The sequence below is a fragment of the Lissotriton vulgaris genome, chromosome 11, assembly GCF_964263255.1.
Source record: "Lissotriton vulgaris chromosome 11, aLisVul1.2, whole genome shotgun sequence".
NCBI classification, from domain to species: Eukaryota; Metazoa; Chordata; class Amphibia; order Caudata; family Salamandridae; genus Lissotriton; species Lissotriton vulgaris.
The window spans coordinates 286654514-286942871 of record NC_141699.1 but is presented as its reverse complement, the minus strand read 5'-3'; positions in this window follow the sequence as shown (position 1 = coordinate 286942871).

Genomic DNA, 288358 nt, shown 5'->3' with positions numbered 1-288358 from the left:
ATCCTTCTTTTTATTCTTCCAACTTGTCACTGACAGATAGAGTTCAACTGCTCACAGGGCTAAAAACCTCATTCCCTCTGCTGCCCCTTGCCCTGACTTATCCAATATATTTTACAGTTCAAATATGTTTACTGCAAAGCAGAAACATGAATCATCAAATGATACATTACAGCGGTAACCATGATGCATAGCATCAGCTCCGTTACTATAAAGAGACAATCCATCATGCACTTCTCCAGCGGGGATTACATCTGCCCGGAAAAGCCTAGCAGAGTCATCCATTTCAGTGGACATGTATTTATGGTAGCTTTAGGTAATGCTCAGAGGACTGTGGGTAACTCTTTACTTACTTTCAGCAGAGACTCTACTCAGTAGAGACCATTTCAAGTGGTGGTGGAGTGTATGTACATAAAAATGGGGTGTACTACTTATCTACTGAATGGTACAGCTTGTGCCCTACGTCATGTCAACATTTAAGCCAGTAGAACATGGCCGCAGGATGCTCAAGACAGAGACTGCTCAGAACCTGCCTGTGGGAATTAGCAAAAAGTACTGAGCATGAAGTACATCAACCTGCCTGCAGAGTAAGTAAAATATTCATAAACATGCCTGTAATAAATAACTGTAAAGTATGCAAACGTAGCAATAGGAAATGAGCCTGAATGCTCAAAACTGCCTGCAGATAATAAGCACCAAGTAAACCTGCCTGTGGGCAGCAAATGGGTAATACTCACAAATATAATAAGCAGAATGGACTGAAAGAACCTTCTGAAATGATCACAAAGTACTCAAGCCTTCTTGCAGCCAATGCGCATAACATGCTGCAGACCGTGTGCATGGAATAAGAACGAGTTACTGAACCCAATAAACCCAATGTGGATTGAGCCCGGACACGTCTACCTGGATGTGGGAACTTAATCAAAGAGCAAATAAATCTGCCAGCAGGGAACGTAAAGTAGATACTGAAATCCACCTGCAGATAATGTTAAAGGAATGCTCAGAGCATGAAATGAGTACACAGTACATAAACCTGCCCATATACCCCGTATGGTGCCAGGAGACTCTCCCGGGTGATAGTGTGCTGTGCAAATCTTCATAACATAACATCAATAGAGGCTGCTACCGGACGGGGGTGGTTGGGCGGAGGGGGAAGTGAGGGGTATGAAAAAGACAAAATAAAAACCACTTACCTGAGTAAGGCCGGCTGCCACCTCTGCTCCATCCTCTTCATCTTCTTACTGTCTGGAGCACTGGCAGCAGGACGCACCCGGGCTCCCAGGGTCCCCTAAGCCAATCACAATGCAACAATGCAGTGTTGTGATTGGTCTGAGCACCATGGTTCAGCACACAGCTGGGGCCTGGGAGGCGAGGGCATGTTCTCCACTCAAGCTGTGCAATACAGCCAGTGTCGAACATGCAAGGTGCGCATGACTGTTTGGCTAACCCAAGGTGGCCAGCCAAACCATCATGTGCACTTGGAGAGTGCCACCACTTCTCCCCCTGCAGCGCTCTGGCATCACGAAGCCCAGCCTAGTCTCGCCTGCACAAAACAAACAAACGACATAAAGACCGCAACGAAAGCGGGTTCGCTTAGTTGAAACGATTAAGGTGAGTTATTATGTAGGGGCGATAGGAGAGGATTGCTTACCATCAGACAATTACAATAATGCAATTTCAAAAATTTCCTTATTTAAAGCTCTAATAGTAGGATTTATTACTTTTCAGATATTACCGTATGTTTCGTAAATATTTCAAAAATTGATCCAGGAGTGCAGAGCACAAAGGGAATCAAGAAATTAAAAATCACTCGCACATTACAGGTACCTAATAAACTCTACTCCGAATTTTATCTTAAAAAGTATTTTTTGACAGTAGATAAGGGGAGTGCTCTTTAGAACAGTACACATGAAGAAATAGGAAGCATTGGCTTACAAAATTAATAAGGTCATTCGAGAATAAATAAGATGAATAGGACATAATATCAGACCCTCAGATACCTGATAGTCAAGTTGCATCGGGGAGGGATAAATAGGACCAAGCCTATGACTTAGGGCAACTGGTTATGAAATATGTAACAAACGATTTTTGGTTTTGTGATGAAGTTGTGATAATGTATAAGGAGGTAATTGTAGTGCCTTGATGAATCACAAAATGTACATAATATACTGATTGATTTTATGTATATTCTTATAGGGAACGTAAATGTATCATTGATGCAGAGACAGATTAAATTGTGGTCTTGATAAAGATGGTGTGAAAAGAGCAGAACCATCGAAACGCGTTGATGCTTTTTGGGAGTATAATCTAAAGGATCAACACTATTGGGTCAAATACAGATGAAATCTTTGTATTAAGCATAGTATTTTGAAACCAGTTTAGATATGCACGGGTATTAGATAAAGTTTGTGTCTTACATAGGTTGTTTATCTGTCTCAATTATGCAGGTCATACATTTTGTATGTTAGTGAAAGCTGTGCTCTTTGAATGCCTTTTTTAACTATATTAACTCAATTGTGTTATTTGTGTAATTAATTTGTTTTTTAATATGTTTTTTATAAAAAAATTGTTTTTAAATAAAGTGCAATTTATAATTATATTTTTCCAAGAAATGTTTTGTTAACCACTGTTAATCACCTTGATTGTCGAGTGAAGGGAACTTTTGCTTGTTTCAAAACAAACTGAGCCACTGTAGTAGGAAAATTAAATGATAATAAGACTCCGTTATTATCATTATATTTATCCTTTTTGAACTACTTGGAGAGCAGTGGGGCGACGCTCCTCCACCTTAGCGGAGGAGCCGCCCTTGCATAACATGTAATAAGCACATAGTACTCAAACCTACCCTTATGGAATGTGCACAAAGTACTCCAACCACCCTTATGGAACCAGCACACAGTACTCATGACACAAAGCGCTCTAACCTGTTCTTATGGAATGAATGCAACATACTCAAGTTTGCCTCAAGAGAATTAGTATAAAATAGTCAAACCCACCTATCAAAACAATCAAAGGATGCTCAAAGTGCTAACAGGGAATGCACTCAAAGTAGGTAACCCTGCCTATAGGAATTGGGGATGAATTATTCAAACTTATCCGTGGCTTCTAACCACTCCCTGTTTTTCTTTACTTTGGCTTGACATAGTTATGTGGAGAGCAATTGGGGTGGAGGGTTATATGTTGGGAGTTTGTCGCCCCTGGCCACTACTATAGGCTCTGAGTGAAAGAGCATTGGAGGCTTGATATTCTCTGCCGCCTTCTTTACATGTTCTTCATGTCAAGGATCACAGTACTTTTGACCAAAAAAGACGTGTTTTAGAAGAGTGTTTTTCTGTGAGGATTTTCTGTTCCATGCCCTAATGCAGAATTATCTTCTGGCTGACATTGCTTATACTGCAGTTACTGTTAAACCCTTACAAGTGTCAGAAGAAGAATCTGGTGCTAAATGAGTGTTTCTCTATTATCTATAGAAAAGGGACACATTCTGTCCTCTCTTCACCACAACAATCTAAATCTTCTAAGGTGAAGACTATTTTTTCTTTATGGCTTTAGACAGCTGTGTGCCTGATGGCCTCATGTTATTAAATTACAATAAGATACACCGCGAGCTGGTAGGATTTGGGTCAGCTCCTAATGTCATTGGCTTTCATGTGTTTTTCATGATTTTCCATTGCTAGGATGGGAGATGTCCGGATTCCTAATTAAAGTTTTTGAACGAGGGAATGCAAATTCTGTTCTGTATGCAAATAGATGTAGAAAGTCTTTTTTTATCAAAGCCTTACTAGCAGACACAGAGGGGAACTTTATCACAGACCATTGCTGTCTTTGGACGTGTGAAACACGATTTGATGGTGATCCAGACCCATGGAGTCTTCTGCAGGAGGTTCCCAAATATCTCTGGCTAAGGTGATCAAGACCCATGGATTCTTCTGCGTGTGGTTCCCAAATAAACATCTCTTTCAGCCACTCTCGCCAGACTGCAAGGCCTCAGAGAAACAATGAAACCACTCAGAGATTCTGGTGTTCCCCCATTAGCTGCTTGGTTCGAATGCCAGCCCAGTTTAAAGGACTAGCCAACAGAAATAGCAAATGGTTCTCTTTAGTCATTATTACAGTGGTGTAGCATTTAAGGATTTAATAAATGGATATCTATTTCTCTTGAGAGAAGTTGTTTTAGTGAACAAAATGACCTTACAATGCAGTGATGTGAGACTCATGCTTAGGCCACCCTACAGGGCAGTCTGGGAGGTCAAGTGTGTATGCTGGTATTTTGGCTATTTGTGAGACTGTTTATGGTCAGGTGGGCTGGTTTGTACTTTTAATATCCCAGATATTACCACAAATATTTCCTATAGCAAGCACTAAAGCATTTAGTGCCAGATGTAGGTAAAAAAAAAATACGATTCTTAAATACCGCCTCATACCGAATCGGTATTTCAGAATCGGAAAACGGGATGTAGGTAAAAAATAACATTTACTGATTCGGTATCACTCGGAATTCAAAATCGGTATTTACCGAATCAGTATTTTCCGAATCGGTGAATACCGATTCGGTAAAACACATTCATTCCTATGGTCCTCCTGGCCCATAGGAATGAATGGGTTTTACTGAATCGGTATTTACCGAATCGATAAATACCGATTCGGTAAATACCGAATAGGAATTTTGTAAATAACAAACATGTGAGCCTGTGAACCAATCAGGAACACTCACCGAACCCCATAACAAAGGTACAGACGAACCAACCAATCAGAATCAAGCGCCCCTCCCCAGGACATGTTAGTGGCCACACCCATGCAGGTGCAGACCAACTGAACAGTTTGGCGAGCAGGAGGAAAGACAGAGGAGTAGGCTTCCCTGAGCATACCTGAGCAGCATAATGGAGACCCAAGATGGCCAGAAGGATGCAGCAGAGCGAAGGAGGAAAATCAAATTCAGCCCTGCATAACTGCAGGTGTTGGTTGAGGAGGTGGGGAAACACCACAGCAACATTTTTGGAAAAAAGTCTCTGCATGTTGCAGAGTCTGTGAAACGCACTACCTGGCTTGACACCCAAGCCAAGGTCAATGCCACCCACAGGGAAATAGATGACCTCAAAAAAAGGTGGTACGATCTGCGTATCATTACGAAGAAAAAAATAGCTACACACAGAAAAGAAGCTGCAGCAACAGGTGGAGGAAAAAACAGAGCAACACGACTCACAGACATTGAGGAGCTTGTGGAATCCACCCTGGAGCCGGAAAGCATCCATGGCATTGGGGACGCTGACAGCTCTGCCAGAGCTGCAAAGAAACAAGGTAAGAAGCATGGACAATAATCCCTACCCATTTCCCTGTCCCCCTTCCCCACTGTGTGTGCCTGCATCACACTCCAGAACAGGTTTTACTAATGTCCAGCAGTGCATCATGGGAGACGTCGTCATAGGTAGATACAGCAATGCAGTTACCATAGAATACAGCAAGGCTACTTCCAGAAGCAGATGAGGACCAGGCAAATGTGTGATAGTATTGTGATTTAATCATGACACACAGGTGAACTACTCCACTGAAACAATGTCCATGTCTGTCCACAGGAGAGTCATCGCGCAGCACAGCACAGGAGAGGGCACCGACAACAGAGAGGAGGGAGAAGAGAAGAGAAGGAGCAGGTCCCAGCGCAGTTCAGCAAGGGAAAACCACAGGCAGGCAGCCAAGACACCTGAGCGAACAAGCACACCACAGCCTCAGTCACCTCTGTTGTTTGGGACTCAAGACTCAGAAGCAGCAGCACTTTCCCCCACACCAACATCACCGTCACCTGTGCCGGTAAAGGCAAGGCGGCTTGATGTGCCCCCTCTCCGTATTCTTGAAACATCAGAGGAGGAAGATGAGGAGGGTGACATGCCAACCAATCCACCTGTGTCAGACAATGCTGTGCAGCAGCCCACTCCAAGAGCTGTGCGGGCCTGTGTCCGAGGCCGAAAGGCACGGGAGAGAGGTGAAGGCCAGGATGTTGAGGGGGTCTTCTGCAGTCTGGTGGCCACCATGTTGAAGGTACAGCGCCCACAGGCAGAGGCAATGATGGCAGTTCACAGGCAGGTGTGCAGTTTGAACAGCAAGATGGCAAACATAGACCAGGGCATAGGGAACATTTCGGACAGCATGCAGTCGCTGGCAAATGGGATGACAGACATGACCCAGTGTATGACTGTCCTGTGTGACAAATTAGATAGGGACCACTTAGAGAGGCGCAGGGAACGTCTGGGTATGCAGCAGCAGACCAAAGCATTGAACCGCTTTGCCACTGCATTCTCCCTGCTGTGCCGACCTTCTGTTGCTATGAAGGATGCAATTGTGCACTGTTGCACCGATTTGTCTAGGGAGATGGGTAGAGTCACCTCTGCCATGGAACTGATGCTCACGCAACAGGCAGCCACTGCTGGAGACACAGGTGTGGGGAAAATGGATGAATCCACCAGCAGGAGTGTCTCGAGCACACCTGTTCCTAAAATGCGTTGGAGCAGCAGGCGACAAACTGCAGAGCCAGGCACCACCGAAACCCACCCAGCCTCGTCCATCCCGCACTGTACTGCCTGGACGCAAATGTTAAAAATGCCCTCAACCCACAGGACAGGTCACAGTTGGGTTAACTGTCACCACCCATTCATGATAATTGACCTTGTAATACCATGGTGTGGTATGATTTGAATGCCGTAGTGACAATTAAACTACGTACTTCATATAGTAAGCCTGTCTGTGTCTCATTACTTTCTTAGAAATATTGGCGTGTGATCTCTGCCCGTCTCAGTCTCCCATCTGTTGCTGGTGCTGCTCCTGTTGCATAAGGCTCTGCCTTTTCTGTGTCACCATCACTGTCCTCATGATGTGTGATCTCAACCTCTGTGCCTTCCTTGGTGGCACGATTGTGCAACATGGCACAGGTCGCTATCATTTTGCAGCACAGGATTGGAGTATACTGGCGTGCGCCTCCACTCTTGTGAAGGCAGCAAAACCTGCTCTTGAGGAGTTCAAATGTGCACTCCACAATGTTGCGAGTAGATCTGTGAGCCACATTGTAACGCCTCTCACTCCTGGTGGATGGGTTGAGGTAGGGGGTGAGCACAAAGGACCACAGGGCATATGCACTATCGCCTAGGTGGAAAAGAGAGTGCCATTAGTTGCATTATCATGATACATTCATTTACTATGACTGTCAGGGTGTGTCAAAATCATTTACCTAGCAGGTATCCGCCCCCAAAGTCTCCAGCGACTAGGTGTCTGTATATCCCACTATTCTGGAATATGTACGAGTCATGGGTACTCCCAGGGAATTTAGCCATGATGTCTGTAATTATGTTGGCAGCGTGGCATATCAACTGCACATTGATGGATGCGTTGACTTCCGGTTCCTGTATATGTGTTCTGTGGCTGCAGGTGGGCAGAATGGGATGTGGGTGCCATCTATGCAGCCTAACACGTGAGGGAAGTGTGCCAGTTGATACAAATCAGTCTTGGTCTTTGCAAGTTCCGCAGGTGTGTCAGGGAAAGAAATATAATGCTGCATACTCTGCATCATGGCCTCAAGGAACCTCCTAAAGAAACGGGACAGGCAGCTCTGGGACACACCACCTACTGCAGCGATCACACTTTGGTAACTCCCAGAGGCAAGCAGGTGTAGGCTATGCAGCACCTGCAGATGGGGTGGATGGTGTGCGCCCTTGGTGTTGGGTGCTCCAGGAGTGGGTGCAGGTCCCTGATCAGGTTCAGGATGGTTTGGGGGTGTAGCCTGTACCTTTGCAGTATCTCTGGCTCAGTCCGTTGGAAAAGTGTTATCCTCTGCCTGTACACTTGCTCCTCCCTTATCCATTCCCTCTCTCCTGCTGCCTGTAGCCGTTGCCGCCTTGATATGATGTACAAAGCCGCCATTCTGGTTACACTGTTGCATTTTGGGGCCTTATTTTATAGCCTGCACCTGGTTACCACCTGCTTTCAATCCATGGTAAATACCGACTCTTAAATATCGAATTTCCTTGAATTTGGTATTTTTCTGGTTTCCTACATCTCCATAGGCATTTTTTACCATTTCCTATTTACTGATTCTGTAAATAAGAATTCAGTAACTATGGATTCAGTATATTCCGATTCGGGAAAATACAGACTCATATTTTCCGATTCGGTAAAATTTTCACTTCTACATCTCATTTTCTAGATACCGGTCGGTAACGGCCTAAATTACCGAATTTTGGCCGTTATTGACCGGTATTGGGCAACCTACATCTGGCCCTTGGTCTCCTGTACCTTTTAGAACACCTATAAAGTAACTTTTTCAAGTTCAAAACTGCCCAAAATACCAATGTGACCCCTTACTTAGCTATATAATTTGCTAATTGGGCCCTCTTTTATTTTGGTGCCCAGGCCTTTTTTACTTCCCAGTCCGACCCTTATAGAATAGTGGGTGAAGAATAATAAATGAGATTTTTTATAGCAAATGAGTCTGTGCATCCTCCTCTTGTGCAGTGTATATACCCTGTACCAAGGTTGGGATACTGCAGGATGTAATGGTCTGCTTCACCCTTTCATAGAGCATGCTCAGGCTCTTAATATTGAAATGATCTGCACATTTGGGCTTGCAGGTTTAAGCAATCTGCCCTAGACATAGATATATTAAATGTTGGTTATTTCTAAAGTTTAACGTCCTCAAATTATGTGATGTCTCAAAAAGCCTCCCCCTGAAATATTCCTAAATCTTTGCATGACAAATTCCATTTGACTTAACATTTCCATTATTTTCTCCTCTTTCTTTTTTCTCACTGACTCTCTCCTTACCTTCCACATAACAACCTATCTCCCTTTAAACGATATTCTTGCAACCTTGCAACACCTAATCACCGCTAGCCTATGCATTCACCCGACAAAATATTTGGATGATCCTGTATAGCTCCCACTGATCACAACCAACTCCTATTAATCTATCACAAAGAAACTAGGGTAAATCCACTGAATGGTTTACTTTGAGAGCACATGGCTAATCCCAATAACCATCATTAATCAATAACCACTGGATCAACCACTAACCCTGGGATCCGGAGTAGGATGCTACTCACCGTAACGTGTTTCAACGCATCATCAGGGTTAGTAAGCGCTATATAAATGTAACTATAATTATGATTATAATTACATTTCTTAGAGGTTGCTTTCAGTTCCTGGTCGTGTTACATGTGCACCATGGAAGCCCTTATCCATTCAGCCAAAAGCATAAGTGCACAGGTCAATTATGTTACATTTTTTGATTCCTGCGCGTTAGTATTATAGCTCACCGTTTGCAGGCTGACAATGCTGTCAATCATAACTTCCAAGATGAATCTGTTTTGGACACTTGTTTTTGAAAAGTAAAATGCACAGAAAAGTTACTAGAAAAACAAAAGCACCTATAGATGCCATTTTTAAATTTTTACTTTTGTGCAATTCTCAAGGTTTCCGTCTCAGGATACAGTGTCTTTAAGATTGGCTCTCTCAATCTCATAGAAAATTAGTGTAAAAACGAAATCAGAATAGGCCTGCATGAATGGATAGTTGCTAGCATAATATTAACTTATGCTTTTCAGAGCGACAGTTAAGATTTCAGTTACAATTACGGAAAACGTAACCATAACACAATGAACTTTTAAGTTCCTAGCCTTGTTGTGTCTTATATTGAGGGTCACAGGAATTATACAGTCTGTGGCAGAAACTTTTCTGCATAATTGTGGGTTTACTGCATTTGCCACCTAATCTATCATCTGTTTTCGCATTCAGTCTCAAAAAACCTCCAATATATATTCCTAAAAACCCTATGTGAAAACTGACTTTGGGCTTGATTTAGAGTTTGGCGGGAAGGTTAGACCTTCACAAATATGTTGGATATCCCATTCTATGGATAACAAGTGCATTATATCCTATTGTACTTGTAATACAGCTGACAGGATATCTGTCACGTTTGCGAGGGAGTTATCCGCCCCCCAAACTCTAAATCAGGCCCTTGGACTTCAAACTTCCATTTCTCAACTCTTCTTTATCTTTCAAATGACTCTCTCCTTCCTTTCCATCCTCTGTATTTCTCCTGTCTCTAAGCACAGCCTACTCTAAATCACACACATGTTTTCCTCAGTCCCTATTATTGTATCTATGCAAAATACCCACACCTCATTTCAAAGATCACAACTTCCCCTTTAAAAATCATAATACTGCAACCTAACAATACCTAATCTCCTGTCGCTCGTCTATTAACTCCTTCCACGCAGCGTGCATTTTTGCGCTGTACGTGGGTTTTATTGAGTGGACGGGATTTGGACGGCCCCGGCCATCCTCAACACACGCCCACTGTGATGTCGGACAGCCAGGGGCCGTCTGAAGCATATAAGGGGTTAATACCCTCAACTAGTCCATAAATTCACAAAATCCCCACCCCCACTAACAATACACCTAACTCCTAATAATTGCATGTATGTCATAGTAACTTTAGGAAATGCATGAGATGGTTTCTTTAAGAGGACACAGCTAATCCAGACCCCATTACGTTGCTCTCACGGCGATCACGCTTCACGCAGCGTTGTGATCAAGCGGCTGCGGAGCGATGCGCCTGAGAGCTGGAGCCTTTGGGAGCTTTTTCTCTACCTCGCCCCCATTTGGACATGCTTTTTGTAACTTTGAAACTTTGCCGGCTCCCACAACACGAGCCGAAACCCGGGGAGCTGTTGACTGACTCGTCCCCACTATATGGCACTCACGGCGATCGCGGTGCATGCAGCAGTATGATCAAGAGACTGCGAAGTGAGTCGCATGAGAGCCGGAGCTTGATATTGAGGTTTCATGCAGCTGTTGATCTATGGCACAACTGCTTGATTGTCCCCAGCCACCTTGTACTCAAATCTACCCTCTCACACTGTCTTCGGACCTTCTACCCTCCAAAATGGAAGCTCCTGATAATGTCCACAGAAAGAGAACTGTACTTTAAAAGCAAATAAGGGGCCTTAGCTGGACCCCAGCCAGGCTCGTTTCAGACAGTAGCAACAGAAAGAGAACTGCACCAGCACTACAAGCTAGGGCCTACTCGCTCATGTGGCGGCCATGTTGAAGTGGCACCGAACGGTTGTAACAATCTACAAAAGACCTGTTGTTTCTTGGGAACTCTCACTTACAACCCGGCCAATTTTTTCTCTCCTAAAATGTTCACCATCTGAATGACCATGGTCGTAAGGACTTCTGCTACTTACTGATTCAGGTCTCCCCGAGTGTGCCCAAACCTAGCCAACATGGTTGGTCCTGGCCTGAACGCCTCTGGGGCAAATTCATACACCCTGGTTTACCCCCCTAAACTCTCCAAAACTGCTACAAAAGCCTTCAAACACCTCACCCTGAAATATCATCCTGAGTCACTGATCTCTGACCTGGGTTTCAGTGCGGACAATAGCACAGTCATCAACGACCTCGTTTTCTACCCCAGAAGAATCCCCTCTTGGCGCAATACCTTTTCGCTCCTCCTCAATGTACGCTCAACCAGGAACTATCCCTATGGCACTAAGCTCACAATAGCGCCCTCAGCAACCCTGCAAGCTGACCTCACCATCACCCTCTACAAAAGCAGCATTGTATTGATCCAAGCCTCAACCAAAAACCTTAATAAATTTGCGGATCTTTTTACCATCCTCTGAAACCATGTGTATGACACCGGGAGGGCGACCAACACCCGTCCTGACCATCCTCCGGCCCACCTGCCCAGCATGACTAACATCCTGCAAGCCACCTCTCTAAGAGTCTCCAACACAATTCCTCCTAACCCCCCAGCTCATCTACCAGCCTTACTAACACTACCACCCGAGACCTTTGGTCTCCTCCCCTCTATCTCCCCCCACAGTCTTCACGGTTTCCAACACAGCACACCCTAACCCCATCAGCCCTCCTACCAGCCTCTCCAACGCAATCGACCCAAGACCCTTGGTCTCCTCACTTCAGGCTCCCCACTCGGACTCTAAGTCTGGTACACCTACAACGACTTTTGTTGATGCAGGTCAAGCTAGCCACGCTAACACACAATCCGCCCCTCCTATGACCCCTAACACAGTCCATCCTAACCCTCCCAGCACCTCTAAGACGCCCCCCCTTACATGAATATCGATACTCTGCTCTCCAAAGCCACCAAAATAATTCAAAGCATCTACTTCTCCATCCTGGATCTAACGAACCTCCTTCACCTCGCCGAACTCTCCTTTGTTAGCCTCAAGCCTCAGCTGAATTCCACTTCCCCTCCTATCCCAGAGCTCCCCAAACACCCACTACCGACATCCTTGAGGCACTTTCGCCCTCGTAAGCACCCTAGCCACCAATCGGAGGAGGAAACCCTAGCCCTCGCCCTCTCCTACAACCCTTCCCTCACCACAACAAATCCGCTAGACCTCATTGAAAAGGAAATCCTTGACATTCTCCAGGACCATAATGCAGCCCCAGTCACTCCTTGTCCATCAGACGTGAGTGCAGAACATCCCATCCGCACAGTCGCTATCAACCCCTGCAGATCAGCTCCCCTCTGTAACAGAAGGGTGATCAGAAGCAATCTAGCGCCTGTACACCTGTCTGCCCCGACTCCGACACCACCTCCCTCCCATCCCTGACTGGTCTTCTAATTAACTGCCGATCGGCAGTAAAGCATCGCGCTCATGTTGCTGCTCTCATCCTGAACAATAACTCCGACTTAGCTATTCTAACGGAATCATGGCTTAATGATTCCTCATCCCCATGCCTGGACCTCTTAGCCCCCCCCCAACTATAACATTGCTAGGCTAGACAGACAACATAGCAAGAAAGGTGGTGTCATCGCCTGCATCTATGGCTCTAACCTAGCTTCTGGCGGATACTACAGATTCCTGCGAATACCTGGCCCTCTCAATTTGCAGAAACGCCACCCAACTGTGCAACCTGCACATCTTTTACCACCCCCCAGGCATGAATGGCTCCTTCACTGACCACCTCATGGAAATTTTCACAGCAAAGAGTTCCTCCAACGCCAAAGACATTTTCCTTGGCGATTTCAAACTGCACAGGAACAATCCCAAGGATCCTCATGTCAATGACATTAAGGACCTCCTGGCCGATCAAGCCCTGACCCAAGCTTGTTCACTCCCAACCCATTCGAAAGGGGCCACTCTTGACTGGATCATCTCTAAGGAGGCAAACGTCAAGCTTATCTCTATAGACCCCTGTGACTGGTCTGACCACCACGCCATTGCCTTCCTTCTACCAGGCACCCACAAGATAAGGAAACCAACACCGGTGCTTCCTAAACGCTGGGTCAGAGACACCAAGAACCTGGACCGCAAGGAACTTGAGGTCCGCTACAAATCTAACCTCCCCCCCACATATCACATCTGTCAATTACCTCAATGATCACTACTCTACAACTATGTTGAATATTCTGGATGACCTAGCCTCTCTGAAACTAAAAAGAACTCAAGTCTGAGAGGAGTTCCCTCCGACAAGCCGAAAGAATCTGGAGACAGCACCCCTCAGCCGCTCACCTAAAACTTCTCCGCCAGGACAGAAATACATACAACAAGAACATCCTCAACTCAAAAAAATTGTTATTCAGAGCGGAACTAGGGAATGCCCAGAACAGACCACGCAAACTCATTGAGCTGGTCAAACCCCAATCGAACAAATTGGCCAAAAAATGGAAAGAAAACTCCAAGTCTCTCATCTCATCCGAGGAATTCTCCTCGTTTTTCACAAACAAAATCAAAACCTTAGGTAACGCACTTAGTTCTGCCTCACTCTCTCTACCGATCCCTGACCTACCGCCTCCTACCCTGCTGCCTCTACAGTCCTCACCTAAGAATCAAGCACACTGGACCGAATTCTCGCTCTACAACGAAGACTCTGTCGCCAAAATCCTTTCCACCTTAAACCTAAACAACCATTTCAACGACCCGTTCCCTTCAAACTGTCTTGCGACCACCGCCCAATACATTATTCCTTGCTGGACTGCGATGATTAACACCTCTCTCCGGCAGGGATCAATTCCTGACTCTCTGAAAGCGGGCCAAGTCCTTCCTATTCTGAAAAAGCTGTCGCTGGATCCAGCTACCACAGACAATTTCAGACCGATTTCCAACATTCCTCTCTTAGCTAAAGTGCTGGAGAAGTGTGTGCAACAGCAGCTAAGTCACCCCATCAACAACTTCGACCTACTCGATGACTGCCAATCTGGTTTCTGACCTGGACACAGCATTGAAACTACCATGCTCCACATCGGCGATGATGCCCTACAAGCCCTTGACCAAGACAAAACCTGTCTCCTAATCCTCCTAGATCTATCCTCCGCCTTCGACACGGTCAACCACGGGAAGTTGCTTGAACGTCTCAAGCTTAGGATGGGATTAGATGGCCCTGTCCTTGACTGGTTTAGATCCTCCCTCCAAAACCGATCTCAGAGATTCCTTGTCAACGGTAACCTGTCTGCTCCCTCCTTGGTCACAGTTGGTGTCCCTCAAGGATCAACGTTGTCCCCCACCCTTTTCAACCTTTATTTAGAACCCCTTGCCGAAGTCATTCGCATTGCAAATATCTCCTACCATATATACGCTGACGACACTCAGATCTACATAACAAATCTCATCTCTCAAGGAGATTCTCTCCCTGAATGAGGCCCTGAAGCTGACCGTCCAATGGCTCTCCTCCAACCAACTCAAACTCAATGCAAAGAAAACAGAGTTTCTTCTAATTTCCCCGCCTAAAACCAACTCGGAGATCCAGACATGGATTAAAGCCATCACAGCCTTAAACTGTCCCCCGACCATTGTGGACTCTGCCAAATCTCTGGGAATCACCTTGGATTACAACTTAAACATGCAAGACCACATCAACTCAATGGCCAAATCTGCCAGATTCCACCTGAGCCACCTATGGAAACTGAAACCCTTCCTTGATGCTCCCGACCTAAAACTTGCAGTCCAAGCATTAGTCATTTCTAGACTGGAATATGGCTGTTCCACCCTCTCTGGTTTACCCAGGATCCCCCTAGCACCCTTAAAAGCCTGCCTCAATGCAGCCGCCAGACTACTTACGGGTACAAAGAAATGTGATCACATCACTCCTCATCTGAAAACGCTGAACTGGCTTCCTCTTGAGGCCAGGATACAACTCAAGCTGGCATGCATCACGCACAAGGCCCTACACTCAAACTCCCCTGCGTATCTTGCACAGAAACGTGTGATATCCAGAGGAAGCAGAAACTCATGATTGGCCAGTGCCCTCTTACTCCAGCCTGCACGTTTTCGGAAAAAAAATATATAATCGGGCATTCACTGGGGCTGCAGCAAGAATATGCAACTCCTTCCCACCCGCCATCAGAAGAATCCCCTCTCTTGCACGCTTCAAAAAAGGAGGCTAAATCCTTCCTCATGGATAAATTCCTCAGCTAATCCCCATCCCACAAACGCCACAGATACTATTGCCTTCCTCCTTCGACCTCGCCCCACCAGGAAACTGGGGGCCTGTCTTCAGCAACTGTAATATTCACTATTCTTGTATACTCCCATCCCTCTTGTATTCAGCATCCCTCCTCCCTAATTTACAGTATACTCTTGTGATACCATGCCTCTTGTACGACTCTTTGACTCTGTAAAGTGCTCTGATACCCTAACTGTTCAAGTTTGCGCTCTATAAAATAAATAAATAAATAATAATGAAAAATAATAAACTACTAAACCTGGGTACCAGAACAGCATGCTGCCCGGTGTAAAGTGCTACAATGCCTCTTCAGGGATAGTAAGTGCTATTGAAATGGAATTACAATACCATATATAACCCTTGTGCCTCAAAATATTACTAATTTCATAACGCTCGGCGTTTGGACAGCTGATTGTCGTTCACACAGACAGCATAAATGTTTCCTTATACTGCGTGACACTCTCACACTCATATAAGGCAAAATTGCTATGGACCACGTCCATCTCCCTATATTGTACCACTCCATAGATGTACTAACCATCACCACCTTGACCGGCATGGATTAACGGAAGAGATCTACCACATGCCGCTTCCCAACAAAGGACTTTAATTTAGACCTCCAGTGCATGTCCTAACAAGCTACATACTCTGATTGCGTTTGACATCTCATAATGGCAATCAGATATCGGATGATAGTAACAAAGTCCATCCCTGTAGATCTCTGATCCATGTCCCCCTCCAACCAATACCTGCTCTGGATAATAAACTTTAAACTTTGAACAAAATATCTTAGAATGGACAACACAGTGTAGTAATCAGCTTAGTGGACTTTGAAAATGAGAAATACTATAAAGGACCCATAGAACTGCTGAAAGTCGTCAGCTTACTGAATACCATAAGCAGCGTGCCTTTCTTTCACACATTTTCATCGATCACAGTGGTGAGTCTCATAAGACGAGAACCGCAGCTCGATCGCTATCATGCGCAACATGGAAACATTTCCCACATGGGACCAAAAGAATCTTCCAACCATACAACTTATGCGGTGCAGCATGCTACCCATATCTCAGCATACCACATAGAGGTAGGAAGCACTATATAAATGCTGTAATATAATAACATGGGTGGTCTGGTAGGAATTTCTGAGAAAAATCCTTGTTTTAGCAGTGTTAGACAAAAGTATACAAAAATGTGATGAATGGTATGCTTGAATTAATCTCAATAAACAAAACAGGTTGCCAGTACTGCACAATTATTTCCACTTCAATTCAAGTAACAATGCACAAAACTATTGACCTTGCAAAACCACTCTTTCTGTTTGATTTTAATCTTCAACTTTTTCAAATTTATCCAATATTTCCTTTTTCAATGTTCGCGACTTTATGATAGAAATCTTCAACATTACAAATTCAAATATACAAAATCGCTATTAATTCTTTTTATTGGACCCCCATTTAGAATTGAACTGCTCATTCACTCTCTAAAATCTGAACTGTATTCACAAAATACATACTGTGACAGAATCATACATTTGTTACACTAGTCCACACATCCATCCGTACAGTGACACCACATACATACAAAAGTGCCCACCCTGGGGTAACCTAAAAAACCTTCTTTTCTGGTGAACACACTTTTTAATTCAATAATATATACACAGCAAAACCGAATTTATAAGACAAGGCCATCAACCAAATCAAGCATAATCCTTAATTTAACAACTGACTACAATCAGATTGGCCTAAGCCAAACAATGGTCTACGCGTTTCGAATCTCCCACATTTTGGGGATTCTCCTCAGGACAAACAGTTTCTATTTGTCAGTGGAAGGTGGATTCCTGACAATATTTTTTTAGATGAATTGTAGGGCACATCTTGGTCAGCCTCTCAACTTGTTGTTGTCTAATTTCTTCTAAATCCAATGACAGAATAAAATAGTTATTTTTTTCTTTAGGTCAAAGAAGGATTTATTGGCCTCACTTAATGAATTCCCGGCTCCAAGCTTTAGATATGCCGAGTATGCAATCAACGGTGCTCACTGTTCAAGTTGAATTAATCTCAGGCACTGCTAATTGCTCAGGGCTGCATCACAGTCATTATTTTGCACACCATGCCACCTCGGTTTGGACTCAGCCATATGCAAATCAGTCTTGACCTTACTCCAAAAGTAACAGTCCAGCCCCAACTGCCAGGCCAGGTTCTCCCTGAAACAGAACACAAACAACCCAGGACCAGTTTCGCCCTTGATAATGGCTCATCAGCCAGGTATAGCTTGGTTCCAATGACACAGTCAGTGGCGGCCGCCACAAACAAAGGGTGGTGAGGCGGGTGGAGGGAACGCCTGAGGGGGAGCGAGGGGGGGGGGTCTTGGGGAGTGAGGATGTATGTAATAATATAGATATTTTTTTTAAGAACTTACCTGAATCCATCGGCTGCCTCCTGCGTCACTTCGCGCTCCCTCTTCTCTTTCTAGTCCCGGCAGCCCCTGGGGCACACTCCCATCCAATCACTGTTGCAGATCAGCACAGGGATTGGTCTAAACAGGCTGGAAAGATGCTCCGCTCAGACCAGGAAATCTGTGGGGTTTCTCCACCCAGGCTGTTCAATGCAGTCCGGCTGGAGAAACCTAAGTGCGCATGTGTGTTTTGGTCGACCTGAGACGGCCGGCCAAACACATATGTGCACTTAGGGAGTGCACACAGCCTTCCTCCTCCCCCCTCCCATGTCTCGCCCCACCCCTTCCTGCAGCGATGGCTCAGAGTCTGTAAATGAAAAGTAAGACAATGCTAAATCATTGTTATATTTTTCATTTGCTTGCTCTGCACCAGGCAGTGGGGCAACGCTCCTCTGCCATTACAGGAGCCGCCGCTGGACACAGTGTGCAAGGGACCCACATCTGGGCATACCTGTCCCACTTAGGGCGACACACAACACTATGCAGCAGGTTTGCAGGCATTAATCTGACGTGTTTGTACACAAAGAACAGAAGGAATGTGGGGAAAAATACCGTTTGTGGTTCCTCCAAAGAGGGAAGAGCCTAACAGGAGTAGAAAACGAGTGAGATTAGTTTGTTTACAGGAAAAAATAGAGAATATTTTATGAGATGGACAACTCATGCTGCAGCGAATGGGATGAGGCAGAGGCAATGAAAAGCTATTGAGCACCGAGTCTGCAGATACCACAAGCACTGAAACATGTTTGTGGAGAAGTAGCAAAACACACTGAGGTCTATCTGTGGGGAATAGGTACTGATCATTTTACTCGTCCCACTTTTGCAATGCACATAAAACTAATTATCGGAACATCTTATGGCCACTGAAATCTTAAAATTATTCTTTACCAGTGCCAGACTGGCCGTAGCTGGTACCGGGCACTTGCCCGGGGGGCCGCCAGGGTGGGGGTCTTTTTTAGGACCCTGTTGAGGCCGTTTTTGTTACTAGGGGCTGGCAATATCGGCCCCTGGTAACAAAATTGTGCAAAACCAGCCCTAGCAAACAGCTCGACCCCCTTCTACCACCCGTGGGGCCAACCGAGCAGTTTGCCAGGGCCTGTTTTGGTTCCCTGTCCGGTCCTGTCCTCTACCCACCAGGACACATTTCTAAAAGTAGGATCTTTACCACACCAAGTTCAAATCCTGGCTGCTTAGACAGGGTTTTCTAAAGTGAGCAAGGTCGATATTTGCTTCTACAAACTGAGATAGACAGATTTTCTGATGGCCTTAAGTTCTAGAGAGCTAGGTATAAGCCCCCGTGTGTTTCATTCAAAACACCATGTTGTCCAAGGAATGAAGTTCTACATACGGAGCCTTACTGGAAAAGCTGAATTAAACTTTTGAGTGACTTACAAAGATTTCCAAAGGACCAGTCTTGACTGCAGGAGGGAGTTCAAAACTTTACTTAAAAGTTCCATATATCAACTAATGCCCCTGAACTATGCAAAAAACGACACCTCAGTGGTACTGAAGTAATTTGTATTGTATTTTCAATTAACAATGCCTTATCGTCTTATTTTGGGATTGGCAATCGATTTATGTTTGAGCATTATTTATTCTTAAGTGAAAGATTCTTTTTTTATTACAAAAACTTCAGTCTTATTTTGGTATTGGTGATCTGTGTGTGTTTGAACATTGTTCATACTCTGGTGAAAGCTTAAAATCTTTTTAGTACAAAAAGTTTTCCTGTTTTGCAAATTTAATTTGTTGAATAGTACTAAGACAACTACAAAACATTTCTAGTTCGACAGCTCTTTCATTATTTTGGTTGTATATATTTACTTTGTCTTTAGTCTGGAAAAAAATCTTTTTTATTTTAAAAAGTTATTATAATCCTCTAGCGTTTACTTGTTATTGGAGATACTGGGCGTTTGTTTTCTTTACAGCACCGCAATTGAAAATGGCAGAAATAGCAGCATTTTTCGTCAAGAGATGATGCTTTGAAAATAAGTGTTAAAACCCCACATTACACCTGTCAAACATTGTAATTTTACAAAAGCACATCGTTTGTAAAATTACACATACCACTGTTCCTAAAAATCTAATGTACTACAAGACCACTAGAAAGCTGTTGTAAACTATGATCAAAAATAACAAAATCATAAATCAGACGGCATAACTACGCTTGTTTGTTCTTACTTCTCAAAACATGACAACCTCAGGTTGTATTCCCAAAATGTAAACTATTCTACATACAAGGGATACAACCTAAACCCGCCACAGTTTTCTTGAAAGGAAGGTGAATTAATTTGCCAAATAACTATATCCCAAGTGATAGGGTTTACAGATCACCGTCAGAGCCAATCAGAATATGTTTTAAAATATTTTAAATATTTTCAACCAAATGTTACTCTTTCTAGTCCTTTCCACCCTGAAAGAACGATGACTGGGACAAGGCAGAGGCATGCATACACATTTGTTGCAGCAGTTGCCCCTGCCGATCTGCCCTAGGCCTGATCCTATAAAGTGGATTCTCTCTTATCCGATCTCTTACGCACTCTATTGCGTGTTCTATTTTTGGCTGGCATTTTTTCATTTTTTTAAATTTGTGGTCATCTTATATTACATACCCCGTTGACAGTCGACCCTGGGAGATTCATGAGTTCTTAAGCGATAGAAATATTTCAGGACGATCTGCTTTCCTTATCTGCAGCAGACTGACAGACTGCTCGTCCCTCCCGTTCTCCTTAAGGATCCCATTATTCATATTGTCTATTTCTTCTATGCAGGTTCCCATGAGTTTCTTGGCTTTATGGACTAAGGTTTATTTTTTCCATGTTTCTACAGCCCCTCTACACTTTGGATAAAAAAAAAATGTTTTCATAGGGTCTGATTCACAAAGCTTTTTCTTGTGAGTTGCTCTGACGCCTGTAAATGTAGGAGTAAGTAATGGCAGAGTTAGAAGTAAGACACGATTAGATATAGTGAATGGTACCAACGTTTGCACAGGTAATGTTTTCACTTGATTAACTGCTCTAATTATGTATGTGTGGATAGTTATGAAGCGTATGGATCCCTGACAGACAGACAAAATATTAATCTTCAGAAAAATCGATGTTGTAATATCGAAGGCAAGAATGTCAACATTCTATCTAAAACATGGTAAGTACAAAATTATCGAAACCAAAATATCGATGTTAAAAATATCATAATTAAAAATATCAGGTTTTTTTGTAATAAAAAAAAGTGTAAAATAGAGTAAATAAAACGTATAAACAAAATAAACATAGTTAAAAATATTTAATAATGTTTAAAATTAATAAATAATACATATACAATAATATAACATTAATTAAACATGTACATAACATATATAATATAAACTTACTTAATAATAAGTTTTAATAGTTTAATAAATTATAAATGATTAAAAAGTATTATAAATTACAAATACATCTACACACATAAAACAATAACGTGAATAAAAAGTAAGTAATTATATTTAATAAATTAACAAAATTAAATATACTTTCAATATTTTTAAAATTAATAATATACTACATTATCAAAAATAATAATAATAACATTAAAATGCTGAATAAATAAAACCACAGCAATGATAACATTGGAATTTAAAATTACTATTCCAACTTCAGAAAATGCAACAGTAGGGAAAGAGTTGGATTGCGTAGGGGTAAAAATGACTATTCCAACTTCAGAGGGTGCAACAATAGGGAAAGCGTTGGATAGCGTAGGAGTAAAAATTAGTATTCCAACTCCAGAGAGCGAAACAGTAGGGAAATCGTTGGATAGCGTAGGGGTAAAAATTACTAATCCTACTCCAGAGGGTGATACAGTAGGAAGCGTTGGATAGCGTAGCAGTAAAAATTACTAATCCAACTCTGGAGGGGGCAACAGTAGGGAAAGCGTTGGATAGGGTAGGGGTAAAAATTACTATTCCAACTCCTGAGGGTGCAACAGTAGGGAAAGCGTTGGATAGCATAGAGGTAAAAATTACTATTCCAACTCCAGAGGGTGCAACAGTAGGGAAAGTATTGGATAGCGTAAGGGTAAAGATTACTATTCCAACTCCAGAGAGTGAAACAGTAGGGAAAACGTTGGATAACATAGAATTTAAATATAACATAATTATAAATAATTTTTGTATGTAAAATAATAAATAATTTAATTTTTAAATAACTCGACATCATTTACAAATATCCATTAATAATGATCAAAAACATAATCACAATTGAATAATTAATTAACAATACATTAACAATCAATACCAATAAACATTAATTAATAAATATTAGTCACCGAATAATAAATATTGAACAATAAAATATTTTTCATTACAAAAAAAATATTACATATTTAAAATAATTTCAAAATTCAAAAATAATAAACAATAAAATTATTTTCCATACCAAATAATACTTTTTATGAAGCATTGATTACCAATTAATTAAAAATAATTTCCAATTAATAAAAATTAATTACCAATTAAAAATATTAATTTCCAATTAACCAAATTAATTACCAATTAAAAAATAAACTACCAAATAAAAAGATTCTTTACCAATTAAAAACATTAATTACCAATATAAAAAAAACAATTATCAATTAAAATAATTATTTGCCAATTAATAATTAATTAAAAATAAAATAATTATCCGTACCAAGAAATCAAAATAAATCATTAACTAATTACAATTAAATTACTTCCCACCCAATTCTCCTATAATCCCTCAACCCGCTACAGAAATAAAGTCCTAGAAAGCTTGTTTCTGGTCCAGGGAAGGCATGGCTTGGCAGTTCGGGCTGGACTGTTCCCATGAGGCACAGTGTCAGACTGATTTACATATGGCCATGTCTGAACTGGGGTGGCAGAGTGGGCTAAAGAATGGTGATTGATTTAACCCAGATCTGTTGACTTGGTGTGAGTGTTTGATTGGTTCAGATGCTCCGTCCATCACCACCCCCTTTTCTACCGCTTTGTTCGCCATAAGTTGGCAGGGTATGCTCAGACGTGAGTCCCTTGCTCACTTTGCAACTGGATTCAAGCAAGCCTGGCTGAAAACGGCTATAATGCCAGAAACCGGTCCTAGGAAGCTTGTTTCCGGTCCAGGGAAGGCATGGCTTGGCAGATTGGGCTGGACTGTTCCCATGAGGCACAGTGTTGACTGGGTGTGAGTGTTTGATTGGTTCAGATGCTCCGTCCATCACCAACCCCTTTTGTACCACAGAAATAAACACAACAATTAATTAAAATTAATTTATTATTCCTACAAAATTAATAATTAATTTAGTATATTTAAATTACTTCCCACCCTATTCCCCTATAAACCAACAACCCGCTCCGGTACTAAAACATAAAATTTACTTAAAAATAACATTATTAATATATAAAAATAATACACATAATTTGAAACAAGTAAAATACTGAATGTTAGAACTGGCTATTTCTAGTTGGCTAAGGCTGACGCCAAAGCTAGGCAGAAACCACCATTCTAGTCAGGGCAAGGGAGTCACACGCCAAGATAACCCCTGCTCACCCCCTGGTAGCTTGGCACGAGCAGTAAGGCTAAACTCGGAGGCAATGTGTAAAGCATTTTCACCAGCACAAAACAGCAACAACATACTAGGCACACCACAAAAGGAACTCCACACAAGGTTATTATAAAATAACTTTTGTATTGTAAAAAGACATCAGATAGTATCACACAAATTACATGGTGCCAACTGGCACGGGTAATATTCACAAGGGATTATGTACAGGACAGGGCCACATGGGCCACTGTCAGAATCAACACTTTTAGAAATAGAATAAGTATAGCACAAGATAACAGTTATAAATCACAACCAGTAACTACTGGTAAAGGTAGGTACACACTACGCAATACTAATAACCATAGGCCTAGATCACGCATGGACACATAACCTCTCTAGTATAACTATACTAGGCAAAACACCACCACCTAAGAATAAAATACATTTAGGGGTATACACAAGAACACATTACCCATGATGCATGAAACACATTCAGAGGAGTAGTAAAGGAAAGACACATGATGCCTGAAAACATTCAGCGGTGTAAGAATATGGCACATGATGCATCAGAAACACATTCAGAGGTACCTGAAAGGAAAAACACATGATTCATAAACCAACACATTCAGAGGTGTAAAATCAAGGAAGACACATGATGCCTAAAACATTCAGAGGTGCCAGAACCTAACTCAATAGCGCAAAAACACATAATGCATAAGAACACATTCAGAGGTGCAGGAATAACACATGATGCAAGAAAACACATTCAGAGGTGCAATAACCATACAATTGCGCAAAACTTACATAAGCCACCACCTGTGGCAGTCCCTAGGCCAACTGGCCTTGTTGGGTCTAAGACCCCCTGTGTCCAACTGTCAGGGCGCACTGCCATGCAGCGCCAGTCCAAGCACAAGCCTAAACGTAGCAGGTGCCCACTACTTGCTGGGCACCTGTGAAATCCCAAGACCTAAACGGTGCAGCTGCCCACTAATTGCTGGGCAGCTGGGATAACAATAAATGTATGGCATGGATTCTCACCAGCCCTTGAGCAGTACTGCGCCAAAAGGTAGGAGCCACACAGGCTCTTGCACACATATGCCCCCATGAACCTCCCTGGTTCATCTGCACCTGTATTATCAGGAAGTTCGTGTATCAAAGATTGTCTCCAGTCACTTAAATCTGGCTTTAAAAATACAGGCACTGATCTATGTCCAATGGGCTCTAAAAACGAGCAAACCAAAATTATGCCAGTAGTGATTCATTAACAAGAATTAGCCCACTAGGCCAGGGGCCCCCAAGCGCGTCACACCGATATGCCGGGGGGACTCTTTTTATCTCGTTCGGCACTTCCTCAGGGCCTCAGGCGCTCCGCGCCGCTCAGATCACACCCGCTCTCAGCCCCGGCCGGTCCCCTCTGCTCTCCCGCCCGCTCTCGACAATCCAACGAGCGGCGGGGGAGTTGGTGCAGCACACCTCGGGGGACGACCGGCCAGGGATGCGGGACACACACTGGGGCTCCCTCGGCGAGGACGGGTCGAACGGCTGTCTGCTCCTCGCTGGGGGTTTTCTTCAGTCGCGGTTCTCTCGGCCCCCTCCAGCAGTCCCTAGAACAGGGACCAATCCGGTCGCGGCACTTCGAGCGAGCCTCCACACACGCCCGGGAGTCAGCCAATGGCAGTGCGGCTCCCGGGACAGGCCTGCTATGACGCTCTTGCCGCCAACCAACCGCAACACGGCAATCACTATGACACTGCGGCACACGGGCCAATCCCGTTGTGGCGTCAGTGAGGGGGCTCGGCTCCTTCAGCCAATGGGAGCGCCACGGCTCCGATCTTCGCCGCGGCAGCCTCCGGTCACGAACGGCCATTTCCCAGGGTATTCCTGGTCCGGGCAGCGGCGGTGATTAGCGGCCTGGTGATTTTTAGGGCACAGAAGACGGCTCCTCAATCCTGGCCAAATGCCGAGTGGGCACCGGTCAAAGCTCTCCCCAGCGCTAGAACCACACAAGGCGCCATGGGCAAAGACAAAGCGCTCCCAAGCGCTAGAGACAGCATACAAGCGCTTCCAGGCGCCAGAACAGCAAAATAAAGCGCTCCCAGCGCTAAAAGCAGAGACAAAGCGCCACCAGGCGCTAGGGGTGAATGCAAAGCACTCCCAGTCCTTGGGACAAGCAAAGGTCCACAAGTCCAGCAAGGTCCTTAAGCAAAGTGAAGCAAAGGGGACCCAGTAAAAGGTCTTCAGAGTCCAGAACATCAGCAGTCCATCAGGTGTCCAGGGGCTGGGCAGGGCCCAGGGATTCCCCTGGGCCTAAGCAGCAGCACGCCCCTGGCAAGATTCAAGTCCAAAAACAAGAACAAATTGGAAGGGGACACAGCCCCTTCTTATACAGAGAAAAGTCTTTGAGGTCTTTGTGCAGGCAGTGTGAGAACCAGCTAGAACTGGTTATAGGGAAGTCCTGTCAGTATCAGGGACAGAGGTGACAGTTTCCCAGCGGGAGGTGGAGCCAGCATTGTGGAAAGGCAGGCACAGCCCTGGTCACTCCCAAGTGCCATCTCCTCCCACTTCCCTGGCAGCAGATGCAGCCTTTTATCCACGGGCTGACTCAGACAACCTCCTGGGGCTCCCCAGCCCCTGTCATCCTCAAACCAGACAGTTAATCCACAAGCAGGCCCAGGCACTCCTGGACCAGGCTCACCAGCCAATCACACGCCAGACACAAATTACACAAATATGCCAACTTCTAAAAGTGGCACTTCTAGACTAGACACATTCATGCCGCATATATCATTACGCAGCATTCACTCTCACGAGTTCGTACATATCAAACTTGCCCCTGCACTCCCCACACATCAGGAACTACCATGGGCATACATATTCCCCATTCATTCCTATGGGAGGGCAGGCCACTCACCACACATACACAGAGAGCTCAAGCACTTTACACTGTACCACAGTGAAAAAGTGCGCAGAGGCCTAAAATCACCAACACCAGTTTCCAGAAACAGGCTAGGAAAAAGCAAAAAGTCTCGGGGTGAACCTGCCAAAAGGGCCGGGTCCAGCACTGCACAAAACAAATTACACATACATAATAAAATACATAACAATAATACAAATATCAATATTAGTAACTTCGATATTACTGACATCGATATAAAAAAAATCGATATTACTTACCTTAGGGTCGATATTCTGTCCAACGGTATTCTTGACATCGATATTCTGTACCTTCGATATTTCCAACTCAATATTTTTGTAGGTCGATATTCAAAACTCGATATTTAGACTGTGCACCGAAGCGTACCGGGGTCACTTGGTCCGTTGGACAACCTGAACTAATGCACTCACTACCAGGGTATGTGCTTGACCCAATACTCACAAGTTCAAATCCAGGTAGGTTCATTGAACTCTTCATCCAACTGAGATTGATAAAACTAGCACTGAGCTGGGTAACAACAAGATGCAAAGGGCTACTTTATCAATCTTATATAATCTTTTTTAGATTAGACCTATGCAGGAAAAACAAACAATTGTCAAGCTAATAGGTCTCGCCTATGCCAAATCTATTGGATTTGTCAATGTTTTTATTACATGCTGCACGGCAGCTCGAGCTGCTGTGCAACATGGCTTAAAGAAAATTTAAAAAGTACTATGACGCAGCTAGCTTTGGCCGGATTATAGCGCTTTTTTTACTTTGAGCCATGAAGCACAGCAGACGGTGCAGCTGAGCAACATGTAAAAAATAGCACAGAGTGTTTAAGGGGGTCAAGCAACACGAGGGTGGAAAAGACATGGTGGAATGGGAAGGGTGTTGAGTAAAACAGCGAGGAGCGGGAGGGTGGCATCACGTGGAGCGGGAGGAGGGAGATAGAAGGGTGACACCCGGGTAGGAAGATAAACATGTAGAAAGACATTGCATGGGCTTGTGGGGTGAATCAACATGAGGGAGGAGGGTGGGAAAGACATTGGAGAGCATGAGGGAAAGTGCATGCCAAAATGTAAAAAAGAGGAGTACCTGCTGGAGCCTGCAGCTAGTGGAAGGACACCAGCCACAGGAAGCTGTACTTGGTCCATTCTCTATGGTAGGAACAACGACTCATTGCCCAGGAGCAATCCAATAGGAAGCAAGGGAACAAAAATGATGTTGGAGCCAACCAATGTTAAGTAAAGGTAAGTTATGGGAGGGCTTATAGCCCCTTTTAAGACTTTCTTTCGTTAGAAGAGATTTTGCAAACATGGCACAAGTGCTGTACAGATTGAATGCACCAATTACATTAAGACTGAAGAAAGAACTTGATATGGTGAGGTGGAACAGCAAATGTTGCTGAACTTCACTAACTAGAGTGCTTATAAAGTTGCCACTAGTGACATGAATCAAGTGTGAGGGAGAGGAGAAAAACCATTCAAAATAAGCAGACAAGGAAAGAAAAGATGGGAATTCAAACTGCAAAGAACTATCACTGAGCTTTGTGGAATCTTATTGGCATCTGAGGTCTTTGGGTAAAGAATTCCAAAAAGATGACGTTGTACCTGTGAAAGAACGAAGGCAGCCATATACAATGTGATTTTCTTCACTTCGAGCCTGAAAATCTCACTGAGAGGGAGATTTGTGTCATCTGATATCTTTAAAAGGTATACAAAATAAGAAACAGATGAAGGCTTAAAACATGATGCAGGTACGTTTGCACTACAGTTCTGGCTTATAGAGGCAGCCAGTGACGATTTTGCAGAATGGAAGAAATCTGATCAATTTACTTTATTCCTAAAACAGCAGACCGTATCAGAGCTTCAAGAGGTGTCAGAGTGGATTTTGCAATACCTAATTGGGTATCATTTTCACTGTTACTGTGAGGTATGAGAAGTGCTTGAACTACCAAACAAAAGCCTGTTGGTTCATGAAGAATTTGTTGTTGTTTTATAGACTGTAGAGTCAATAATTCTACTCAATGATCACTGTGTGAAATCACAGACAGTTGGGATGTACCCAGAAACCAGATTGCATTTTACTTCAGAGGAAAGCTGGACTGAAGGCTTCAGTGTACAGATAACTAGACGTTATCATATTTGGAATATTATTTTCAGCAACAAGAGTGTATTCTCTCTTTTTAGATTCTAGTCTGAGAACATTTGTTGACATTCAGTTATTAAGGTTTTCAAGAGAGGAAATTGGTGTGGTAAATGTGGAAGTCATCTTCATATTGATTAACTGAGTCTTCAGTCAAGCTTTCCAGCAGCTCCATCCATACATTGAATACGGTAAATGCCAGTATAGACCATGTGGATTATCGCAAGTGACTAAGGACCTCATTTAGAGTTTGTCAGATCCCAGTAAAACTTACACTTTAGTATTTAGAGACAGGGAAGTGCTGTCTTTAGAGCAACTCAGACTCTGCTGACTTAGCCAGCATTCGTACTGGACATACCACCGTGCCCCATGTGACTCTTCTCAACAACGTCCTTCCTTAAGCTAAATGGAGGCACAATTCTGTCTCCTCTTAAAACAATATCATTAACAACACATAGTTCCTCTTTAACTTTCCAAAATGCAGCACATTCACCCCGTACGTTATACTCCCTTGGCCAACCATTAATTATGAACTGTTTAACCTCTTTCAAAACAATATCCTTGTCCATCTCACACATCCATGACGCCTCAGATACTATGTTATTGACATCCTTTCCATCAATCAAAAATACATCCTTGATGGTAAAAGCTATTTCACAATCACTGTTAATTTCAGTTCCTGTCGAATCTACATTGGGTAATCTTGAAAGACCATCCGCAACCACGTTATCCTTACCAGGGATATATTCTATGTCAAAACTGAACATTTGCAACTTTGAAGCTAAGCGAGCTAACCTAGGAGTTAAATTCTTCCCACCTTCAGGTCTCAAAATATTTACCAAGGGTTTATGATCGGTACAAATTTTGAATTTTCTCCCCCACACGTACATCCTAAATCTCTCAGCAGCCCATGAAGCAGCCAACAACTCCTTCTCTATCACAGAATAATTGCGTTCTGATTTTGTCAACGTGCGTGAAGCATACGCAACTACCCACTTCTCTGATTTAACATGCTTAGAAAACACAGCACCAATGCCATACCCAGATGCATCCACAGACAATATACATTCAGCAGTTGGCAAGAAGGGTTTCAAACATGGTGTAGTGAGAATTTCTTTCTTCACCTTTTCAAAACACATTTTTTGTTGCTCACCCTATGTAAATGCTACACCTCTTTTTAACAATGATTAATGGTTCAACTTTAGAGGCATAATTCTCAATAAAACGTGGGTAAAATTCTGTTAACCCTAAGAATGACATTAATTGTTCCTTACTTGTAGGTTCAGGAACAGCTAAAATTGCATCCACATGACCAATTTTTGGTCGAATACCATCCTTGGATATAACATGTCCTAAATACTCCACTTCAGGTTTCCCAAAAACACACTTTTCATTTTTGATAGTTAATCCACTACTTCTCAATGCTTCTAAAACAGCATATAAACTTTTATCATGACATTCCTTACTCTTTCCATATATTAAAATGTCATCCTGGAATACTTTTGCATTTTTAATGCCTTGTAAAATTCTGCACATCTCTCTTTGAAACACTGCAGACGCGCTTGCAAGGCCAAAGGGCATACGTTTATATCTAAACATTCCCTCTGTGGTAATGAATGCAGTACTATGCTTAGAATCTTCATCTAAAACAATCTGGTGATACGCACTTGTCAAATCTATCTTGGAAAACCAAGAGGACCCACCAACAGAAGACGTGAGTTCTTGTAAATTTGGAAGAGGAAATGTGTCAACCCAAATGGCATCATTTAGACACCTTAAATAGACACAAAAGCGTAAATCGCCATTGGATTTAAGGGAAATCACCACTGGCGAAACCCAATCAGAACTCTCCACTGGTTCAACAATTCCATCCTTGCACAATTTTTTAAGTATTTCACCCAATTTCTCTCTATAACTAACTAGCGGCCCGTCCCGACGTTGTCCGGGTAAAAAAAGGCTGTGCAGCAATGGTTTTAGTATCATTGCACATTCATCCCACATGATAGAGACACATTTTGAAGCAGTGTCCCCAAAGGTCGGTTTTTCCGAATAGAGCATATTGAATCCCTTTCAAGGGAAACTGTTAGAGGCAGTTCAAAGGTAGAATGTGCTGTTTTCCCAGCTGTTAGCAAAGTGGCAGCTATTCCAGATGAAGCAACAGCTAGAGCCAAATTCCCAGAAGATCGAACTTTGGCAAGTATGAGGTTGATTAGGTAAGTCTTTCCTGTGCCACCGGGGGCGTCTATGAACAATAGTTTGCCTTGCTTCTTTTCAACACTATCAACTATGGTGTTGTAGGCGAGTTGTTGATCGGGAACTAAGTTAGGCAAGTCCTTGGTTTATGATTTCATTGGTGATAGCAGCCCTTGCCAACGTTGTCCGGGTATGAATTGTTGCCGGCCAGTAGTATATTGTTTTGTAGGATTTCGTTTTGATAGCATTTCTTATCTGTGACAGGCCTGTGAAACGCTCCGATTCACAGTGCACTGCTGATGCACTTATGAGTGCGCGTTCAGTAGTGTGTGAACTCAAGTTTCCCCACTTTATATTTTTTTGCAATATTATATAGCGCAAACTCGACAACATGGCATGAGCACAATTTACATTACAGAAGAACACATTCATTTGTGGTAGGCACGGGGAGACAAAGCGATTTGCCTGGAATCACAGGATGTTGAGCTGATGCCGAGATTCGAACGTTGCTCCCCAGCTCTAAAGTTCGCAATTCTAGAACTTGTGGCGGGAGGTGTGTCTAAAAGTGTATGTTGGTGCTGGCCATCAATTAGAGAGACCTGTGCATTTTTCAAATGGGTGGTGAAAAAACATAAGTATGTTGCTGGAGATGTGGGCCGCCGTGCCACCAATGTACTTACCGGGGGAGGGTAAACACCGATTATTCCGCAACTTTCTTTCCGCATACCATCACTCCACATACTTTCTTTACGAAAGTACCATGACTCCGCAATGCCATTATAACGCATGGCATTACATTTTATATGCTTTTACTTATTATTATTATTAATCGGGTTTTGTAGAGCGCAAACAACCCGGAGGCCTCGTAGCGCTAAGTACCGTCATACTAAAAGGAAAGAAAGGTTAAATAAACAGGTGGGTTTTCAGATCCTTCCGAAATTTTAAGAGGTTAGGTTCACTGCGAAGGGAGGTGGGCAGAGAGTTCCATTCTTTTGCGGCGTTCCAGGAGAAGGAACGTCCGCCCCATCTGGTCCGTCTGATTTTGTTGACAGTAGCCAAGAAGGCAGTGCTGGATCTTAGGGGCCTGTGAGGAAGGTAGGGTTTTGCCAGGGAACAGATCATAGTAGGGGCATTCTTCCACATGGCTTTGTGCATAAAACAGAGAGATTTAAACAGCACTCTGGCCTTAACCGGAAGCCAGTGCAGTTTCCTTAGGGCAATGGTGGCTGAGTCTCGTTTATTGAGACCTAACAGGAGGCGAGCTGCAGCGTTTTGAGTCACCTGTAGCTTTTTGATTGTAAATGCGGGGGCGCCTAGGTATAAAGAGTTCCCGTAGTCTAGGCGGGACAAAATAATGGCTTGAACCATTATTCTGCGAACTTCAAAAGGGAGAAGAGGCAGCACTTTTCTCAGCATACGCATTAGCCCAAAGCATGTGGCAGAGAGAGTAGTAGCTTGCTGCATGAAGCTGAGGTTGGAGTCCAGCCAAATGCCTAAGCTCTTTATATGGCATTTTGGTTGAGGCGTAGGGCCCATACACGGTGGCCAGTCTAACAAAGGAATGGGAATGGTTGAATTACCTAACACCATGAGCTCAGTTTTCTCGCCATTTAGTGTTAAATGCGAGGTAGCCATCCACTGAGCCACTGCTACCAGGCAGTTACTTAGATTGGAAGGGGAAGAGTCTGCCTGATTCATAGATACGACTAATTGCGTATCGTCGGCGTAGGTTATTATATCCAGACCGAAAGAGTGCACTATATCAGCTAACGGCTGCATATAAATATTAAAAAGAGTAGGGCTCAATGAAGAGCCCTGAGGTACACCTTGATCCAAGGGCCAGACTTTTGAGTAGGTAGTACCCTCAACTACCTTAAAAGAGCGGTTCTCCAGGAATGACTGGAGCCAAAGCATGGCCTTCCCCGAGATTCCCATCTGGTTGAGGCGATGAAGGAGAATGCTGGTGTTAACGGTATCAAAGGCGGCACTGAGGTCGAGCAACATGATTGCTGTGGTGCCGCCTTGATCCATTTGCTTCCTGGCCAGCTCAGTTACCGCCAGGAGGGCATACATTTACAACGAAATTCGTTGTAAATGCATGAATTGTAAAAGCATGTTTTTTAATGTTTGGATAAGGTAAGTATGGGTATAGGGGTATATGTTTTGGGGTACTGAGGTATATGTTTTGGGGTGTTTGGGTATTTTAAGGGTTCAGATATAGCTTTGGGTTATGGGGTACAGGGCAGTTTTAGGGTTTAGGGATAGGTATGGGTTTTGGGGTACAGGGGTATTTTTAGGGTTCAGGGCTAGGTTTGGGTTTTTAGGTATAGGGGTATTTTTAGGGTTCAGGGGTAGGTTTGGGTTTTGGGGTACAGGGGTATTTTAAGGGTTCAGGGCTAGGTTTGGGTTTTGGGGTACAGGGGTATTTTAAGGGTTCAGGGCTAGGTTTGGGTTTTGGGGTACAGGGGTATATTAAGGGCTCAGATATAGGTTTGGGTTTTGGGGTATAGGGGTATTTTTAGGGTTCAGGGGTAGGTTTGGGTTTTGGGGTACAGGGGTATTCTAAGGGTTCAGGGCTAGGTTTGGGTTTTGGGGTACAGGGGTATTTTTAGGGTTCAGGGCTAGGTTTGGGTTTTGGGGTACAGAGGTATTTTAGGGTTCAGGGGTAGGTTTGGGTTTTGGGGCACAGGGGTATTTTTAGGGGTTAGGGCTAGGTTTGGGTTTTAGGGCACAGGGGTATTTTTAGGGTTCAGGGGTAGGTTTGGGTTTTGGGGTACAGGGGTATTTTAAGAGTTCAGGGCTAGGTTTGTGTTTTGGGGTACAGGGGTATTTTAGGGTTCAGGGGTAGGTTTGGGTTTTGGGGTACAGGGGTATTTTTAGGGTTCAGGGGTAGGTTTGGGTTTTGAGGTACAGGGGTATTTATAGGGTTCAGGGCTAGGTTTGGGTTTTGGGGTATAGGGGTATTTTTTGGGTTTAGTGCTAGGTTTGGGTTTTGGGGTACAGGGGTATTTTTAGGGTTCAGGGGTAGGTTTGGGAGTACAGGGGTATTTTTAGGGTTCAGGGCTAGGTTTGGGTTTTGGGGTACAGAGGTATTTTAGTGTTCAGGGTTGGTTTGGGTTTTGGGGTACAGGGATATTTTTAGGGTTCAGGGCTAGGTTTGGGTTTTGGGGTACAGGGGTATTTTTAGGGTTCAGGGGTAGGTTTGGGTTTTGGGGTACAGGGGTATTTTAAGGGTTCAGGGCTAGGTTTGTGTTTTGGGGTACAGGGGTATTTTAGGGGTCAGGGGTAGGTTTGGGTTTTGGGGTACAGTGGTATTTTTAGGGTTCAGGGCTAGGTTTGGGTTTTGGGGTACAGGGGTATTTTTAGGGTTCAGGGGTAGGTTTGGGTTTTGAGGTACAGGGGTATTATTAGGGTTCAGGGCTAGGTTTGGGTTTTGGGGTATAGGGGTATTTTTAGGGTTTAGGGATAGGTTTGGGTTTTGGGGTACAGGGTATATTTATAGGGTTAAGATGGGTTAGTGTTTAAGGGTGTTGGGGTATTTTAAGGAGTAAGGGTGGGTTATGATCATGGGGTGCAGGGGTATTTAAAGGGAGCAGGGGGGGATTAGCACACAATATGAGGCATCGCATGAAGGGTGGAACGTACCACACGCCCCCAGTGTTTGTCACGCCCCCAGCACACGCCCACAGCACAACGCAGACACGCCCACAAGGGACTACTTTACTGGCACGGTTCTTTTACCTTTTAAATATATATGGTGGGCGTCTGTATAGCCTATGTCCTTCTGCTGCAACTGCCCTTTCCAACGCTGTATTGGGTGTTGTGATTGGTGCTGTGGTTCCTGAGATTACCCACCTCAAAGGTTTGGGCTCTCTCTTTATATTATTAGTATGGATAGGTACGTTCCTAAGTTTTTGTCTCACGGGACACGCACCTTCTCTTAAAATAATTCTATGTTTGAATCCAATCATCTTGCCGATGCCATTGGAAAATACATCAGGGAATTTTTCGTTAAGAAATGAATAGTTGTTAGTATCACGACAATCATTCTGAATAGAATAAACAGGACAATCTAAACTAGGATCAATTTTCATACCCAAGTCAGTTATGTGTGGCCATCCTAGAATGGTTGCACCTTTGTTAGCCACATAAATTTTACCTTGACACGAATTATTTCCAAAACTAATCTTAGCTAATATAAACCCTTCTAAAGGTATTTTATGTCCAGAATAACTTCCAGGATGTACATCCGATCCTAATAATGATCTGTTTGGCCAAAGTGATTTAAATAGATCCATGCCCATAATGGTATACCATGCACAAGAGTCTACCATCACCTTAACTTCTAGACCATCAATGTTAACGATGCATGATGGTAATTTTTTAACTTTACTCGTCCCCTTAACTGACTCATCATGTACACTGCAAAGTTCGCCTACCACATGAAAAATATCATCTTGACCATCTTCTTGAACACAATTAATGTCATCTTGATCATCTTCTTGGACACAATTAACTTTAGCCTTAAAGTTGTGACACACTCTAGTGAAATGTCCCTTTTTTTTTACAGTTGGTGCATATTTTATCAAGTGCAGGACACCACTTATAGTTAGACAAATGGTTGGTAGATCCGCACCTGTAACATGCAAATTTCTTTTGCTCATTGCTTTTCTCATAACTTTTCTTGTTACTTTTCTTAGGGTAATTAGAAAACGACTTATTATCATTCTTGAACTTGGATTTGTCACCCTTATTTATCACATTAACTGAACTGGATTCAGAATCATTTTTCTCATTTCTAACTTCACGAATACATTGGTCCGAAATTTCCACACCTCTAGCTACTTCAATGGTATTTTTTAACGAAGTACTACCTGATGACCATAACTTTGCTTGACTTTTTTTAGATTTGGTTTTCATAAGAATTTGGTCACGTAAAACCTGGTCATATGTCATACTTTCAAACTCACACGTAACAGCTAAACCCCTTAAAACTGAAACATACTGATCAATCGACTCATCCACTTTTTGAGCCCTCAAATAAAACTTGAACTTTTCCATAACAACGTTAATTTTCCTTCCAAACCTCTCCTGCATTTGTTTAACAGCAAATTGATAAACACCCATATCGCCAGCATTCTCACTTTTCGGTAAATTTTTGAACTCCCTTAAACCTACTGCACCAAGTCTATGTTTAAGTAAAGACACTTTCCTTTCCTGTGAGCATTCTTCTTCATCTAAAACCTCAACATAAGCTTCAAACATATCAACCCATAAGTCCCATGCAATAGGAGGTTCACCAGATTCCGCTAAAAAAAATGGTGGTGGGTGAATTGAAGACATTTAAAATACGTGAAGAAAATACAAATGAAAAAAATATATATATTTCTTCTGATAAGTATAACTCTTGCACAAAAAGTTCACCAAAGTTCCGGTTATATCATAAATTGTGCTTCAAATTGGGCAAAATATTCACCAAAGTTAATTTGACTCTTCTCAGAAAGAAGACGACTTGTAATCCAAATGATGCAGTATTCCAGAATTCACCATAAAGTTCACTGGTCAAGAAAGGTAAATACAAGACAAGCGCTTACTTAATGTATTAATCGCTGGGAGGTGAAGGGCTCCTTAATGCAACGATGTGAAAATATTAAAATATTCAGCGCTCGGCACTTGTTGTAAGCGCTCGTTCGTTGCTAGGATACCATAAACAAAATTAAAGATGGCCGCCACGTTGCGTTATGGTGCGTGATGATGCAGCGATGCTAATGACACACTACGGAAGCTCACAGGAGTGTCTTTCACGTCATCAAGTTGCGAAGAACAATGAGAACATGGAACATGAAGCGTCCACGCTCAATCCACTCACGCACGAGAACTCAGCTGCTTGAAAGATGCAAGGCCGCCCGAAAGATGCAAGATGCAACAGCATGTAATGGCAAGGATTAAGCGTTACCAAAAGTACGAACTCCCATCAAAGCCTCACCACTCAAGTCCGATAGGAAGTTCAAAAGTGCACCGGACATCCACGGCCCTGAAGGTCGGCGTAAATTCACAGAGATAGCAATTCCACTGTGGCTTAGAGAAATTTTTTTTTAGAAGAAAATAATTTCATAAAAGAAAATAATTTCATAAGTGCTCAGTGCCGCTGCTGGATCCAGCTCATCGCCATATGTTGAAAGGATAAGCGTAGGCACATCTGGATTTCTTACTTCTTAATTCAAGTAGTACGGTACAGCGACACCGAACACAACAGCTACCTCCAACCCTCCTCCTCAGCAACTGCCTTCACTCCTCTCTACATTCTCTCCAAGCATGCATTCCACACATTCCAAACGTGCACACACAGACACGCGCTAACACACACACGAGACAGACCACGCGCACAACACAACACATACGACCAATACCACAGAGAGCAGCATTCAGGCTTAGTCCAGAAGGAGTGTAAAGCAGCTTGTTTTACCAGAATGCAATCTTATAGCAAAGATTAAGTGAAAATAACCACACCAAGTATTCATAAGAATATGTATTTGTTATATTATACTCTCTAGTATGTTCAAAAATCTCCAACACAGAGATAAACACAATGCATATAATACTTTAGCAAAGAAACACTGTAAATAACATGAAGTACACAGTGAACCCCAAGGGGGACCAAACCATATACTACGAAGGTGGTATAAGAACCACGACTCAGATCAAGACAGTATTGAGAGGACTTAGAAGTGCTGGGGACCCAAGGAACCACCCAAGGTGAGTCATTAGGAGCCCCAAGGAGTGCGTGTGCAGTGTGGGAACACGACCTCGTGCTCCATACAAGTCTACGTGTAAGTCACAGTTGGATTTTTAAAGATTAAGGAACCATCCCAGTGGACCCTGAAGAAACCCAGTGGAATACAGAAGTTTGGAGAGCCACTCCATCCGTGGATACCCTGGTACCCATGTTACCTACACCAGGGAAGGCAGGTGCATACATGAAGTAGTGTTGGAAACCACTGTAGTTTCCAATGGAGAGCTTCAGGAAAATGCTACTGCTGGAAGAGGAGAAAATGTCAGGTAAAATAGGAAAGTGGATTCTAGACAAGAAGTATCTATGAGCAGAGGTGACAGAGTCTATGTCACTCAGGAGTGACCAGGAGGCTTGGAGGATGAATGCTCTCCGATGTCGGGTGCTGCTGAATGGGTGACGAGGACCTTGACTATGCAGCTGTAAAGACAAGACAATGCTGAGGAAGTCCAAGAGCCGTACATGAGCTTTTCCACGTCGGATGTCAATTACAGAGGGGTCGGTGCCCAGCGGGAGCATCAACAAGCCTTGGAAAATGCACCCCATGCAGACGTTGAAGAAGGGGTAATGTTGGGACCAGCAAGGTCCAGGGGACTCACCAAGAGCAGGAGAGTCAGGGCAGGCCCTGAGCATTCAGAGGAGCCCAAGAGAAGCAAAGGTGATCCTCAAATGGACCCATTGGCTGGAGGCACTTGAGTCGCGAGGGGACCTCAAGCAGTTCACTAAAAGATGCAGGCCATGATGCACACAATGCAGTGTCGCTGAAGATTCTGATCATAGGAACATTTTGAGGGCGGGGCTACTTGGAGTCCAAAGATCTTCTTGGAAAGATGTCAACAAGCCTTTGTGCAAGTTGATACAATTTACAGGGGTACAGTTACTGCAACCCCCACGAGGGGTACTGGCCTCAAACTTTGTGAGAGGGCAGGACAGGCCTCAGGAGCAATGCAAAAACACAACCTGTGTTGCACAGCCCACTGAGTCCGGAGGAGCTCAGAATCTGCAGACCTGTCAACTTAGTTGCTGTGTCTGTGTATGCATGGGAATGACTCCTTCACTCCAAGGGAGTTTTCTTCAGGTGTCTTTGATGATTCACAGGACTTGGGAGGTTCCTGTAAGATGCACAGGCCCAGACGATGCAGCAGACTGGAAGGGAGACTAAGTCAGGCCCAAACAAAGTCCAGCATAGTCCAGAGTGCCCAGATAGTAGAGGTAGAATGGTGTCTGATCTGAATCTTATCCCACGATAAATCTAGAGACCTACACCCAGGTAAGCCCTTAAGTACCCTAGGGAAAGGGTTGGGAAGATTCTGGGGACCATCCTGAGGGAGGGTCTGAACAGGGGGTAGGCTACTCCCATGTACTTTGCCCAGTTTAGTGCCAGAGGGGGGGGCAATGGCTCCCAGGACTGGTTTGAACTGGACTATGCACAGGGACACCAAATGTGGCCCTCATGAAGACTTTGTGGTGCTGGCAAGCACACCTACCCTGTCCCAATACACTAAATCCTGTCTGGGAGGTTTTCACACCTCCCTGTGACAGGATGCCTATTGTGCTGCCTCCCCCTGCTCAAGCTTGGCTCACCAGCAGGAGGGCAGAAATTTGTGTCTCTGGTTGGCAACACCCATTTTGTGCTGTCCGGGTCTGGAAGACTGGCACCAGGGGCATGGAAAGCCTAATGGAGGGCTCTTCCAGTGCTTGGAATCATACCAACCACACCATTTATGGTGTGGGGGTATGATTCCAACATGTTTGATACCAAACATGATAGGGTTAGTTGCAGCAAGTTTTGAGATGGCCATCGCGTAATTATGCGATGCCCCTCTATATGGTATATAGCTGCTTCACTGACAACCCGTGAGAATGGACTCCATAGGCAGCAGGGTGTCCTGCTTATGTAGGGACACCCTTTCACTTAGAACCAAGCAACCTGCCTTCAGAATTGCAAAGGCCTGCTAGAGGTGTGACTTATATGTTTTAAGTGCAGTGACCCTAGAGATATTAAACCTACATCTTTAGTAAGTGGTGCTAGCACCAGCTTCAACAGGCTGCAATGGCAAGCCTGTAGTCCCATTTTGAATGGTCTCTCATGAATCGCATAATATATGCTTCGGCCCATGGGAGACCTCTGGGGTACCTATGCCCTGGGTACCATAGTACCTTATACTAAGGACGTATAAGGGTACCCCAGTATCCAATCTGGGATGTACCTGAGTACTGAACACAATAATATAGGGAGAAAGCAGATAGACTGGGGTTCTTTTCTGACTAGCAGGATCCCAGTCAGATTAGTCAAAATACAGCTTGGCACAAGGCACAAAGTGTAGGTAACCATGCAGAAGGATAGCAATTATGCTGGCTCCAAGCAGGAGTATCAAAAACAGGGACACAATGAAGTGTGAAATCTCAGCACAGAGCTGTCTTCCGACTTCAGAATTCCTGAAGCAGTAATCAGGTACAGTCAAGAGGGCATGCCCTACCTAGAAACGTCCCCACCTTCTAACAACAGATGCTCTTGACCTACTCCTCACCATCTACCATATGGCAGTTCTCAGAAACTAATCAGAAACCCTTTTGGTAACAAGGACCTCTTTCAATTTCTAATGGTGCCCCTATTCCCAATCTTCCACACTTTAAGGTCTGGATCATTACCCTTTAGCAACAGGAATGCAGTCAATAAATGTTCATTGTCTAGGGAAGATGTATTCACACCCCAAGTCGAGCCATGCTATACCAACTGCCATTCAAAATGGAACCAACTGGTCCGTGCACTTCAACTATCAGAGTACACAGTCGTAATACCACACATGTAGCACACATCTAATGCATGTCCACACACTTGACATGCACATAGAATGCCAGTGCAATTGTCTAGCAGAACTTTACAAGATTGAAGTCAGTAGACCACATTCTCCTCTTCTTCAGGGAAAAGATCTGGTCAAGACTAATACCGCTGCCACCACCGCTTCATGTGATCAACCAAGGACTTGGAAAATAGACCCTTCTTAGGTTTCATGGCATGCTTGGTGTACCCATTCAAGTAAAAAAACACCTTCTTGATCTTGTCTTACCATTTCTGGGCGGGCTCCTCTGAGCTTATGCTAGGTTCGCGTGGGTGCCAGTCCAACAAAAAAGTCTGAATACCAGTGCCACGTGCAGTCAGGCACTTAGGGCAGAGTTACGGGCCACTACATCATGCAGGGTACGTTCCCATCCCAGCAGATGGTTACTAATGCTATAACTAGCTTTCTTATCACTGTTCCTTGACTTAGCTGATTTTTCAAACAATTTAACATCTCAAAGCCCAGAATAATTTTTATATACGCAAGATTGCCCAGCACACTTTTATACAAAATTATTATGGAGATGTAATAATCACAAAAAGAAGATTAATCCAAGGATGAGTCGATGGTGTGTTGATTTTGTGGAAGTCAGTTTTTACTTGCTTTGCAATCTTGCGGTGGTATAGGGAATTGTGCCCCCAGCCCTTTGTTGCACCTTTCTTTTGCTACTATAGAAGCAACTTTGGTACTAGTGCAGGCATCTATGCTCCAATTCCCTTCCTTGTGTTTGTTTATCCTAGAATAATTTTACCTTTTATATTTAAAAAAAATACTTTGTTTTCACCTAGTTTGATGCCTTGCTGAAGCCTATTTAGAAAACTGTTCCACTGTTGAAAAGAATTTGATTATACTTTGGGAAACTTAAGCAAGAACATGGGTAGGAGCAATGACTGCAAAGATTGTTTAGATTATCCTTGTGCTGGCAGAACATTGACTCAACAATTTCCAAAAACAAATCCTGCAATTTGGGGTGTATGTTTTTGAAAAATTAAAAAAGTGTTGACTAATCTGTCATACTGACATGGCATTGCAGACCTGCTGGTCTTGTGAATGTTGACTAAAAGTCATACCTGTCAATTTAAAGAATAATCTCACCCTGTGAGGAGGCGGCAGGCCTTTAAGGGAGCAGCACCTCATGCCGAGAAGTGACATCCAGGCACTTTTGAACCCCAGCCCCTTCCTCCAGCCCCTCGCCCTGCCCCTTCCTCCAAAAACAAAAAAAACCATCCTGAGGCTGGTGCTGATGACCTGGGGTGATTTCACATCCCTTAATGGACACTGGCAGTTCAAAGCCTCCAAAAGCGAGCTGTACAACCACTATTTACAGTGGTTTTCAGCCTGTTTTCTCCGCCACCTTGTGATATTAGCTCCTCACCGGGTGACCGTGTAATGGAAGCCGATATCTTGTGGCACACGGTGGCATCGTGTGAGTTGGCAGTCATGGAAAGTGTTCCCATAATATTGTCCGGAGCACTTTTGGTGGAAGAGCCTTGCTATTCGAGTGGTAAACTACGAATATATCAGACAGATTGTGGTTTGGGCCTCAACCGCTTGGCAGTCCACCCTCCAATACTTAAAAAAGGGCCTTTGTTTTTTACCAAAGTTCGCAAATATTGCAATTTTGCTAGATAATCCATTTATGTTGCAATGTAAGTGGATTGGAGGGGTTTATGAGATGCACTGGCTGTGACATACTGTTGATGTGAAATGATGTCTACATGATTATATGATTATGCCTTGTATCTGCCCAGCTCTAAATAAGGCCCAAATTAAAAGAAACCTAGCAGAGTTGGTCTTAGTGTCTGGGGTCCAGCATCCACTGCACAGCTCATTGGCCTGTGACGGCCTCTGGACAGCAACCAACTGGAGACACCAACAAAGCGCAACAAATGATGTTTTCTACAGACCACACCTTCTAATGTCAAAGTCCAAGACCACTGGTTTTCTGGTGGGAGTAACCTCTAACCTGCCCATCCTGGAGTTTTCTAGAGCAGAGCTCATCAATTTCTACCTTAGTGGTATTGCGTGTGAGATGGTGGAGCTTAAACCTCTTTGCAGGCAGCTGCATACCTCAACCAAAGCCTCTCCTTCTACACTCTCATCAGACATCTTCGCTCTGCCCAACTGGCCCTGGCCACCATCCCACGGATCCGCAAGTCCACAGCTGGTGGAAGAACCTTCTCCTACCTCACTGCGGAGACCTGGAACCTGGAACATCTCAGGCAATCACCATCCCAGCCACAATTCAGGAAGGACCTCAAGGCCTGGCTCTTCGACTGAACTGCAGCTTAGCCCCTCCCCCGCCCCTTTCCACTTAGCGCCTTGAGACCCTTATGGTTGAGCAGTCACACTTTACAAGAACTCTGATTGATTGATTGATAGATTGATTGATAGATTGATTGATTGATTGATTGATTGATTGATTGATTGATTGATGCATGGGGTTGGATTCTGCCACTACCGGGGTTTGGATATCCAAGAATTCTTGCATATATTCTAGTACGGCCCAGGTAATCAGTTTCTCTACTATGCAACATAAAGATTATCGTAACTATGGTTGTGCTAGCATTTTAGATCAATCTATACATAAACCAGCTGTGCAGTGTTCGGCTTGCGTAATAGTATTGGGAAAGTGACTACTTATCTTTCGCACCCCTAATCTATCTATCACTCGTGTAATACTGATTTGCAGGCTCTTAACACGTGTTATCACAGCCCTGCGCCTCTGCAACTCTGTGGTAGCAAGTGCTATAAAACAAGCGATTATATCATTTGGATGCTACGATACACATCAAAAAGAAGCCCTCGCCTGCTGTCGCTTAACCTTCACCCTTCCCCATCCTGCTCTGCTCGTGCTGCAGCAACTCCCCCTCAAGCCGTGCTCTCGCAGAGATCTCCAGGGCCCGACTCCTTGTAAATGAGCCCTGGGTCAAGAGGGGTGAGAGGCGGCCATCCCTCACTCCTACGGGATGAGCTGCCAGGTTTCCTGCAAGCTAAGAGAACTGAAGATTCCACACATTATTACAGAGCCCAAATATCATGAGAGTCCGAGAGGGCCTACCTGGCCTGCATCCCTCTTCTAAGCACTGTTTTACAAATTGGCAAATTGGTGTTCGTGTTAAAAGCACTATAACGCACGGCGCTGGAATTTGAGTAACTGCAAATGGACGTTTTATCCTTTGTTTTACGGCTCAGAACCATTTAGAACGCGTGGCTGAAGTCCGCGACTGCCTTCTCTCTTCCTGACATGGACTAGACAGAGACTAAGAATTTTTGGTTTGACGGCAGTGCATGTTTGTAACAAAACGATTTAATGGACATCACCACCAGCATAAATAACACAAGAGTTGGCGAAGCCGGTAGGTCTGGTTTACATTGTGAATCTTGGCTAAAACATAAAAACTTCTGCAGTGGAAAATACAACAAAACAACATTGTCAGAGCCAATGGGTCTCGCCTATGGGAGCTATTGACTTTGCAAATGTTTTGTAACCAGTCTGTGTAGCAGCGCTGCTACTGTGCATCATTGCTAAAAAATGTTTTTTAAGAGCGCTATGAATGATGCAGCTAGCGCCAATGCATTTTTTTAAGCTGGCAGACAGCAACGAGTGGAGAAGAGAGTCTGGGGCTAAACTGATGGAGGGTGGGGTGGAAGGGCTGAGGACAAACACATGGACAATGGAGGATGGCCGGAAGGGGCTAGGGGAGGAGCACAAAAGGTGACATGTACACAGGGAGACAGTGAAAACACACACACTTTCGTAGACGGCTTAAAAAGAAAAAGAAAAATGTAACATCTCAAAAGCGAGCAGTGGAAGGGCACAGTAATGCATCCATGCTCCAGGGGAGAGACAAACACACAAATAGGAAGGAAGCCTTTGGAAACTTACAAACAAGAAGCAAGCAAATGAGAGTGACAATGAAGCCAACCAATGACAAGTAAGGCAAGCAATCTATAGGAGGTAGAATGGTTCACCAAAAAGCCAACAGCATGTGGAGAGAGATATAGGGCCTGGTTGGTATAATGGATGGCGTTACTTCCACTGCAGCAATACTCTGTCCATCATCTCTGTACCTTGAAAGGAACCAGCATCACTGTAAATCGTTTCAAGGTACAAAAAGTGTGGTGAATGGCCAAGATTGGTTTTGATGGCTGTTCACCAAACTTTAAGCTTTTTAGAAAAAAAAATCCTGCATGGAAGCTTGTTTACAAAAATAACCCCCAACACTCTAAGAGCTTTCTCCCAGTGTGTGGGTCATTATTTGCTTTTTCTTGCGATGAGGGACAGAAAAAAGTTAGTTACATCGCTCACCCTAAATAAGGTGGACTTTGTATTCCCTGCCTCTTATCCTACTCCATTGAAATGGTCTGACCGTCTCGAAATGAACCTGGCGTACCAAGAGCTGGAAGATAGGGCACTCCATTGTGTTTGCAACAGATTACCTCGTCCACCAAACTATAAATCAGGCCCATACTACTCTGGGAGGATCTAAATTCTACTGGATGTATATATTAAAGATATGAAAACAATAGGCCATGCAGAAAGATGTGATATCAAGCCAATGCTTATAAAGCCCATCCAGCAGATGCAGTACACAGGCACAAAAGGGTAGAAAACAGATATCAATGCTACCGAGTCTAGTATCTAACAGGTGCAGCATTATCTCCCCATTCTGAGTTCATCACTGCTGAAAGAGTAATAATGTGGTAACACTGAATGTTTCCGACGTTCCGTGCGGGAAAACTCTTACTATTCTGTATTTTCTCCACACAAACTTCACCATAGTTTAGCTTCCATGCGGGGAAAAAGTAGAGTATTGCTAGAAAACCTGTAAACCCAATTTAGGCATAAGCGGAATTACTGGCCCAAAGAGGATGATGGCCAAAGCAAATGAAAATTAATCTCCACCATGTTACTACTTTCAACATGGCAGTAAATGTTACAGCTGGCTGAATTTCCATAAGTCTGCTAAACCCAATTTCTTAATTCAGGGGTCTTCAACCTGTGTGTCTGGCCCCTACCAAAGGGTGTGAAGGGATGTTTGAACTGGGAGATGTGAGGCTCTTGCAGGAAGGACTGAGACCATCTTAGCAACCTCACAAGTTGCGCTGGTCAAAATGTGTTTTAAAACGAAAAATGTTAACAATATCATTCAAATGCTTGAAAGTTTTACATAATATTGTGACACAATCAAATATTAAATGAACTTCAGTCTTAGCCACCACCAAGTGACTGCTCCAGAGCTCCAGGGGCAAGTCTGGACAGGGTCATTAAAAACACACAGGTACAGGGGCGTGGCTAGCAGCCAACGATGGCGGCCGCAGCTTAGAGAGGCTCCCGTGACGAGGCGGCTTCCCACTGAAATCCGTCATAATTATCCTGATTTTCAAGGTGCTTAAAGGGGTGGATCGGACCCGGAGTCCGTGCAGCACCCGGCGGGCCAGTTTTGAGGCAGCGAAGACCCTGGAGCAGCACGACATCGCTTGGCAGAGATCGGTGTGAGGTGGGGCCTACCACTCTCCTGGAGGCAGCAGAGTTGCGTATAATTTGGAACCGGCCGGAAATAGACTTTTGGCGGCAGTGGTTGGCCGGATGTACCGGTGGCCGGGACGCGCTGCCGGGACAGCCTGTAGGCATCTTCCGGCGGCCCGTTGATACAAGCGGGGCCCCGTGGCGACTGGTGGCAGCGGGCATTCGTGGAGCCACACCCGGGGGCGCCGCGGACAACGCCGAAGCTCGAACAACCAGACCCGCCATCTTGGGCGTTGGCTGTGCGTCGTGCCCCGGGCTCCTCCAGCAGCCACCCCCGCGGAACCACCCGCCCGGGCGGAACTATAAAGACCCGTGGTCTTGGCAGCATTACTGGTGGCTACTATTAGTAAGCGCTGAACGATCATTTAGCGCGGCCGCCCACGACGGCAAGATAACTAAGCACCGGCCCTCCTTGGTTCGACCGCGGACTTTTTACACTGGTCTGCGACGATCACGAGACCAAGGCCATGTCCAACAGAGGCCCCAGGAATAGCACTACTCAGGCCAAACTGGAGAAATTCGCTTATGAGAGGCAAACTCCTCCCCAAGATCAGCGCAAGAATGCGGGAAAAACGTAGGAAACCGAAGGGGCGAAGAAGGCTACACTGGAGGACGTCCTGGCGGCACTGGCTCAGGTGCAGGCAACGGTGGGAGCAACAGCCACGGAAGTCACCCTGATACGGGCGGACCTCCATAAAATGAATGAAAGGGTCAAACAGGTGGAGGTTGTCACTAAATCCTTGGTCGAAGACGTATCTGAGTTACAAACGGCGATGGAACGGCTACAAACTGATAACAAACTGCTCAGAGAAAAGTTGGATGACCAAGAAGGGCGCTCCCGGCGCAATAACGTTCGAATTTTAGGAGTGCCGGAATCTGAAGACAAGGGTGCAATGGACCTCTATGTGGAAGACCTAATCAAAACCAGACTGCAGCCCAAAGGCCTCTCGAACTTTTTCTCGGTGGAGCGGGCCCACAGAGTGCCGGGGGACAAACCAAAGACAGGTGGGCCGCCTAGACCAATACTGGCAAGGCTTTTCAATTTCAGAGACCGCGACGCCATCTTTCAGGCAGCAAGGGTAGCGCCACCGATCCAAATTCAGAACTCGAGAATTGCCTTCTTCCCAGACTACACGGCAGAGGTCTCTAGGAAAAGAAGAACATTTCTGGAGGTGAAAAGAACCTTGAGGGAAAAGGAACTGCCGTACTCGATGCTTTTTCCGGCCCGGCTGCGAGTGGTGGCAGACAAAAAAGTGTGGTTTTTCGACTCTCCGGACGCGGCCCGGGACTGGCTTGAGGGATGGCATACTGTGGACCGGCAGCGGAGGCAACACAGGTCTAATCAGGATCGCAGAGGCGACAGCAGGACTGGCTCACAGAAGTCGGGTCGAGGAGGGGCGGAAGGCTCTCCGTCCCGTGGTTTTGCGGGGGCGGCGGTGAAGAATGATCCCCATACTCCGACTTTTGTGGACAGGGCAATCGCTGATTATTTACACACTGTTTAACAGCTGCATATGGACACTGGCATGAACACCCCAACGGCACGCAGGGATGCCGCCTGCTCGGGGAGACGCTCTCCCCCTACACGCAAGTACTCTGGTTGCGGGATGGGTCAAGCACTCTGCTCAGTTGGGGGGGAGGGCAGTTGAAAGTCCATTAGGCAGGGTAGCAGGGAGGGGGGTGGGGGGGTTGTACTGTTACAGTTAGGAATGTATGTATACGGTCGAAGACAATGCCTAGATTTCTGCATGAGTCAATACAAGATGGGTGGGATGGACAATGATCTTATGCCCCTGTGAGGTCCCTCAGCCCTTTGCTAAGCACTTGCGTAGCCACCATACACTTATTAGCCAAAACACCATGGATTCCATAATAACTAATGGCTAACGTTCCCGTCCCTGTACTGGGTGACGTAGACCCTGAGTCGCAGTGCCCTTCCTTGCGTTTACTGACTTGGAATGTAAGAGGACTTGGGGACAAGGTTAAACGGGGTTGGTGCTGACCGCGATCAAAAGGCAAAAACCCACCATAGCGCTACTGCAGGAAACTCATCTGATAGGGGGGGCTACCAAGGCCTTGGATAGATGGGGCTATAAAATGATGGTCCACTCTGGGTTCACGTCCGGTTCCAGGGGGACCAGTATCTTGATGCAGAAAAACGCACGTTTCATCCCCTTACAGACTAAGACTGACGACCAGGGCTGCTTTGCGGCCCTGCAGGGGCAATGGGAGGGAAAACTTTTCAATTTGGTTTCAGTATATATCCCACCGGCATTGCACTCGGTACACCTCCCAAAACTAGGTGACTTCCTTCTGACTCTCCCCGAGGGTGAGATCATCCTAGGGGGGGACTTCAATGCAGTTCTGGACACACAGCTCGATAGATTCCCTACACCGGTTCACACGGGAGGGGTCCCCCACCTCCAACGGTTTGTAACGGCCATGGGACTGACTGACATCTGGAGATATCTCCACCCTGGTACGAAGCAATACACTTTTCACTCCGCTGTGCACGGCAGTCTCTCTCGCATCGACCACTTCCTGACACTGGGAGACGGTCTCCAACATATAGACACAATGGCAATCCACCCTCGAGGGATCTCGGACCACTCGCCACTTACACTGACGCTTTCCTCTCAGGTACGATCGCGCAAACGCATATACCCCATTCACGCTACCTATTTTAGGGTTCCCCAGGTTCGCAAGGCTCTTAAAAAAACAACGACACAATATTTTCAAGAAAACGTACACTCAGTGCGTTCCCCCAAGATACTATGGGAAGCTTATAAAACGGTCTTAAGGGGACAAGCCATTAACTCCATCACGGGTCATAAAAGACAGCAGTCCCAAGAGCTAGTTCATCTGGAAGTGGCTTTACAGGAACGGACCACAGCTCATGAACAACACCCCTCTCCATCAACCCTACATGCACTTGCCATTCAACAACAATTACACAACGATCACCTGTGCATCCAAGTAAGAGGGCACATAACGGACACTCAAAATAGAATCTACGAGGTGGGTGAAAAGGCTGGGAGAATGTTGGCATGGCTTGATAAACGGGAAGGTAGTTCTAGGGGGATCCAACGCTTGAAGGACGACCAAGGGGCGGTGCACACAGACACGGGACGTATCACTTTGAATGGGTGTACACCCCGGAACATGTGATTACACCTGAGATGGCCAGAGAAATATTAGCTCCGATCGAGGTCCAAACATTATCACCGGAAGCATTGAGTGAGCTGGAAGCGGACATCACCGCCAATGAAATCCAGTTGGTGATTCGGGCACTAAACCCGGGTAAAGCAATGGGACCCAACGGCATACCCATTGAATGGTACCAAGCAGTGCCTGAGACCCTCAGTGAACATCTGCTGGGGATGTTTAAGGAATGTCTAGAGAAGGGTTCCCTTCCGCCGGACCAGCGAGCGGCGACCATACTAACCATTCCTAAACCAGGTAAAGCACCTGATGAATGCTCCTCTTATCGCCCCATCTCCTTGCTGAATGCCGAAGTTAAAATTCTGGCCAAACTCCTAGCAACCAGAATCCTGCCCCATCTACCGTTAATTATACACCCGGATCAGTCCGGATTTATGCCACATAGAAATACAGCGTTGAATCTGCGCAGGCTGCACGGCGTGCTGGCTAGATCAGATTCTATCACCACACAAGCGGTGATATTAGCTCTTGACGCTAAGATGGCATTTGACCTCGTGGAATGGGCGTATCTATTTGAGGCACTGAAGCTTTTGGGATTCGGGACCCGCTTTATCGCGTGGGTAAGACTACTATACACTAACCCGGTGGCCCACGTGGTAGCTAACGGACATATCTCGCGCACGTTCCCACTGGTGAGGGGCACGAGGCAAGGTTGTCCCCTATCGCCCCTACTGTTCGCTATTTCCTTAGAAACTCTCGCTACTCTCATAAGGACCTCACCTCTCCTCAAGGGCACATCCTGGAGTGAAGGGTGGGAGGACCGGCTGTCTTTATATGCAGACGACATGTTGATTTATCTAACAAACCCCGAAAGCGGGGTACCGGCCCTATTGCATATCTGTGACACGTACCGCAGAATATCCGGCTATACGTTGAATTGGAATAAGGCGGAGCTGTATGTTTTTCAGGGACAGGCCCCGACTCTTGGTGCGGCATGCCCCCTAGCGATAGCGGGCTCGTCGTTTAAATACCTAGGCATTCAGGTCACTAGGGATCCAACGGAATTTATGAAAAAGAACCTGAAGCCACACCTGGATAGACTTAAACAAGATGTTGCATTCTGGTCGGATCTCCCACTAACACTCCTGGGGAGAGCTGCACTCTACAAAATGATGGCACTGCCACGATTTTTGTATGTCCTTGAAAATACACCCTACCCGGTGGCCCCTAGGTTTTTCCAGAAGGTGGCAGCGTTGGTTTCTAACCTCTTATGGGGAAACCTCCCTGCACGCGTAGCGCAATCCAAGCTGCACAGAGGATGGTACGACGGTGGTATCGCTTTACCTAACTTAAAGCTGTACTATTGGGCAGCACACCTTAAGCCCATCAACCAGTGGATTCACGCACCACAAACCAAACCAGCGTTCCAGTCTGACAGGGCTCAATTAGGCACGAACAGCCTATTGGGTCCATTATACGACCACCGTAAAATTCGCGCCTTACTGGGGCCCACTAGACTAACGGTGCAGCTGTGGCACACAGCAACAGCTGCGCTGGGTTGGAAGGGGAGGATCACCAAAATGACCCCACTATGGGACTCTCGAATGTTGGGCAACATGAGAAACAGTAAGGGATTCTCACACTGGGACACTATAGGGATTTCCACGGTGGGCGATCTCTGGGAGAGGAACGGGGTGATACCCTTTGACCGACTAAAAGAATTATATGAACTTGGTGACAGGGAGCTTTATAGGTACATCCAGATACAACACGCACTACTCACGGCCATTGGAAGACCGCCTCCTCACTGATTTTATGATGGAACGTGCAACATCGCTCACATACCGGAAATTGCTCAACAACTTCCCAGATCCGACACTCTTATTTAAGGCAAAATGGGAGGGAGACACTAGTGAAATGGACGAGCATGATTGGAATGAAGCACTTGGATCCCCTAAGGAAGTAGGTATCTCGGCCCGACTACGGCTAGTACAACTGAAGATACTACACAGGGTTTATTACACTGGGACTATGCTACACCGCATCCACAGGATACCACAGCCTTACTGCCTTCGAGGGTGTGGGGAGGAAGGTACATTTTTTCACACCATATGGGACTGCCCCAAGATTCAGGAATACTGGAAACAGATACTCCGCACAGTCTCACAAGCGCTAGAACTGTCGCTATTGCCCGACCCAAAGAGGTGCTTGTTAAACGTATGGGAGCCTACTGACCTCTCTAGACACGGGCAGCTCTGGGTCACAGTGGGACTGATGGTGGCAAAACAGGACATCGCACAGCGCTGGGGTGTGGCAGAACTGCCGACCAAGTCACAATGGTGTCTAAACATGGACAGGGTGATGATAACGGAAAGGGCAGTATATTCCAACAGGGCCTGCCCAGGGAAGTGGAATAAAATCTGGACGAAATGGAATGTGTACAGGGGGCAAATTTGTGACCCCTTGCCGGAGGATGACCAAGATGAGTCCGACGGGGAAGAGGAAGTGGGATAACGCTGTGTGCGAATTGTTGGAAGAGGGGAAGCCGAGGCTATTGAGAGGGATTTCCTAACTGAATTGCTAAGAGGGGAGGCAAGGGTTGGATATCATGGTACGATTGGCTGGGAGTGATCGAGTGAATGGGAGTGGGACTAAAGTAGGCCTCTCGCAAGAGGTACTTGTAACTCAGACTGTATTGCTCAATGCACGATCGTATTACTATTCCTAACGTTTGAAGTTGGAGTGTTGTTGTTTTCAAAAAAGTAAAAATCAAAAAAACCTCAACCAGCGACGATACAAATTTATGTGATGCACCTTACTTTCGCAGCGGCCATTTTTAATTTACACGGAGACTGATTGTCCAATGAGAAATTTTGAGTTGCTGCATTCTGATTCACGGACTGTTTTGGCGGCCGGCCCAGAGGGTTGTAGGCACTCCGCTGTGTATTATACAGGTGCAATAAAGATAAAAAAAAAAAAAAAAACACACAGGTACCACAAAGTGCATTCATTGTTGGTGACAGTTTTAAAAAAACAAAGGCAAAATAAACATACAAGCAACAGAAATTAGAAGTGTGTACATGAGCATATGTTATGCAAGAACACAGCATGCACCAGAGGAGACACCTCGGAGAACTGTCATGTGATGGTTTACTTTTACATTTTATTGGTTTTCCTGGGCCACTTGGTCTATACATTGCTTTTAGTTGTGCAGAACCCAAATAGTTATGAAATACCATGAAAACACTGGTTGACAAAGTTGACTGCGTAACTTTAGAATGCTTTGACACAAAGTCTTTTACTGACCACTTTTTCAAAAGATTTGTTGTTTTTTATGTTTATTGAATACAAACAATTACCTTAATGACTTCGTGGGATTAAGATACTAAACAAATGTTTTTGCATCTTTCTTTCCTTTCCATCCCTGTTTCCCCGTGCCCTCCTGGAATATGGACCTCTCTGCCTGCATTGTATGAGACTTGTTCCATATTCCAGATTCCCTTGAATGTCAGTTATTGCTTTAACCTGTATCTCTATGATTGTGCTGTGCCTTCATCTATAAAACTTCAAGATTTATCTACTCCTTGAAGCCTCGTCTTTTACAAAATGTCATTATCAGTTTCAGTAGAGAGATCAATTCAGGTGGTTATATTCTGGTTTTAAGCATTTGATCCCTTGCCATGCACTCTGACAAAGAATGTCTTAGGATTGCTGTCTAATGCAAGAAGGTTCACCTAATTGGGATGATAGAGGACAAATAACATAGAGAACCACCAGCAGATTCTACAAGCCAGACTGAAGCAAGAGACCGGATGGCTTTAGAATGAGTTTATCAAGTAGGTTCCTATATCACATTAAACTTAGCTTGGTTTCCGTGTTGAATATCATTTTGGAGCCTACAATTTGGAAAGTCAAAACGATGCAAATAGTTCTTATGACAGTAGCACAAACACAAGTAAACAACCATTGGCAAACCCAACTTGTCTGACTCTGTGTAAAAAGATCCATGGAGAGTTACCCAGGGAAAGTTCGCTTCAGCAAGACAGGGCTGGAATATGGAGCTAGTGAGTTAGCCTCCAATGTGAAGCTTCTGTCCAGACTAGAGAATCTCTTTCTGCTTGTAACAGAACTGCTGTGGTTAGATGTGCAGAAAAAACAACGTTCCCCATCACCAAACTTATAACGTAAAATCAAAATCTAAGCCCATTGATATTCACAAACTACACCTCGAAATTTTCTACTGCCAAAAAGGAAACCAAATCAGTAGTAAATTACTCCAGCCCATGTTCAAGGGGGCGGGAAGGGTGTTGCATTATCAGTAGAAGGACATGTCTGGAGCTGGATGTACTACTCTTTCTTTTTGGCAGTATTAACTTGCACTCATAAATTTGGTTCCACCCTTTTTTACAGGGTGTGCAAACATTTCAGTCTATACTTTTGAATAACGTTACACTTGGATTTTGTGAATAGCCAAAGGTAGTTAAGTTACTCAAAAGGCAGGAGTGCATTACATGTGCAAATTACTCACAAGTGTATGGTACTTTTGTGAATAGCTCCTATAGCGCCTGAGACTCCATTAGGGTGGCTCTCCACAGAGCACAGGTTCAAATACCAGAGGTCATAAAATAAGGAACTGGGAGTTTCTTGGGTCAAAACACATTTTCCTAGCAGTGTTTAATCCTGCAAATGTGCATGCTTGTGTGAGTTTGCATATGTGTGTATGAATATGTAAATGGGTGGGAGTGGGAGTATGTGCGTCAATGGGGGATGAAGGCAGTCGGCATGTCGAGGTATAGTAACTAGGCGGGTTCACTCTTGATTTATGGTGCCCAGATTGATGATAAATGACATTGTATGCATTATTCGCTCCATTCTAGCTACCCGTGCCACAATAATGGCCAATCACTGAGAAATTGTGGACATTCTTTGTAACAACCTGGCTATCGCTGTCCAGGGCTGGACTGGTGATGCCGGGCACCAAGCAATCCCCCGGTAGGCCAGAAGGGTGGGGTGGTTTTGTCACAGGTGGCCGGTTTTGTTACTGGGGCCAATGTTGTAGCAAAATTGCCCCTCAGTAACAAAATCAGAAGGCCACTGTGACAATCTGCAGTCTGCTGTCTGCACCGAGAAGAGCACTCCCCTTCTCCCTCCTGGCGCAAGCAACAAGAACACTGTAGCAGGACAGACTCAAAGTGTGCATGCCTCACACTGCATTTAAATAAAATATATATTAACACCACATCACCACCAGGGCCATCATAATTCAATCTAGTAGTGCGAAAATGCTACAAATTTGATGGCCCTGGTGGTGGTTGGTCTGCGCTGCCCCCGTGCTCCGTGCCCTTGCTTTCACCTTGGCGCATATTTGGATAGTACTTAACACCTTGCATGCTTGTGACGGAACCGTTCCGTCACAAGCCTCGGGTGAGCTGTGCTTGTGACGGAACGGTTCCGTCACGGCCCGCTCGGCGCGCCTGCGCGGCGCTGATTTTGCGCCTGCGCAGCACGTTCCATTGAGCGGGCGCGTTCGTGACGGAACCGTTCCGTCACAAGCACAGCTCACCCGCGAGCCGTGACGGAGCGGTTCCGTCACAAGCACGTGACCGCCGCGCGGCCGCCCTACCCCCTTTAACGCTGCGGCGGAATAGCCGCCGCAGCGAAGGGGTTAATGCTTATGCTCAGTGCAGAACAGAGCATAAGCATTAAATATATGCAAATGAGTGTCCTAACTCATTAGTGGTTCCGCTGCAATATGGAGGTGCCCAGATTTACAAAGTGTTGTAAACCTGGGAATACGTAGGAATTGTACGACTCCCCAGGGGCGGAATAGGCAGGCGTGGCCGGTACAAATAAGAGCAGTGGGGCGGCAGGGCGGGGTGAGGGGAGTTGACAGATGATGGGATAGGGAAAATAAAATAAATAAATAATTATTATTTATTTATTTTCCCTACCCCTTCATTTGTCAACTCCCCCTTGCTCCACCCCACCCTACTGCTCTTACATGTTATGGCCGCACCTAGGAGTAGGAGTGGCGCAATGAGGAAAAAAATGCTTTTATGTCACCTTGTTTTTTCCTGCACAAAAAACAATCATCCCGCAATGCAGGCACTCTTTCAACATGACGCAAGGGTGCCTGCACTGGCGCATGGCAGCTAATTGTGTGCCAGCACAGGGGAAATCCCACAAATGCAGTGTATTGTTAATACGACGCATATCCCTGTTCTTTTAAAATGACACCTCTTGGTACAGCAAAATGGCTTGCGGCGCCACGCTGCATAATTTTTTTGTAAATGAGGTCTTGAATGTTTTTTTTACTGGCCCCTAATGTACACTGAGAGGGAGATTCACACAGGAAAGTTACACTTTTGAGCAAGTTTGCAATTTGCAGTAAGTTTACTACTAATGTTATTCACAAAGTCCGAGTGTAAACTGACTACAAAAGTGTAAGTTACATGTCTCCACCTCCTGAGTAATGCAATTGGCTAACTCTTATATCAGTGGTGATCTCCCTTCTTTAAACCCTCCTTGACTCTTCGGAAACTCATCTTACTCCTCCTTAACTCCTTCCCTGTTTGTAGCAAGTATGCTTCTTCTCCTACCCACTCTCATGTCCCTCCCACATGCCCTACTTAAATCTATACTTACATATGCGGAGACTCCACAGTTGAGGCAGAGAACTCTGCACACATCAGTATAGGCAAAAACGTACATTTTATAGTACATTTTTTGGTGCTGCAAAACGTACTGCAAAGTGCAGTTTGAGAATCAGGCCTTGAGTTTTAAGCCAGTTGATTGGAAAATTGTTTTTATAAAATGTACTCCTTTATCCAGTTTAAAAAAAAATTCTTCCTAGAGTAACAACCTGGAATTGGAATTGGAAGTGGATTTATAAAGCGTGTGGCTTCTTGTGGGCGTCCCAGCGCTGGACTTGTAAGAATGTATCTGAGGCAGAGTAGCCTAGGGGAAAAGCCAAGTTCTCAACAGTTTGCGGAATGTTAGTAGATTGGTCTCCCTATGGATGTTGAGGGGTAGGGAGTTCCACAGCTTAGAGGCGTTATATGAATATAGACGTCACCCTGATCGTGCTTTCCTGATTCTGGGGATGCTTGCCAGGGAGAGGAAGTCAGATCTTATCTTCCTATTGGCTTTGTACGGTTTGACCAAGGATCTCAAAATAGGGGGTCCCTTGTCTTGAAGGATTTTGTGTGTGATACACAGGGTTTTGATAGTGATTCTTTCAGGGATTGGGAGCCAATGTAGAGAGTTTAGGGCAGGCATCGCAGAGTATCGGTGTTTAGTGCCTGTTAGCAGCCTAGCAGCTGCGTTCTGGATGTGTTGTAGCCTGTTGATGGTCGATTTTGGAGCGCCAAGGTATAGAGCGTTTCCGTAATCTAGCCTAGACATAATGAGGCCCTGAATGAGGAGTTTTCTAGATTGAGAGGGTAAGAGGGGGAAGATTTTGTGTGTGGTACGCAGGAGGCCAAAGCAGATTCCAGAGGTTTTCCTGGCTTGTATTTGAAAGTTGACATCCTGATCGAGCCAGACACCCAGGCTCTTTATTTCTTTTTTGGGGGTGGGGGTTGTTCCCATACACGATGCCCACAACAGTTTAATGGAGAGTTTGGTTTGGTTACCTAACAATAGGATCTCTGATTGCTCCCCATTTAATTTGAGGAGCGAGTCACTCATCCACTTGGAAATGTTTTTGAGGCACGAGGATAGGTTCTCCTGACAATGAGCCGACTGGTTTAGGGAGAAGGCAAGTTGGGTGTCATCAGCATACATGATTACATTTATGCCAAAAGGTGCTACAATTTTCTCCAGAGGTGACATATAAACGTTGAAAAGTGTGGGGCTTAAGGAGGAGCCCTGGGGGACACCACATTGAAGAGGGGGAGCTCTAGACCGTATATGTCCTTCGGTGACCTCAAAGGTTCTGTGTTCCAGGAAGGATTTGAGCCAGGACAGGGCAAGGCCCTTGACTCCAGCCCTGCTCAGCCGGTGGATGAGGATGGCATGGTCCACCGTATCGAAGGCAGCGCTGAGGTCCAGCAGGATCACTGCTGCTGAACCCCCTGCGTCCAGGATCTTTCTCACTTCTTGAACTACTGCTATCAGTGCAGTATCAGTGCCCTGACCTGGTCTGAATCCTGTCTGGGAGAGAAGTAGGAGATTATTGGATTCTAGGAAGGTGGAGAGCTGTTGATTAACAAATTTCTCCGACACCTTACTGATTCCAGGTAGCAGGGAGATGGGTCAGTAGTTTCCCAGCTCAGCTCTAGGGGGTCAAGGTGGGATTTGTTTAGTAGGGCTTTGACTGTGGCCCTTTTCCAGTTGGGGGGGATGATGCCTTTTCCTAGGGAGGAGTTTATTAGGTTGATAATGAGAGTTTTAGTTTATTGAGAGGAGCTGGGTCAGTAGGGGAGCCACTCTTTATGGAATTTAAGATAGTGGGGAGGGTATCCTTAGTCAGCGGGGATAAGGAGTCCAAGCAGGGGGAGTTGGGTGCTGTGACTTGGGGGGGAAGATCCGGGGGGAAATCGGGAGAGGGGAGGGTTTTTAGGATGTTAAGGATCTTAGTAGAGAAAAATTCTGACAGCTCGTTGCATCTTGGGCCTGAGGGGTCGAAGGCAGGTTGCGGGTCGGGGACTTTCATTAGAGTTCTGATGATACGGTATGTTTCCCTAGAGGAGTTGGCAGAGGCTTGAATTTTATCTTCGAAGAAGGCCGCCTGAGTGCTTTTTAGACTGGCTTTATAGGATCGCATAGCTAATTTGTATTCAGATTTTTTCTTGTTTGACCAGTCCTTCCTCCATAGGCGTTCGAGTTCTTTACATTGTTTCCTTAGGTAGCGAAGCTCAGGGGTAAACCAGGGGGATTTAAATGTTTCCTTTTTGTTGGGGAGAGTTTTTTTGGCAGAGCTAGATCTAGGGATTTTTCAATCCAGGTGGAGAATTGCTGGTCAGCTAGGAATGGGTCGGATTCCAGGACTGGTATCGCGGCCTCAAGTTCAAATTTCCAGTCTTCAGTGACCAGTTTTGACCATGGGGGAGATGGAAGGCGGGGGGAGGCCTACCAGGGGGTTCAGTGTGGAGTTGGTACTTGAAAGGAATTAGGCAGTGGTCTGACCAAGGGATGGGGAGGAGCTTGTCCGTGCATAGCTCGGAGATACTCGAGAAGATGGGGTCGAGAAGATGACCCTTAACATGGGTGGACAGATGACTTTTCAAGTGGAGGTGGTAGGAGGCTAGGTCTAGGATTAGGTCTTCTGCCACTTTGTCTGCAGGATCATCAAAGTGGAGATTTAGATCTCCCAGTATTGTAAAATTGGGATGTCAGAACTGGCTATTTCTGGTAGGCTAAGGCTGACGACAAAGCCAGGCAGAAACCACCATTCTAGTCAGGACAAGGAAGTCACATGCCAAGATAACCCCTGCTCACCCCCTGGTAGCTTGGCACGAGCAGTAAGGCTAAACTCGGAGGCAATGTGTAAAGCATTTGCGCCAGCACACAACAGCAACAACATACTAGGCCCACCACAAAAGGAACTCCACACAAGGTTATTTATAAAATAACTTTTGTATTGTAAAAACACATCAGATAGTATCACACAAAATACATGGTGCCAACTGGCACGGGCAATATTCACAAGGGATTATGTACAGGACAGGGCCACATGGGCCACTGTCAGAATCAGAAATAGCACTTTTAGAACTTAAAATAAGTATAGCACAAGATAACAGTTATAAAATACATCCAGTAACTACTGGGAACAGGTACCAGGACCTCACTAGGACCACCTGTACTAAAAGAACAACCACCTAAGTATAACACAGCATTTAGGGGTATAAGCACAACACATTACACATGATGCATGAAAACACATTCAGCGGTGTAGTAAAGGGAAACACATGATGCCTAAAAACATTCAGAGGTGTAAGACAAGGGAAACACATGATGCATAAACTTACACATTCAGCGGTGTTCAGAACAAAGCACATGATGCAATAAAATACATTCAGGGGTGCTGCGCAAGAAGACACATGATGCCTAAAACATTCAGAGGTGCAGCGCAGGGAAAAGGAAGACACATGATGCCTAAAAACATTCAGAGGTGCCCCAACACAACTCAATAGCGCCAAAACACACAGTAGGCAATTACTATTAAAAACATAGAAATCACATTGCGCAGAAATCACATACCAGCCCCCATCTTAATAAAGGGACTAAAAGAGCCCTGTGTCCAGATGTCAGGGCGCGCTGCCAAGCAGCGCCAGTCAAGGTGCGCCACTGGCGCAAAACCTAAACATTGCAGGTTCCCACTACTTGCTGGGCACCTGGAAACACACAAGACCTAAACGGTGCAGCTGCCCACTAATTGCTGGGCAGCTGGGAACTTCAAAGCGTCAACAGGGTCCTCACTGACCCTTAGGCGCCAACTGCGCCAACTCGCTGGAGCCACACAGGCTCTACAAACACATTTGTCCACGTTGGAGCCACACAGGCTCTGGCATAACACATGCCCAACATTGGAGCCACACAGGCTCTTAAACAATTCGAATGGCACTCTAGAGCCTCTCTGGGGCTCTAATTAAACAAACTGCGCCCTGGGCCTCTCAGGGCTCTTCAACGAAGCAATGCCCCAGAGCCTCGCAGTAAAGGAAAAATGCCCCCGGAGCCCTTCACTAGGCTCAAAGACAAGTGAGGCCCCTCTGAGCCTCTCGGGGCTCTAGAACATTGGGGCGACCTGCTGCCAACCGGGGCCGCCCTTGAAGCCCTCTTGGCTTCATATTGACAATTAGCGCGAGCTCGCGCTACTGGGGTGGGGGGCGGACACCGACAATGTGTCCCGGCGCCCCTCCCTTCTCTTCTGTCCCATTCACCGGGTCAGTGCGCTGGTCTTCTCTCTCTCTCTGGGGCTCCCTCAGCACACGGGAGCCCCAGCAGCAGGCCACGCTTCCTCCTCTCTTCCCAGGGCTCCCTCCAGATCAAGGGGGCCCCGGGCGGCCATCACCACTCTCCGCCTCTTCTCGAGCAGGTCACGAGCGATGGGCCAATCCCAGCGCGGCCCTTGCGGCGAGCTCCCAGTGACGTCAGAGCCTCTGCGGGCGCCTCAACCAACCAGAGCGCGACTCTCCGGGACAGGCCCACAGCAGCGGCCAATCAGAGCGCGACTCTTACCGGCAAACCCTCTGTGGCAGCCAGTCAATGCGCTGCCCCTCCGGTGCTTTCTCCGTGGCTCTGGGTCAATTTCAGGCCCCCGGGCCGCGGAGGTGAGATACGGGCAGATTATTAAATCGCGCCCAGGGCTAACAGGCCGACTTCGAAGCAGCAAATCCTGGTAGAGGATTATGTGGCTCTGGGGACGCCTACGATCTCGCGGCCACCACCACACACGTGCCGATGAGCACGTCGATCCCTCAACACGGCAGCCGGTACCAGCGCAGCACTCTCACACGGGTCAGAGAGCAGCCAGCGTGCTACACGGGGCAAATAAAGCGCTCCAAAGCGCTAGAGGCAAACAAAGCGCATCCAGGCGCTTTTAGGCTATCATAAGCCCAGGCAAAAGCAAGAAAACGTTCTCTGAAGGGAAATGCAGCTTCTCCATGCTGACAAAGGTCTTGCAGATTCCAAGGGGCAAAGCAAAGTCCCCCCATCAGCCCAGGCATGGCAGAGGGGTCCCCCAGAAGTCCTCCAGGCATCCAGGAAAGTCCATCAGAGGTCCAGTGGCTGGGTAGGGCCCAGGGATTCCCCTGGGCCCAAGCAGCAGCACGCCCCTGGCAGATTCAAGTCAGAAACAAGAACATTTTGGAAGGGGACACAGCCCCTTGTTATACACAGAAAAGTCTTTGAAGTCTTTGTGTAGGCAGTGTGAGAACCAGCTAGAACTGGTTATAGGGAAGTCCTGTCAGTATCAGGGACAGAGGTGACAGTCGCCCAGCGGGGGGGTGGAGCCAGCATTGTGATCAGGCAGGCACAGCCCTTCACTATCAGGTGCCATCTCCTCCCACTTCCCTGGCAGCAGATGCTGCCTTTCATCCATGGGCTGACTCAGACAACCTCCTGGGCTCTCCAGACCATGTCACCCTCAAACCAGACAGTCAATCCACAAGCAGGCCCAGGCACTCCTGGACCAGGCTCACCAGCCAATCACTCGCCAGACACAAATTACACAAATATACCAACTTCTAAAAGTGGCACTTCTAGACTAGACACAGTCATGCCGCATATACCATTTCGCAGCATTCAGTCTCACGAGTTCTCTCATACCAAACTCGCCCCTGCACTCCCCACACATCAGGAGCTACCATGGGCATACATATATTCCCAATTCATTCCTATGGGAAGGCAGGTCACTCACCACACATACACAGAGAGCTCAAGCACTTTACACTGTACCACAGTGAAAAAGTGCGCAGAGGCCTAAAATCACCACCACCAGGTTCCAGAAACAGGCTAGGAAAAAGCAAAAAAGTCTCGGGTGAACCTGCCTAAAGGGCCGGGTCCAACACAACCCCCTTCCAGCCAAAACGCAGGGTAGACCAATCACTCCACTGATGGGCTTCCTTGCTTTGGGCGACAAAACACGGCCACGGACCCGCACAGCAGGGACACCTTCCGGTTCTACGCCACTCTGAACCCACCTGGTTACCTCCAAACAAAAACTCTCTGACACAACTAGGATACCACACTGGTACTCCCTAGTCATCCATGGCCAAGACCATCCAAATATCACAGGTCCTAACCAATCCGCAGAGCGGGGGCAATAACCCCTGGCACAAAATAGCCATATTCCACTCTCCCTCTCAGTGTAGCTACAACTACCACTGATCCAACAACCTAGGGTCCACATCCCCAGGCTGACCAGAGGTCACGGGCAAGAATGCCCCACCCTACCTCTACTTCTGGGTTTCCGCACCCTCACAGAGAAGCACTCACCAGAACACAATTCTCCTACCAGATCAGGGCCTCACTCCATCACTGGTCTACCACCTGGAAACTATTTCACTTCTGAGGTACAAAGCACACAGCACAGTTCCTCTTAAAGCAGGTGGGGGGACACAGCACACAGCAAAGTCCCCTTTCCTCTACCTTAGTGGAAACAACAAACTGCAGGTGGGCCCCAGAGACACACAGCAATGGCGGCCCCCTCAGTCTCTTCAGCTGATCCACTTTGGCAGAGATTCCTCTTGACCTAGAAGTTTCCTAATCTCCCAACCTAAGATCTAAACCCTCAGGTTGCACCGGGGTCAGAAGTAAGGACACTGTCCCTCTGCACCCCCTTCCAGTTCCATGACTACAGGCCCAGTATGTCTCAGGCTAGACAGAGCACACGCCAGCGGCGTATCAGCGACACACTCTCCTCCAGTACTCCCTATCACAGGGTAATTCTCAGTATGTCCCAGGCTAGACAGAGCACACGCCAGCGGCGTATCAGTGACACACTTTCCTTCAGTACTCCTTCCAGGTCAGGCCACAACCCCAACCTGGCTTTCCTCCCTCCTCGGGGAACGACCTCCAGAGGTCCCACAAATGGTCAATCACTCTAGACGGTCAAATGCTCAGCGAGCCAGGACTTCTGCACCCTCCACTTAGGAGCGGTACTGCCCAACACTAGGACCGCCGGAGTTCTGGTTACAGACACTCCCTGTCCTCTAGACACTGGAAGATCCTCCTCAAATGACCTATGTACAGCTTAGACCCCTGACCTGGCGCTCCTTTAGGGAACCCTCCAGGCCCTGAGATAGGGTTTCAGGCCAACGTGGGACACACCGTCCCACACTCACTCCGCCTCCACTGAGACAGGGGGTGAGCCCCTACACCCCTACCATACTACTGGGACCTAGCTGGGTTACACATGAACCTCTTCCCCTTCACAGGATCATCAGATACACAAGCCACTACTTTTAGGTTCACTTCCTAATGCCTCTGCAAGACATCTAGCACACTGCCAGACATCCACCTTCTTGTCCAGTGCCTCTGCAGGACCTCCTGCACACCACCAGAGGTACACCTCACGTGCAAGCTCCTTAAAAAAACTCACACCATCTCCTCCAGTTCAAATCACCACTCATCCACACACTCCCCCTCCAGACTGGTGAGACAGTTCCTCACTGCCTCTGACTCTCAACCTGTACCCCTCTTACTGAGTACCAGGCACCATACTCTGGGAACTGGGAATGGGACTTCACGCACACTGGACACATTTAAGCTGCCACCACTGGATCCTACCATACTGGGGAATCCAGTGACACACACACTACACTCAGGCGATAACCACCCTCCTGAGATAGCCATTTCTCCTCCACACTCCCTCCCGTCCATCTACCCTCAAAGGAACAGGAACAGGGATTGGGCACAGGACCCAGCAAGGGATTCCTAATCTATGGGAGCCTCCCCCTCTACTGGTGTCCCGCCCTGTCACTTTCTCTCATCTGCCACTAAACATAAAGAGCAGGAACACCATCTGAAAATGACACTCTTGAGGAAAAACAAAATCATAAACAATAATCCCAAACATGTGACTATCTAATGAATGCAGAGTTTTGTAATGTAGCCAGTTGTTGCTGTGGCACTGCGCAAACACCAGTCCAAATCCGCACCGCTGACCAACAATGTTAGAACTGGCTATTTCTGGTAGGCTAAGGCTGACGCCAAAGCCAGGCAGAAACCACCATTCTAGTCAGGGCAAGGAAGTCACACTCCAAGATAACCCCTGCTCACCCCCTGGTAGCTTGGCACGAGCAGTAAGGCTAAACTCGGAGGCAATGTGTAAAGCATTTGCGCCAGCACACAACAGCAACAACATACTAGGCCCACCACAAAAGGAACTCCACACAAGGTTATTTATAAAATAACTTTTGTATTGTAAAAACACATCAGATAGTATCACACAAAATACATGGTGCCAACTGGCACGGGCAATATTCACAAGGGATTATGTACAGGACAGGGCCACATGGGCCACTGTCAGAATCAGAAATAGCACTTTTAGAACTTAGAATAAGTATAGCACAAGATAACAGTTATAAAATACATCCAGTAGCTGCTGGGAACAGGTACCAGGACCTCACTAGGACCACCTGTACTAAAAGAACAACCACCTAAGTATCACACAGCATTTAGGGGTATAAGCACAACACATTACACATGATGCATGAAAACACATTCAGCGGTGTAGTAAAGGGAAACACATGATGCCTAAAAACATTCAGAGGTGTAAGACAAGGGAAACACATGATGCATAAACTTACACATTCAGCGGTGTTCAGAACAAAGCACATGATGCAATAAAATGCATTCAGGGGTGCAGCGCAAGAAGACACATGATGCCTAAAACATTCAGAGGTGCAGCGCAGGGAAAAGGAAGACACATGATGCCTAAAAACATTCAGAGGTGCCCCAACACAACTCAATAGCGCAAAAACACACAGTAGGCAATTACTATTAAAAACATAGAAATCACATTGCGCAGAAATCACATACCAGCCCCCATCTTAATAAAGGGACTAAAAGAGCCCTGTGTCCAGATGTCAGGGCGCGCTGCCAAGCAGCGCCAGTCAAGGTGCGCCACTGGTGCAAGACCTAAACATTGCAGGTGCCCACTACTTGCTGGGCACCTGGAAACACACAAGACCTAAACGGTGCAGCTGCCCACTAATTGCTGGGCAGCTGGGAACTTCAAAGCGTCAACAGGGTCCTCACTGACCCTTAGGCGCCAACTGCGCCAACTCGCTGGAGCCACACAGGCTCTACAAACACATTTGTCCACGTTGGAGCCACACAGGCTCTGGCATAACAAGTGCCCAACATTGGAGCCACACAGGCTCTTAAACAATTCGAATGGCACTCCAGAGCCTCTCTGGGGCTCTAATTAAACAAACTGCGCCCTGGGCCTCTCAGGGCTCTTCAACGAAGCAATGCCCCAGAGCCTCGCAGTAAAGGAAAAATGCCCCCGGAGCCCTTCACTAGGCTCAAAGACAAGTGAGGCCCCTCTGAGCCTCTCGGGGCTCTAGAACGTTGGGGCGACCCGCTGCCAACCGGGGCCGCCCTTGAAGCCCTCTTGGCTTCATATTGACAATTAGCGCGAGCTCGCGCTACTGGGGTGGGGGGCGGACACCGACAATGTGTCCCGGCGCCCCTCCCTTCTCTTCTCTCCCATTCACTGGGTCAGTGCGCCGGTCTTCTCTCTCTCTCTGGGGCTCCCTCAGCACACGGGAGCCCCAGCAACAGGCCACGCTTCCGCCTCTCTTCCCCGGGCTCCCTCCAGATCACGGGGGCCCCGGGCGGCCATCACCACTCTCCGCCTCTTCTCGAGCAGGTCACGAGCGATGGGCCAATCCCAGCGCGGCCCTTGCGGCGAGCTCCCAGTGACGTCAGAGCCTCTGCGGGCGCCTCAACCAACCAGAGCGCGACTCTCCCGGACAGGCCCACAGCAGCGGCCAATCAGAGCGCGACTCTTACCGGCAAACCCTCTGTGGCAGCCAATCAATGCGCGGCCCCTCTGGTGCTTTCTCCGTGGCTCTGGGGATGCGCTCTGGGTCAATTTCAGGTCCCCGGGCCGCGGAGGTGAGATACGGGCAGATTATTAAATCGCGCCCAGGGCTAACAGGCCGGCCTCGAAGCAGCAAATCCTGGTAGAGGATTATGTGGCTCTGGGGACGCCCACGATCTCGCGGCCACCACCACACACGTGCCGATGAGCACTTCGATCCCCCAACACGGCAGCCGGTACCAGCGCAGCACTCTCACACGGGTCAGAGAGCAGCCAGCGTGCTACACGGGGAAAATAAAGCGCTCCAAAGCGCTAGAGGCAAACAAAGCGCTTCCAGGCGCTTTTAGGCTATCATAAGCCCAGGCAAAAGCAAGAAAACGTTCTCTGAAGGGAAATGCAGCCAAAGGTCCCAGAGATTCCAAGGGGCAAAGCAAAGTCTCCCCATCAGCCCAGGCAAGGCAGAGGGGTCCCCCAGAAGTCCTCCAGGCATCCAGGAAAGTCCATCAGAGGTCCAGGGGCTGGGCAGGCCCAAGCAGCAGCACGCCCCTGGCAGATTCAAGTCAGAAACAAGAACATTTTGGAAGGGGACACAGCCCCTTCTTATACACAGAAAAGTCTTTGAAGTCTTTGTGTAGGCAGTGTGAGAACCAGCTAGAACTGGTTATAGGGAAGTCCTGTCAGTATCAGGGACAGAGGTGACAGTCGCCCAGCGGGGGGGTGGAGCCAGCATTGTGGTCAGGCAGGCACAGCCCTTCACTATCAGGTGCCATCTCCTCCCACTTCCCTGGCAGCAGATGCTGCCTTTCATCCATGCGCTGACTCAGACAACCTCCTGGGCTCTCCAGCCCCTGTCACCCTCAAACCAGACAGTCAATCCACAAGCAGGCCCAGGCACTCCTGGACCAGGCTCACCAGCCAATCACTCGCCAGACACAAATTACACAAATATACCAACTTCTAAAAGTGGCACTTCTAGACTAGACACAGTCATGCCGCATATACCATTTCGCAGCATTCAGTTTCACGAGTTCTCTCATACCAAACTCGCCCCTGCACTCCCCACACATCAGGAGCTACCATGGGCATACATATTCCCAATTCATTCCTATGGGAAGGCAGGTCACTCACCACACATACACAGAGAGCTCAAGCACTTTACACTGTACCACAGTGAAAAAGTGCGCAGAGGCCTAAAATCACCACCACCAGGTTCCAGAAACAGGCTAGGAAAAAGCAAAAAAGTCTCGGGGTGAACCTGCCTAAAGGGCCGGGTCCAACACAACCCCCTTCCAGCCAAAACGCAGGGTAGGCCAATCACTCCACTGATGGGCTTCCTTGCTTTGGGCGACAAAACACGGACACGGACCCGCACAGCAGGGACACCTTCCGGTTCTACGCCACTCTGAACCCACCTGGTTACCTCCAAACAAAAACTCTCTGACACAACTAGGATACCACACTGGTACTCCCTAGTCATCCATGGCCAAGACCATCCAAATATCACAGGTCCTAACCAATCCACAGAGCGGGGGCAATAACCCCTGGCACAAAATAGCCATTCTCCACTCTCCCTCTCAGTGTAGCTACAACTACCACTGATCCAACAACCTAGGGTCCACACCCCCAGGCTGACCAGAGGTCACGGGCAAGAATGCCCCACCCTACCTCTACTTCTGGGTTTCCGCACCCTCACAGGGAAGCATTCACCAGAACACAATTCTCCTACCAGATCAGGGCCTCACTCCATCACTGGTCTACCACCTGGAAACTATTTCACTTCTGAGGTACAAAGCACACAGCACAGTTCCTCTTCAAGCAGGTGGGGGGACACAGCACACAGCAAAGTCCCCTTTCCTCCACCTTAGTGGAAACAAGAAACTGCAGATGGGCCCCAGAACACACAGCAATGGCGGCCCCCTCAGTCTCTTCAGCTGATCCACTTTGGCAGAGATTCCTCTTGACCTAGAAGTTTCCTAATCTCCCAACCTAAGATCTAAACCCTCAGGTTGCACCGGGGTCAGAAGTAAGGACACCGTCCCTCTGCACCCCCTTCCAGTTCCATGACTACAGGCCCAGTATGTCTCAGGCTAGACAGAGCACACGCCAGCGGCGTATCAGTGACACACTTTCCTTCAGTACTCCTTCCAGGTCAGGCCACAACCCCAACCTGGCTTTCCCCCCTCCTCGGGGAACGACCTCCAGAGGCCCCACAAATGGTCAATCACTCTAGACGGTCAAATGCTCAGCGAGCCAGGACTTCTGCACCCTCCACTTAGGAGCGGTACTGCCCAACACTAGGACCGCCGGAGTTCTGGTTACAGACACTCCCCGTCCTCTAGACACAGGAAGATCCTCCTCAAATGACCTATGTACAGCTTAGACCCCTGACCTGGCGCTCCCTTAGGGAACCCTCCAGGCCCTGAGATAGGGTTTCAGGCCAACGTGGGACACACCGTCCCACACTCACTCTGCCTCCACTGAGACAGGGCGTGAGCCCCTACACCCCTACCATACTACTGGGACCTAGCTGGGTTACACATGAACCTCTTCCCCTTCACAGGATCATCAGATACACAAGCCACTACTTTTAGGTTCACTTCCTAATGCCTCTGCAAGACATCTAGCACACTGCCAGACATCCACCTTCTTGTCCAGTGCCTCTGCAGGACCTCCTGCACACCACCAGAGGTACACCTCACGTGCAAGCTCCTTAAAAAAACTCACACCAACTCCTCCAGTTCAAGACACCACTCATCCACACACTCCCCCTCCAGACTGGTGAGACAGTTCCTCACTGCCTCTGACTCTCAACCTGTACCCCTCTTACTGAGTACCAGGCACCATACTCTGGGAACTGGGAATGGGACTTCACGCACACTGGACACATTTAAGCTGCCACCACTGGATCCTACCATACTGGGGAATCCAGTGACACACACACTACACTCAGGCGATAACCACCCTCCTGAGATAGTCATTTCTCCTCCACACTCCCTCCCGTCCATCTACCCTCACAGGAACAGGAACAGGGATTGGGCACAGGACCCAGCAAGGGATTCCTAATCTATGGGAACCTCCCCCTCTACTGGTGTCCCGCCCTGTCACTTTCTCTCATCTGCCACTAAACATAAAGAGCAGGAACACCATCTGAAAATGACACTCTTGAGGAAAAACAAAATCATAAACAATAATCCCAAACATGTGACTATCTAAAGGATGCAGAGTTTTGTAATGTAGCCAGTTGTCGCTGTGGCACTCCGCAAACACCAGTCCAAATCCGCACCGCTGACCAACAATGTTAGAACTGGCTATTTCTGGTAGGCTAAGGCTGACGCCAAAGCCAGGCAGAAACCACCATTCTAGTCAGGGCAAGGAAGTCACACGCCAAGATAACCCCTGCTCACCCTGAATGAGGAGTTTTCTAGATTGAGAGGGTAAGAGGGGGAAGATTTTGTGTGTGGTACGCAGGAGGCCAAAGTAGATTCCAGAGGTTTTCCTGGCTTGTATTTGAAAGTTGAGATCCTGATCGAGCCAGACACCCAGGCTCTTTATTTCTTTTTTGGGGGTGGGGGTTGTTCCCATACAAGATGCCCACAACAGTTTAATGGAGAGTTTTGTTTGGTTACCTAACAATAGGATCTCTGATTGCTCCCCATTTAATTTGAGGAGCGAGTCACTCATCCACTTGGAAATGTTTTTGAGGCACGAGGATAGGTTCTCCTGACAATGAGCCGACTGGTTTAGGGAGACGACAAGTTGGGTGTCATCAGCATACATGATTACATTTATGCCAAAAGGTGCTACAATTTTCTCCAGAGGTGACATATAAACGTTGAAAAGTGTGGGTCTTAAGGAGGAGCCCTGGGGGACACCACATTGAAGAGGGAGAGCTCTAGACCGTATATGTCCTTCGGTGACCTCAAAGCTTCTGTGCTCCAAGAAGGATTTGAGCCAGGACAGGGCAAGGCCCTTGACTCCAGCCCTGCTCAGCCGGTGGACGAGGATGGCATGGTCCACCGTATCGAAGGCAGCGCTGAGGTCCAGCAGGATCACTGCTGCTGAACCCCCTGCGTCCAGGATCTTTCTCACTTCTTGAACTACTGCTATCAGGGCAGTATCAGTGCCCTGACCTGGTCTGAATCCTGTCTGGGAGAGAAGTAGGAGATTATTGGATTCTAGGAAGGTGGAGAGCTGTTGATTAACAAATTTCTCCGACACCTTACTGATTCCAGGTAGCAGGGAGATGGGTCAGTAGTTTCCCAGCTCAGCTCTAGGGGGTCAAGGTGAGATTTGTTTAGTAGGGCTTTGACTGTGGCCCTTTTCCAGTTGGGGGGGATGATGCCTTTTCCTAGGGAGGAGTTTATTAGGTTGATAATGAGAGTTTTAGTTTATTGAGAGGAGCTGGGTCAGTAGGGGAGCCACTCTTTATGGAATTTAAGATAGTGGGGAGGGTATCCTTAGTCAGCGGGGATAAGGAGTCCAAGCAGGGGGAGTTGGGTGCTGTGACTTGGGGGGGAAGATCCGGGGGGAAATCGGGAGAGGGGAGGGTTTTTAGGATGTTAAGGATCTTAGTAGAGAAAAATTCTGACAGCTCGTTGCATCTTGGGCCTGAGGGGTCGAAGGCAGGTTGCGGGTCGGGGACTTTCATTAGAGTTCTGATGATACGGTATGTTTCCCTAGAGGAGTTGGCAGAGGCTTGAATTTTATCTTCGAAGAAGGCCGCCTGAGTGCTTTTTAGACTGGCTTTATAGGATCGCATAGCTAATTTGTATTCAGATTTTTTCTTGTTTGACCAGTCCTTCCTCCATAGGCGTTCGAGTTCTTTACATTGTTTCCTTAGGTAGCGAAGCTCAGGGGTAAACCAGGGGGATTTAAATGTTTCCTTTTTGTTGGGGAGAGTTTTTTTGGCAGAGCTAGATCTAGGGATTTTTCAATCCAGGTGGAGAATTGCTGGTCAGCTAGGAATGGGTCGGATTCCAGGACTGGTATCGCGGCCTCAAGTTCGAATTTCCAGTCTTCAGTGACCAGTTTTGACCATGGGGGAGATGGAAGGCGGGGGGGGGGGCCTACCAGGGGGTTCAGTGTGGAGTTGGTACTTGAAAGGAATTAGGCAGTGGTCTGACCAAGGGATGGGGAGGAGCTCGTCCGTGCATAGCTCGGAGATACTCGAGAAGATGGGGTCGAGAAGATGACCCTTAACATGGGTGGACAGATGACTTTTCAAGTGGAGGTGGTAGGAGGCTAGGTCTAGGATTAGGTCTCCTGCCACTTTGTCTGCAGGATCATCAAAGTGGAGATTTAGATCTCCCAGTATTGTAAAATTGGGATGTTAGAACTGGCTATTTCTGGTAGGCTAAGGCTGACGCCAAAGCCAGGCAGAAACCACCATTCTAGTCAGGGCAAGGAAGTCACACGCCAAGATAACCCCTGCTCACCCCCTGGTAGCTTGGCACGAGCAGTAAGGCTAAACTCGGAGGCAATGTGTAAAGCATTTGCGCCAGCACACAACAGCAACAACATACTAGGCCCACCACAAAAGGAACTCCACACAAGGTTATTTATAAAATAACTTTTGTATTGTAAAAACACATCAGATAGTATCACACAAAATACATGGTGCCAACTGGCACGGGCAATATCCACAAGGGATTATGTACAGGACAGGGCCACATGGGCCACTGTCAGAATCAGAAATAGCACTTTTAGAACTTAGAATAAGTATAGCACAAGATAACAGTTATAAAATACATCCAGTAACTACTGGGAACAGGTACCAGGACCTCACTAGGACCACCTGTACAAAAAGAACAACCACCTAAGTATCACACAGCATTTAGGGGTATAAGCACAACACATTACACATGATGCATGAAAACACATTCAGCGGTGTAGTAAAGGGAAACACATGATGCCTAAAAACATTCAGAGGTGTAAGACAAGGGAAACACATGATGCATAAACTTACACATTCAGCGGTGTTCAGAACAAAGCATATGATGCAATAAAATACATTCAGGGGTGCAGCGCAAGAAGACACATGATGCCTAAAACATTCAGAGGTGCAGCACAGGGAAAAGGAAGACACAAGATGCCTAAAAACATTCAGAGGTGCCCCAACACAACTCAATAGCGCAAAAACACACAGTAGGCAATTACTATTAAAAACATAGAAATCACATTGCGCAGAAATCACATACCAGCCCCCATCTTAATAAAGGGACTAAAAGAGCCCTGTGTCCAGATGTCAGGGCGCGCTGCCAAACAGCGCCAGTCAAGGTGCGCCACTGGCGCAAAACCTAAACATTGCAGGTGCCCACTACTTGCTGGGCACCTGGAAACACACAAGACCTAAACGGTGCAGCTGCCCACTAATTGCTGGGCAGCTGGGAACTTCAAAGCGTCAACAGGGTCCTCACTGACCCTTAGGCGCCAACTGCGCCAACTCGCTGGAGCCACACAGGCTCTACAAACACATTTGTCCACGTTGGAGCCACACAGGCTCTGGCATAACACTTGCCCAACATTGGAGCCACACAGGCTCTTAAACAATTCGAATGGCACTCCAGAGCCTCTCTGGGGCTCTAATTAAACAAACTGCGCCCTGGGCCTCTCAGGGCTCTTCAACGAAGCAATGCCCCAGAGCCTCGCAGTAAAGGAAAAATGCCCCCGGAGCCCTTCACTAGGCTCAAAGACAAGTGAGGCCCCTCTGAGCCTCTCGGGGCTCTAGAACGTTGGGGCGACCCGCTGCCAACCGGGGCCGCCCTTGAAGCCCTCTTGGCTTCATATTGACAATTAGCGCGAGCTCGCGCTACTGGGGTGGGGGGCGGACACCGACAATGTGTCCCGGCGCCCCTCCCTTCTCTTCTGTCCCATTCACCGGGTCAGTGCGCCGGTCTCCTCTCTCTCTCTCTGGGGCTCCCTCAGCACACGGGAGCCCCAGCAGCAGGCCACGCTCCTCCTCTCTTCCCGGGGCTCCCTCCAGATCACGGGGGCCCCGGGCGGCCATCACCACTCTCCGCCTCTTCTCGAGCAGGTCACGAGCGATGGGCCAATCCCAGCGCGGCCCTTGCGGCGAGCCCCCAGTGACGTCAGAGCCTCTGCGGGCGCCTCAACCAACCAGAGCGCGACTCTCCGGGACAGGCCCACAGCAGGGCTAACAGGCCGACCTCGAAGCAGCAAATCCTGGTAGAGGATGATGTGGCTCTGGGGATGCCCACGATCTCGCGGCCACCACCACACACATGCCGATGAGCACGTCGATCCCTCAACACGGCAGCCGGTACCAGCGCAGCACTCTCACACGGGTCAGAGAGCAGCCAGCGTGCTACACGGGGCAAAGAAAGCGCTCCAAAGCGCTAGAGGCAAACAAAGCGCTTCCAGGCGCTTTTAGGCTATCATAAGCCCAGGCAAAAGCAAGAAAACGTTCTCTGAAGGGAAATGCAGCTTCTCCATGCTGCCAAAGGTCCCAGAGATTCCAAGGGGCAAAGCAAAGTCCCCCCATCAGCCCAGGCAAGGCAGAGGGGTCCCCCAGAAGTCCTCCAGGCATCCAGGAAAGTCAATCAGAGGTCCAGAGGCTGGGCAGGGCCCAGGGATTCCCCTGGGCCCAAGCAGCAGCACGCCCCTGGCAGATGCAAGTCAGAAACAAGAACATTTTGGAAGGGGACACAGCCCCTTCTTATACACAGAAAAGTCTTTGAAGTCTTTGTGTAGGCAGTGTGAGAACCAGCTAGAACTGGTTATAGGGAAGTCCTGTCAGTATCAGGGACAGAGGTGACAGTCGCCCAGCGGGGGGGTGGAGCCAGCATTGTGGTCAGGCAGGCACAGCCCTTCACTATCAGGTGCCATCTCCTCCCACTTCCCTGGCAGCAGATGCTGCCTTTCATCCATGGGCTGACTCAGACAACCTCCTGGGCTCTCCAGCCCCTGTCACCCTCAAACCAGACAGTCAATCCACAAGCAGGCCCAGGCACTCCTGGACCAGGCTCACCAGCCAATCACTCGCCAGACACAAATTACACAAATATACCAACTTCTAAAAGTGGCCCTTCTAGACTAGACACAGTCATGCCGCATATACCATTTCGCAGCATTCAGTCTCACGAGTTCCCTCATACCAAACTGGCCCCTGCACTCCCCACACATCAGGAGCTACCATGGGCATACATATTCCCAATTCATTCCTATAGGAAGGCAGGTCACTCACCACACATACACAGAGAGTTCAAGCACTTTACACTGTACCACAGTGAAAAAGTGCGCAGAGGCCTAAAATCACCACCACCAGGTTCCAGAAACAGGCTAGGAAAAAGCAAAAAAGTCTCGGGGTGAACCTGCCTAAAGGGCCGGGTCCAACACAACCCCCTACCAGCCAAAACGCAGGGTAGACCAATCACTCCACTGATGGGCTTCCTTGCTTTGGGCGACAAAACACGGCCACGGACCCGCACAGCAGGGACACCTTCCGGTTCTACGCCACTCTGAACCCACCTGGTTACCTCCAAACAAAAACTCTCTGACACAACTAGGATACCACACTGGTACTCCCTAGTCATCCATGGCCAAGACCATCCAAATATCACAGGTCCTAACCAATCCACAGAGCGGGGGCAATAACCCCTGGCACAAAATAGCCATATTCCACTCTCCCTCTCAGTGTAGCTACAACTACCACTGATCCAACAACCTAGGGTCCACATCCCCAGGCTGACCAGAGGTCACGGGCAAGAATGCCCCACCCTACCTCTACTTCTGGGTTTCCCACCCTCACAGAGAAGCACTCACCAGAACACAATTCTCCTACCAGATCAGGGCCTCACTCCATCACTGGTCTAGCACCTGGAAACTATTTCACTTCTGAGGTACAAAGCACACAGCACAGTTCCTCTTCAAGCAGGTGGGGGGACACAGCACACAGCAAAGTCCCCTTTCTTCTACCTTAGTGGAAACAACAAACTGCAGGTGGGCCCCAGAACACACAGCAATGGCGGCCCCCTCAGTCTCTTCAGCTGATCCACTTTGGCAGAGATTCCTCTTGACCTAGAAGTTTCCTAATCTCCCAACCTAAGATCTAAACCCTCAGGTTGCACCGGGGTCAGAAGTAAGGACACCGTCCCTCTGCACCCCCTTCCAGTTCCATGACTACAGGCCCAGTATGTCTCAGGCTAGACAGAGCACACGCCAGCGGCGTATCAGCGACACACTCTCCTCCAGTACTCCCTATCACAGGGTAATTCTCAGTATGTCCCAGGCTAGACAGAGCACACGCCAGCGGCGTATCAGTGACACACTTTCCTTCAGTACTCCTTCCAGGTCAGGCCACAACCCCAACCTGGCTTTCCCCCCTCCTCGGGGAACGACCTCCAGAGGCCCCACAAATGGTCAATCACTCTAGACGGTCAAATGCTCAGCGAGCCAGGACTTCTGCACCCTCCACTTAGGAGCGGTACTGCCCAACACTAGGACCGCCAGAGTTCTGGTTACAGACACTCCCTGTCCTCTAGACACAGGAAGATCCTCCTCAAATGACCTATGTACAGCTTAGACCCCTGACCTGGCGCTCCCTTAGGGAACCCTCCAGGCCCTGAGATAGGGTTTCAGGCCAACGTGGGACACACCGTCCCACACTCACTCCGCCTCCACTGAGACAGGGCGTGAGCCCCTACACCCCTACCATACTACTGGGACCTAGCTGGGTTACACATGAACCTCTTCCCCTTCACAGGATCATCAGATACACAAGCCACTACTTTTAGGTTCACTTCCTAATGCCTCTGCAAGACATCTAGCACACTGCCAGACATCCACCTTCTTGTCCAGTGCCTCTGCAGGACCTCCTGCACACCACCAGAGGTACACCTCACGTGCAAGCTCCTTAAAAAAACTCACACCAACTCCTCCAGTTCAAGACACCACTCATCCACACACTCCCCCTCCAGACTGGTGAGACAGTTCCTCACTGCCTCTGACTCTCAACCTGTACCCCTCTTACTGAGTACCAGGCACCATACTCTGGGAACTGGGAATGGGACTTCACGCACACTGGACACATTTAAGCTGCCACCACTGGATCCTACCATACTGGGGAATCCAGTGACACACACACTACACTCAGGCGATAACCACCCTCCTGAGATAGTCATTTCTCCTCCACACTCCCTCCCGTCCATCTACCCTCACAGGAACAGGAACGGGGATTGGGCACAGGACCCAGCAAGGGATTCCTAATCTATGGGAACCTCCCCCTCTACTGGTGTCCCGCCCTGTCACTTTCTCTCATCTGCCTCTAAACATAAAGAGCAGGAACACCATCTGAAAATGACACTCTTGAGGAAAAACAAAATCATAAACAATAATCCCAAACATGTGACTATCTAAAGAATGCAGAGTTTTGTAATGTAGCCAGTTGTCGCTGTGGCACTGCGCAAACACCAGTCCAAATCCGCACCGCTGACCAACAATGTTAGAACTGGCTATTTCTGGTAGGCTAAGACTGACGCCAAAGCCAGGCAGGAACCACCATTCTAGTCAGGGCAAGGAAGTCACACTCCAAGATAACCCCTGCTCACCCCCTGGTAGCTTGGCACGAGCAGTAAGGCTAAACTCGGAGGCAATGTGTAAAGCATTTGCGCCAGCACACAACAGCAACAACATACTAGGCCCACCACAAAAGGAACTCCACACAAGGTTATTTATAAAATAACTTTTGTATTGTAAAAACACATCAGATAGTATCACACAAAATACATGGTGCCAACTGGCACGGGCAATATTCACAAGGGATTATGTACAGGACAGGGCCACATGGGCCACTGTCAGAATCAGAAATAGCACTTTTAGAACTTAGAATAAGTATAGCACAAGATAACAGTTATAAAATACATCCAGTAACTACTGGGAACAGGTACCAGGACCTCACTAGGACCACCTGTACTAAAAGAACAACCACCGAAGTATCACACAGCATTTAGGGGTATAAGCACAACACATTACACATGATGCATGAAAACACATTCAGCGGTGTAGTAAAGGGAAACACATGATGCCTAAAAACATTCAGAGGTGTAAGACAAGGGAAACACATGATGCATAAACTTACACATTCAGCGGTGTTCAGAACAAAGCACATGATGCAATAAAATACATTCAGGGGTGCAGCGCAAGAAGACACATGATGCCTAAAACATTCAGAGGTGCAGTGCAGGGAAAAGGAAGACACATGATGCCTAAAAACATTCAGAGGTGCCCCAACACAACTCAATAGCGCAAAAACACACAGTAGGCAATTACTATTAAAAACATAGAAATCACATTGCGCAGAAATCACATACCAGCCCCCATCTTAATAAAGGGACTAAAAGAGCCCTGTGTCCAGATGTCAGGGTGCGCTGCCAAGCAGCGCCAGTCAGGGTGCGCCACTGGCACAAAACCTAAACATTGCAGGTGCCCACTACTTGCTGGACACCTGGAAACACACAAGACCTAAACGGTGCAGCTGCCCACTAATTGCTGGGCAGCTGGGAACTTCAAAGCGTCAACAGGGTCCAACTGCGCCAACTCGCTGGAGCCACACAGTCTCTACAAACACATTTGTCCACGTTGGAGCCACACAGGCTCTGGCATAACACGTGCCCAACATTGGAGCCACACAGGCTCTTAAACAATTCGAATGGCACTCCAGAGCCTCTCTGGGGCTCTAATTAAACAAACTGCGCCCTGGGCCTCTCAGGGCTCTTCAACGAAGCAATGCCCCAGAGCCTCGCAGTAAAGGAAAAATGCCCCCGGAGCCCTTCACTAGGCTCAAAGACAAGTGAGGCCCTTCTGAGCCTCTCGGGGCTCTAGAACGTTGGGGCGACCCGCTGCCAACCTGGGCCGCCCTTGAAGCCCTCTTGGCTTCATATTGACAATTAGCGCGAGCTCGCGCTACTGGGGTGGGGGGCGGACACCGACAATGTGTCCCGGCGCCCCTCCCTTCTCTTCTCTCCCATTCACTGGGTCAGTGCACCGGTCTTCTCTCTCTCTCTGGGGCTCCCTCAGCACACTGGAGCCCCAGCAACAGGCCACGCTTCCTCCTCTCTTCCCCGGGCTCCCTCCAGATCACGGGGGCCCCAGGCGGCCATCACCACTCTCCGCCTCTTCTCGAGCAGGTCACGAGCGATGGGCCAATCCCAGCGCGGCCCTTGCGGCGAGCCCCCAGTGACGTCAGAGCCTCTGCGGGCGCCTCAACCAACCAGAGCGCGACTCTCCGGGACAGGCCCACAGCAGCGGCCAATCAGAGCGCGACTATTACCGGCAAACCCTCTGTGGCAGCCAATCAATGCGCGGCCCCTCCGGTGCTTTCTCCGTGGCTCTGGGGATGCGCTCTGGGTCAATTTCAGGCCCCCGGGCCGCGGAGGTGAGATACGGGCAGATTATTAAATTGCGCCCAGGGCTAACAGGCCGACCTCGAAACAGCAAATCCTGGTAGAGGATTATGTGGCTCTGGGGACGCCCACGATCTCGCGGCCACCACCACACACGTGCCGATGAGCACGTCGATCCTCCAACACGGCAGCCGGTACCAGCGCAGCACTCTCACACGGGTCAGAGAGCAGCCAGCGTGCTACACGGGGCAAATAAAGCGCTCCAAAGCGCTAGAGGCAAACAAAGCGCTTCCAGGCGCTTTTAGGCTATCATAAGCCCAGGCAAAAGCAAGAAAACGTTCTCTGAAGGGAAGTGCAGCCAAAGGTCCCAGAGATTCCAAGGGGCAAAGCAAAGTCCCCCCATCAGCCCAGGCAAGGCAGAGGGGCCCCCAGAAGTCCTCCAGGCATCCAGGAAAGTCCATCAGAGGTCCAGGGGCTGGGCAGGGACCAGGGATTCCCCTGGGCCCAAGCAGCAGCACGCCCCTGGCAGATTCAAGTCAGAAACAAGAACATTTTGGAAGGGGACACAGCCCCTTCTTATACACAGAAAAGTCTTTGAAGTCTTTGTGTAGGCAGTGTGAGAACCAGCTAGAACAGGTTATAGGGAAGTCCTGTCAGTATCAGGGACAGAGGTGACAGTCGCCCAGCGGGGGTGGAGCCAGCATTGTGGTCAGGCAGGCACAGCCCTTCACTATCAGGTGCCATCTCCTCCCACTTCCCTGGCAGCAGATGCTGCCTTTCATCCATGCGCTGACTCAGACAACCTCCTGGGCTCTCCAGCCCCTGTCACCCTCAATCCAGACAGTCAATCCACAAGCAGGCCCAGGCACTCCTGGACCAGGCTCACCAGCCAATCACTCGCCAGACACAAATTACACAAATATACCAACTTCTAAAAGTGGCACTTCTAGACTAGACACAGTCATGCCGCATATACCATTTCGCAGCATTCAGTTTCACGAGTTCTCTCATATCAAACTCGCCCCTGCACTCCCCACACATCAGGAGCTACCATGGGCATACATATTCCCAATTCATTCCTATAAGAAGGCAGGTCACTCACCACACATACACAGAGAGCTCAAGCACTTTACACTGTACCACAGTGAAAAAGTGCGCAGAGGCCTAAAATCACCACCACCAGGTTCCAGAAACAGGCTAGGAAAAAGCAAAAAAGTCTCGGGGTGAACCTGCCTAAAGGGCCGGGTCCAACACAACCCCCTTCCAGCCAAAACGCAGGGTAGGCCAATCACTCCACTGATTGGCTTCCTTGCTTTCGGCGACAAAACACGGACACGGACCCGCACAGCAGGGACACCTTCCGGTTCTACACCACTCTGAACCCACCTGGTTACCTCCAAACAAAAACTCTCTGACACAACTAGGATACCACACTGGTACTCCCTAGTCATCCATGGCCAAGACCATCCAAATATCACAGGTCCTAACCAATCCACAGAGCGGGGGCAATAACCCCTGGCACAAAATAGCCATTCTCCACTCTCCCTCTCAGTGTAGCTACAACTACCACTGATCCAACAACCTAGGGTCCACAACCCCAGGCTGACCAGAGGTCACGGGCAAGAATGCCCCACCCTACCTCTACTTCTGGGTTTCCGCACCCTCACAGAGAAGCACTCACCAGAACACAATTCTCCTACCAGATCAGGGCCTCACTCCATCACTGGTCTACCACCTGGAAACTATTTCACTTCTGAGGTACAAAGCACACAGCACAGTTCCTCTTCAAGCAGGTGGGGGGACACAGCACACGGCAAAGTCCCCTTTCCTCTACCTTAGTGGAAACAACAAACTGCAGGTGGGCCCCAGAACACACAGCAATGGCGGCCCCCTCAGTCTCTTCAGCTGATCCACTTTGGCAGAGATTCCTCTTGACCTAGAAGTTTCCTAATCTCCCAACCTAAGATCTAAACCCTCAGGTTGCACCGGGGTCAGAAGTAAGGACACCGTCCCTCTGCATCCCCTTCCAGTTCCATGACTACAGGCCCAGTATGTCTCAGGCTAGACAGAGCACACGCCAGCGGCGTATCAGCGACACACTCTCCTCCAGTACTCCCTATCACAGGGTAATTCTCAGTATGTCCCAGGCTAGACAGAGCACACGCCAGCGGCGTATCAGTGACACACTTTCCTTCAGTACTCCTTCCAGGTCAGGCCACAACCCCAACCTGGCTTTCCCCCCTCCTCGGGGAACGACCTCCAGAGGCCCCACAAATGGTCAATCACTCTAGACGGTCAAATGCTCAGCAAGCCAGGACTTCTGCACCCTCCACTTAGGAGCGGTACTGCCCAACACTAGGACCACCGGAGTTCTGGTTACAGACACTCCCCGTCCTCTAGACACAGGAAGATCCTCCTCAAATGACCTATGTACAGCTTAGACCCCTGACCTGGCGCTCCCTTAGGGAACCCTCCAGGCCCTGAGATAGGGTTTCAGGCCAACGTGGGACACACCGTCCCACACTCACTCCGCCTCCACTGAGACAGGGCATGAGCCCCTACACCCCTACCCTACTACTGGGACCTAGCTGGGTTACACATGAACCTCTTCCCCTTCACAGGATCATCAGATACACAAGCCACTACTTTTAGGTTCACTTCCTAATGCCTCTGCAAGACATCTAGCACACTGCCAGACATCCACCTTCTTGTCCAGTGCCTCTGCAGGACCTCCTGCACACCACCAGAGGTACAGCTCACGTGCAAGCTCCTTAAAAAAACTCACACCAACTCCTCCAGTTCAAGACACCACTCATCCACACACTCCCCCTCCAGACTGGTGAGACAGTTCCTCACTGCCTCTGACTCTCAACCTGTACCCCTCTTACTGAGTACCAGGCACCATACTCTGGGAACTGGGAATGGGACTTCACGCACACTGGACACATTTAAGCTGCCACCACTGGATCCTACCATACTGGGGAATCCAGTGACACACACACTACACTCAGGCGATAACCACCCTCCTGAGATAGTCATTTCTCCTCCACACTCCCTCCCGTCCATTTACCCTCACAGGAACAGGAACAGGGATTGGGCACAGGACCCAGCAAGGGATTCCTAATCTATGGGAACCTCCCCCTCTACTGGTGTCCCGCCCTGTCACTTTCTCTCATCTGCCACTAAACATAAAGAGCAGGAACACCATCTGAAATTGACACTCTTGAGGAAAAACAAAATCATAAACAATAATCCCAAACATGTGACTATCTAAAGAATGCAGAGTTTTGTAATGTAGCCAGTTGTCGCTGTGGCACTGCGCAAACACCAGTCCAAATCCGCACCGCTGACCAACAATGTTAGAACTGGCTATTTCTGGTAGGCTAAGGCTGACGCCAAAGCCAGGCAGAAACCACCATTCTAGTCAGGGCAAGGAAGTCACACGCCAAGATAACCCCTGCTCACCCCCTGGTAGCTTGGCACGAGCAGTAAGGCTAAACTCGGAGGCAATGTGTAAAGCATTTGCGCCAGCACACAACAGCAACAACATACTAGGCCCACTACAAAAGGAACTCCACATAAGGTTATTTATAAAATAACTTTTGTATTGTAAAAACACATAAGATAGTATCACACAAAATACATGGTGCCAACTGGCACGGGCAATATTCACAAGGGATTATGTACAGGACAGGGCCACATGGGCCACTGTCAGAATCAGAAATAGCACTTTTAGAACTTAGAATAAGTATAGCACAAGATAACAGTTATAAAATACATCCAGTAACCACTGGGAACAGGTACCAGGACCTCACTAGGACCACCTGTACTAAAAGAACAACCACCTAAGTATCACACAGCATTTAGGGGTATAAGCACAACACATTACACATGATGCATGAAAACACATTCAGCGGTGTAGTAAAGGGAAACACATGATGCCTAAAAACATTCAGAGGTGTAAGACAAGGGAAACACATGATGCATAAACCTACACATTCAGCGGTGTTCAGAACAAAGCACATGATGCAATAAAATACATTCAGGGGTGCAGCGCAAGAAGACACATGATGCCTAAAACATTCAGAGGTGCCCCAACACAACTCAATAGCGCAAAAACACACAGTAGGCAATTACTATTAAAAACATAGAAATCACATTGCGCAGAAATCACATACCAACCCCCATCTTAATAAAGGGACTAAAAGAGCCCTGTGTCCAGATGCCAGGGCCCGCTGCCAAGCAGCGCCAGTCAGGGTGCGCCACTGGCGCAAAACCTAAACATTGCAGGTGCCCACTACTTGCTGGGCACCTGGAAACACACAAGACCTAAACGGTGCAGCTGCCCACTAATTGCTGGGCAGCTGGGAACTTCAAAGCGTCAACAGGGTCCTCACTGACCCTTAGGCGCCAACTGCGCCAACTCGCTGGAGCCACACAGGCTTTACAAACACATTTGTCCACGTTGGAGCCACACAGGCTCTGGCATAACACATGCCTAACGTTGGAGCCACACAGGCTCTTAAACAATTCGAATGGCGCTCCAGAGCCTCTCTGGGGCTCTAATTAAACAAACTGCGCCCTGGGCCTCTCAGGGCTCTTCAACGAAGCAATGCCCCAGAGCCTCTCAGTAAAGGAAAAATGCCCCCGGAGCCCTTCACTAGGCTCAAAGACAAGTGAGGCCCCTCTGAGCCTCTCGGGGCTCTAGAACGGTGGGGCGACCCGTTGCCAACCGGGGCCGCCCTTAAAGCCCTCTTGGCTTCATATTGACAATTAGCGCGAGCTCGCCCGACTGGGGAGGGGGGCGGACTCCGACAATGTGTCCCGGCGCCCCTCCCTTCTCTTCTCTCCCATTCACTGGGTCAGTGTGCCGGTCTTCTCTCTCTCCCTGGGGCTCCCTCAGCACACGGGAGCCCCAGCAGCAGGCCACGCTTCCTCCTCTCTTCCCAGGGCTCCCTCCAGATCACGGGGGCCCGGGCTTCCATCACCACTCTCCGCATCTTCTCGAGCAGGTCACGAGCGATGGGCCAATCCCAGCGCGGCCCTTGCGTCGAGCCCCCAGTGACGTCAGAGCCTTTGCGGGTGCTTCGACCAACCAGAGCGCGACTCTCCGGGACAGGCCCACAGCAGCGGCCAATCAGAGCGCGACTCTTACCGGCAAACCCTCTGTGGCAGCCAATCAATGCGCTGCCCCTCCCGTGCTTTCTCCACGGCTCTGGGGATGCGCTCTGGGTCACTTTCAGGCCCCCGGGCAGCGGCGGTGAGATACGGGCAGATTATTAAATCGCGCCCAGGGCTAACAGGCCAATCTCGAAGCAGCAAATCCTGGTAGAGGATTATGTGGCTCTGGGGACGCCCACGATCTCGCGGCCACCACCACACACGTGCCGATGAGCACGTCGATCCCCCAACACGGCAGCCGGTACCAGCGCGGCACTCTCACTTGGGTAAGAGAGCAGCCAGCGCGCTACACGGGGCAAATAAAGCGCTCCAAAGCGCTAGAGGCAAACAAAGCGCTTCCAGGCGCTTTTAGTCTACCATAAGCCCAGGCAAAAGCAAGAAAACGCTCTCTGAAGGTAAATGCAGCTTCTCCATGCTGCCAAAGGTCCCAGAGATTCCCAGGGCAAAGCAAAGTCCCCCCAATCAGCCCAGGCAAGGCAGAGGGGTCCCCCAGAAGTCCTCCAGGCATCCAGGAAAGTTCATCAGAGGTCCAGGGGCTGGGCAGGGCCCAGGGATTCCCCTGGGCCCAAGCAGCAGCACGCCCCTGGCAGATTCGAGTCAGAAACAAGAACATTTTGGAAGGGGACACAGCCCCTTCTTATACACAGAAAAGTCTTTGAAGTCTTTGTGTAGGCAGTGTGAGAACCAGCTAGAACTGGTTATAGGGAAGTCCTGTCAGTATCAGGGGCAGAGGTGACAGTCGCCCAGCGGGGGGGTGGAGCCAGCATTGTGGTCAACAAAAAGGGTCTTGGCTCCTAAACTCAGCAAGGCTGAGCCAATATAAACTTAACAAAACAACACACTAGCCAGTGCTGAGGAATTAATTATAGAAACTCTTTAACTGGTGTGCACGACATTGACATGGACACATGCTTTATAAATTGCAACTTTTTAATTGTTCTTTTTTGTATTGTATCTATTCAATTATGCATCTTTTTGCATGGGAATACAAAGCATTTTATGTACAAATATTTACACACAACCATGAAATGAAAAGACCAACTAACAAATAATACGATATATACAATGGGTTAACAACTTACATGCAACACATTCGTGGCCATCCATTCGTCCAAAAACATATAAACACACACACTGTGGTCCCAGTGTCAAAAATAAACTTTTTTGCAAATTAATGAATATTTCGTTTTTGCTTTTTCTAACTTTCAATGGTTCAGATTGTGAAAAAAGCAAGACTGTCTTTGCGCTAGTTCATCATAATTATTGTAACGCAATCAAGGAAATGACCCGGGACCTGGTCGACGCGTTTCGAACCCTGTAGTTGGTAGGGTTCTCTTCAGGACCAAATTACAACTAAAAGAGAGAAAAGGGAACAATCATCACTACTCGAGTTTCTTGAGGGCTCAACACCTCCTCTACTCCCTCACCACTAGTAGCCTACCTTCAACTTTGGGTCATGGCTCCAAATTGTACTGGTATTCCCCATAGTATCAAAACTGGTTCAAAGTAAGTGGAACTAGAGAAAAGCGTAGGAAAAACATACAATAAGTGTGCTGTCCTCGCAGCCAATCGTGCTCATTTACTCGGTTTCACTCGTTTCTAAAGCAGATGCATTTACCTGCGCTGGTGAAAGCTGGGGCAGTTCCGGGGGTGCCTGGGATGCTATTCTGTTTCTGCAGGAATGAAAGTGTATGTTAACGCTCCTGTCCGGCAATTTACTGACATCTCAAACCGGACTCATATGCGGGTGGTGTGCTTCTTACCTTGAAGTGGAGCTACACGTCCGTAATATGATTTCATGCGTGTCTGCGCTGGCGGGGAAACATCCTCCGTGTGCGCGGTTATAAATCCAATTATCTGTATTTACTGGCGTACGAAAAAAGAAAGGGAGCGGGTGTCAGCGCTTAAAGCTCCACATGTCGTTCTGTGAAAAGGGGCCGCATCCGACACGTTCTTACCTCTGGTTGTGATCAGTAACAGTCGTCCGTGTGAACTGCTTCTGGCACCGAGCGCTCCAACCCTTTCGGTCTGTTGTGGGTAGGAGTGTGTGCTCTCTCTTCCTGTTTGTGGGAGTGGTTCCTGGAGAGAGGATTATGGGTGATGTAGTCCAAACTGGAAAAGTGTAACCTAAATTACATATTAGGTTTATACATTTCTGACATTTCATTCAGTCCAGATGTTGCGGTGTTAAACTTCATAATAAGCAAAGCTTCCCTTTGGTTCAGTCTTGCTTCAATGTTACCTCCTCGTGGGTCATTCTCAATTTTGGACAAGACCGTCCATTTCAGCTTTGTCTTATCATGTTTCTTGACTAGCCAATGATTGACTAGTGGTGCATTTTCCACTTCTCGTCGGAGTCTGGATTTGTGTTGGGTAATTCGCTGCCTGACTTCTTGAGTGGTTCTTCCTATATATAACATAGGGCACGGGCATATTACACCATACACGACATTTCTGGTCTTACAATTAGTAAAACTGTCATGTTTCCAGTTAATGTTGTTGAATGTGAAAACTGACTCTTCTATGGTTTCCTCGCAGCAGACGCATGTTCCGCATTTATGATGGCCAATCGTTGGGGGGAATCCAAAAAGGCTTCTTGTAGTTGGACTTTTCTCAATGGGCAAAACGGCTCTTACCACATGGTTGGCCACACTTTTGTCCTTTTTGTGTGCGAACAAGGGAGGTGTACTGAAGTCCTCGTGTAAATCCTTTATTAAATGCCAATTTGATAGCATCAATTTTTTCAGTTGATTGGTGGCCGGACAAAATGTAGATACACAAACCAATCGTTTCTGTTCCACTTTGTGCTTTTTTTCTAAGAGGGATTCCCGTGGTGTCCACCACGCCCTCTTGAGTGAGGCCTTAAGTATTTTATTGGGGTATCCTCGTTGGAGGAGTCTTTCTTTGAGCTGGTTAGCCTGCTCAAAATAGTCATCTTTTCGCGAACAATTCCTGCGTACTCTGAGGAATTGTCCAAATGGTAGGTTCTGTCTAAGGCTGCGTGGGTGGTTACTTGAGTAAAGTAAAGCTTTATTCCTATCTGTCTTTTTCCTAAAGAGAGTGGTGGCTAAGCCTCCCTCGAAAGGTTCAATTTTGACATCCAAGAAAGTGATGGAAGTGTTGGATGATGTGCAGCTGAACTTGATGTCATTACTTCGAGAATTCAGCCAATCGACGAACTCATTTAGGGTTGTAGGGTTGCCAGTCCAGATGAGGAATACATCGTCGATGTATCTCATATAGTGGGAAATCTGTTCTTTGTAAGGGTTATCATTGTGGACAAATTTTTGTTCATATAGTCCCATGAACATCACTGCCAATTCTGGGGCAAATGGGCACCCCATAGCTACTCCTTTTATCTGCAAAAAGAATTCTGAGTCGAACACAAAGAAGTTCTTTTGTAAGGCCAAAGTGGCCAGTTCTACTATGAAATCGGTGGGCACCTGGACAGGTCGATCACGTGTTTCCAAAAAATATTTCAATGTCTCCAGAGCTTGGTCTTGGGGAATCTGTGTATAAAGTGAGACAACGTCTAGTGTGACCAATAGTTGTTGGTTGTGGTCAAATTGTATTGTCTCAATCCTCTGTAGGAATGCAGTAGTGTCCTTGAGATGAGCTGGCACCATTTCAATAAATGGTTTTAAAAAGAAGTCTATATACTTCGCTATTGGTTCAAAAAGGGATTCACAGCCTGACACTATTGGGCGACCGGGAGGGTTGTTGTCATCTTTATGAATTTTTGGCAGTATATAGAATACTGGGGTCCTTGGGTGTTTGTTCTGCATAAATTCAAATTCCTTAGGGCCTACGAAGCCTTGTTCATATCCTTTCTGAATTATTTGAAAAAGTTGGTTTTGGAATTCGATTGTTGGATTTTTTGAGATACGCCTGTAGCAAGTGACATCATTCAGCTGACGGAGAACTTCTGTTTTATATTTATTCACGTCCCAGATTACCACTGCTCCTCCCTTGTCAGCTTGTTTTATGACAACTGATTTGTCATTTTTTAATGCAAATAATGCTTCCTTTTCTGTTTTGGGTATGTTGTATTTGACATAGCTTCGTTTTTTCTCTAGGGATGAAATACCAGATAAAATGGTACGTTCAAAAGTGATCACTTCTTTGGGGATCTTAGACCCTGCTGGACAGAAAATTGATTTTTTCTTTAGACCTGTTATTTCGAGGTGGTGATCTTCAATGGTGTCCAAAAAGAATGTTTTCAGCCTAATTTTGCGGCAAAATTCTAAGGCTTCTAATTTCATTCTAACAAAATTTGTGGGCCGCGATGGTACAAATGTTAGTCCTTTTGTCAGAATTGATATCTCTGCTTCTGTCAGATTTTTTTCGGATAGATTAAATATAGGTGGAGGATTCAATTCTTGTAAAATCGGGACCGTGTCCTCATTTCCCATGGTTGTACTGGTCTCGTACGACCTCTCCCTTTCTGTTGGCCCTGCCCTAAAAAAGGAGACTGATTTTGTTGTTGCCTTTGTTGTTGGTCTTGTTGGTTACTTTGTCTATTTTGGTAAGGTCTGTTTGTGTTTGACTCACTTCCAGAGGAAGATGTATCTGAAAAAGTGACGAACTTCCGGCGTGATCGCCCTTGGTTGTCCTGTAGGAATCTTCTAGAGTCAGAGTTCGAGTAGAAATCCTTCCTAAGATATGGATAGACGGATTCCAGGGAAAAATTCTTCTTATCTAGTTCAAACTTGTTGTTCTTTTGGGCTACTGTAAAGTCCTTGAACTCTCCAATTTCTTTTTCTACCTTCTCCAGTAGTCCTTTAGAGTCAGTTATAAGTTGATTATCTTGGATCTCCTTTTCCAATGCTGCAATTTCCTCTAGTTCTTTGACAGAAATTCTATGAGCTGTCTCAATTGTAAGGACCATCAAATCCCTGCTGCATTTTGTTTCTACCCCGCTGAAACCCTTTTTATATATGGGATCATCCGTGAACACCACTGGTATATTGCGGATTTGAAGGCCGGAGGGAATAGTGCCTGATCTTAAATGTTGGAGAAGAAAATGTCCGTGGAGGTCCGTCCTGATTTTGACATGTGGAGCTTTAAGCGCTGACACCCGCTCCCTTTCTTTTTTCGTACGCCAGTAAATACAGATAATTGGATTTATAACCGCGCACACGGAGGATGTTTCCCCGCCAGCGCAGACACGCATGAAATCATATTACGGACGTGTAGCTCCACTTCAAGGTAAGAAGCACACCACCCGCATATGAGTCCGGTTTGAGATGTCAGTAAATTGCCGGACAGGAGCGTTAACATACACTTTCATTCCTGCAGAAACAGAATAGCATCCCAGGCACCCCCGGAACTGCCCCAGCTTTCACCAGCGCAGGTAAATGCATCTGCTTTAGAAACGAGTGAAACCGAGTAAATGAGCACGATTGGCTGCGAGGACAGCACACTTATTGTATGTTTTTCCTACGCTTTTCTCTAGTTCCACTTACTTTGAACCAGTTTTGATACTATGGGGAATACCAGTACAATTTGGAGCCATGACCCAAAGTTGAAGGTAGGCTACTAGTGGTGAGGGAGTAGAGGAGGTGTTGAGCCCTCAAGAAACTCGAGTAGTGATGATTGTTCCCTTTTCTCTCTTTTAGTTGTAATTTGGTCCTGAAGAGAACCCTACCAACTACAGGGTTCGAAACGCGTCGACCAGGTCCCGGGTCATTTCCTTGATTGCGTTACAATAATTATGATCAACTAGCGCAAAGACAGTCTTGCTTTTTTCACAATCTGAACCATTGAAAGTTAGAAAAAGCAAAAACGAAATATTCATTAATTTGCAAAAAAGTTTATTTTTGACACTGGGACCACAGTGTGTGATATGTTTTTGGATGAATGGATGGCCACGAATGTGTTGCATGTAAGTTGTTAACCCATTGTATATATCGTATTATTTGTTAGTTGGTCTTTTCATTTCATGGTTGTGTGTAAATATTTGTACATAAAATGCTTTGTATTCCCATGCAAAAAGATGCATAATTGAATAGATACAATACAAAAAAGAACAATTAAAAAGTTGCAATTTATAAAGCATGTGTCCATGTCAATGTCGTGCACACCAGTTAAAGAGTTTCTATAATTAATTCCTCAGCACTGGCTAGTGTGTTGTTTTGTTAAGTTTATATTGGCTCAGCCTTGCTGAGTTTAGGAGCCAAGACCCTTTTTGTTTCCTATATTTGAGGGCGGGCAATTGGCTCGCGAGGTCCTGTTTGGGCAGAGAAGTAGCTGCCACAGGGTGATACCCCTTGTCAGTATTAGATTGTTCACGTGGTGAGCGAGATCGCGTGGGTCTCCTAATTAGTAGGTAGTTTGTGTCGAGTCTTTGTCTTCACACTTTTCCTGTCATTTCTACTTTTTATTTTTTATTTTTCGTTTGAGCACGTGTGTTCAGCCTGTGGTATGTCTGAACAAGACACAGTAGCATTCACCGAGGAACACATAAAAAACCTCTTGAGGGATCCGCCTCCTTTCGCATCGGCCACTCTTAGCCTTACGGCTAACACCCAAAACGAGTCAGAAAAACTACTTCGATTACGGAAAAAACAAATCAGGACGGACCTCCACGGACATTTTCTTCTCCAACATTTAAGATCAGGCACTATTCCCTCCGGCCTTCAAATCCGCAATATACCAGTGGTGTTCACGGATGATCCCATATATAAAAAGGGTTTCAGCGGGGTAGAAACAAAATGCAGCAGGGATTTGATGGTCCTTACAATTGAGACAGCTCATAGAATTTCTGTCAAAGAACTAGAGGAAATTGCAGCATTGGAAAAGGAGATCCAAGATAATCAACTTATAACTGACTCTAAAGGACTACTGGAGAAGGTAGAAAAAGAAATTGGAGAGTTCAAGGACTTTACAGTAGCCCAAAAGAACAACAAGTTTGAACTAGATAAGAAGAATTTTTCCCTGGAATCCGTCTATCCATATCTTAGGAAGGATTTCTACTCGAACTCTGACTCTAGAAGATTCCTACAGGACAACCAAGGGCGATCACGCCGGAAGTTCGTCACTTTTTCAGATACATCTTCCTCTGGAAGTGAGTCAAACACAAACAGACCTTACCAAAATAGACAAAGTAACCAACAAGACCAACAACAAAGGCAGCAACAAAATCAGTCTCCTTTTTTAGGGCAGGGCCAACAGAAAGGGAGAGGTCGTACGAGACCAGTACAACCATGGGAAATGAGGACACGGTCCCGATTTTACAAGAATTGAATCCTCCACCTATATTTAATCTATCCGAAAAAATCTGACAGAAGCAGAGATATCAATTCTGACAAAAGGACTAACATTTGTACCATCGCGGCCCACAAATTTTGTTAGAATGAAATTAGAAGCCTTAGAATTTTGCCGCAAAATTAGGCTGAAAACATTCTTTTTGGACACCATTGAAGATCACCACCTCGAAATAACAGGTCTAAAGAAAAAATCAATTTTCTGTCCAGCAGGGTCTAAGATCCCCAAAGAAGTGATCACTTTTGAACGTACCATTTTATCTGGTATTTCATCCCTAGAGAAAAAACGAAGCTATGTCAAATACAACATACCCAAAACAGAAAAGGAAGCATTGTTTGCATTAAAAAATGACAAATCAGTTGTCATAAAACAAGCTGACAAGGGAGGAGCAGTGGTAATCTGGGACGTGAATAAATATAAAACAGAAGTTCTCCGTCAGCTGAATGATGTCACTTGCTACAGGCGTATCTCAAAAAATCCAACAATCGAATTCCAAAACCAACTTTTTCAAATAATTCAGAAAGGATATGAACAAGGCTTCGTAGGCCCTAAGGAATTTGAATTTATGCAGAACAAACACCCAAGGACCCCAGTATTCTATATACTGCCAAAAATTCATAAAGATGACAACAACCCTCCCGGTCGCCCAATAGTGTCAGGCTGTGAATCCCTTTTTGAACCAATAGCGAAGTATATAGACTTCTTTTTAAAACCATTTATTGAAATGGTGCCAGCTCATCTCAAGGACACTACTGCATTCCTACAGAGGATTGAGACAATACAATTTGACCACAACCAACAACTATTGGTCACACTAGACGTTGTCTCACTTTATACACAGATTCCCCAAGACCAAGCTCTGGAGACATTGAAATATTTTTTGGAAACACGTGATCGACCTGTCCAGGTGCCCACCGATTTCATAGTAGAACTGGCCACTTTGGCCTTACAAAAGAACTTCTTTGTGTTCGACTCAGAATTCTTTTTGCAGATAAAAGGAGTAGCTATGGGGTGCCCATTTGCCCCAGAATTGGCAGTGATGTTCATGGGACTATATGAACAAAAATTTGTCCACAATGATAACCCTTACAAAGAACAGATTTCCCACTATATGAGATACATCGACGATGTATTCCTCATCTGGACTGGCAACCCTACAACCCTAAATGAGTTCGTCGATTGGCTGAATTCTCGAAGTAATGACATCAAGTTCAGCTGCACATCATCCAACACTTCCATCACTTTCTTGGATGTCAAAATTGAACCTTTCGAGGGAGGCTTAGCCACCACTCTCTTTAGGAAAAAGACAGATAGGAATAAAGCTTTACTTTACTCAAGTAACCACCCACGCAGCCTTAGACAGAACCTACCATTTGGACAATTCCTCAGAGTACGCAGGAATTGTTCGCGAAAAGATGACTATTTTGAGCAGGCTAACCAGCTCAAAGAAAGACTCCTCCAACGAGGATACCCCAATAAAATACTTAAGGCCTCACTCAAGAGGGCGTGGTGGACACCACGGGAATCCCTCTTAGAAAAAAAGCACAAAGTGGAACAGAAACGATTGGTTTGTGTATCTACATTTTGTCCGGCCACCAATCAACTGAAAAAATTGATGCTATCAAATTGGCATTTAATAAAGGACTTACACGAGGACTTCAGTACACCTCCCTTGTTCGCACACAAAAAGGACAAAAGTGTGGCCAACCATGTGGTAAGAGCCGTTTTGCCCATTGAGAAAAGTCCAACTACAAGAAGCCTTTTTGGATTCCCCCCAACGATTGGCCATCATAAATGCGGAACATGCGTCTGCTGCGAGGAAACCATAGAAGAGTCAGTTTTCACATTCAACAACATTAACTGGAAACATGACAGTTTTACTAATTGTAAGACCAGAAATGTCGTGTATGGTGTAATATGCCCGTGCCCTATGTTATATATAGGAAGAACCACTCAAGAAGTCAGGCAGCGAATTACCCAACACAAATCCAGACTCCGACGAGAAGTGGAAAATGCACCACTAGTCAATCATTGGCTAGTCAAGAAACATGATAAGACAAAGCTGAAATGGACGGTCTTGTCCAAAATTGAGAATGACCCACGAGGAGGTAACATTGAAGCAAGACTGAACCAAAGGGAAGCTTTGCTTATTATGAAGTTTAACACCGCAACATCTGGACTGAATGAAATGTCAGAAATGTATAAACCTAATATGTAATTTAGGTTACACTTTTCCAGTTTGGACTACATCACCCATAATCCTCTCTCCAGGAACCACTCCCACAAACAGGAAGAGAGAGCACACACTCCTATCCACAACAGACCGAAAGGGTTGGAGCGCTCGGTGCCAGAAGCAGTTCACACGGACGACTGTTACTGATCACAACCAGAGGTAAGAACGTGTCGGATGCGGCCCCTTTTCACAGAACGGCATGTGGAGCTTTAAGCGCTGACACCCGCTCCCTTTCTTTTTTCGTACGCCAGTAAATACAGATAATTGGATTTATAACCGCGCACACGGAGGATGTTTCCCCGCCAGCGCAGACACGCATGAAATCATATTATGGACGTGTAGCTCCACTTCAAGGTAAGAAGCACACCACCCGCATATGAGTCCGGTTTGAGATGTCAGTAAATTGCCGGACAGGAGCGTTAACATACACTTTCATTCCTGCAGAAACAGAATAGCATCCCAGGCACCCCCGGAACTGCCCCAGCTTTCACCAGCGCAGGTAAATGCATCTGCTTTAGAAACGAGTGAAACCGAGTAAATGAGCACGATTGGCTGCGAGGACAGCACACTTATTGTATGTTTTTCCTACGCTTTTCTCTAGTTCCACTTACTTTGAACCAGTTTTGATACTATGGGGAATACCAGTACAATTTGGAGCCATGACCCAAAGTTGAAGGTAGGCTACTAGTGGTGAGGGAGTAGAGGAGGTGTTGAGCCCTCAAGAAACTCGAGTAGTGATGATTGTTCCCTTTTCTCTCTTTTAGTTGTAATTTGGTCCTGAAGAGAACCCTACCAACTACAGGGTTCGAAACACGTCGACCAGGTCCCGGGTCATTTCCTTGATTGCGTTACAATAATTATGATGAACTAGCGCAAAGACAGTCTTGCTTTTTTCACAATCTGAACCATTGAAAGTTAGAAAAAGCAAAAACGAAATATTCATTAATTTGCAAAAAAGTTTATTTTTGACACTGGGACCACAGTGTGTGTGTTTATATGTTTTTGGATGAATGGATGGCCACGAATGTGTTGCATGTAAGTTGTTAACCCATTGTATATATCGTATTATTTGTTAGTTGGTCTTTTCATTTCATGGTTGTGTGTAAATATTTGTACATAAAATGCTTTGTATTCCCATGCAAAAAGATGCATAATTGAATAGATACAATACAAAAAAGAACAATTAAAAAGTTGCAATTTATAAAGCATGTGTCCATGTCAATGTCGTGCACACCAGTTAAAGAGTTTCTATAATTAATTCCTCAGCACTGGCTAGTGTGTTGTTTTGTTAAGCATTGTGGTCAGGCAGGCACAGCCCTTCACTATCAGGTGCCATCTCCTCCCACTTCCCTGGCAGCAGATGCTGCCTTTCATCCATGGGCTGACTCAGACAACCTCCTGGGCTCTCCAGCCCCTGCCACCCTCAAACCAGACAGTCAATCCACAAGCAGGCCCAGGCACTCCTGGACCAGGCTCACCAGCCAATCACTCGCCAGACACAAATTACACAAATATACCAACTTCTAAAAGTGGCACTTCTAGACTAGACACAGTCATTTTGCAGCATTCAGTCTCACGAGTTCTCTCATACCAAACTCGCCCATGCACTCCCCACACATCAGGAACTACCATGGGCATACATATTCCCCATTCATTCCTATGGGAAGGCAGGTCACTCACCACACATACACAGAGAGCTCAAGCACTTTACACTGTACCACAGTGAAAAAGTGTGCAGAGGCCTAAAATCACCACCACCAGGTTCCAGAAACAGGCTAGGAAAAAGCAAAAAAAGTCTTGGGGTGAACCTGCCTAAAGAGCCGGGTCCAACATGGGAGATGACCAGGCCCGGGAGATGGTGGCTTCCATCAAGGAGCTACAGAACTGTCCCTATGCTCCTGGGGGGCGGTAAATGAGGATGCCTGAGAGTGATTTTAGCGGGGAGATTTGGATGGAAAAGTGGGCATTTTCACAGTCCTGAATAGGGCTGTCTAAGAACCGGCAGGAAAGATGATTTTTGTAGATAACAGCAATTCCACCGCCTGTTCTGGAGGACCTGTCATGACGTTGAATTAGGTAGCCTGGCGGGAAGGCTTGGACAATGTCTGGCTCGGAGGCTGGGGATACCCAGGTTTCTGTCAGGAACAGAACCTCTAGTTATAAATCTTGGAGGAGCAGATTTATTTCCACACGATGTCCTGGAAGGGACCTACCGTTGAGTAGGGCCATCCTGATTCACCGCTCCTTAGGTGTTTTTGGTGGAACTAGGGTATAGGGGCAGTGAGAGCAATTGTATAGTTGCTCGTCGATGGAAAGAGAGTGGAGACATGATGTTTGTGTGGGCCGTCTCAGCTGGAGAAGAGTTGAACGCGAGTAGCATTTGGGAGCTGCGAAGAGTGGGGCAGGGAGTCCTGGCCCTAGGCCCGGTCTGGCACGGACGGGCGCAGACGGGCTTGGCTTTGACATGCCTTTGGCGCGCAACCGGTACGCCCGCTGCGCGCGCTGCGCCTCCTTGTGGGTGGTGTCATTTTAAGCTTGCAAGGACGGGAGGGCAGGGCAGCTAGACCACTAACCTGGAACCCCTAGCAAGATGGCGGCCAAAGGGGAGATCGTCGGTTTCCACGCCACCAACCAGCACCTACTCGGTTGGAAGTGGGGGAACACGCTGTTAAAGTGCAAATTGTGAAAAATGGCAACCAATTGGGCAAAGTAAGTTTTTAAAAATATTAAAACAAGTAGCTCGAGTCTTTACGGCTTCCGCCTCAGGAAGTAGCATTCTTACAAATCCACGCGCATGGGCATAAGCGCGGTTTTGAAGCTTGCAGGGACGGGAGGGCAGGGCAGCTAGATCGCTACTGGAACCCCTAGCAAGATGGCGGCCAAAGAGGAGATCATCGGTTTCCACACCACCAACCAGCACCTACTCGGCTGGAAGTGGGGGAACATGCTGTTAAAGTGCAAATTGGCAAACAATTGGACAAAGTAAGTTTTTAAAAATATTAAAACAAGTAGCTCGAGTCTTCCCGGCTTCCGCCTCAGGAAGTAGCGTTCTTACAAATCTACGCGCATGGGCATAAGCGTGGTTTTTAAGCTTGCAAGGGCGGGAGGGCAGGGCAGCTAGACCGCTAACCTGGAACCCCTAGCAAGATGGCGGCCAAAGAGGAGATTGTCGCTTTCCACGCCACCAACCATCACCTATTCGGCTGGAAGTGGGGGAACGCACTGTTAAAGTGCAAATTGTGCAAAATGGCTAATAATTGGGCAAAGTACGTTTTTAAAAATATTAAAGCAAGTAGCTCGAGTCTTCCCGGCTTCCGCCTCGGGAAGTAGCGCTCTTACAAATCTACGCGCATGGGCATAAGCGCGGTTTTTTATTAAGTTTGCAAGGGCGGGAGGGCAGGGCAGCTAGACCGCTAACCTGGAACCCCTAGCAAGATGGGGGCCAAAGAGGAGATCATCGGTTTCCACGCCACCAACCAGCACCTACTCGGCTGGAAGTGGGGGAACACGCTGTTAAAGTGCAAATTGTGTAAAATGGCAAACAATTGGGCAAAGTAAGTTTTTAAAAATATTAAAACAAGTAGCTCGAGACTTTCCGGCTTCCGCCTCAGGAAGTAGCGTTCTTACAAATCTATGCGCATGGGCATAACTGCGTTTTTTAAGCTTGCAAGGGCGGGAGGGCAGGGCAGCTAGACCGCTAACCTGGAACCCCTAGCGAGATGGCAGCCAAAGAGGAGATCGTCGGTTTCCATGCCACCAACCAGCACCTACTCGGCTGGAAGTGGGGGAACGCGTTGTTAAAGTGCAAATTGTACAAAATGGCAAACAATTGGGCAAAGTACGTTTTTTAAAATATTAAAACAAGTAGCTTGAGTCTTCCTGGCTTCCGCCTCAGGAAGTAGTGTTCTTACAAATCTATGCGCATGGGCATAAGCACGGTTTTTAAGCTTGCAGGGGCGGGAGGGCAGGGCAGCTAGACCGCTAACCTGGAACCCCTAGCAAGATGATGGCCAAAGAGGAGATCGTCGGTTTCCACGCCACCAACCAGCACCTACTCGGCTGGAAGTGGGGGAACATGCTGTTAAAGTGCAAATTGTGCAAAATGGCAAACAATTGGGCAAAGTAAGTTTTTAAAAATATTAAAACAAGTAGATTGAGTCTTCCTGGCTTCCGCCTCAGGAAGTAGCGTTCTTACAAATCTACGCGCATGGGCATAAGCACGGTTTTTAAGCTTGCAAGGGCGGGAGGGCAGGGAAGCTAGACCGCTAACCTGGAACCCCTAGCAAGATGGCGGCCAAAGAGGAGATCATCGGTTTCCACGCCACCAACCAGCACCTACTCGGCTGGGAGTGGGGGAACACGCTGTTAAAGTGCAAATTGTGTAAAATGGCAAACAATTGGGCAAAGTAAGTTTTTAAAAATATTAAAACAAGTAGATTGAGTCTTCCTGGCTTCCGCCTCAGGAAGTAGCGTTCTTACAAATCTACGCGCATGGGCATAAGCACGGTTTTTAAGCTTGCAAGGGCGGGAGGGCAGGGAAGCTAGACCGCTAACCTGGAACCCCTAGCAAGATGGCAGCCAAAGAGGAGATCGTCGGTTTCCACGCCACCAACCAGCACCTACTCGGCTGGAAGTGGGGGAACGCGTTGTTAAAGTGAAAATTGTGCAAAATGGCAAACAATTGGGCAAAGTACGTTTTTAAAAATATTAAAACAAGTAGCTTGAGTCTTCCCGGCTTCCGCCTCAGGAAGTAGCGTTCCTACAAATCTATGCGCATGGGCATAAGTGCGGTTTTTAAGCTTACAAGGACGGGAGGGCAGGGCAGCTAGATCGCTAACCTGGAACCCCTAGAAAGATGGCGACCAAAGAGGAGATCGTCGGTTTCCACTCCACCAACCAGCATCTACTCGGCTGGAAGTGGGGGAACGCGCTGTTAAAGTGCAAATTCTGCAAAATGGCAAACAATTGGGCAAAGCACGTTTTTAAAAATAATAAAACAAGTAGCTTGAGTCTTCCCGGCTTCCGCCTCAGGAAGTAGCGTTCTTAAAAATCTGTAAGAACCTCATCCAACACAACCCCAAATTAACTATCTATCCATTTAAAGTCAAATATTTAGGCTTCACCATTTTTAAAGTTCACCAACCTCCACGTGAAGGAAAGAAACAGATCACTAAGAACAAATGGTTTTTCTCTGAGCCCTCGAGGAACCATGCCAATCTGAGCGAAATCAGTAAATAAACTTAGGTTAGCAAAAAAGAGTAACCACTGGCATGGCCACATGGAATATACATGCAGGCTAAGAGGGAGGCATTTTTAGTAGGCCTCGTCACTCAGTTCACACAAAAAACTATCCTAATGTTTTCTCTAATGAATATCGCATTAAACAGGGAATTACCCTTTACTTTTTAAAAAGATTATCTCATATGATGATGACAGAAGGGCCACTTTGGGTAAGTACTACCTGAGCAGGCAGGTAATACAACTACGATCGTAGAACTGGTATCTGGGTCGTCTTTGAGTCATTGAGACATTAGAGCAATATTCAGGTTCCACCAAATTTCTGAAAAAAAGCAGGTTCATGCTCCTTTTTCACTGCATGGACATCACGCCAGCTATCAAAATTCTATTTTGCCAGAAGTGAGAACATTAGTTCCACCATTCCTTTTCAGAGACCCCCGTAATTAAACATTTTACAAATGGGGAACTTGAATGGGTAAAACCAAAATGGTGCATGATGGAACAACTTTTTCATGAGGGCTAGATATGTGTTATCATATTTGAATACGTTTTTCATAATTTATATTTGGTAGAACTGTCATTTTAGGGCTCCATTCACTAAATAAAAATGTAAAGTAAGAGCAAAAATGTACATCTCCATTTGAGTATACTTTTATTTTATAAAATTTTTGAATTCACAAACATTCACAGAAATTTGAAACAGCAAGGTGCTTCACAATTACTACTAAGACTGATATGGGTTCCTACTCCCCGTGCACAGAAATCTACACAGTGTAGATTTATACACAGTGTGAACAGAGAAAATTCCATTGGCGGTCCTCCGCAATGGCGGAGGAGCGTCGCCCCACTGCCTGGCTCAGGGCCAGTAAATGTAAAAGAAAACTATGTTCTTGCATTGTTTTATTTTACTGGCTCTGAGCCAGCAGTGTTGGGAGGGGCGGGGTGTAGCAATGGGAAGGGGGAGGAGGAGTGCTACGTGCACTCCACTCCCTAAGTGCACATATGTGTTTTGGTCAGTTGTCTCATGCAGACCAAAACACACATGCGCACTTAGGTTTTCTCCAGCCCAGCTGCATTGAGCAGCCGGGCTGTAGAAACACCATAGACTCCAAGGGTCTGAGCAGGGCGTCTTTCCTTCCTGCTCAGACCAATTCCAGCGCTGCTCCACAGCGCAGGTATTGGACAGGGAGTCTGACCCAGGGGCTGCTGGGACCAGGAATAGGCCAGGCAGCACTTTGAGACGCGGCGCCGGATGCAACCGGCAGCAAAAGGTATGTTTTTTTTTTTTAATTTAAATAATGCATTTCTAACACCTCCCCCTGTCCAACCCCTCCTGTGTCACTTTCCAATCCCACCACCCTTTCTTTATGGCAGGCGCCGCTGAAAATTTCACATATGTTTCTTTCTTTATTAACTACTTGGGGAAACATGATTCCCAGTGAAAGCCCTTCCTCAGTAGCCCTACCAAAGCAGGAATGATCCGTTGCCTTCCTATAATGGTGGGGAAGTTACTCCAGCCCTTGACTGTAGCAAAATACCACCATTTTTAGGTTAGGGATATGAGTTTTTGAATGACAACAAACATGCATATTTGTTGGGGTTCAAAAACTTATAAGGTAAACCATGTCTTGTAAAGTCCACTTACTACACTTGCATGGGATTTACTACCATGGATTTCTGTGCAGTAGTAAGCCAATTTATGTGTGTCTGGTCTTTACATGAATTATATATGGCCTTTATATGAATTTCTGGTCTGCATAAATGAGGTATTTTAGCCATAAATGTATGTTTAGGGTCTAAAATATGTTTACTATTAAGGACCTTAGCGTATATACACAACGTAGTAACTTTCAACACTGTCTCTTGCATTATCCTGAACTTCAAATATGCCCCAGATCTAAATCTGCATATATCAAGAATATCTAAATCAAGTTGTGCTAGTAAATATCTTGCCCTTGCCTATACATGTGAAGGACACACTAACATGGTCCAATGCCACCTGCAAAGCAAATAAGTGCTCAATGTGTCACGGTCCAACGACTCCTCTGGATCGATTGATGCTATTTGGGTTCCACCTCCAGCTTCCTCCGTGCTCCGGAAAGAATATCTGACAGAGCACGATAGTAAGCAGGCGAGGGATAACTGGTCCGGGACTGGAAACGAGGGTAGATGCGGTCTCTGTAAGGATACAAAGAACACACAGTAAGACGAGAGTCCTATGCTTCCTATTTCCTATGAACTCTCCTCTCCTCTCGCTTCTTTCCTACCTGATGCGTCTCAGGACCTCTCTCTTCTACCTGTGAGATATTGTCTCTCCACAAATACGCTTTCTGCAAAACACAAAAACACGCACACAGGTTATATACACTTCTCCCCCCGCTACGCTGAATACAAAGCTTGATGTGGTGTCCTATACCTACTTGTTAGTTCCCAGTCCCTTGCTTTAAAAGGTTCTACTCAGGCTTAAAGGTTATGGATACCAATGCCACAATTCCCACGGAAACCAAGAGAGGAAAATGTTCGATGGTTCTGGTTTGATACTGAGTACACTCTTCACCAGAAAATACGGATAGTATGTCCTGCCTACACCCTAGCATGTTGACATCTCTTACCAGTACTGGATCCGAAGAAATGTTCCTCCGAAACCTACCATTACCTCTTGTCAATTAGAGAGGGTGCAATCCTGCGTCTCTCACGGTAACGGATTCAAACGGGTTCCAGAACCGATCAACCTCTGGTCAAATAGAGAGGGTGCAAATCCCGCGTCTCTCTCAAGAACCACAAACTCCCAACACCAGTGAACAAAATAATAAACCCAAAGCAGTGTCGCACTCGGGAGGGTGAAATCCAACGTCTCCCCGAATGCACAAAAGAAACGTGTCCAAACAAAAGTTCCCGAATATCGCGAGAGGGTGCAATCCTGCGTCTCTCGGTTCGGTTAAATCCAAAGTCCCAGAATAGGTAACCCCGCAGCCGCGGGTTACGGTAACACACTATGGAGCACTAGTAATCCAGAATAATCCCTGAAGCTCTCAACTCTGATCTCCGAAAAGACAAAATTACGTGCACCGCACTCCGGTTCTCACGGGTTTTTATGTTCTCATCCCGACTCGGTGCTCGCTGAGCTTTCTGGGAATTGTAGTTCCACTATCACTGGGTAGGCACAGGTCGGATCCTGACAGTATGCCCCCCTCCACCGTGCCTCCTAGCGCCCGGCTTCTCCGGGTGTTTGCGATAGAAAGCACGAACTGCTCTCGGAGCATGAACCGCCGTACTTGGTTCCCACGAATCATCCTCAGGTTGGTACCCCTTCCATGAAATGAGAAACCACAGCTTGCCCTGGCGGAATCTCGAGTCCAGAATCCTCCGGACCTCGTACTCCAACTGCTCATCCCTCAACACCGGAGGAGCCGCTGACCTTTTCGCCTTCCCAGCGGGTTTCAACAAGCTGCAATGGAATACTGGATGTATTCTTAAATGCCCCGGAAGTTTGAGTTTGAACGCCACCCGATTGACCTTCCGAAGTACAGTATAGGGCCCAATGAAGCGAGGATGGAACACACTGTGATAGCAGAACCGGATATTCTTAGTCGAGAGCCATACTCTGTCCCCGACTTTGTATTCTGGCCCATCCTGCCTATGTTGGTCCGCCCAAGCCTTATAAGTTGATTTCGATCTTTTCAAGGTGGTTCGGATGACTTTGTGGAGTTTGACCAACTCCTCCACATGGGCCGCCACAGAGGGATGATTCTGCACTTCACCCGGTATCACAATGGGCAAGGTCTTAGCATGAAACCCGTTGTTGGCCCTGAATGGTGTTTCCTGGATGGAACTGTGCCAGGTGTTATTATAAGACAGTTCCGCGAGCCACAACATAGAGACCCATGATTTTTCCGCTTCCTTTGCATAACACCTCAGATATTTCTTGAGCGTTTGATTCATCCTCTCCGTCTGACCATCAGATTGAGGATGGAAGCTGGTGGACAATGCATCTTCCACCTGTAGGGCTGTGCACCACATGTGCCAGAACCGGGCGATGAATTGGGGCCCTCTGTCAGATATAATGACTCGAGGAATCCCGTGCAGACGCACCACCTGCGTCAAAAGTAGCTGTGCTGTTTGTTTGGCTGTTGGGAGATTGTGGCATGGTATGAAATGCGCCATTTTTGTAAGGCTATCTACTACCACTAATATGGCGTTGCACTGTTGATCTGTTGGCAGCCCCACTATGAAGTCTACGCTGATGGTATGCCAGGGATGGGAAGGAGTTGGAAGTGGCATGAGTTTCCCTTTCGCCCTACAATGCTCCCCCTTCGCCCTTGCACACACCTCGCACTGTCCTACCCAGTTCTCCACATCTTTACCCATCCCTTCCCACCAGAAATGGCGTTGTATCAGGAGAAGGGTCTTCTTTATCCCTGTATGGCCTGCCAAAACAGCATTATGACACCAATTAAAGGCTTGTAACCTGAGGGAATGCGTGGGCAAGTATAGCTTTCCGTTACATAAGGGCACCCCATGTTTCAAAGCTCGATTGGTATTCTGAGTCGCCCAAGTAGACCACTGTTGTGTGCTTTTCTGCTTTACCACTTGAGACACGAACTGTTCTATCGCATTCGCACACAACACTTTCTCTGCGGGTATGATGGCCTGTGCTTTTTGTATTGATGTTTCTTTTTCTGTCTGCCTTGACAGGGAGTCAGCCTTCTTATTGTCCGCCCCGGGACGGAACGTGACCACAAAGTCAAAACCCGCAAAAAACAACATCCATCTCATCTGTCTCTGTGATAGATGGCGAGCTGTTTTCATGTAGACCAGATTCCGGTGATCCGAATACACCGTGATGGAATGTCTCGCACCCCACAAATAATGCCTCCACTCCATGAAGGCCTTCTTTATGGCGAACAATTCCTTCTCCGCCACGGTATAATTGGCCTCAGCGGATGACAGCTTTTTCGATAGAAAAGCAACCGGGTGCAATTGTCCAGTGTGCTTGTCCCTTTGTGAGAGGATAGCTCCGACCGCGGCATCCGAGGCATCCGCCTCTACCACGAACGGAACATCCATTTGAGGATGTTTCAAAATGGGAGCCGTACAGAACGCTTCTTTCAATATATTGAAAGCCACGTCCGCCTCATTCGTCCACTCAAATGTCGTTCCCTTTCTCAGCAATCGAGTAATCGGAGCCGCCACTGCTGAGAACTGTGCAATGAATCTTCGGTAGTAGTTGGAAAACCCCAAGAAACACTGCACTTCCTTCACACTCTTGGGAGTTGGCCACTGCTGAACTGCCTCCACCTTACGATCTGCCATGCGGAAACCCAAGGGGCTCAAGATAACACCCAGAAACTCCACCTCCTCCACTCCGAACTCGCACTTGCTAAGCTTGCAATACAAGCTGTTGTCCAGTAATTTCTTCAGAACCAAAATGACGTGACTAGCATGTTGAGGAATAGACCTTGAATACACCAAGATGTCGTCGATGTATACGATGACAAACTGGTCTATGTAATCCTTCAACACGTCATTTAAAAAGTATTGAAACGCCGCAGGGGCATTGCAAAGCCCGAACGGCATTACTAAGTACTCGAATAGCCCGTATCGAGTCTTAAAGGCCGTTTTCCACTCATCCCCACTGCGGATCCTCACCAGATGGTACGCACCCCGGAGGTCCAACCGAGTGTAAATTGTGGCCTCCCTTACTTGGTCCAACAGTACGGGGATGAGTGGTAACGGATACCGGTTCTTAATGGTCTGTCTATTCAACAGGCGGTAATCAATACAGGTACGTAGATCCCCGTTAGCTTTGGCTATGAAAAACAGAGGTGAGGCCGCTGGGGATCGTGATGGCCGAATAAACCCCATGGCACAAAACTCCCTCAAATACTCCTGCAGGTGTTTGGTTTCAGGCTCTGAAAGTGCGTATACTCTACAGGAGGGTATCGCTGCTCCTTCCACCAGATCAATACGACAGTCGTATTCTCTGTGAGGCGGTAAGGACGCAGCCTTGATTTCACTAAACACCTCACTATACTCTTCGTACTCGGCGGGGAGGCTAACATCTTTCTCAACCGCTGTCGCTACTTGATACCCTTGTGATAGAGCAAGGAGATGATGGACCTTTTCTCTCATGCAGGTTGTTTGGCATTCTGTCGACTGAAAGCTGATGGTTTTCCGTTTCCAATCCATAGTAGGATTGTGCAGACCTAACCAAGGCATACCTAGGATAACCTCATATTGAGGTGCTTCGATAATATTCAGGATAATGGTTTCTACATGCTCCATAGGATCTCCCGGGAGGTGCAGTTCTACTTCCTCAGTGTGTTCAATGATAGGGCCGGACTTCAGCGGCGTGCCATCTACTGCCAGCACTCTCTCTGGTTTCTGCATCGCCACTCTCACCAACCCCAAACGTGCTACCAACCCTTCGTCTATGAAGTTACCCGTGGCTCCCGAGTCTACCATACTATGTACTGGGTATAGAGTTCCTCGCACCCGCAACAACATAGATAGAACGATGTGCGCTTCCGTGGTTGTGGCGGAACCCCCCGCCAGCGATGGCAACCGCCACTCTTGCTCCTCAGGGTTTTCCTCCAACACCAAGGATGCACTCTCTGAATCCCCCTTTACCGCTGGAACAGCTTGGGTCCTTCCCATCGAATACGGACGGCCTTTCTTGGGTTTTACCATACAATCCTTAACGTAATGGCCCTTTTTTCCGCAATACATGCAGAGGCCCAAGGTACGGCGGCTCTCTCTTTCTGCTCTCGATAAAGGAGCCCTAACCGCCCCCAACTCCATAGGTTCGGCTCCACCACTCTTCTCTGGGGGTATCCCACCTTCAACTTTCTTCTGACCCCCAAGGGGTTGATACCCACGTCTCCGTTCACCCACACGGTCCGCTCGACGATGGTCAAGCCTCAGCGTCAGGTTAATAAGATCGGTACAAGTAACAGGTTGCGGATCGATTTGCGCCAGAACATCCTTCAACTCGTCGGAAAGACCATGATAATATAAGGCCTTTCTCTTCTCCTCTGGCCAAGCTGTTTCTGCTACCAGACGGTTGAAGGCTGTCATGTACGTGAGTAAATCACTCCGCCCTTGTTTCAAATCCAGGATATCCGTGTCTGCACTTAGGGTCGTGGCTCTTCTATCGAATACCCTTTCGAATTCCCTCCGAAAAGCCCCCCAATCCGATAGGAGAGGGTCATCATTTTTCACTAACGGCCCTGCCCAATTCGCCGCATCACCTGTCAAATACGAGATAGCAAAGGCTACTCTTGACATATTAGTGGGGAACGACGCAGGGCGACATGCGAAATGTAGCGTGATTTGCGTCAAGAAATTTTGGACAGATGTAGGACTCCCCGAATATCTCTCGGGACTGGCCAACGGAATAGGCTGAGGGACGGTGACCTGAACCTGCTGCACACCTGCAGAAGCATTAAAGGGATTCCTGCCTTGTCTCTCTACCTGTTCCTTTAGAGCAGCTGCTTCTGCTCTTGAAGTGGCTAGTTCTTGTTGTACCAGCAACAAGGCCGCCATTACATCTTCCAAGGTAGCCATCACTACTCGATCAAGAGGAGGTTATTTCGTGGGCACGTAATTCTGTCTCGGTCCAACGACTCCTCTGGATCGATTGATGCTATTTGGGTTCCACCTCCAGCTTCCTCCGTGCTCCGGAAAGAATATCTGACAGAGCACGATAGTAAGCAGGCGAGGGATAACTGGTCCGGGACTGGAAACGAGGGTAGATGCGGTCTCTGTAAGGATACAAAGAACACACAGTAAGACGAGAGTCCTATGCTTCCTATTTCCTATGAACTCTCCTCTCCTCTCGCTTCTTTCCTACCTGATGCGTCTCAGGACCTCTCTCTTCTACCTGTGAGATATTGTCTCTCCACAAATACGCTTTCTGCAAAACACAAAAACACGCACACAGGTTATATACACTTCTCCCCCCGCTACGCTGAATACAAAGCTTGATGTGGTGTCCTATACCTACTTGTTAGTTCCCAGTCCCTTGCTTTAAAAGGTTCTACTCAGGCTTAAAGGTTATGGATACCAATGCCACAATTCCCACGGAAACCAAGAGAGGAAAATGTTCGATGGTTCTGGTTTGATACTGAGTACACTCTTCACCAGAAAATACGGATAGTATGTCCTGCCTACACCCTAGCATGTTGACATCTCTTACCAGTACTGGATCCGAAGAAATGTTCCTCCGAAACCTACCATTACCTCTTGTCAATTAGAGAGGGTGCAATCCTGCGTCTCTCACGGTAACGGATTCAAACGGGTTCCAGAACCGATCAACCTCTGGTCAAATAGAGAGGGTGCAAATCCCGCGTCTCTCTCAAGAACCACAAACTCCCAACACCAGTGAACAAAATAATAAACCCAAAGCAGTGTCGCACTCGGGAGGGTGAAATCCAACGTCTCCCCGAATGCACAAAAGAAACGTGTCCAAACAAAAGTTCCCGAATATCGCGAGAGGGTGCAATCCTGCGTCTCTCGGTTCGGTTAAATCCAAAGTCCCAGAATAGGTAACCCCGCAGCCGCGGGTTACGGTAACACACTATGGAGCACTAGTAATCCAGAATAATCCCTGAAGCTCTCAACTCTGATCTCCGAAAAGACAAAATTACGTGCACCGCACTCCGGTTCTCACGGGTTTTTATGTTCTCATCCCGACTCGGTGCTCGCTGAGCTTTCTGGGAATTGTAGTTCCACTATCACTGGGTAGGCACAGGTCGGATCCTGACACAATGAGCTGTATTTGGCCGCAGCAAGCAAATCCACAGGGTGACTAAACAGTCAAACCCTTCTTGCCCATGCTACCGTTTCAATGAGGGGAGGACTGGAAAATAAAATTTGCCCTCATAGATATATTCATATAAGCTCAACACTACAGAAGTACTCAACTATAATGGGGCAAAGGATGCTTTAATTGTTGGGTGATGGCAACCCCTCCAGCTCTCACAACCGAACCATAGCTTGAAGCCCACTGGGAAAAGGCCAGAGTAGCATATGAATGACACCCGCCCAATCATCCGCCAGAATCCCAATAATGAAGACCACATTGATTAGTTTGGAAAGGTAAAGACTGAGGGCCTGATTAGAAACTTGGCTGATGGGATACTCCATTGCAAATGTGACGGATATCCCATCCGCAGTATTACAAGTACATTAGGATTTAATGGACTTGTAATACAATGGACGGGATATCCATCACATTTGAAACAGTGTAAACCTGTCCGCCAACATCGTAATCAGGACCTTAATCTCTTGACTGCTTTCACTCATAAGCATTCCGTCAAATGTTCTCCACGTTCAAAGTGATAGCTTTATATCATTTTTGCACCCTGGTCAATGTTCACTGGTACCCTTCGACAATCCATCCAGTCAGGCATTGTATTCCAACAAAATATCTGTAAAGAATATTGCGGTTCATAAATATTGGGTCAAAAATATTATGGGACAGAATATAGAAGAAAATATATTGTTTTTAGGTATTTAATATTGTTTTTTTTTAAGTACAGGTGTTTACATTTTTTTAATGTAGTTGTATAAAATAGAGTTTTTATAATTATTTTGATAAATATTATCTATTTAATATTATAAGTTACAAGTTGTCAGAATTCCTGACACTGCTTACCTCTCTTAACTATCATAATATATCGGCATGACTTATATCACTCCTCCCAACACTTATGAATGAACAAACGTCTTGTACCCTGATTTTTGACCATATTACATACTGTTGTTACAGCTAGCTGCAGCTGATGTTCCCCGGTTTGTTTGAAAATGTTTAATAGCTTTAAAAAAAATGTTACCATGCATATGCAAGGTCAGGTTTCGGGCACCATGGAAACATCCAGAAAATCTGCCAGAATAAGCATCAAGCAACCGGAATAGATGACCTCAACGTGAACCTTCTGAAAGACAGCCCTCATCAAATGAATCCCCTGCACCTCTTTCTTGCCATAAGCAATTAGAACGCAACCTTTGTGAACATCTAAAACACCTTTTAGAAGACAGCCTCATCAAGTTAATTATCTGCATCAATTCCTTGTTACAAACAATTAGAATGTGACCTTTATGAATGTTGTAAAGCAGTCTTAGTTGAAGACTGTCCACACTCCTCCCCTTTGTTTAGCCGCTTCGCCTGCTACTTATCTGTTTCCCAGCTTCCAGGACTCTGTCCTGCCAAATCCCTTGATCCTCTCGCTTTGACCTCACCGCAAAGAACGTCCCGCATTAGTCTTGCACCTGAATGGAAAAAAGAACAAGAAGAAAAGGAGAGACGCATTAACAGACTTGATTTTACTAGGTGCTGAGCTCAGTCACAACATCATGCTGCAAGCAAAGGTAATCAGTGGTTTTGTTCAACTTGTACATACTGTTGGTAGTGTGGTAGTAGGCCTCAGCAAGGCCTACCAGTGCTAGAGGTTCTCCCTTCTCTGCACAGAGTCCTCAGACCATAGAATAGAAGTTGGCCCAGAAATTGGAATAGAAAGTACAACGTTTATTAAACCTCATGAGGTGGAACTACATTCACACAGCACCCTTCGGTAATGTATGAAGTAGCACACTGAATGGAAGGAGCTTGGTCCTTTTATAATCACACAGGGGTTCAAATGAAGGGTGTATAAGTACAAAATTCTGGTTGTAGGTACATATAAGGTCATACAGAGAGTGTACAGGCAACAAGTGGGAGGAGCTAACAGTTTGCTAATTCTGGTGGACACATAATGACAGTTACAGACTACAGCAGCTGCAAGCTCAACTGAGCATGTGCGAAGGTGGAAGATGCTAAATATATCTCGTCTCTAGGCAGATTTCAAGAGCAGTTAACAGGAAGGTAGGACAGAGCACATGGCGAGCACATGGTAGCACATGGCAAACGAAATGGGGGACAGAAATACAAAATGGATTTCACAAAACGGACAAGATAGTCTCTAAATACAGGATGTCTTCTGCTAATGCTGAACCTAATTGCTGCTTAATTACAACAGACGACCCTTTCAGCATTAGCTGAAGATATTCGTTTATCTTGGGTAATCTAGATATACATCCTGTACATTGATGCTCATCATCTCAGTGATTTCTTTATTTACCATTTGTTGTGCTTTTATTTATGCAATATTTCTTTTGGCAGGTGTAAAAGCAGTGATACACATGGAGCAAAGCATAGGACCACATTGTATACAAGCACAGCATGTAAATATTATCGCCAACAATATACATAAAATAGTCAGTAATTTCCAGCCCAAGTAGCAAATAGTGTCCAGAACCAGGTCGAAAATGTCCATGTACCAGTCTCTAGGTGAATCTCTGCAGCAATCTTATGCAGTTTTGATATTGTGTCATATACTGAAGGTTAGTGGTCTGGTATGAACACACAACAGCTGCTACCGATGATGCGACATGCACCACCTCAATCAGCCAAAATCACATCAAGCACCATTCTGTTTTGGAGTGGTACAATCCTTTCAATTTGCAGTTCTTCTGCAATGTTCCCAAGTGTCATTGCTGTCTGATTGGTAACGGCTTCCTCAACACGAGTCAATCGCCTTATCTTTCTTCTATTCAATGCAGCACCCACAAAGAAGAACAGTCCCAAATTGAAATCAACATATTGTTGCAAAGTGGTATCAGTCTGATCGACCTCATCTGTACTTATTGTTTGTTTGTATCTATTCTTGGAAATGTCATTATACAACTTTAAATTTCGGTGATATGATGGAGGGGCCAAGAACACAGGTGGTAACAAAAATTATATGTAACATACCCCAGACCACCCAACCGATAGCATCCTTTATCACCACACACAAAATACGTGTTATGTGAAGACGTAAAACTGCTGTTATTAGCACCTTCTATAGTCAATGTCAAAATACATTCACTCCGTCCTACTGGAATTCTTCCAGCACTGCCAATACATAAATTTGCTTTAGCTCTGGTCACAGAAATTACAAAAGGTCCAGTGTTCTTGATGTTCCTCATATTCGTGAAGACATATGGTGTCGAAATATTGTCCAGTTGATACTCTTCCCATTCCCATTTAGTCCCTTCAGCTTGAGGATAACCATATTTATCCTGATAGCATACTTTATTTAAATGGAAGATAATTCCACCTTCTGAAGGTTTTCCGGAAGCAAACAGAAGTGCATACCAAGCTTGACAAGAACCATTATGAGAAAACGGTAAAGGAATAAAACGTGTTCCTCCCTTTTTCTGGTGAGCAGGTATCATCCCACACACCCAACAGTTGGTGGTATTCGTGGCATTATGAGTATGATGCAACATCTGGATGAAGGTATTGTTTAGGTAGGACTGTCGATGCTTCTGCTCATGGTAGGGAAGCGTGAAGTAATGGTGCTCCACTGGCACTGGAGTAGTGGCAATGAAAAGCTGTCGAACAGGAGCCACTTTCTCAACAAACCAGGTGATTATTGCTATAACCACCAGAGCAACAACAAACCCTACAGTACAAATGATTATTTTGTTATGCATTTTAGCAACAGCGGCAATTGATCTTTCTAAAAACTCGTTGAAACAATCGGTGGAGCTCTTATCCCTGGGCAGTCGCTGATTTCTTCACTACTGGCCAAGACGGGTGTCACCACACCACGCAGGACTGATCACCCCTTTGCCACATCGGCATTCCGTTTCACTAACCCAGGGTGGTAGTTCAACCAGTCTTTTTCGGCAAAGCAGATTATTTCCTTGGTCTCAGCTGATATCGGGATTCTCCAGTGATCGTGTGGTCCGGGAAGACTTCCGCAGATTCGTCAGGTGAGATAGCTTGACCTTTCTTCGTCTCCAGAATCTCTCGATGGTCGGTCAGCACAGCAGATTCCACCAAGGCAGGCGACACACGTTTGCAGTGTGTGCTATGGACCCAGTTCTTCTTGTTTGTCACTCAAACTGCTGTCCTTGTCGCAAGGAGCACCTGCTCTGGTCCTCGCCACCTCGGTTCCAAACTGTTCGATCTGTCAAAGACCTTGACCATCACGTGGTCACCAGGACTGAGTTCATAGGCCTCACCTGTAGATCTGTCAGGAAGTGTCAGGATGCACTCCGCAGGGTCCAATCACAGCAATGCTGGCTCCACCTCCTGACCTCCCCAACACCCTGATAATATATTACACAGGATGTTCGAGTGATCGGGCGAGGGAAATAAAGAGAACAGGAAGGGATGGAAGGGAACAGCAGGGAAGGGATAGCTGAAAGAACAAGCACTGGCGTTGCCAATAGGTCTCGCAGTAGGAAAGTTTGAGCTATTGGTCTTGTAAATGACATTTTTATTTATTTATGTGTTGGTTTTAAAAATAGCTAAATTAATAGCTTTGTCATTTACAATGCCAATAGTTATAACTTTCGCAAATGTGACACCTATAGTATTTGTAATGCAACATGTTTGTATTTACGTGACTTAGATGTATTGATATTACAAATTAGAATGGCTTTTAATTGTTTTAAATAATTAATACTTAAATAAAAGTGATTTTAATTTATAATGGAAATAGCTTAAACCTTTGTAAGTAACTTTTGTGAAGATTATGTTCAGTGTATTTTATTGTGATGAAAATCCAAGAACAGAGGTGAAATATTAACATTTCTTTTGTGACATTTGTAATAAAGCTTGAAACATTGAGAGAACATATTTAAACCAGTTGTTGTTGAATGGTTGCGCGTAATTATGTGGCACTGAGTGGTATTTGGAGTGTATGTGTTTTGTTATGCTATACTATGTTTTGCTATTCTATGCTATGTTTTGTTATGCTATGCTATGTTTTGTTTTGCTATGCTATGTTTTGCTATCCTTGTGTGTGTGTGTGTGTGGTTGGGTGTGTCTGTGTGTGTGGTTGTGTGTGGGGGTTGTGTGTGTGTGGGGTTGTGTGTTTGTGTGTGGGGGGTTGTGTTTGTTAGTGGGGGGTTGTGTGTGAGGGAGCGGTGTTGATGGGGTGGTGTGTGACGGGGCAGTGCGTGAGGGGGCAGTGTGTGAGGGGGCAGTGTGTGAGTGGGAAATGTGTGAGTGGGCTGTGTGTAAGTGTAGTTGTGTGTGTTTGTGTGTGTTTGGGTATGTGTGGGGGGGTTGTGTGTGTGGGGGGGTTGTGTGTGTGTGGGGTTGTGAGTGTATGTGGGGTTGTGTGTATGTGTGTGTGTGGGGTTGTGTGTGTTTTTTTGCATGTGTGGGGTTTTGCGTGTGTGTGCCGTTTTGTGTGTGTGGTTTTGTGTGTGTGGTTGTGTGTGTGGGGGGTTGTGTGTGTGTGAGGGGGCAGTGTGTTAGGGGGCAGTGTGTGAGGGGGCAGTGTGTGAGTGGGTTGTGTGTGAGTGGGTTGTGTGTGTGTGTGTGTGTGTGTGCGTGGGTATGTGTGTGTAGGGTTGTATGTGGGGGGTGTGGGGGGTTGCGTGTGTGGGGGGTTGTGTGCGTGTGTGTGGTTGTGTGTGTGTCCTGTTGAGTGCCACTCACATGGCTGGGAAGCACCATATATACTGTTGAGGTCACCTCTGACGCAGTTAGAGGTGTCTGGTGAGATGCAAAGCGCTAGATGCAGTATTGCCATGCAATGTGATGCAATTGCAATAGGCTAACAGGGTGGCATGAACTGGATGTATATATTTATTTACATAGCGCCTTACTATTCCTGTCGAGATGTTGAGTTGTGCTGTAATGCACAGGCTGCTAAAAAAGCACCAAATATGCCTCTCGGGTGATTGAGATACGAAGGGCTTGATGGAGGAGTGTCCCGTGGTGTGATTATGTTACACAGTTGTAGGATTGTGAGGCATAGGACGGCAATGCTGTGACAAAAAAGCGAGAGCCTGTTGGGGCAGGGGGTGAGGCACAAGAATGAGAAGCGGCGTCTAATATGGCCGTTGCGGGAGGCTTAGGAACGAGAGGTGAGCTGTGACGAAGTTATCAATGCAGAGGGATGAGGTGCTGTAATGCCCCATGATGGGTGCCCTGGTAGGAAACTGAGGGAGCTGGCAGCATTAAATACACTGTTGGTCTTTTAACATAACGCGTGCGAGCCAGGAAGTCTGTAGCTGAGATGCAACCACTTGTGAGGCTCAGCAGGAGCAAGTGGGAGGAGGGAGTGGGAGAGGGGAAGAGATATAGATCAAAGCGCTTTCCTGGTGTCAGTGCCGCAGGCTGCACGTTTGGTTGTATCACTGACTTCCTTTCAAAACACACAATCTTAAAAACGTGTCAGCTTTGCATATAATTTCTGAACTGTAGGTGTGTTGTATAAAAGTTCAAAAGAATAAAACTGATTTTACAACCATCAGAACAAAACCATGAGAACAATCGTTACTACTGGGAGTGGCTTTATAGGAGAACTCTGTCAGACGCCGACAGCAACGACGGAACTGCAAGTTAGCGCAGAAGAGCGTTCATCTAGTTTTCGTAATAAAGGCGGCCATCTTGAAATGCTGACATTTCGCCTGTAGAACCTTGAATGGGTGTTGGTGTCACATTTTGAAACTTACAACTTAAACTATTAACTTTATGTGCGACTAAAAAGTACACTGGGTAATAGCAATATGCATTTCAAGCTCCACATACTGCTGCAAAGTTAGTGATTTTATTGCTCAGTTTGCCAAGCACCTTATTAACTATTTACAGCTTTTACGTAGGATTGTGTTTTTCTTTCACATTTTCTATTATCTTTGTCGCAAGTCTAGCCCTCAGTATTTCCCTGAAAAGGCACTGCAGAATTTTTCTTATGCTAGACACGCTGTGATGCTCGTCCACTTTTCATCTCTGAAACTAAGAGCCTCACAAGCTACGGAACCGGAAGCGTTTGTTTCCAAACGTGAGGTCAGGCGACAGTGCACCTGGAGTGTTGTCGGAATATGGTAATTTGTACCCTTTGAAACCGTTGTCGTGCACCCATATCTTGGTAGGATTAAAATATATTGTGATGTGTTAGAGATGAGATTAAAATTAAAGTGCCAGTACTGTGACCGGAGGGAAGCCGGATGGGGGCGGGAGAGCCTGGTAAATCTCACGTTAGAGATGAGATTAAAATTAAAGTGCCAGTACTGTGGCCGGAGGGAAGCCGGATGGGGGCGGGAGAGCCTGGTGGGGGGCGGGAATGCGAGCGAGGGGAGGAGAATGGAGGGGGAGGCAAGACAGAGGCAAGGAGTTGGCAAATGGCCGGAGGGAAGCCGGATGGGGGCGGGAGAGCCTACGAGAGAAGCACACAAGGGAGACATGGGGGAAGCTGGTAATTAGGGGAGGAGAAGCCGCACAGAACACGCTGGGCGAAGCCCTTTGATGTGCTGTGCGGTCATGAATGCGCGTGCTTGTTTGGTCACGTGATTCACGTGAACTTAATGAAAACCGCACGAACGAAACCCTTGGTTTCAAGAGCGTTTTGAGAACATGAATTCTCGCTCCGCTCAATGCGCTTGCGCGCATTGATAGGTCGCGAGACCTAAAAAACACACTGCAATTAACTTCACAATATGTAATGCTACTCTCATTTGATTCTCGCTAAATGCACCTGGTTCAGAATATCCAAAGGTGCCCTCCTGCTGCAATAGGTATTTACACACATATGATCCTGATCCCTGATGACAGAAAAAACAAGTTATTTCTCAGATTCATACATGTGTGTGCAATGCTAAAAGAAATGACATTAAATGGAAAATATAACGCACCTCCTAGTATTGTGTTCATACAGTGAGATGCTCCGTAACACTATTCCCAGGAATGAAAAGAGGAAACCTCCTCCAACTCTCTCCGTAAATCCAAAATCAGTAGAAATGGGTTCCTTCACCCAAACCATTAACATCAAAGGAAATGGAAAACAAACGGCAAGATGTAGCCTCCTACTACTATCTTCCGCTGCTTAGTTCAGTTATGAGTCTTCTAGCAGAGAACATGTAAACAAAAATAGAAACCAATCTCCAAACACGGTAAAGTGTAGATCCTTCTACCACTTTCCGCTTTGGAACTTATTCATATTATCTCCAAACTCTTCCCCGCAAGGCGGGACTTCGTAGCAGTAACGCGCAGCACAGCCACGGCGTTCCGCTCACTAAACAAAGAAAGGAAATGTTTCCAAGTGGCAAAATGAAAGAAACCTCAAATGATAATAGTTCTCAAAAGCTCAGCGTTTCTACTCACGCTTACGTTGTAGTTACAGTCCTCGGTGCAGCAGCTCCACATCACGGCCGGTGAACAGCCTGCTCACCAGCCGACTCGGCAAACCGAAGCAAAGCAAAGACCCGGAAGCAAAGGACTAGAGGAAAGGTGCTAGGCAAGCACCGCGCTCGGGAAACCCCGGGCAGTAACAAGGCACGAAACTAGGAAATCTCCGTAAAAAACAAAAGGGTGCAGGGCACTTCAAAGAGCTCTTCCTTCATCAGCGGGAAACTCCGGAATCAGACACAGTTCAAAATCACGCACAAAGACTCCCGGGCCCGCCCCAATTTATAGGATAAGGAACCACGCAGGACATTATGGGGCATGTAGTTTAATGATCAGGTAGGCGCTGCTACGCGATCCTGACAGTACGTCCCCGTCCCTAGCGCCTCCTAGGACCAGGCTTAGCAGGGTACCTCGCATGAAAGGATCTGACCGCCCTTGGGGCATGAACATTCGTCACTGGCTCCCAAGAGTCGTCCTCTACAGAATAGCCCTTCCAAGACACCAGATACCAGAGTACACCCCTCCGCCACTTGGAGTCCCTGATGCTCTTCACTTCACATTCAAGTTCCCCATCACTCACCGCGGGTGGAGGAGCCACCCTCCTAGAGGTCAAAGCCGATTTCAGGAGCTGTACATGAGACACCGGGTGTATTCTCAGAGACCCCAGCAGCTTCAATTTATAGGCCACATGATTGATTCTTTTCACAATTGGGTAAGGGCCGATATAACGGGGGTGAAAAACACTTTGTAGTTTGAACTGAATGTTTTTGTCGACAACCAAACCTTGTCCCCCACTTCAAACAGTCGACCCTTCATGCGGTGTCGGTCTTCCCACCTCTTGTACACCTCTTTTGCCTTTATCAAGTGTGCCTGCACACTCTTATGTACCCTCCTCAGGAGCTGCACCTTTTCCTTCACTGCAGGTTGATGCACCACATCCTCTGGTATGTCAACTGTAGTTCCGTAGTTTGAGGGTCTGAGATTCGGTGGTTCCGAACCCATTCAATAAGATCGCCGGAAATAGACGATTTTGGTGTCAGCGGACCGCAAATCACGAGAGCGGTATGTACGAGTGTTTTCGCATTTATCGATCAATGAGAACACTATGTATTCAGGGATTTAGTTTGAACCTTCGGGTTCCATTTTGTGTACGGCAGCCATTTTATGTGGTTGCCCTCACATAGGCCGATGACTACGGCCAAGCGAGTCCTTGGGACACGTACACCTTAGCTGACTTCTGAATGACCTGGCCGAACTGACTCCCTTGCCCGAGGCTGACCTCGCTGAGCCAGTTCCTTGTTAAGCAGCTGGCCAGATAAAGATCAAAGAGCAGGACTTGCCGAAGTTTACAGTACACTGCACCCACCTTTCTATCTTGCTCTCAATCTGTTTCTGCTCCTTCCTTTACGACATAATCACTGATTTGGGTTGAGGTTTTATGATGGGTTTGTCCGGCCTGATCGAACAAGAAAATGGAATGTGCTTGGTCATTTCTGGTGGGCTGGACAACGGAAAATGGGATTGTCGTCATGCGCTACTTTTGAAATGCCGCTCTGTGATTGGTTGGTTTGTATGTAACTGATGCCACCTTTGGAATGTGATTTTTGGCATAAAAGACCATGCTCCGCTCATTGAATTTGTGCAGTCTCTAGCGAACCACCCGTGATGTGCTTCGTAGATCTCTGTTCCTGGTTGCAGCCAATACATTTTGGTCTTTGATGTCATCAAGAAGCGTCCCGTGTCTCTGTTTGCCAAGGCAGGGGAACTCGAAGGCATTGGGCGTTTTCCCTGGCGCTGCTAGGTTCTAAAACCTGGTCCTTCAGTTGGCGCCCAACGTGGTCGACTTCAGCGGTACCGGTCCAAGCCCGAAGATCGTGGAGAGCTTCATGTGGAAATTCTGGAGGAAGGCCTGCCACTTCATCGACCCCTGTATGTCGTTGTGGTCTGAAAGTCTTTGCTGCGAGGTTCCCTGCTTTCCGACGGCTACGAAGGACTGCTGCCCTGACTGTTGCCCTGTCTTGGAGCCTAGACGATTGTAGAGCGAGACGATATACGGGTCTTCTGGTGACGCCATCGACATTTCAGTTAAGTATGAGTGGAGCGTCTCCCAGTCCTTAGTTTGTTTTGGTATCCCTTTGTGGATCGCTTTGATTTGGTACCTGCAGGCCCCAAAGCCAAGGGACTCGTGTATTCACGAGGCTATCGTTTTTAGATTTCCCTTGAAGTTTGAAGCTAGACTAGTGAGCGAAGATGCCTGGTCTTAGCAGACTTGGAAAGATATTTGGGTGTGGTTGTTCTAAGGATTCCCGGTTAGAGGATTCGTGTCCGGTTCCTCCGATTAGAACTCCTACATATGATCTTTATGTGAAGCATGGCGTAGGCCCTATTAATTATAATGATATTTGGGTAAAATATACGAAGAAAGACGGTGTCCTACAGTGGCCCCGTTACGGGAGCTTTGAAACTGAGATTTTAGATAATCTCGAAGTTAAATTGTTCAAAAAGAAAGCCCGGCCGGCAATGTTTGACTCTTTCCGCATATGGAGCAAAGAAGCCAAACAGAAAGAAATCAAATTAGCGAAGAAGAATAAACGAGAACGAGGTTTGTCAATGTTGCAAGCTGCTATAGCGTATAGGGATAATGAGGAAGAGCAAGAGAGCGAACAGATGCTTAGGGTTAGAAAGTTAGCGGTAGATAAGTGCTACCCAGTTTTGCCACTTAAAGAGCAGGAAGTAAAGAAAGATCTTGCAAAAGATCCTTTAATGTCGCATCTATTAAGTTCGCCACCCCCTTATGCACAGAATGCTACGGCACCACCGCCACCAGTTGTAGTTGTCCAACCTCCCGTTGTTGTGCCACCTGCAATTCCTCTACAGCCAGCTCCTCTTCCGTTGGCTACTATTCCTTTGGCGCAGCCTCCTCAGGGGCCGCCAACTTTGCCTCCTCCTTCGTCTGCTACTCCTATGCCTATCTATAATACTCCTTCTGTTCCGACTTTGGATTCTTCTACTATCGTTCCGTCTTCTCTTATTCTTTCACCTTCTGCTAGACAGTGAAAGCCTGCAGCAGTTTCTGGCTTCTTTTCTCCTTTGTTGGGACAATTGGGTATGTCCCCTGTTAGTGAGCGTAGACAATCACGTAGTCAGTTGCCCGATACAGATGAATGTACAGTTTTGGATCATCTGGTGCGTAAATGGATTACGTACGCTTCTCAGTATGACCTCGAAGGTGTTATGGATGTTTTCCTTCAATGGGAAGCCCCAAAGCAGCGGTATGTCTTTGAGATGATGTGTGTGTTCCTCCATGAACAGTGGGTTGAAGAAGTAGGTAAAGCTCCTAATGAGTTGTACCGAATATGTTCCGAATTTGCGAAAGGGACCGTTGTGGGTCCTCATGATGTTGGGAGAGCAGTTGCGACTATCTTGTCATTTCGTAGTGACACTTCTTCTGAGCGATTGTTTGAGCCTGATTCGTCAGTTAGGAGAGCAGCGCGTCAATATCCGATGTGAGAGGTTCCTCCAGTTTGGAGACCTGCTGATCCTAATGCTGTTCCACCTGTTGTTGCACACTTCCAGTGTGTATGGGTACATGTTCCTTGGAAGCGTGTTGAAGTTTTAGCAATTAAACAGTCTTTGCCTGATCCGCGCAAAAATCCGGCGGGATATTATAAAGAGTTTACTCAGACTGTGGGATCGTGTATCATGAACTTAGCAGACATAGATATGTTGTTTGGAAATGTTGTTCCACAGCCTATTTGGGGTACGATTCGTCACGCGGATCATTCACAGGAATTGGGCGATACATGGGTTAACCTTCGTGCTGCAAATGATAGACAAGTAGGAGGTGCTAAGCCTGAAGATATTATTACTCTACTCCCTGGTAGGATAATTAATTATATGAAAACTTTGATGCCTGAAGTGCGTGCTAATTGGGACAAGTTGTCTGCATGCAAGCAGAAGAAAGAGGAAACTGTGTCTGACTTTTTCAAGCGGTTCGAAGAGACCTTTGTAGATCATAGTGTCAGGATATGGCTACCGAAGGTGGCCAGAGATTGTTCGTCGACAAATTTGTACATAATCTGCTTCCCGAGTTGTGCACTAAGTTGAAAGATTCTGAGAGTGCTTGGGATGTTTCCACGTCAGCGCAGATTTTAGCTACGGCCCAGTACTATGAAAATAGGCACAAAGATGAAATAGAGAAAGCGGATTAGAAGACTAAGGAATTGAAGACTAAAGTTCTTCTACAACAAGCTTATCCACCCCGTACTAATAATCAACGCGATTATCAGCAGAATCAGCAATATTTGAGAAACTCGCAAAGGAACACGCCTTCTCAACAGCGTTTTCCGTATGAGCCTAATCAGTGTGCGTATTGTAGAGAAGAGGGCCATTTCAAAAACAGTTGTCCGGTTTTGTTGCAGCGCACAAATGGTGCTTCTGGTGTGAGAGGTCAAGGAGCTCAACAAGCGCCTAAAGGTAGAGGTCGCGGACAATATGGGCATTCTTTGCCTCCACAGCACTCAATGAATAGTTTTGATCAGCAACAGGGTTCGTCTGGTAGGACAGCACAGTACTATACGGACGATTACTATGTTGAAGGTGAGGAAGTGGATGGTAATGAATGCTAGGACAGCCATAGACAAAGAGAGGGAGTTGTTTCAGTTCCAGTAGATCAGAGTAGACCTTATGTTGAAGTGATTGCATCAGGTGTGTCAGAGCCTTTTCTGTTGGATACTGGTGCTACGAAGAGTTCTATAATGCACTCTAAACTCCCTGGCGCACCTTTGTCTGGCTTTGAGAATGTTTCTGTAGGTTTTTCTGGCGCCCGGGTTACGAATCCGATTTCTACTCCGTTGTCTCTTTCTGTTGGACCCCGTAAATTTGAAGCACCCCTCATTTTGACTACAGGTTGTGGTGAGAACTTGTTGGGATTGGATTTATTGAAGAGATTGTATGCGACGTTGTATTGTTCTCCGTCAGGAGTACATCTTACGTTGGGTGAGAGAGTGATCTCTCCGATGTATATATCTAAAGATGGACTTCCACCTGAATTGTCTTCTTTACCAGATTCATTGTGGGCTACTGGTCCGAATGATGTAGGCCTTTTTAGAGATTCCACCATATTTTGTGACACTGAAGGCGAATGCTAAGTTACCGCGCATTCCACAGTACCGTATCTCGAGTGATGGTGAGCGTGCACTTTTAGTGATCATTTATGATCTGATCGAGAAGGGTGTGATTGAGGAAACGAGAGGTAATGTGTGCAACAGTCCTGTTTTGCCTGTTTTGAAGAGAACTGATTCTTCACAGCCCCCTGTATATAGATTTGTGATCGATCATCGCGAAATGAACAAGATTGTTGTTCCACAGTTTCCTGTTGTGCCTCATATTACCGCTTTGTTGACTCTGATTCCGGCTACGGCCGCATGGTTTTCGGTGATTGACTTGAAGAATGCTTTCTTCAGCATCCCGATTGCCATGGAGAGTAGAGATATCTTTGGATTCTCTTTAGGAGGACGAAGTTTCCGCTTTAAGCGCGCTCCTCAAGGCTATTGCGAGAGTCCATCGATCTATAGCCAAGCTTTGAAAACGCAACTTGATCTGTTGGTTTTACCAGATGGTGCTGCCCTTATTCAATATGTTGACGACTTGCTAGTTGCAGCTGACAATGAAGAGATTTGTAGAGAAGCTACTTTGTCGTTGTTACGCCACTTGTCTGATTTTCATCACAAAGTTTCTCTCTCCAAGTTGCAATATTGTCGACAAGAGGTAACCTACTTAGGTCACCTCTTATCGAAGGATGGAAGGAAACTGGCCCCAGAAAGAATTCAGGCGATTGCGAAAATGAGTGTGCCTACAACACAGAGAGAAGTACGCGTGTTTTGGGGTATTACGTCGTACTGTAGACAGTGGATCCCTAATTTTTCTTTGCTAGCGAAGCCCTTGATAGCTCTTACTGTTAAGGATACTCCAAATCCTATTCCTTGGACTGACGAATGTCAGAAGAGTTTTTCCGTATTACGAAATACGTTGTGTTCGGCTCCTGTGTTGGGTACCCCCGACTACAGTAAGCCTTTCACATTGTATGTCCATGAGAGAGAGGGATGTGCATTGTCAGTCTTGACTCAACAATTGGGCGATAAGCAATGTCCATGTGCGTATTTTTCGTCGACTTTAGATCCGGTAGCTAGAGCGTTGCCGAGTTGCTTGAGAGCTACAGCGGCAGCGGCTGTTTCAATTCGACAGTCTGCTGGTTTGGTTATGGACAATACGTTAATCATAATGGTTCCACATGCAGTGGATACCTTGTTGAACCGTACCAAGACACAGCACTTAACTAGTGCTCGGTTGTCGGGTTACGAGTTGACCTTGTTAGCGAGTCATGTGCACATTAAACGATGCAACACGTTGAATCCAGCCACGTTTTTGCCAATTTCAGTTGAGACAGATGATATTGAAGAACAACATGATTGTTTTCTGAGAACTGAGGAAGAAACGAAAGGGAGGATAGACCTTAGGGATACTCCTCTTCCAGAGTGTGATGGTACTTTGTGGGTTGATGGTTCGTGCTTTAAGTTGCCGAATGGTGATACGACTGCGGCATATGCTGTTATGACTTTGCATACGATTGTTGAAGCTGCACGTATCCCACATAATTCAGCGCAAGCAGCAGAGTTGATTGCATTAACCAGAGCATGTGTGTTGGCAAAAGGAAAACGAGTGAATGTGTACACTGACAGCCAGTATGCGTTTGGTGTGGCTCATAGTTTTGGACGTTTGTGGCGTGAACGTGGGTTTTTGACTTCGCATGGAACAAAGATCCAACATGGGCAGTTGGTGAATGAGCTTCTTGAATCACTTACTTTGCCATTGCAAGTAGCGATTGTGAAATGCAGTGCCCATAAGAAAGTTACGGATGATGTTGGTCGCAGAAATGCGTTTGCGGATGAAGTTGCGAAAGAAACTGCGAGAAATGTGATGAGCCGAATGTATGTTGCAGGTCCGGCGAGATGGGTTCCAGAGAAAAGTATGCGTGAAGATACGATTGAGAGTGTGAAATCCATCCAAGCTGAAGCTACAGAGAAAGAGTTGAATGAATGGAGAGAAAGTAAGGGTAGATTGGATTCGAATGGTTGTTGGACTGATTTGTCTGAGCATCAAAGATGGTTATTGCCTGATGCGTATGTGTTTCCAGTTGTTACTATGGCTCATGGGATGGCACATATTAGCGTGAAAAGGATTTGTAAGTTGTTGGCTTCGGTTTGGCAGAATGCAGGAATTCCCAAATGTGCAGAGAATTTGGTTAAGAACTGTATGGTGTGTTTAATGTACAATCCTGGTAAGGGAACGCCAACACCAGCTGGTCATTTTGCTCCTCCTACATATCCGTTCGAGGCTTTGCAGCTAGATTTCATCCACATGGAGAGGTGCAACAACCTGAAATATGTGTTGGTGGTTGTTTGCTCCTTCTCTAGATGGGTGGAAGCTTACCCTTTGAAGGACAATACTGCCTTGTCCACAGCAAAAGCCCTAATCAAGGAATTTTTCCCGAGGTTTGGTTTGCCGAGGATTATCTGGAGTGACAATGGAAGTGAGTTTGTGGGTCAAGTGATGAAGAGAGTATGCGAGGGATTAGGTATCCAGCAGAAATTCCATGCTGCAAATCACCCCCAATCAGCTGGTTTAGTCGAGTGCTATAATGGCACTTTGAAGTTAAAGCTGGCCAAAATCCAAGCGAGCTCTGGTTTATAATGGCCAAATGCTTTGCCTCTAGCGCTCCTGTCCACAAGAATGACTGTGCATTCGCGAATGGGTTTGAGTCCGTATGAGGTTGTGTTTGGTCGCCCGGCGAATATTTGGGGCGTACCAAGACCAACAAAGTTCAGTGACCTTGAGTACCCTGTGTTGCTTGATTACTTGCACAAACTGACGGCTAAACTGCTTGTTTTAAACCAACAGGTTTATGACAGTTTGCCACAAGCTTGGCAGAGCATTAGTTTGGATTTTGTGTCGGGTCTGCCTTCCGATCAGGGTCACGCCATTGAACCCGCCAATTGGATCTTCATTAAGAACTTCCAGCGGAGCAAGAACGATCAGCTCCGTTGGACAGGACCCCATCTAGTTCTCCTGTCTACACGTTCTGCAGTTCGAGTGCAAGGCAAGAAACACTGGATCCACGGCGTACCCTGCAAACAGGCTCCATTGCCCTTACAGTACGACCTGTGGGTCCAGGAAGGACTCCCAGACTCTGAAACAGAAACTGTGCCACGATTTTTGCTATTCAGCGATGCCTGTTTGATTGGAACAAACTCTGAGAAAGAAAGTGATGATCTTTTGTAAGAAGCTGTGCCTCCTTTGAATCGATTGAACACTACTGAGCCTGAGCTCCTATTCAAGGAACAAACATTACCTGGGAATGATCGTTATAATTTGCGACCAAGAGTCGTGGGACAAATAAAGAAATAAATGAAGTTTTATTTTTTATTTTTCTGTTTACAGGTTAACTCTCCACCGAGGATCTACTAATTTTTATTTTTCGAACCGCCATCCGGGTTCAGCTGTAGGGTCGCGGTAGATAAGTCTTTGGAGTGCAAGCCCGAGACAATAGGTCGAAGGTTCTGGTTGGCCTAAGGGAGTTGCCCTGGGTTGACAGAGACATTCCTTAGCATAGAACACTCTACCATTGCGAGCAGCATATTTAGTTAGGATGGATTTCTTCGAGTTGGAGAGACCTGTAAGGACAATGAATTTCAAGAATAAGATACACAAACTAATCACACGGAAAAGATTTTTAATACTGTGTTTGTTTTTGCTATTGAGTTTAATGATATTTTTAATTGGTTATGTGACATTCTCTTTTAAAGTGACGTTTATTCCCACTGTGCAACCTACACCTCCACCTACTATTTCTTCTCATTCTTTTCACCCTTTGCCTGAACACGAGGTAGTTAGACGACTGGAATTTGCTAATAATTCCTTTATTCAACTTTTGCACCAACACCAGTTAGTGATGAGCACAACGAATTATTGGATTTGTGGTCCAATGCCCCATACGACCGATAAAGGTATTCCGTACTTGGTTTTGCCTTTCAGCTTAAATGGTTCTATTTGGGCTTACAGAACGATGTTCATCTATGCCCATAGTGTCTATCCCCAACGTTCAGTGAAGGACAATCCGAAGAATAGTGCTCCGGTCAAGGGTATAGTCGATATGATTTGGGGAATTAGTTCATATGAGACTATTCTGAAAGATGAGACACAAGCATACATTGGTTGGAACGTTACTGGATATGGAGTAAGTCTGAGTGTTAACCAGCGAGCGAAAAGTTCTCCACCGATTTGGATAGTGCCCCATCAGGGTCGCTATTGTCTGCAGGGTAATGGCAAGAATCCGAGAGCTCAGCTAGGGAAGAGTGTTTGTACTGACACCTATGTATTTACGTCTCAGACTTCCCCAGCATTTCTAGCCGCTAAGGGTACTTATTTTGTCTGCTACAACAAAGAGTATACATGGTTGCCCCCTGACCTTTCGGGCACATGTTTTGTTTCCTTCCTGTTGCCTCCCACTTTTACAGCTGCGGCATATTACCATAAGACGAGAATTGCTAGAGGTGTCTTCAGTCAGGAAGACACTGCAGGGCAAGAGTTGGGAGATTTTTTTTAAGGGTTTTCTGCCGTTCTGGGGGCCAATGGCTAACAGCAGGAATATTCGCCAGTTGACGAGAGTGGTTGAATCCACCATAGTCGAAACCGCTGGTGCCCTTAGTAACTTGACTGCTGAGCTCCAGTCGGATAGACTTATGACACTTCAGAATAGAGTTGCTCTTGATGTCATACTAGCAGAAAGAAGTGGAGTATGTAAACTGATTCAATCGAGCTGCTGCGTTTTCATTCCAGACAACGCTCCGTCAGTCTTCCAGGCCATTTCCAAATTACATAAGATCTCCGATTCTGTCCATAGAGACAAAGGAGATTAGTCGTTGATGGGATGGTTCTGGGGATTAATATACACTTGGGGATGGGAGATTCTGATGGTCATTGGGATGGTCTTAGCTATTCTTTTCCTGTTCTGTTTCTGTGTACACTGTGCTCCTGCTATTTGTGGCCTCTGTGCTACTTCGTGTGCAAGGAGACCTGTCCAGAGAGAAGTACTAAGTACTAGGATGATGCTACAGCAACATATCGATGATCTAATTAATATAGATCCAGATTCAGACTGACATGGGTTTGGGTTTATTGCCTATGTAAGGGCAAAAGGAGGGTCTGTAGTTTCGTAGTTTGAGGGTCTGAGGTTCGGTGGTTCCGAACCCATTCAATAAGATCGTCAGAAATAGACGATTTTGGTGTCAGCGGACCGCAAATCACGAGTGCGGTATGTACGAGTGTTTTCGCATTTATCGATCAATGAGAACACTATGTATTCAGGGATGTCGTTTGAACCTTCGGGTTCCATTTTGTGTACGGCAGCCATTTTGTGTGGTTGCCCTCACATAGGCCGATGACTACGGCCAAGCGAGTCCTTGGGACACGTGCACCTTAGCTGACTTCTGAATGACCTGGCCGAACTGACTCCCTTGCCCGAGGCTGACCTCGCTGAGCCAGTTCCTTGTTAAGCAGCTGACCAGATAAAGATCAAATAGCTGGACGTGCCGAAGTTTACAGTACACTGCACCCACCTTTCTATCTTGCTCTCAATCTGTTTCTGCTCCTTCCTTTACGACATAATCACTGATTTGAGTTGAGGTTTTATGATGGGTTTGTCCGGCCTGATCGAACAAGAAAATGGAATGTGCTTGGTCATTTCTGGTGGGCTGGACAACGGAAAATGGGATTGTCGTCATGCGCTACTTTTGAAATGTCGCTCTGTGATTGGTTGGTTTGTATGTAACTGATGCCCCTTTGGAATGTGATTTTTGGCATAAAAGACCATGCTCCGCTCATTGAATTTGTGCAGTCTCTAGCGAACCACCCGTGATGTGCTTCGTAGATCTCTTTTCCTGGTTGCAGCCAATAAACTGTGGTCTTTAACGCCATCAAGAAGCGTCCCGTGTCTCTGTTTGCCAAGGCAGGGGAACTCGAAGGCATCAGGCGTTTTCCCTGGCGCCGCTAGGTTCTAAAAGTAAAACCTGGTCCTTCACAACGGGCAAGGTGATAGCATCATAGCCGTAATTGGCCTTGAAAGGAGACATACCAGTGGAACTGTGCCATGCGTTATTGTAGGCCAATTCCGCCATCCACAACAGATCAACCGAGAATTCATGTGCCTCCTTCGAATAACATCTCAGATACTTCTTCAGTGTCTGATTAAGAATCTCGGTTTGACCATCAGTCTGAGGATGGAAACTTGTCGAGAGTGATGACTCTATGTTCAAAGCACAGCACCACATGCGCCAAAAATGGGCTATGAACTGAGGCCCACGATCTGAAACCGCAACTCTCCGAATTCCATGTAACCTTATGATGTTGCTGGCTACCAACTGGGCTGTCTGTCCAGCTGTGGGAAGGTTTCTACAAGGAATAAAATGCCCCATCTTTGTGAGGCTATCTACGACCACTAGGATAGCAGAGTAACCCTGATCGGAAGGCAGACCCGACACAAAATCCAAACTAATGCTCTGCCCTGGCACACACATCACATCTTGACACCCACAGTTTTACATCCTTGGGCAGCGTTTCCCACCAGAAATGTCTCTGTATCGTAGTGATAGTTTTACGTATGCCAGGATGTCCTGCCAAAGGCACCTCGTGGCACCAAAGAAAAGCCTTTTTCTGTAGTTGGATGGTGGGCAAGAACAACCTATTGTGTTGGAAAGGCAACCCTTGTCTCACTGTTCTCTCTTGTTTACCCACTGCCCAGGTACTCCAACCCCCAGGGACTGGTTGTGACTTTACCTCTTCTAGGAATCGATCGGCTCTCACCACACACACCACCTTAGTCGCTGGAATTATGGCCTGAGTGTCCCCAGTTATGGGCATGGCTGGCTGGATCTGTCTGGACAATGCATCTGCCTTGCAAGTTGCGATTTTAGCTACCAGGCCTGAACGTGACCACAAAGTCATATTCCGCAAAGAATAACATCCAGCGCATTTGTCTTTGCGTAAGATGCCTTGCAGATGACATATATTGGAGATTCTGATGGTCGGTGTACACCGTGAAGACATGACGGGCCCCCCACAAATACTGTCTCCACTCCTGGAAGGCTCTCTTGATGGTGAGGAGTTCCTTCTTTGCAATAGTGTAGTTGAGTTCAGCTGGACTCAACTTTCTGGATAGATAGGCCACTGGGTGGAGCTGGCCTGTACCTGGGTCTCTCTGTGATAATACCGCCCCTATGGCCTCATCGGATGCATCAGCCTCTACCACAAAAGGATGTTCTAGGTTTGGATGGGAAAGCACAGGAGCGGTGATGAACGAGGTCTTCAGACTCTCAAATGCTTCCTCCGCCTCCCTGGTCCAATACGAAAGGAACCCCCTTCCTCAACAACTTGGTGATAGGAACCGCCACTTGCGAGAAATGGAGAATGAAGCTGCGGTAGTAGTTAGCGAAGCCCTGAAAACTCTGGACCTCTCTAACGTTTTCAGGGGTAGGCCATTCCTGAACTGCTTTTACCCTGCGCTCTGACATCTGTAAACCTTTTGGGCTAAGCATTACCCCCAGGAATTCAACTTCGGTCACTCCAAATTCGCATTTGCTCAGTTTAACATACAGTTGGTGCTCTCTCAGCTAGTCCAAAACTCTACACACCTGTTCCGTGTGATCAGACACATTCATAGAGTAAATCAGGATGTCGTCGATATAGACAACAACAAAAAGGTCTATGTAATCCTTCAGCACGTCATTGATGAAAAACTGAAAGGCCGCAGGTGCATTACATAGGCCAAAGGGCATGACCAGATACTCATACAGTCCATACCGCGTCTTGAAAGCAGTTTTCCAATCGTCCCCCTCATGAACCCTGACCAAGTGATAAGCACCCCGCAGGTCTAAGCGGGTATAGATCTTTGCCTCCCTCACTTGATCAAGCAACACTGGTATGAGGGGGAGAGGGTATCTGTTGCAGATGGTGTTTTTATTCAAGACGCAGTAGTCCGCACATGCCCTCAAATCCCCATTGGCCTTCGCTCTGAAAAATAAAGGAGAGGCTGCAGGGGAACAAGATGGCCTAATGAACCCTTTCTCACATGGTAGTCCAAGTACTCTTTCAAATGTGAGGTCTCAGGAACGGACAGGGCATACACCCTACATGAGGGAATAACGGCACCATCCACCAGGTCTATTCGGCAGTCGTACTCCCTGTGAGGAGGCAAGGTCTCTGCTTTGCTTTTGCTGAACACGTCTTGATAAGACCCATACTCCACCGGGAGTACGACCTCTTTCTCAGCTGCCGTGGCCACCAAAAAAGGACTGGCCAACACAGCCACGTGTGAAACCACACAAGGAATGAGATGTTCCTGACAAAATTCTGGCAAAAACCGTACTGTCTTAGCTTTCCAGTCAATGGAGGGGTTGTGGTAACTCAACCATGGCATCCCCAATATCTGCTCATACTGATGTGCATCTATGATATTCAGTTCCAACACCTCCACGTGTCTCTCCTCCTGTACCTCAATAGACACCACCACTTCACCCGTCTTTTCGTTAATGAGCCCTGATTTGATAGGCTGACCATCTACGGCTAAGACCTCTTCTGGGTTGTTTCAGGGCACTCTGGGTAAAGCCAAATGGGATACCAAACCATCATCGATAAAATTACAGGTGGCCCCTGAATCGAGCATCACTAGCACTTGATGGGACTTCTGCTCGCATTCCAAAACCCTAGTGAGCACCAAATGTGACTCCGTCTCCCCTATCCCTCTTGTGGACAAAGAAGTAAGCTTCCAATCCTCAGACCCCTCATCACTCTGCAGTACTGCAGCGGAAGATCCTGACTCTGGTACTGTTGAGAAGACTGCCACTCTCTTATTTTTATTCCAATTGTTGGGACCCTTAGGTTTTGCAGGGCATTCTCTAACGTAAGGGCCCTTCTTGCCACAGTACATACACAACCCCTGTACTCTCCTGCTTTCTCTCTCTTCTCTAGACAATGGTGCTCTAAGAGCGCCTATTTCCATGGGCTCAGATCCTGATTCAGCGGTGTTCGCCACCTTACGGGGGAAACGATTGAATCTGAATGTGCTTCTCTCCAACTTCCTCCCAGCCCCTCCTCTCTCAGCCATCCGGCTATCAAGTCTTAGCGCTAAATTGATCATGTCCACACACATGGAGGGTTGAAGGTCTATATGAGCCACCACATCCTTCAATTCGTACCGTAACCCTTGACAAAAGAGAGACATGCGCTTCTCTTCAGGCCACTCAGTCTCAGCTATCAAGCGATTGAAAGCAGTAAGATACGTGATCAACTCCCCTTTGCCTTGTTTTAGCTCTAATAATTCTTTATCAGCGCTAAAGTAGCGGCTCTACGATCAAAAACACGCTCAAACTCAGTTCTGAATGCTGACCAATCCGACAAAATGGCGTCATTATTCTTTACCAAGGGCACTGCCCAATTCGCCGCATCCCCCACTAAATAAGATATGGCAAAGGCAACACTGGAATGATTAGTCGGAAATGAGGCAGGTTTACATGAGAAGTGCAATAACACCTGTGTAGGAAAAACCTGCATTTTACGGGGGTCTCCAGCATAACGTTCTGGGTTGGCCCAGGGGATGGGGGGAGGGACTGTGACTTGTATTTGTGACGAGCCCGCCGAAGCATTGAAACGGTTTTTTGAGAGCTGTTCTACCCTATCTTTTAAGGCGACTGTCTCCGCCTTGGAGGATGCCAGTTCTTGCTGGACTAATACTAACGCATGTAACACATCCTCCATGGACGCCATGATTGCTACAACTGGACCAGGCAGAATGTAATTCTTGGGTGCGTGATCCTGTCAGGATGCACTCCGCAGGGTCCAATCACAGCAATGCTGTCTCCACCTCCTGACCTCCCCAACACCCTGATAATGTATATGGCCGGGATGCCCGTCACCCCCTCCCAACACAATCCCGAAGGATGGGAAGTCGGACGCAGGCTTGAACTTTTGGAAGGCGGGAGGGAGTCACCCTCCCGGCCGTATTTATTAAAATATGAAACAAAATTTAAAACATTAAATAAAAGTTTCATAATCATGTACAATTTTATATTTATTACATTTCGATGAAGACATGTTCTTTGGCTAACCTTAACAGATCTCTAATACAAAGGTTTCCTAGCCGAGTCTAACATCCTGCAAATGCATACATTCTAAATTAAAATTGTACATCCTAGCATTAAGGGCCAACGGCAAGGTCTTAACCGGTGTCAGATCCCTACTACCAAAACTCTCGCCCTCACGGTGTGAGTGGCGCATGCGCAGAGGACTCTACCCTCATTGCCAACTGTAATTTCCCTTGTCGTGGTGGGGGCCCCCTTTCCACTCGACGCCATCTTAAAGGTCGTCTGAGTTCCCGTGTGAGGTATCTGTAGGAAGGACAGCGTGGACTCCCCCCCATCCCCACACTCTCTATCCGCCGTCGCGGATATCCGGCCCCCGGAAATTAGTAGGAGGGGCATATAGCCGCCTCCTCCCCTGGGAGGGGCCTATGGCCATCTCCCCTTAGGCGACCCATCCTTAGTGGGTGCCGCCTCCCCGTGGGAGGGGCCAATGGCCGCCTCCCCCCGGGCGCTCCCATCCATTCTGGGTGGCGCCCCCCTCTAGGGACCTTGAAATTACTGCTCACCGATCATGACCTTACCGCCCGACCAAAAAATAAATACGACAGTTGTTCACCTACTAAGGAAGGAAAAATTTAGCATGCCTAATTGTATCAAGACTGTTCACTCCTCAAAAGAAAAAACAGTATCCTTCAAACAGAATTCACATCCTCAACCTAAACATTCCTTTACTTTTCTACAAAGGAAAAAAGGGGCCTAACTCAGCAACTTTATTACGAAACAAACATTGCCATAGGGGCTGGTGGGTGGGTCAAAATTGCTGCTTGTTCCGTCGAGGGCTCACGAGCAACGAGTGGGTGCAGCCTTCAGAGCACAGGAACAAGAGGACGCTTCTTCGGATTCCCGCTCTATTTATTCTTCTGCGGGAGGGCGTGTACCCTCCTCCGGTATGCCTACTGGGCGTGGTCATCGGTGTAGGTGTCTAGGACAACCCCTCCTGGGCGGAAAAAGGCGCGCCCCGGCTACGCCGCTTCGGGCATACCAGCCGAGACACGCCCCCCCGCCCAAAATGGTTTCCCGGGAGGATCAGGGCACCCAACCATACGTTCGGGGGGACCGAGTGGTCGCCCCTTTCCATATGGCCGGGATGCCCGTCACCCCCTCCCAACACAATCCCCAAGGATGGGAAGTCGGACGCAGGCTTGAACTTTTGGAAGGCGGGAGGGAGTCACCCTCCCGGCCGTATTTATTAAAATATGAAACAAAATTTAAAACATTAAATAAAAGTTTCATAATCATGTACAATTTTATATTTATTACATTTCGATGAAGACATGTTCTTTGGCTAACCTTAACAGATCTCTAATACAAAGGTTTCCTAGCCGAGTCTAACATCCTGCAAATGCATACATTCTAAATTAAAATTGTACATTCTAGCATTAAGGGCCAACGGCAAGGTCTTAACCGGTGTCAGATCCCTACTACCAAAACTCTCGCCCTCACGGTGTGAGTGGCGCATGCGCAGAGGACTCTACCCTCATTGCCAACTGTAATTTCCCTTGTCATGGTGGGGGCCCCCTTTCCACTCGACGCCATCTTAAAGGTCGTCCGAGTTCCCGTGTGAGGTATCTGTAGGAAGGACAGCGCGGACTCCCTCCCATCCCCACACTCTCTATCCGCCGTCGCGGATATCCGGCCCGCGGGAAATTAGTAGGAGGGGCATATAACCGCCTCCTCGCCTGGGAGGGGCCTATGGCCGTCTCCCCTTAGGCGACCCATCCTTAGTGGATGCCGCCTCCCCGTGGGAGGGGCCAATGGCCGCCTCCCCCGGGCGCTCCCATCCATTCTGGGTGGCGGCCCCCTCTAGGGACCTTGAAATTACTGCTCACCGATCATGACCTTACCGCCACAGGCCGGATAGTTGACCGACTATCCGGCCCCCCCAAACTCCTCCTAAAGGTCATGCATCCTCAAACCCCTCAGCCATGCTATGAATTCTCCTATGAGTAAATCATTCCCCTCCCGGGACAGGTGAACCCCATCATTCAGATACATGTGATCACACCGAATACACCCATGAGGAATGCTATGCAACTGCGCAGAACGAAACAATCTACCAATTTTATTGTTTACCCTCTTCACCGAATGGGTCAGTGCTGACACCGAAAGGCCCCCCCGCCATACTTTCCTGGGAATCATGTGGGACCAGGCGATCGTGCACCCCGGGATTCTTTTCGCCAACCAGCTAACAGCAGACAAAATTTGTTCAAACAACACTTGTCTACCCAGTGTCACCAAGTCATTGCCCCCCAGGTGTACTATGACTACAGATGGCGGTGACCTTTGCCGCCCTAAGAGACCCTCAACAAATGACTCGAATTGGTCAAAACAGAGCCCGCCCTTCCCATGGAAGGCCACTCTGTACCCGTATTCCCCAGCTGCGCGAGTCGCGTCACCTGCTTTGAATACGTCCCCGGCGCGCCTCACGTATGAGTGGCCCATGACCCATACCACTCTCACTCTAGACGGTGATCCATGACCGCTGGTCTCCTGGTACTAGGTCGACTGCAAATTCCGCCCCGCGTGACAGGCTCGCGAAACTGTAATTAAAACATAAGACAAGAAGCGTGAGTGCATGTCAATTGATCTTTACAACATGTGCAATCGCACATACCTTTTGAAGCAATTTGAGGACCATCGCCCCAACTGTTTCACTTCGTCCGCACTCTGACCCCTGGCTGTAGCCTCAGTAGCAGCCCCTATCCTAAAGGAGTGGGTCCCAAAATCGCACGGGTCCATGCCCGCCGCAGCGATTGTCAGTGCTAGCACCCTCTGGAACTGAAACCTCGTCAGTGGGGTGCCATCCTTGTGCCTCAGCAAACTCCCCCCCCATGTAGCCGCCCTCAGTGCCAAGTATTCCTCTATACACATTATCGGGCACGTGGGGGACCCTCGCGCGCGCTGCACAACAACACTATTTCCCATAGCCCCTTGGTCGGTCTTGGGCCTGGCTATCGTGACCACCATCGAATCACCCCTAATTTGGACGTGATCCCTGCACAAGCCTCCCTCAACGTCTTTCTTATTCCTTGCGACCAGTTCTCTCACCCGCATAGCCCCATGGAACGCTAATGCGAAAGCTGCCCGGAACAGAACTGCTTCGAATTGGGAGGAGCATGTCTCGTCTAGTTTCGCTATGAGTAAGGACAACCTATGTAAGCCAATCGGGCGCCTTTCATCTTGCTTGCGACCCTCGAGGCGCTGCCAGCCGCGAAGGGCTTTTTTCACCAAAAAGGAACCCGTTGGGTCTTCTATGCCATGCACCTGCGCCATGAATGAAATGGCCGCCCTATGCCTATTGGCCGTTGCCGCTGATCAGCCTTCCCTGTGCAGTGCTACCAGGAACCCCAGGAAGGATTCCTCCTGACCCCAGCTCTGAATCCCCTCCGGACCCAAAAATGTGCAATAGGAACGAAACGCTCCTTCGTATGCCTTCCTTGTCCTGGGGGCTAAGCTTGCTGCCACGAGGTCTTGTAATCTGGGGCACCGATTAGCCAAAGTGCTTCGGGGAATGGTGCCGCCACTAGGTCCGCTGTAGGTAGATAACCCCTGAACGCCTGCATATGTGAACGAGAGAGTGCATCAGCTGCATGATTCAGTACACCCGGCACATGTTTCGCCCTGAACTGTACATTCAGTCTCATGCAAAGCAGCACAACCTCTTTCAACAATCTCAAGATCCATTTGCAGTGTACTGCCTGTTGGTTAATGCATTCGACAACAGTCATATTATCAGACCAAAACACCACTGAACGGTCTCTGAAATCGTCTGGCCATGCCATCAGAGCAACAAAAATGGGGAATAGCTCCAGGAACCCAATGTTACTTGTGAGACCGCTGGAGTGCCACCACGCCGGCCATGTTTGCGCCGACCATCGATTACCAAAAATGGTGCCAAATCCCACACTCCCCGCCGAGTCAGTCCACAGACCTAGCTCATCTGAAGACGCTGGCGGCTTGTTCCACACTACTCGACCGTTGAAGTCCGCCAGAAATGCCAACCAAATGCGCATATCCTGGCGAACCTCTGCAGACAGTCTCGTACGGTGGTGTCCTTCTTTGAGACCAACCATAGCTTGTGCAATAGAGCGTGAGAAGGGGCGGGCCATTGGTATCACTCTCAAGGCAAAGTTAAGCTGACCCACTGTTTGCTGCAACTGGTGCAGGGTCACTTTCTCCTTACCAAGGCATAGCTTCAAGGAAGCCCTAGATTTGGCCACCTTTCCCAACGGCAAACGGAAACATCCCTCCACAGAATCGAGCTCAATTCCCAGAAACTCCAGTGAAGTAGATGGTCCAACCGTCTTACCTAGTGCCAATGGGACTCCAAATTCCCTCATGAGGATGCAGAAGTCGTGCAGCGCCTGCGCACATCTCGTATCGCCAGCTGCACCCAAGAACAGGAAGTCATCAAGATAGTGCATAACATGCCTATGCCCTGTGGCCTCGGTGAATGCCCACTCTAAAAAACAACTGAACATTTCAAAATTGGCACAAGAAATGGAGCAACCCATGGGCATTCATTTATCCATGTAATAACTCCCTTGGAATGCAAAACCCAGCAAACGCTGATCCTGCGGGTGTACCGGGAGCAACCGGAATGCCAACTCGATATCTGATTTCGCCATCAGCGCCCCGGGGCCCAGGCGATTCAGCATGGCCACGGCCTCATCGAACGATGCGTACCGCACCGAACAGACTTCAGGGTCAATGGCCTCGTTCACCGAGGAACCCCTTGGAGCAGACAGGTTATGAATAAGTCTAAACTCCCCTGGGTCTTTCTTCGGGACAACCCCTAATGGGGAACAGATGAAATCCGCCACCGGTGGGCGATGAAAAGGCCCTGCCACTCGCCCTAAGCTGACTTCCTTCACAATTTTTCTCTCTACCACACTTGGATTATGTTGCGCCGATAACTGGTTTTTACAAAAGGAGTTCCCTCGAAAATCCCCCGCCGGGATGTGGAAGCCGTGCAAGAATCCCTTCCTCAACACCCCAGCGGAGACATAATCAGGGTATTTGTTTAACCAAGGAGTCATAGCCATGAGATCAACGGGTGTAGGCAGTTGGTCACAACGTTCTACCTTACTCCTGCTTGGACCCTCCCTTTCCTCCCGCCCCGTTATTTTTTGATCTACATGAACTCTCCGGGTGTGAGGTATTCCCACAGCCCCCACACACATGCTTGAACCTACATGTTCCTTGCGGTCTGTTACAGTTGCCTCGATTGAAGCCCCAACAGACCCCCCACTTGCCCCCATTCCCGCCGGTTTTCGGCTGGTGATCGATACCGGCGCCTGCTCGAAAGGGCACCACGTGCTTTTGGCGGAAGGTCCCCGACCCATTCCCGCCCAGCGAGGATGTACCTGCCGCCCCCGGCAGGAGCTGCTTATGCCATGAGACCGAGTCGAGGCAGTCCCATGTCAGAGAGGCATCATATTCTTTCGCTTTTCGGAATTTCATGTCATAACCTTTCCATTCCTCTCCCTCATACATTGCATAAAAATCCATAATACGAGTTTGATAGCAAGACAGTTCAGTTAACACCTCGGGCTTACGTTCCCCCATAACTGCAGTAAATATTGCAAAGGCCTTCGCCCAATTCGTTATCGTTTCATCCACCCTGAATTCCGCCATCTTGGCGCGCCACACGCTCGGGTGCCACAAATCTTTCTGGGTTTTAGCATATTCCATCTCTCGATGGTCAGTTAATAATGAAAACATATTGACATATTTGTCTCCCCATATTAACTCTTTTGTGGCCATAGGGATGTGCTGTGCCACCCTCTCCCGCCTTGAGGGTAATGAGCCCTCCCCCGCCACTGGCAAAGCAAGCTTACCCGGTTCGGTCGTTGTTCCCGCCGTTTTCTCGAGACCAACTGTAGGTCCTACCGGTGTCACCTGTGGGGAAACAAGAGGAAGATTCGCTTTTGCGGCATCTCGCGACTGCCGCAATTGCTGGATTAGTAGCTTGGCCTCTTCGGCCGTGTCTCCGGGCGCCTTGGCACCCCCTGCCTTTCTATTGAGCCATGCGGCCAACTGGGTGGCCAATTCAGGAGGCATATCTTCATCGTTAGCGGGGGTAATCACTACCGGGATCGGTTGACCCGCGTCTGGGATTGGTACCGGTTTGTCTGCCGGTGTGACAGGGGTGGCCGGGGGTACCTCTGGGACCGGAACCTCTGGGACCGGAACCTCCCCTGAAATCGCCCTCCTCTTGACCCGCTTCCCTCTACCTTCGGGGACGATTCCCGGCAAGGCCGGGCCTATTACCTTCTTAGGGTTACCAGGATTGCTCAGCGCAGCCAGTTGTTGTTTAACCTCCGCGAAACCTCGACCGATCGATGGGACTTGACCGAGTTTCCGCTTCATGCCAGCCATCCGGTTCACCAACAGGCGTAGCACCTTATCCGTCTCGGAACCCTTTCCTGCTTTTTTGCCAGCCATGGTTTCGATTATCCGCTCCTCGATGATCAACAAGGTCTTGGACTCTTCGCCTTCGAGTAACTGAAAGAGAAACACAAGAATTATAAGTTCTCAAAATTGCTGCTTGTTCCATCAAGGGCTCACGAGCAACGAGTGGGTGCAGCCTTCAGAGCACAGGAACAAGAGGACGCTTCTTCGGATTCCCGCTCTATTTATTCTTCTGCGGGAGGGTGTGTACCCTCCTCCGGTACGCCTACTGGGCGTGGTCATCGTTGTAGGTGTCTAGGACAACCCCTCCTGGGCGGAAAAAGGCGCGCCCTGGCTACGCCGCTTCGGGCATACCAGCCGAGACACGCCCCCCCACCCAAAATGGTTTCCCGGGAGGATCGGGGCACCCAACCATACGTTCGGGGGGACCGAGTGGTCGCCCCTTTCCATTACACAGGATGTTCGAGTGATCGGGCAAGGGAAATAAAGAGAACAGGGAGGGACGGAAGGGAACAGCAGGGAAGGGATAGCTGAAAGAAAAAACACACTGCGGTTAACTTCACAATATGTAATGCTACTCTCATTTCATTCTGGCTAAATGCCTTTCTAATCACCTGGTTCAGAATATCCAAAGGTGCCCTCCTGCTGCAATAGGTATTTACACACATATGATCCTGATCCCTGATGACAGAAAAAACAAGTTATTCCTCAGATTCATACATGTGTGTGCAATGCTAAAAGAAATGACATTAAATGGGAAATATAACTAACCCTCTAGTATTAGATGCTCCGTAACACTATTCCCAGGAATGAAAAGAGGAAACCTCCTCCAACTCTCTCCGTGAATATTTAAATCCAAAATCAGTAGAAATGGGTTCCTTCACCCAAACCATTAACATCAAAGGAAATGGAAAACAAATGGTAAGATGTAGGCTCCTACTACTATCTTCCGCTGATAGTTCAGTTATGAGCCTTCTAGCAGAGTACATGTAAACAAAACTAGAAACCAATCTCCAAACACGGTAAAGTGTAGATCCTTCTACCACTTTCTGCTTTGGCACTTATTCATGTTATCTCCAAACTCTTTCCCGCAAGGCGGGACTTCGTAGAGGTAACGCGCAGCACAGCCACGGCGTTCCGCTCGCTAAACAAACAAAGGAAATGTTTCCAAGTGGCAAAATGAAAGAAACCTCAAACGGTAATAGTTCTCAGAAGCTCAGCTCTACTCACGCTTACGTTGTAGTTACAGTCCTCGGTGCAGCAGCTCCACGTCGCGGCCGGTGAACAGCCTGCTCACCAGCCGACTCGGCAAACCGAAGCAAAGCAAAGACCCGCAAGCAAAGGACTAGAGGAAAGGTGCTAGGCAAGCACCGCGCTCGGGAAACCCCGGGCAGTAACAAGGCACAAAACCAGGAAATCTCCGTGAAAACCAAAAGGGTGCAGGGCACAGCAAAGAGTTCTTCCTTCATCAGCGGGAAACTCTGGAATCAGACACAGTTCAAAATCACGCACAAAGACTCCCGGGCCCGCCCCAATTTATAGGATAAGGAACCACGCAGGGCATTATGGGGCATGTAGTTTAATGATCAGGTAGGCGCTGCTACGCGATCCTGACAGGAAGAACTTCTCAAACCTGTTGATGAATAAAGATCAAACTGTCAGTTAACTGTGCCGAATAATCATTCATCAGAACACATGGAACATCATGTATGGGGCGTGGCTTAGGAACTCCCCAAATGTTCATTGGTCTCCCAAAGACCACTTCATATGGGGTAAGGCCAGATCGTGAATGTGGCACTGATCTTATGGACAACAATGCCAAGGGTAGTGCACCCGGCCACTTCAAAGGCGTGGAAGCCAGTATTTTTGTCAACCTCAATTTCAAAGTAGCGTTGTACCGCTCCACTAATCCTTCTGATTGCGGGTGGAAGACTGTATGGAATTTCTGTTTGATCCCTAATCCTTTGAGGACATGCTCAACAACTTGCCCATTAAAATGAAGTCCGTTGTCACTCCACACAAGCTTACAAACACCATATCTAGGGAAACACTCCTTTAGAAGCACCTTTGCTGTGGTGAGAGCAGTATTATCCTTCATAGGGTATGCCTCTATCCATTTGCTGAAGGCACATACCACCACTAGGACATATTTCAGATTAATGCAGCGTTCGAGTTGGATGTAATCCATCAGCAAAACTTCAAAAGGTGCGGTTGGTGTAGGAAATCCTCCTGTAGGCATCCGTGTCCCTTTTCCAGGATTATATTGCCAACAGACCAAATAGGACTGACCTACTCTTTTAGCTGTGCTGGCAATTTCAGGATGCTCCCAAACTTGCGTAAGCAATTTAGTTATTGCTAGAGCTCCAACATGTGCCAGCCCATGTGCCATTTGAACCATATGTTGTAAATAGGCTGCAGGCAATTTCCACTTATTAATTTCTTTGTTACGCCAACAGCTCTCATTGTCTAACATTCCTTCTTTAGACCATTGCTCAAGTTCTTCCACAGAGGCAGATCTCTGTATATCCAATACTTCCTCTTTAGCATCATGCCAACGCTCAGCTTGTGATTTCACTACGTACATGGTTGTAGTACTTCGCTGCATCGCAGTCTCACTAGCTACGCGATCTGAAAAAGGCATTGCCTTGTCCTATTGTGTCAATGATTTTCTTGTGCATGCTACACTTCATAATAGCAACTCTCTTTGGGTATGTAAGTGCAGTCAAGAGATTATGCACTAATTCTCCGTGCATTATCTGCATCCCGTGGGATGTAAGAAAGCCTCTTACCTTCCAGAGTAGGCCAAAATCATGCCCCACTCCAAAAGCATTGCTGCAGTGTTGCTGTTGAGTAGACAAGCCACAGCATCTTTGATGCTACATGCTCTCTCAATCCCAACTCCCTTCCCCCTGGGATTTGCCACAGGAGCAGTGTCTCCTCCTGTAAACCGAGAGCAAGTCTCTGGAGGATTTGGAAACTAGCATTGCTGCCCCATTGGAATCATCTGGGATCCAGGTAGGTGGCTTCTGACACAAGTATTATAATAATATTTTGTTTAATTTGTGTTAGCATGGTTTGTAAGTTTTTTTATAAAATCGTTAATTTATTAGCAAATGGTGAGTGGTTGGATTTGTGGAGGGATTGGGGTGGTAAGTTATTTTTTTAAAAGGTACATTATTTTATTATTATTATTCGTTTTTTATTTATGAATTATTTTTATGTATTTCGTTTTTAATCTGTAATTATTTATGTAAACTAATTGTTATTTTAAGTTTTTGTTGATTTTTAATTCTTTAATAGTTGGTTGATCAATTTATTTATTAAATTGTGTTAATTATTTTTAAACGTATTAATTGTTTTACTTGTATTTGTTTTAGTTAATATTTGATTTAATACTAAAAAAAATTCCATTCCCATAATTAATATTTAATTTTTTTAATTGTTGATCTGTGTGCTTTTAGGGTAAATGAGAGGGAAGCCTAATTTAAAATATTTGTTTTTTTCAACAAAAAAAATCGTTTGCAATATAATTTGTTTTATCTTAATATTTTTATTTTATTTGTTTATATTTAATTTAAAATAATGTTCGTTCAAATATGTTTTTATCTACACTTAACTGCTTTATTTAAAAAAATATCTAGGAATGGGAACAGTAAATCTGCCCTCTCAAAAGTCCAACTCTTTCTCTACTGTTGCTTAAATTGGAGAGGGAATATTAAACCTGATGCTTCAAAGTTCAACATTTTTCCTACTTTTCCATACGTTGGAATGTAAATGCTTAATTTGACCACTCCAAAGTCCAACACTTTCCCTACTGTTGCTCAGATTGGAGTTAGAACTGTAAATGTTACCACTCAAAAGCACAATACTTTCCCTACCTTTCCTTAGGTTAAAGTGGGAATAGTGAATCTGAACCCCAAGGTCAAACACTTTCCCAACTGTTGTTCAGATTGGTATGGGAATAGTAAAGCTGATTATTCATGAGGCAACACTTTCCCTTCTTTTGCTAGTGTTTCAGTTAGAATTTTAATTCTGACCTATCAATGTCCAACATATTCTCTACTGTTGGTCAAGTTGGAGTGGGAGTAGTGAATTTTACCTCTCCAAGTCTAATTTTTCAATTTGTTTTTAAGCTATTTTAATATATTTTTTGTTTTAATATTAAAAGTTAGTATTAGTTGAAAAAAAATGTCATGTCATTATTTGTGTTCATATGTTATGTTGTTATTGTATTTATGCTTACCTTTTTCATATCCAGTGTTTGATATTATAAATACTTTCTATCAGTATTTTTATTACCTATATCAAAATATTAATTTAGGGGCATGGCTTGCAGCCGTGGAAGATGGTAGCACGCTAGGAGAGCTGCACTAGCAGTCGGCCTTTAAAACCCAAAATTCGACATCATCCGTTGCAACAGTGGCACCCGACGGGTCGGAAGACGTCGGAAGTCGTTGGGGTCCAGTGAAGACCTGAGGCGGGCCCCCCTGGGCTTCCTAACAACCAAACGCGGAGATCCGGACCGTTCGAGGCGCTGCAACAAGATGGTGCCTGCCAATGAAGAGAGCGGAGGTTGAGGAATCCCATGGTGGAGGAAGCCAGACAAGGTACCTGCGGTGATTTCATCCAGCCCCTACGGCTACCACAAGTGATAGGGCAAGCCAGCTGAGGGCGAGACGCCGCGACGCGCTCCTGCTGAATTTCCACAGTCCCGGAGTGCACCACGCCTGCCGGTGGGCGGAGGTTTGATCGGAACGACGTGCTCCACCCCAGAATCCCTGATTGCGAAGAACAAAGGCAGCGAGACCGGCGGCGGGGCTCTAGGTACAGGGTGTGAAGGAGGCCAGGAGAGTGAGCGGTCGCCTCGAGTGGCAGCCTGCGGACCCGGAAAGGACTAGTTCCCGCGCTACTTGAGCCCTGTCGGGAGCTGGCACTGTCCGCCAGTAAACTCGGGCCGATCGTGGTAAGGGCCAGACTGACCCAGGAGGAGGCACGAAGCAACACACAGGCTGTGACTCACAGCTGCGGCGCCCATGCTAACCCAGAACTTGCAAAGACAGCCGGGAGCGGAGGCCAGATTAAAGCGGCATGCTCCACACCAGGTGCTCGTGAGTAAGCGACAGGGGCGCTGTGGCTAGAGGCAGAACACTGAATAAAAGGTGTGCGGAGAGCTGGTGAGGAGTGTGGTTTCTGCGCACTGCGGCCTGTGGAACCGGTGAGGCCTGATCCTAGTACGATACGAGCCTGGGATTCAGAAGTCATTGGCCGCTGGTGAGCAAGGTTCCAGCAGTGGTGCGGGCCTTAAAGGACCCTTAGGGGAATCCAGTCTGATTGAGGGTTGAGGGATAATGCCCAAGAGCAGATTGACCCGAGCTTGCCTGAAGCAGAGGGAGAGCTGACATAGTGGGAACGCCGCCTGTCTGCTGTGAGTAAAGGGTATTGCCCCCTGGAGAACACTTGTGGGCTCCACAGGCGTACAGCGGTGGAGACGGAGGTGCTCCTCACAATGAGCGTGACGGCACTGCGCCACCAGACATGGGCCGCAACAGACCGTTAGGACAAGGTCAGTCCAATCAAATTGACAAATACATGGTGGCCATGGGAAGTGAGGACGGGAATCCGGGTGGTTGCCAGCAGGGTGATCCCTTTGACAATGGCCCGACCCCTCACTGAGAGACATCATGGCGGCTATTAGAGAGCTCCGTGGTACCCTAGAACCCAAGCTGGACTCGGTGACGGACTTTAGAAACATGGTGGCAGTGGCGGAGACCGGTATTGGTAGTCTCCAATCAAAGACGAAGAGGCTCGAAGATCAAGTAGCCGCCCTAATGAAAAACCAGACCGACATCTATGCCGGGCTGGAGGATAAGGAGGGATGGGCAAGGAGCAACAACATACGCATAGTGGGTGTCCCGGAAGGCATGGAGGGGCTGTCCACGGACTGGTTTGTAGAGGACTTGATACTCAATCACTTGAAGCCAAAGCGCCTGTCCAACTTCTTCTCAGTTGAGAGAGCCATCGCGCATTAGGGGGGAAGGCGAATATTGGGCCTTGCCACGTTCTATTATAGCCCATATCCTGAACTTTAGGGGTCGCAATGCCATCCTGCAGGCGTCATGGATGTCTGGCGATGTTCAGCTCGAAAATGCAACAATTCGCTTATTCCCGCACTTCACTCTCCATGTCCAATGCGAGCGGAGGTCCTTCGAAGGGGTTAAAAGATCCCTCAGGGAACAAGGGGTGAAATATATGATGCTCTTTCCAGCTCGCCTCAAGATCTTGGACGGCAGCAAGGCATCGTTTCTTGGGTCACCTGAAAGGGCCAGCGACTGGCTGGAGGGATGGCAGACAGTGGGCAGGGACGGAGGCCCGCGCGGATCCGAACGGTGTCGACCGGGATGAGACATTAGCGGCACAGATAGATCAGCATCGGACAGCCAGGAATGTGAACAGAGCACACCTAAGTAACCATAGACGGCGTTGCTGCATGAGGTGATTTCTGTCCTTAGTGATGGTGGGTTTGCATGGGTTTCTGGGCCCCGGGATGGTGTAGGGGCGTTGACGGACAATCCAGGATCTCAAACTTAAATTTCTTTATCTTATGTAATGATAATCTGACGCAATATTCACAATGTCGGCTCACCATAATCAGAATTCTGGGGGTCGGGGGGGACTGGGGAGTTAGCTGAAGGTTGCTCTAATATACCTATCACACTGGGTGAGACTTCCATTAGTCATGTATAACTCTTTTTTGCTGACTGCAAGCTTATGTTCCCTCTTTAAGTTTGATTTGGGAATGATGGAGCGACAGGCCCTCTGAGAGTTTGGATGGTGGGAGGTTGGGGACCCACCGAGCAGGGAGGCAGGGAGGGAGGAGTTGGATGAGGGGATGGGGGGCGGTTTCTGGGGTTGGGAAAGTTTAGCTTGATACCAGCCTAGTTCTTTTGCATGTGGGAATTGGTTTAATATGGCACAGTGGGACATGGATTATCTGGGGAGGAGGAGGCTCCAAGACACAGATGGGGGATCAAGCACATATTAAAATATGGACGTGGAATGTGAATGGGTTAGGCAACAAGATTAAACGCACGCTGTTACTGCAACACCTGAAAAGGCATTCCCCAGATGTGGTCCTCTTTCAGGAGTCCCATCTGCGAGGCAATAGATGTAAGGCCCTCAACCGCTTTAGTTATAAAATGGTGGCCCACTCGGGGTTCACGTCTGGCTCTCGGGGGGTCGGTATTCTAATTCGCAACACCCTGCCTATTGTAATCTCGGGCACATGGTCAGATGATACTGTATACTGTATGGTCGACATGGCGAGCAAGTGGGAGGGGCGACCATAGTTTTGTGCTCCTGCTACATCCCGCCAGGTCTACACTCTTTGACTTTTACAAAACTAGGTTCTTCCATGGCAGGACTTCCCTGGGGAATCCTCCTGATGTGTTGGGACACCAACGCAGTGATAGATGCTGATTGGGACCGATCGGGTGCGGAGCAGGTTTTAGGGGAGAAAGCGGGCTACAAGGCTTCATTACTGCACTGGGGCTTAGAGACCTGTGGCGCACACATCACCCCTCACACCGACAATACATTTTCTATTGCTCCAGACATGGGTCCTTCTTCAGGCTAGACCACTTCTTCACGCCCACTGATCAGCTGGGTGACTTTGTGGAGCCACACATCCTTGCCCGGGGTATTTCCTACCACTCCCCGGTTAGCGTTACACTTAAGGGTCTGATGACCACTAGGGTGTCTTTTCCGAGGATAGATCTGTGGCGCCTCCAGGATGAAATCATGGGCGATAAACTCCAGGAGGGTTCTCAGCTTTATTTTGACGAGAATTGGGGTTCGGTTGAGTCCCATATCACGTTATGGGAAGCTTATAAGGCAGTTCTGAGAGGGCAGGCCAAGGCTCTGATTAGCGCCCAAAAGAAAGAAGAGTCCCTGCACGTCAGCAGTTGGAAAGTGATATAGAGAGGCTCAAACAGAAAGTCAGCAGTGGGAGATAAAGCTCTGAAGTTACTGGTGTGGCTCGAGCATCAGGATAGGGAGCGATCATGGGTACCAGAGGCACGCGACGGGGCAATCTCACTGGCCTCCAACAGCATGGACATAGCGGAAGCCTTCGCGTCCTACTTCGAAGGGGTGTACACCCCGGTCTGCACCAAGACTGAACAAGACTGTGCGGAGTATCTACAGAACTTCACATTACCTGCATTGTCCCAAGAACAGAGGGACCACCTTGAGGCAGACTTAACCGGGGAGGAAAGAGGAAAAGCCCTTAACTCCCTTCAGTCCGGAAAGTTGCAAATGGGCTCCCAGTAGAAATATATGTGACAGGCAAATGTCATCATTGACCCCTCCTCCAGATGTACTTGGAAGCACAGGAAGTGGGAAGGCTCCCGCCTGACCAATGGGAGCCCACGATTGTCGTAATTCACAAAGCAGGAAAGCCGGCAGATCAATTTTCTTCCTGCCGGCCACATTCGCTTATTAATGTTGAAGCCAAGGTCTTGGCTAAGGCCTTGGCTGATAGATTGCTATCAGTTTTGCCAGATATCTTGCATGTCCACCAGTCAGGGTTTATGCTGCGCAGGAGCACCCGCCACAACCTATGTCGTCTATATGGAGTGCTTAATATGACAGAGGATGTGGGGGGACACCCAGTCAGCATTGATGGTGCTTAAGGCCTCAATGGCCTTCAACAGTATTGAATGGCCGTATCTGTTCATGGTACTTCAGAGACTGGGCTTCAGCCTGACTTTCTGCATCTGGGTGCGACTTCTCTACGAGCGTCCGGTAGCGAGGATGAGAGTCAACGGCGCTGTGTCCAGAGTCCTCCTTCTATGGAAGAGTACCAGACTGGGGTACCCTCTGTCCCCCCTCCTGTTTGCCTTGGCCTTAGAGCCATTGGCCCATTGGATCAGGAGGGACAGGTCATTCTGGGGCTTGGAGCTGTCTGACAAGTGGGAAGAGCGTATATCCTTATACACAGATGACATTATGTTATATATGGCCAGGCCATGCCACTCGATAGCGCAGTCACTACACCTCTTGAAATTAAATGAAATGAAAAATTATATTTGTATAGCGCGTAAACTACCCGGAGGCCTCGCAGCGCTTTTGACTGATTACTATGGCGAGCTACAGGGTAGATTAACACGCTTTTGCGAACAGATGAGTTTTCAAAGCTTTTCTGAATGCCATCCTGTTGTTATTCTCTCTAAGGTCCAGAGGGAGAGAATTCCAAATTCTCGCAGCGGTGTGCGAGAATGAGCGGCCGCCCCATCAGGCCTTGTTGATTTTAGTTGTGGTTGCTAGATGCTATGAACCAGAGCGAAGGGCTCTGGAAGGGGCGTAGGGCACAACTAAGGGAAACAGGATGGCAGGGCCTGTTCGGTGGAAGGATTTGTGCACAATGCACATGGCCTTAAACTGTATTCTAGCAGCCACTGGGAGCCAGTGTAGTTCTTTTAGGGCTTTCTTGGCTGACTGCCAACGGGGGATATTAAACAGTAATCGGGCAGCACAGTTTTGCGTGACATGGAGCCTGTTGGTCACTGCTGCCGGGGCCCCTAGATTTAAAGCATTTCCATAATCCAGGCGGGAGAGTATCAGGGCCTGAAACATGATTCTCCTCGCCTGGAATGGAAGCAGAGGGAGCACTTTGCGGAGCATTTTCATTAGCCTGACACATGTGGAAGCCGTTCTGGTGGCCTGGACCGAAAAGTCTAGCACTTTATCGAGCCAAATTCCAAGGCTCTTTATCTGAGGTTTAGGGGGAGGAGGAGCGCCAAGACATGTGGGCCAGATGGAGGCCAGAGTGGTCGGTGGAGGGTTGACCAGTAGCATAATCTCCGTCTTCTCCCCGTTAAGTCTGAGACAGGAGGATTGCATCCACTTAGCAACAGCCTCTAGACAGGGGCCCAAGGTGTTGGACGACCCCTCAGTGTGGTCCAGAGAGACCACCTGTTGGGTATCGTCCGCGTAGGTGACAATACGCACACCGAAGGGATGGACTATCTCTGCTAGAGGTCGCATGTAGGCATTAAAAAGTGTGGGGCTTAGGAAGGAGCCCCGGGGAACCCCACAGCTGAGTGGTTGGTTGGGGGAGACTACCTCGCCCTCAAACACCTGGAAGAAGCGCTCATCCAGGAAGGAGGTCAGCCATTCCAGGGCCACGCCCGACACGCCCATGCCTTTCAGACGATGTAATAGTGTGGCATGGTTAACCGTGTCGAACGCGGCACTGAGGTCTAGTAGTATGATGGCTGCTTTTCCTCCCCGGTCCAGCACAGATCTAGTTTCTTCCGTCACTGCTAAGAGAGCAGTTTTGGTTCCATGTTGAGGGCGGAATCCCGTCTGAGAGGCACATAGCAGATTGTTAGATTCTAAATAATCTACTAGGGTGTTATTGATGTGCCTCTCAAGCAGTTTGCTCATCCAGGGGAGTAGGGAAATTGGGCGAAAGTTGGCCAAGTTGTTCTGATCTAAGGTAGGCTTTTTCAGAAGGGCTTTAACCATCGCACACTTCCATGGAGCTGGGACGGAGCTAGAGGTGATGGAGGCGTTAAGGACATCCAGGATGACCGGGCGAATGGCATCAATGACCTTAATAAGAGTCTGCGGGGGTGCTGGATCATTAGGAGATCCAGAGGTGACTTTAGGGATCCTTCTGTCTAATGAGATGGAGTCCAGGAGGGCGAATTTGTCAAGCAAACAGAGGACAGGAAGGTCAGAATCTGTTGTAGCGGTAGACTCTGTGTCACTGCTACCAGTGGTAAATGAGGAATAAATGGCCTGGATCTTCTGGGAGAAGAAGGTGGCTAGGTTGTTACAACGGGTTTGCGCGCCGTCAGATGACAGACGCTCGGGGGGGGGGGGATTAGAGACTTGGCTATTTTAAAAATTTCTTTAGGGGAATTTGCAGCTAGGTTGATTTTGGATTCATAAAATTGGGCTTGTACGGATTTTATTTAATTTTTATAGAGCTTTATTGCGGCTCTATACTCTGCTTTCTTAGGTTGTGAGTGTTCTTGTCTCCATGCACTCTCTAGTTTGCGGCAGGATTGTTTCATAGTTCTGAGGGCGGGGTATTACCAGGGGGAAACTTTGGATCTTTTTATCGAATGCAGAGATTCCTTCGGGAGAACTTTGTCAAGGGTACTGAGAATCCAGTTGTCGAAGTTGACAGTGGCTGTGTTGGGATTAGTCACCTTCGGGGGTGGGTGTTCGGTGAGAGCCAGTTTCCACTTGGGGAGCGGGAGCGAGACCCATTTTCTCCCCCAGTGATTGTTGTGATTTTGTGAAATGGGGGGGTGCTTGTGGACCATATAAAGGGTATTAAAAAGTGATCGGTCCAAGGCAGTGGTATGGGTACTTCGACAATTAGGCTGTCTAGATTACTATAAATGTCATCTAGGAGATGCCCCTTGGTATGCGTCGAGTGAAAACCTTTCTGGAGCAGGTCAATGGCCTGGAGGTTCAGTTGAAGATTGATTGGCTGCTGAATCAAGCGGATCGTCCAGATGCAGATTCAGGTCGCCCAGCAGGGTGAGATATGCTGAGGTGAGCACTAGGTTGGCAGCTATGTCCATCATATTTGTGACGAAGTTGCTAAGGGTGCCAGGTGGTCGATAAACTAAAATACCTGAGAAGGTGGTGGTGGGGGAGAATTCGAGAGTGAAGCGTAGGCTCTCACAGACTGGCGTAGTGGAGGGAGTGACGCGGCATCTATAGTTATCTCTGTAAATGATGGCCAACCCTCCGCCTCTGCCTGTCTTGCGATCCAGTCGCTTAAGAGTGTAGCCTTGGGGGGTGGCCCATACTGTTGCACGATCGGTTTCCAGCTGGAGCCACGTCTCTGTTAGAGAGAGGGCATCAGGGTTGAACTCCTCTATCAGCATGGCCAGTTCGGTGCAATGCTTCAGCAAAGACCGGCAATTGAGGAGGAACATCCTCCACTTGTGCATGGAGGGATGTTTCCCTGTACTTGGGGTGAGCATACCCCAGTTACATGTTTTACAATGGGCCTTCGTGTTTATAGGAAGGACCGAATGTAAACATAGTGGGTTGGCGGTAGGTCGTAGTGCGTGCAGGGAGGAAGCACTGTATGAGAGGCGATTTCCTACCATAGTGCTGGCTGGGACATGGAGCTGGGCGCATATGGACGCGGACTGGCGCAGACTGGCTTCTCTTTGGCGCCTCTTCGGCGCGTCTACGGCGCTACCGCTGCGCGTGCCGCTGCGCGGCGAAACAGGAGTTTTGTATAGATTGGGCTCGAGGAAGACTGGAGCGTCAACCCAGTAAGATGGCCGCCGAGTATTGGCACCACCAGGAAGTATGAGCACTCTGTTCTTCGTCCACAACAAACAGCATAAATCGCTGCGGTGGACCGGGGAGTCAGCGCACAGTTCAGTTTTTAGCAGCAACAGCAGTATTTTAAAAGCACAAGAACGTATTTTAAAAACGCATGCAGCAATACACAAACGGTGTTGTCACCCAGAGCGCTAGCGCAGGAGTGATCAGTTTCAAGATTTACTCGGCGCGTCAGCGCTGGGAGCCTAAGTAGTCAGGGCTCGAGGAAGACTGGAGCGTCAACCCAGTAAGATGGCCGCCAAGTATTGGCACCACCAGGAAGTATGAGCGCTCTGTTCTCCCTCCACAACAAACAGCCTAAATCGCTGCGGTGGACCGGGGAGTCAGCGCACAGTTCAGTTTTTAGCAGCAACAGCAGTATTTGAAAAGCACAAGAACGTATTTTAAAAACGCATGCAGCAATACACAAACGGTGTTGTCACCCAGAGCGCTAGCGCAGGAGTGATCAGTTTCAAAATTTACTCGGCGAGTCAGCGCTGGGAGCCTAAGTAGTCAGGGCTCGAGGAAGACTGGAGCGTCAACCCAGTAAGATGGCCGCCGAGTATTGGCACCACCAGGAAGTATGAGCGCTCTGTTCTCCCTCCACAACAAACAGCCTACATCGCTGCGGTGGACCGGGGAGTCAGAGCTCTCTTTGAATTATTCTGGAGTTACTCTGGCTATAAGATTAATTGGGCAAAGTCATTGATTTATCTGCTTTCAGGTTTCCCTCGCGGATTCCAACTAAGTGTCCCGCTTCTATTGCAATGGACGGGTTTAAGTAATTGGGGGTATATATCACCAGGGATAGGGCGGAGTTCTTTGCCAGGAACCTGGAGCCCCAACTAATATGTCTTGGGACCGACATGAGCCACTGGAGGTCGCTGCCTCTCTCCCTCATGGGCTGAGCTGCAATGTTCAAGATGCTGGTGTCACTGTGAGCAAGGTGAGTGAGAGACCTAGGTGGTCTGGAGGATGACGAATGGCAAGATGCCCTGCAGAGACAGCGTGAGATAGCGATTCGCTCCAGGTTCAGGTTAGTGCAGTTTAAGATTTTACCCTGCGTCTACTACCCCCGTACCCACCTGTATGCCTGGGGAAGAAGTCCGTCTGCCCTCTGTGCACGGGGATGTCGGGGGGGGAAGGCACCTTCTACCACATGCTATGGGAATGCCCTGAGATAGAGCCATTCTGGACCAAAGGTTGCGGACACGATGTCCATGGTTGTGGGTTCACCGGTTCTGCTGGAGCCCAGGTGATTGCTGCTAATGATCAAGGACAACACTGATTGGTCTAGATATAATGAGATCTGGCTGGCATTGGCAGCCGGGGTGGCAAAAAGGAATATAGCTGGTGGTTGGGGGTCGCAGGCACCTCCACAGTGGGAGCAGTGGAGGCACGACCTATATTGGTGCCAGAAAGCCGAGGAAACTATTTACAAGAGTAGAGATTGTGCTAAGAAATGGAAGAAAGTCTGGGGGCCTTGGCGGAAGTACAGGGTGCTGGGGGAAGAGTCAGGGTCATGATTCAACATTTGGATGCCCCACTTGTATCTCTAAATGCCTGCCAATGTATTGTGAATCATAATTTTACCACATGCTATGTGAATACTTTCCTGTAATTTATGGTATTATGAGCAATTTTAATAAAAGATTAATAAAAAAAATAATGGTTTTAGATATCAGATTTTTTTAAATTATTTTATAGACTATATTTTTTACTTATGTTTGTAATTTTAATTTGTTTACATTTTTTTATAAGTAGATTTGTAAATGCCATATTATTTAAAGTTAATATATGTTATTATGTTGATATAGTGTATAATTTGATATGCTTGCCATTTTTAACATTTTTGTGGTCTGCTATCTTTTTTGTCAATAATTTTGACTTTACAAACAAAATATGTACAGTTGATATTTGTGTTCTCTATATTTTGGCAACATTTTTGTCACCAATATTTTTGTCAGCGTTATTTTTTCAGAGAACCACCCAGTGCATCATGTGGCCATGACAGTGAATCAGTACACTTGAGGTAGATTTGCTAATCATGAACAATCAAAGCATAAACTATGGTTATAGTTTTAAAACAAGAATATTTTACCCACATTCAGCTAATCAGACATGCCAGGTGGCCATCCACTATCTACTCCCAGTAGCCATTCTTCAGTGAGTCACGCACACAGGGTGACTCTTCACTTTTGGCCACTGTTATTCAACAGTCGCGATCTCACAAAAAAACATATTTAATTATTTTCAGACAATCCGGCATGCCAGCTGGTCATTATTATTATTATTATATAATCTTATAAAGCATAGCTACGCAAAAAAGGGTTTCCCAGCATTGAGCAGAGGACAAAAGAAATCCGGAATAACAGCTTAAAACAGCCAGGATTTCAGACCTTTATGAAAAGCGAGTAAAGAAGTGCAATTTCTCAAAGTTTGGGGAAGGAAGTTCCACAGTTTCAGACCCAAGACTGCAAAAGAGCACCCTCCTATACTTCCAAGGGAAACCTAGGTACAATGCATAATGCCTGGTTCAAAGACCTCTGCGTATGAGGGGGCTGATAAGGCACCGCCAGATCCTGAATGCAGCGTGGACCAACCCTGGCTCTGGCCATGAACATGTAGCACAGAGGCTTGAATTGAATACGCTTAGTAACTTTAAGGCAATGAAGCTCCTGGAGAAGATTTGAAACTGCAGCATACTTCGGGAGCCTAAATAGCAGTCTAGCCGCTGAGTTCAGGACTATCTCTGGACCTCCCTCTTCTGGTAGCTGTGTTCCAGTGAGATAGGGATGTCAGGTGACTCTTCACTTCTGGTGGCTACGCTGCAACCGTCCAATTTGACAGCAGTTGTGTTTTATTCACCTTCAGATAGACAGGCAGGCTGGGAGGCCTTCTGCATCTGGTAGTCTTTCCCTAGTCAGACAGGCATTCTGGGTGGACATCCACTTCCAGTGGCTGTGCTTTCCCTTTCCTTTCCTCTAAACTGGCCTAACACAATACATACATGCCCTTACAGCTGAATGATCACTGGTGCAATGATCACTCTCCCCATCATTTCTAGGTTCTCAATGTGGCTGTATCGCTGTGACCTGTTAATGGCTGGAGTTCTTAGGTGTTAGCTCTTCCACTTGGACTGCTGCAGGCCTTGTGGTTGCTATGGATCAGCTTGTAAGTTGCACCAAGTCCTGTTGGTGGCTTCTGTCAACAGCAAGAACCCCATGCTGGCCTTTCACTCTTCCAAACTCTATTTATAACCCACTGTGCTTAGAATGTAGTTTATGTTTTTGATAAATAGATTCATTCCTGCCTCAGAGGGGTTCACTCCATCTGGGCCATATTTGGAAGGGGTCAGTAAGTTAAATAGGCTGTGTCTAACATATCTCATGCCCATACTTTATAGGATTATAAACATGATGCCAATTAGCTTCCTCCTGGCTATTTCTTCTTGTATTGCCGGGATATCGTCTCAAATCATATTATTTCGTTGGCACCAAGTTCTCTACTTAAAACCATAAGGGAGCACCTATCTTCTGCAGTAGTGGCCTCCTGTCCTTGGCACTGATGCCAGTCCCACTGAGGTGTATTACTATCATGTCTGGTTCAGGTGAGTGACTTAAGTGTATCTTGCTGCGCCCTTCATCATATCTCACTGCATTTCAGGCCTGTGCATCCATGCTACTTCTGTGCAGGTGAAATTGTTCTCTCTGTGGTTAGTTTTCCTGTAGGCATGCTGTGCAGCTCCGGATTTAAAGGAATGATGGAGGCCAGAGGAGTGTGGTGTAGCAAACAAGCCAGCCCATGATATTAGTCAGCTACATTGTAGAAGCAGAATGGGTTTTACAACTTTATAAGCCGTAAAGGACCCAGCTGCCCCATGAAAATTGTGCTTGAACTTGGTTGAGATGGACAGGCTGTGTGTTTCTGAACCCCAAAAGGGCTGGAATTACTGAACCTGGTTGTCTTCTTTTGGGATTTACAACCTCAGCTCCTGAGTGACTTTTAACAGAAGTGAAACAAAATCTTTCTCCCGCCTTTTTAGGTTTTGCCTGGCGAAAAGATGCGCTTCTGCGCATCTTTTTCGCACAGGCGAAAACCTCTTGAGTTGTATACGGGAGACAGGAACGGCCTCCGTCTTTCATTGGCTAGGTCCATAAATGGAGGCTAGCCATTGGAAGACGGGCCTGTCCGTCAATGCCGGACCAGATTCGGGGGCGTTCCCGAGAATTTTTGGCTTTTGGCTACGTCACGCGACGTCAGCCAAAAGCCGGGAACGCCCCCGAATCTGTTCCGGCATTGCCGGCACCCGCCTTCCTGCTCCGGTGTCTCCCGCCGTCCGTGTCCTCTCCCGCCCCCCTCCCCCCGTCCCTCTCGATGAACAGCCGGCATTGCCGGCACCCGCCTTCCTGCTCCGGTGTCTCCCGCCGTCCGTGTCCTCTCCCGCCCCCCGTCCCTCTCGAGGAACAGCTTCTTCCGTTATTGATCGCGGGCTGCTCATCACATTCCGTCGGGGAGGAAGGCTGATGGAGAGGGAGAGGGGGGGGAGGGACAAAATCAATTGTTTACTTGTGATAGAGTGCCCGGCGCCCGTGATTGGACGACGCTCCGCCGCCCCGGACCACTTCGAAGAATTCTCCCTTTGCGTTATTGACCCGTAGTTTGAGTGATTATTATAGCGCCGGTATGTGCAGGTAGGGGGACTCGCGCCGCTGGCGCACGCAGCTGTTTACATTCGGTGTTTCTGCACCGTTGTGGCTTGTGTATTGTGTTCAGTATAGTGCCTACACCGCCCAAAGCTCTTACTACCTCTATTTTTAGTGTGATCTTTTCGATCAACCGGCGCTGGACACGGCGGGACGTCCTTTTCATGGCGGGGGCATCCCTTGGACCATGAAATGATGCTTTAGTAGGGTCGGTTTTGCACAGTTTTCACCGGCTTAAGTCACAGTTACTATCGCCTAAAGAAAGAAACGGTTGTTTTAGGAGCGAGACTATCCTACATTCAGAAACAGTGTTTTAGGTAGTTAGGGCAGCATGTCTTAAGAATGTCCTAAACCATTAAATTGTGGTCGATTCATCAAGGAGACCTCCATGTTGGAGTCAGGCAAAATCCTTTGCAAGTCAAGTCCAGAAATGCTAAAACTGCCTTAAACCTGTGAGAGGCCCGAGTTATACAGAGCTATACAATCCTATGCCATTTGGGCCTTATTTACAAGTAATTTCCCGACATTTAAGACAGACTAACAGCTGTGCGTTGAAACTTTCGAAAGATTTTCTGAGGGTAAAACCCTGCATGGATCAGGCCGTTTCACCTGGCTTATGGCAGCCATAAAACGGTCTTAAATCAGGATATCCCCTTCATTACCTGAAGAGGATGTGGATTAAGGGCTAGAGCAGCCGACTTTAAAGCTGGGGAACCAGTTTGGAGTCTCGGCAGAGACGCTCAACATCCTGTGATTCTGGGCACATCCCTGAATATCCCCGTGCAAAACAACATGAATGTGTCCGTCTGGATTGCACTGGGTGCACATGTAAAGCGCTCTGATACCTTCGGGTCGAGTTCGCGCTATATAAAACTGAAAAAAAAAGAATATTTTATGTCTGTCCCAGGCATGGGTGACCCCGCGTTGACCCCTGGGGCCCCGACTCTGATACCCGGCCGTATATTCAGCATATTCACATACAATACGTTTACGAGCAGTCAGTTCTTAAAAAGCTGACAGCCTCTGCCCTTCCTGGCCCAGTGCTTGCGTTTGAAGCGCAATGTACATTAGAGCACTGCACGGCACGTGGGCAGTAAACAGTCCTGAAGTTACCCAGTGGCTGCAGGAAGCTTCTCTGCAGCATCCCTTGCAGCAGTGTGTTGCACCTTTATAGCCACACTTTGGTGTGGGTAAGTGCACATATGTCTTTGCCTACCGACTTCGACCTTTATTGCAGCGTCCCGTGTGCATTTGTTGCAGAAAACATGCCGCCCCCCCAGGGCACGGCAGGAGTGTCGCCCCCTGCAGGTAGCACTGCACACAGGAGGGGCTTGCCTGGTGGCGTCCACTGTCAGGAGCTCAGTCACACCACGTGGTACTGTCATCACTACATTTGTGTACTTTCCGGTTCCATTGGCTTGACTGAGAAATCTATGCATCGTGTATTTTATGCTCCTGAAAAATCAATTTACTGGTTGGCAATTGGCACAGCAAGGGCGATCCACGCTGACCACAGGACTTTGGTGGCTGACTTGGAACCCTTTGTTTCAGTTTAAAAGTAAACATTTTATTAAGACATCAATAAAACAATTATACCAAAAATAACATTGTACAATATGATGAAATATCCATAGGTTAAAAACTGTGAATTCTTTACAAAGTTGTATAATAAAATTTGAAACTCATGTCACCAAAAAATGGAAGATATTGAAAGAAAGTAAGAAATTATGTGTAACCCCGTGTGTGCTAACAAACATGGAAGCATCTGCCCCGAGGAGTGTGCAGGCCTCCCTTCAAGGGGACTGACTGACTTCTGATGCCCACGTGCCCACACTGTGTGAGCAGAGCTGTCACGTGACCTCCTTCTCCACCAGTTTCATTATCTGCCAAAACAGGCCTGTGCCCAGAAACAACACGAGCCCCGCACTTTACGGAATAAACAGCTGCTTTCAAATAGGTTCTCGTGAAACATTTTGGGTTCGATTTCGAATTATGTACCAGTTTATTACAGGGCTGTGGGTGGGAGTGTTAAACAAATCACCCCTGTCATTGTAGGGGGTCTGTGCAGTTATTGTAATAGACACAGCAAGTGTGTGCACTTGTACAGCAATATTCTGTGGTTGGACTTTTGATAATATGTTTTATCTTTCCTGTTTTTTGTGATAGGTGGGGGTTGTTTTGTGCGGACTATGGACGCTAAACTTGTTCTCAATCCGGTCCTTGACATAAAACAATTTTCTGCCGGCTGCTGAGAGCTGCGCGCGCTCTCCGCAGATACCATCAGCTCATTAGCCGGGACGAGTTTGTCTTTTTACGGGGAGTTTTGTGCAGTTGTTTATGAAAACATGCAGAATACAAAGCAGCCGCTTTTCATCAGAGACGCAAGCGAAAGAGTGTCAAGAGATGCTTCCCCGGAAGCACGTAAGACATTGTAAATATGAAACAAACAGAGCAGCGCTATACATGCCAGGCATGCTGGGCGCTGTATACGTCTGGTTAGAACTACTCTGTAATAACTACACTTATTACTCACAGAATGAAGCGCACTGCTGGGGCATAACGTGGGGTTTTAAGTTGTTTATTCTTGCAATGCACACAGCGTATTCAAAATCAAATGTATCTGAACCCAGAGGTTAGATAGTCGTCTATATGTATAAGAAGCTGGAGTTCCAATCACAGCTCCTCTGTTTCCCCAGTTATGTGATCCTGTGCAAATTAATCTATCTCACTGTCATTGTATTCTTTTATATTTCTTGACTAGTGCCATCTTCAAAAGGTCATATATTTATATTGGTGCATATACTCCTATGCACAGATGTATGTATATGGATTGGTACCTATACGCCTATGCTCAGATGTATGTATATGGATTGGAACCTATACGCCTATGCTCAGATGTATGTATATGGATTGGTACCTATACGCCTATGCTCAGATGTATGTATATGGATTGGTACCTATACGCCTATGCTCAGATGTATGTATATGGATAGGTACCTATACGCCTATGCTCAGATGTATGTATATGGATTGGTACCTATACGCCTATGCTCAGATGTATGTATATGGATTGGTACCTATACGCCTATGCTCAGATGTATGTATATGGATAGGTACCTATACGCCTATGCTCAGATATATGTATATGGATTGGTACCTATACGCCCATGCTCAGATGTATGTAAGTGACTGAGCATTTCCAGTATCAGACCTGGAAACCCACCCCATTGGGAGATATCCAGGCATCCACAGGTGAAACCGTGAGTACATTTCTGGGAATGTGGAATAGCACTCACAGTACAGTCCCGCCTGCGTAATGCTAAAAAACACCAACGTTTTGCGGGTGTTCACAAACTTTCAAGGCAAACCACTCCTCGACCCCTCTACCCTCCCCATGTGCATGTTTTACCACTGCAGAGCTGTGTGCAGTGCCATCTTCTACATTCATTTACACCTGCTAGGTATCCTTTTGTGGAACCGAGAGCGCCTGGAAGGCTCAACGCCAGCAGCATGAGCAATGCACAAACTAGAACTTTTATTTTACATTTTCAATTCTTACCTTCAGGTCTCCTGGTCAAGTGAAGTGAAATACAAAGGTACATTACAGAGACAAAGATGCAGGGCGGTATCTCAGCTGATGCAGTATTTAAAACTAAATGCTCTTGTCACCGATTGACAGAGTTATTGTCAGGGCTCGAGTCAGGGTACCACGCGGGTGGACGGCGTCCCCCCACTTATTTTACTGGGTGGACGCCGTCCCCCCTGACAAACAGCTGGGCTTCACTCTTAAGCCTCTCTGGATCGAGATCGGAGCTCACGAGCACGCTGATCACGCGCTGACTTCTCAAATGCAATCGCATCTAAGGGGTGAGCGAGGGGAGGCAATGAGCCCGATGGGGCCAGCCACCTTTCGTGACGTCATTTCCTGTTGTGACGTCACTTCCGGTGACAGTGTCCCCCACCTCTTTTTTTAGGTTTTGCATGGCGAAAAGATGCGCTTCTGCGCATCTTTTTCGCGCAGGCGAAAACCTCTTGAGTTGTATACGGGAGACAGGAACGGCCTACGTCTTTCATTGGCTAGCTCCATAAATGGAGGCTAGCCATTGGAAGACGGGCATGTCCGTCAATGCCGGACCAGATTCGGGGGCGTTCCCGAGAATTTTTGGCTTTTGGCTACGTCACGCGACGTCAGCCAAAAGCCGGGAACGCCCCCGAATCTGTTCCGGCATTGCCGGCACCCGCCTTCCTGCTCCGGTGTCTCCCGCCGTCCGTGTCCTCTCCCGCCCCCCACCCCCCGTCCCTCTCGATGAACAGCCGGCATTGCCGGCACCCGCCTTCCTGCTCCGGTGTCTCCCGCCGCCCGTGTCCTCTCCCGCCCCCCTCCCCCCGTCCCTCTCGATGAACAGACTGTTTTATACTGCACAAAAATACATGCGCAATAACAATTTTCTGTACGAGGACGGAGAGCGTCTGAATCAGCATTCAGTCAATGTTACATTTTCCACAGGTGCTTCTAAGCGCATTATTTCTACAAGCGTAAAAACTCTTAACACCTGCTCGGCTCTGCGGGATAGTGTTACGCGCATTCAGGGTGCAAGTAAAGCTTGGCCACCAGTATTTCTAGGAACCCACACTTCAAAGTGTGGGACAAGGCAGGATGGAGTTTAACTGGTTGCTTTAAAGTGGGAAAACATGCACTTGAACATTACCACATAGCTCTGAATTATGCCCTAAACATTGGGCGGCTCCCAATTTTTCACGCATAACAATCCCTGTGAAGATAATTGGTTGCAGTCAGAATTCAACTTGCGCTGGTAACATTTTACTAGACCTTGGGCTATTGGGAGGAGTTTTATTTCCAGGTCTGCTTTCAAGGAACTCACACGCATCCACAAGCGCTGGCAATGAACGGACTGCCAAAAGCCAGGAACGCCCCCGAATCTGTTCCGGCATTGCCGGCACCCGCCTTCCTGCTCCGGTGTCTCCCGCCGTCCGTGTCCTCTCCCGCCCCCCTCCCCCCGTCCCTCTCGATGAACAGCCGGCATTGCCAGCACCCACCTTCCTGCTCCGGTGTCTCCCGCCGTCCGTGTCCTCTCCCGCCCCCCTCCCCACGTCCCTCTCGATGAACAGACTGTTTTATACTGCACAAAAATACATGCGCAATAACAATTTTCTGTACGAGGACGGAGAGCGTCTGAATCAGCATTCAGTCAATGTTACATTTTCCACATGTGCTTCTAAGCGCATTATTTCTACAAGCGTATAAACTCTTAACACCTGCTCGGCTCTGCGGGATAGTGTTACGCGCATTCAGGGTGCAAGTAAAGCTTGGCCACCAGTATTTCTAGGAACCCACACTTCAAAGTGTGGGACAAGGCAGGATGGAGTTTAACTGGTTGCTTTAAAGTGGGAAAACATGCACTTGAACATTACCACGTAGCTCTGAATTATGCCCTAAACATTGGGCGGCTCCCAATTTTTCACGCATAACAATCCCTGTGAAGATAATTGGTTGCAGTCAGAATTCAACTTGCGCTGGTAACATTTTACTAGACCTTGGGCTATTGGGAGGAGTTTTATTTCCAGGTCTGCTTTCAAGGAACTCACACGCATCCACAAGCGCTGGCAATGAACAGACTGCCAAAAGCCGGGAACGCCCCCGAATCTGTTCCGGCATTGCCGGCACCCGCCTTCTTGCTCCGGTGTCTCCCGCCGTCCGTGTCCTCTCCCGCCCCCCTCCCCCCGTCCCTCTCGATGAACAGCCGGCATTGCCAGCACCCACCTTCCTGCTCCGGTGTCTCCCGCCGTCCGTGTCCTCTCCCGCCCCCCTCCCCCCGTCCCTCTCGATGAACAGACTGTTTTATACTGCACAAAAATACATGCGCAATAACAATTTTCTGTACGAGGACGGAGAGCGTCTGAATCAGCATTCAGTCAATGTTACATTTTCCACAGGTGCTTCTAAGCGCATTATTTCTACAAGCGTATAAACTCTTAACACCTGCTCGGCTCTGCGGGATAGTGTTACGCGCATTCAGGGTGCAAGTAAAGCTTGGCCACCAGTATTTCTAGGAACCCACACTTCAAAGTGTGGGACAAGGCAGGATGGAGTTTAACTGGTTGCTTTAAAGTGGGAAAACATGCACTTGAACATTACCACGTAGCTCTGAATTATGCCCTAAACATTGGGCGGCTCCCAATTTTTCACGCATAACAATCCCTGTGAAGATAATTGGTTGCAGTCAGAATTCAACTTGCGCTGGTAACATTTTACTAGACCTTGGGCTATTGGGAGGAGTTTTATTTCCAGGTCTGCTTTCAAGGAACTCACACACATCCACAAGCGCTGGCAATGAACAGACTGTTTTATACTGCACAAAAATACATGCGCAATAACAATTTTATATGACAGATGAGGAAATGGTCGCTTTTAAGTATGAAATTATTGGTTTCTAAGAGTATTCGTGCCCTTCTTCAACAGGTAGACTAAGCATGGCATGAAGGTTACAGCTAGTCCATTATACTAGGGTTGTGTCACCAAAGAAGCATTGGCAAAGCCTGTAGTGCAGATTCAGAGTGCAGATTCAGAGTGCAGATTCAGAGTGCAGATTCAGAGTGCAGATTCAGAGTGCAGAGTGCAGATTCAGAGTGCAGAGTGCAGATTCAGAGTGCAGAGTGCAGAGTGCAGAGAGCAGATTCAGAGTGCAGATTCAGAGTGCAGATTCAGAGTGCAGATTCAGAGTGCAGATTCAGAGTGCAGATTGTGTGGGTGACTCTATGTGTGTGTGGGTGGCTTTGCGTGTGTGGCTCTGTGTGGGTGTAAAATGCAAGAGGTCATGCATTTGCGAGCGATTAAGCTATTGGCATTGTAAATGACAATGCCATTTATTTATGTTTTAAAAAAAACACATAAATAAAAATAATGTCAAGAGCAATGCCAATAGCTCTAACTTTAACAAAGGCAAAACCATTGCATTGTAAATGCTTGTTTGGAAGTGAAATTATGCATAAGCTTTGAAAATGTGTCCGTGGGACCTAAGATTATGCTATGGGGTCTGTTTGAGAGGCGCGAGCGCTTTCTTTCCTACATTGTGGATAAATGTGCTAAAGTACCATGAAACCGGTGCTGGACCCATTTCGTGAAATGAATCACTAGTCTTTAAAATTCATGCCTTTAGGTGTGTCCAATGGATGGCTGTGATGTTTTTGTTTTCTTAATTTAACTCTGGTGGAAGCTGCTGGACTGTCCTTCCCAGTCATACCAAAAATCCTCCTTAAAACCCAATGTCATCCTACGCCCTCCTGCACCAACTTGACAGAGTATTGTGTAGAGTAGTGGGAGTAGTGATTTCCAGTTGCAGGGAGAGGGGCAGAGCAGCTGCTGGGAGAAGTGGCTATGTGTTCAGATCTCTTTCTAAAGCGTTGCTGTCCTGCTGTCAGCTTAACCTCTCTTTGTATTCTGTCTGCCCCAAGCAAAGTTTTCAGTGAGTGCTCCAGGATAGGGGTGGTGGGGGGCGGCCCTTAGCCTGAGGCTGACTGGTGGGTATGGGGGTTTAGTGCAGTAGCTGGTGCGACTACAGGTAGCATCTGGATCTCTCTGCTGTTCACTTTGCCTGAGCAATGGAGCAATCAACTCTCTACCAGTACTCACATATCTCACCTTTTCCAAACTGAGACTCTGCGCTAAGATTTTCCTGCAACTCCTATACCTAGAGAGTAACCACCAAAGGCTGCCACACTGGGGAACTTCACCTGAGGTCAGTCTCAATGAACCTTGTAGTGAGGCACATAGTGCATCTGAAAGCAGTACATCAAAGGTGCTGATTCCAGATGCTGTAAGATGATGGAAACAACAGTACAGTCCTATTGCCTGAACTGGTCCCAAGAAGGCCTTTGAAAAGGGGCTGGAATTTCTGGAATTACATGGCACGTTTTTTTGTGAAAATGTTAAGTGAATCTGTCTCAGTGCTTTAGAAATCCTACAATCAGTCAAAGAGTATGAGAAGGGCCAGACTGGACTCAATTCACCCAAACCTCCCCCTTCCTCCCAAAATATCAAGGGCTGAGGGGGAGACGCTGCTTTATCTGAGAGATGGTGACCTCTAACCCGGTATCAGTCCTAGTACGACTGTGTCTTGTCTTGACTAATCACTTCAGCTGGAGATGGCGGAGCCTACCCTGACACGTGTAGGAAACCCTTCTTTCAGGGAAAAGCAAAGAGATTCCCAGATCCAAGATGTGGATGTTAACCTCGCAAGCGGAGGGCATCTTATCTGAGCATTTGTTTATCTCCGAATAAACACGTTTCTTGCACTACCGAGCCAATTAATTGCATTAAATATATTCTGGAGTAGAGGGGGCAGTGGAAACCAGAGATTTGCTTTCCCGGTTGCGAAATGAGGGAGTTCTGTATGTACTTACGGGAAAGAGACTGCTCTGTTCGAGACAGTCATTCTCAGAAAGTCACGCGGACTGCAGAGAGATGGCAGTGAGGGCCGAGTGAGGCAAGCAGACAGAGAGCTGTTTGAACTGAATTACAGCAGAGTGGGGTCCGTGCGGGACAGAGGATCCTGGATGCTCTGAGATTGAAAAGAGATAGAGACAGCCCGACTCAGGCAGCAGATGTCTTAAGTGAGAGGAAAAGATTTCTTACCTCAAATTCACAGTGTTAATGGGGACATCAGTGGAGAAAACAACCCCCGATGAGGAGTTGCTGCTGTCTCACCTGTAGGTAGAACCAGGGCATGAGCCGGGGATACACGTGCGTGGATGGCGTACACCCACTTCTTTTACAGGGTGAACGCCGTCCACCCTGCCAAGAATTTGGGCCCCACTGAATAATGTGCTGAACTCGTCCTGGTGCAATTTCCAAACACCGGGACACTTTCAGCAGCGCCTGCACTTGTCTGCTTTCCTTCTGCAACAAACAACAACGTGCAGGCGCAGACGGGGCTTTCTTACTTGAGACTTCTGCTGGGCCCATAAAAAAGGCCGCATTTGAGCAGTGGCAACTCGCCGAGGGAGTGCTGCAGGGTGGTGGGGCAGGATGGGGGGGTGAGGGTAGTGGAGTCCGACAACTTGGCGATGCAGCGCGCGAAAGGTACATTGTTTTATTTATTTAAATACTTTCCTTACTCCTTCCGTCATATGTTGGAGCTCCACTACCCCCCACCATTCCCCTCCCCCGCCCCACCGCCCCGCAGCACTCCCTCAGCGAGCCACCACTGCATTTGAGGGGTCATCGGGCCTCCTTTTGTTGGAGTATCTTGACTGAGAGCAGTCATAAGCCACCCACCTGATGCAAATGAAGCGGAGAGGAAACAAAGGCTCACACCTTGTTATCACTTCACACATACTTAAGAGTGGCAGCTTTCACTTTGTTCAGCACCTGTTTAGGAGATATGCATGCACTGTAAGAATATCAGATGTGTTGGTCTTTCCCAGTAGTTACACAAAGCAAATTGCATTTATATAGAGCTTACTTCCCTTGAGGAGGTGTTGAAATAATTTAAGTATTACTATTGTTTCTTGTATAGCCCTACTCATCACAATTCAGGGTTTCAGAGCACTTTACATCAACACATACTTATCACATGTACAATAAATGATATGAGTTTGAAAATGAAGTACAGGATGTGTTACATAAAACTGGGGGATTGCAAGGTGTACAAGTCACATATCATCTTCCATAGCTCACTGTGCTATTATCCTAGCAATGTGCTCAAACGTCCACATGATAGGACTGCTAAATATATGTGAGGGCTTTTGATTTGATGTCACTTCTTGTGATGCCACTTCCTGTAAAGTATTGGCTTGTGATGCCACTTTCTATGATGTCAATTCTTGTCATGCCATGTGTGATGTCCTGCCCTGCCCTGTGATGTTGTGCGCCGCGATATCATGCACTGTAACTTCATGCGCCGTGATGTTGCGCGCCACGATGTTGCACGCTGTGATGTCGCGCGCTATGTTGTCACTTGCATACTGCCTATCTAGGTTAGTACCCCCACTTCTTTTTTAGGTTTCACCTGGCGATCCACTGCGCAGCAGTGTTCGCGCAGGCGAAAACGTTTGTTTACAAGTATGGGGCTCTGTTCCGCCTCTCTGTTCCATTGGCTAGCTCCATAAATGGAGGCTAGCCATTGGAACAGAGATGCGTCACTCATTCCCCAAGCAGATTCGTGGGCGTTCCGGCGATTTTTACTCATCCCGCCCCTTTAAGAACGTCATGCGGCGGTGGGCAGTGGTTTATTTTTTTATTTTTTTAGTTTTTTTGGGACATTCCTCCAGGCTGACTGCCGCCGGAAGAAGTGTTGGTGAGTGCTCCCCTCCCCTCCCTCTGTCCGTGTGCCCGTTACCCCATTCCCGCCCCCCCTCCCGCTGTCCGTGTGCTCGTTCCCGCCCCCCTTCCCGCTGTCCGTGTCTCCGGCCCCAGCCCCACTTGTAAATGCTTATTCTTTCAGTGCGCGCTACCCGGTGTCTATCGTGCGTGCGTGGGGCATGTTTACCCAGAGAGCAGCTGAGGATTACATGAACACGCTGCAAACAAACGTTTGAAGTTTGAGACTTTCCGCCCTCCGCCCTTGCAAAAGCAGTCTTGAGTGAGTGTGCCCCGTCCCACTCGTCAGAGCGGATGCACCTTTGTCTGAGTGTGAGGACGTAGAGCGCACAACCATTTGTCGCCTCTAGACGCTCGCTGGATGAAGAAAGACCGGCTGTGGAAAGGGCGCATCTTCGCGTGTCGTGTCACGGATTTCAAACTGATCGCCTCCTCAGAGCACACAAGACTGCCAACTGCGTAGGAGAGAACTGCGTGAAAAAAAGCCTCAAGTCATTCGACCTTTGGAGCCGAGTGTAGCGAACAGTGTTGGGTCTTCCCAAACAGTGTCCGGTCTGCAGAAAAGAATTTTAACAAACTGATTCTCACAGAATTTATTGCATTTCTGATGATCTACAACGAGTTTTAGGAGGACGACCTCAACATGCAGCATCGGCAAGTGACGTGATAAGTCCGCTTGTGTGGAATGTGGCGCGCTGAGACTTAACTACACATTTTTGGGGGTTCAGTGCAAGAAGTTGAGTTCCTCGAGCTGTGGAGTATTGGGTCGCCTCAGTATATGATCATGCTGTTGGCTCGCGCAGAATCACGTGGTCGTACCTCCTAGCGGGCCTATCTTTCCTGTGTGCAGACAAGTTAAGAAGCAAGCACTATGGAACCCGTGCCCGACCCTGCTGTCGCTTCTGCAAGTTTTTAGGATTTGATTTGTAAAAGGGGGAATGTAGACTCGACTGGATGCCTCTCAATGGTGCAACAAGATGCACTTTTTCCCGAGTTACAGCTATCAGATCCACCTGGAGCGAGACACGGGGGAGCAGCCCAGAATACAAGGAATACGATGGGTATGTGCATAATTTCACCAGATTATAGAACCTTTTGTTGGGTATTATTCTTGTCACCCAAATGTACAACGCTTGAGAAACAACAAGTTTTTTTTGGTCCAAGCCCTTCCCTAGACAATTCTAGTCTGATACGAGTCTAACTTGGTTATTGGTGGTGACCAGTGCGGAAGCACAATACTTTGTAAAGTGAGCTCTTGTACGTAGGTGACCTGATGGTGTTTTCACTGCTGCTCTGTGCAGTTACAGGACTCCATTTCATACCAGTATGTGGAACTGTATGTGTTAGTTTGACTGTAACCAACTTGTCAATAACATGACCTGATCTGTAAGGAACTAAATCAGGCAGGGGTTATGTGCCAGGCCCAGCTGCCTCGTGCCCAGCCTACACTCAGATTGCAGAGAAAATTACCTACTCTGGTGTCCGTCCCTCACTGCTACCCTTACATCTGCTGACCTAGTACCTTTTTTTGTGTGTATGTGGGTATGCACACACAGATGACAATTTCTGAATCCTCTTCACTGAAAATGCACCCCACGGTGGCAAAAGGAGGCAGAGGTTAAAAAGGGACAGGCTTGAATAACTACATAAAGTCGCTGTGTGTGTGTGTGTGTTGGTCTGGGTGTGTGTGTGGCTCTGTGTGTGTGCGTGTGTGGCTCTGGGTGTGTGTGTGGCTCTGGGTGTGTGTGGCTGGCTCTGGGTGTGTGTGTGTGTGGCTCTGGGTGTGTGTGTGTGGCTCTGGGTGTGTGTGTGTGTGTGTGGCTCTGGGTGTGTGTGTGTGGCTGGCTCTGGGTGTGTGTGTGTGGCTCTGGGTGTGTGTGTGTGTGGCTCTGGGTGTGTGTGTGTGTGGTAGTAATTGCTATCTGCTGAGCTTGTCCGTAGGGTACAATAGGTCTCACATTTGCGAGAGATTAAGCTAATGGCAATGTAAATGACAATACCATTTATTTATCTGTTTTCAAAACCAACACATAAATACAAATGTTGTCGTTTACAATGCCAATAGCTCTAACTTTTCCAAAGGTGAAACCATTGCATTGTAAATGCTTGTTTAGGACTAGTGCCCTGGGTAGAACTGATCTGTCAGTAGAGTCTGTTCTAGTCTATTTTATCACCCAACACTCAAAGTTCTCTGTTCTTAATTCTGTGGAGGGTGGTTTTTATTCAATTAGCATTTCGCATTGGATATCAGTCGTGTGGTTTCCTGCCTACTGCCACGGCGGTCCGTGGGCTCCTGCCATAGAGCTGTTTTCTTTTCACACAACCTTCCACCGTGATATTTCATATTAGTGATGAGTTTTCTATGAGGTGCCCACAAACAGACCCAGTTCAACTTGTGGCCACACCCCTTGCTCGCAATCTACACCGTGCTCTGAAGTTAGTAGGGGGTCGTCATGAATATGGGTTTTCGCGATGCGAGAGATTAGGGTTAAGGCGTTAGACTATAGTAAAGGATACAGAGACGTAAGTACTGAAAACGTTACCACATCCTTTCAATTCCCACGGCAGTCCGGGGACCTATGGTATTCGTACGACTTTCATCCCGCCAAGGTTCGTCTGGTGGTATCATTCAGTGTCCGGGATGTATAAGCCACCTTGCTTATGTTGAAAAACTGAAACTACAAATTCCAGAATTCTTAGTGCCTGGTACACTTTGATGTCATAGTGAGAAAAAATGAAAAGGGATCCGTTGTGGGCGCAATAGAAAAAGAAATGATTAATCTTTGCAACATTTAGACACGCAGCCAGATAGCAACCGCTCCTAGAGAATTATTCACACATATATAAACTAAGGCCATGGTGGTATGCAAATATACAAGAACAGTTGAATACCGGCATATTGTATAGAGTGTAACTCTCAGCATAATTTTAGTAAAAAAAAAAAAAACACAGACATCTCCCAGAGATGTTCAGTCAGTAGTCACAAGGGAGGAGAACGAGCTTTCTGCTCGTGCGGATGACTGCAGAACATTGCACTGCGAGGCGGTGGAAACAGTGTCTCGCCCTGGAAACAAAACAGCAGAAAGCTCGCTATCCAGTGGACGCATAAAGCCGAGATTAAGAGCCGTGCGAGTTAACAATGCAGACAGACAGTAAGTGTCTGTCTCCATAAATTATCTTCCCGGGAGACGGCCCCTCATCATCATTAGTCAAGGATCAGCGGCCTGCTCGGGACTGTAACTGGGGTTTATCTCTGGGGCAGTTATATTTCAAGCTCCCAAAACAGATGACCCCCGGCGGGTCACTGAAATGAAAGCACACATTCAGCAGGTCGGCAGAGGGCTTATCCCGGGCAAGAGCGCCGAGGAGAGGGTCAAGAGTATAAATCCTGCCCGAGTCAACGGCTAACCGGGTGCCTTTATTAGCATAGTCCAGATCCTCTCGTTTCTAAAAGAGGATCCGAGAGAAGCAACGTCTTTAATGTAATGTACCGGGTGATTGATAGAGCGCATGCGCGGCATCTGGGATGCCTTTAGTGACCTTGCTTTGAAAAGCTGGCTTGCATGTGTCAAATTGCAGACGCTTCCATTACTCGGTGATTTGCATGTGCACAGGGGCAGACACGAAGATGCGATTATAAGAACTGGTGGTGCCCTGACTTTTGCTGAATAATATGAACAAATCTACTATAATTACATTTATCTACAGTATCAGAGAGGAGCATCGTGTGTTAACTACACAGCAATATGCCACGTGCCATTCTTTGTACTGCTTCAATCAAAACCCTCGTGACCCTTATCAGTGGACTCCTGTTATGTATCTGTGTAGCAAACAACACATGTGCTTCATTAACAGGAGCAAAACTGTCTCCATATAACACTTTAATTATGACCATAAAACACTGTTCAGAAGACCTACACACAGCCATAAAGGGCAAACATCCTCACACACTCAGAATCTAAAGAGCACAGGATGTCCGTCTCAGGTCTTTGCTCCTTCCCAGGAAATTGGTCCACTCTTTCATGGATTGACAACTGTGGCATCCGTCACCCAGAACCGTCTCTGCTCATTGGCTCCTTCTTGCGCGCCCTTTCCACACCCATTCTGCAAGGCGGGCCCAGTTGCGTCACTTGGAGGAGCCTTCCCAAAAATCCTTATTACAAGTATGTCGAAGTTTCACGGGTGTGAAACACTGTAATATTAACCTGGGGTTCTCATCAGTTTATCAGGAGAGATGGTGTAGTTGAGCTTCTGTCGACCTTGTGGTGAGAGGCAGTGCTCTAAATGGAAATCTAGAAAGGCAGGTGATCCTTGTCCCAGGGTACCTGTTTGCTGCCGAGAAGTCCCAGTACTCTTCCATTAGAAGCATTGGAGCAGTACTGAGAAGTGTCGGTACTATCCCTCGCAAATTAAAGAAGTTCAGGCACTGAGGGCCTCATTTACGAGAGGTGGTGGATCGCTGCATAAAAGCAGCGATGTGCCACTTCTCAGTGCGCCCTCCTTGTGATACCAATGATGTATAATATTTACAATATGACACATCATGTCGCAAGGAAGGACAGATACGTCACTAAAACTGACGTATCTGTCAGCGCAAAAAGTGGTGCATTGCTGGAGATGTGTTGGTAGCCCAACGCAACTCCAACAATGTTGTTTTCACATGGGACAAGCCCCATGTGAAAGGGCCTGCGTCACCCTTACGCCTGCCATGAGGCAGGAGTTAGGTTGTGACATATTGGCGTCCTAGAAGTGGCGCAGCGAAGTCTCATAGATTTCGCGGCGCCACTCCTATGACCCTTTCTTGCGGGGGAACGCCCACCCTGCATACATTATACCTGACACAGGTATAATGTAGCGCAGGGGCTTACGAAGTGATGCATCTGCCTAGAAGCGTTAATTCATAAATATGGCGCAACATGGCCCATTATTTAAATAAGCCCCTAAGGGCCTCATTTACGAGAATTGGCAGATCACTGCATGAAAGCAATGATGCGCCACTTCTCAGTGCGCCCTCTTTGCGACACCAATGATGCGTCATATTTACAATATGACGCATCATGTCGCAAGGAAGGACAGATATGTCAGTATAACTGACCTATCTATCAGCGCAAAAAGTGGCGCATTGCTGGAGTTGTGTGGGAAGCCCGACGCAACTTTAGCAATGTTCCTTTCACATGGGGCAAGCCCCATGTGAAAGGGTCCGCGTCACCCTTACGCCTGCCATGAGGCAGGAGTTAGGTTGTGGCGCATTGGCATCCCAGAAGTGGTGCAGCGAAATCTCATAGTTTTCCCTGCGCCACTCCTACGACCCTTTCTTGCGGGGGAATGTCCACCCTGCATAGATTATACCTTACGCAGGTATAATGTAGAGCAGGGGCTAACAAAGTGACGTATCTGCTTAGATGCGTTACTTCGTAAATATGGCGAAACATGGTGCATTATTCACTCCACTGCAAAACTGGCGCAAGGGGCTCATAAATAAGCCCCAGATGATAGGACGTGACCATTTGAAGCACTGGTGAGAGGCAGCATATGAGTACAATACTTTTAATTCTGTTTATTTTTTCACACTAGAACATAGCGGATATTGTCTCGAATCCCAGCACGATAAGGTATTAAAATACCAGCCCATTTGCACACTAAGATAAAGTAGTGTGTTGTAAATTGCCAGAGATGCATGGGACCACAGAGGCAATAGGCTTTGACTGCACTTGAATTTGAAGAAGAAACCCAAACTTCAGAATGGGCACAAAACCAACCAGGATACACGAGCATACCAGGAGAGCACCCGGAGAAGCACTAACACAGAGGCTTCTGGGAAGAGAAGGCATTAGGATGGCATGAAACTAGAGTAGTATATATTGAAGTGGGGGGATGCAGAGAATGGAAGGCGCTGGTAGTGAAAGACCTACTTGTACAATTAATCAAGTACAGATGGAAAGGAACCAGACATAAGACAGCAAAGAATCAATCAGTCAAATCAGGGAGACAATTTGCAGGAAAACATTAAAATAGGAAGAGAGGAAGAGTTGAAAGTGTGGAGATAGAGATGTGTGCCTAAATGTTCCATGGAGACAGTACAGCAAAGGTACAGGGACGTTCAGGGAAACGGTGAAAAGGATCAGGGAAACAAGTAGACAGGGATATTCAGGGTCAGTGAGATGCAGAGAAATGGTGATATGGGTCACGAAGATGCTGGAACAAGGAGAACTGAGGAGAGGAACACCTGGTGACGGAGGAGCGTCACCCCCCTGCTGAGGGAAACGAAAAAAATAAAATGACAATAAAACCTATTATCATTCTATTTTTCTTTCCCCACTAGAGTCCGCAAAGGTGAGGCAGCCATGATGACAGAAGGGGAGGAGTAGTTCACACTGTAAGTAGGTATGGCAGTTTGCCCGATCACCTTAGGCCCGTCAAACTGTCATGCGCACATAGGTTTTTCCAACCAAACTGTGTTGCACAGCCAGGTTGGAGAAACAGCACAGACTCCCAGGCATTTTCTGACCGGCAAACCAAGCCACTCAAACCAATCCTGGTACTGGTTGCATGCTATTGAGAGCAGTGCCAATATTGGGTGGGGAGCCTGTGCTGGTGTCCCAGGTGCTGCTGGGACACAATTAGGAGCAGGAGAGAAGAGGAGCACTGATGTGGCCGGCATCATTGGCGGCAGAACAGGTATTTAAACATTTTTTTAAATTAATTTTATTCTCCAATCCCCTACCCCGTCTCCCAACTTGAGTATTGTGTCGACTGCCACTGTGAGGCCAATTTGTATAAGGTTTTTTCATGTGTAATGTAAAAAGAAAAGTTTAAAGGTGTGGTATGGTACTGGCATTATGCCCCACATCTAAAATAAAATAGTGATAAACAAAACAAAGACTCAGGTACAGGAACAAAGAGAGATGGTAACCGAAATGCACACATATTTGGAGGCCCTTCTTGTTTCATTGCACTTCAGCACAACACATCAATTATCCAGTACAAGGCGAAAATCAACAGAATAGGTAATCTGGTATTGCACCTTTACAAACTTCTACGCCCAAACTCCACCAAACGTAATGATAATTCAACTAACTACTGGGTAAAACAACACAACACTTCACTAAATGAGCAAGAGCTGGCTTTACTTTGGGCCTCCCCCTCAAGTAATAAAATCTCCTCAGTACTAACCCAAACAACATATTGGCTACTCCACAAGACTTACTGGACCCCGACTCGACTAGCCTTGATAGGCCTCAGAGAAAACGACTTATGCTGGAACTGCGGCAACAAAAAGGGGGACCTAGCACACCTCATCTTCTACTGCCCAAAAATCAAAACTTTCTCGGAAAAAATCTTTGATTCCATAAAAAAGGTGCTGGGATGCACACGAAACCCAGAATTCTCTTCCCTCACCACCAGATGTATGACCACAGGAGTTGCTTCACAGCATGACAGGGATCTGCTAGACCTCCTGCTGACTGCGGCAGTGAAACTGATTGTGTCCAACTGGAAGGATACAGCGAAGACGTCATACAAAGGCTGGATCAACTGGGTGACGTACCTCAGAGGCGCAGATAGCACTGCACTGCAAAACTCACCCTGAAGGCCAGCTACTAGGGGGATGTGAAAATTGCTTGATTAGTATCTGGACTTCTATGAACCCCGTGAGAGCACATGGGGGAGTCGGCTTTTCTCACTATGTTATGTTATGTTATGTTAAAAAGTTTATACCGCGCACGTACACCGAGACGGTTTCTTGGCGCTCATAACAGACATAACGAACCAGGGCAAAGATTATTATTCTGAGGCCGCTTTGAAAAGGAAAGTTTTTAAAGTTTTCCTGAATGACTCATAAGAGGGGCAATGGCGAAAAGAAGAAGGGAGGGAATTCCAGAAGGAAGGGCCTAGAAAAGAAAAACGCATTCCGCCGTGTTTTTTGTGGCGGTTGGATGGGATGCAGAGAAGGTTATCGGCAGAAGATCTGAGATTACGGGTAGGAAGGTATCTCTTTAGCTTGGAGGAGATGAATTCAGGGGCGCGGTTATGGAGAGATTTGAATATGGTGCATCCGAGTTTGAAGGAGCACCGTTTGGCCACTGGGAGCCAATGAAGGCTCCTCAGAAGGGGGAGACATGCTGGTGTTTAGGTTGGTGGAACACCAAGCGGGCGGCCTGGTTCTGAATTAGCTGGAGTTTTTGAAGCTGATAGGCAGGAATCCCCACATACAAGATGTTAGCAAAGTCAACCCTGGAGATGACCAAAGCCAGTATGACTAGTATGAGTGCCTCTCTGGTGAGAAATCGGCAGATCTTACGGATCCTACGCAGTTGAAAAAAGCAGGATGATGTAACGGCCGAGATCTGGGATTTCATAGATAAGTCCTCAGAGATGACCACTCCAAGGCTTTTCACAGAGCTGACCGGGCGAGGGGGAGTGCCAAGAGAAGGGGGCCAGTAATTGTCATCCCATGGATTGGTAGGACCACCCACCAGAACAAGTTCCATCTTAGACGGGTTCAGCTTGAGCTGGCTGTGAGCCATCCAGTCAGAGATGAACAACATTGTTATTTGAAAATTAGAACGGGAGGATGGTGAAGTGTCCAAAGGGAAGACCAACTGCAGGTCGTCTGCATAATTATATATAGTGGCAGGGGAGTGACGAAGGGCGACCATAAGTGGTTGCATATATAAATTAAAAAGAAGCGGGGAAAGAGCTGAACCCTGGGGGACACCACAGGTGAGGGGGGAGAAAGGAGCAGAGAAGGTAGAAAGGTGGACTGCCTGGGAGCGGCCTTGCAGGAAGGATCGAACCCAGTCAAGGGCAAAGCCCTGGATGCCGGCGTTTCTGAAACTGTCGATCAGGATAGTATGATCGACCGTGTCAAAAGCCGCCGAAAGATCCAACAGTACAAGGGCTTGGGAGATGTTATTGTCGGCCCCGGCTCTAAGAGTGTCCATGACAGCCGTGATCACCATCTCTGTGGAATGGAGGGGGCGAAAACCAGCCTGTTGGGGATCCAGGAAAAGGGAAGTCTCCACAAACGTGCTCAGACACCTAGTAACATAAGTTTCTAGGATCTTTCCCAGAAAAGGGAGAAGGGAGATGGGTCTGTAATTGCTCAGCACAAGTGGGTCTGCGTTGGGTTTTTTCAGAATGGGTAATACCACCGCCTGCTTGAAAGCTGCTGGAACAACTCCTGATGTTAAGGAGGAGTTGAGGAGAGCCAAGGCAGGCTCAGGACAGGCCATGAAGATTTCTTTAAGAATATGTGGGGGGCAGCAGTCCTTAGGGGAACCGGAACAGACTTTATGAAGAAGACTGTGGAAGTCGGTGATGGTAATGGGAGGAAAAGTGTGAAATTTCTAAGAGTTTTCGGAGGGGAGGGGAAATGATTTGGAAGGGGAAGGTGGAGGGATGTTGTTTTTAATAGAGGAGATTTTATCTTGAAAGAAGGCATTAAGCTCATCACACAGTGCCTGGGTGGGCACGGGAGGAAGAGTGATGCGATCGGGAAGGGAGAGCTCATTGACGATCGAGAAGATGTCTTTAGCTTTAGAAGCCGACTCCAAGATTTTACAGGAAAAGTAGGAAGTCTTAGCCTCAAGTATCGAGGATTTATATTTGTTAAGTAGAGTGGTAAACTCTGTCTTGAGTAAAGGGTCGTACTTGTGGCGCCAACGACGTTCAGCTTGGCGGAGGGCTAATTTGTCAAGTTTAAGCTGGTCATTAAACCATCGCTGGGCGTCACTATGCTACAAACCCAGACAAGGCTTATCGCTATAGAACAATTCTTGTAACCTATCGCCACCCTTTGTTTCCTATTTTCTCTCTTTCTATCACCCTGACCGTAATCTCCTAGCAAGTCAATGTAAAGGGGTGCAGCTAAACAGGTATACCAATTACCTGTAGCTATGGCAACACCAACCACGCCTGGCTGGTACCTTGTAACGGAAACGCTAATGTACTTGTCTGTAAAAAAATTATAAAATACTTTGAAATAAAAAAAAAATCCAGCTGCCAGTGCCCCCACACTCTCCAATCCCCTTTTTACCTCTTTTTCATCCAGGAGTTTCGCATACATGGGCCACATGAATATAATGGAGATATAAGTGGATGAGGCAAATGATATGCATGGCGTAGCAAGTCTGTGAGTAAACAGGCTTTTTGCAGGATCCCTCTCCCGACTATTTGCTCCTATTTGCACTGCTAGTTGCTGTTTTTTCAACTCTGAGAGTACACTGAGGCCTGCTAACCAGACCTCAGTGGCAGTGTTCTAACCTATTACAAAATGTATGTTGGAATACTTACCCCCAATTAGTGTAAGCTGACTTACCTATAAGTCCCTAGTATATGGTACGAGGTCTACCCAGGGCATGTACTGCAGTGTCCACTCAAGGCATGCATCCCTGATTGAGTTGAGAAAACAATTTAGGAGTCAAGGAATAAAATACCTGGACCTAAACCATCAGCATGATATATACAAAAAAGTGGCAATGGAATTATGGCAAAATAATATTCAAAAGTCAGCCAAAAATTACTTTAACGTATTTATTTATTAAATATCAAGAGGAAGAGATATTCTTTGGTACTTTAACCCATTTCCTGCTTCGAACGTTCAGCACCAGTGCTGAACGTTCGAAGAAACGGGTGCGGCCGCGTCGGCCGTTGGACGTGCGCAGCACCAGGGAGGTAGCTCGCGCAAAGTCTAATGGCGGACGGCAGCAGAACTCTTCGTTTCTCAGCAATTGTTCCTGCACTGACGTAACGTGCCCTCCCCATAGAGTGAACAGACGCTTCGCTCCAATGGTGGAGTTCTGAGTCTACCTGATAAAATTCTTGCTTAAATGGACTTGTGATCCCAGTCCTACTTGTACGAGTAGGACTGGGATCACAAGTCCTTTTACGCAGGAACAATTGCTGAGAAACGAGGAGTTCAGCATATACAAGCTCCTATCATTAGTTTTCTCTTTCAAAATGAATAGGGCCTGGCCCCACGTAACTGCATTTGCCATTTGAAGCTTCCAGCTTTATTCAGGGTCTCAATACAGGCCAGTGTTGAGCCTCCCAACGGATGTGACATCTAATAAGTTGCTCCTTTGAACTAATACATTGTGACAACGCACTGCATCAATTACAAGGTCACATGGCTTCCTGATGAAGGCTGATAGCCGAAACGCGCGTAGGAATCTCAAGAATCTTTAGCCATGATATGAATGTTGTTAGGACACCAATAATTGTGTTCTTTGTTTTAATGAGTTCAGAAGACAATATATATTAACTATTTTGATTGTTAACTTTGAGAAATATTTATTGTAATTACAGTACAAAAGAATATCTCTTCCTCTTGATATTTAGTAAATAAATACGTTAAAGTAATTTTTGGCTGACTTTTGAATATTATTTTGCCATAATTCCATTGTCACTGTTTTGTATATATCATGCTGATGGTTTAGGTCCAGGTATTTTATTCCTTGACTCCTAAATGTTTTTCTCAACTAATTCATTTACCCTGATTTAGGATTCATAGTTGGGGGTTCCGCTTGTTCTTTACAAGCAATGCATTCCTGATTGAGCCACTGCCGTACATGTCCTGCGTGTGACAAAGTACAAAATGGCAGTTTTGAAACTGCTAGTTAGACTTTACCATTCAAACCAATAACAAAGCCACCCCCCACTTCCCTTAACAATGTATGTAAGTCTGGGGCATGGCTGAGCTGCCAACATGGTGGCAGTGTAATTCAGCTCCATTAACCACTGTGATTATCCGCAGCAATCCTCACCCGACAGCAAATCCTCCTATCCCCCACTGAGACTTCACCTGACAAGGGCATGGAAGGCACAATTTCCAGCATAAAGGAGCCACCTGGATGTAGGGTGACCCCGACTGATCTGAGCAACACCACCTTTGCAAGATGGCAGTGTAGTGTAGTTCCTATATTCTTAATAGGCTCTGCGCATTGGAATAATATATCCTATAGATTAGACGTAGGACTGAGATTAATAGGTCTCTATCGAATATACTAAACTTAATTGTGTGTGTGCCAGCTAACTCAGAGGTCACTAGAAACTTTCTCGAATACACAAGAAGGGATTAGTTTCTGACAACCGCATAAACATGACAACTTTGTTTCCCAAGAATAAGAATATCTCTCAGAGTCGCGGAAACAATAGATAACTCAGTCAATCGTGCATGCTTCGTTTCTACAGAGTTGCAGAGAAATAGTGAGACGGGCGTTTTCAATAAAAAGGGTTTAATGAACAGTCTTCTTTCTCATGCAAGAGAGGCGAACTGATACAATCATTATGCAGAATCCAAAGTATAATGCGGTCAGCGTAAACAGTAATATGAAATAATACTGTAAGAGCATTGTATGGTTTCTAAGCCATATAAAAATACATACATAAATAACATTGACTAAAATACTTAACTGGTGCTTCTAAAATACGTCTACCCCAATGTACCTAACCTAAGTCTAGTACGAGGGAAGAAGTAAGTATTGAGTAGCATAGGTTTCATTTTTGCCAAGAATCTGCCAACGGATTCTCTAGGTTCTAATCAGCTCCTTACCTTGGTTAGAATGAAGGAGGTCTGGTATCTCTGTCTCAGGACTCGACTTCCCAACACCCCACAAGGGGAGCCGGAAACACTGGAAAAGGATTCTCAGCAGGAGAAAGGCAGCTTCCTGATCAGTGCGTCAGCTGGAGAGTCGGCTTCCTTCTGCACTTGCTATAGTGAGCTGCGTCGGGCAAGTAGGTCTTCAAATTGCTCCGAACCACTGTATCTTGCTAGAGCAAGTGAAGGTATATTTATACCTTGAAGGTGTTTAGGAATGCCATAGTTTGACGTAAAGTCGGGCATATGAACACCAGGAAAGAACCCCTAGGGAGTAGTTGTTCTTTGTAAAGTAACTGAGTTCTTGGACAAATCAATATTCAAGCAAAGGGAAGTTCCCTAACTGCTTAAGCTGGTTTTCCAAGAAATCATTGTGACGTTTGGTAAGGGTGGAAGTAGCCATGCCTGTATTTAGGTAGCATGGGCTATGCCTAAATAAGGGCTTGATTTCTATGCCTATATAGGGGCACTGTGAATTGTACCTATATAAGGGCATGAATCGGGAAATTCACTTGGAGCTTAAAACGCCACACAACAGCAGGCAGGACTTTGACCATACCCTGGAATAGTATAGCCATGATGGAGTGAGCGGGCACTCTCAGGCTCACCGCACCCCATCACTCGAGTCACGACAGACCGGGTGAGGACTGTGACTGGTGCTGGAGGGAGGAGGCGGGTCCCAGATGAACCTGTCCAACGGCAACACTGGACCACCGAGTAAGTACCAGATCCTGCCTACTGAGGCCTAACCTGTGGCCACACAGCCGGGAGCAACAGAGAACGGTGTTCAAAAAACTCCTGGGTCCCTCTGCATCACATCATACCAGAAAGTGGGCAGGCCATCCGGCCGAGTGGATCTGTGTATCTGCTGCTGGTGGCTGTGGTGCCCCTCTGCTGGTCCCCCCACTGGGACCTGAGAGTGCAGGCTTGGGTGAAACTCTGTAGTGCTGCTAGAGTCCCCAGACTGCGCCTGGGCCCCCACAGGGGCTGCACGGGTCACCATGCAGTAGATGAGATTGGAGAAGACAAACTAATTGCCCCCAAATTTCACAGCCCCTTCTAAATTGATCTTTGATGGCATCCTCTGATCTTTCTAGCTACTCGTGCTGCTCTTGGGTTAAGCGGGCCACTGGGACTGCTCCCAGATACTACACTGGTATTCCATTTGGAGATGGGCTGTACCAAGACTCTCCAATCAGCTACGGCCAAAAGGAAAATTGACCAGTTCACCACCCCTGCTTCAAACACCAGCAGTGCTACAGTGCTACGGGGGGAGGCCCTCTGCATGCAACCACTCCCTCCAGGTGTAGATCTTGACATCAGTCTCCAAGTCATCCAGGACTCGAGGGAAGTCGTTGAAACCAAGGTGGAGGAGGTCCAAGTGGATATCTCTCACAACGTGGTTTGTCTCGTGACCGAGGCTGAGTCCTGGGTGTCCTCACTGGAGGACAAAGTGACCAACCTTAAACTGCAGGTGTCCAAACTGCATACCACTACGACATCTCTGGAGGAGCGCACTGAGGATGCAGAAAACACAGTGTGATTGATGGGCTTCCCTGATGGCCTGAAGACATGGGGAGCAGACCTTCTCCTGGACAAGTGATTGAGATCCTGGATCCCCACTGACACCTTAACCACCGGGACCGCGATACCATCGTCAGTGAAGTCTGGATACAAAGAAACCTACATTTTCAGAATACAATGATCATAATATTTCTGGATTACTCATGCATGGTCCAACAGTGCAGATGCTCCTTCGAGAAGGTCAAGCAGAAGCTCCATGCCCTCCACCCGCAATATGGCCATTTTGGCAGGATGAAAGTTGTGTTCAACTCCTCCACCTACCCTTTAACACTCCTGAACAGGCATGAGAGTGTGTAACAGAACACCGTCTGCTCCATCGTACTGAAGATCGAACACATAATGGCCAAGGGGCGGGGGACATACTTCTACTTCCTGCTCTTAACACACCCCGGAAAAGATGTAGGTGGTCCAAGAGGACACAGTGCTCAAACCTCACTGAGCCTGGACCATCACGCTGCTGGGTCTGGTGTCCCTGACCCACATGTTCAACTTTTAGACACTCCAGATCTTTTTTGCTCATCCCCACTGGTCCTACTGGGACCTTTCCCTAAACTAATTGGTAAAGATTCTGTTCTGGAACGTTAAGGGCCTCCTTAATGACATTAAACGATTGTCATTAACGCTTTCAAGAACATCGTTCCTCTCCGGCAGAACTCAGAGTGTCTGCCTCCCCCTTCTGCTCCAAAGCCACCGAGATCATCGGCGGCCTACCCCAGGGCTCTTCCCTCAGCCCGACGCTGTTCAACATCTACATGGCACCCCTCGGCCACGTCGCCTGACAGCATGACCTCATCATCATCTCCTACGTCGACGACACCCAGCGAATCATCTCCCTCACTAAGACCCTCACAACACCAAAACCAACCTCCAGGAAGGAATAAAGGACGTTGCTGAATGGATAAAGAACAGCCGACTGAAGCTAAACTTAAACAAGACGGAGGTCCTCATCCTCGGCTCCACCCCCTTAGCCTGGAAAAACTCCTGGTGGCTGACAACATTGGGAACAGCACCAACACCCACCGACCACGCACGCAATCTACGGGTCATCCTCGATGCCACCCTCTTCATGACTAAGCAGGTCAACGCCGTCTCCTCATCCTGCTTCAACACCCTCTGAATGCTCTGCAGGATCTTCAAGTGGATCCCCACTGAAACGAGAAAAACAGTCACCCACGCCCTCATCACCAGCAGGCTGGACTACGGAAACGCCCTCTACGCAGGAAGGTCGGCCAAGCTCCTGAGATGGCTTAAACCCATCCAGAACGCCTCGGCACGCCTGATCCTCGACATCCCCCGCCGCAACCACATCACCCCCACCTGAGAGACTTGCACTGGCTCCCCATCAACAAGAGGGTCACCTTCAAGCTCCTCCTCCATGTGCACAAAGCTCTCCACAACACCGGCCCACCATACCTCAACAGATGGCTCAGCTTCTACACCCCCACCGCCAGCTCCGCTCTGCAGGCCTCACCCTTGCCATAGTCCCTCGCATCTAAAGAATGACCGCCGGTGGCAAATCCTTTTCCCACCTCACCACCAGGACCTGGACACCCTCCCCACAAAACTACGGCAGACCCAAGACCTACTGGCCTTCAGAGGACTCCTCAAGACCTGGCTCTTCGATCAGTAGCAGCACCCCTTCACCCCCAGCGCCTTGAGACCCTAACGGTTATGTAGTGTGCTTTATAAGTGTACTGATTGATTGATTGATTGATTGATTGATTGATTGATTGATTGATTGATGTGGTCATGTTTCAGGAGACCCACCTGCTGAGCACACATCGCTCCTTTGTGGGTTATTTTGTGTATGACAGGGTGTTCCACGCAGGCTTCTCCTGGGGCTCCCGTGGGATGGCAATCATGCTTCATAAAGATTTTCCCATGGTATTTTAAGCCTCCTATGTGGACACCCAGGGACGCTATCTGGAAATTGAAGGACGACTTGAAGGCAGACACTTTTATCTTCTATCTGTCTAAGTTCCCCAACCGCAGCTTCAGGCGACACTACAGTCACCTAAATGTCAAACATATAATCCCCTTTGGATGCGCTTCTCTTTACCACACTCCACAACCACTCACATACATACTTACCAACCCTAAGGGAGCAAAGATTCACAGGATATTGCAACATTTATAAATTCAATTTAATGAAAACATTCAATCAGATATGCATCGTATTACACATAAAAAAAATCTTAAACACATAAATCAAACAAATTTGGTGATGTAAAATCAGAAAAGAATCTAAAAAGACAATCCCATTTGTCTTTAAGACGTTATTTCGGAAGAATACATAAAAACAACACAAAGCAAAGGTACAAGTTCTTTGTCAGGATGTGGTTCTGTATTGCACAAATTTAACCACAAACAAAGCGTTGATGCGTTTCGATGGGTTAAGATAGATAGAACCACCTTCTTCAGGACAATAAACATATATCTTCTCCTCTCCTACGTGTTTTTCCTAGGTCCGGTGGGAAACACTTGATGAGACGCCATTTCTAATTAGGAACAAATAACGGCAAAGCCAACGTTAACCTGTTCAGTATGTCAATCTACCGATATTTCAAGGGTACATCTGATCCTTCATAGGATTCCTATGTAGGCTGGTTATGCTCCACCACTTGTCCCACTGTCTGTAGTTAGAATCCCTGCTGTTGATTTTAATCAGCAACACCACATGTAGGAAGTTGAAAAACGTCCCCCTGTTATTTTGCATAAAATGGAGACTTTTCAATCTACTTCTGTTTCCGTCATGTCGGCAAGGGGAGGAGGCTCTTCTCTTTGGAGTCCTCGTACGTATATGCAGTAGTTCATTCTTTTGAATGACGTGACAGAAACAGAAGTAGATTGGAAAGTCTCCATTTTATGTCTTAACAGCAAAACACCCAGATTGTCGTTTTTGCTGTGGAAAAGTTAGTAGTCCTATTGGCTAATTCAGAGTTACCAGTTCAAATTTCAGTCCGGCTAACTTCTGAATGAATCTACAAGAATTGATACTTCAAGTTATCAAATTAATTGTGGCACTAAGATCGACTTAATGCCCAAGTCAAATTTAATGTCACTTTAAAGCAATAAATAACAGGAAACTGTGCCTTCAAGGGATTCTGTTTGAAATACTCAGTTGAATTATTCACATGTTTTACTTGTTGGTCAAGTCCCAAGTGGTGACTGACTATTGAGAAATCTAAGTATCAATACATGCATTTGAAATATGAATAATCTATGATAGACAGTTGCACAAGACGGGAATGTATTCTTCAAACTGTAAACAATTTTAATGTGAATAAATCGAGAGGGGGTACATAAGGTTATAAAAAAAACACTATGAAAGAGGGTATTGAATGTTTATACAGAAAAAACCTTCTGATCAAAAACGTGTACATCTAGTCCAAATGATATACCATAGGAAAATGAATCTGAAAACCAGCAGAAATCAATTCCTAAACGTAAAAGAGTGCCATGGAATTCGATGCGTTTGTCGATGTTTCGGTCTTTCTTAGCAAATGTATCCATCACACCATCTTCAGGACAAAGAGTAGGTTGTTAAAATAGATCCTTATGTCTAGTCAAATGCTAAATTTTTATCAAACGGTCACAACTCAAAAGAAATTCCAGTTCACAGACAACAGAAAAACCTAACGAATAGGCTGGGATAGATATCCACGCAATGTCACATAATGTGGACGCAAGCCTGGTTTTGTCTAAGTAGCGCTCTGTATTTCGATCTGGAGTCTGTAATTACTCAAGTGCCTCTAGACGCGTACCACTGGAAAAAGCAGACAACTTTTAGAATGTTACCACTCTGCTGCCCAGTTTATCTGATGGCCTTCCACAGTTGCTGGCCACCAGGCAACCTTCTGCCCTCTCGTGGAGTAGTGTGAACAACTATCAGGCTCAGGAACAATAGTGGCCTTCCACAGAGCGAGGTGTTACATTCCCCTTTGCAGGAAGCAAAACAGGATATTGGACCAAAAAGAGAGTATTTAAGGGGAGTCTGACTTTGGTGGGCAAATGGTGATCACACATATGTACGGTTGCCCCTTTGTACATGTAGGTGAGCTGGTAGCAGGAATGGAGAGGGTAAACCAGCTGCCAAACTGTTTTTTCCATGGGCGTGTAGCACGTAGGTAGCTACACCTCTAGGATGGACAACCAAGCTCCTACCATCCAGGGAAGGGTTGATACAGCTCGGGATTGGGCAGAATACTACACTCTTTGATCGATAGATGCCAAACATTGCCAGACATTATTATAGGGTGGGAGGGATCCTGGTAGTCCCATTTGCTACTGACCAAGGGCCATATGTATCAAGGCAAAATAGGTTCGCAATTGCCGAAATTCGCAGAATGGTATGTATGAAACATTTTTGGTGCAAAATAAGGAATCGCTAAATTTGCCATTCCTTATTTTGCGATTGCATTTAAGGAATTGCAAATTTTGCAATTCCTTAAATGCAATGTATCAAGGAAAAAAACTTTCCAAAATGCCATTAAGGAATCGCAAATTACCATCAACTTCTAGTTGGTGGTAAGTTGCAAATTCCTTTAAAAAAGCATTTTCTTAAAAATCAAAAGGTGCCATGTGACGCTCATACATGGCCATAGGGCATGTATGTGTGCCATATGCGCACACATGTCATTTTCAGGGGTGCAGCAGGGTGTTCTTGAGACACCCCTGCACCCTTGAAAATATTCACAATTTGCGATTAGCAAATTGCGATTCGCAATTTCCCCTTCATTCCTATGGGCCTCCTGGCCCATAGACATGAATGGGAAATTATTCCTTAATTGCGATTAGCAATTTGCTAATCGCAATTATGGAATTTTAAGGAATCGCTAAAAAGAAGTGATTTTCTACATACATACCATTTTGCGATTTCTAAATAGCGATTTATTAGAAATCGCTATTTAGGAATCGCAAAACGGAATGTTGATACATATGGCCCAAAATCACCTCCCCTCAGGGCACCTTCTGGGTATAAATATAGCACTGCAGCATCCTGAACCTCAGATCACATCTGGAGTAGAGAAAGGACTAAAGAAGGACTGCCCTGCTAAACCCTGGATGCGGCAAACGAGTCTGCACCAACTGCTGGACTGCACCTGCTGCTCACTGGGCTAGTGCTGAGAGAACTGTGCCTGTGGTGCCTGGCTTGAGGAAAAGTTGTTCCTGAGCCCAAACCGAGGTTGTACCCTCAAGGGTAAGCTTGTTCCAGTACCAGGGCCATAAAAGCGGAAGTCACTCATCCTGGCCAGTCAGTAGCCACTTGCAATGAATCGCATCTATCTGCCGACATGCAGCCAAGAAGACCACCCTGGACACAAAAGTTGCACCCATGTTTGCGGGACTCAAGAGAGAGTTATCAAAGTGTGGATTAGTCACCAAAGATGGACACTACACATCACAAAAGGATATTGCTGGACCCACTGTGTTTGGAGATCCGTAGCCCACTCAGGTTGGAGTTCTACTGGCACAAACAGGACTTCGAGAGACTCCGACCGCTGTGGCCAAAGTCACCCCAACTGACCAGTGGACCAAGGAATAACCCCAGGATGGCCCCCATTGACTGCACAGCACCCAGAGCATCTTTCAGCATCCTGCATCCCCAACTTCAGGGCCACTGCATTGAAGTCTATGGCAGTCTTTATGTAAAACGTGGAACTGGACTTGAGAATGCTTTGGTGTCCAAATACTCTTTATTGCCCCCCTGACCTTCTTATTGACAACATTTGTCACTCAGTCTGGGCTAGAGTAGTCGAACACAATTCCTATAAATATTTCAAGAGTGTAAAAAAATTTACTGTTACCAATACTTGTTTGTGATTTGGACAAAAAAGCTGAGATTGATGTTTTCTTTAAAAATCCATATCTCCAGAACCAGTCAGTGGAGTATGTTCATGTTGATGTCTAAAAATTCATAAAAGTATAACCTATTTTTATAAATGGGTGTCAGATTTATTTTGTACTGTGTGACTTTCTTCTGCCTAAATGCTAAACACTAGTTCCTTTGTCTAAGTCTTACTGAACGAAGCCACAACTAACCATGGGTGAGCTAGGGGTTTTAAAAACAATTTGACTGAATCCTTATTATTCAATATCTACATCTTTAGAATCCCTTCAGGACTGGCCCTGGCACCTCTATGGGGACTTCCATTCAGAAGGGTGCATATCTGTCCAAAAGTCTCATTAAGGGTTACTGAGAATCAGAGGTACCTAGCCATTACAACAGTTTTTTACCTTTCTCCACCCTACAGGTTTAGAGATTCAGTAGAATTCCTCTCCTTGGTCCTACACTCCTCATGGTGGTACCCTTATTCGTTAAACAATGGAAACAAAACTGGAACCCACAGGCCTCAATGTATACACTATAAAATACCCCCCTAATCTCTCCAAAATGCAGCAAAAAGACTTAATCACCGGTTGCTCAAAACGTACCCTGAAAAACTTATCTCAGTCCCATATTTCTGCTCTAGCAAGGGAACTCTAACCAATGACCTAATTTTTACACAAAATGGGAAGCACAATGGAGCAATATATTATACTCCATGCCGTGAATTACCTACACAAGGAAAACACCCCATGGTCTTAGACTTTCTATCTCTCCTTCGCCCTTCTGCAGGGCAGATGTTACCATATCTACATACAACAATGGGAGCATTCTAATTTTATCTTCAAACGAAAAATTGACAGTGGTGGACAAGATCTTCCCCATCCTCAGGAAGATGATGAACAATAAGATCTATCTGCCCACCCAAAATCACCCTAGCGACCTCAACGAAGCAATCTCACCCCCTGCACCTCCCATATCTACTCCAACCTCACACAGCTCCCCCTCAGTTGTCAGGGAGTACTACTCCACCTTCTCTCATATTATACCCATTCTAGAGCTCTCTTCTCTGGACAAGGCCAGAGAATCATTCCACGACTGGCAGAATGATCTCATTGGCTCCTTTCAGCATTACTAGATCAAGCATAGACTCTACCATCACCGTAACCTTTCCATCAAATTAGCTCTGTCTTTCTTCCCCTTCGCCCCCAGCGAGGCACCCCCAGGTACCTCCAAAACGATATTCCCTCATTTATCTAACCCAAGGCCCCCTTAGTCCCTTGACCACCCTTTATTCAGCCCTACTGCGCCACATACTCCTGCGTCAATTAATACTCAGCCAGGCCCTCATCAAAACCACCCTGACCCACAAGTACCCCATGCACCTATTAATAGCCTCGCCTCACAGCTGGGCCTCCATTATGGCCACTCTCCTCACCTGGAGCCCTCACGTGGCCTCTCTTTCCCACTTGGATCACGCCTCTCAACCCATAACTACCTGTAAACATACCTATAGGAAGATGAGATTTAAGGAGAACTTTCATAGCTTGCTCCATCTCAAGGAAATTCTATAGAGACTCACATCCATCACCTCTGAGCTATGGCCTAATCATAGACCCAATAGTGCCTTGATGACTCGGACCAACTCTCAAACAAATACGCTACTGTGCCATGTCCCCCACACTCCCAATCCTGGTTCAAAAGCAATATCCTTCCCCAATGCCTCTTCCTGACCGATGAGATTGAGTAAAGCTCTATCGGATAATGATATCCACGACCTCCTCGTTACTTACCCCCAGAAGTAAGATACCAATACGGTAGGCCTAAATCAAATCCAAACCATCCAGGCCAACCCCTTCAGAGGACATAGCTACAAACAGAAAGCGGTAAACAAGGATAACTCAAGAGCATAAACGTATCACGGGAAGACTCGCCTCACACTAATAGCCAACTGAAATGTATGCTCCTCAATTTCAGATCAGCAAATAAACATACAGCCGATATTTATGATCTCATCCTCAAACATAAATTTAATATTGCTATCCTCAATGAAAACTTGGTTAAACCGATCATCTCACCATATTATAGACCTACTAGTCCCCTCTAGTCACAGGATCATTCTACTAGATAGACCAAAGAAATCTGGTGGGGGGAATAACCTGCATCTACAACAACACCCTCTCTGTATTTCAGGCAGAATCAATTGGCTTGCCTGCATGTGAATATCTGTGCATCAACATCATAAGGCAATATTAAACCTAGGTGTAAACAACATGCCTTCTACCACCCTCCTGGTGATAATTTGCAGTTCACGAACAAATCATGGAGGTCATCACATCCAACGATAACTCTCAAGTATCCCTGATTTTCCTCGGAGACTATAACTTCCACTGGAACGACCCAAATGATCAGGCAGTGAATAGCTTGAAGTCTTTTATATCAGAGCATGAGATGACCCAATTCTGTGACAGTCAGACTCATAACAAGGGCAAGACCTTGGATCTTATCATCTCAAAGATAGACAACATAATGTTGGAGTTCAATAGCCCCTGTGACTGGACTGATCTTTACTGCATACCCTTCCTCATCAATGTAAGGGTGATTCCGAAGAGAGGGCAACCAAAGAAAACATAACAATGGAAAAGAAATCTTCAGGTCTTAAAATCAAATGATTTTTTCAACCACTGTAACAACATCTTGACTCCTCAGACCAACATGGATGATTTCCATGACTTCACTGAATTCTACAATACCTCCATATTGGAAGTTCGTGATTTGTTTGCTCCCTTCAACAAAAGAATGTATCAACTAAAGTCTCCAAACCATGGTTCAATGACAACTTGAAGTTAGAAAGATGTAATCTCAGATCAGAGCTTGGAGATCTTCTCCCTCCTTGGAGTTCATAAAATGCTTAAGATCAGTGAGGAACACATACATCAAAAGTATAAGAAATGCAAAAGCTAACTTTTTTAGATCTCCGCTTGACCAAGCCAGAAATCGCCCCAAAAAACTATTCAACTTCAAGGAACTATTCCCTGCAAAAAGTGTCAGGCACCATGTGGTGAAATGCACAAGCTGATTTTTTGGCATTGCGGCGGGTGCTGCAGTCAGCAGCACCCACAGCAATGTTAAATGGCACGATGCAATCGTCTTGGTGGCGGTCGCATCCTTATTTGTAGTGCGGGACCGCTGCATGCATGGCAGGCGGTCCTGATCCCCACCACGATGGCGGGCAGACTCTAGTCCGCCCACCATCGTAATGACCCCCTTAGTCTCTTTTGAAGAAGAACTGGCCCTATACCTTTGGCACCTGTTATTATCATAGTTTCATCCCCAGGCAGAAATGGAGCACACAATAGATCCTGTTTCAAATTTTCAGACACTCTCTGACATTTACTACTCCATTGAAATTCATCCTTTTTTAATAATCTTAATTGATTTATCAGCATGGTTTTCATAAAATAAATTTACCATAATACTCCACCATTCCAAAATGCAAAGCGAAATCTTATTTATTATATGGCTCCCTTATCTTAACTATCATGTCAATAAAGTATTTCTGTGGAGAAATCCCTGAGCCAAATAAGACATGTCCTAAATAATTCTTCTCACTTACTTCAAATTTACTTTTCTCTAATTTCAAAGTTAGACCAACATTGTTAGCCTGTTCAAAACTTCACGCACTCATGTCATGCTGATAAATAGTTTCTCAGAAAATAGTCCTGGTAACAACTCACACCTTATATTCCTTCGAACCAATTCATCATTACTCTCTGAAAAGGAATCTTTTGAAACATAATTGTTTCTATAGGAGTTATAAAAGCTGTTAAATCTTAAAAGCTCTCATCGAATTCTATTTGGTGACACACCAAAACTAAAACAAAAGTTGTGAAATACTTTGTGCTAGAAAGAGTACTGACAATAACATCAATATTAGGTAATAGAATCTACTATTACTTCTCAGTGTAAGGCCCTGAAATCTATGCACAAAACATCTCCCTATTGGCCTTTTTCGCAGAAACAGGTGGAGCCTACCACTTCACTCCAACCACTTCTTCAATAAGCCCCAAGCCAATCATACACTCCAGTTCTTTTCTGACACTGTCTTGCAAATTCAAACATATTCTTCTTGCTTTTGCATATGCATTTTTCTGTACTTTTTTTAGGTCGAGGGACCTATAAGCTGCGCAAAGCACAGCTTCCAGTCCTGAGATCTTATGTTTTGGAGTAGGGCAGTTTAAACCCGCCTCTCTGCTCCGTTCGCTTCCATTGGCTGGCTTCCTAAATGGAGGCCAGCCATTGGAAGAGAAGGGAGTCACTCCAAACAAGCCCCGTCTCTTTCGAATTCGGGGGCGTAAGTTTTGCTGTTCTTTAGCTCGTGACGTCGTCCATCACTCAGGACAGCAAAACACGCCCCCGAATCCAAAAAAGTTTGGAAGCTTGAGGCCGCCATTTTGCTGCTGGTAAGGTTGAGGTAGGCTGCTCTAGCTTTCCTCGTTATTAGTTTGCTGGCCTCTTACCTCAGTTTCCAGTCTGGGAAAATAATTACAAATAATTGCAGGTGAAATGGCAAATACACGGTAGATTATGTGCCAATGGGCTTATGTCGGCACGATGCCTTCCATTCTTTGCCTATGCCAAGCACCATCCGCCATTACTCTATGTCTAGAGCACTTCTGCATCCGTGTGCTGTGAAGCCCTAGCACACAGCCACACGGGCACGCACGTTCACTCTCTTCTCGTACACCTCCAACACTTGACTGCCTCAAAAGTCTCTCACCCCTCCCACCCCCCTCCTGGTGTCTGTTGCCGGATGGAGCGCTTGAAGGTCTATAATTAGGCCGTTGCGTGTCGGCGTATTAATGTAGAAAAAAAATTAGGAGGTGCGCCTGAGGCCAACGAGCGCAGACCTGGTGCACGATCAAATGGAACACCACCGACAAACTCCATTTCATAGTTGCCCCTCACAAACACCAGAAATCCTTCCCGACATTTCACCTGCAGCAGCACCCGCGTTGGCAGGGGAAACAATTCACCAGAAGGGTCCGCACGTTTAACTATTGTCAATCTGAAGCAACGGGAACATAAATCGTATGTTTTTTCTCTGTACATGTATTTACGGCGCCACATCTCACCTGTTTCTGCTGCGAAGGGTGGTGCAAGATGTGAATGGAATTTGCCTCCCTCTCGGTGTTTGCATCAGACTCGAAAGCCAGCACAAGGAAGAGTGTTCCCTGCCTCATCAGTAAATAGTATTTCCCCAAACAGCTGCACACATATTGGGAAAACGCCCACAGTTCCAAGACTGTTTTCCGGTGACTTTTTCGAAAGTTAAGGGCTTCTCACACCACACCACTTAGCCGTCCTTGGTATGACATTCAGCCGGTATGTTGTTCACACTGCTCTCTCGAAGGACAAAATTAAAGAACCTGTTTTGGTTGTGTGACGGGATGTTTTCACGTAAATCATGTGACTATTTACATGCAGTCATACATTTTTTCCACAATTGTGTTTATTGAAATGTATTACCTTTTTGAGTTTCTTACAGTTTTAATGTGATAATTGCTGTATTTTGCTACCTCAGCTGCAATCAATGGGGCCATTTTCCTTGCTGGCATCAGGGGCACTGGCATCCTTGCTACTCTGCTGTACAAAGTAGCCAGAGTGATCCAAGTGTGGCGAGGCTCGGACTTTAAATAAACGTATAGAGGTTTCCATCTTACTTTCCAGTGGCATTCAGGCTTTGGTGAGGGCGCAGGGCCTGGTCTAGGGCTGAGGTGGAGACTGGTAAGAGCGGGCAGGGTGCTTAGTCCCCGCTTGAACTCCACAGGGAAGGGGAGGTGGCATTTCGGTGAAGAGTTTCGAATGAGGCAAAGTCTGTGCATCATGAGGTAGAACAGGGTGCGAGGGCAACGGGCAAGTGAATGCTGTGGAGAGGTCGGGAAGGACGGTGATTGTTGGAGCAGAGATGACCAGTGAATGAGTGATTTTTTTTATTGTTTTGTTAATTAAAACCAAAACAACATTCCAAGATGGCCAAGTTAGAGTGAGGACCATTTTCGAAGAGTTGGTGAAGGACTTCTGCAGTGGGCTGAGTAGGTTGGAAATAGGTAAGGTGGCAGGTGCGCTTCAGGCTTTTGGAAAAGAGTAACTGATACCTGGTGGAAACTAGGGGGACTTTTTAAAAAATATGCTTTGTTTTTTAGCAAAGGAATGCCATCTGCAACTCTGAAGCGTTAACTGGATGGGCGTATTTAGAGGGATGGTACACTTATCATATGCTAGCAGTGAGTCTAGTGGTTTTATTTGGGGTGAGCGCAGAGACACCTATGCTGACTTGAGCATGGAGATCCTTTTCAAAGAGATTGCAGTGGAGTAGTTGAGCTGGGAAAGATATACCATTACAAATTGGAATTGAAACATTGCGTTGTAACCAATACAAAAGAAGGTATAAACTGTAATTGAGCGGCACACACCCTCTCATTCCTCTGTTCTAGTCGGGAGCGGTACATGTTCATAAACCTCTTTGAAGAGTAGTCTGTAAGTTTTTGACTCAGTTGGTTTACGCTGTTGCGCACCTGATGTTGTTGTTCTCATGTGGTTACAGTGTTTTGGTTATTAAATTATGATAAATAACACTTCCCCGAGTTCACCAATAACAGCAACCCCAAGAACCAGCAATATGGGTCGTCGATTTAAGCAATGGCAGACCTATCCTGTAACTACCATACTAAGCTGTTGTAGTGCCAAAATCCTCACGTGGCGCTCTGCTTGGGTGGCGAGGGCCTTTATTCTTTTACCCAGTTTTAGATTTTCAATGGATTGTCTGTTAGACCTGTACACCCCTTAGTGGAGCAGTCAGTGCCCAGTGCAATTCAGGTTCTGGTACCCTTCAGGACTTATGTGCTTAAAGTCAATTGGTTGTAATGGTCCTTTTCTAGATGTGGAGGGTCAGAGCAAAAACATACTCCGCTTTCCTGTCTTAGAAGCCAGCAGTCACAAGCAGCTTTGCGGTGGTAATCATAGCGGTGGCTGATGCCAAGTCATGCTGACACTGCTGGTGACTCTAGCTTTCTGCACAGTTGTGAACTCCCTCCCCCCACCATTTCATGGGGTTGCTTCTGACCCAGATGGCTTGTACCACTGTTTAACACTGCAAAAGGTGTACAAGTCTCACACGAGATGCGTGAGATTTGGTAGGGCCTTTTGCCGTGATCATACAGAGCGTACAGGAGCGCTCCAGAGGGCCCAGACCTGCAACGAACAGTGGGAAGTGGGTTTAGGGGCATTCAACATATTTGAAGAACCGGGTTTTAGAACCCAGCGGTGCCAGGGATAACGCCCAATGTCTTCGGATTCCCCTGCCTCGGCAAACAGAGACACGGGACACTTCTTGATGACGTCAAAGACCAAATTTATTTGCTGCAACCAGGAACAGAGATCTACGAAGCAGAAGACGGGTGGTTCGCTAGAGACTGGACAAATTCATGGAGCGGAGCATCATCTTTTATGCTAAAAATCACATTCCTGGCTAGCATCAATTACATACAAACTGACCAATAGAAGGACATTTCAAACATATCGCATGATGACAATCCTACTTTCCGTTGTCCAGCCCACCAGAAATGACCAAGGAAAAACCAACATTCCTGTTCGAACGGGCCGGACAAACCCATCATAAAGACCTCAACCCATATCAATGATTAAGCCATAAAGGAAGGAACAGAAGCAGATGAGAAGCAAGATAGAATGGTGTGTGCATGCACCATAAACTCAGCAATGTCCTGCTCTTTGATCTCTATCTGACCAGCTGCTTAACAAGGAACTGGCTCAACGAGGTCAGCCTCGGGCAAGGAGTCAGTTTGGCCAGGTCACACAGAAGTCAGCTAAGGTGTACGTGTCCCAAAGACTCGTTCGGCCATACTCATCGGCCTATGTAAGGGCAACCACACAAATGGCTGCCGCACACAAAATGGAACCCGAGGGTTCAAATGAAATCCCTGAATACGTAGTGTTCTCATTGATCGGTTATGACGAAAACACTCGTACATACCGCACTCGTCATTTGCGGTCCGCTGACACCAAAATCGTCTATATCCGATGACCTTCATTGAACGGGTTCAGAATCTCCGAACCACAGACCCTCAAACCACAGAACCACAGACCCTCCTTTTGCCCTTACATAGGCAAAAAAACCAAACCCATGTCAGTCTGAATACAGGTCTATATTCATCAGATCATCAAGATGCTGCTGTAGCATCATGTTAGTACTTAGCAACTCTCTCTGGACAGGTCTCCTTACACACAAAGTAGCACAGAGGCCACATATAGCAGGAGCACACTGTACACAGAGACAGAACAGGAAAAGGATAGCTAAGATCATCCCAATGACCATCAGAATCTTCCATCCCCACGTGGATAACAATCCCCAAAACCATCCCATCAACGACCAATCCCCCTCGTCTATATGTACAGACTAGGATATCTTATGTAGCTTGGAAATGGCCTGGAAAATTGTCGGAGGGTTGTCTGGAATGAAAACGCAGCAGCTCGATTGAATCAGATTACACACCCCACCTCTATCCGCAAGTATGACATCAAGAGCAACTCTATCCTGAAGTGTCATAAGTCGATCCGACTGGAGCTCAGCAGTCAGATTACTAAGGGCACCGGCAGTTTCGACTATGGTGAACTCAACCACTCTCGTCAACTGGCGAATGTTCCTGCTGTTAGCCATAGGTCCCCAGAACGGCAGAAAACCCATAAAGAAATCTCCCAATTCTTGTCCTGCGGTATCTTCCTTACTGAAGACACCTCTAGCAACTCTAGTCTTATGGTAATCTGCTGCAGCTGTAAAAGTGGGAGGCAACAGGAAAGAAAGAAAACATGTACCCGAAAAGTCAGGGGGCAACCATGTGTACGCTTTATCGTAACAGATGAAATAGGTACCCTTAGCTGCGAGGAGCGCTGGGGAAGTCTGAGACACAAATACATAAGTCTCAGTGCAAACACTCTTCCCTAACTGCGCTCTCGGATTCTTGCCATTACCTTGCAGACAATAATGACCCTCATGGGGCACTATCCAAATCGGTGGAGAACTTTTTGCTCGCTGGTTTACACTCAGACTAACTCCATATCCAGTAACGTTCCAACCAATGTATGCTTGTGTCTCATCCCTCGGAATAGTCTCATAGGAACTAATTACTCTAATCATGTCGACTATGCCCTTGACCAGAGCACTAGTCTTTGGATTATCTTTCACAGAACGTTGGGAATAGACTCCATGAGCATAAATGAACATCGTTCTATATGCCCAAATAGAACCATTGTAGCTGAAAGGCAAAACCAAGTACGGAATACCTTTATTGGTCGTATGGGGCATAAGGCCACAAACCCAATAATTAGTCGTGTTCATTACTAGCTGCTGTTGGTGCAGGAGTTGAACAAAGGAATTGTTAGCAAATTCCAGTCTTCTAACAATTTCATGTTCGGGCAGAGGGTGAAAAGAATGAGAAGAAATAGTAGGAGGAGGTATAGGTTGCGTAGTGGGCATGAACGTCACTTGAAAAGAGAATTTCACATGTCCAATTAAAAACATCATTAAGCTAAGCAACATAAACAAACACAATATTAAAAATTGTTTTCGGCTCATCAATTTACAAATTTTGCTCTTAAAGCTTATTCTTTCAACAGGTCTCTCCATCTTGAAAAACTCCATCCTCTCTAATTGCTGCTCGCGGTGGTAGGGTGTTCTATGCTAAGGAATGCTTCTGTCAGCCCAGGGCAACTCCCTTAGACCAACCAGAACCGTCGACCTAACGTCTTCGGCTTGCACTCCAAAGACTTGGCAACCGCGACCCTACAGCTGAACCCGGATGGCGGTTCGAAAAACAAAAATCAAAGTAGTTCCTCGGAGGAGAGTTGACCTTCAAAAATCAGAAAAAGAAAACTTCACATTTTTATTTGTCCCGCGACTCTTGGTCGCAAATTATAACGCTCTTTGCCAGGCAATGTCTGTTCTCGGAAAAGTAAATCAGGTTCAACAGTGTTCAAACGGTTCAATGGAGGCACAGCTTCTTGAAGAAGATCATCACTTTCTTGCTCAGTGTTCGTCCGAATCAAATGGGCATCGCTGAATGGCAGAAAACGAGGCACGGTCTCAGTTTCAGAATCAGGAAGTCCTTTCTGGACCGCCCGGTCGTATGGCAGAGGCAAAGGGGCCCTCTTACAATGTACACCGTGGATCCAGTTCTTTTTACCGTGCACTCGTACTGCAGAACGGGTAGATAACAACACCAGATATGGTCCTGTCCAGCGGGGCTGCTCGTTCTTGGTTCACTGAAAATTCTTCACGAGCACCCACGTGCCAGGTTCAATGGCGTGTCCTGGATCTTCAGAAGCCTGTGGCAACGAATCGTGAACCTGTTGATGCAAAACACGAAATTTAGCCGTAAATTCATACAGGTAGTCAAGCAACACAGGATGTTCTATTTCGCTAAACTTTGTCGGCCTCGGCACTCCCCAAATGTTTGCCGGGTGACCAAACACGACCTCATACGGACTCAAACCCATTCGTGAATGCACAGTCATTCTAGTGGACAAAAGGGCTAAAGGCAAGGCATCTGGCCATTGTAAACCAGAGCTCGCTTGAATTTTGGCTAACTTCAGTTTGAGAGTGCCATTGTAGCACTCGACTAGACCAGCTGATTGGGGGTGATTTGCAGCATGAAATTTCTGCCGAATACCTAATCCATCACATACTCTCTTCATCACTTGACCCACAAATTCACTTCCATTGTCACTCCAGATCATTCTCGGCAACCCATACCTAGGGAAGAATTCCTTAATGAGGGCTTTCACTGTGGACAAGGCAGTATTGTCCTTCAAGGGGTAGGCTTCCACCCATCTAGAAAAAGAGCAAACAACCACTAACACATACTTTAGGTTGTTGCACCTCTCCATGTGGATGAAGTCTAGCTGCAAAGCCTCAAACGGATACGTTGGAGGAGCAAAATGACCAGCTGGAGTTGGAATTCCCTTACCAGGATTGTGCATCAAACACACCATACAGTTCTTAAACAAACTCTCTGCACACTTAGGAATTCCAGCATTCTGCCAAACCGGAGCCAACAACTTGTGAATCCCTTTCACGCTAATATGAGCCAATCCATGAGCCATTGTAACCACTGGAAGCACATACGCATCAGGTAACAACCATCTCTGATGCTCTGACAAATCAGTCTAACAACCATTCGAATCCAATTTACCCTTGCTCTCTCTCCATTCATTCAACTCTTTCTCTGTAGCTTCAGCGTGGATGGATTTCACACTCTCAATCGTATCTACACTCATACTCCCATCTGGAATCCATCCCGGCGGACCTGCAACATACATTCGACTCATCACATCTCTCGCAGTTTCTTTCGCAACTTCATCTGCAAACGCATTACCACGACCAACATCATCCGTACCTTTCTTATGTGCACTGCATTTTACAATCGCTAATTGCAACGGCAAAGTAAGAGATTCAAGAAGTTCATTCACCAACTGACCATGCTGGATCTTGGTCCCGTGCGAAGTCAGGAACCCACGCTCTCTCCACAAATGTCCAAAACTATGAGCCACACCGAACGCATACTAGCTGTCAGTATACACAGTCACTCGTTTTCCTTTCGCCAACACACATGCTCTATTTAATGCAATCAACTCTGCTGCTTGCGCTGAATTATGTGGGATACGTGCAGCTTCAACAATCGTATGCAAAGTCGTAACAGCATATGCCGCAGTCGTATCACCATTCGGAAGCTTGAAGCACGAACCATCAACCCATAAGGTACCATCACACTCTGGAAGAGGAGTATCCCTAAGGTCTATCCTCCCTTTTGTTTCTTCCTCAGTCCTAAGGAAACAATCATGCTGTTCGGTATCATCTATCTCAGTTGAAATCGGCAACAACATGGCTGGATTCAACGTGTTGCATCTCTTTATATGCACATGACTCGCTAACAAGGTCAATTCGTAACCCGACAACCGAGCACTAGTTAAATGCTGTGTCTTGGTACGATTCAACAAGGTATCCACTGCATGTGGAACCATCACAATCAGTGTATTGTCCATTACCAAACAAGCAGACTGTCGAATCAAAACAGCCGCTGCTGCTGTAGCTCTCAGACAACTCAGCAACGCTCTAGCTACCGGATCCAAAGTCGACGAAAAATAAGCACATGGACGCTGCTTATCGCCAAACTGTTGAGTCAAAACTGACAATGCACATCCCTCTCTCTCGTGGACATAAAATGTGAAAGGCTTACTGTAGTCGGGGGTACCCAACACAGGAGCCGAACACAACGCATCGCGTAATTCTGAAAAGCTCTTCTGACATTCGTCAGTCCAAGGAATAGGATTTGGAGTATCCTTAACAGTAAGAGCTATCAAGGGCTTTGCTAGCAAAGAAAAATTAGGGATCCACTGTCTACAGTACGACGTAATACCCCAAAACGCACATACTTCTCTCTGTGTTGTAGGCACAATCATTTTCGCAATCGCCTGAATCCTTTCTGGGGTCAGTTTCCTTCCCTCCTTCGATAAGAGGTGACTTAAGTAGGTTACCTCTTGTCGACAATATTGCAACTTGGAGAGAGAAACTTTGTGATGAAAATCAGACAAGTGGCATAACAACGACAAAGTAGCTACTCTATAAATATCTTCATTGTCAGCAGCATCCCAGCAAGTCGTCAACATATTGAATAAGGGCAGCACCATCAGATAAAACCAACAAATCAAGTTGCGTCTTCAAAGCTTGGCTATAAATCGATGGACTTTCACAATAGCCTTGAGGAGCGCGCTTAAACCGAAAACTTCGTCCTCCTAAAGAGAAGCCAAAGATATCTCTACTTTCCACGGCAATCGGGATGCTGAAGAAAGCATTCTTCAAGTCAATCACCGAAAACCACGTGGCTGTAGCCGGGATCAAAGTCAGTAAAGCAGTGATATCAGGCACGACAGGAAATTGCAGAACAAAGATCATATTCACCTCGCGAAGATCGATCACGAACCTATATACAGAAGGCTGCGAAGAATCAGTTCTCTTCAGAACAGGCAAAACCGGACTATTGCACACATTACCTCTCGTTTCCTCAATCACACCTTTCTCAATCAGATCATAGATGATCGCCAAAAGTGCTTTTTTACCATCACTGGAAATGCGATATTGCGGAATGTGTGGTAATCTAGCATTCGCTTTCAACGTCACAACATGTGGCGGAATCTCTAAAAGACCCACATCGTTCGGACCAGTAGCCCAAAGAGAATCAGGGAGAGAAGACAATTCAGGTGGAAGTCGATCTTTAGACAAGTACATCGGAGAGATCACTCTCTTACCCAATGTAAGATGTACTCCCGAAGGAGAACAATATAGCGTTGCATATAATCTCTTTAACAAGTCCATTCCCAAGAAGTTCTCACCACAACCAGTCGTCAGAATTAGGGGTGCTTCGAATTCACAAGGTCCAACAGAAATAGACAATGGACTAGAAATCGGATTCGTAACCGGGGCGCCAGAAAAACCTACTGAAACATTCTTTAAGCCAGACAAAGGTGCGCCAGGGAGTTTAGAGTGCATAATAGAACTCTTTGCAGCACCAGTATCCAACAGAAAAGGCTGTGACACACCTGATGCAATCACTTCAACATAGGGTCCACTCTGATCTACTGGAACTGAAACAACTCCCTCTCTTTGTCTATGGCTGTCCTAGCAATCATTACCATCCACATTCTCACCTTCAACATAGTAATCGTCCGCATAGTACTGTGCCATCCTACCAGACGCACCGTTCTGCTGATCAACGTTATTCATAGAATTCTGTGGAGGCAAAGGACGCGCATTCTGACCACGACCTCTACCTCTAGGCGCTTGTTGAACACCTCGACCTCTCACACCAGAAGCACCATTCGTGCGCTGTAACAGAACCGGACAACTACTCTTGAAATGGCCCTCTTCTTTGCAATATGCACATTGATTAGGACCTACGGGAAAACGCTGTTGAGAAAACTCGAACCTCTGCGAGTTTCTCTGATATTGCTGAGGTTGCTGATAATCGCGCTGAATATTACGGGGCGGATAAGCTTGCTGTAGAAGAACTTTAGTGTTCAATTCCTTAGTCTTCTTATCCGCTTTCTCTATCTCATCCTTGCTTCTATTCTCATAGTACTGGGCAGTAGCTAAAATCTGCGCTGACGTAGAAACAGCCCAAGCACTCTCAGAATCCTTCAACCTATTGCACAATTCTGGAAGCAGATTATGAACAAATTTGTCAACGAACAACCGTTGATCACCTTCGGTACTCATGTCCTGACCACTGTGGTCTACAAAGGTCTCTTCGAATCTAGTGAAAAAGTCGGACACAGTTTCATCTTTCTTCTGCTTGCATGCAGACAACTTGTCCCATTTAACACGCAAAGCAGGCATCAAAGTCTTCATATAATCAATAATCCAGGTAGGTCAGTAATTATATCTTCAGGCTTAGCACCACCTACTTGTCTAGCATCTGCAGCTCTAAGATTATTCCATGTATCACCTAATTCCTGCGCATGATCCGAGTGACAAATCTTACCCCAAATAGGCTGTGGAACAACATTCCCAAACAACATATCTATATCTGCTAGATTCATAATACATGAATCCGCAGTTTGAGATAGCTCTTTATAAAACCCTGCTGGATTTTTGCGCGGATCAGGCAAAGTCTGCTTAAGGGCTAAAACTTCAGCACGCTTCCAATGAACATGCACCCAAACTCGCTGAAAGTGTGGCGGAATAATCGGAACAGCATTTGCATCACCAGGTCTCCAAACTGGAGGAACCTCACGCATCGGATATTGACGCGCCTTCCTGCTAACCGACGGATCAGGCTCAAACAGTCGCTGAGAAGGAGATTCACTCCTAAACGACAACAACGTCGCAACTGCTTTCTCAACCTCGAAACCCACAACAGTCCCTTTCGCAAACTCAGAACGTATACGGTACAACTCAGGCGGAATTTGTCCTACCTCACTATCTTCCCATTGTTCACGAAGGAAAGAGCACATCATATCGAAGACATATCTTTGCTTCGGTGCTTCCCATTGATGGAAAACATTCATAACACCCTCAAGGTCATAGTGCGAAGGATACGTAACCCATTTACGCGCTAAGTGATCCAACACTATCCATTCATTAGGATCAGGCATTTGGCTACGCGATTGCTTACGCTCTACAACAGGAGACATACCCAAGGAACCCAACAGTGGAGAAAAGAGACTAGCAACCGCATCAGTCATTCTCTCTCGAGCAGAAGGAGAAGTTGACAAAAGAACAGGAGACGGAGCAGAATGAGAAGAAACCAAAGTCCGAAGAGTAACAGAAGGAACAGACTAGACAGGTGTAGGAGTAGCAGATGAAGGAGGTAGCAAAGTCGGCGGCCCTTGAGAAGGCTGCACCAAAGGTATAGAAGCCAACGGAAGAAGAGCTGGCTATTGAGGAATTACAGGAGGCAAAGCAACCGGAGGTTGCACAACTACACCTTGTGGCGGTGCCGTAGCATTCTGCGCATAAGGGGGTGGCGAACTCAATAGATGCGACATTAAAGGATCTTTCACCAGATCTTTCTTCTCTTCTTGTTGTTGAGGTGGCAAAGCTGGGTAGCACTTGTCTACCGCTAGTTTACGTTGCCTAAGCATCTGTTCACTTTCTTGTTCTTCTTCATTATCCCTAAACTGTATAGCAGCTTGCACCATTGACATACCTCGTTCTCATTTATTTTTCTTCGCTAACTTAATTTCTTTCTGTTTGGCTTACTTTCGCCATATGCGGAAAGAGTCAAACATCGCCGGCCGGGCTTATTTCTTGAACAGTTTATCTTCGAGATTGTCTAAAATCTCAGTTTCAAAGCTACCATAACAGGGCCACTGTAGGACACCGTCTTTCCTGGTTATATTTAACCCATATTTCATTATACGCGATGGGGCCCACTCCATGTTTTACGTAGAGCTCATAGGTCGGAGTTCCAATCGGAGGAACCGGACACGAATCCTCCAATCGGGAATCCCTAGTACAACCACAACCAAATATCTTTCCAAGTCTGCTAAGACCAGGCATCTTCGCTCACTAGTCTAGCTTCAAACTTCAAGGGAAATCTCAAAACGATAGTCTCGTGAATACCCAAGTCCCTCGGCTTTGGGGCCTGCAGGTACCAAATCAAAGCGATCCCGAAGGATACCCACACAAAACTAAGGACTGGGAGACGCTCCACTCATACTTAACTGAAATGTCGATGGCGTCACCAGAAGACCCATCTATTGTCTTGCTCTAAAATCGTCTAATGGCTCCAAGACAGGGCGACAGTCAGGGCAGCAGTCCTTCGTAGCCGTCGGAAAGCGGGGAACCTCGCAGCAAAGACTTTCGGACCACAACAACATACAGGGGTCGATGAAGTGGCAGGCCTTCCTCCAGAAATTCCACACAAAGCTCCTCATGTTCTTCAGGCTTGGACCGGTACCGCTGAAGTCGCCCAACGTTGGGCGCCAACTGAAGAACCGGGTTTTAGAACCCAGCGGCACAAGGGATAACGCCCCATGTCTTCGGATTCCCCTGCCTCGGCAAACAGAGACAGGGGACACTTCTTGATGACGTCAAATACCACATTTATTGGCTGCAACCAGGAACAGAGATCTACGAAGCACAACACGGGTGGTTCGCAAGAGACTGCACAAATTCATGGAGCGGAGCATCGTCTTTTATGCTAAAAATCACATTCCTGGCGAGCATCAATTAAATACAAACTGACCAATAGAAGAACGACATTTCTAACATATCGCATGATGACAATCCTACTTTCCGTTGTCCAGCCCACCAGAAATGACCAAGCAAAAAACAACATTCCTGTTCGAACGGGCCGGACAAACCCATCATAAAGACCTCAACTCATATCAATGATTAAGCCATAAAGGAAGGAACAGATGCAGATGAGAAGCAAGATAGAAGGGTGTGTGCATGTACCATAAACTCAGCAATGTCCTGTTTTTTGATCTCTATCTGACCAGCTGCTTAACAAGGAACTGGCTCAACGAGGTCAGCCTCGGGCAAGGGAGTCAGTTCGGCCAGGTCACACAGAAGTCAGCTAAGGTGTACGTGTCCCAAAGACTCGTTTGGCCATAGTCATCGGCCTAAGTGAGGGCAACCACACAAAATGGCTGCCGCACACAAAATGGAACCCAAAGGTTCAAACGAAATCCCTGAATACGTAGTGTTCTCATTGATCGGTTATGACGAAAACATCCGTACATACCGCACTCGTCATGGGAAGATATTGGTGTGTGTGTGGCTCTGGGTGTGTGTGTGGTGAGATGCATGGGAGTTGGTAGGACTGTTGCCGATAGCCGTACAGAGGCGCTCCAGAGGGCTGTGCTTTCTCCCCTGCCCCCTGGCTGTGCTTGCTCCCCTGCCCCCTGGCTGTGCTTGCTCCCCTGCCCCCTGGCTGTGCTTGCTCCCCTGCCCACTGTGTGTGCTTGCTCCCCTAGCTGTGCTTGCTTCCATGCCCCCTGGCTGTGCTTGCTTCCCTGCCCCCTGGCTGTGCTTGCTTCTCTGCTCCCTGGCTGTGCTTGCTTCATTGCACCCTCGCTGTGCTTGCTTCCCTGCACCCTCGCTGTGCTTGCTCCCCTTCCCCCTCGCTGTGCTTGCTCTCTTGTGTGTGTATGTGACTCTGGGTGTGTGTATGTGGCTCTGGATGTGTGTATGTGGCTCTGGGTGTGTGTGTGTGTGGCTCCGGGTGTGTGTGGCTCTGGGTGTGGGTGTGGCTCAGGGTGTGTGTGCCTCTGGGTGTGTGTGTGGCTCTGGGTGTGGGTGTGTGTGAGTGGCTCTGGGTGTGTGTGTGTGGCTCTGGGTGTGTGTGTGTGTGGCTCTGGGTGTGTGTGGCACTGGGTGTGTGTGTGTGTGGCTCTGGGTGTGTGTGTGTGTGTGTGGCTCTGGGTGTGTGTGTGTGTGTGTCTCTGGGTGTGTGTGTGTGTGTGTGTGTGTGGCTCTGGGTGTGTATGTGTGTGTGGCTCTGGGTGTGTGTGTGTATGTGTGTGTGGCTCTGGGTGTGTGTGTGGCTCTGGCTGTGTGTGTGTGGCTCTGTGTGTGTGTGTGTGGCTCTGGGTGTGTGTGTGTGGCTCTGGGTGTGTGTGTGGCTCTGTGTGTGTGTATGTGTGTGTGGCTCTGGGTGTGTGTGTGTGTGGCTCTGGGTGTGTTTGTGTGTGTGGCTCTGGGTGTGTGTGGGGCTGTATGTGTGTGGGTGGCTCTGTATGTGTGTGGGTGGCTTTGTGTGTGTGGCTCGGTATGGGTGTAAATGCAATAGGTCATGCATTTGCGAGTTATTAAGCTATTGGCATTGTAAATGACAATGCCATTTATTTAACGATTAAGCTATTGGCAATGTAAATGACAATGCCATTTATTTATGATTTTAAAAAAATGTCATGAGCAATGCCAATAGCTCTACCTTTAATAATGCTGAGCCCATTGCATTGTAAATGCTTGTCTATACTTATTCCCACTCAGCTAACCTAAATCCTTCTGAAAACTTATGTAAACTCCTTTTCAAATTTTGCCTCATGATGCATCACTTCCTGCAACTGTACTTGTGATATAGCATTCACATTCGAAATGATCCCCAACAATTTCTGGTGAGGCCAACCCATCAAATCATCTCCTTTCACTGAAACATATATTTTACCCACTGCATATGTCCCATGCAATTTCATATATGTCATGAGATAACCCAAAATTTTAATGAGGACACCCCTCATAAACACCAATGTTAACAACCGTCTTTAGTGACTTCACTTTGTTCTAAAACGTTTCTGCATAAGTGTCCTAAGAAATTATTATTAAATGTAAACATGAATCAAATTTCATAGACATCTTTACCCCATCACTTGCTGCTTCGTGACATGGATGCCCTCTTTCTGGTTTTCTGTTTTGTTCTACCATGCAGCTTGTTTGGAAGATCATTTCCAACTCCACCTTCTTAACCTCATGTTTCATTTTTTCCTTCTTCACTTTTCTTCTGCAACATTTCAAAAAGCTCTCTTTTTTACCACAACCATGACGCTGAGCTAGGATAGTGAGACACTCCTTCACATCTATCTGCCCTGTGTCCACGATTTCCATATCATCCTTTAAAAAGATTTTACCATGAAACACCACTATTTTTCTTCAACCACAACTGCTTTGATCGCAAATATGTTGCTCTTCTCTTTCTTACAACTCATTTACACATTTTCATATTATTAACCCTTTTAGGGTTGAGCCTGTGAGAGCATGAAATAGCACATATGTCTCGCTAGCGAGACACTGTTGTTGACAAAAAGGGCTTGGAGACCACCTGTTGCTGGCCCATTTGTTGGCTTGCAGCTCTCTTCTTTACAGCCTTGTAATTCGTCACTGCAGTCCTAACATCATTTCCATTCCTCTCTGTGGAGCAGGGACCAAGCACTGATTGACTCAACTTAATCAGTGCCTGCCCGCTGCTCCCTAAGTGATTGAGGTAACATTTTGTTCTTTTTAATTTTTAGTGCCATGCAAACAGTAGGCGTGTGACTCCCAAAAACAAACCTAGCAGGACAAACACATTTGCAAAGATTTATTTTCTACAGTTAACATTCTTCTTTAGTCTTCTTTTCTCACTTTGCACTCATGGTGTCTTTTCTTTTTGTTTGTGGTCCATGTTCTCAAAATAAATTAGATTATCTTGTTCTAAATATTTCAAAGTATCATTGTTTTTTCTTATGTGTGATTTCTGAAATGATGATTTAACACATACTTATTTTATTTATTTATTTATTGAGTTTCATATAGCTCTGGCTAGACCCAGAGGTATCAGAGCGCTTTACATGAGGAAGAAACATTGTTTCATTACATGGTTACAAAGTTACATCAGTTACTCGAGCAACGTTACAGGAATTACATGAGTTCAAAAGCATAGCATAACATGAGGAAACAAATAGGCAAGGGGAGAGAGGGAAGGAATAGGGGAGGATAATAATCGTGAGATACACTCCAATTCACCCGACTCCAATATGCCCCACTCCAATCCAAAATAATCTGCCACACCCCAATCCGTCCCACTCTAATTCACCCCACTCAAATCCAAAACAATCTGCCCTGTTCATTTCAAAACAATCTGGCCTGCTCAAATCTGCTGCACTCCAATCTGGTCCATTCCAATCCAAAACAATCTGACTAACTCTAAACTACCCCAATCTAACCAAAACAAACTTGCCACTCCAATTCGCCAACTCCATTCTGCACCACCCAAAACAATCGACTCTGCTCCAATCCAATCCATCCCACTCCAATCCAAACCAATCTGCCCCACTCCAATCCGTTCCACTCCATTCCATAACAATCACCCCACTCCAATCGACCCACCCCATTCTGCACCACTCAAATTCAAAACAATCGGCTCTACTCCAATCCATTCCACTCCAATCCAAAACAATCTGCCCCAATCCTATCCAATATACTCCTATCCGTATACAACAACAAAAATAGGCTTGTAGCTAATCGATCTAAATCAAAGGTAATTATATTTGGGCATTACCCAAGGAAAAAATCTTTAAAATGGAGACTAGGTAATCTTTTTCTGGAAAGCACACAGCGCTATATTTACTTGGGCATTTGCTTTCAGGAAACGGGGCTCCCAAGTGCCCATCTTAAGTCAATCAAGGCCAAAGGTAAATCCATCACCTACACCATCTGTAAGCTGCAAGCCTCCTTATACAGTCCGTCTACCACGGCCATTAACAGAGTGCTTAAAGCCAAGCTCATGCCGACACTCAACTACGCCCTCCAGGCATTCCCGGGCAAACTGAGCCATGAACTAGAAAAAATTCATTGCAGGGCATATAAGAAACTTTTCCACCTCCCAAGCTGCACCAGAAACACTGTCGTTCGCTTGGAGTTCTCACTCAACCAGCAAAACCTGGAAGAGCTGGCCGCCTTAAGCAAATATTATTTTCTAACTACGGCGGCACAAGAGAACACACTGAAGGCCGTCCTGAAATGTATTTTCAAAGAGCCAGGGAATCCTTGGTCGACCACCCTTGAAGTGGCTAAGGCCCATCTCAACCTTGCCATGGACTCCTGGAATCCTGAATATGTTACATACTCCGCCATCAAAAACGCGATTAAAAAACAAGTGCGTGCGCGGTCACGGGAACTGGATCTGGAGTCCCTGAGGAGAAGAAAAGACCTGCATGAGACCCTGTGTTTCCCAAACATCCTGAACACTCCTAAACAGCATCTCACGTAGGCAGTGGGAAGTGCAGCCCTCCATAAGATCTTGGCCTATAGATTACACCCATTGCCCCTTAAAGAACTTTACCCGTGTGGCAAGGCCAGCCCAGGAGCACAGGAATGCAGGCTCTGCAGCTACAGACAGGAGTCATTGGCACATCTTCCCTTTTGTTGCCCTGCCCTGCGGTCACCCGCAGTCTTTATCTTAGGCCATTACTGAGACATTCTGGGTTACGATCTGCAAAGGTTGGGATTTTTCACCTTTATACCCTGTCCAGGGTTATGCACATGGCTGCCTTTGGGAAGTTTATCTACCAAGCACGGGCAATGCTGATGACTTCTACTGGTCGGATCACAGAGCCTTCTGCCGGCCCTCGAACCTTTTCTCTGGCTTCTTTGCATGCTTGGAGTAACTATATAACTTGATTTTTGAAATTTCCTTGATTTTAACTTTTGTAATGTGATGACTTTTGTACTTTTGGTTTTATGTAATGGTTTCAGTAACCAACAATAAATATCATTCATTCATTCATTCATTCATTCATTCATTCATTCATTCATTCATTCATTCACTCCTATCCAATTCACCTCAACGCAATCAACCTATTCCATTCCAATTCACCTCCCTCTAATGCACCATAACCCACCCCACAGCGATTCAATCCACCCCAATCCAGCCCAATCAAAACCACCCCTCTCCAATCCAATCCACCTCACCCCATTTAAATCTACCCAACTCCCTCCCCAGTCCACCCCAATCCAATCCAATACACCAACATCCATCCCACTCCAATCCAAAACAATCTGCCCCACTCTATCTGCCTGACTATAATCTGCCCTACTCCAATGCAAAACCAACTGCCCCACTCCAATCAGACCTACTCCAATCCAAAAGAATTGGCCACACTCCAATTCAAAATAATCTGCCCCACTACAATCAGCTATATATATCAAGAGAGAGAGAGAGGAAAAAGCACTCTAGTTCGCTTCCACTGGTAATATCAATCAATATCAGAGAGAACTAGCTATGGTACAAGCTAATTGTTTATGTCTGAGAGAGGAAAAAAAGAAATTGGTTGTTATGAAGACCCTTACCCACCAACCTAGTTGGTGGCATGCTTCATCATCGGGTCCCACCCAAGGAACCGAGTGCACCTCGGGTGTGCTTAAATGCCTGGTTACAGCTGAGCAGGTTCATTTGCAGTGAGTGAGCAGTGAAGTGAAATAAGTGTAAGTTGAAAAAATGTCCTGAGGGTCCCAATGATTGTAGAAATCTATTAATGGGCCCACGGCAGTATTAAACATGTTATGTCTCCAATATCCTGTATGGTCTACATGTTTCAGCCAGATTCCTGAATTAAACTGGTTTACTTCAGGACCTATGTGAGTGAAAAGGATAGGGGTAGTCAAAATACTGTGTTATTCAGACAAATATGTGTTGCACGTCTAAGTTGTGTTATTTGTCAGAGGGGGTCTTCCTCTAATTGCTCATTTCCTGTTGATAAAGGAAGACAAAATAAAGACACATACAAACAATAAATATTAAAAATTGCAAGCTTCTTGTTTTCATATTTGCTCATGTGACTGAATAAACGTTGTGTCCGTACACTATGTGGAAATATAGGCGGTAGTGGAACAGAACATGACGTGACGCTTGTGGAAGGGTGGATGCATATAGGAGCCAAATTATGCGCTACTTTGCTATAATAAAATACCGTCAAGCAAACAATCTGTTCAAATCAGAGTGATCAGTGCTACAAAAGAAAAGTTATGCTTACTGTTAGATCTGGGGTCTCTAGTTGGCAGAGGTAGGTACCAATGTCCAAATAGGTACCCTTGTTTCTAGTCAGGGTAAGGGGGATACATTCTTTGGATAACCCCTACTCACCCCCTTGGTAGCTTGGCACGAGCAGCCAAGTGTATCAAAGGCAATGTGTAAAGTATTTGTACCAAAACTCACAGTAACACAGTAAAAACACCACAAATGGACTCCACACCAGTTTAGAAAAATAAAGTATCTTTATCTAAACTACACAAGACCAAAACGACAAAAATTCAACATGCACAGTTTAAGAATATGATTTTAAAAGAGTTCAAGGGTTTGCGACAAAATAATCCACAGTTGCATCACTTTTAGCCCAAGGTACCTGTAGATGTGGCAACAGTTCCTAGCGGCAACTGCAGAGTCGAAAAACAAGCAAGGCGTCGCTCCTGAGACCCTGGGGAGGCGATGCGACAACCCCGCTGCACGCAGTGGGCGTGTTGCGATGAATCCGGTCTGTTTGGGGAGCGATGCGATACCTGGTATGGAGTCCGGAATGCAGCTTCTCTGGTAGGATGCGTCTTGCACAGGCATGATGCGACGATATTCAGGGCGGCGACGATCTTCGGTGCAACGGCGATGCGCGTCACAGCGCTGATCCTCCTCTGCCGCGGTCCCTCGATGCGTTTGCGCTGGACTCCGCGATGATGTTCGCAGCGAGGTGATGCAGTCTGCAAGCAAGCAGTGCGACTGTTCCACAGCGACGACAGGCTCTGCGACAATACTCACAGCAGCAGGAATCTTCCCGCACCGGGGCGATGCGCTCCGCAAGTGAACGATGCGTCGGTTCTTGCAGCGGCAACAGCCACTGCGACAATCTTTGCGGGGACGGAAATCTTCTCGCACTATCGTCGATGCAAATGCGAGCGATGTGTACAAATTGTATATTTTCTTATCTTCTTCTTTTCCAGCTCCCCAAACAGCAGGAAACAACCTCCAGAGGCCCCACAAATGGATCAAGCACTCTAGGCCGGTCAGAAATCACACAGCAGAGTTCAGGGGGGAAGCTGGGGGTGAAGTCCTTTTGTTCCTGGGACTTCTTAACAGGAGGCCAGCTCTCCTCAGGCCCTTGGAGATCTCTTCAAGCAAGGGGACACAGCAACAGCAAAGTCATTCCCCTCTCCTTGGCAGAATAGCAACTGCAGGTCAGCCCACAAACACACAGCAGGACAACCCTTCCTCTTTAATCTTCCAGCTTTTCTCCTTGGCAGAGGTTCCTTCTTGATTCCAGTATGATCTTATCTTCTGGAGTCTGGGTATCCCTTTTTATACCAATGTTTCCTTTATTCTCTGAAGGCAGAGGGGTCTTCGCCTTGTCCAAACCAATTCTGGTCAGTCCTGGAGCACTTTGTTTACCCGACTCCTTCTTTCCTTTGAGAGAGAGGGGCAGGGTCGTTAGCCGCCCAGCAGGGGGTGGAGCCAGCATTGTGGAAGGCAGGCACAGCCCTATTCAGGCCCAGGTGCTATCCCCTCCCACCAGTCAAGATGCAGGTGGAGCTATGCAGCCCTGGGCTGACCCAGCCAGCCTCCTGGAGCCACCCCAGCCCCTGTCACTCACAAACCAGAACGTCAATTCACAAACAGGCAAAGGCACACAGAAAGTTCAGACAAGAAAAGAGCCCATTTCTAAAAGTGCTGTTTTCAAACACAGGATTTAAAAACCATCCCTCCTAAAAGATGGGTTATTAAATTCTGAGTTCAGGGATACCAGATTTCGATTTTCGATCTTGCTCCCATGGGAAGATATGCAGGTAAACATTATACACAGCATTCCCCATTCTAGCCTATGGGCACGATAGCCTTTCAATAGTGAAAAACGAAAATGGCTGTATTTCACTATCAGAGCATGTCACCCACACTAGTACTTGCTCTATCTTTCATATACCTGCCCAGGGGGGTACCTTGGGCCTTCCATAGGGGTGTCCAATGTGTACAGAAAGGAAAGGGTTAGGCCTGGCCAGTGAGGACACTGGTCACAAGTTCTTTATTTGCCTATGCACGTTTCGGCTTTTGAGCGCCTTCTTCAGGAGAGCCAAAAACAAAACCTAAATAGGCATGTTAAGGGGACCAAAGTGGATGTTTGGACGCAATGTAAATAGATTCCTTGGGATTAAGTAGGAGGTCACAAAATTTTTGAAGGTCAGGAGATCTTTAAAAAGGAGGTGTTGATGCTAAAAACAAATATAGAGTTGTTGTATTAGTCAATTAATCTGAAAAAAACGGAGTCGCCGGCCGCATCGAATGGATCTCTCCAGGAATAATGTATGTATATAATGCCAGTTGGGGGGGGCTCTTTTTCAAGGAAACAATGAAGGTAATCCCAAGTGTATAGAATTATGCGGGACCGCGTCGTAGTCTCAATGAAAGAGACAAAACATTGATAAACAGTTTTCTCTCGTTATGGCATGGTTCCCGGGCTTGTCTAGACATGTCGTTGGGACAAAGGAGAGTCCTTTGTTAAGGAATACTTCCTTCGTGGATGTTATGGGGGCCGTAGATGGGTTGAATACCATGGAAGATGTTTGGCGGTTGGTGTTAGTTACCGTAGCCCGCTTTGTCCTGGTTGCGGCTCTTTGGATTTGCTCCATGTGTTCGCCCCCACCGGGCCTGCTTCCTCTGCCCAGTGTACCCGTTGCTGTTCTCTTCTTCTTCCTCTTGATCTCCGTCCTCTCCCTAAAAAAGGAGGTGGTTGTTGGTTTTGTGGGAAGTATCTCTGTGGGCTTGGGTGGTAAATGGGGTGCCTCCAAGGAAGGGGTTCTGGGGTGGGTGGTTGTACATGAGGGGCGGATAATTTTGGCTCTGTGGTGGTATGTGTCCCATGGTTGTTGCTATCTTGATGCTCTTCCTCTGCCTTTTGTTCTGTACGTACTTCCTGTGCTGGAACCGCTGGAGAGGTGTGGTGCAGCGGCCAGAGCAGCTGACTTCGGAGCACAGGGTTCACGGTTCGGTCCCCGACTACGGTGGCAGCTTAGCTCAGCACCATGTGACTCTGGGCAATAGGTCACTTAATTTCCACGATGGCCCCAGCGCCTTGGGACCCATAAGGGTGAGTAGCTCGTGCTTTACAAATACGGATTTATTTTTACATGTATCGTCTCCTGATGTTTCTGATGATGTATCCTGTTTGCTGGGTGCAGTGTAGTTGTCGTCGGCATAGTTATAAACTTGGTATAAGAGAACCTCTTCAGATGCTTCTGAAATGTTGTAATCTTGGACTGAGTCAGGTATTCTTTGTATTCTGTCACCTCATTGTTGGTCCCGTCCAGCTTCTTTTAATTATAATTAATATTTATGTGTATGGGGTATCTGTATACATATACCTATACATCAAAAGGATGGAAGAATCAAGGGAGGAAAGAGAATTAAACTAAAAAGATGTTATCAAAAAGAAGGCTGCTATCATCCTCTTTTCAATGCAGAAGTCGGAGAACCACGTACTGTGGCTCAGCTGTCTGTCGGTCCTCTATAGCAAACAGATCTGCAAACAAACCAACGCAGTTCAGTAATCAGAGACGGAAAGCAAGGCCCTAGCTATCCTAGCAGGATCATAGAATGTACTATTGTGCACCCAGCAGAATCACCAACAAGGAATTATAGCATCAGCTACAAAAAGCTGATCTGTAGCTGTTGATTGAGCCAATGTGCGACACAGAAAAGGAAGTCGCAAGAGCTGGAGGACTGTGTGAAACTTGTACTTGCCCTAGAACCTCGTGTGCGCTTTAGCGTAAGCAGCGAAACAGCTGTTTTTGTCCTAAACACCAAAGTTGTGTACAGGAACCCCTATTGTTACAAGTAAATGTGGAATAAAACAAAATTACTCGATGCATGGAAACAGAACGTAGAAGGCACTTGTAAGTTATGAGTACTAACAATAAGCACGTTTGCATGGTTTAGTGTTAAGCCCCAATAGTACATAGGCCATTGCTAATTGTGATTATGGTTTGAATTAATCCATATATTGGCTGGGCCTTTCCCCGTGTGTGGGCAGTCTAGTGCGATAAGCAATTTCGTCACCAGCCAGGGATGTCAAATGGAGGCTATTGAATTTCAATTTGATATTTTTAATTGCACATGGAAGGCTGGCAGAGATCAGCGGGGAGCAGGCTTCTCTATAAGGGGGAGGAGGGGTCAGTGCTACTCAATTGTCACAAATGTGATTGTAAGGAGCAGAAGGAAACATTTTGCTTGGATGAGTAGAGATAGGGGACAGATTGTCCGCCATGTGGGGTCTAGATTAGTAGCCAGGGATAAGGATCATTTAAACAAATAAACATCAAATGTATTCTGACTAGCTGTGGACATGACATCAAGTTGAAGAAACGGGTCGAAATTGCAGACATTTTTCACTTATCAGGATGGAATGTAATCACCCTTTACTATGCACGCCACTTCCCCAAGATTTATTAGAAGGTTACTAAAATGCTGCAAGTGGATTTACAAAATAGTACTGACATGTTTGAGAACGAAGTGGGGCTGGTACTTGGATAAGCTTCACGATTGAGCATGTTGATTTGTTTTAGAGGTTTCTAGCCGTCAAAGTTAGGCAAGAACAATGCAGCTTAACCTATGTATTTGCACTATATCGTGGCTGCAAGTCATAGATGTACACCTACATTTTTGCAGATGGACTACATTTTGGGGTTCACCTAAAAAACAAGAGTATGCTTGAAAATAGAAGAATTGAGAGTACAGGTGGTATGGATTTACTATCCTCCTGTGTTTCCCATTGCCAAGAAAAACCGGACGAAATGTGCAAGGGAAAACGAATGGAATATAGGTAAACCATGCAATAGCACAGTGTACTAACACCTGTGCTTCACATCATGGGGGATATGTACACAGAAGTGGTGGAGCTCGTCGTTAGCCTCCTTGGCTTAACGACACGCTCCGCCACTTCTGAAAAGTAAGGCTGCACCATATTTGCAAGAATGTGGTGCAGCCTTGCGTTTATCCCCCGTCGATGGCGCTAAGTTTAGCAATTTAGTTCCAACGCAGGCAACGTTGCACCAGAGTGCAAGGGTGTCTGTGTGCATGGGAGGATTGTTTATGTGTAGTAAGGTATCCCTTCATTCACATAACGAGTCCTAAAATGCCATTCTGTCACTTTCATGTGTGCTACTTCATGCAGCACATATGAAAGTGACAAAATGACATTTTCTTTAACCCCTCCCCTGCTGGTCACGGAACCACTCCGCCATCATCAGCGGTCACGCTGTGCTGATGACGGAGCGGTTCCGTCACGGCCCGCTCGGCACGCCTGTGCGGATTCCGCGCATGGGCTGAGCGTTCCATTGAGCGGGCGGGGCCTTGACGAAACCGCTCCGTCATGAGCACAGCGCGACCGTGGCGGTCGCGCTGTGCTCATGACGTCCATGCTGGTCACCATGCTGGTGACGGAGAAGTTCCGTCACCAGCATGGGCGCGCCGCGCGGCCCCTCCGCCCCCTTAACGCTGCGGCGGAATAGCCGCCACAGCGAAGGGGTTAAAGGATTGTTTATGTACAGGAAAGGACACCTACCTGTACATAACCATGGCTTTTGCTTTTTCCATATGTCCTGCACAAGGCAGCACACATGGAAAAAGCAAAAACGAGGAGAAATAATGCATTTCTCCTCATTTCGCCTACTTAAGACCATTGTTTGCCTGGTCTTAATTTTGGCACGACCTCCTATGTATGCCTCCCTTGTACATAGGGGGCAGCGTAAAATACAATGGGTGTTGCGGTGAAACGCCCACCACAACACCCACTGCACACCCCTTTCACTCTAACCATAGCGTGAAAGGGGGCCTTATGTACACGGCAGCATTAAGCCACATTAAGTGGCTTAACGCTGCCTTGCACATAAGGCGCAGCCCCTAACACCACCACAACATTGGTATAAGTGATGTTGTGGTGGTGATAGGGGCTTGTACATATGCCCCCATGTCTCTTAACCACCCCCTTCTCAGAATCAGCCGGTTATCCCAGTTTGACAAAATACTACACCTGATGATACTGGTATTTCTACAAGTGGTATTACCATACCAAATGTACTATATGCGCACAAACAAACACGCACACACGCATGTGAACACACACTCCCCACCCCAGAATGTTGGTGTCATCTTTTTTTTATTCAACCCACACACAGAGACAACAGCTTCGTGCTGGCAGAATAATTGATCACTGCACACTACACAATGTCCCTATATGCTACTTTACTTCACTCTACTTTAATCAACTTTAGTTTACTCCACTCTACACCATTCCACTCTATGCCACCCTAATGGCAGAATAATTGATTACTGCACACTACACAATGTCCCTATATGCTACTTTACTTCACTCTACTTTAATCCACTTTAGTTTACTCCACTCTACACCATTCGACTCTATGCCTCCCTAATCCACTCTACACCACTCCACTCTACTCCACCATATGCAACTCTATATCACTCTACTCCACTCCACTCTATGATACTCTACTCCACTCTACTCTACGCCACTCCACTATGCGATATTCTAGTCTGTGACACTCCACCCTAGTCTACTCCCCTCTATGCCATTCCATGCTGATCCATGCCACTCCAGTCTGCTCCACTCTACAACACTCTACTCCATGACACACTACTCCACTCTATGGCACTCTACTGCTTCAATCTATGCCACACTACTACACTCCACACCACTCTAGTCTATGCCACTCCACTCTACTCCACTCTTTGACACTCTACTCTACTCCACACCACTCTAGTCTATGCCACTTCACTCTGTGCCACTCTACTCTACTCTACAAGAATCTGTTTCACTCTTATTCACTCTATGCCACTCCACTCTATGCTACTCCAATGAATGCCACTCCACTCTATACCACTTCACCCCATTCCACTCTACGTCACTCCACTCTACAAGACTCCACTTCATGGTAGTCGACTCAACTCTTTGCCACCGCACTCGATATCACTCTATGCCACTTGTTGCCACTCCACTCTATCACAATCCATTCTACTCCAGTCTATTGCACTCTATTCCACTCCACTCTTTACCACGCCACACTATGCCACTTGACTCTACAACACTCTACTCCACTCTCTGCCACTCCAATCCACACCACTCCACTCTACTCCAGGCTGCTCCACTCTACGATACTCAATTCTGTGACACTCCCCTCTACGACACTCCTCTCTATGCCACTCTACTCCACTCCTTCACCACACATCTCCACTTTACGCTACGCCACTCAACGTCATTTCACTGTATGACACTCTACTCCACTGTATGACACTCTACTCCACTTTACATGACTCCACTCTATTCCACTCTATGCCATTCCACTCTACATTTCAATTATGATGTACCGTGACCCGATTTCCTTTGTGCATTTCGGCCGGAGTCCGTATGTGGCTATCAGGCTGTGTTCTACATACGGATTCCGGCAGAAATTTACAAAGGACATCGGGTCACGGTACATCATAATTGAAAGGTTGCCTAAACCACTTCCATAATTAATTTAAGAAAAATATGTGGAGGTGTATCATGTTTGATAACGATGTGACTCTGTATTAAAAACCCGATGCACGCGAACTGTAGGTGTCCATGATAGAAGGGCACTAATAAAGCATCAAATTACAAAAAGAAGAAACCGGAGGGCCGAGGCCGACACGGCAGCGATAAGCAGTAACTCTTCCATGGCAATAGACAATTGGGAGAATCACAATGAAGAACGGGGCTTTTAGAACCCAGCGGCGCCAGGGGCACGCCGAAAGTCTTCGGATTCACCTGTCTTGGTTTACAGAGACACGGAATACTTCTGGGTGGCGTCAGAGACCAAGTTTATTAGCTGCAGCCAGTTACAGTGATCCTAAAAATACAGCATGGAGGTATTTCAGGAGACTGCTCAAATTCGTAGAGAAAGACATCTCCTTTTATACATAATATTCACATTTACAAGCATACACTCCCACTGCGTAAAAAGTTAACCAATGAGGTACATTCTCAAACAAAGTATCACATGACGAAAAGCTCAGTTTGCAACATCCCAACCCAAAGTTAATCATTGGGAATGTCCCAAATCCAATCTCCAAAAGCAAGACAAACCCATAATTGAAAAGCACAATGCATGTAATAAAGAACATAGAAAAGGAAACAATAACTGATAGTGAGCAAGATAAGACATGTGTAAGGAGACTAAAAGTTAACGATGTCCTGAACAATGATTGGCAATCTCAGACAACGATAAAACCAGGGAAATTGACTCGGCAGGGTCAGTTTCAGGTGAAGGAATGAGATCCTTGCAATTCACCTTGAAGTCAAGAAAGACCCTGTTAATGTATACCAATACATGAAGGCCAGGCTGCTTCGTTCGTTCGACCCGACTCGTCGGCCTGCGTGATGGCAAGACGAAATGGAGGCTTAAACAAAATGGAACCCATGTTCGAGACGAAATCTCCAAATACATGGTGAATTCGCTAGCTAACGTGATGAATTCACTCCACATTAGCCGCATCACCAAAATCGTGACGGTACCATAACCTTACATAACAAGGCCCGTTTTCACAGAACCACAGACCCTCCTTTTGCCATTAAGTAGGCAATAACCTAAACTCACGTCAATCTGAATCTAGGTCTATCATCATCAGACCATCTAAGTGTTGTTGGAGCATCATCCTATTACTTTCTACTTCTCTCGAGACAGGTCTCCGCACACACATAGTAGCACAAAGACTACAAATGGCGGGAGCACACTGGATGCAAAGACAGCAAGAGAAGAGAATAGCTAGAGCCATACCAAGGAAAATCATAACTTTCCATCCCCATTTAGACAACAATTCCCAAAACCATCCAATCAACGACCAGTTTCCTTCATCCACATGAATAGACTCTGAAACCTTATGCAATCTGGAAATGGCTTGGTACACTGTTGGGGCATTATCTGGTATATAAATGCAGCAACTAGATTGTATCAATTTGCATACCCCTCCTCTATCTGCAAGTATAACATCTAACGCAACACGATTCTGCAATGTCATAACACGATCAGCCTGTAGCTCCACTGTAATATTGCTAAGAGCACCTGCAGTTTCATTTATAGTGGCCTCAACCACTCTCGTAAGCTGTCGTATGTGTCTACTATTGGCCATAGGACCCCAAAAGTGTAGGAAACCCTTGAAAAAATCTCCTACTTCCTGTACTGCGGTATCTTCCTGATCAAAGACACCTCTAACATATCTTGTCCTGTGATAATCAATAGCAGCCGTGTATGTGGAGGGAAGCAAAAACGCCACATAACATGTGCCTGAAAAATCAGGTGTCAACCATGTGTAGGCTCTGTCGTGACATACAAAATATGTACCTTTAGCTGGCACAAACGGAGGAGAAGTCTGAGATGCATAAACGTAGGTTTGAGCACATACACTCTCACCTAGCTGAGCTCTCGGATTTCGACCATTACCACGTAAACAAAAGTAGCCTCGATGGGTACAACCAAAATCGGGGGAGACCTCTTTCGTCTCTCCTTCTCTGTCAAACTAGTGCTATACCCAGTGACATTCCAACCAATATATGCCTGCGCTTCATCCTTAGGGATAGCATTGTATGCATCAATATCTCTGATCATATCTACTATTCCCTTTATCAAAGCACTATTGCTCGGGTTGTCTCTCATGGAACGCATAGGGTATATCTCATTCGCATAAATGAACATGGTCTGCAAAGCCCATACAGACCCATTAGAAGAAAAGGGCAAAACCTGATATGGCATACCTCTATCCGTCGTATGAGGCATAAGACCACATACCCACCAATTTGTAGTATTGACTACCAACTGATGCTGATGCAACAGCTGTATAAATGAGTTGTTTACGAATTCGAGATCTTCGTGTCTGTTCATGTTCAGGCAACGTATAGAATTTATGCAAAGAAATAGTAGTAGAAGAAAGCATAGGTTGGATGGTGGGTGCAGAAATCAATGGTGTAGCATATACAATCCATGCCCACTCAAGCCAATGTGATACTCAAAAACACAAAAGAACACAATATAATAAAACATTTGTTATGGACCAATGTACACAATCTCATTTTAAAATTCAGTTTCTCAACAACTCTATCCGTTACAAAAGACTCCATCCCCTACCATGCTGCTCATGGCAATTTTCCCTCTTCACTTAAGTGTGTGTCCAGGCGTCCTAGACACTCCCGGAACCGCAGACCTTGTGTTAATACGCGGGTCACCCCTTAAGATCTTTTACCGGGACCCTGCAGCTGAACCTGGATGGTGGTTCGAAAAAGAAAAAGACAAAAAAAAGTCTCTTGTCTGATAGAGCATAGTTCATCAAAAAACACCAAAAAACACGCATTCTTTATTTGTCCTTTTTGCTTCGCAGATTATAGCGTTCTTTACCAGACACAGTCTGATCCTGGAAGAGCGTCTCCGGATTGGTAGTATCGAGTCTCATCGGCGGAGGCACAGCTTCTTGTAAAACTTCATCATCCTCACATTCCGACTGAGTCCATTTCAAATGCGCATCACTAAAGGGGACAAACTCCACAACTCTCTTGCTTTCTGAATCGGCAATATCATCAGCAATGGATTGGTCATACGGCAAAGGAAGTGGAAGCTTTTTGGTGTGGGTGGCATGCACCCAATTTTTCTTCCAGGAAACTTTGACGGCCATTCGAGTAGTTAGGAGAGTCTGGTAAGGACCGGTCCACCTCGGCTCGAGGTTCTTCGTCCTTTGGAAGTTCCGGATCAATAGCCAATCCCCAGGTCGAATGGAGTGGCCTGCATCCACAGAAGCTGAAGGTAAGGTATCCTGAACCTGTTGGTGAAGAACACGCAATTTAGCCGTCAAATCATGTAAATAGTCAACCAACATAGGGTCCTCGATGTCGCTGTACTTCTTTGGCCTCGGCACACCCCAAACATTCGCCGGGCGACCAAACACAACCTCGTATGGACTAAGTCCCATACGAGAATGCACCTTGTTGACAAAAGTGCCAACGGCAAAGCATCGGCCCATGCTAGGCCAGAGCTTGCTTGTATCTTAGCCAACTTCAACTTAAGGGTGCCATTGTAGCATTCAACCAAACCAGCTGACTGGGGGTGATTCGCAGCATGAAATGTCTGCCTTATTCCCAAACCTGCACACACTTTCTTCATAATCTGACCCAAAAATTCACTTCTGTTGTCACTCCATACCATTCTCGGCAAACCAAATCTAGGGAAGAACTCCTTCAAAAGAACCTTAGCTGTAGATAAGGCAGTATTATCCTTGAGAGGGTAAGCCTCTATCCATCTTGAAAAGGCGCAAACAACCACAAGGACGTACTTTAGGTTGTTGCATCTCTCCATATGAATAAAGTCCAACTGTAGAACCTCAAACGGATACGTCGGAGGAGCAAAATGACCTGCTGGAGTTGGGGTTCCCTTGCCAGGATTATGCATCAAGCAAACCATACAGTTTTTCACCAGATTCTCAGCACATTTAGGAATTCCAGCATTCTGCCATACTCGAGCCAACAACTTACATATCCCTTTCGAACTGATGTGAGCCAATCCATGTGCCATCGTAACCACTGGAAGCACATACGCATCAGGCAACAACCATCGCTGGTGTTCTGACAACTCAATCCAACAACCAGTCGAATCCAACATTCCCGTAGTCTCTCTCCACACACTCAATTCTTTCTCAGTAGCTTCAGCCTGAATCATTGTCACACTGTCTATTGTATCCTCACACTTTGTTCCTTCCGGAACCCATCTAGCAGGGCCTGCAACATACATTCGACTCGTCACATCTTTCGCTGTTTCTCTCGCTACTTCATCCTCAAACGCATTACCACGACCAACATCATCCGTAACCTTCTTATGTGCACTGCATTTCACAATCGCAACTTGTATTGGCAAAGTAAGTGACTCAAGACGTTTATTCACCAACAGTCCATGCTGAATCTTCGTACCATGAGAAGTAAGAAATCCTCTCTCTCTCCACAAACACCCAAAACTATGAGCAACGCCAAACGCATATTGGCTATCGGTATACACAGTCACTCTCTTTCCTTTCGATAACACACACGCTCTCGTCAGTGCAATCAACTCTCCTGCTTGAGCTGAATTCTGTGGAATACGTGCAGCTTCAACAATCGTGTACAAAGTCGTAACCGCATACGCTGCAGTCGTATCGCCATTCGGAAGCTTAAAGCATGAACCATCTACCCATAAAGTACCATCAGAATTCGAAAGAGGAGTATCTTTCAGATCAATTCTACCCTTCGTTTCTTCCTCTGTCCGGAGAAAGCAATCATGCTGTTCCTGAACATCTGTCTCTACAAAAATCAGCAACAACGTAGCTGGATTCAGCGTGTTGCATCGTTTTATATGTACATGACTCGCCAAAAGCGTCAACTGATAACCTGACAGACGTAAACTAGTAAGGTGCTGTGTCTTTGTCTTATTCAATAAGGTATCCACTGCATGTGGGATCATTACAATCAACGTATTATCCAATACCAGACCAGCAGACTGTAGGATAGAAACTGCAGCTGCAGCTCTTAAACAACTCGGCAACGCCTTAGCTAAAGTAGCCGAGAAATACGTACATGGGCGTTGCTTGTCTCCAAACTGTTGTGTCAACACTGACAATGCACATCCTTCTCTCTCGTGCACATACAGCGTAAAAGGCTTACTATAATCGGGGGTACCCAACACTGGAGCCGAATACAACGCATCACGCAATTCAGAAAAACTTTTCTGACATTCGTCAGACCAAGGAAGAGGATTTGGTGTATCCTTAAAAGTAAGTGCCAACAGAGGTTTCGCCAAAAACGAAAAATTCGGTATCCACTGTCTACAATACGAGGTGATACCTAAGAAAGCACGCACTTCTCTCTGTGTGGATGGTACAGTCATTTGCGCAATCGCTTCTATACGCTCTGGTGTCAATCGTTTTCCCTCCTTCGACAAGAGATGACCTAAGTAGGTCACTTCTTGGCGGCAATACTGCAACTTCGAAAGCGACACTTTATGATGGAGGTCAGACAAATGCCGTAACAAAGAAAGCGTAGCTTCTTTACAAATCTCCTCATCATCAGCAGTGACCAACAGATAATCCACGTACTGGATAAGAGTCGCACCAGAAGGCAAAACAAAAGAATCAAGCTGAGTCTTTAAAGCTTGACTATAGATTGATGAACTCTCACAATAACCTTGAGGAGCACGCTTGAACCGGAAGCTTCGGCCCTCCAAAGAGAGGACAAAAATATCTCTACTCTCTTCAGCAAAAGGAATACTAAAGAAAGCATTCTTCAGATCAATCACAGAAAACCAAGCAGCCGAAGCTGGAATCATAGTCAATAAAGCAGTAATGTCCGGGACAACAGGAAACTGTGGTACAACAATCGTATTCAATTCTCGAAGGTCGATCACAAACCGATACATAGGTGGCTGAGAAGAGTCAGTACGCTTAAGAACAGGCAAAACCAGACTGTTACACACATTACCTCTCGTTTCTTCAATCACATCTTTCTCAACCAAATGATAGATAATCGCTAAAAGAGCTCTCTCGCCATCACTAGAGATTCGATATTGTGGAATGCGAGGCAACTTAGCATTCGCCTTGAGGGTAACAACGTATGGTGGAATCTGCAAAAGGCCAACATCATTTGGACCCGTAGCCCAAAGAGTATCAGTGAGAAAACGCAATTCCAGTGGAAACCGATCTTTAGACAAATACATCGGAGAAATCACTTTCTTACCCAATGTAAGATGTACTCCTGAAGGAGAACAACATAATGTTGCATGCAATCTTTTCAACAAGTCCAAACCTAACAGATTCTCACCACAACCTGTCGTTAGAATCAGAGGTGCTTCCAATTCACGAGGCCCAACAGAAAGAGACAAAGGACAAGAAACCGGGTTACGAACTGGGGCACCAGAAAAACCTTCAGAAACATTCGTCAAGCCAGACAAAGGTGCGCCAGGAAGTTTAGAGTGCATGATAGAACTCTTTGCTGCACCAGTATCCAACAGAAAAGGTTCTGACACACCTGATGTAATCACTTCAACATAAGGTCCACTCTGGTCTACGGGAATTGGCACTACTCCCTCTCTTTGTCCATAGCTGTCCTAGCTATCATTAATATCAGCATTCTCACTCTCAACATAGTAATCATCAGCATAGTATTGAGTCGACTGACCAGACGCAACATTCTGTTGATCAAAACAATTCATAGATTTCTGTGGGGGAAAGGAACGTCCATTCCGGGGGAACACACCACGTCCTCTAACCCTAAGTACTTGCTGGACACCGCGACCTCTCACACCAGACACACCATTCGCACGTTGTAGCAGAATCGGATAACTATGCTTGAAGTGACCCTCTTCCTTACAATAAGCGCACTGATTAGGGCCTACCGGAATTCGCTGCGGAAAAGACTCGGGCTTCTGCAACACTCTCTGAAACTGTGGAGGTTTCTGAAACTCACGCTGGTTAAAATGAGGCGGATACGCCTGCTGTAAAAGAACCTTCGTCTTCAATTCCTTAGTCTTCTTCTCAGCTTTATCTTTCTCATCTTTATCTTTATTCTCGTAATATTGTGCAGTAGCCAATATCTGTGCCGAAGAAGAAACAGCCCATGAACTCTCAGAATCCTTCAACTTCTTACACAGCTCGGGGAGCAAATTATAGACAAACTTATCCACAAACAACCTTTGGCCACCTTCTGTACTCATATCTTGACCACTATGATCAATAAACGTCTCCTCAAACTCAGTGAAGAAATCAGGCACACTCTTGTCTTTCTTCTGCTTACATGCTGCTAACTTATCCAAATTCACTCGCATAGTTGGCATCAAAGTTTTCATTAAATTAATAATCCTACCTAGTAAATCCGCAACTAAAGGCTCAGGTTTAGCCCCTCCTACCTGTCGACCATCTGCAGCAACAATATTAACCCATGTATCTCCCAACTCTACTGCATGATCCTCGTGACGGATCTTCGCCCACAAAGGTTGAGGGACTACATTCCCCAACAACATAGCTATGTCAGCTAAATTCATCACACACGCATCAACTGTCTGGGACAACTCTTTATAATATCCCGCAGGATTTTTACGGGGGTCAGTTAGAGTCTGCTTAAGAGCCAAAACTTCAGTTCTCTTCCAAGGAACATGTACCCAAACACGCTGAAAATGAGCCGGTACTCCCAGAATACCCTGATTAGGGATGGCCACAGCTTCCTCTCTCCATACCGGAGGAACCTCTCTCATCGGATATTGCTTCACTTTTCTCCTGACAGAAGGATCAGGTTCAAACAACGGCTGAGAAGGAAGTCTACACCTAAAGGCAAGAATCGTCTCTACCGCTTCTTCAGCATCGGGACCCACTATCGTCCCTTTAGCAAAGTCGGACTGAACATTAAGTAATTCCGATGGAATCGGACTCAATTTAGCATCGTCCCACTCTTCACGAAGGAAAATACACATAACATCAAAAACATACCTTTGTTTTGGCACTTCCCACTGTAGGAAAACATCCATAACCGCTTGCAAATCATACCTGGAGGCATTCAAAACCCATCTACGAGCAAGGAGATCTAACACTGTCCGCTCCTCGGAACTAGGGAGCTGACTACGCGTTTGTTTCCTTACCAAAACTGGGGTCATATTAGTAGGCCACCCCCATTTCTGAATCATTTTTGTCCACCATAAGCGTGGAAGGGTATACTCAGATGTGAGCCCCTTGCTCATTGGACCATCAGGATTCAAGCAAGCCGGGCCGAAGACGGCTGAAATGCCAGAAACCGGTCCCCGGTAGCTTGTTTCCTTCCCAGTATAAGAATTGGCTTGGTAGTTTGGTCTGCCCTGTTCCCATGATGCACTGGGCCAGGGTCAGACTAATTTGCATATAGCCAAGTTCTGAGCTGGGATGGTGCAGTGAGCTAAAAAACGGTGATGGATCAAGCCCTGATCTTTGGACTGGGTAAGAGTGGTCTGCTTAATTCAGACACTCTGTTCATCACCACCCCCATTTCTGAATCATATTAGTAGGCCAGGCATACTGAACTTTCCTGTACATTCAACATCCTACTAAGGAAAAAATGTGCTTTTATTTAACAAGTGAGTACGGACCCACTGTGGGAAATGCAATGCTGCTTTTCTGAACTACGTGTTCCATCATGCCTTGAATTGAGTGCAGCCCACTGAGGGCGAACAACCAATTAAGAGAGATTCAAATAAAAGGAGAGCAATTCGCACTTACTTGCAAGCTGCCTTTGAAGAAGGGATGAAGTGTCTTGAAAACGCGTCAGGCAAAAACTAATTAATTGACTTGGGTGAAAAGGAGAGTTGCCAGAAAATAACCGGAAGGTGGTCCTGCTGCCGAGTGCGTCCTGTGAAAGCTTCAGGGCATTTGGTATATAAAATATATGTATATAGCGCTGGAAGGGATTTGGTCGGGGATGACTCCCCTTCCAATCGTTCAGTCCACAGCAGCATAAAAATCGAGCAAGGTGTTTATTTCAGCATTGTGCTTTTGACAAGGAATCCTGCCTGATTACCACTGGGGCTTTATTGATTTTCACCATCATAAATGCACAAGGGTGCTGAACAGCGTATTCTGCTGACAGACAAATTTGAACACACAGACACTATTGGTGTGATTCCTGCCCGTGATCAAGGCCAAAAGGTGCCGAAACTAGTTGGGACATTAAGGAATGCTGTGCTGTAAGCTCAATTAAAAGGCTCCTTGTGCACTGAAGTGGGCCTCTTGTGTGGTGCTTCTTTTTATGGAATTGCCGGGTCTCTCCGGTTTGAAGAGGCCGCCCTGAAGGGTCGGGGCTCCCCAATCGGAGGTGTTTTTGCTGGATATATATATATATATATATATATATATATATATATATATATATATATATATATATATATATATATATATATATATATATATATATATATATATATATATATATATATATATATATATATATATATATATATTCTTTTCTTTTTTTTTTTTTTGGGGGAAAATAGTCACGCTGCAGACTCACACTGCCCAAATCCAAAATGACGAAGAGTGGACCCAGTAATTGCTGGTGCAAATAAGTGGTTTTATTTCATAAATGCCAGCGATGCCGCCATGACGTGTTTCGCCTCCAAGGAGGCTTGATCACATGACAAACTGCCAGTCTTTGAGCAGACAATTTAAAGTGACAGTGCAGAATGGTTATCCATAAACATAGTAAAAATACTGTGCAAAAAACGCAATGGTCAAAATAGTATCTTAGACAATGCTAAAATATGCTGAATTGAGTTAAAACTGCCTGTACATTAGTAAACTTAAATAATCAAGTTTTTTAAAAAGAAGTGTGGTACAACAATCATCCTAACTAGCAGCAAGTAATGCAATTTCCTAAATATACATGGCGAAACATTCGTCTATGCAAGGAAATTCATAGAATTGATGATATAGCAATATGTTGTACATACCTGAATGGATAATTAATAATATCATCCATTCTCTAATCAAGGCAGTTGTAACCGTCATATTAAACCAAAAGAAGCATAATTCTGCATGTTAGCAATACTGATACTGTTTACAGTATGCATCGTAACTGAACACATGAAGCCCAAGTGGGCCTGCCACACAAAGCTATCTGCTTGATTATATAAAGTGCATATTAAGTGATGTGCAAAAATATTATAAAGTGCAAGAATATATGAAACAGTACAGATTCCTGTTATTTACAAAAATGTCTAAAAAATTACAAACAATTCATCCAAGAGAGTCACCACATATCTCAATTTAAAAAAAGAGAGAATTAGATAAAACCAGTTCATTATTTACAATATCCGGACAGGTCTAATAGGCACTCCTGAGAACCCTAAATGCAGGTATGTAGATCTTCCCTGTCATTTAATCCATTAGGATTCTTTGTATTGAGCTCCAGTATGTACCTGGTCTCAAGGAGATGGAGTTTGGCCTCACGGTCACCTCCCCTCCTTGATACCTCCACTGCATCTATGACAAAGTACTGGAGCTGATCAGGAATGCCTAGATGTTTGGCTTCAAAATGCCTGGCAACCGGATAATTTTGGTCGTGTCCCGAAATTGCACGTACTTGTTGGAGTATCCATTTGTGAGCGGGCAGCTTAGTGCTGCCCACATACTGTAGCCCACACGGACACTTCAACACATAGATAGCATATTCCGTTTTGCAGGTTAACCACTTGGTGATGGCAATGGGTTCCTGTCGGAAAGGGCTTGTATAGTGTGTCCTATTGTTGCCATAATGGCAGGCTTTACATTGAGGATAGATCTTAAAGCCCTTTTTGAGTGTCAACCAAGTATTCGAAAGTTTTGGCTCGATGGTATTGCTGACCAAAGCCTTTGACATGGAGGGAGATTTACGAAAAGTGAGCAAGGGCTTCTTGCTCACTTTGTGACCAATGACAGGGTCACTTTGTATAAGATTCCAGTTCTTATATATGATCTTTCTGAGATCTCCATGTTGGCGATTATAGGTCAAAATGACCCGCGGGGAGATTTCTTGGGTCCCAACATGCTGTTGCTCAGCCTTCATACTGGTTCTATCCCTAGGGACCAAAGCTTTTAGCCTGCTAATGGAATTGGACCGTTGAATAGCTTTTACCAAACTGGTATTGGAATATCCCCTGGCAAGGAAGCGCAATCTGCAAGCCTCCTGCGCAGCCGCGCATTCGGCTTCTGTGCTGCAGATTCTTCTGATCCGAAGCATTTCCCCAAAGGGAATGCTCCGGATCAGATGAGCTGGATGGTAACTGCTGGTGTGTAAAATTGTATTGCCCGCGCTGGGCTTCCTGTATAGTCTGGTTGGCAATCTGCTACTTTCCACAAATTCCTCCACATCCAAAAAGCATATATATATATATAAATTCACAGAAAAAAACATAGGTTTCTGGGACGTTATAGTTAGTTGGACATTTCACTCGTACAAAACCAGAGAAATTTGGCTATGATGTCACGTATTACATCACTCATGACATGATCAATGACATCACTGATGACATCATTGAAGACATCTCAAATGACTAGTTTTTTACAATTAAAAAAAAACAGGAAGGGGGCTGCGCGGCCCCCCTTCCGAGGCCAACTTCGGCCCCGTGGACCCCATTCCCTGGGCAAGGCCCCATATTTAATTTAAAAAAATGTTTTTTAAGGAGTGTTGCCCCTGGGGCTGTGCCTCTATTTTTAAAAAAGATATATTTTAATGATGGAGGGCGGAGACCCTCCCGGGCCACTTCTGTCCTAGGGGACCCCATCCCCCAGGACCGGCCCTTTCCGTTGGGGACCTTGGGGGGATCCCCAATGCCCCCACTGTCCCACCGGCTCCCTGCCTCCTGCAGGAGCTGGCATTGCTTTTGAGCAAGTGGAGCTGCTGATATGCAGCTCCCCTTGTTCAAAAGCAATTCTGCTTTGCTTTTGGGCACCCCGGGACGCTGCCGGATCTGGCCATGGGTGGTGGCGGTCCCAAGGGCCATAAAGGGCTCCTGGAGGGGGGCTGCACGCCCCCCTCCCTCCATTTCAAAGGCCCAGGGAGGTGGTGGTCCCCGGGGCAGTGTGGGGGGGGCTTGAGCTGCCCTACATTAATTATTCAGTATAGCCCCAGGGAGGTGGCGGTCCCCGGGGCTCGGGGGGCCTATTAGGCCCCCCACCCATTTTCATCAATGGCACGGAAAGGTGGTGGTCCCTGGGGCAGCGTGTGGAGGTTGGGACACCCAAGCATTTATTTTCAAAAGCCCGGTGGAGGTGGCGGTCCCCGGGGCTGCGGGGGGCCTTGTGACCCGCATATAATTATTATAGCCTTGAGGAGGTGGCGATCCCCAGGGCTGCGGGGGCCCCCGTGTGCCCCATAAATTAAATATACAATGCCCACGGGACCTGGCCCACCAGGGCCTCATTAAAATGAAGCACAGAAGCCTGTACTTCATTTTTAAAAAACATTTCAGCGGAATTTGCAACCCCAACGTGAATTCCGCCTAAATTATTTTTTTAAATGCTGTTTTTGACCCTGGGGGTCCTTGTGCGACCCCTTGAGCAGGCCTAGGTGGTCAGGGTGTTTCTACCCTGGCCCCTTTTCTTCTCTATTACCCTCTTTCTCACATTTTTTTCTCACAGGGACTGATATTTATCAGGCAGAATGAAGCTAAAACAAAGTGGTTTTGTGCTGCCTGATAAATATCACGAGGCTTCTACGATCCCGGAACGTCACAAAAAGTGACGTTCCAGAGGCACAAGGAGTCTCATACATTAGGCCCTAAGTATCAATATTGCAGAGTCAAGGAGAAGGCAAGCTTCATGGTGGATGAGGACTAGGAGGAGCAGAGCAAGAGCATAGGCTGGTGCAGTCATGAGCGATTAACTGAGAAGTGGAAACAGTTTTACAACCAATCCCAGACAAGTAGCTGTATGTACCTGGCTGATCAATCTCACAACTGTCAACTGTCATAACATTTAGCCGAGTGCATCCATCATGTGACATTTCTCCACTCTCCAGTTACAGTCTCCCCCCACGAATCAAAACCACTTAATTTGAGAAGTTTGACATTTGAGCCAGCTCTGCACTTCCCAAATCAATGCACCTCTCTCTAGCCAACAAGGCTGAGCCTGTTTGAGTCATGTTGGTTTGGTTTCTCTTTCAAGTAGATAGGTATTGCCAATAACTTATTTCTACTGGCTGTTGAGGTAGTCCCGTCCTGAGTCCTGACTCCGAGTCCCAACCCAAATGAGAATGAGAGAGATAGAACTTAGTGCTGTTGATGAACAAGAAGAGCAAAATAATGTGCGCATTTTTGTAGTTTTGTTCACTAAAGTAACTGGTCTGATCTCTGAAGAACTCGGAACAAAAAGGAGTACAGCAAGGAGAGGACCATGTAAGTCATTCTAGCAAAGTGTGAAATAGCCAACATTCGGGATGAATTACCCATCGGGCTCCAAACAATTCAAATTGCGTTCAAATTTACAAATTAGTTGAACAACACCCTCACTGTCTGCCACCACATGAATCATCATCACTCACACTCGCTCAATATATGTCAGTCATTGGTTCAACAGTTACGTGTTCTAAGCAGGACATGGCCTAAGGGCTAGAGCGACCAACCTCAAAGCTGGGAAACCTAGTTTGAGTCTTCACAGGGATGCTCAACATCCTGTGATTCTGGCAAATCACTTAATCTTCCCAACCCTAACAAAAAAAAAAAGTGTCAATCTGTAACGCAACTGGTGCTCATGTAAAGCACTCTGATACCTTCAGGCAGAGTTTGCGCTATATAAAACTAAAAGAAAACAACAAAAACATAGTGGTACACATTTGTCTATTTGTATCTCCTCTTTTCCCCCGGAAGCAACAAAAAATGGCAGTGCTGTAAATTAATTATCTTTACTGGGGCAGTCCATGCATGGAATGAAAAAAAGGAGGATAAGGGATGGAAGGCATTGTCTTTATGTGCTTTAAATGAACAGGGAGGCTTCTTTTGTGCACATTGGTCCAACTCCAACCCAGTCGATACATGTGAATAAATGGAGGGTGTACATAAGCCAGACACCAAATATATAAATGTTTATCTATCTATAACAATTTTTTTCAAAGCAGTTCAATGATAATGTGGTAGTTCTATTGTGTATATATCAAAATAAAGGAGGATGTAGAGATTGTCGTTCCAGTATACATTCAAATAGCCATGACAATGTAACAAAGTGTACTGTTCCCTGTGTAACTCTAGAAACACTCTTTTTCGAGCATCGGCCAGGTTACTGGGAGCATTTGTTCTTAGGAACAATTACCCTCACCCACCCACGGGTGGCATGATTCATCATCAGTCTTTGCTCCACGTCGGGCTGGCATGCAATGCCTGATGGGCCTTTCAGGGGTGCAATTTGCCAGAGATCTTTTTGTAAATCACCAGATTAAGCAAAGAGGACAATTGAATGTGTATCAAGTCAGTATAGACCACCACGTAGGAGTAGTGTGGTGTCTAATTAGTATGAAGAAAACCCTCACATTTGCAAGGGAAACTCCTCATGGATCACAAGGCTATCACATCAGAAAGAAAGCACCTGAATCTGGATTGGGATTTCTGATATTGTCGCTGCATTAACCGACCCCCATCCTCACTTCCGTAGTGCTACAAACATTTGAGTATTTACTTCATACTAGAGAAACTTTGAGAGAGAGAGAAACTTGTTTATTTAGACCATAGTCTTTTAAACAATACAAACAAAATGCAAACAGAATCGGAAAAAGTACGAGCAGACAAAATATTCCTACGTCATAAATTGTTAAAATTCATATTTGTTAAAAAGAAAAAAGAGAAGGTTAAAAGAGGGTAACACCTCCTGATACACAATTCATTAAACCCAAATTTTACCAAAGTTTTCACATATCTGGAAGAATAAAAAGACAGATTTAAACTTTATAAAAGGCTTAAAAGAACTTAAAATCAGTGCCCATCCTTCGATATCTCCCTTCCAAAATCTTTTACGGCCTTCAGGAATTTGCCCAATGCAATTGCAATTTCTAGCGAATGCATATCTGTTAGTAAGCATATCGCATGGGCACGTGTAAATGTCTTATGTGATAGGAATATAGGACGTAAAAACAATTTCCTTCATTACTTCATACTAATTAGACATCACACTACTACTTGATGGTCTATACTAACTGTGAGATGTTAGTGAGCAGCTAGTCATCTTTTTCACTTGTGGAGAACAATACACCATTGAGCTCCTCACCCTCTGTAGAAGAATGCGGGGCCAGACCAATGTGGAGCAAAGCCTGATGATGAAGCATGCTACCCTTGGGTGGGTGAGGGCAATTGTTCGTAAGAGCGCATGCACCTAATAACCTAGCAGATGCTTGATAGAGAGTTTTTCTGAAGTTCTATTGTGGCCTACTCAGTCAAGGAAGTAGAACTCATCCTCAAGCTCTGGGTTTGCTCAGAAGTTGGTCAGTTAACACACTTAAGCCCAACCAATCGCCCTGATCCCTCCTGTGCTTTTTCAGGATAATTTTAATCATGATCAATCTCTCCACGTTTTGAGGCAAGAGGCTGCTCCTTCCATTTGTGAAAACTGCCCCAGCTGCACTGAACATGCGCTCAGAGAACACATTGGCTACTGGACTAGCCAGATATTTTATTGCCAGACTGATGAACTCTGGCCATTGGTGCATCTTCCCATACCAATAGACCAATGGGTTTTGATCCAGGTAGACCTAATTTGGGGTATCCAGGTAGTCTTGGGCCCTCCTCCGACTGATCATTAGTGCTGCCACTTGCTCAACCTCTGTTGCTTTTGCCTCTGCACTTGACCTAAGCTCTGCCAATTGAAACCAAGCCATTACAGAGGGTAGATCTGATTTTTCTGTTGCTGGTGTTGTTGCTAATATTGTTGCTGGTGTTGGCTGCTGTGAGACAATAGCACTGCCCTCTCTGGAGGTTGAAGGCTGCATTCCAGGTGTTCTTCTTCCGGGTCTCTCACTTGGTGAACAATCCAAGTCTTGTATTGTGTAATATACCCGTCTGAAAAAAAATGAAAGTGGCCAGTATTTTTTGGGACCATGGATCAAGTATTATCGCACAGATGTACCCTTTGGAGGACATGATCTCTTTTTGTGGCCTTATATTAACAGTCTAGCAAAGGATTAATCTCTGAACTAACTCATATGCTTCTTCATTCACACCAGAAAGCATCTAAATGGTCCTGTAGAGGATGTAACAATGGGATTGCCTGTCTCATCGTATTGCCCTCCTTGCTGACTTCCCTTGTGAAAACCTCAAAAGGAAGGATTTATGTCAGGCATTTGGCTAGCCCCCATTTGTCCATCTCCATGGTCATGCTTTTCCCAGTTGCATTCCCTCCCCTTTGAAGGACAGAGTCAGCAGTCAGTCTGTACTGCTCAAACAGATGTTGCAACATGTGATAAGTCTAGGTCCAAAGTGTTGGCACCTTCTATAAGAGGGATTTAACCGGCACTCTATTAGCACACTGAAGGATCCTCAGCTGCTTCCAGGCTTTAAAAGAATGACTGAAATGAGTACAGATTCTTCTGCAGATGGGTAGTACATTGCTGACTCTATTTTCTTTTTGAGCAAGTCCTGCACAATTAGGTTGATGCATTGCGCCAAAGGACCCAGAAATATCCACAATCTGCAATGGCCTTAACTATAATGCTGCCATTATCTTTGGCCACACAAAAGAGATGCAGTGTGCAGTGATACTCATGTAATCAGTTGCTTGACAACTGGTCCATATGTCTGTAGTCAGGTGGATAGTCTGACGAGAACTCTACTGCATAGCTAGGCCAACCAATTGCAGTCCATCATGATGGAGCGCTGAAACAGCAACTCTGGCAAAGTAGGTCTGGCTGGGAACATTCCATGTCGGGCAGATGGCTGCTACAAATTTGAAAAATCCCACTCCTTCCAAAAAAAGGGAGGAGATCCTGCACTAACATTTTAGCCAGTATCCCATTGTACAAACATGCAGTTGGGTGGTTGCCTTTGTAGTGCCCCTCCTGCCAAACATGCTCATAACAGCAGATTGTTTTTTTTCTGGTGCCACTGACAAAGGAGACTTCAGGAGATAACCAGGAGGTGGTAGACTCAATGTGCATCTTGGGGATTCACTGTATGTGGTGATATCTACATTTGGAGGTTGCTGACGCACGTGATGCTGAGGTAACATGGCTGCTTTGTTTAAAGCTGTCATCCTCTTCTTCCTCATCTCTTTCTATCATCATGATCAGGGGTGCTTCCTCTCTCTCCTCACCACAGCCAGTTACCTTTTATGTTACTCCTCCCACTGGATTGCGTGATGTATTTTCATATGGGGCATTTTCCACCAGTGCCAGAGTGTGAGCCTGGCTTACCTTGCTGAACACTTATGTGACAAATGGAGCATATTCCAATGTTATTCTCCTGCTTGCTAATCGTGAAGAAAGTCCCAAACTAGGGAAGAGAACTTTTTCAGTGTACCACTGGCAATGCCCAAAGAACTGGAGGTAGGTGTGTTTGCTGTTTGCCTCTCTGCAATTTGTTCTTTCACTGAGGTAGTGATGTATGCATGTCTCAGTGGCAGCCTTACAAATAGGGAAGCTGGAGGTGGTGGTGGTGGAATCAGTGCCCTAGCCCTCTGATCAGATTGAAAACGAGAGGTGATCTTAGGTGTACTCTGAACCGCATTCCATGCAGAGTATAATTGGCTTGTCCTCATCACTGTCACCTTTAATAATTCTAAGGCTTGCAAGAGCTTTCTTTTTCCCTTGTCTCTCATGGGGTACTCGGGTTCGGCCAGGTTCTAAAACCATGTTCAGATGTTCCAAAGGGAGGCTTGTAGAAGATGGTACAGTAAACTTTATTTTTCTTACTGGAGATCCTGAAGCCAATGGTTCATGACCCAAATCTTGCTCAGCAAGAAGATCAACCTCCTGTTATGGCCCTACTTCAGAAAGTACTGTTGCTGGCTGTAGCTGTTGTTGTCCACTTTGCTCAGCTTCCTGCAACGATTGGGTACTTTGGAGATGGAATAAATCCCATTCAGACTCACTGCTCATTGTCATGACTGCAGTGGCTGCCTCGCTGAGAGACATGGGCTTCAGTTGGTTTGGTGCAGTTGATTCATGGGTGCTGCTCCCAGCTTTTTTCTACCCGGAGGGGGGTGCATCAGGAAAACCATGTTTATTGAAAAAGATCATGGGTGGCACGCTAGTGGTCGCAATCTCCTTCTTCTTCTCCTCCTCACTGGACACATTCTTGGCAGGACACCTTTCTTTGGGGCCATCTTCAAATTTGTAGCTTTGTCAGTGTCACTTAGCTGTACAAGCAAAAGCAAAGGAGGGTGGAGGTGGTGTCACTTAGTACCAAGCAAACACAATGAGATGAAGGACAGAGTGCTGAAACTTTTCAGACACTCACCCCCAGTCACAGATCTGGGTTGAATCCATCATCGTTCTTTAGCTCCCTTCGCCACCCCAGTTTAGACCAAGACATATGCAAATAAGTCTTGACCCTGTGCCTAGCACCAGTCTTCTGTCTGGCAGACTTGTGGGTGATGTTTTTAGCACCCCTAAAACCAAACATACAACAAAAACGTTCAGTGTAACGTGGCATTTGCAGTTTGAATATATATACATTAGTGAGGTTATCCCAAACAATTCAAAGGTGTATCCATTCCAGTCCAAACCATCCAACCATCCAAGACTATAAGCCGTTCTTTGGAAGACAAGAAAGTGCAGAGGAAAATGGTGAAAAAAAAGTATATATCACTGTTCATACATATTACAATCATCCCCAAGCACATGAAACTGATATCAGGGGAAACAATGAACAGGCATGACCCTCTTATAATAATGCCCCTAGAAAATGGCTTTGAAAACTAGAAAAATTGAACTAACACACTGGCTGGATACACGAAATGGCCACCAGCCACATGTTCAACTTCAAACAACAACAAGCAAGGAGGCATGGACAACAAAGAACACATGAAGGCCTTTGGCAAAAGCACACTGGCTGGCCACACATCATGGCCGTTGGCCACATGTTACAACAACAACAAGCAAGGAGACATGGACAACAAAAAAAACACATTCACGAGGCTGCCCTAGAAAATGGATTCAAATATGGGGAATATGGAATGCATACAGGGGTAACATATGTGAACCATGCTGCCGGCGTACCCGTCCCTGGGAGAATCAACACCCTGATACGTTAGTGTTCACTTAATAGAACTCATCATGTGATAATATGAAACTGTATGTAGTGTATGCCTGACTATCATGACATTTGAATTGTATCACTTGCACGCTGTGATGTTTTCATGGTTTTAATAAAATGAAATGCAAATTTAAAAAAGGACACATGCAGGCCTATATGTACACACACACATATACACACACACACACACACACACACACATACATACACACACACAATGGCCAGACAAACAAAAAAATATACACTTGGCCAGTAAACAAAGGAGTCATGGTAAACCAAGAAGAAAACCCTACTATCAATTCAGCAATGCCAAAAAGAGAAATTAAGTCAGTTATAAGAAAATTCCAACAACACACATCCTCCCAAGGCATCAAAAACAATTACCCTACTAAATACATATAATACACAATGAATCATAGTTGGAATTTAAATTACATTTTGAATTTAATTCAATGCATCACAAATTCATAGATGTTTTAAAACAACGTATATCATAGAACCAGTTGTTTTACATACCCAGTACCTGGTACTGGCTGAATGGCCATGGACAGGCTAGGCCACATGGTAGAATAAATGAATAGTGCGAACTTCCCAAAATAGCCAAAAAAGTACTTAACTATGAAACCTTTTTCCCTTATAAAAGCTGGAAAAAGTGAATGCTAAAAAAAAGGCCCCTAGTGCAACTCCAGGCCACCCACAATCAAATTTAAAAACTGAATAAAAAATTAAAAACGTACATCTATGTACTGGTGTCTGCCCTCTACCAAACAACGCCCTTATCATAATGTTTTTTAACACGTGATAGTGATGTCAGAAAAACAAAGTCCTTAAAATCCAATGGTATATGCAGCAGGAATTGCAGACAAAGAAAGTGATCCTTACACCTCGAAATCCAAAAGAAAAGTCACCAGAAGATGGAAAAAATGCTGGGAGGAGCTTTCTGGACAGGAAGGGGAAGTTGAGGTCTCTGCTGCACTTCCTTCCTAATAACCAAAACGACAAATAGAAAAGTGTGCTTTACCCTTTAAATAACAACCTGAACGTCTATTCAGGGAGAATATCCACTCAAAAATTCATTTTCGAGATGATTTAGCTGCTTCTTGAGTAGAAAATCTACTTGAGAACCATCACTGACTACTTGCGATGGCCGGCGTTTACAAAATGGCACCACAAGGCTCCCGGGACTAAAAGTCGTGTTGGATGTAGGCAACTCGCAAGCACGCTTGATGGAGCATCACCTTGTTTCTGTAAACATTGCGCTGCTCAAATGCAGGAATAGTTCCACCATGCTCCAATTGGGTGGAACTTGGTGTTACAAGAGTAATGCAGAGTTTCAGAATTCTGACAATTACATCAGGAGAACTATAATTCCACCCAGGACTAGTCAGAATTAGGTGTTCACAAATTAAGTGTAGTGAAGCAAAACAATATGCTTGGGATGTACAAATGAGAATAAGTGAGAAAGTCATGATTTGGGGCATGAGTTTAGAGACACATAGCCTAAAATTCAGCCACTTAAGTTAAAATAATAATGATATGTACATAGTTCTCTTTCAAGACAGCCACGGCCCGTGGAGGGAGTTCCGGTGGGGCAGAAAGGCGGGGCAGGGCGGGGCAGGGTGGGGGGTGCTAAAAACCGGAATATGGATTATTGGAGGTAAGTAAACAATTTAATTAATAAAACGAATTTCGTAGCGCGCACTGCATCTCATTTTGCGATGCAGCGTGTGCTACGAAATTCGTTTTATTTTTTAAATTGTTTACTTACCTCCACCGTTCCTTCTAGGGCACGCGCGTGCGCACCTCTCCTTACATCCCTGCGCACCGACTCGCTAGGAGCGCGCACACAGGACATCGCGCGAGAGAGTCGCCGCCGGCTGCTTTGCAGAAGCGAGTGGCGGGAACATGACGAGTGTAGGTAAGGAGGCGGGAGGCTGGTGGCTATGTGGGAGCGCGGGCGGACTGTGGCCTTTTGTTTAAATATTGCTGTTAATCGGAGCCCCTTCACAGGCTCCGATTAACATCAATATAACATAATATTAACAAAAGCGTAGACACTTTCCAAACACTGCGTGTACTTTAGCACACGCTGTGCTTGGAAACTGTCTCTACGCTTTTGTTATTAAAGCGCGGGGCAGACTGTGGCTTTTTGTTTAAGTATTGATGTTAATCAGAGCCCGTGAAGGGGCTCCGATTAACAGCAATATTTAAACAAAAGGCCACAGTGGGCAGTCAGGAGGGCTGGGCCGCAGGGGGCACAGCGGCTGGGTAAACGAGCTGAACAGAAGGCAAGAGGGGCATAAAACAAGTGAAAAAATGAGTGGGACAGAGGGCAAAAGGGCACAAAAACGAGTGGGACAGAGGGCAGAAGGGCACAAAAACGAGTGGGACAGATGGCAGAAGGGCACAAAAACGATTGGGACAGAGGACAGAAGGGCACAAAAACGAGTGGGACAGAGGGCAGAAGGCAGAGTGGGACAGAGGGCAAAAGGGCACAAAAACAAGTGGGACAGATGGCAGAAAGGCACAAAAACGAGTGGGTCAGAGGGCAGAAGGGCACAAAAACGAGTGGGACAGATGGCAGAAAGGCCTAAAAACGAGTGGGACAGAGGGCAGAAGGGCCCAAAAACGAGTGGAACAGAGGGCAGAAGGGCCCAAAAACGAGTGGGACAGAGGGCAGAAGGGCACAAACACGAGTGGACCAGAGGGCAGAAGGGCACAAAAACAAACGGGGCAGATGGCAGAAAGGCACAAAAATGAGTGGAACAGAGGGCAGAAGAGCACAAAAACAAGTGGGTCAGATGGCAGAAGGGCGCAAAAACGGGTGTGACAGAGGGCAGAAGGGCACAAAAACGAGTGGGACAGATGTGAGACAGGCACAAAAATGAGTGGGACAGAGGGCAGAAGGGCACAAAAACGAGTAGGACAGAGGGCAGAAGGGCACAAAACGAGTGGTAGGACAGAGGGCAGAAGGGCACAAAACGAGTGGAACAGAGGGCAGAAGGGCCCAAAAACGAGTGGAATAGAGGGCAGAAAGCTACAAAAACGAGCGGGACAAAGGGCCGATAGGCAAAAAACGAGGGGGAAAGCGAAGTGGAACAGAGGGCAGAAAGGCACGGAAAACGAAGTGGATAAGGCAGAAGGGCACAAAACTGAGTGGGACAGAGGGCAGAAGGTCACAAAAAAGAGTGGCACAGAGGGCAGACGGGCACAAAAAACGAATGGCACAGAGGCAAAATACAGTATACAGAAACATAGGGGCAGCTAAGAACAGAAGGCAGAAAGGGCAGAGAGGCACTGGGCAGCGAGCCGAGGGGAACAGAAGGGATAACTGAGCAGAGACACAAGCAGCGAGGGGTACAGAAGGAAAGACCGGGCAGAGAGAGCACAGGGACAGAGGGAAGAAAAAGGGGCACGGACCACGTACAGGCAGCGGGGAAGACAGACAACAGCAGTCAGAGACACAACAATGGAAATACAGGCAATACAATAAATTTGCAAACTGCCTTTAAGACCCTTATTTTGGCTCTGTATGCGTGAAAATGCACCATCTTTTCACTTTTTAAAGTAAACGTTTTGAGTGCCATTTGGCACCGCAGACATGCACGGTTTGGTTCCTGGCGCACATAACCATGGTTGCAGCGCACAGAGACCCTCCACTGCCGCACACAGAGGAAAGAAATTAGAGGGAACATTGCTTACCTCCAATCATCCATATTCCGGTTTTTAACATCTGCCACCCTGCCCCTCCCCCGCCCTGCCTTCCTGCCTCAACGTAACTCCCTCCACGTGCCGCGGCTGTTTCAAGATCTAAATAAGTATACTTTTTTCAGGCCCACATATAAAAACTATTTGTCAAAACAAGGGATGTGAGCAAAAAAGAAAATGTCTGCAAAACTAGTCTTAAACAAATTAGAAAACGACTTGGAATACACAATACAAGTTACATAAGCATAGCAATATATTTATATGTTATAAAAACATTTTTCACGATATTCCATGCATCACAATAGAGACAGCAAATGTATTTGACAAAATAATGAGGTTGCATGAAGAACGTCTTCTTTCCACAGGCACTCAGTGGGACAGATGGTCAGCTCATAGATATATTTACATTTCTTTTTTCTGCATTTATTTTACATGGCAATTTCAGTGAAGACCAGAAGTTTGCATTTCTGATAGGGATCCAGGCACTACTGTATTTCAGCGGTTCTTTGTTGCACAATGCTGCTTGTTTTGTTTTTCTTTACAAAACCTAAAATTAGAGCGAGAAAGTTTACAAGCTCACTTCTGGTGTGTCATTCCAAAGGGACCCATGTCTAAATCAGCTATTATGTTTCATTAAACAAGCCAATATGAAAGGTACGTCTTGTTTTGCTATGGTCAGTGAAAAAATTACCAAAATATAGGTCCTATTACAAAAAACAAGAAAAAGAGCAGAGGGCCAATGATAAATGCACCTCTACCTTGTCCCAATCCAAATAGTCCAATTTCTATCCGTGTGCACTCCCTATGAGCACCTGCTAGCCCAAGGTGCGACCTTATGATCTGAACATAATAATAATAATAATACAAATAGCAGTGCCCCACAATCATTGTTCTTTCATAAAGAATAGTTCCATTCATATTCCAAAAGTATTCCAGTTCTTCTTTTTATTTTGCTTGGTAAAGACTGAACTCAAAATGATACCGCAAAGACAGTCAACGCATTCTGTCCACTTAGGGGGGACTTCTTCAGGGCTAAAATACAATAGATACAACAAGTGCATAAAACTAAATGTACATATACAGTGTACCTACAACATAGACCCACATATATGTACATTTAGATTTATCTACTTTTTTATCTATTTTATGACAGCCCTGACGAATTCCACCCAAGTGGACAAAACGCATTGGCAGTCTTTCCTGTGTCATTTAGATTTCTGTCTTTGACAAGCAAAAAGAGAACTAGATTTTTTTGGAATTTGAATGGGACTTTTCTTTATGAAAGAACATTGATTTTAGTGCACTGCTATTTCTATTATTAAAATATAGATCCTAAACTGCTAAGCATTGCAGAACTACCAGCCTGTGACCCCCAGGGCTCATGGTCTAGGCCCACTCTATACAACATCAGCTAAAGTAAACAAATTAAAAGAAACACTTTCTGTGCATTGTAAAATATATAACACATTGAGCCAGATGTACGACTGATAAAAATTGCGACTCGCAAATTGTATCAAATTGCGACTCGCAATTTGTGTTTTGCAAACAATACCTAAGGACCAAAGCGGTATCATGATTGCGAGTTGCTAATGACTCGCATCGCTGTTTCGTGTTGCAGCTATTTGTGAGTTGGTAAGCGCTTGCAAAGAGCGTTCTGGTTTGAAAAGGCCATTTTGCATGTGCGAATAGCGAGAGCAGCAGATACAAGCCCATTTTGCATATGCAAATTGTGAATGCGTGAAAAACATGTGAAAGAACTTCCTGGTAGAGCTGAAGGACCCCAAAACAGGAAGTGGTGTCCCAGGAGATTCCTGGACAGATTATGTAGCACATGGTTAGATGCAGCAGCATAGTTCAACATGCAGGCAGGCTCTCTGAAAAACTATGAGAGGCAAGGCCAGTGACAAGGGTAGAAAGGAGCGGCTGAGGAAACTCAAATTCTCTGAAAAGGAGATAGAAATCTTAATAAAGGAATGCTGCAATAATCATGAGGAGTTGTTTGGGAGGGCATCACACAGTGTCCATGAGATCGACAAACGTTAGATTTGGAGAGGAATACAGCAGCACATTAATGGCTTGGTGTGGCACACAGGTTCCTGGAAAACATCCAGAAAAGATGGTAAGACCTGCGCTCCAGGGCCAAAGAGAGGGTGGGAGCACATCTGTGAGATGTATAAGGGACAGGAGGAGGGACATGTACCGTATCGGAACCATCTGCAGCAGAGGTCATGGTGGAGAGTACACTGGAGAGGGTGGCTGTTGTCGGATTTGGGACCCTTGACACATCACAGGCACCACCATACCCTGGTAAGTGTCAAATGTGTAATACACTTTTAAATCACCACTATAGCCTGTCCACTAATCATCCACACCCAAAATTCCAGAACCACACAAAATAAACCCAAATGGTGCATTATGGGAGACATAGTCAGTGACTTATACAGTGTCGTTACGGAATGATGTGAGCTGATAAACATTGCAACACCACTGAGATAGTAACTCACATAATTTATTTTCACCTTACAGCTTTTGCCACATAGATACACCACTGGGAGGAGAGCACAGTGCAGATGACACTGAGGGAAGCCCGGATCTGGTCCAGATGGAGGAAGGGAAGAATGGGGAAGCATGAAGTGGACCAAGTTGTCTTGAAGTCCCAGACACTTCTGCAGTGACCTCATCACAGGCTACAATCAGTGCAACACAAGCCTCACGGCAGACAGCAGCATCAAGATGCACTCCTGTCACAGGGTCCGGCTGTGTCCAACACAGTTCAAGTTCAAGTTCAAGTTCAGGAATTTGTATAGCGCACTACTCACCCAGAGGGTCTCAAGGCGCTTGGGGGAGGGGGTGCATTATTTATCGAATAGCCAGGTTTTAAGTTCCTTTCTGAAAGAAATGTGGTTCTGTGTAAGGCGGAGGTGAGTGGGGAGAGAATTCCAGGTCTTGGCCGCCAAGTAGGAGAAAGATCTTCCTCCCATGGTGGATCTGTGGATGCGCGGAACTGCGGCGAGGGCTTGATAGGAGGATCTTAGTTGGCGGGTGGGTGTGTAGAAGGACAGTCGTGTGTTGAGGCATTCGGGTCCTAGTTTGTAGAGGGCCTTGTGTGCGTGGGTGAGGAGACGGAACGTTATTCTCTTGTTGACGGGAAGCCAGTGGAGGTCTTTCAGGTGACTGGTAATGTGAGCTTGGCGAGGGATGTCCAATATGAGTCTGGCTGATGCGTTTTGGATGCGTTGGAGTTTTTTCTGTAATTTGGCTGTGATTCCGGTGTAGAGGGTGTTTCCATAGTCCAGTCAGCTAGTGACCATTGCGTGGGTGACAGTCTTTCTTGTTTCGGTGGGGATCCAACTGAAGATTTTTTTGAGCATACGAAGTACGTTGAAGCAAGAAGATGAGACGGCGTTGACTTGTCTGGTCATCGAGAGGGAGGAGTCTAGAATGAAGCCTAGGTTACGTGCGTGGTCTCTGGGTATGGGTGCTGTGCCCAGGGTCGATGGGCACCATGAGTCGTCCCAGGCAGAGGGGGAGGATCCTAGGATGAGGACTTCCGTTTTGTCTGAGTTAAGTTTCAGGCGGCTGTTTTTCATCCATTCGGCTACTTCTTTCATGCCTTCGTGGAGATTGGTTTTGGCGGTGTTTGGGTCTTTGGTGAGGGAAAGGATCAGTTGGGTGTCGTCAGCATATGAGATGATGTTAAGGTTGTGTTGTCGCGCGATGGATGCGAGGGGACTCATGTAAACGTTGAAGAGGGTGGGACTGAGTGATGATCCTTGTGGTACTCCGCAGATGACTTTGGTGGCCTCTGATTTGAATGGGGGGAGTCGGAATCTCTGGGTTCTCCCGTCGAGGAATGAGATGATCCAGTCCAAGGCTTTTCCTTGTATGCCGATGTTGCTGAGTCGTTGTATGAGGGTGCTATGACAGACTGTGTCGAAGGCGGCGGAGAGGTCGAGTAGGATGAGGGCAACTGTTTCTCCGTTGTCCAGTAGTGTTTGGATGTCGTCTGTTGCTGCAATGAGGGCGGTTTCGGTGCTGTGTTTGGCTCGAAAGCCAGACTGTGAGGTGTCGAGGGAGTTGTTGGATTCAAGGAAGGCGGTGGGCTGGCTATTGACGGCTTTCTCGATGACTTTGGCAGGGAATGGGAGGAGTCGGTAGTTCTTAAGTTCAGAGGGGTCTGCTGTGGGTTTCTTCAGGAGAGCGCGGAGTTCGGCGTGTTTCCAGCTATCTGGGAAGGTAGCGGAGTTGAAGGAGCAGTTGATGACATCACGGAGATGGGGTGTGATGATGGAGTCTGCTTTGTTGAAGATGTGGTGGGGACAGGGGTCGGTTGGCGACCCTGAATGGATGGAGTTCATTAGGCGGATGGTGTCTTCAGTGGTGATTGGGTTCCAGGCGCTACGGTTGTTAGAGGGCGGTTTAGGTTCGGAGGTGGGTGGAGTGGACTGTTCTTTGGAAATGTTCACAAAGCTGTTATGTATGTCGGCAATTTTGTTGTAGAAGAAAGAGGCTAACGAATCGCAGAGGTCTTGGGAGAGAGTAATGTCGTTTGAGGCTGCGGTGGGGTTGGTAAATTCTTTGACGATGTTGAATAGTTCCTTGCTGTTATGGGCGTTGTTGTCGAGTCGATTCTTGAATGCTGATTTCTTGGTGGATCGGATCAATTGGTGGTGTTTGCGGGTGGCTGTCTTGAAGGTGGTCAGGTTGTCAGTGGTTGGGTCTTTTCTCCATGTTTTTTCGAGAGTACGGCATAGTTTCTTGGATTTCTTCAGGTCATCGTTGAACCAGGGGGCCTTTTTGCTACCCTGTTTGGTTTGGTGGTTTTTCAAGGGTGCTAATACATCAACGCTGTGAGTGATGCATTGTTTGAGATTGGTGGCAGCTTGGGTTGGGTCCGATGAGAGGGCGGGAGGATTTTGGTTGAGCGATGTGAGGAGTTGGTCGGTGGTGATTTTGTTCCAGTTTCTTCGCGGAATAGGTTGTGGGGGGATGTGGGTCGAGGTAGTTTTGTAGCTGAAGTGAACACAGCTGTGGTCCGTCCAATGGAGAGCTGTGGTGTGATCGAAGGAGATGTGCTTGCTGGAGGTGAAGATTGGGTCGAGCGTATGTCCGGCTACATGGGTGGGGGTGTCAACAAGTTGTTTGAGTCCGAGATTGGCCAGGTTGTCCAGAAGGGTGGTGGTGTTGCTGTCGTTTTTCTTTTCCAGGTGGAAGTTGAGGTCCCCCAGTAGAATGAAGTTCTCGGAGGTGAGGACATGTGGGCTGATGAAGTCAGTGATGTCTTCGCTGAATTGTTTACGGGTTCCTGGTGGTCTGCAGAAGAGGGTGCCTCTAAGTGTGGTCCTGGGGTCGGTGTGGATCTGGAAGTGGAGGTGTTCGGCGGTTGCAAGGTTATCGTCGAAGCTGGTCGTGATTCTGATGGTGTTCTTATGGACGATGGCGATGCCTCCTCCTGTTTGGTTGGTGCGGTCTTTTCGGATGATCTTGTAAGCGTCCGGAATGGCTATGGCGATGTCGGGTGTTGATGATGCGTTCATCCAGGTTTCTGTAAGGAAGGCGATGTCCGGTGAGGCAGTGTCGAGTAGGTCCCAGAGTTCAGTGGCGTGTCTGTGAACCAAGCGGGTGTTCAGCAGGATGCACTTCAGGTGGTTGGAGTCGGAGCTGTGCTTGGAGTTAGTGGATTTGGTGTGGGTCTTGATGCAGGTGAATTTGCAGGAGTGGCAGGCGAAGGGACCGTGGGTACGTCCTGGGGCAGCTTCGTAGCATTGTGGTGTGCGTCCAGGGTTAAGGGCTATAAGGGTGACGGCGTCATACGTTATGCGGGAGGAGTGTGGTTTGCGGGGGCCAGGGGGTCTGGCGCTGGGCGCGGTCCAGGCGCGGACGGGCGTAGACGGGCTTACCTTTGGCGCACCTTAGGCGCGACCGCTGCGCGTGGACGCTGCGCGCAAATGCATCTGTCATAAGTGGATGGTGGAGGGGGCGAGGGCGAGGGAGGGTCAGCTGGGAGGCGGAGTGGAGATCAGGGCAAGGAGGCAGCACAACAACAAACAAAATGGCAGCAAGCAGCCAATGTCTACACAAGACTGGGGCACAATCCACAATTAGCGCGATGTAAATGGCGGAGGCGCGGGCACAATCAGGCACAAAATACAATTGCAGGCAGCACAGATACCAGGTGAGGAGGCAGGGAGCAGCAATCCACAATTAGCGCGATGTAAATGGCGGAGGCGCAGGCACAATCAGGCACAAAATACAATTGCAGGCAGCACAGATACCAGGTGAGGAGGCAGGGAGCAGCAATCCACAATTAGCGCGATGTAAATGGCGGAGGCGCAGGCACAATCAGGAACAAAATACAATTGCGGGCAGCACAGATACCAGGTTAGGAGGCAGGGAGCAGCAATCCACAATTAGCGCGATGTAAATGGCGGAGGCGCAGGCACAATCAGGCACAAATCCAATTGCAGGCGGCACAGATACCAGGTGAGGAGGCAGGGAGCAGCGTGTGGAGCGGCCGCTTCTGCTACAAGCCAGTCTGTACACTTAGCCCCCTGCTGGAGCACCCAATCAGGTGTTGTTTGGAGGCCTGGAACAGGCTATCTTTAGAATTTAGCACCCACAACAACAACAGCTGAGGCAGATGAACCTAAAGCTGACCCAGGGATTCAGGGTTATCACACGAAATATGACTGATAACCAGTGCCAGCTTGAAGCTAAATGTGATGCCCTCACAGGTGCCAATGGTGATCTGTGCAAAGAATTGGCTGAGGAGAGTGGGCAGCACAGAAGCATGGAGCACAGCAGGGGACACAAGATGGACGCTTTGACCAGGGCCATTGGGAGGCCAGTACATGCAACTACCCAACAAACGAAGCGCACCCTGGGTCTCCAGGTGGACATGGGCCACTAAAGTGGTGATGTGGCATGCGGGCTGCAACAAACAACTGCATCAGTGTAGACACTGAAGACTAATATGTTTGCCAGCGGTGCTGCTACAGAGAGCGCTGACAGAGAGATTTCCAGCAACAGTAGCGCCTATGCTGCAGAAACACAAAATATGTGTAGGAGCAGCAGCCGCCAGGCTGGGATTCCAAGTGGCAGCTCTAACCAGGCTAGACGCAGAGGCAGGAAGTGAACTGTGTAGAGTTACTGCACAGTCATTACCCCACATCTTATTAATAATTTGTGTGGATGTAACCACAATACAGTTACGCATTTGTTTTAGCATGCGTTTTGTGATGCACAGGTTGTCTTTATTTTGTGTGTGCAGGCTTGCACAATAAAGCACAAACTCAAAGTTGAATTCACGATTTGTACTTTCGTATATAGAGGGTGGTGCGTAATTACTTTGGGCGTACCTTTACAAATAATTGTTAACTAACTGGTCCCTGTGCCTTCTCCCCTCTGCTGCAGAGCTACCTCCCACTGATGTTGGGCAGGTGGTCCTGGGTCATCATCCTCTGATTCTGAACCAGTCACATCCATGAGCAATCCACCCCTGCTGGCCATGTTGTGGAGCATGGCACATGTTGCCACTATTTTGCAGTCTCAAGTGCATACTGCAGGGATTTGCCACTCCTGTGGAGGCACCTGAAGCGCTTTTTTAGGATGCCAAATGTTGAGGGAATGTGTGTTTTTCCTATTACGGAATATGTATTCTATGCTGGATGGGGGACATATGGGCACATGGGTCCCATCTATGCACCCTGTGACCTGTGGAAACCTTGCTATTCTGTAAAATTGCAGTTTTGTATTTTCAGGTTTGTCATCATCACTGGGCAGGCAGATGATGTGATGGATGTGGTGTTGCATTGCATCTAAGAAATTGCATAAGAAACGGCGAAGCGCACTCTGCAACACACCTCTGGCCACTGCAATGACATATTGGTAGCTGCCAGTGGCCAATAGGTGGAGGGAGCACAACAACCGGAACACATGTTTGTGGATTGCATTGAGGCCCAGGGTCCTGCTTTCCAATTGTGGCTTCAAGGTGTCTATAAGGTCTAGAATGACAGTGCTACTCAGTCTGTACTGATCATACATCTCTTCCTCTGTCTTCTCAAATAATGTTAGCCTGACTGCATATCCACCCCTGTCTTTGCCTACTCTGCTGAGCAGCCAGTATCCGCATCCTCCTCGCTATCACGAACAGGCCAGCCATTGTGGAAAGATTTCTGATGCATTCTGGGTCCGTTTTTATAGGTTGGGCCTGGTTACCACCTGGTTAGTGGTGAATTGCATTCGCAAAGGGGCCTTTTGCACATTTTTGCTATGTGTGAATGGTTTGTACATTACAATTAGCGACTCGCAAATTGAGAGCTGCTATTTTATGAATGCTAAAACAGGTCTAATTTTTTGTGAGTTGGTATTCATTTGCATGACAAAATTGTGTTTTGCAAGTGGATTTTGTACATTGCGCACGACCAAATTTTGCATGTGCAAATTGGTTTGCGACAGATTTTTGCGCTCGCAAAATGGTCATACATCTGGGCCATTGTCCCTTATCCGCTATAGGGCCAAGCCTCCTCAGCCCAGCCCAGCCCACCAAACACTTCTCTGGCTACTAGTGGCCAGATGCTCCATCTTCAAGGCACTCTTCATATTCCCCATTGTCATCCATGACAATGGTCCAACCTCCAGCCAAAGAAGACAACAAAGATAATCACAGAACAGAAGTCTTGAATTTAGATTGGCACTTTGACAGATCACTCACCCCTTCAAGACTAAATGCTTTGGTGCAATTTCCTCCTCCATAGAGGCAGCAAAATCATGAAACCACTAGCCAGCGAAGACAAGAAACATTTTAGATCATTTTAGGATTTCCCGAATGCAGTACGAACCTGGATCTTCCACAACAGGAGATGAATGGACCTGCCAATAAGCAGACACAACTGTTCACGATCACAAATATACATGGATGCTACAGAACTAATGTTGATACCTGTCCAGGAACTGGAAGAAAATCTTCCTCAAGTGGGTAGGTAAGAACCCATGAACAGCTAACTTTCACCCCTTTTGCTCCACTCCATGCATGTAGTTGTTTTCAGTGACATGGGATGAATATCTTCTGCCAATCATGCAGAACACCGAAAAACTACCCACATAGGCCAACACAGCATTCTCACATGCTTTCCATCCACAATCAAAAATATTTTATAAGCTTAAGCTTGTTATCTCTCGTATGCTCTCCACTAAACAGCAAGACTCAGCGACATGCACCCCAATAAGACTATACCTTGGCATCACGCATGACACCAGAATACCTCCATAATGGTCATACTATGAATTGAGACCCTTCGTACCTAGAACATTCAACAGAGTAACATGCAGGAAGTGCTATACAAATGCAACTGCAATAGAATGCTACAATCCTGCCACCTGGATCAATCTCAAAAGGATGAAAGAGTTTAACACAACAGTAAACCAAAGAAAAGGCAAACAAGTAAGTTGGGAGGTGGAGAGAATGGGGCAGGAAAGTAGCAGCAAAACCCCTTACTTTTCATTTTATTCCACCTCTCTGTTTAAAAAGTCTGGCTGGACAACTCAGTTCACTGCAAGAGGTTTTGTTAGCAATTCTTTAAAATATCCATAGAATGGACTTTAAATTATCCAAGAGGAATGTTACTCTCTCACCTCATGTTATTGTCTTTTTGCAGTAGAGTAGCAAACTCGAGGGTGCCCCCTGTAAACGACATGGCGGGCCCCCTTCTGCACTCAGGAGCTCTCAGGTAGGGTACTGTGATGAAGGGGCCCCCTGGAGCTCTGGCCCCAGGCCCTGCACCTCTGGCGATGCGGTGGCCTATGCTACGCCACTGTCTACTATAAAATAAAATAAAAACATTAAGTACGTATGTTGGGATCTTTCCGCTATTTTTTCAGTAATTGTGATCTTTACATATAGTCTTAATGGCTATCTGGGTACTTCAACCCATCACTGACTAGTGTTCCCACCTGTGGTTCATTGCAAGACTGCAGGTGCTAAAGGTATTCCAATGTCCTCTTCTTCATTTGCTTTTGCCGTTACCAATGGCAGGCTACAGAGATGGCCTTAAATCCCTGACAAAGTTGTTGTGAATTGTTTCAATTCCCTCGAGCATTAGAGATAAATAATTCAGGTGACAGCATTGGGTGGTTGCCTTAACAGGCTCTACATTGATTGTGGGGGATAGAAGGAGCAGCGAGATGCATCTGTGTTCCTATCTGATCCAAGTGAAAGACCGGAGTGGGAGCAGGTGCCTATCCAGTGAGCAAACGGGGAATTAACATGGGAAAGCTTCAGTACTCTCCAGGATCAATATGAAGCATCCCCAGCATCATTCACTTTCTGCGCCTTATTGAAAAAAATCAATGTACAAGTGTTTCCATTCACAGTTTACTTTCGACCACCAATACTCAGAATGGGAAAGTTGGTCAGCCCCCTTCACCAATGGCTGTCTTGCACTGTGAATAACGCCATTTTGTCTGAACCCATGTGCACAACTGCCTGAGGAGTTGTGTATTTCAATTTCAAACTACTGTACCTTGGCAGCTTGGCCACTTTTTTTTTGTTGCCAGTTTTGTTTGATCGCCTAAAGACCATCTGAGGACACATATGTAGTTCTCAAGGAAGGAAAGAAAGTGCTCCTTAAGGTCAAGAAAACTTGCGCAGACCGATTGGGCTAAAGGAACATGGCCATGAGCCCTCATTATTGTGTACAAATCAATTGGGGGCAGACTTAGTGAAATTTGACTCAACCAAAGAGGCTGCTATGCCTTGTGTGAGAGGAATGCAGCATGAAAAGAACCATGGGCCGTATTACAGTAAGTGCCCGGGGGGGCACAACGGGTATTTGCTCGTGTTTTGCGCACCCTGGGGCACTTTGGTATTACAGAAGGCGGCGCGGATGCATGTGAGTTCCCTTCAGTTATGCCGAAAGAGTTGGCACACTTAAAGCACCAGCGCTACCTCCAGGGGGTCCCTCATTTTCATAGGGCTTGCCCTATGCAAACGAGGGAATTCCTTTGCCTCTGCAACACCCCCATATTACAGATGTGGGTGCAGAGGCAAAGAGGCTTTCCTAGGTGGCACACTGTGAGTGTGCCCCCTGAGAGCAGCCCTCTGCAGGGTGTAAAGGGGCTCCTACGGAACCCCCAGACATCCCCTGTAAAAGTGCAGGCTGTTGCCACCTGCATTGTGTTTTCACCTGAATGCGCTGCCCCGGGAAAATCGTGAGTTCGCGGCTGCCCCGGGGGGCAGGACATTTATCGTAATTGGGAGCACTTTCATTGTTTACACCGGGTGCACCATTTTAAAGGTGCGCAAGGGGGCAAACAATGAAAATGCTTAATAAGGCCCTAAATGTACAAAGATGTGGTGCTGTGGCTTGCTTCCCAAGCACTTGTGCACAATGAGGCTGCCTTGTGCCATTTACACACCTTTGCACTTAAATGCAAAAGTATGTGTGTGATGTCTAGCACAGGTTTTGTACTGGAAGATTATCTTTCAGTAAAAATAATATGTTTGAATAGACTTTAAACCGTTTCCTACTTTGTTAGTGTACTGTACAGTGCAACACAAATGCAGAAGTTGAAATATCTGAAGAAAAAAAACTTTCTCCTACTTTGCATCTTCCTCAAGGAGCTGTAGTTATTTAGCTGTAAAGCTCTGACCATGTTTGTAGATTGGGCTTTGTTTAAAAAAAGATATTGGTGATAGGTGGTAATGCCCATGAACCACCCATGTGATACCCTGTTACTTTCAGTCAACTTTCAAGACCAAATTAAGTTTTTGCTGGAAAGTAAATAACTAATCAAACCTTTGCACCAATGTGTGTGACTTTTGGTGAAGTTGCACCAAAGTACATATTGCTAAATCTGGACGATGGTGCTCATCACCTTAATCCAGCTCAGGGATGTACATTCCTGTTGGGTTGGCAGTATGCTACGGTGAGAGCTCAGATACTCAGGGGACATGACAGCCAACTTGGGAGGATCCCAGCCATATAAGCTCCATCCAAATCTATCACTCGCTCTCCATCACTGATTCAAAGATGTATAGCAGCTCTGGCCTGAATTTTGTTGCACACAACTGTACGTTCACCGTAATTGAGACTGTCAGAGGATGAAAAGGCACAGCATACCAATTGTATTGTGCAGATTCCGGAACGCATCTCGGGAACAAGCAAAGAAGCAGGAAAACTTATGTGGTACCGCTGATCAGTTCAGCCTACATCCTTTGAGAGCATATGTAAGAAATTGGATTATTAGTTTGGGTCAGCGACGGCTCTATTCATGAATTAATCACAACCGTTGTCAGGGTGAACCCTTAACCTGGGCTCAACCACCCTATAGATATGGCAGTAAGCAGATAGGCTTAACTTAGGGGAAAGTCTAAAGTATTTATGCAGCATCAGAATAGTCATAAAGAAAAAGTGCAAAACAATAGAAGTCCAAATATGAATTAGAAAAATAGAGTACAATTTACCAAAGAAATTGACACAAAATGACAAAACTCCAAAAAAAGAAAAAAAAGATATCAATTTTTAAAGCTATAAGTTCAAATAGCACCAAGAAGCGCAAAGTGCCAAAGATAGTCAGTGGTCGGGGAAGACTGGGACCTAGTGAAGAACCGGGTTTTAGGCGCCAGGGGCGCGCCCAATGTCTTCGGGTTCACCTGTCTTAGAATACAGAGACACAGGATACTTCTCGGTGACGTCAAAGATCAAATTTATTGGCTGCAACCCGGAACAGAATTCTATGAAGCACGACACGGGTTGTTCGCTAGAGACTGCACAATTTTAGTATTGCGAGACATCGTCTTTTATGCCAAAAATCACATTCCTGACTAGCATCAATTATTTACGAACTGTACAATCACAAAGTGACATTGCAGAAGGTATTGCATAAAGACAAGCCCACTTTTCAGTTATCCAGCCCACCATCAATTACACGGGAAAACACAACATTCTCGCTCGGACAGGCCGGACAAACCCATAATAAAAGGACCTCAACCCAAACCATAAATAGGCCATAAAAGAAGGAACAGAAACAGATGAGAATTAAGATAGAAGGGTGTGTGCGTGTACCATAAACTCAACAATGTCCTGCTCTTTGATCTCTATCTTGACCAGCTGCCGAACAAGGAACTGGCTCAGCAAGGTTAGGTTCGGGCAATGGAGTCAGTTCACTCAGGTCACACAGAAGTCAGCTAAAGGTGTACGTGTCCCAAAGACTCGCTCGGCCGTAGTCATCGGCCTATGTGAGGGCAACCACAAAATGGCTGCCGTACACAAAATGGAACCCGAAGGTTCAGAACGAAATCCCTGAATACACAGTGAATCCATCAATCGAACATGATGAAAACACTTGTACATACCGCACTCGTCATTTGCGGTTCGCTGATACCAAAATCGTCACGATACGACGATCTTTATGGAACGGGTTCAGAATCACGGAACCTCAGACCCTACTTTTGCCCTTATATAGGCAATAAACCCAAACTCACGTCAGTCTGAATCCAGGTCTATATTCATCAGATCATCAAGATGTTGCTGTAGCATCATCCTAGTACTTAGTAGCTCTCTCTGGACAGGTCTCCTCGCACATGAAGTAGCACAAAGGCCACATATAGCAGGAGCACACTGTGCACAAAGACAGAACAGGAAAAGGATAGCTAAAACCATCCCAATGATCATCAGAATCTTCCATCCCCAGGTGGATAACAATCCCCCAAACCATCCCATTAATGACCAATCTCCTTCGTCCACATGTACAGACTCGGTGATCTTATGTAGCTTGGAAATGGCTTGGTACACTGTCGGAGCATTGTCTGGAATGAAAACGCAGCAGCTCGATTGAATCCATTTACATACCCCTCCTCTATCTGCAAGTATGACATCTAACGCAACTCTGTTCTGAAGAGTCATAAGGCGATCCGACTGGAGCTCAGCAGTCAAGTTACTAAGGGCACCGGCAGTTTCAACTATGGTGGACTCAACCACTCTCTTCAGTTGTCGAATGTTTCTGCTGTTAGCCATAGGTCCCCAAAACGGCAGAAAACCCTTCAAGAAATCTCCTAATTCTTGTCCTGCAGTATCTTCCTTACTGAAGACACCTCTAACAACTCTCGTCTTGAAGTATTCTGCTGCAGCTGTATAAGTAGGAGGCAACAGGAACGAGACAAAACATGTGCCCGAGAAATCAGGGGGCAACCATGTGTATGCTCTATTGTAACAGACAAAATAGGTACCCTTAGCTGCTAAAAACGATGGGGAAGTTTGGGGCGCAAAAACATACGTCTCAGTGCAAACACTCTTCCCTAACTGAGCTCTCGAATTCTTGCCATTACCTTGCAGACAGTAATGACCCTGATGGGGTATAATCCAAATCAGAGAGGATCTTTTCGCTCGCTGGTTTCCACTCAGACTAACTCCATATCCAGTCACATTCCTTCCAATATATGCTAGTGTCTCATCTCTCGGGATAGTCTCATAGGAGCTCACTCCTCTAATCATGTCTACTATACCCTTAACTAGAGCACTATTCTTTGGATTGTCTTTCACAGAACATAGGGGGTAGACTTCACAAGCATAGATGAACATCGTTCTGTATGTCCACACAGAACCATTGTAGCTGAATGGCAGGACCAGGTAAGGAATACCTTTATCAGTAGTATGAGGCATAAGACCACACACCCAACAATTAGTTGTGTTCACTACTAGCTGGTGTTGGTTCAGAAGTTAAACAAACGTGTTATTAACGAATTCCAATCTTCTAATGGACTCATGTTCAGGCAGAGGGTGAAAAGAATGCGAAGAAACAGTAGAAGAAGGCATAGGTTGTGTAGTGGGTGCAAACGTCACTTGACCGAGCTCCTTCACCGGAATTCTTTTATACAGACATCCAGGATCTAGAACTAATTTCTGCTCGGAGCTTTTCAGACTTCTGGAACCATATTTTGGCAGATCTCACTTTACCATCCTAGGTGACACGAATTTCCATCTAGAGGACTTGGCTTCTAAGGATACTTCTTCCTTAGTCAACTCATTGGAATCATGTGATTTTGTCCAAAGAGTGATCCATCCTACTCACAAGGCTGGCCACATCCTTGATGGGATATTCTCTAATGATCCCAGATTAACTGTCGGCGTTCCTGTGCCGATAGTCTGGTCTGATCATTTAGCCATTCCCTTGTCCTTGGACATGCCCAGTTCGGAGGTCAAGGTGGGGACTATCAAGAAATGTCTCAAAAGAAGCTTTAAGAATTTTACGAATGAGGCCTTGGCCCCCTTTATTCGTAGCACTAATATTACATCCCAGCGGATGGTTGATGAGACGGCTCTAGAACTCGCTGACTCCATCACCAAAGCAGTTGATGAGTTAGCGCCTGCCTCACTCAAACATGTGGCGCGGCAGAAGCCGACAGCCCCTTGGTTCACTGAAGAATTGAGACTCCTCAGGCAAAAATGTAGAAGGAAGGAGCGATGTTGGCGCAAGTCTTGGGATCCCAGAGATCGAGAAGTCTACAAGGACCTGTTACGAGTTTACAAAAATAGGGTCATCAAGGAGAAACAGGATTATTTCACCAACTTAACCTGTTCTCTCACGTCTTCTAAAGAGCTTTTCAAGATCGTTGACTCCTTATGCACACTCCAGGTTCCCGACCCCGTGGTTGCTTCACAGGAGCTATGTAATAACATCTCTGATTTCTTCTATAAAAAATAGATGACATCTATGTGGCTCTTCAATCACAGAGGAACACTCTCAGTGAGGAAGACCTCTCTCGAGTTAAACATCTGGAATCCTGGGATGCGGGTTCACCCCAAGTCTTGAACCAATTTCCCTTGCTCTCTTTGGAGGGTCTCAACCTCCTATTAGACAAAACGAAATCTGCCTCCCCTCTGGATCCAGTCCCTTTGAGAATACTAAAGGACTGTAGGGATATCATTCTTCCTCCATTGTTGGAAATCATGAATGGAGCTCTGGAGCAAGGTATCTTCCCGGTGGCATGGAAGAGGGCTATTGTAAAACCTCTCCTTAAAAAGCCTACCCTTGACCCCGGTCTATTGAAGAACTTCAGACCTATATCCCTTTTGCCGGCCCCTGCCAAAATGTTGGAGGCCCATCTGAACTACCATCTTTCCAGCTTTCTGGATGCTTCAGGATTCTTGGACGGGTCCCAACATGGCTTTAGAAAGCTACACAGCACAGAGTCTGCATTGACGAAAGTCGCGGATAACATCCGTCGGAAAGTCGATCTGGGACAGACTACCGTGCTAGTTCTGCTGGATCTTACAGCAGCATTTGATACCCTGTCTCCCGGTACTTTAACATCTAGGTTAAGGGAGGCAGGGGTAGCAGGACCGGCCTTGAGTCTCCTGAATTCCTTTCTTCATCAGCGAGAGCAGCGAGTGATGCTTGGGGATCACCTCTCCCCTGTTAAGTCGTTGCAATGTGGGGTGCCACAGGGGTCGGCATTGAGTCCGACCCTGTTCAACATCTACGTGGCCCCCCTTGCAAGACTGGTAAGATCTCAGGGGATGGAGGTAGTGTCGTATGCCGACGACACGCAGATCATGGTGTCCCTGACCCACTCCGTGAATGTCACCGCGTCCAACTTCAAGTCCTGTATGCAACTTGTTGCAGACTGGATGATTCTCAACTCATTGAAGTTGAACGGTGACAAAACGGAGGTCCTGGTCTTTGGCAAAGACCAGGAACTGTGGTCAGATGAGTGGTGGCCCTCATCTTTAGGCATCTGCCCCACACCAACACTATCTGCCAGGAACCTAGGCGTCATCTTCGACACTCGGCTCTCTATGGAATTGCAGGTGAATAGAACGGTGGCCACCTGTTGGGGTGTCATTAGGATTCTGAAAAGAATCGCGTACTATCTTTCACCACAGGCACGAAAACAGGTTGTGATCGCCCTCGTTGGCTCAAGGCTGGATTATTGTAATTCACTCTACGCCGGGGCCAACAAGGGCCTTCTCCAACGCCTGCAGGTTGTGCAAAATGCCGCGGCGCGCTTCGTTCTGGCCTTGCCGTGGGTGTCCTCTGCGACCTCGGCAAGGAAGAATCTCCATTGGCTGCCTATCCCTTTCAGAGTCTCTTTTAAACTTCTTTGTTTGGCATATAATGCCTTGAAGGCAGGCCCGACTGATGCCCTAGGCTCTTTGCTCTCTAGGTATGTTCCACTCAGATGCCTTCGCTCGTCAGAGCTTAATCAATTGGTAGTCCCTCGAGCTAGGACGGCACGATGGGGAAGCAAGGCCTTCTCCATTCTTGCACCTCAACTCTGGAACACTCTTCCCTTGGAGATCAAACAACAGCCCTCACTTGATCTTTTCAAGAAAGCTCTGAAAACTTGGTGTTTTACCAAAGCCTATCAGTGAGCTCCTGTCTCTGTCTGCCCGCAGCTAATTTTGAGTTAGGCACCTTGACGCCCACTGGGCATAGTAGCGCGTTTACAAATTATATTTCATTTCATTTCAAAAGAGAATATAATATGTCCCATCAAAAACATCATCAGACTAAGTAGCATAAAAAGACATAATATCAAAAAACACTTTCTACTCATAATTTTGCACATTTTGCTCTTAAAGCTCATTCTTTCAACAGGTCTCTCCATCTCGAAAAACTCCATCCTCTAACCGTGCTGTTCGCGGCAGTTGGTTCTATTCGCTCAGTGTACCTCTGAATGTCCTAGGGAACGCCCTAGAACAAACCAGAACCGTTGACCTTGTGTCTACGCGGCAGTACGCTCTGAGTCTTTATACCGCGACCCTACAGCTGAACCCGGATGGCGGTTCGAAAAACAAAAATCGGTCAAAACTGTTTCTCAGATGGGAGAGCTTAACCTCAAAAATAGCAAAGAAAAGAATTTCACTTTATTAGTCCGACGACTCTTGGTTGCAAATTATAACGGCCTTTACCAGGCAATGTCTGATCACGAAACAAAAGTTCAGGTTCAGTGGTGCCCAATCGAACTGATGGTGGCACAGTTTCTTGCAGAAGATCTTCGCCGTCACGCTCAGAATTTGTCCCAATTAAACGTTCATCGCTAAAAGGCAGAAAACAAGGCACAGTTTCACTTTCTGAGTCTGGAATACCTTTCTGGACCCACTGGTCGTACGGCAGAGGCAGAGGAGCTCTCTTACAATGTACGCCGTGGATCCAGTTCTTTTTCCCATGCACTTGTACTGCAGATCGCGTAGATAATAGCACCAAGTAGGGTCCGGTCCAGCGGGGCTGATCGTTCTTTGTCGGCTGAAAATTCTTGACGAGGACCCAGGAACCAGGATCAATGGCGTGTCCCGGATCTTCAGAAGCCTGAGGCAATGTATCATGAACCTGTTGGTGTAAGACACGCAATTTAGCCATCAATTCATGCAGATAGTCAAGCAATACAGGGTGTTCAATCTCACTGAATTTGGTCTGCCTCGGCACTCCCCATATGTTTGCCGGGCGACCAAAGACTATCTCATATGGACTAAGTCCCACTCGAGAATGTACAGTCATCCTAGTTGACAAAAGTGCTAATGGCAAAGCATCGGGCCATTGTAGACCAGAGCTCGCCTGAATCTTGGCCAACTTCAACTTAAGGGTGCCGTTATAGCATTCTACCAAACCTGCAGATTGGGGGTGATTTGCAGCATGGAACTTTTGTCGGATACCTAAGCCATCACATACTCTCTTCATCACTTGACCCACAAATTCACTCCCATTGTCACTCCAGACCATTCTCTGCAAACCAAACCTAGGGAAAAAATCCGTAACAAGAGCTTTAGCTGTGGACAAGGCAGTATTATCTTTCAGGGGATATGCTTCTACCCATCTCGAAAACGCACACACAACCACGAGTACACATTTCAAGTTGTTGCACCTCTCCATGTGGATGAAATCTAATTGCAAAACCTGAAACGGATACGTCGGAGGTGAAAAATGACCAGCTGGAGTTGGAGTTCCCTTACCAGGATTGTACATCAAACAAACCATACAATTCTTAACCAGATTCTCTGCACACTTAGGAATTCCAGCATTTTGCCATACTGGAGCCAACAACTTACAAATCCCTTTCGCACTGATATGAGCCATTCCATGAGCCATCGTAACCACTGCAAGCACGTACGCATCAGGTAACAACCATAGCTGATGCTCTGACAACTCAACCCAACAACCATTCAAATCCAATTTACCCATACTCTCTCTCCATAAGCTCAACTCTTTCTCTGTAGCTTCAGCCTGAATTGACTTCACACTCTCTATCGTATCTTCACACATATTTCTATCCAGAACCCATCTCGCTGGACCCGTACCATACTCATTACATCTCTTGCTGTTTCTTTCGCAACTTCATCCGCAAACGCATAACCACGACCAATGTCATCAGTAACCTTCTTATGTGCACTGCATTTCACAATCGCAACTTGCAACGGCAAAGTAAGTGACTCAAGAAATTCATTCACCAACTGACCATGCTGGAGCTTCGTTCCATGAGATGTGAGGAACCCACGTTCCTTCCACAAACGACCAAAACTATGAGCCACACCAAACGCATACTGGCTGTCAGTATATACAGTCACTCGTTTCCCTTTCGACAACACACACGGTCTTGTCAATGCAATCAACTCTGCTGCTTGAGCTGAATTTTGTGGGATACGTGCAGCTTCAACAATCGTATGCAAAGTCGTAACAGCATATGCCGCAGTCGTATCACCATTCGGAAGCTTGAAGCACGTACCATCTACCCATAAGGTACCATCACTCTTTACCAGAGGAGTGTCCCTAAGATCTATTCTCCCTTTCGTTTCCTCCTCCGTCCTCGGAAAGCAATCATGCTGTTAAGAAACATCTATCTCTACTGAAATCTGCAACAACGTAGCTGGATTCAACGTATTGCATCCTTATGTGCACATGACTCGCTAAGAGTGTCAACTCGTAACCTGACAATCAAGCACTAGTTAAGTGCTGTGTCTTGGTCCTATTCAACAAGGTATCCACTGCATGTGGAACCATCACAATCAACGTATTATCCATTACTAAACCAGCGGACTGTCGAATAGAGACAGCCGCTGCTGCTGTAGCTCTCAAACAACTCGGCAACGCTCTAGCTGCCGGATCCAAAGTTGGCGAGAAATACGCACATGGACGTTGCTTATCGCCGAACTGCTGTGTCAAAACTAACAATGCACATCCCTCTCTCTCATGGACATAGAGTGTAAAAGGCCTACTGTAGTCAGGAGTACCCAACACAGGAGCTGAACACAACGCATCACGCAATTCTGAAAAACTCTTCTGGCATTCGTCAGTCCAAAGAATAGGATTCGGAGTATCCTTAACAGTAAGAGCTAACAAAGGTTTCGCAAGAAGCGAAAAATTTGGAATCCACTGTCTACAGTATGACGTAATACCCAGGAAAGCACGCACTTCTCCCTGTGTAGTTGGCACACTCATTTTCACAATCGCTTGAATTCGTTCTGGGGTCAATCTTCTTCCCTCCTTCGATAAGAGATGACCTAAGTAGGTCACTTCTTGTCAACAATACTGCAACTTCGAAAGAGAAACTTTATGATAGAAGCCAGACAAATGACGCAACAATGACAACGTAGCCTCTTTACAAATCTCTTCATTATCAACAGCAACTAACAAATCCTTCTTATTTGCAGCAGCAACTAACAAATCGTCAACATACTGAATAAGGACAGCACCATCAGGCAAAACAATCGTATCAAGCTGTGTTTTCAAAGCCTGACTATAGATAGATGGACTCTCACAATAGCCTTGAGGAGCGCGCTTAAACCGGAATCTTCGGCCTCCTAAAGAGAAGCCAAAAATATCTCTACTCTCCTCGGCAATCGGGATGCTGAAGAAAGCATTTTTCAAATCAATCACCGAAAACCAGGTAGCAGAAGCAGGAATCATAGTTAGCAAAGCAGGGATATCTGGCACAACTGGAAATTCCGGAACTACAATCTTATTCACCTTGCGGAGATCGATCACAAACCTATACACAGGCGGTTGTGAAGAATCAGTACGTTTCAGAACAGGCTAAACCGGACTATTGCACACATTCCCTCTTGTTTCTTCAATCACACCTTTCTCAATCAGATCATAGATGATCGCTAAAAGCGCTCTTTCACCATCACTTGAAATCCGATATTGGGGAATACGTGGCAATCTAGCATTCGCTTTCAGCGTCACAACATATGGCGGGATCTCCAAAAGAACCACATCATTAGGACGGATGTATGACGTTACAACGCATGCATCTACATCGCATGCCTTTACAACGCAATTATTACAACGCAGTCCATTACAACGCATAGTGCTTTGGGGCGCTGGATAATGAATATTATTCCAACTCCAGTCCCCGTGGACACTAGGGAAGGTTATTGGATAGTAAATTAACCTATTCCCTATCCTAGAGCGCCCCCCAGAGCAATGCGTTGTAATAGTTTGCGTTGTAATGGTTGCGTTGTAAAGGCTCTGCGATGTAAAAGTTGCGTTGTAAGTGTTGTTCACCCATTAGGACTAGTAGCCCAAAGAGAATCAGGAAGAGAAGACAATTCTGCTGGAAGTCGATCTTTAGATAAATACATCGGAGAGATCACTCTCTTACCTAATGTAAGCTGTACTCCTGAAGGAGAACAATGTAGCGTTGCATACAATCTTTTCAACAAATCCAATCCCAACAAATTCTCACCACAACCTGTCGTCAGAATAAGGGGTGCTTCAAATTCACAAGGTCCAACAGAAAGAGACAAAGGACTAGAAATCGGATTACTAACCGGGGCGCCAGAAAAATCTACTTAAACATTTGTCAAGCCAGACAAAGGTGCGCCAGGGAGTTTAGAGTGCATAATAGAACTCTTCGCAGCACCAGTATCCAACAGAAAAGGCTCTGACACACCTGATGTAATCACTTCAACATAAGGTCCACGCTGATCTACTGGAACTGAAACAACTCCCTCTCTTTGTCTATGGCTGTCCTAGCAATCATTACCGTCCATATTCTCACCTTCGACATAGTAGTCGTCAGCATAGTACTGAGTCGTCCTACTAGACGCACCATTCTGCTGATCAAAACTATTCATCGAATTCTGTGGAGGCAAGGAACGCGCGTTCTGGGGAAACAACCCATGTGCCCTACCTCTAGGAGCTTGCTGAACACCTCAACCTCTCACACCAGAAGCACCATTCGTGTGCTGCAACAGAACCGGACAACTATTTTTGAAATTACTCTCTTCTTTACAACACGCACACTGATTAGGGCCTACAGGAAAATGCTGTTGAGAAGACTCGAACCTTTGCGAGTTTCTATGATACTGCTGAGGTTGCTGATAATCGCGCTGATTAGTACGAGGCGGATATGCTTGCTGCAAAAGAACCTTCGTCTTCAACTCTTTAGTCTTCTGGTCTGATCTATCTTTCTCATCCTTATCCCTATTCTCATAGTACTGTGCAGTAGCCAATATCTGAGCCGACGAAGAAACAGCCCAAGAACTCTCTGAATCCTTCAACTTAGTACACAACTCGGGAAGCAAGTTATGCACAAACTTATCAACAAACAACCGTTGACCACCTTCCGTACTCATGTCCTGACCACTATGGTCGATAAACGTCTCTTCAAACCTAGTGAAGAAATCAGACACACTTTCGTCTTTCTTCTGCTTATATGCAGACAATTTGTCCCAGTTCACTCGCAGGCATCAAAGTCTACAAATAAGTAATGATCCTACCAGGAAGTTCTGCAACTGAAGGCTCAGGTTTAGCACCACCAACTTGTCGGCCATCCGCGGCACCAATATTGTTCCATGTATCACCTAACTCTTGCGCATGATCCGTATGACGAATCAATCCCCATAAAGGCTGCGGAACCACATTTCCAAACAACATGTCTATATCTGCTAAATTCATAACACATCAGTCTGCAGTCTGTGATAATTCCTTATAGTACCCTGCAGGATTTTTACGAGGATCAGGCAAAGTCTGCTTAAGGGCCAAAACTTCAGCTCGCTTCCATGGAACATGTACCCAAACACGCTGAAAATGAGCCGGTGCAGCTACAATACCAGCCTGAGCATTGGCCTGAAAGGCCTCTTTCCACACCGGAGGAACCTCTCTCATTGGATATTGTCGCACTTTCCTCCTAACAGAAGAATCAGGCTCAAACAACGCCTGAGAAGGAGACTCGCTCCGAAACGACAACAATGTCGCAACTGCTCTCTCAACGTCGAGACCCACTATAGTTCCTTTCGCAAACTCGGACTGTACACAGAACAACTCAGACGGGGTCTGTCCCAAATCACCATCTTCCCATTCTTCACGAAGGAAAGTACACATCTTGTCGAAAACATACCTCTGCTTCGGTGCTTCCCATTTACGGAAGACATCCATAACAGACTCTAAAGTATATCTTAAAGAATTAGTAACCCATTTACGCGCTAAATTATCCAATACTTCCCGCTCTTCGGGACCAGGCATTTGGCTACGCAATTGTTTACGCGCTGAAACAGGGGTCATACTCAATGACCCAAAGAAAGGAGACAAAAGACCAGTAACAGTATCAGTCATTCTCTGTCGAACAGAAGAAGTTGACAAAAGGATAGGAGACAAAGCAGACTGAGAGGAAACCAATGTAGGAGCAATAGCAGAAGAAGTAGCAAGTACAGGAGACAAAGTCGTAGGAATTGGAGGCGGAGCAGGTAGCAAAGTCGGCGGCCCTTGAGAAGGCTGCACCAGAGGAATAGGAGCCAACTGAAGAGGAGCTGGCGGCTTTACAATAACAGGAGGCAAAGCAACGGGAGATTGCACAACTAAAGGCTGCAGAGGTGCTGTAGCACTCTGCACATAAGGTGGTGGCGAACTCAACAAATGTGACATCAAAGGATCTTTCTCAAGGTCCTTCGTTGCACCTTGCTGATGAGGTGGCAAAGCTGGATAACATTTATCAATCCCCATTTTAAGTTGCCTGTGCAACTGCTCGCTCGCTTGTTCTTCTTCGTTATCTTTAAACTGTATAGCAGCCTGCATTATTGAGATACCCTTCTCTCTTTTATTTCTCTTCGCTAGTTTAATTTCTTTCTGTTTGGCTTCCTTTCGCCAGAGGCGGGAAGAGTCAAACATTGCCGGCCGGGCTTTCTTCTTAAACAGTTTAACTTCCAGATTATCTAAAATCTCTGTGTCATAACTACTATATTAGGGCCACATTAGGACACCATCCTTCCTAGTGTAGCGAACCCACACTTCATTATACGTGATGGGGCCCACGCCATGTTTCAAATAGAGCTCATAAGTCGAAGTTCCAATCAGAGGTACCGGACACGAATCCTCCAATCGGGAATCCCTATTACAACCACAACAAAATATCTTTCCAAGTCTGCTAAGACCAGGCATCTTCGCTCACTAGTCTAGCTTCAAACTTCAAGGGAATATCGAATACGATAGTCTCGTGAATACACGAGTCCCTCGGCTTTGGAGCTTGCAAGTTCCAAATCAAAGATCCCAAGGGATACCAAAAAACTAAGGACTGGGAGACCCTCCACTCATACTTAACTGAGGTATCGATCACGTCACCAGAAGACCTGTCTATCGTCTCGCTCTACAAATCATCAAAGGGTCCAAGACAGGGCGACAGTCAGGGCAGCAGTCCTTCGTAGATGTCGGAAAGCGGGGAACCTCGCAGCAAAGACTTTCGAACCTCGACGACATACAGGGGTCGAGGAAGTGGTAGGCCTTCCTCCAGAATTTTCACACGAAGCTCCTCACGATCTTCAAGCTTGGACCGGTACCGCTGAAGTCGCCCCACGGTGGGCGCCAACTGAGGAACCAGGTTTTAGAACCCAGCGGAGCCAGGGGCACGCCCAATGTCTTCGGGTTCACCTGTCTTAGAATACAGAGACACGGGATACTTCTCGGTGACGTCAAAGATCAAATTTATTGGCTGCAACCAGGAACAGAAGTCTACGAAGCACGACACGGGTAGTTCACTAGAGACTGCACAATTTTAGTATTGCGAGACATCGTCTTTTATGCCAAAAATCACATTCCTGACTAGCATCAATTATTTACGAACTGTCCAATCACAAAGTGACATTGCAGAAGGTATCGCATAACGACAAGCCCACTTTTCAATTGTCCAGCCCACCATCAATTACACGGGAAAATCCAACATTCTCGCTTGGACAGGCCGGACAAACCCATAATAAAAGGACCTCAACCCAAACCATAAATAGGCCATAAAAGAAGGAACAGAAACAGATGAGAAGTAAGATAGAAGGGTGTGTGTGTGTACCATAAACTCAGCAATGTCCTGCTCTTTGATCTCTATCTTGACCAGCTGCCGAACAAGGAACTGGTTCAGCAAGGTTAGCTTCGGGCAATGGAGTCAGTTCACTCAGGTCACACAGAAGTCAGCTAAAGGTCCAACATGCTCGCTCGGACAGGCCGGACAAACCCATAATAAAAGGACCTCAACCCAAACCATAAATTGGCCATAAAAGAAGGAACAGAAACAGATGAGAAGTAAGATAGAAGGGTGTGTGTGTGTACCATAAACTCAGCAATGTCCTGCTCTTTGATCTCTATCTTGACCAGCTGCCGAACAAGGAACTGGCTCAGCAAGGTTAGCTTCGGGCAATGGAGTCAGTTCACTCAGGTCACACAGAAGTCCGCTAAAGGTGTACGTGTCCCAAAGACTCGCTCGGCCGTAGTCATCGGCCTATGTGAGGGCAACCACAAAATGGCTGCCCTACACAAAATGGAACCCGAAGGTTCAGAACAAAATCCCTGAATACACAGTGAATCCATCAATCAAACATGACGAAAACACTCGTACATACTGCATTCGTCATTTGCGGTTCGCTGATACCAAAATCGTCATGATACGATGATCTTTATGGAACGGGTTCAGAATCACGGACCCTCACTAGGCGTAGTTTGAGGCTGAATGCCAGAGCTCAGAAATTGGATACACCAACCAGGTTCACCTTTGTAAAGATTTTACCTTCTGCTCAGTCCATTTGATGGAGCAAGGTTTCGCACATTTAGCGACTTGCTTGTATTCTTGAACCTCGAGTAACCTTAACTTTGTAATCAATCTGTTTGTCTTACTAATATTGCACATTTTACACTACACAGGGTGTCCCAGTGAAGCTTGCTTATGTGTTTACTAAACAGTAATACGCTTGCCACCTAGTGAAGTAGTGTGGCTCACTGGTTAGAGGCGGCAGACCCGAGAGCAGAGGACGGCCCGGGACCAGGGTTCGATTCCCGGCGCGGCAGGTTTCTGGACCGGGGTCAGCGGACTCGATAATTCTCTCGCCTCGGTGCCCACTCTGATCAGCAATCACACTCGGCAACTCTGGGCATTAGCTTGCCTCATCTTCACTAACGGCCCCACCAGACCGCCGGGCGATGCCTGGTCTCACCCTGGAGATACCCATTAAGGGACCATCTCTCAGGGAAGCCAGGAAGGGTTTTGCAGCGGTCGAAGCGCCTTGGGACCCTACGGGTAAGTAGTGCGCTATATAAATGCCAATACATACATACATACATACCTAAAATGGCCGCTGCTACGCAGGAATTATTCTGCGCATGCGTCGGTCATACCCATGTGATGTGACGCACTCGCAGTTCTGATGGGAATTTGTTGCTCATGCGCAATGCACTTAAAGATAGCTGCTTTATGTTCTCACATGCTCTATGCTCGCATTGCCGCTTTTGCACAGCTGTTTGTTCTGCACTTACCCTAATGCATTACTTATTATAAAGTAAGGGATATAGTATAGCTATTTCATGGTATACAGTGTAATCTTTTATTCTGTGTTTCTAAATTGTTTTCGCTTGCTTTTCATGTATCGTATTCTTTGGGCCTGGGAGGTGCTTACTACACCATATTGGAAGCCCGTATGGTACCAGTCACGTGATGGGGGAAAAGAACCTTGCAGCAGTGGAACCCAGCCAGCTGGCAGCAAGGCCCAAGATGCTCCTGGGAACCGACCTGTAACCCAGCAGGAAAAAGCTGAACTGTACCTGAAACTGCTACATTTGTAATAAACTGCTGTATACACCATTGTACTCTGTAAACATATGCCATGGGAAACTAGAATGTGAGGGGAGGGTACGAAAATTGAATATTAAGCCTGAGAAAGTCTAAAATGTAGGTGGTGTGATGACCTAACCTTCTCCTTTGTCCAATCAGAACTTGGGGATCCTTTCACTTGCAACATTGGGGGTGGTACACTGACCTGAAAAACAGTATAACTAGCCTAGGTTTAGCTAGAGAAAGCGTCCGACTTGTCCGAATAGCTTACCTGTCACTGACCCAATGCACTCCATAGGTGACTGATACAGAGAGCTGCGGAGCACTCTGTCCATATTCTCCACAGACCCAGTCGGGGTTTTTGGGAAACCTTAAGTGCTGGCGAAGCACTTTGCTGGGAGATTCGAGAAACCCAATCAGGGGTATTGGCAGATTCCTTGCAGAGAGGGAGTAGCGCAGGCTTTGCAACCGAAGCTGCGGGTGTTGGTCGTACCCTTTGGTGAACCCGGTCCTTATCCAAATCCTGGGGTTGTCCTGTCCTGACTGTCCATGAGCTGTACCTGCTCACCTACTGGCAACCTAAGTCCTTGAGGGTCCTTTCTCGTCTTTCCAAACTGACCCGTGGCCAGGGTTAGTCTTCAATCTATCGTAGGTAAATATAAATCTGTGTGGGTGTTCGTTTATCTACACTTCCTTCCTAACGTCTTGAGAAAAAGCATAATTGCATACGTCCTTTTTCTTCTTCTTTTCTATAAATGAGATTTTAATGCAGTATTGTCTAATAGCATGTTCCACTTTCTACCTAACTTTAGTCAAATACCAAATAGTTTTCATATATAGTTTATGTTCCATACTTACCCTCCCTATAGTTAATAAGTACATCTGGATAAACCAAATTGCCTAAGTTTCGTTTCCTCTGAACCGTTTGTGAATTTCGAAAGTCTACTTTGATTTAGCATGTTCCCTTTCTTTACCCGCCTTTAGTGAAGTTGTGAAAGACTGTTGATCTAAATTAGCGTGTTCCTTATTTTTCCTTCCCTTTATTTTTCGATTTCTAAATGATTCTTACCCTCATTCATAGCTATACGATATTTCTAATTCTAGTTATAGATAGTTTGATCTGTGTAAATTTGTGGCTCATGGCATATGATGATGATGAAGATTAGATAAAGGTTTTCAAAACTTCTTGAGTCTGTGGTCATTATAAAGAGTACAAACATTATTGAAATTGTATATGGTATTGTGTTGTCTACTTAAATCCACAGCTAGCTCCTTGATCCATTGTGATCTTAGGTACCTGTGACGAGGATTGGTAAGTCAGGTACACGAGAATAAACAGAAAGGAACTGAATTGCTGGTAGTAGTGTGTAGGTTACCTGATTAAAGTGTAATGACAATATTTTATGGGCCCAAGAGTGCTTATCTGGTTAGTCGGGTGACCTGCGCACTCTATCAGTAATTTTCTGGTAGCAGTAGTATGGTTAAGGACTAGTTAAGATAGGTAGATAGGTTACTTGCTGATAACTGTGTAAAATAAAATTGCTGCTAAAATTTTATTGCTGCTAAAAGAATCGATCGATCGAATAAAAATTTGCTTTGAAATTTTATGAAATTTTTTTTTTGAAAGAATTTTTATGAAATGCTGTGATATTGATTTATGTATTAACAACTCCTTAGTGATTGTTATATGTTTGTCTGGAATCCCCGGGGGCAGAATAGTGGGTGGTGAGGAGAATCAACGTCGCGGTGAGGTCAGTGGCTCGAGGAAAATTAGTGCATGGTTAGGCAGAACTGGAAGCGCTAATGAGGGTTTTCTGTATGAATAGTTGAATAAATGATAGCAACGAGTTCTCTAACAAAACTTCAATTGTGATATAACCTAGTAAGGGTCACACAGAAGGAGTAGTATGTTCGTCGGAGCTTGAGTGATAGCAAAAGAGTTCACTAGTGAAACTTTAGACTTAGTATATATCCCGAAAAGAGTGGATGAGTCAAAGAAGTAGCTGGTTCTCTAATGCTTGTGTGAAGGGTAGGCAGAAGAGATCTATCCGCAGTATATGAAAAGTAGACAGAAGAGGTTTACGTGCAGTGAAACAAATCTTTCCTTTCTAGACACTCGAGTACAGTGGCGAATGTTATATGTTGTAAATTAAATAGAGCACTTGCACTTTAAGAAAGAAAGAGTGTGTCCGTTACCTTGTGAAGGAGGGAGTCAGTCGCCCAGCTGCGCTGACGTCATTCTGTGCCGCGCTGGTATTGGTCGAAACAGCTGGTGTGTAAAGGAGCTGGTATTGTAAAGGAGGGGTGAGCGCCTGAGCGTGCGAACGCGTCTCACGGAAAGGCCGCGCTCCCATTGGTCGATACTATTTGCAACCACAGTGTTGATTGGTTGTTGAAAATTAAAAGACGCATTAGCATTGGAAGAATATAGTAAACAGAAGTACGTATTTTTACACTATTTAAGTCTTTGCGAAGCATATGTGGTATCTGACTCAACCTGATCCTAGATACCTAGGGTTTGCGAAAGATCAGTGGAAAGGTCGTAGACTAGACGGAATGTACGGAAGCAAGAGAAAAATGACTCTAGAAGACAAAGCCAATTTTTTTTAAGAGAGACAAGCCAATCAGAACTAGAGAAGGAGTTATCATTCCAGCACCAAACACTGCCACTTTATTTATGATGTTTGACAGAGGGTATCATGCTTGTGTATGGTTGGAGAATTGGGTTGAATACACTAAAAATGATGGAATTTTAGTACCTTTAATGGTAGGATTTTGTTTAATTTGAGGACTCGAATGAATGATTTGCATCCCAGACCCAGACTAATGCAAAATGAGGCCTTAGAAGAATGGGAGATAGAGGCTTTTGAGCGAGACAGACCCAGAATGGATAAAGGGTTAGCAAAATTTTATCCAAAAGCACATAGGGAGACCCGAGAGAAAAGAATGAAACAGTGGAGACAGAACATGATGACAGAAGGAATGTTTCCAGTATTAACTGTAGCTGAACCCGTGGGAGGAAAAAGGACAGAGAAAACTAGACACTTAATGACTGCTGGTGATTCTGAGGATGAATACCTTGAGGATTTATTAATGAAAAATCCGCCACCATATAATGAGGAACCTAGGTCCCTGAGTACAAAAAATCCATTCTTTAGGCCTCCTTGTAATAAGGGGTCGAGCACGTCAGAAATGACTGTCCAATATTATAGGCCTTCCTGTAGTGAGGGACCAAGTATGGCAAATCCAAGTGCACTGAATCTTTACCCTCCTTTGATTCCACAGATTGTACATGAAACCACCATGGAAAAGGTCTTACAGGACCGAGAAAGAGAGGCTTTAGTTAAACAGAGAACTGAACTTATCCAGAAGATTTCCCAGTTAAATACCAGTCCAGAGGCTTTGACAATTCCAGTAACTATTGGCCCAGTTGTTCCTCTTTACGGGGATAAACAGGCTAGTCCAAGGACTCAAGTTATAACTCCATTTGTATTGCAGCCATGAAAAGAGCCCTTAATAGTCGATGATCAGGCAAGTGAATGCGAGTCTGTAATTTCCCTGATGGATTTACCCATAAGGGAACCAGAAGGCAATTCACAGAGAAAGAACATCCACATTGGTGCAAGAGAAGTCCAGATTGAGTCCTCGTCTGGTACTAGAAGTGATAGAGCGCGCAGGTCACCCGGCTCAGAGTTTACCAGATTTTCACGCACTTGGGCCCATGACGTGATTTTCGAAATACAATTTTGTGAGTCGAGTGAGTTTACACGCCACTATCAGTATTCTATATGTGTTTCCTGTAACACTATTACCATAGCACCTGACTTACCACAGGTACTTACTCTTCTTTGATGGATCAGGAGCTGTTTGAGGACAGGCAGCAAAAAAATTCTTAAACACTTAGTCTATTCATTTAACATGACTTTTGTATTTTATCCAAATGACCACAGACACCTTAGGCGTTTTAAAGTCTTTATGTAAGAATGTAAAATTTAAAGTGACAAAAGTATAAGGCAAATGCTGATAAGCAGAATCACAAAAATTATGTAACTATGAATAAGAGGAAACACCATTGAGGACAAATGAGACTCTATTGGGCAAGGGCAACAGGGAACATGCTATTCAGTTTCAGGCTTAAACTAGGGACGATAAATGTAAAACACATTAGTCAGTGAATTTCTATAGCCTATAAGTGATTCAAACCCTAATCTTAGTCTATCTAACTTAGATCCTAAATATTCACCACACTTTATTTCAGCTAAAACAGTTACAATATATCCTACAGGAAAGGGGAAAATGGAACATACTAGCAAACTATTTACAATTGCATCAATAGAGAGAACAGAGAGAATATCATGGGCATAGAGGCTTTATTAAAGAGCAGGAGGAAAAGATAGTAGACGGACACCCACAGGTATATTTACCTAGGACAGGAATGAGGACTAACCCTGGCCACGGGTCAGCTTCAGGAAAGACGAGGACAAGGACCCTCAAGGATTTAGGACATCAGTAGGTGAGCAGGTACAGCTCACGGAAAATCAGGACAGGATACCCCTCAGGATTTGGGTCAGGACTGGGCTCACCAAAGGGCACGACCAACACCTGCAGCTTCGGATGCAAAGCCTGCGCTACCCCCTCACTGCACGGAATCCGCCAGTAACCCCGATTGGGTTCTCGAATCTCCCAGCAAAGTGCTCCGCCAGCACTTAGGACTATTTCCACCCCTTGGAGTTTGTGGAAATTCGGACAGAGCGCTCCGCAGCTCTCTGTATCAATCACCTATAGAGTCGTGGGGTCGGTGACAGGTCAGCTATTCGGACAAGTCGGACAATTTTCCCTAACTAAACTAGGCTAGTTATACCCCTTTTGGGTCCCCAGACCACCCACAAATGTTGCAAGTGACAAGGTCCCAACTTACGATTGGTCAGCAGAGGTGGTTAGGTCATAGCCACCACCTAAAATTCTGGGTTCCCATATTAAATATTCAAATGACAGTACCCACCCCTTACATTCCTGTTCCAAGGCATACGTGTAGAAGAGCACAATAGAGTACACAGTAGGAAGAAACAAATGTATTGTTTTCAGGTGAAATTCAGCATCTTCTCCCGGGGTAGAGGTGATCTTCCCAGGAGCGCCTAAGCTTTGGTAGCCAGCTGGCTGAGTTCCACTGAAGCAAGGCCCGGTCCTCATATCACGTGATCGGGTCCACATAGGTTTCCAAGATGGAGAAGCTCCCCAACTACCAGGCCCCCACATACGTGGTACATGAAAAGTAAGCGAAAACAAATTAATATCACAGAAAAATAGAGTACACTGTACACCATGATAATCTACACTGCACCCCTTACTTCATAATAACTATAGCGATTAATGATTAAGCAGGAATAGATAGAAATGCAAAGCAGTATGGGCAAGCAGAACGCGTGATTATAGACAAACGGCCATGTCAGCTACAATGCGCATGAGCGAACTCTCCCTCCAAATCTGCGAGTGCGTCACATCACAGGGGTATGACCGACGCATGCGAAGACTGAATTTCTGTGAAGCGGCCATTCTGTAGTATGCAAGCGGAGTTAGGATTAATGAACACATATGCAAGCATCTCTAGGACACCCGCGTGTACAGTAAAAGTGCAATATTAATAACAAACAGGATTGTTTAGTACTATTACAAGTTAACGAGGTTCATGAATGTGAACAAGTCGCTTTACGTGCGAATCCTTGCTCCATCAATCCCCTCTTTGATGATATTTACTATCATCACTATTAATGGAAACAGATGCCAACTTTCTCACATCTCACTCATTTCTATCTCGACAAATTTGTTGTTAAGCCTTTTTTCAGCATCCTTATTGGGATGGAAACCTTTGGCCTTCTTATAAATCTGGTTTCTTAACTCCTCTAATTCAAGTTCGTCAATATTTCTTTTGATTCCTCTTTTATTCACTGTATACTTCTACCTACACTTTTGACATTTGCAGCAAATTATTATAATGAACACAATCAGACTTATTCCAGCTATTGGCATCAGTATTTTTCCCACAAGACTGCGGCCTATGTTAGTAAACCAACTACCTACTGAGGAGAGACCATCAGTCAGTCTCTTCCAGGCACTATCAACCTCCAGTGGTTTGAGTTCTTTTTCCAAATTAGTAATGTTTTGTACATATTTCTTAATTTCTACACTTTTATCAGGAATGTAAGTGCAACAATGTTGCGCCTTCAGCATTCTGCAGACTCCGCCCTCTTTTGCCAATAAGGTATCAAGAGCAAGGCGATTCTGTAAAACCATTGATCTGATCGCAACCATTTCAGTATTGACCAGCAGGAATCCAGCAGCAGTGTCAGTTGACAACGGATTCACTACTGTAGACAATTTGCAAATACGGTGAGTATTCAGAACCACTCCCACTCCAGGTATCAGTGCACTAAATATATCACCTATAATTTCTCCTACACTCTCACGTCTACTACGCACTAAACCATTAGTATTTTCATTGCTTCCAGCGTCATTGTTCACATGGTATATTTTTGGGAAGACAATGCCAAAATACCAGCCTCCATACCAGTGATCCGGCAATTTGAAATAAGCCTTGTTCCCACATATATAATAAATTCCGGGAAACACAGGTTCTGACCCATTTTTGAAACCCCAACCTCCAATTACCTTGTAATTATGTTCGCATTCACGGGAACCGATGAATACATTGTTATAATAACTAGTCTTTTCTCTATGAAGACAGAGCTTCCCTTTCCGTTCAAAATCCAACAACAGCGCAGGATTTGCTTCGCCACTTGGGGTGCCCTCCATGTTTTCAGCCCATTGAGGAGTTTTCTGTCTCTTATCATTGGCCTTTCTTTGGAAACTCTCCCTTCTCTTTTCCGCCATTTTCAAAAACATTTTCTCTTGCTCTTTTAAAGAGCAAGTCAAAATATCTCTTCGAGCTTCATTCAAATCTATGTCACCTATAGTCAGAAAGTATTCTCCCATGTAACGAGTCACTTCGCTTCTGACATGCACAATATTCAGGTGTCCCCGAATAGGCAGTTCAGAAAAAATCACGTCAGTGTTTGAATAGTAGTACTGTAAAGTGCTTCTATAAAATAAGCTTGCCAATAAACTACAGGAAATTCCATAGGTCAGGGGTAAATGGTGATAGGTCACGCCTTCAGCTACTGAAGTAGGTAGCTTCATACAAACATAGCAATCTTCTATTTCCATAGCTTCTACGTAATGCACTAAAAGATTTGCAAAGACATTTAAATGTGATCTGTTTCTCATTTGGTGAAAATGTAGTCCTTCCTCATCTGGTGCTTCTAAGTCAGGTCGTGTTTGTCTCAGTCTGACTGAATTGTCACGTCTTTCTACACTTCGTGGTGTTTCTTCAGTATTTACAACTTCTGGGTCTGGGGTCATCGGTTTAGTAGGGTACAGGTTAGTAGTATCTTTACTTATCATAAAAGGTATAAAGACTGTTAGTCCTATCCATACTACTATAACTATTGCTACACTGCATAAGCATATCTTACAGCAAGTTTTACAACAATTCCCTCTAGGTCTTCCATTTACATTTGAATCAGACATTTTTGCTTACAGGTGGCTTTCCAACCCCTCTTTGTTTCTTTATACAAGAGGCTTACGCAGTTTCACTTTTCAAGGTGGGTCTTCTACTTCAGAACCCTGATCCTCGATCGAATCTTGATCGCTTCTGTCACTCTCGTCTGTATCACCAATCTCTTCCAACACCAAATAGGTCCATTCAGGACTCCGATAGTTTTTATTTAGTCTTTTTACTCGGGTACTGCGTCTGTTTTGCTGAGTTCTTGCTTTCTGTTGTCTTTCACTAGCAGCTCTTTTTCGGTCTTCTATTTTCTCTTCTACTGTTTTCAATCTTAATTTCAGTCTCTTTATATATCTGGGTTCACTTTTCTTCTTGAGCCTTTTAGTCGTCGAGGTAACTTAGTCCTCTTCACGAGCTCTTTTATTTTCGTTCTGTTGTGGCACTATTGCTTTGGCAGTGTCTTTTTCCCTTCCTGTCTGACTAGTTCCAGGTCTTTCCTTAGTTTCTTCTGCCTGGTTTCTAAGCTGGCCTTGTTCAGGTGTATTTTGTACTTGATTTTGATTTTCAACTGATTTAGACTCTGCTTCCTGAACACGTTTGTCTACTTCTATCTGTTCCTGTTCATGCACTTCGACCTCTTGATTTTCTTCCGCATGACCTTCAGCCTTTATTACTATCTCTCCCTTTTCAGTTTCTGGAGTCTCTGGAGGAGTGTCGATGACTTGGTCTGTCCCTACTTGGCCTATTTCCTGATCAGGTCTGACGTGATTCTCGATAACCTGACCTTCTCCTTCTAATCCTGTCTCGCCCTCACTATCCCACTCTCTATCTAGGTAGGAATATTTTCTGGTTCTTATTGGATCAAGAATCAGGTCGTCAGCTGGAAACCATTCGTCTTGACTGTTGCTCGGTAGTATTACGTCAGCTAGATCCGGACCCTCGTCTGGAGTCTCCTCAGCTGTACCACCTTCAGCCTCAGCCGCCTCTTCTTCGGTCACCTTCTTGGTATGGCTGGCATGGATCCACTTCGGCACGCCAGCACACTTTACAGCAGTGGTAGTTACAAGGATCACTTGCCTCGGTTTTCCCCACTTTGGTCCAAGGCAACTCTTCCGGGTGTGTTTCTTCAACACCACCCAATCTCCAGGTCTCAGTTTATGGGCTGGAGTGGTTGGCCATTCGACACCAGTCTCCCCAATCTGGTGAGAGATAGAACGCACTTGGTCACCCAGCTGCCTGCAGTATTCTAGCACCAAATCATCAGAAATACTCAGCAGTTTGTGTCCAGGTACCCATGCCTGTCGCATCACTCTTCCCATTAGTACTTCATGGGGGCTCAGGCCTGTCTTTCGGTTTGGGATGCTCCTCAATCCCATCAAGACAAGGGGCAAAGCTTCTATCCAGTTCAATTTTGTGGAATTACACATTTTTGCCAATCTTGACTTTATAGTGCCATTCACTTGTTCGACTATTCCAGAAGCCTCTGGACGGTATGCACAGTGTAACTTAGGCTCAATCTTGAATGCTGTATAGAGTTCTTTTAAGATGTCGTTGGCAAAGTGCCCACCTCTGTCTGTTTCAATTGTCTCTGGAAATCCATACCTAGGTATTAGCTCCCTGAGTAACAATTTGGCTACAGAGATGGCATCATTTTTCTTTGCTGGGTATGCTTCCACCCACCTTGAGAATAGGCAAACTATTACCAAGACATATCTGTATCCTTTACACATAGGCAACTGTATAAAGTCTGCCTGTAGTCTGACAAAGGGACCTTCTGTCTTTCCAATTGTACTTTGCTCTACCACAGTCCTCTTTCCTGCGTTGAACTGCTGACACACCAGGCACCTTTGGCAAAGCATCTCCGCGATATTCCTGAATTTTGAATTGTAGAACACTTTGTCAAACATACGGCACATTGCATCCCTTCCAATATGGGTATCTTCATGAATCATCCGGGCCATTGGGGCAGCCATGCTATCTGGTAACACAGGCACACCCGTATTGTCAACCACAACACCATCCCTTTCCCTGAGCTGACATTCCTCAGTTTCCCATCTGTGTTTTTCATCCTCCTCTACTGCTTGCTGCAACTCTCGCAGTTCCTTCCAGGTAGATACATTCTCAAACACCATACGTTGGCAGCTGTTTCCGCCCCCCCCATAATTTGATTTTCAGGGACATTTTGTATCGGGCACAGTATTGGGCAATTTGGTCAGCATATCTGTTTCCGGCTTTCACATCGTCATTACCAGATTTGTGAGCAGCACATTTGACTACTGCCAATTCTTTGGGCAACTGGATTGCTTCCAGTAGGGTTTGCACCACTTTTCCATTTCTGATAGGGGTACCTGAGGAAGTCATGAATTCTCTTTGCAACCACAGCTGGCCAAAGTCATGAACAACCCCGTAACCGTATTGACTGTCAGTGTATACGGTTACTTGTTTATTTTTCCCTTGTTTGCAAGCTCTGGCCAATGCGATCAGCTCGGCCACTTGGGCAGACTTTATTTCACTTAGATAGGATGCCTCTAGGGTCGTTTCCAGTGTGACTACAGCATAGGCAGCACTCAACCCCCCATCCTCATGTCTCAAACTGGAGCCATCCACAAACATCACAAGGTCCTCTATGGGAAGGGCCGTTTCTTTTATATCAGGACGTGGTTTTGTGCTAAACTCAGTCAAATCAATGCAATTATGCTCAATCTCGCCCTCCACTTCTGCATTTTGGGTGAGGGGCAACAGAGTGGAAGGGTTTAAAATATTGCATCGGGAAATTATTACATTCTCTGCACCAATAAGAATTCTCTCATACTTAGTCAGCCGACTAGGAGTGAGGTACTGGGTCTTGGTTCGGGTTAACAGAATCACAACTGAATGGGGAACATAAACCGTGACAGGATGTCCCATGACAATGTTTTCACTCTGTTCCAGACTCGTGCATGTGGCAGCTACTGCCTTCAGACACTCGGGAAGCCCAGCAGCCACTGGGTCCAAAGTGGCTGAAAAGTAGGCCACTGGACGTCTAGTCAGACCATGTTCCTGGGTTAGGACTGAGAGTGCATAATTGTCTCGTGTATCACAGAATAACTCAAAGTTCTTAGAGTAATCAGGTATGCCTAGTGCAGGAGCAGAGCACAGACAGTTTTGCAACTTTATCCAGGCTGTCATGCTTTCATCATCCCAACTAACTGGATCATCTGCCCCTTTCTTGGTCATTTTTATCAGAGGTTTGGCTAGAACAGCAAATCCCACAATCCACTGTCTGCAGTACCCCACAACTCCTAGGAACATTCTGACTTCCTTCTGGGTTCTGGGTAATTCCATGTCTCAAATTATTCTAATTCTTTCTGAAGTAACTCTTCTGATTCCTTTCTCTATTTGGTGTCCCAGATACTTCACTGAATTTTTACAAAACTGTAACTTGTCAGGGGATACTTTATGTCCTCCTCTGCCCAAATGATTCAGCAGGGCAACGGTGTCAATAACACAGTCGCTCTGACTTTTAGACGCCACTAGAAGATCGTCTATGTACTGAACCAGGACAGACTCCTTCGGTAGAACTAAAGATTCAAGGCATCTTTTTAGAATCTGATTAAAGATTGAGGGGCTTTCTGTGTACCCCTGAGGGACACGATTCCAGACATAGACATGACTGTCAAACTCAAATGAGAAAAGAAATTTGCTGTCTGGATGCAATGGGATGGAAAAGAATGCATGGCATAAGTCTATGACAGTGAACCATTCTGCATTCCAAGGAATCTGATACAGGATCACTGCAGGGTTTGGCACAATGGGACAGCAGGGTACAACAATCTGGTTCACCTTTCGCAGGTCCTGCACTACCCTGTACTTTCCGCTAGGCGTTTTAATTCCAATTATGGGTGAATTACAAGGACTGCTCATTACTTCCTGTATTATGTTTGCCTCCAATACTCTGTTTATTTCGAGTGCGACTCCAGCTTTCACCTCTGCGCTCATTTTATACTGTCTAGTTTTCGGGTAGGTAGCATTGGGTTTAATGGCTATTTTAACTGGGTCCACATTTGCCATTAATCCTACATCTCTCCCGGTGAAATCCCACACCTCTGGTATCACCTTTTGTTGGAGTTCTTCAGGTAAGTCATGAATGGTCAGAGCTTTAACTGCTGTGTCAGGCTTTAGCAACATTAGTTTGTACAGGCCATCTTCATCTGGGGTCTGAATTTCAACACCCTTTGGTGTGCAAAAGATGGTACAATTCCTTTTGCACAACAAATCACGTCCCAGAAGATTTACTGGACTGGAATCGCAGACCACAAATCTGTGCATTTCTTTGAAATTCCCTATAGAAATCTCCATGGGTTCGGTTACAGGAGTGCTAATTATCTGGTTTGATACGCCCACAACTTGGATTGCTTCTCCCGAGAGGGGTAGGTTAGGAACGTCCGCTGTTCTCACAGTCAAACGGGTAGCACCAGTGTCCAACAGAAAGGTGACATCATTTCCTTCAACCTTTCCTTCAATGTATGGCCCTGTCTGGTCTACCGGTAGGGATGCGCCAAGTACGCACTCCCCTTCCTCCCCCCTCTGTCCCCGTCAGTACTGTTCATCACAGAGGAATGTATCATTTAACAGGAATTGTGAGGTTGCCGGATTTCTCTCATTCTGTCCTTCCCACACTTCAACCCTCTCATTCTGTTGAGCCTGATTCTTATAATTAGGTCTAGGAGCTCTAGGCAATGGAGGTGGATTTACCTGTTGCTGATTCTTTCGTGGCCCCTCTTTCTGCACCTGTGGATTTAAACCATTTATGGGGGCATTACCAGCCTGCAAATGTGGACACTCGTCTCTCCAGTGCCCTATCTGCCCGCACCCGTGACAGGGAAATTTCTTCTTAGCCTCTTCTTTACTCAATTTTACTCTAGGTTTCCCCCCCCCCCCCCCCCCCCCAGAGTTAGTGTTTGGAACATTGCTATTCATTTTATTTAACTGTTTCTCTTGTTGCTCAGCCAATTTCACCTGTGCCCACATCACTTTCTCCTTAAGGGCCTTCTTTTTGTTCTCCATTTCATCCTCGCAGTACTTAGCGTACTTGAGGACATCATCTATGGGCTTTCCCTGCCAACAGATTTTATTATCTCTAATCCACTGGGATATTTCCGGTCTCAACCCCAACACAAATCGATAAATGAAATGAGTCATATCCTTCATTTCAATATTATCGATTCCACTGTAGGTCTTGAATACCTGCAACAACCTTTCATAATAAGAATGCACCGTTTCATTATGGTCCTGGGTAGTTCTATCTATTCGGGTCCAATCTGTTTCCTTCGCTGGTACCTTGTCTTTTAGATATTGTATGACTTGGTCATATTTCCTCATTACATCTGGGGAAGGAGCTCCAGTTCGGGAGTCCCTTGGTAATTCTTCACTGGGCCAATTATTGGCTATTTTGCAATCAGTCCATAAATCTACAGGAACTACAATGTCAAAGAACCCATCCAGGTCCTTCAGGAGACATTTTTGAACTTTCACAAACCGCTCCACCTGCCTATACCACTCCAATGGCTTCTCCCTCAATCTTGGGAAGTCGTTGGTAAACGACACAATGTCTTGCCGGGACCACGGGACATGTACATATTTCCCACCTGGTACTTCCCTCATGGGACACAGTTTTTCTGCTTGGCCTACTTCTTTCAACACGAATTCGGAAGCTTTTGGTTTTACCCTACTGTCTTCCTTTTTCTTGGCCCACCTGGCTTTCCATTTATCCAGATCCCCCCATTTCTGCAGTATGTTCAACAATTCCTTTATCTGGGTTTTCTTTCCTGACACATTCATGTTTTCTAAATCCTTATCTGAGAATTCTGCCCTATAAGGTTTCTGCAAGACTTTGGATCAACTTACATCAATTCCCATGTCCGCAGCAGCGTCCATTAGTTTTTCATGGAGCACTCTAGTATTCCGGGTAAGGCTTTTGCTGATAAACAGCAACTCTTCTTCATTAAGAGTATTTAATCTGTCTAATCCTACATTTCCGGCCATTAATTCCTCTATTTCTACCTTTAGCCGGTAAATGTCCAAAGGCTTGGGCGGGGAAGTTTCTCGGTCCATTTCTTTAGTCCATCTATCTAGTTCCTCTGGAGTCACCACTGTGGCACTTCGGATCCCTGATGTTGTTTCGATTAGGACTTCCCTAGCCTTAGCCTGACTTCCGGACCGAGATTCACTGCTACCAGGCTCTCTTATGGGCAGATCCATTAGGGAGATTACAGACTCACATTCGCTTGCCTGGTCATCAACGATGAGTGGCTCTTTTCTGGGGGGTGCTGAAATGGGAGTAATGACTGGAGTTTTAGGACTAGCCTGCCTATCCCCATAAAGGGGTATAGCAGGACCGATAGTTACAGGGATTGTCAGGGCGTCAGGGCTGGGATGTATCTGAGCTATAGTCTGAATTAGATCATTTTGTTGCTTAATCAGGGCATCTCTTTCTCGTTCTTGTAAAACTCTTTCTTACAAGTTGTCATGCATTATTTGAGGCACCAAAGGAGGATATATATTCGGGGCAGTGGGAATGGCTGACCCTGGTCTATCCTCACCAAAAGGTCGGTAATTTGGGACTGCTGTACTAGGTCTGCAAAAGTCATCACTATTACTAGGTCTGCTACCAATGCCAGCTACATCTGTCTCGCTTGCCCTTCTACTTCTGGAATGGTGGAGAAAAGGATTTTTCGAACTTAGAGTTCCTGAAGCTTCAGCATAAGGAGGTGGATTTTTCATTAGCAAATCCTCCAGATACTCCTCTTCTGAATCCCCCATGGCCATTAGATGTCGAGTTTTCTCTGTCTTCTTTCCTCCTGCTTGTTCGGTTACCCCAAACATCGGAAATAGTCCCTCAACCATCATATTCTGTCTCCACTGCTTCATCTTTTGCTCTTTTGTCTCTCGCTGTAATTTTGGATACCATTTACACACTCCCTTATCCATTCGGGGTCTGTCTCGCTCTAGAGCCTCAATCTCCCATTCCTCTAAAGCTTCATACTGCGTTAGTCTGGGTCGGGGGTGTAATTCATTCATTCGGGTTCTCAAGTTAAACAAGATTCTACCATTAAAAGTACCATCGAGGGGAAATGGTAAGACTCCGTCATTCTCAGTGTACTTTACCCAATTTTCCAACCACACACAAGTATGGTACCCTTTGTCAAACATCATGAAGGATGCGGGAGTATTAGGAGTTGGAAGGATCACACCCTCCCTAGTTCTAATGGGTTTATCTTTCTTGAAATAATTCTTGATCTTTTCGGCAAAAGTCATTTTTCTCTTAACTCCGTACATATTGTGAGGTCTACCTCTGCTCATCAACTCCTTATGACAACCTAGATTCCTTGGATCAGGTAAAAATTCAGGATACCACATGCACCTCTCGTAACAGTTTACAAGCTCGGTTCGCTCAATTTTGTTTACGTATCGGCTTCCAATGCTAATGCGTCTTTCAACTCACAGCAACCAATCAGCACTGAAGTTGCAAATTCTGTTGACCAATGGGTGCGCGACCCCTTCATGAGACGCGGTCTCAATTTGCGGCACTCACCCCTCCCTTACAATTCTGGCTTCGCTACACACCCGCTGGCTCAACCAATACCAGCACGGCACGGAGTGACGTCAGCGCAGCCTTGCGACCGACTCCCTCCTTTACAAGGTAACGGAAACTTTGAATTTTTCTTAAAGTGCAAGTGCGGATTTTAGTTAACAACGTAAAACGTTTGCCACTGTGCTTGAGGGTTTTAAAAAGAAAGAGAGTTTTCCTTTTACTGCAAGTAAACCTCTTTAGTCTACTTTTCATTCACTACGGATAGATCCCTTCCGCCTATCCTTTTCACACAAGCAATAGAGAACCTGCTACTCTTTGACTAATCCACTTCTTTCCGGGATATATACTAAGTCAATTTTCACCAATGTCCTCTCCTGCTGTCATTCAAGCTCCAAGAACCTATTACTCCTGCCGTTTGTGACCCTTACTAGGTGATATCACAACGAGAGTTTCACCTCGGTTTTGGTAGCTAACATTTACACATTGAAAGAAAAAACCTAATTAGCGCTTCCAGTTCTGCCTAACCATGCACTAATCTCCCTCTTAGCCAGCGACCTCACAGCCAAGTGGATTCTACTCACCACTTGCCATTTCTTTTCCCCGGGGATCCCCACAACATAAAACAATTACTCACAATTGGTTAGTAATATACTCAATATTTCATGAAATATAATAAACTTATTCTATGACATTTAAATAAAACAACAATCCTTATTATAGCAGCATAAGAAAAAATCAGCAGCACATTTTATTTTTCACGGTTCAACAGAAACTATCTTATCTACCTATCTTAACTAGTCCTAGCCATCATTCTGCTACCAGAAAATACTGATAGAGCGCGCAGGTCACCCGGCTCAGAGTTTACCAGATTTTCACGCACTTGGGCCCATGACGTGATTTTCGAAATACAATTTTGTGAGTCGAGTGAGTTTACACGCCACTATCAGTATTCTATATGTGTTTCCTGTAACACTATTACCATAGCACCTGACTTACCACAGGTACTTACTCTTCTTTGATGGATCAGGAGCTGTTTGAGGACAGGCAGCAAAATAATTCTTAAACACTTAGTCTATTCATTTAACATCACTTTTGTATTTTATCCAAATGACCACAGACACCTGAGGCGTTTTAAAGTCTTTATGTAAGAATGTAAAATTTAAAGTAACAAAAGTATAAGGCAAATGCTGATAAACACATCAATAAGCAGAATCACAAAAATTATGTAACTATGAATAAGAGGAAACACCATTGAGGACAAATGAGACTCCATTGGGCAAGGGCAACAGGGAACATGCTATTCAGTTTCAGGCTTAAACTAGGGACGATAAATGTAAAACACATTAGTCAGTGAATTTCTATAGCCTATAAGTGATTCAAACCCTAATCTTAGTCTACTTAACTTAGATCCTAAATATTCACCACACTTCATTTCAGCAAAAACAGTTACAATATATCCTACAGGAAAGGGGAAAAATGGAACATACTAGCAAACTATTTACAATTGCATCAATAGAGAGAACAGAGAGAATATCATGGGCATAGAGGCTTTATTAAAGAGCAGGAGGAAAAGATAGTAGACGGACACCCACAGGTATATTTACCTAGGACAGGAATGAGGACTAACCCTGGCAACGGGTCAGCTTCGGGAAAGACGAGGACAAGGACCCTCAAGGATTTAGGACACCAGTAGGTAAGCAGGTACAGCTCATGGAAAATCAGGACAGGATACCCCTCAGGATTTGGGTCAGGACCGGGCTCACCAAAGGGCACGACCAACACCTGCAGCTTTGGATGCAACGCCTGCGCTACCCCCTCACTGCACGGAATCCACCAGTAACCCCGATTGGGTTCTCGAATCTCCCAGCAAAGTGCTCCGCCAGCACTTAGGACTATTTCCACCCCTTGGAGTTTGTGGAAATTCGGACAGAGCGCTCTGCAGCTCTCTGTATCAATCACCTATAGAGTCGTGGGGTCGGTGATAGGTCAGCTATTCGGACAAGTCGGACAATTTTCCCTAACTAAACTAGGCTAGTTATACCTCTTTTGGGTCCCCAGACCACCCACAAATGTTGCAAGTGACAAGGTCCCAACTTACGATTGGTCAGCAGAGGTGGTTAGGTCATAGCCACCACCTAAAATTCTGGGTTCCCATATTAAATATTCAAATGACAGTACCCTCCCCTTACATTCCTGTTCCCAGGCATACGTGTAGAAGAGCACAATAGAGTACACAGTAGGAAGAAACAAATGTATCGTTTTCAGGTGAAATTCAGCATCTTCTCCCGGGGTAGAGGTGATCTTCCCAGGAGCGCCTCAGCTTTGGTAGCCAGCTGGCTGAGTTCCACTGAAGCAAGGCCCGGTCCTAATATCACGTGATCGGGTCCACATAGGTTTCCAAGATGGAGAAGCTCCCCAACTCCCAGGCCCCCAGATACGTGGTACATGAAAAGTAAGCGAAAACAAATTAATATCACAGAAAAATAGAGTACACTGTACACCATGATAATCTACACTGCACCCCTTACTTCATAATAACTATAGCGATTAATGATTAAGCAGGAAAAGATAGAAATGCAAAGCAGCATGGGCAAGCAGAACGCGGCCATGTCAGCTACAATGCGCATGAGCGAACTCTCCCTCCAAATCTGCGAGTGCGTCACATCACATGGGTATGACCGACGCATGCGCAGACTGAATTTCTGCGAAGCGGCCATTCTGTAGTATGCAAGCGGAGTTAGGATTAATGAACACATATGCAAGCATCTCTAGGACACCCGCGTGTACAGTAAAAGTGCAATATTAATAACAAACAGGACTGTTTAGTACTATTACAAGTTAACGAGGTTCATGAATGTGAACAAGTCGCTTTACGTGCGAATCCTTGCTCCATCAGAAGTGCCACAGTAGTGACTCCTGAAGAAATAGATCGATGGACCCGAGAACTAGAGAAAATAAATCCTCAGCCAAAACCATTAGATATTTACAAATTAAGAATAGAATTAGAAGAACTAATGGCTGGGAACGTAGGACTGGACAGGCTGAACACCCTTAGTGAGGAAGAATTACTATTCATTTGCAAAAGTATTACTCGAAACACCAGAGTGTTCCATGAGAAACTAATGGACACAGCAGCTAGCATGGGAATAGACGTCAGCAGATCCAAAGTATTACAAAAGCCCTACAGAGCAGAATTTTCTGACAAAGACTTAGAAAACATGAATGTGTCAGGAAAAAAAGTCCAGATAAGAGAATTGCTGAACCTGTTACGGAAATGGGGTAGACCTAGAAAAATAGAAAATCAGGTGGGCAAATAAAAAGGAAGACAGTAGATCTAGACAAATGAATCTGAATATGTCCTAAGGGAAGCTGACAAGGCAGACACATTATATCCTATGAGATATCCTATGAGAGAAGTGCCAGGTGGAGGATGTGTACATGTTCCATGGTCCAGACAAGATGTTGTGTCATTTACAAATGATTTCCCAAAATTACGAGAGAAACCTGTAGAATGGTACAGACAGGTCGAGAGATTTGTTAAAGTTCAAAAATGCCTCCTGAAAGATTTAGATGGGTTCTTTGACATTGTAGTTCCCGTAGATTTGTGGACAGAATGTAAAATTGCTGTTGATTGGCCAAGTGAACAATATGCCAGAGACCCAAAGACAGGAGCTCCTTCAGCGGAGGTGATGAGGAAGTATGACCAGGTAATATTGTACCTGAAAGGAAAGGTGCCTGCAAAAGAAACTGATTGGACACGAATAGATAGAACTACACAGCATCGAGATGAAACTGCACTCATACTATGAACGACTGTTACAGGTGTTCAAAACGTACAGCGGGCTAGATAACATTGAGATGAAGGACATGACTCATTTCATTTATCGATTTGTGTTGGGATTAAGACCTGAAATCTCACAGTGGATTAAAGATAATAAAATCTGTTGGCAAGCCAAACCAATTGATGAGGTCCTGAAATATGCCAAGTACTGCGAAGATGAGCTAGAAAATAAGAAAAAGGAATTAAAGGAAAAAGTCATGTGGGCACAAGTAAAATTAGCAGAGCAGTAAGAACAGCAGTTAAATAAAATAACAAATACTCAGAATCAAAATCCTGGGGGTGGAAGAAAACAAAGAGTAGAAATGAGTCGCGAAGAGGCCAGGAAAAAGTTCCCCTGTCATGGGTGCGGAAAGATGGGGTACTGGAGGGACGAGTGTAAGGCTGTGCAGAACGATAATGTGCAAATAAATGATTTAAATCCACAGGTACAGAATGAGGGACCACGGAAGACACAACAACAGGTAAAACAGAATCAGTTGCCTCGTGTACCTAGGCCAAACTATAGGAGCAAAGCACAACAGAGGGAGGAAGCAGAGGTTTGGGAAGGAAAGGAGGATAGAAATGCAGCAACTTCGCAATTTTTGTTGAATGATACATTCCTCTGTGACGAGCCTTTCTGACGGTGCCTGAGGGGGGAGGACGAGGAGTGCGTGCTTGGCGCCTCCTTGCCGGTAGACCAGTCAGGGCCATACATTGAAGGAAAGGTTGAAGCAAATGACGTCACCTTTCTGTTGGACACTGGTGCTACCCGTTCTACTGTAAGAACAGCAGACGTTCCAAACCTACCGCTCTCGGGAGAAGCGATCCAAGTACTGGGCTGTTTCTAATCAATTAATTAGTACCCTAGTGACAGAGCCCATGGAAATTAAAATAGGGAATTTCAGAGAAATGCATAGATTTGTTGTTTGCGATTTAAGTCCTGTAAACTTACTAGGACGAGACTTGCTGTGCAAAATGAATTGCACCATCTTTTGCACCCCAAAGGGTGTTGAGATTCAGACCCCAGATGAAGATGGAATTTACAAATTAATTTTAATAAGGCCTGACTCAGAAATTAAAAGACTGACAATACAAGACTTACCTGAAGAACTCCAACAGACAGTGAAACCAGAAGTATGGGATTTCACTGGGAAAGATGTAGGATTAATGGCAAATGTAGACCCAATTAAAATCTCCATAAAAGAAGATGCAGTTTACCCAAATACTAAACAGTATAAAATGAGTGCAGAAGTGAAAGCAGGGGTTGCTATTGAAATAAAAAGGTTGTTGGAGGCAGGCATCATACAGGAGATAATGAGCAGTCCTTGTAATTCGACCATAATTGGAATCAAGAAACCGAGTAGTAAGTACAGGGTAGTGCAGGACCTGCGCAAGGTAAATAAAATTGTCGTTCCTTGCTGTCCTATTTTTGCCAAACCCTGCAGTGATCTTGTACCAAATACCATAGAATGCTGGATGGGTCACTGTCATCGACCTGTGCCATGCATTCTTTTCAATTCCATTGCATCCAGACAGCAAATTTATTTTCTCATTTGAATTCGACATTCATGTTTACGTCTGGAATCGTGTCCCTCAGGGGTACACGGAAAGTCCTTCGATTTTCAATCAAATTTTGAAAAAAATGCCTTGAATCCTTGGTATTGCCTAGAGAATTAGTCTTGGTGCAATACATAGACGACCTCTTGGTGGCGTCTAAAAGCAGGAAAGACTGTGTTATTGATACCATTGCCTTATTGAACCATTTAGGTGAAGGGGGACATAAAGTGTCACCAGACAAACTACAGTTCTGTAACTCTTCAGTGAAATATCTGGGGCACCAGATAGAGAAGGGTATCAGGAAAGTTACCTCAGAAAGAATTAGGATAATTCGAAACATGCATCTATCAGAAAGAAATCAGAATGTTTCTTGGAGTTGTAGGGTACTGTAGGCAGTGGATTGTAGGATTTGCAGTCCTAGAAAGACCATTGATAACAACGACAAAGAAAGGAGCAAAAGATCCAGTGGAGTGGGATAATGAAAGCATGACAGCTTTTGTAAAATTGCGAGACTGCCTGTGTACCGCTCCTGCATTGGGAATGCCTGATTACACAAAAGAGTTTGCATTGTTTGGTGACACCCAAGACAATTGTGCACTTTCAGTCCTGACCCAAAGTCATGGTTTAACCAGACGTCCTGTAGCGTATTTTTCCTCTACTTTAGATCCAGTGGCTGCTGGATTACCTGGATGTCTGAAAGCAGTAGCTGCAACTTGCATGAGTCTTGAACAAAGTGAATCTATCATTATGGGACAACCTGTAACTGTGTATGTTCCACATGCAGTTGTAATTTTGTTGACCAGAACCAAAACTCAATATCTCACACCTAGTCGGCTGACTAAATATGAGAGGATTCTTGTAGGTGCAAGCAATATAACCATTACTCGATGTAACATACTGATTCCAGCCACTCTCCTACCAAACTCAATCACAGCAGGAGTGAAGGGAGAAGTTGAGCATGACTGCCTTGACCTGACTGAGTTCAGCCCAAAACTACGCCCTGACATAAAAACAGTACCCTTGAATGATGAAGACTATGAGCTGTTTGTAGATGGCTCATGCATGAGACATGAGAGCGGAGGCTTAAGTGCTGCCTATGCTGTGTGCACTTTAGGAGGTCCAGTAGTAGCATCCTATTTGTATGGAGTGAAGTCTGCACTAGTAGCCGAATTGGTTGCATTGGCAAAAGCCTGTAAGTTTGGGAAAAACATGAAAATAACCATATACACTGATAGCCAGTATGGTTATGGGGTTGTGCATGTCTTTGGCCAATTGTGGCTGCAAAGAGAGTTCCTGACTTCTTCAGGTACTCCTATCCGAAATGGAAATTTTGTGCAAGGATTACTGGAAGTAATCCAGTTACCAAAAGCATTGGCAGTGGTCAAGTGTGCTGCTCACAAATCTGGCGATGACAAAGGGACAGCAGGTAATCGATATGCTGACCAACTGGCTCAACATTGTGCGAAATACAAAATATCAATCAATACAAATTTGGGGGTAAGCGGAAACAGCTGCCAACTTATGGTGTTTGAAGACATAAAAACATGGGAAGAACTGAGAGATTTACAGGATGCAGCAGAACCAAAGGAAAAGGAAAGGTGGAGAAAGTTTGGTTGTCGCAGGAGGAATGAGGATGGTGTTATTGTTCACCTTGATGATACACCTGTGTTACCAGACTGCATGCTTGCTCCTATGGCTAGATTGATACACGGAGATACCCATATAGGGAGAGATTCAATGATCTGTGTTTTCCGACAGACATGGTTCAATTCGAAATTCAGAAACATAGCAGAGGCACTCTGCCAGAGGTGTTTGATATGTCAACAATTTAATCCCGGAAAGAAAACAATAGTTTTACCAGGTACAATTGGGAAAGCAGAAGGTCCTTTCATAAGGTTGCAAATTGATTTTATTCAGTTACCCCCTTGTCGAGGAATGAAGTATGTCCTCGTCATTGTCTGCCTATTTTCAAAATGGGTAGAAGCTTATCCTGCATGCAGAAACGACAGCATCACTGTAGCCAAATTGTTACTGAGGGAACTGATACCTAGGTACGGTTTTCCAGTCACAATTGAATCAGACAGAGGTGGGCATTTGCAAAACAAAATAATAGGACAGATCTGTGAAGCATTCAGAATCACGCAAAAACTGCACTGTGCATATCTCCCAGAGGCTTCTGGAGTGGTAGAACAACTGAATGGCACACTCAAATAAAGATTGGGAAAAATGTGTGAGTCGACAAAATTGGAGTAGATAGATGCCTTGCCCCTTGTCTTGATGGGACTTAGAAGTATTCCAGACCGGAAGACAGGTTTGAGTCCTCACGAGATACTGATTGGAAGAGCAATGCGGCAAGCATGGGTGCCAGGACACAAACTGATAAACATATCTGATGATTTGGTGCTAGAGTACTGCAAGCAACTGGGTGACCAGATGCGTTCTATCTCTCACTAGATTGGAGAAGACGCCGTCGCCAGACCAGCAACTCCAGCCCATGACTTGAACCCTGGTGATTGGGTTGTAATTAAGAAACATACTCGGAAGAGTTGCCTTACACCGAAGTGGGGAAAACGAAGGCAGGTGATTCTCGTTACCACAACAGTGGTGAAGTGTGCAGGTGTGCCAAGGTGGAGCCATGCCAGCCATACGAAGAAAGTGACAGAAGAAGAAGAATAAACTGAGGTTGAAGATTGTGCAGCTGAGGGGTCGCCTGAAGATGGTCCTGAAGTAGCTGACGAAGAACAACCGAGCTCCAGTCAAGATGATTGGGTCCCAGTAATCGACCTAACTCTCAATCCAATAAGAACCAGAAGACAAACCTACCTAGATAGAGAGTTGGATAGTGAGGACGAGACAGGAATAGAAGGAGATAATCAGATCATCGAAATCCATGTCAAAACTGATGATGAGGAAGGCCAGGTAGGGACAGAGCAGGTTATCGACACACCACCAAAAACTCCTGAGCCTGAAAAGGGACAGATAGAAATTAGAGCTGAATAATCAGATTTATAAAAGAGTGAAAAATTCTCATCCAAATAAAGATGCAGAGAAAAGGCTGAATAAAAAGTTTGAAGAAATTGAATTGGGTGAAATGTGAAAAGTTGGCATCTGGTTCCATTAATAGTGATGATAGTAAATATCATCAAAGAGGGGATTGATAGAGCAAGGTTTCGCACATTTAGCGACTTGCTTGTATTCATGAACCTCGAGTAACCT